Source organism: Sander vitreus, chromosome 13 (assembly GCF_031162955.1).
Source record: "Sander vitreus isolate 19-12246 chromosome 13, sanVit1, whole genome shotgun sequence".
Classification (NCBI taxonomy): Eukaryota; Metazoa; Chordata; class Actinopteri; order Perciformes; family Percidae; genus Sander; species Sander vitreus.
Window position 1 is genome coordinate 14,194,945 of NC_135867.1, and position 288,358 is coordinate 14,483,302.

General features: G+C 39.9%; 13 protein-coding genes across 31 annotated transcripts in view; 8 read left to right on the plus strand and 5 right to left on the minus strand.

Annotated features, from left to right (window-relative positions):
- The first annotated feature begins 26,584 nt into the window (after positions 1 to 26,584).
- ccna1 (cyclin A1) lies at positions 26,585 to 30,713 on the plus strand. 2 transcript variants are annotated; one of them, XM_078265844.1, is made up of 9 exons: positions 26,585 to 26,851; positions 27,847 to 28,055; positions 28,176 to 28,395; positions 28,482 to 28,597; positions 28,734 to 28,960; positions 29,634 to 29,838; positions 29,964 to 30,077; positions 30,184 to 30,317; positions 30,497 to 30,713. In XM_078265844.1, exons 2-9 carry the CDS (start codon positions 27,870 to 27,872, stop codon positions 30,588 to 30,590), a joined length of 1,296 nt encoding a protein of 431 aa, XP_078121970.1. In that variant the 5' UTR covers positions 26,585 to 26,851; positions 27,847 to 27,869; the 3' UTR covers positions 30,591 to 30,713. The 2 variants fall into 2 exon arrangements, with proteins under 2 accessions (XP_078121970.1, XP_078121971.1); XM_078265845.1 differs by having other exon boundaries at positions 27,897 to 28,055.
- Positions 30,714 to 31,106: 393 nt separating this feature from the next.
- sparta (spartin a) lies at positions 31,107 to 37,603 on the plus strand. 3 transcript variants are annotated; one of them, XM_078265916.1, is made up of 8 exons: positions 31,107 to 31,298; positions 31,937 to 32,750; positions 34,447 to 34,641; positions 35,007 to 35,163; positions 35,494 to 35,688; positions 35,910 to 36,071; positions 36,268 to 36,358; positions 36,553 to 36,958. In XM_078265916.1, the coding sequence occupies exons 2-8, from the start codon at positions 31,950 to 31,952 to the stop codon at positions 36,596 to 36,598; spliced, it is 1,647 nt and encodes a 548-aa protein (XP_078122042.1). In that variant the 5' UTR covers positions 31,107 to 31,298; positions 31,937 to 31,949; the 3' UTR covers positions 36,599 to 36,958. The 3 variants fall into 3 exon arrangements, with proteins under 3 accessions (XP_078122042.1, XP_078122041.1, XP_078122040.1); XM_078265915.1 differs by lacking the exon at positions 36,553 to 36,958 and adding an exon at positions 37,131 to 37,603 and having other exon boundaries at positions 31,108 to 31,340; XM_078265914.1 differs by lacking the exon at positions 36,553 to 36,958 and adding an exon at positions 37,131 to 37,603 and having other exon boundaries at positions 31,108 to 31,298.
- Positions 37,604 to 37,905: 302 nt separating this feature from the next.
- On the plus strand, positions 37,906 to 44,174 carry ccdc169 (coiled-coil domain containing 169). 2 transcript variants are annotated; one of them, XM_078265917.1, is made up of 8 exons: positions 37,906 to 38,324; positions 38,423 to 38,505; positions 38,678 to 38,788; positions 39,144 to 39,184; positions 41,487 to 41,585; positions 42,106 to 42,159; positions 42,687 to 42,790; positions 43,682 to 44,174. In XM_078265917.1, exons 1-8 carry the CDS (start codon positions 38,248 to 38,250, stop codon positions 43,866 to 43,868), a joined length of 756 nt encoding a protein of 251 aa, XP_078122043.1. In that variant the 5' UTR covers positions 37,906 to 38,247; the 3' UTR covers positions 43,869 to 44,174. The 2 variants fall into 2 exon arrangements, with proteins under 2 accessions (XP_078122043.1, XP_078122044.1); XM_078265918.1 differs by having other exon boundaries at positions 42,687 to 42,763.
- Positions 44,175 to 49,192: 5,018 nt separating this feature from the next.
- On the plus strand, positions 49,193 to 91,705 carry dclk1a (doublecortin-like kinase 1a). 4 transcript variants are annotated; one of them, XM_078265814.1, is made up of 16 exons: positions 49,205 to 49,565; positions 50,313 to 50,662; positions 64,404 to 64,503; positions 68,551 to 68,658; positions 76,629 to 76,723; positions 84,505 to 84,586; positions 85,287 to 85,459; positions 86,012 to 86,131; positions 87,719 to 87,865; positions 88,881 to 89,014; positions 89,254 to 89,331; positions 89,464 to 89,560; positions 89,671 to 89,751; positions 89,866 to 89,979; positions 90,206 to 90,279; positions 91,336 to 91,477. In XM_078265814.1, the coding sequence occupies exons 1-16, from the start codon at positions 49,205 to 49,207 to the stop codon at positions 91,391 to 91,393; spliced, it is 2,172 nt and encodes a 723-aa protein (XP_078121940.1). In that variant the 3' UTR covers positions 91,394 to 91,477. The 4 variants fall into 4 exon arrangements, with proteins under 4 accessions (XP_078121941.1, XP_078121940.1, XP_078121938.1 ...); XM_078265815.1 differs by lacking the exon at positions 90,206 to 90,279 and having other exon boundaries at positions 49,193 to 49,565; positions 68,551 to 68,673; positions 91,336 to 91,705; XM_078265812.1 differs by lacking the exon at positions 90,206 to 90,279 and having other exon boundaries at positions 91,336 to 91,705.
- A 13,947-nt stretch (positions 91,706 to 105,652) lies between these two features.
- Positions 105,653 to 108,501, plus strand: rfxap (regulatory factor X-associated protein). Its single transcript, XM_078265780.1, has 3 exons — positions 105,653 to 106,376; positions 106,695 to 106,805; positions 107,219 to 108,501. Exons 1-3 carry the CDS (start codon positions 105,948 to 105,950, stop codon positions 107,321 to 107,323), a joined length of 645 nt encoding a protein of 214 aa, XP_078121906.1. The 5' UTR covers positions 105,653 to 105,947; the 3' UTR covers positions 107,324 to 108,501.
- Positions 108,238 to 116,070, minus strand: smad9 (SMAD family member 9). 2 transcript variants are annotated; one of them, XM_078265779.1, is made up of 8 exons: positions 115,960 to 116,070; positions 113,180 to 113,715; positions 112,034 to 112,249; positions 111,514 to 111,768; positions 111,227 to 111,337; positions 110,707 to 110,928; positions 109,141 to 109,397; positions 108,238 to 108,839 (listed from the first exon to the last, which is right to left on the minus strand). In XM_078265779.1, the coding sequence occupies exons 2-8, from the start codon at positions 113,373 to 113,375 to the stop codon at positions 108,696 to 108,698; spliced, it is 1,401 nt and encodes a 466-aa protein (XP_078121905.1). In that variant the 5' UTR covers positions 113,376 to 113,715; positions 115,960 to 116,070; the 3' UTR covers positions 108,238 to 108,695. The 2 variants fall into 2 exon arrangements, with proteins under 2 accessions (XP_078121905.1, XP_078121904.1); XM_078265778.1 differs by lacking the exon at positions 115,960 to 116,070 and adding an exon at positions 115,530 to 115,662.
- Positions 116,071 to 119,556: 3,486 nt separating this feature from the next.
- alg5 (ALG5 dolichyl-phosphate beta-glucosyltransferase) lies at positions 119,557 to 123,720 on the minus strand. Its single transcript, XM_078266317.1, has 10 exons — positions 123,398 to 123,720; positions 122,511 to 122,679; positions 122,029 to 122,075; positions 121,708 to 121,776; positions 121,502 to 121,594; positions 121,280 to 121,393; positions 121,122 to 121,181; positions 120,883 to 121,034; positions 120,486 to 120,571; positions 119,557 to 120,195 (listed from the first exon to the last, which is right to left on the minus strand). The coding sequence occupies exons 1-10, from the start codon at positions 123,458 to 123,460 to the stop codon at positions 120,080 to 120,082; spliced, it is 969 nt and encodes a 322-aa protein (XP_078122443.1). The 5' UTR covers positions 123,461 to 123,720; the 3' UTR covers positions 119,557 to 120,079.
- Positions 123,721 to 124,350: 630 nt separating this feature from the next.
- exosc8 (exosome component 8) lies at positions 124,351 to 127,455 on the plus strand. Its single transcript, XM_078265275.1, has 11 exons — positions 124,351 to 124,425; positions 124,864 to 124,900; positions 125,037 to 125,100; positions 125,211 to 125,284; positions 125,387 to 125,432; positions 125,547 to 125,652; positions 125,774 to 125,819; positions 125,899 to 125,995; positions 126,076 to 126,196; positions 126,302 to 126,408; positions 127,241 to 127,455. Exons 1-11 carry the CDS (start codon positions 124,409 to 124,411, stop codon positions 127,357 to 127,359), a joined length of 834 nt encoding a protein of 277 aa, XP_078121401.1. The 5' UTR covers positions 124,351 to 124,408; the 3' UTR covers positions 127,360 to 127,455.
- Positions 127,377 to 151,385, minus strand: supt20 (SPT20 homolog, SAGA complex component). 8 transcript variants are annotated; one of them, XM_078265268.1, is made up of 27 exons: positions 151,275 to 151,385; positions 148,257 to 148,341; positions 146,458 to 146,592; positions 140,343 to 145,415; positions 140,116 to 140,151; positions 139,863 to 139,988; positions 139,260 to 139,386; positions 139,074 to 139,177; positions 138,307 to 138,423; positions 138,163 to 138,216; positions 137,796 to 137,935; positions 137,424 to 137,580; positions 137,020 to 137,076; positions 136,805 to 136,882; positions 135,960 to 136,129; positions 135,832 to 135,864; positions 135,607 to 135,718; positions 135,186 to 135,291; positions 134,341 to 134,496; positions 133,419 to 133,731; positions 133,222 to 133,337; positions 132,476 to 132,531; positions 131,975 to 132,085; positions 130,674 to 130,764; positions 129,856 to 129,944; positions 129,084 to 129,173; positions 127,377 to 128,432 (listed from the first exon to the last, which is right to left on the minus strand). In XM_078265268.1, exons 4-27 carry the CDS (start codon positions 140,502 to 140,504, stop codon positions 128,286 to 128,288), a joined length of 2,748 nt encoding a protein of 915 aa, XP_078121394.1. In that variant the 5' UTR covers positions 140,505 to 145,415; positions 146,458 to 146,592; positions 148,257 to 148,341; positions 151,275 to 151,385; the 3' UTR covers positions 127,377 to 128,285. The 8 variants fall into 8 exon arrangements, with proteins under 8 accessions (XP_078121394.1, XP_078121398.1, XP_078121396.1 ...); XM_078265272.1 differs by having other exon boundaries at positions 140,343 to 140,438; positions 140,958 to 146,592; XM_078265270.1 differs by having other exon boundaries at positions 133,222 to 133,334; positions 140,343 to 146,592.
- Positions 151,386 to 170,759: 19,374 nt separating this feature from the next.
- On the plus strand, positions 170,760 to 173,631 carry ugt5d1 (UDP glucuronosyltransferase 5 family, polypeptide D1). Its single transcript, XM_078265819.1, has 4 exons — positions 170,760 to 170,796; positions 171,015 to 171,313; positions 171,412 to 172,125; positions 172,622 to 173,631. Exons 1-4 carry the CDS (start codon positions 170,793 to 170,795, stop codon positions 173,204 to 173,206), a joined length of 1,602 nt encoding a protein of 533 aa, XP_078121945.1. The 5' UTR covers positions 170,760 to 170,792; the 3' UTR covers positions 173,207 to 173,631.
- Positions 173,632 to 191,984: 18,353 nt separating this feature from the next.
- On the minus strand, positions 191,985 to 214,682 carry LOC144527373 (periostin-like). Of its 3 annotated transcripts, none has more exons than XM_078265324.1 (23): positions 214,435 to 214,682; positions 213,552 to 213,650; positions 208,268 to 208,332; positions 207,987 to 208,144; positions 207,750 to 207,914; positions 207,480 to 207,626; positions 205,929 to 206,070; positions 202,773 to 202,985; positions 202,529 to 202,663; positions 202,200 to 202,345; positions 201,526 to 201,662; positions 200,718 to 200,848; positions 199,525 to 199,655; positions 198,395 to 198,497; positions 198,231 to 198,298; positions 198,080 to 198,125; positions 197,955 to 197,990; positions 196,027 to 196,407; positions 195,865 to 195,894; positions 193,527 to 193,571; positions 193,205 to 193,291; positions 193,054 to 193,089; positions 191,985 to 192,767 (listed from the first exon to the last, which is right to left on the minus strand). In XM_078265324.1, the coding sequence occupies exons 1-23, from the start codon at positions 214,551 to 214,553 to the stop codon at positions 192,715 to 192,717; spliced, it is 2,673 nt and encodes an 890-aa protein (XP_078121450.1). In that variant the 5' UTR covers positions 214,554 to 214,682; the 3' UTR covers positions 191,985 to 192,714. The 3 variants fall into 3 exon arrangements, with proteins under 3 accessions (XP_078121450.1, XP_078121449.1, XP_078121451.1); XM_078265323.1 differs by having other exon boundaries at positions 202,200 to 202,348; XM_078265325.1 differs by lacking the exon at positions 193,527 to 193,571 and having other exon boundaries at positions 202,200 to 202,348.
- Positions 214,683 to 218,708: 4,026 nt separating this feature from the next.
- LOC144527590 (short transient receptor potential channel 4-like) lies at positions 218,709 to 240,274 on the minus strand. 2 transcript variants are annotated; one of them, XM_078265744.1, is made up of 14 exons: positions 240,067 to 240,274; positions 238,803 to 239,021; positions 235,327 to 235,467; positions 234,833 to 235,009; positions 233,835 to 234,035; positions 224,351 to 224,696; positions 223,644 to 223,783; positions 223,349 to 223,549; positions 223,115 to 223,236; positions 222,702 to 222,897; positions 222,401 to 222,595; positions 222,032 to 222,073; positions 221,547 to 221,636; positions 218,709 to 220,167 (listed from the first exon to the last, which is right to left on the minus strand). In XM_078265744.1, the coding sequence occupies exons 1-14, from the start codon at positions 240,223 to 240,225 to the stop codon at positions 219,496 to 219,498; spliced, it is 2,901 nt and encodes a 966-aa protein (XP_078121870.1). In that variant the 5' UTR covers positions 240,226 to 240,274; the 3' UTR covers positions 218,709 to 219,495. The 2 variants fall into 2 exon arrangements, with proteins under 2 accessions (XP_078121870.1, XP_078121871.1); XM_078265745.1 differs by lacking the exon at positions 222,401 to 222,595.
- A 45,589-nt stretch (positions 240,275 to 285,863) lies between these two features.
- Positions 285,864 to 288,358, plus strand: part of ufm1 (ubiquitin-fold modifier 1) — a 10,272-nt gene continuing 7,777 nt past the window's right edge. The window contains exons 1-2 of the mRNA XM_078266139.1: positions 285,864 to 285,969; positions 286,072 to 286,128. Of these exons, the coding sequence (XP_078122265.1) occupies positions 285,968 to 285,969; positions 286,072 to 286,128 (59 nt within the window). The 5' untranslated portion in view covers positions 285,864 to 285,967. The remainder of the gene's footprint in view (positions 285,970 to 286,071; positions 286,129 to 288,358) is intronic.

Here is a 288,358-nt window from a genome sequence, read left to right on the forward strand (position 1 = left end):
ACAGTCAAGTATACAAAGGTAGGCTTGTATATTTTACTCTTCACAGAATATGACTCTCGGAAGTGGGGGGTTGCAGAATTGTTCTGAAAGTTAGTGCAATGTGAACATTTATAATGTATAAGTAGGGGCGTAGCACAACATTTCTGGACCCTGTAGGCATTCTCTATATGGGCCCATTCTTGCATCCACAGCTATTAATTTATCTATTCTTTGTGGGCCCTCCTCATACTCATTCCCCTTTTCCCCACAGTCCAACACCCATGTGTATAAAAATGAATATCTGGCTAATCACAAAAACTACTATGAACAACTCTGTTGTAACATGTCTGTGAGCTTGACAGATTAAAGGAGCTATTAGTGGCCGGACTATAACAAAGAGTAACAGCAGGGGGAGTGCATGTCTCATTAAAGGCCTGTCAGGCTTGGTGCCTGGAGCCGTGTATACTCATAAACAAAGACATCCTTATCTGATTAAATTAAACTCCTCATAATCAGCTTTCACAAAGACAGCTGAGAGCCAGCCCTCCTCCACTGATACTGCTAATAATGTTCCACTGCAAATAACTGCATGGCACAAAACCGACTAGAAGATGTGACTGAACACTGTGGTGCAGACATTTACACAGTCTTGGTGAGAGACAGAGAGCAAAAGAGGCTGTTTTGTATTTGGGTTAGGCCAGCCTTGTGTCTTGACTTGATATATGAAAGCAGAGAAAGACACTTCAAAGGGAGGGATGATTGACCATGACTACTAGAATGAAAGCAGGGGGTCAGCACACACTCTTTGCCTCACAATGGCGTGTGCTCATTTCTTTCTTATCTGCCAGCTCTCCCCTCCTTTCTCTCCATTTCATGGTTATGCATTTCATCATGGACCATATGTGAGCCTGGTCACATTATATATTTAGGGGAGTGGAATAAACTATATTCACTGTACCTTCTCCATGGGCCTTTGAGCTGCAATACAATAACTGCATGTGTGCCCCCTAAGGGGTTAATAGACCATTTTCAGTACATTTGTGAAGTAGGCTACCGTGTGAGCTACTGGTTTAGAAAACACTAGATGCATAATAGAAGCCCCCCATTTAAAAATTAGACATTTTGTATGTGGTCTGTGCCAGAGCCATATGTCTTTCTCTATCACTCTGGTCTGTGCTAGTACGAAAAAAGTTCAGCAGAGGGCGTTCAGAGCGCAGCGCTATCAGCATCGTTCACAGTCACGAGTGAGTTCACTGCACTGATGTTGAGTGATGCTGACTATTGTCATAAACATGTTTTGCACAGGTAAGATAACCACAATTGAACTGTTGGACCATGACAAAATACAATATAAACGTTTGTGAACACTATGAACAATTGTTCGGGTCGGAAAGTATACTGTAATGTTGAGTTTAACGCTACATGCAAGGCTGGGATATGTGTATGTGCTGGAAGCATCAGCGATTAGCATAGCGAATAACGTTAGCTACTCTAACTACTTCTAGCGATTACGTCGCTACGTGTTAGCGATTAGTGCCGGCTAGGAAAGTATTAACTAACGTTAACGGTCATTTAGAGTCGCTAATGCCCGGTGAAATATGTAGTTAATGTTAAAAACAACCCTAGTAGTTTGTTTGGTGTTCTTTTATACCTTTTTACTGTGACCTATAGCTACTAATTTGTGAATTCGAAGTTAGTTAAATTTAAGAACATTGCTAGTTAACAGACAGGCAGTTAGCTAGCAGAGTTAAACCTAAGCCTGTAGATAATTAGTCAGGTAAATTAGGCAAACAGTTGATGATGGCATGTGTATTGTGTGGAGCATGGAGAGTTTTGCTCATGTCAAGTGGTGTGAAAATATGTATTATTGTATGTTTAATGTAGTTTTTGTACTTTGGCAGATAAATGTTATTCCCAGGTAACAATTTTTGGTTCCCAGAATGTGGGTTTTTGGTTGCGGGAACGTTCCCTGAAGGTTTGTTTTTGGTTAGTTTTTGGTTCACATGGAAAGTTTTCCTGGCGTTTAGGGAACGTTAGTTTTTGGTTACATCAACCGTTCTCAGAACGTTGTAACCTTTAGAGAACGTTCCCCTAACGTTGTAATCTTTATGGAACGCTCCCCTAATGTTCCCCTATCGTTGTAACCTTGATCGAACCTTTAAGGAACGTTTCCCTAACGTTCTTTTTTACATTCCCTAACCTTTAAAAAAACAACCATGGTACCAAAAAATAAAAAAATATATATAAGAATCACAATCAGTTTTATTGGCCATATAGACATACTGTACAATAGAGACAACATACATATAGGCACATAAACACAATATACAAAAAATACAACTAACTATACAAATAAGACATAATATCAATACCAGTACACATGGAGTGGGATGTAGAGTTCAAAGTAATAGTGCAAATGTAGTGTGCAAGATGCATATTGGAATGATAAAGTATGTAATGTGTAGGTGAATGGCCAAAGTAGGGATGACCCCACTTATCAGCAGTTCAGGAGGGTAATGGCAGTGGGAAAGAAGCTGTTCTTGTGTCTGGTTGTTTTTCTGTGCATGGATCTGTAGCGCCTGCCAGAGGGGAGGAGGCAGGAGAATGGCAGCAGTGTAGAAGATGGCCAATAGCTCTTGTGGTAGGCCATGCTTCCGCAGTTGCCGTAGGAAGTACATCCTCTGCTGAGCCTTTTTAAGGATGGCGTTGATGTTGGACTCCCACTTCAGGTCCTGGGAAATGATGGAGCCCAAAAACTTGAATGAGTCCACCTATGACACTGGGCTGTTAGGATATTGTGAGGGGGGGGGAGCACTGTGGGGTCCTCCGCGTCTGCTGCAGTCAGCGTGGGGAAGTTTTTCTGGGAGGCCGCTAGAGTAGAAGTCAAAATGAAGCAAAGTTACAAATGAAACCCTCTTATCAGCCAAGCTAAGCATAATACTGATGTGAACAATAAAATAACACCTGCCTGTTATAACCCTGCAGATTGTCAGGTCCTGGAAGGCCTTCTTTGTCTTTCTGCCCCGCAGGCTATGGATAGCAAATAATAATACCCAATAATGAAATACAAATTACACATGTAGAACAAAGTAGAGAGCTTGTACAATCTCATTTTGTAAGAGAAGTCAGAGACTCCTGCCGGAACTCATGCAGCTCGGTGACTGTCGAGCAGGGCGACAGCAACATGTCATCAACTGGAGCAGAGGGAGGTGACTGGGAGCTCCTTAAGAGCATGAGCAGCTCATCCAGCTTCTCCTCAAATGCATCCATCCGCTGTGCCATGCAGGTAATGGTTGTCCTTATGGCTATGGAAAAATTAATGATTTTAGTTGTAATACATTATATACTTGCATATGTGAACAACTTAAGTGAGTCTTCTTACCTCTTATTTCCATCTCCTGTGTGATGAGTTCTGCTGTTTACAACAACAAAAAAGTTAAGTTACTCTCAAGTTCCTTGTCATAAAATTGTATTGAGTTAGAAATGGAAAAATCAAAGCCACTGTACCTTCAACCGGGTCCCAAGATGAAGTGGCAGGCCGAGCTTGCGTTACAATAGACCCATCCAGCTCTGGGCGACCGGCTGGTTTCCTGTGTGGTGTTGACTCATCTAAAAAGAAAGGAGATATGAATATTGGTCAGTCCATTTATGGCAGGTTTCTTGTACATGCCATTGCAAAAGATTAACCTATGCTGTTACATTAGGCATCGCTAAAAAAATAAAAAAAACTTGCAGGTGGTGGAGGCAGTGCAAAGCCTCCACCACCGCGCAATATGCAGTCCATTTAAAGCGTAATTCTCGGCAAAATGCAACCTATGGTCTTTTTGTGAATGTACCCGAGTCAAACTCGCGTTTAAAAGCATAAGATTGACCATATTCTCGTTTTCGGGTCAAATGGCCTTTTGAATGGGAGAGCTAGGGGCTACTATGATCGCATCAAAATCACTATTTTTAACACACTAAGAAGGCTCGACACAACATGAAACTTTGCTCGAAGTCTCAACAGGGGCTCTACAAATGAACTTGAGCATTGAGAACATTGTTTGTGTTCATAGAGTTTACTAAAAAAAGGTTTTGAACAACTCGCTGCTTGACTGGCAATATGGCGACGAGGGGGAAAACAACTGCTAAAGTGAGTTGTTCAAAACCTTTCTTTTTGGTCAACCTGATCAAAACCGGAATATAACAAACCCTTCTAGGGAAAGGGCTTAAGGTTAAACTCCAAACTCTTGCATTTCAACCACAACATCATGAAACTGTAACGTATTTCACTTACTTTTTTCGTGAGATCGTGATGCCGCGTAGTGTAGGTGATGTATCCAACACGGAGGTCAGGACGGGACTTCAATCGGTCACCTGAGAGCAGAGGCACTGTCTTCCCCCTACTGGTGTGGGGGCGTAACGGTTGGATTTGTACACTGAACAGAGCCACTTGTTTGAAGTGAAATGAAAGAAGTGAATATTCTTAGTTGTGAAAATCGTTCTATTGATATTAAATTTTTGTTTTAAGTATTTTCACCTAATACAGTTAAAAAACGAAATCAAGCACAAAAGTATTGTTTTTAGCAAAACTGATAAATAAGATAAACAACATAGCTATTGCTATGTTGTTTATCTTACTTAGATTTTATAAGACCAATCATTTTTGAGTGAATCTAAATCAAGTTACTGCAAACTTTTTATATGCTACTTCAAAAACTGAAATGGAGCTGGTTTAAATAGACATTTCAAAACCGCACTCAGAAACACCAAAAACAACCAAACGGGAACATTGTGTGGAGGTACAGTGCAACCACAGGAGAACGTTTCAGTTGGTTGGTTCCCTTAACGTTTAGGGAACGTTATAACCCTGAGGGAACGTTCCCTAAACGTTAGTTTTTGGTTTGGTTTGAACTAACCTTTAGGGAACCAGAAACTAACGTTCCCTAGACGTTCTGTGTTAGTGGGGTTAAGTTTGGTGCAGTATGGGCACATTTTGAGCCTTTACATTTAAGTATTATGAGAAGTTTATAGCAAGACAGGATATTACCACGCACTACAGTCAAGAGCGTTAGAGCTGATGCACAAGCCACTTGATGATTTGAACAACTTTGCTGACTATTGTCAGTAATATGTTTTGCACAGGTCACTCCTTTAAATCATAATAATATAAATGTCTTGTACCAGTTTGGACCCAGCTCTTCCTTCTGAGCCTGTAACACTTGTTAATGTAATGTTGGTACAACACTTTTCTTTGTCTCCTATTGAGCAGTGTTGCTTTTGAAGTTTAAGCAAGCCACTCTATCCTCAAACACTTTTCCTCTTCACTTATTCACTCCCTTTTATTCTCTCTCTGTTGTTTTCTCTGTGGATTATAACAGTTCACTAGAACTCTGCTCTCTTTAATTCATGGCCCACTGTACCTTCAGGGATATAGGCCTACACAGCATAATGAGGGAAGAGGATAGGCTGCTCTTTCTCTGATTGCATGCTCTCTTCCCCCAACTCTGTTTTCTTTATCAAATACTCCTAGTAGCCTTCCCAGCCCAATCAAAAACTGTCTTGTCACTTTTGTTGACTTATATAGTCTTTCTCTCCTGCCACTTTTCAGAGTTGCAGTATTGTAGGGATGTTTTAATAATGATACACTTAACTCACGATTTGATACAATTCATGATTTTAAGTTCACGATACCATTTTCTCACGATTCTTTTTAACAGAATGAAATGGCTGAAAAATATTCCTTTATTTATATAAACTGTGCAAAACAGCAGATGTGTCCTTATTAAAAGTGCAACTGAAATAGTATTTTATCTTAAATAAAATTAAAAAAAATTAAAGAATGGCTTGTTTTATGTAAGGACATATTTTTAAATTTAAATGATTTATTTAAAATGTAATAACAACAACTCATGACAACAACTTTTTTCATTGTGTCATTTGCTGTTAAATGACAAAAAGAAGAAACACTAGATGGCAGAAGGGTATTTTACAACAACATCGAACGAAACACAAGCTTACAGAGCTGGACCCAAAAATCCCGTCACTGTTGTTTACATATACAGTATATAATGGACCAACAGATCCCGTTGCTCTGGACGGAAACCAGTGAAGGATATTAGAAGCACTTTTCCGGTGAGTGCTGAGCGTTACTGCGCAGCCTCCAACTGAGAGAGACAACGTAAATGTGACGTGAGCAACCTGTCTGAAAGTTGTAAGTCTTCTGGTAGCTGTGCCAAGAGAAATCTCAATCATTCCCAATCTTGCAGAGATGGAGAGCGTAGGTATATGTAAGGAGATAACATGGACACAGGCTAATTATTGCTAACTAAAATGCTAGTTAACATTAATGATTAAACTTAAACAGCTAATGTAAGTCGAAACTGCCTGCGAGCTTCTCTTGTACTATATGGTAATTCCTCTACTATGCGACAGCAAGTCGCGTGGTTACGACACAATCGTTGGCCTATTTTTATAAAAACGTCTACTACGGAGCCATAACGTGAGATACAAGGTAATGGAGCCTTTTATACATTGTCGTGTTTCTTTAGAAATAAACAATGAACAAAAAAATCTTTAAACGCTTCAGATGTAAAGTTATTCGCTCTGTCTGTCTGTTTTGTTTTGCTTCAGACAGCCAGTGTTTCACCTTTTCATTAGACATATTCAGACCCCCCCCCCACACACACACACACACACACACTCACTCATCTATCTCTCTGCTTTAATTTCTTCTACTCTGCCACCTTTTCGTCATCTTATCTACTGTCCTCCTCTTGTCATTCCCCTCCTACTCTTTCCTGCTCTGTATAGGTTGCTGTCGTTAATGATATGTTGTTTTCAAATCTGTGATGAACATGAATCATTGTGAGCTGAAGTGGCTGATAATTGGGCTTAATGATGCTTTTTGTATCCAGGCAACAAGGTACGTTCAGTTCTTTTTTAAGCTAATCTACTTTAAGAGTGCATGCCATGCAGTCCCGCTGAGGCTGAAGAGGTCAGACACACACACACACACACACACACACACACACACACACACACACACACACACACACACACACACACACACACACACACACACACACGTGCCTACGTCTACGTTAAGTGAATCAGTAGGTTTTTTTTAGGAATAGCTCCAAGCATAATACAGAGAGCACCAAGGGCTAATTGGGTAAATGATGCATCCCTACTGAGGAAAATTATATAAATGCTGAAAATGTCTTACTTTTTATTTGGTTGAGGTAGGAAGGATCTGAGTTTATTTTTTGTCTCCAAATGGTTTGGATGGATGGAGCACCAGGAAAAACTCTCTGGTTGAAAGGTTCTCTTTTACCTCTGACTACACCCCACATCAGTGGAATGGGAGTGGCCAGAAGTTTTCTTTGTTACACCTGTAACCACACCCAAAAGTTATGTCACGGTGTACTGACCACATCCTGGAGTACACTACTACATCACTGCAGCAAGGTCAGAAGTTAAACCACTAGAGGTCTGCAAAAAAAAAAAAAAATTCAGGAGGTGTTAAGTTACTCTTTAAATGATCTTACTTTTTCTTCTAAATGTGATGGTTTTTATTTTTCTTCAAGATATAATTTTGCTACTCAATCAGCTGGATGCAGTCTCTATGCTGATTCTCTCCACACAAGACTAGCGTGACTTTGATCAGTTCTTTGGTCAGCTAAGCCTCCTTTTATGCATTTTCTGAGACTGAGAGAATAAATTGCTGGCTCTTGAAGCTGGAATGGATTTTATTTTTTCTGCCCTTTGTGCCTCGTTTTTATCTCTCTTCCACCGAGCTGTAATCTCACTTGTTCTTGAGTCTCTGTAACAAGATACTGGCTTAACTTCAGCTGTTGCTTAACCCTAATGTTCTGTTTTGGGGCTTGAAGACCTCGTCTTTAACAGCACAAAAGACATACAACAACATTGTTTTATCAGCTTGATATTACTTGCAATAAATAAACAGATATTAAAGTGTACTTTCAGTATTCTGCTAAAATACAACGAACTGCTTGCTGAATTAAAAACAAATTAAAGGAAATAATTTGCAACATTCTTTTACTGAACAAATTTAATGATTCTGATGCCAATATTTGTAATGTAGCGAGGAGTTTAACAACTGCTGGAATGGCATGTGAACGCTGAGTCGGAGATTCAATGTCATATTTGATTTCTTCCAGTAGCCTAACTGTAATATTGCATTGCTGCTTAATCTGTAACGCTTAATGATTAAGTGTGATCCTTGTGGCAAAAATCCTTCCAGCTCATCTCCTTGACTTATGTGTTCGTCTTGCTCGGATTACTGCTGCCATTTCACCAGGACGCATTTGCGAGGAAACCCGCTTGCGGCTGGTTTACACCTGCTTTTAAGAGGTGGACAATTTTCACCGCAAAATAGAGGTGCGCTTTTTGTAGTTTTTGTACATACCGCGGAATACATAATTAGGCGCACTTTACGCTTCCCCTCCCATCTCTTTATGGAAAACTCCCACTTTCCCCTTGACCCTCCCGTGAATGCATATGCATGACACGGAAAAGCGCAATTTGCCATTTTCAGTTCTCGCGACAGGCATTCTGCGCTTTTACCTTAGTGCGCCATGTTTGTACATACCTCTCCATGCTTTTACGCGCACGTAGCCTGACACGCGCCTGAAGTGGGCGCAAAAGCGTTAGTACATGAGGCTATGAGCCTTGACTTCTAAAGCTCCCCTTTGTCCTGATCAAACTCCTTCCTGAGCTGCACAATCTCTGCAAGTCACTCCCCCAAACTATCTCATCCTCTGCTGGCAAAGTATGTTCAGCAAAACTCCTCCTGAGACATTGTGCCGTGAAGCTACCTCTGCTCCAGTTTCTCAATCTGTTTCTCACCCTTCTTCATTTTCTTATCATGTCCTTATAATCTTCCTGACTGTCAGTATTCAGTGTATATTTGGCACAATTTTTCTTATGAGTTCTGTCCACATACATATCCTGTATTTTACATGCATACTGGGTTTTATTTGTATTTATTTAAATTATAACATTTGCTGTTTTTGCTCTAAAAGTGTTTTGATGTGTTAGAAAATGATCAACCAGCTTTAATAATATGCCAATAATATCATACAGTAGCAACTATTGTTTTCAGAGATACAATTTTCCAAGCCTCACCGGCGCGAATCCCCCTCGACGACCCATGGAGTCAAAAGTCAGACCCAAAGCGCGACGATGGCGAGGAAAACGTCAGGAAAAATTGCAAGGCGTGAGCTGCGAGGTCTGTAGTAAATCAAAAATGCAAGATTCCCATATACATTCATTTCAAACATCCATTTTAAAAGCACCAATGCAGTTTTTGGGGGTGTAATAGACATCGCCCATTTTGACCAATCAGTACACCATTGCCTCAGAAGTGGCCCTAGATTGTACCCTCCAAATTTTGTAAAAATCACGAGCTCTTAATTAGCTATAATCTTTTCGTGTTTGTGAAGCCCCCTAATGGCTGATCTTTGCCAAATTTGGTTCAGAGCCTCAAAGTTGCATGGCAAAACAGAATCTCAAGTTTCGTGTTGATAGCGTTTACTTTGGACCAGACATGCTAAAGTTTGTGTTCGGTCACTAGTAGGTCTTGCATATTTTGTGATTGTGCAAAAATAAAATCTGCGCACAAATGGGTGTGGCCTACGTCTTGTGATTCAGCTTCATTCAAGGAATTGAAAGGTTGTGAGGTTTGTGTGTAATGTGGAAGTTGTAGGCCAAAACGCATCTACCGTGATTATAGCCCCACCTGGTGGTCCACGTGTAATTTTTTGGTACGTGAGGCAGGACGCATTCTACATCCACCCTGTAAATGTGAAGTCGTTCACGTCAGTGTAAAAGGTGAATCCCAAAACAATTATTAGGCCAAGCCTATTTCAACTAATCAGTACACCATTGTAGACGTGGCCTCAGGAGTGGCCCTAGAAAGTACCCTCTAAATTTCGTAAAAATTGGATGAGCCCTTCATGAGATATAACCACTTTCTATTTATAGCGCCCACTATTGGCCAATCTTCACAACTGTGAGTGTGATAATGTCCTGCCAAACGAGAATCTTAAGTTTTGTCTTGACAGCATTTACTTTATATGAAGTATGCAAAAGTTTGTGTTTTGGTGGCATTTTTTCAACGGAGCAGAATTCTTTTGATAACTTTTGTCAGGTCCGTCTGTAGATGCCAAGTTTCATGCAGATCAAACGCATGGCCTAGGAGGAGTTAGAAAAAATTAGGTTACGATATATCGCGATTTTGCTGCAAAAAAAGTCTAGGTGGAAATCAATGTGACCTAGGTCATGTGAGAGTGTGAGCTACATTCAGGGAACTAATGGATATAAGATTTTTAAATGTGTGGTGCACGGTATGGGAGTTATAGACCAAAATGGGTTTCTTTTTTATTATAGCGCCACCTAGTGGCAGAAGTGTTTTCATTTTTGTGCCTGAGGTCCCACACTCTTAGCGGTGGAAAAATAATGAACTGAAAAGCGATTACAATAGGGTTGCCTTGCATACATGAGCTCCCAGCCCCCTTGGGCTTGGAAGGATTTGGTATTTGGTAGAGCTAAAACACATCTATCTGTTTATTCTGAAAATTCATGTGAGTCTGGTTTTATTGTTTTTATTTATATAATATATTTTATATATTTACAATAGCTTGCCCATTCAGGGCCAAACAGAAGCCATGTTTCCATCCACACTTTTTTATGCAAATTAAGTAATATCGAATGAAAAATGCCTTATGAAAACAGTAAAATTCAATTGAATTTCATGAATATCGACACAAAGTTTATACATTCAATCTCATCAGATTTCTCTTAATTGGTAAACAATTTATGTGATAAACGCTGATGGAAATGTTATTTGACGTTTTAGGTTATTTTATTGCAACCCACCACAAAACGAAGAAGTTGAAGGTAATTTCCGCCACATATTTCCGTTTTCTTCGCAGACATGGTGGTTGTCAACAAAGACAGATATAAGTGGACGAACGAGGAGACGAGAGACATTTTAAATTTAATTAACGTGCAAAATATAACCGCTATTTTAGATAGCAAAAATCTGAGAAATGCCATGATTTATCTGCATCATCATAGCAATGTTTTGATAGCGTTGTCTTATTATAGCTTAATATGTCACTATTAGCTGGCACATAAGCACTATTACAACTTGTGCAATATTAATCAGTTGTACGTAGACTGCGCAATCTATTTCAGCTAGCAAACTTTGTTCGCAAATGTTAGCTTGAATGTTGTGCAATTCATTGCGAAAATTAATGGAAAGACCTTAATTAAAATGTCTTAAAGGTCCCATGGCATGAAAATTTCACTTTATGAGGTTTTTTTTAACATTAATATGAGTTCCCCCAGCCTGCCTATGGTCCCCCAGTGGCTAGAAATGGCGATAGGTGTAAACCGAGCCCTGGGTATCCTGCTCTGCCTTTGAGAAAGTGAAAGCTCAGATGGGCCAATCTGGAATTTTCCCTTTATGTTGTCATAAGGAGAAAGGTTACCTCCCCTTTCTCTGCTTTGCCCGCCGCCCACAGCTGCCCAGAGAATTTGGCCCGCCCATGAGGAAATAGAGCTACAACTGTGGCCGCAAGCTGGTCAAGGCCACACCATGGATGTATTAAGAGAACTGGATACAGTGTTTGGCGGGAAGCCCCGTACATTCCAATGAGAGTGCTCAAAAGCGCATAAAGCAAACATGGAGCTCGGCTCTTCCGCATTGTTGGCCCATAACGCTGGTTGGATCACGATGGGCATGCGCACTAGCAACAATTTCTTTGTGATGTCGTAGCAACCAGTAGCAACATGCGCGTTCATGAGCTCCTCTCTCGTGTCTTGTACAAGTGGCGAACTCATGAACTCGCTGTTTTCATTGTCTAAAATATTCACTAACGTTAAACATTGTGTTTTCGTTGTTCCCGATTGTTGACATGCTTAGCTAAATAAACGATAGATGTATTTAGCTAGACAACCAAGGAGATTTAATAACTATGTTGTGCTACTAGCTAGCTAGCTAGCTAATAACTAGCGCTAGCAGTTAGCCTGCAGTTTCGTGAACAGAGCTCATCCATGGCTTCATCCCTCATCCACGTTACAAGCTTTACAGCATACAGCCCTTGGATGTATCATAAGAGAGAACTAAGGCGATGTAATCACTATGTCTGTAGTAACGTTATGTAGCTAGGCATATAACTAGCTATGTATAGATCTTAATACAGTCATGCTAGCTATCCCTGATGTTAGCAACTAGCTAGCTAGCCGATAGCCCACCAGTTTGGGAAACGCTAATGACGTTACATCCACGTAGCTAACAGGCTTTACAGCATACATACATCCCTCGGATGTATCATAACTTCATAAGATAATACCATGGACGTATTAATAGAACACATGGTGAATTACAACCATTAGCTATATCCATTATTACAGCTAGCTACATGAGCTCGGGAGAACAGTCATGTGAGCGGGCAGGCGCAGTCCCGTGGCTCTGCTCGCGTCCACTATGCGCGTTCATCATGCCAAATTTAATAATTCTGGATTCGCTTCTAGTGAATGTTAAAAATGTTAAAAACGTGACGTTTTAAACAAGGCCCTTTCAGTGTTCAGGCTGGTAAGTTGATATACCCAGAAACAAATTATCCGCTGAAATGTAGACGTTTCTTTCGCCATGCAAAGTCTATGTGAAAAGTCTTTCTGGGCCATGGGGTGCAGTACCACCGTTATCCGCTAAGCCCATGGTGGCTTTTAGACTTGACGCTCTTCCTGGGGGCTTGGGCCACACCCCCACTCTCCACCTTGCCCCCCCTCTCTCCACGATAGCATTTAAAGCTACAGACACAGAAATGGCACGTCCTAAAGAAAGCTCATTGTGGGACTGGCTCGTAGTGTCTGTAATTCTGCACCAAGGCTGAATTTTGGGAAAGAGACTTCAGGTACAGTATTAGGGGACCACTAAGGCCTATAAAAGCATCCAAAAGCAGCATGTCATAGGACCTTTAAATCTATTTGACATACCAATTTGACAGCAAAACAGCATGTGACGTCATTGCACATAGGTTTTTATTTCACTTTAAAGCCATTGGATGGAAACACTTTCACCGGCTTTATTTGCATGAATGTTTTTAGCGAACTTCAGATAATTCGATTGACAAGTGGATGGAAACAAAGCTAGAGATAGCAACATAGCCTTGGACTCTATTGTTTCTAATTAAAACCATGATATCTAGATTGGTGACACAAAATAGCTCTAGCCATTACTGGAATTTCTGTAGTCCATGCATGCGTGCAAATATTTACTAAAATCTTAACCTCCAAGATAAACATTCTGTTGTCTGTTCAGTTATGGTATTAGCTTTTCACTTTCATGAATTATGGACAAGATCCATGTGTGGCAAAATGTCATGGCATTTGGGCCATATTCTTGTGTGTGTGTGTGTGTGTGTGTGTGTGTGTGTGTGTGTGTGTGTGTGTGTGTGTGCGTGTGTGTGCGTACACATATCATTTCTCATACTATATTCATACCACATGCCTAAACAGACAAAGACGAGCTAAGCCAATAGCAGGAATACCATATACATTCAGATATATGTGAAAATACAAAGATTTTCACAGATACTGTGTGCACACGCACAGGCATTCACACACTATTCCGGCTCAAACAACAGATTGCCAGGAGATAAAAGTAGCCTGAATTTCAAACATGTTAGATATTATATTCTGAGCCAGATCAGCTGAAAACAGACCTAAAGGCTCAGCCACATGAATTCCAAATCGCCTCTGCAGCCCCAAATACCACAGATTAGATGACCCACTTAGGGGTCAGAGATATGCTGGAATGATGAAAGTATGAAGAAAGTGATGTTTCGATGTGCGTCAGAAGCTCTCAACCATTTCCCCACACAATGCCAACCAATCTATTTCTCTCAAGTTTCAGTATTTCCTTTAAAATGTTGTCCCTTAAAAGACTGTTTACAAATATAATACAAGCAACGTATGACAATAAATGACAGACACAACTCCAAATTTAAAAAAACGGGTGGAATATGAATGATTCCACAAAACAATAAACTAATGGTTTTTATTCATTTGTTTTACATTAGTGATAAAATGATAAAATCTCACAGCGCACCTGAGTGCACTTGAAGGCTCCACAAGTAGGTCAAGTTATCTGATTCTCAGATATTCAGTGCATGAAAGTGAGGATTTTGAAAAGCTAAATTGTGATGAGATCTTAAAGGTGTTGCAAAGTGCTTTTTATAATTGACAGAAAGAAAACATGAGTTAAAACGCATTGGAAAATATTTTGGTCAGTGGCCAGAGTAGATAATGAGCTTTTTTGCGTGTGTGTTTGTGTGTTTGCGTGTGCCTGCCTGTTAGTTCATCCCTGTGGTGAAGTGTATATTTTTACACCTCGTTCTCATTTCTGTTAATTGCTCTACTTGAGTGCAGTTGCCAATACATTTGATACTGATTGTGTGTCCGTGTTCTCATTGCCCTAAAAGGCACTTTTTTATGCAACTCCTTTTTTTCTCAATCTGGGGGCACAATTGCTTCACTCGTCACTCACTCCTTCCCTCTTTTTCTCATCTGCCACCTAGGAAGCCTGCTTATTTCCCAAGTTGGTGACTGAATGTATACATGAATTCTTCCCCTCTCCAAGTCTCATTGAATATTTATGTCTTTCTCTTCCTTCATTTTACTATTTCATTTTCGCGTTGTTTTCTCTTCCATATCTCTCCCTATCTGTCTGTAACAGTGTTTGTCTCTTACGACTGCTCTGCAGGCAGTGGTAACACTGAATAAAGTTGCTGGCAACTGAAAAGAGACAGATACATTTGAGGTGAATAATGGCTCTTTGTATTCAGCAGGAACACTGTTCCTGTTCTGTCTCGCTCTGCCTCGCAACCTGAAGCATCAGCAGCATACATGAAATTGTTGAAAAAAGGAAAAGTTGCAGACCTTTTTTTAATGTGTGATGCGGGAGTTCCTCGGTCGCGTTCACGTCGTGCAGAAATCCATCCCGTTGTGTTTGGTGTTTTCAGCCGAGCAAATCCAGATCTGTTGCCCCTGCTGAGATCTTCCCTATGAGCCTGTCCGCTCCCTCTCGCTCTCCCTCTCTCTCTCCCTCTCTCTCTCCCTCTCTCTCTCTGTCATTCAGTGTGACACACACACACACACACACACACACACACACACACACACACACACACACACACACACACACACACACACACACACACATGCGCTACAGCTGGAGTAGACACTGTCAGATGTGGATTCTCTCTATGAATGGGTTCACATTCAAAAGGGAACACACACATACATAAGGTCTCTAATTGAGAGGCTGTAACTAATGAATTATGTTTTTTTTACTTAAGAAGTGGTGAAGAGAAAAGAAGAAAGAGAAGAGTGGGAGTAGTGCTCGCTCCAATCTCATTCCCTCTGTTGTGACTCCCTCTGTCTCTGCCCTCCCTCTTTTCTCTCTGCTGCTCATCACCTTTCAATAATGACCATATTAGTCATTGGTCAAATCTATTCTGTCCTTTGTGCTCTCATTTTCACTGAGCAAATATATACAGTTAACAAGATTTTCCATAGTTAGTTAACATGGGCAAACAAATAGCTAGATTAGTAGACATGCAGCCAGATAAATGCTTGCATATAATTGACCAATAAATTAATATTTTTCATTACATGCAGACCTACCCACACACCCAATCAACCTTTTGTTTCGCATCTCTCCAGTGTTTGTGTAAGGGACACGGCCTTGCTCTCAGCAAACTGCGTTAGTATCCACAGTGGTGAGCAATAACTGGCTACCGTTGTGCTGGCAGCGCTGCTCAGATAAGACCAGATAAGAAAATCGGCAGACGAATGAGAAATTAGTTTATTTTATTTTGAACATGTTAAAACAAAAATATATATATAATAAAATAAAAAACATAATAAACAAATAACATATAAGAACATGTACATCGCAGCACAATCTTCCAAAATGATTGTAAGTGATTCAAATAAGATGTGAAAGGGCAGCCAAAGAAGAAAAAAAACTACCTTTAACCTCTCTTAACAGTATGTCTCTAACTGCAGCTAAGCACATCTGTTCTGTGAAAGTGCACAAATATGTTTCATACAAATTGAAAATAAAAGCATGAAACTAACATAAAACAAGATACTTTTACTTTTTGCTCTCCATACTTTTTTGGTGGAATAAAAAAACATTCTGAGATTCATCAATCAACCACATACAGATACTATTCTCAGATGCTAAACTGTTTGTGAGCAAAAATCATAGGATAACCCAACAATATGGACTCCTCATTAGAGGGTCAGTTCACCCAAATTATAACAAAAAATATTTTCTCACTCACCTCACGGTATCTAGCAAAGCAGATAGTTTGGTGTTTATTTGGACAGATTTTGACATTTGCATCGGCAATTTCTGCCACTACCCCAATACAATGAAGGTGAATGTGTTTGTGATACTGAAAGCATTGTAGGCACAGTGGTGCTTTGAGTTGAATGCTAATGTCAGCATGCTAACATCCTCATAATAATGACGCTTAGCATGTTGAAGTTTAGCCGGCATACTGTTTACCATGTTCACCATCTTAGTTTAGCATTTTGACATGATAACATGTGGTAATTAGCAGTAAACACAACGTACAGTTGAAGCTGATGTGATTCGTTCCACAAGTATTTGGTCATAAACCAAAATACGGTGTATGTGACCTGATTATGGCTAGATGAAATGTCCGGGGATCACCAAAGTTATTGGAATACATTGTCTCGGGACGTCGTTTGTACAAAGGTCTGTGTCAATCCATCAAGTGGGTGTTGAGATACTTCACTGAAAAATTGAAAGACAATTCCTGCTTGTGGATCTGGAGAAAAAGTCAGAGGATCACTAAAATCAGTAGAATTTATCCTCCAGTGACCTTGAATATCTGTTGCGAATTTCATGGCAATCCATCCAATAATCGTCAAGATATTTCATTCTGAATCACAAATGCCAACCTGCCGATGATGCTCGAGGAAAAGTCAGTCACCAGAGTCATTGAATTCATCCTCTGGGGGCCATTTGTATCTGTCCATCCCATAATTGTCAAGATATTTTACCAAAATGGTGTGCCCACCGACCGACAGATGGGCCAACATACTAACAGACCAACATTGCCATCCTAAAGCCATGCCACTATACAGGGTCCAACACATTTTTTTCCAGATCAACGTTTTACTGGCCTCGAAAAAGGAGGGCAAAAAACACTTTTATAATAAAATATAATAATTTATTAATCATATACATTGTAATGATTCATCCAAACAACAAACAAAAACCTATTCTGCATCTACAAATATGCGTTCAGTCAATTTAGTTGGATTTGAACTGTAATTATTTCTAGTTATTATACAGTAATGCTTGTGTTAATTTACGTGAAAGGTCTTTACAGTTTCAAGGCAATGACACTGACTCCCAGCGGAGACTACTTTGCCGGAAGGAGAGCGGACAGCAGCAAACAGCAGTTGCTGCAGCTGTAACTGGGTCGAGTTGCAGCTACAGCAACTAGAACCCAGGAAGATCAGAACTTCTATCTGGCGGAGGGACCGCAGGGAACGCTAATATTACTAGCTAGCTCACGGCGAAAGAGGGGGGAGCGGACAGCAGCTCCGGTCTGGCTGGGTTTGAATTGCTGCAGCCGCTACTAAAGGTCCACAGCATCTGTGGGTGCCGGCTGGGTATTAGACATTAGTTCAAGTTGAGAAAATATATTTTTGTGATTTGGGTGAACCAACCCTTTTAAAGTGCTTTCTTTTAATTGTAAGACTATGTGGCTGTTATTGGAATTAAACACTCCAAATATAGTTCAGTCTCCTCTGATCTAAAACACGTTTTGCACTTCACCCTGAATCTCATATATGAGCTTGTTAGCACCTTAATGATATTCATGAAGGTGTTAATCGTGTGGCAGAAGACACCTGTCCCTGCACTGTGAAGGGGAAAAGGCGCCTCCTCTTTCACAGATGCTTCTGTCCTCTGCCATCTGCCCGCTGACACAGGCACCAGAGGGGAATAGCAGCATTGGAGAACAGAGAGAGTGGAGATGAGAGGAAGATGACTTTATTACACTTCCAAATCCAGCTTTCACTAACATCACATGGCTGGTATTCATGTGTACTTCACACAAACATTTGACAGGTCTGGGATTCATCTGATGAGCATATATCCGTTTGGGAATATTTTCTTAATCTCAGCCACCCAAAGAAAATAAAAGTTATAAAATATTTTTAATGACACGCTCTAGGCAGTTTCGCTAGTGTTGACAGTGTTGAGGGAGAAACCAAGGACATAGGAAAGGAACATAATTTAATTATTCAAATAATTACTTCCCCTGACCTTCACTCTACCAATCACACTCTGCAAGACCGTTTCTAAACCTATCACAGGGAATCATTACACTCACACAATTCTTTATTTTCCTTAAGAGGGAATATGTCTGGCAAAGCTAATTATGTCTGTGGGACTACATGTGCTTGTCTCTGTGCAAACTCAAGTGTGTTTGTGTGTTTGTGTGTGTGTGTGTGTGTGTGTGTGTGTGTGTGTGTGTGTGTGTGTGTGTGTGTGTGTGTGTGTGTGTGTGTGTGTGTGTGTGAGAGAAACTGAGAGAGGACTGAAGGATGGAGATAAGAGCTTTGGCTTCAGTTGGTTTTTGTCACTAATCCCAGAAGGCGTGGCCGCCAATTTCGTGTCATTCCCTGATAGCCCAGCATGTTCTGACTCCATGCCATCCTAACACTGCCCTTGTGAGGACACCAGTCTCTGCACTGCATGTTAATTAGGGGAAGACATGCAGCAACTAGGGGGGTGCAACTGCATTTGGGAGTTACTGTATTTTGAGCTAAAATGTGTGTGTATGTTGGTTTGACAAGCTCATTCTGCTAAACTCAGGGGAACACTTTTACACTTAGATAACAGGTGTCAAGATATTAGTTGCAAATATGTTAAAATGTCTAGATATTGTTGATACACTACCAGATATGCTTTACGTCTCTGGCAATTTGCAAAGCTCCCTGCTGAGAGAGAAGCTCACAAAAGCAAAATTAAAGAATTGAATGAGCGCAGGAAAGCGGAATGTTTTACTTGTCTTCTGCTTATTGCATGAAACAGTAAACAGAGAAAGTCAGAGAAACAGTAAGAATATAATATATTTTTTCCATGTCTCCAAGATGGTGTGCAGAATTATTTGTGATGTTCAGTTTGGTTTTCAAAGATTTTGCAGATCAGACAGCCAATAAATATGCACGGACTACACTCCAGCTTTTCGTGTCATGCCAATCAAAATGAGCCCCACAGATCTGACGGCATGGAGCAGGGAAAACATACTGAGGCATAACTGTGACACACACACACACACAAATACACACACACACGACAGGCAACCTGACAGGCGAGTACTTGTCCAGAATAACAATGAGTCAGATGGATATATGATACTACTGTGGGGAAAGGGGCATAAACTGCAACGCATGTTAAAAAAAACACCCTAACGTGAAGTGAAACCACTGCTCTACTAAAACCTTTACCACTAATAGTCTTTGGCAAATTTGTCTGATCCCTCTGAAGGGTATACACTCTAAATTCATGAAAGAAGAGAAGAAAGGAAAAAATGTCCTCAAAGTCAGATTCATTTGAATATATGAATAATTTAGTGCACCAAAAGATGTGGGACCCTTAAATTGCAAATAAAAATGTCCTTACTCTTCAGACATTCAAAATTCATACTGCATGAAGAGACGGGTATATATATGATGCACAAGTTAGGCATAAAAGGTATAGAAGACACAAGGATAAAAGCTACAACATTTGTCTTTGTGCATAATTACTGAGTCGGTTTAGGTATTCCTACATTTCAGTCAAACAGTGAATATTACTTTCTCCCCTTCTCTCACTGTCTTCCTCAGATTCACTCTAAACAGTTAATGAATTAAAAGCAGACCCCAAAAGTAAACAATTAAAGTTGTATCAAATGTTTGTCACATCATTATGGTTATCACCACATGCTGTGATATTCTATAAAGTTTCACCCTCTGGTCATTGTGTGTGTGTGTGTGTGTGTGTGTGTGTGTGTGTGTGTGTGTGTGTGTGTGTGTGTGTGTGTGTGTGTGTGTGTGTGTGTGTGTGTGTCGCCTTATTATTCCACCATCATAAGACAATAAGAGCTCTCAGTCTTGACAAAACATCCCCCTTCTCTCTCCGTCCTCATTTTCTTTTCATGCCCCTGGCTCATTACAGTGATGGGCCTTTTAATGGAGGAGATTGGCACCAAATTTCCACATAATATTCCCCAACATAAGGTACTTTGATCTGCATGAGGATCATTCAATAAAGCATTCTTAATGCACAAAGACTGTGTAAAACATGTGACCTCCAGACAACAGACGAAGAGCAACATAGATATTGCCTGTTGGTTATTTTTAACTTGTGATCACTACTCCTCGTATTTGATGTAGTTTGTTGGTGTTTGTCAGGAGTATTCAAACTCTTCCCCTCCACACATTACATTATTTTTCAGATTTTACTTCACTGCAGCTTGTCACAGACAATTTGGCCTCTTCAGAGTTCTGTTGTCTCATGTTGCTTTGAAAACTTGGATATCAAAGTGCTGATTGCCAGAGCAAATATATGCTGCCAATTGACCTTTAACCTAACACGACCCATCTTTGTAGCAGTGTTTATAATTGTAACAAACAAGGACTGCCAGACAGTAGTTCAAGTTTAATCTGCCTGAAATGACAATAAAAGTTGCAATCAGCCAATTATTTAACTGTATTCTAATGATGTGTTTTCCTGAACTATTTACTAACATGGCTGGATATTTCAATCCATCTTTGAGTAGTTATGTCTGAGGAATGACGGGGAGTGGAGTATTGTGTGTAAAACGACAGACACTAATAAGAGATAACTGAGAATTGACATTGACTGAGTCTTACATTTGGATTGACTCATGATCAGTTAATCAGCTTCTATTTCTGCCTAAGGCGATGGGAAAATGCCTGTTCAACACGGGTAAACCTCAGCAGATTAGGTTGCCTTTTCATCTCTTTATCCTGCAGGTTAGTAGCCTCTTTCGTGTTTTCTGAACACTTTTTCTTTGCTCAGGGTGAGAGACAATCCCAGTCATGATCCCTCCCAACAGGGCTAACACCAATGAGGGTGCTGCCGAGAGATGAGACGTCCATCCCCAGCGGGGAGGATTTTCCTGGATGGCACAGTATTTTAGAGGTGATGCTTAAACCCCCCCAATCCATCTGGCCCAAGCCTGTCACCAGCAATACATCACATTAATGAAATGGCAGCAGACCAATGCTGTCTGTCATAAGCAATCTGCATCTGCTCAGGGACTGAACGGAAATGAGGAAGAGGGATAAAAAGACAGAGGAAGGCAGAGAGACTTTGTTTCCCCCAAGCAGGTGCCATGTGTGTGTTTTTGCTCACTCCCTTCTTTCAGCACAGTGTGACCAGATAACGATTTTATTTTGAGAGGAGAAAATAGCCACAGCAAGCCACCTTATCGCTCATCTCTACTGGACCAAATGGATAAGGATATTTCATCAGTTCTGCGGTAGAACAAAGTTCCAATGCGTAAATTACTCACTGTGCCGAGCCTTGGCACTCAGTCTAACTGGTATTGATATCTGTTTCAGCTTCACAAACTGTGGAATTTTACACAAACATTTACATTTGTAAACTACACATGGTTGTGAAAAATGTGCTCTTCACACAAAGTGCAACTACTGCATAAGAATAAGATTCAGTAGGTCTGAGAAAAGTGACTTAATTATCTTTGACTTATGATTATACAGTATGTCCAGATAACAACACATATAATCTTGTCAAAATGTAATTCTGTTAAAATGAAAAATGCAATTAATTCATAGGGCTGGGACGGTTAGCGCATTACCGCAATACCGCAGTCACGTGACGCCTACCGCGGGTCTGAGCTCGTCATCGTCATCACCGCAAAAAAACATTGGCCTGTGCACGTTGTGTCTAATAACATGGATTCATTGATTCTAATGACATGGATTGTGTCTGATAACATTGTATCTTATATGGATTCAAGGTTTTCTAAACAAAATTTATCATCAAAAGATGGAGCAAATCCGACCTTTCGCGAGTTGGGGAGTGCAATGTTCCATGACACATAATAGCATTCCATTCGTGTTGACTATAAGGCCTATATGTGAGAGTACCTGTGTAATGTCTTGTATCGGAGAAATGGCTTTATTTCTCCGTTCTCAGCTGAGGTAGACACATTAACTAGCTTAACAAGCTGCAGTGTTTACCATTGCACATTAGCCTAGCAGCTAGCGGAGTTTCCTTCTGTTTATAGCTTTATCCCGATAAAATGGCACGGTTGAATTTAAGCCTGCATGCACGTTTCGTAGCCTAAACAGAGCGGCTTATATTGGTAGAGAGCGCAACAAGTTAGTGAACTGCCGAGTCGCCCTCTCTGCTCTCTGTCTGCTCAGCTGCTAGACGGGCTACACTCGGCATTGTCGGCAAACTATTTAATTTATATTTTACTTTATTGACAAAAGAGCTTTCTGAACTGCCTGTGGAATGGATCAACGGAGATGAGAGAAACCATTGTTGCCCTGAATGACAGCAAAACTCAGTAAAGACTCTCACTCTTGAGCTGAAATGGAAACACTGCTGCAAGCTTTTTATACAGTCTATGGCTGCAACTTATGTTGTAAGGTTTAAGCCGATGTTTTTTCGGGGGTAACTCCATTCACTTTGCCGGTAGTATTGACAATAGATAAAGCTACCGTGTCTTGAGAAGGTCTAGCTTGTTGTTTTATTGTTCACTTTACATCAACTTTGCTATCTCTTTTTCCTCTCGCTTTTCCTCACAGTGGCACTCATATACACTACGCTCCGTTACCGCTCGCTCTCCTTGCGCGACCACACGGCCACTGACGTCACTCACTTAAGGCACCCTGCCATTCTGGCTCTAACTTACGCTACTCTTGCAAGGGGGTTGCAGTATACCGCTCTACCGCGGGAATTTCTTGCTTTTCAAAAAAAATCCATACCGACCCAGCCCTATTGATTCATGATGTTTGCCCTTTAAATACCAAAATTTATTACAGGCAATATTATCTTCCATGTTATTAAAACTACTTTTTCCAAGTGTAGTTTTGGTATTGGCCATATTTAATTGTAAAGGATTTTTTTTTCAAAAATCTTTTTAGTTTTGGAGATTGCACAGCAGTTACTTTTTTGTTGTCTTTCACAATCTTTAGCCTTTATTGTTTTACACTGTTTAAAGTGCCCATATTATGAAAAAATCACTTTTTCTAGGTTTTGGGGTGTTATTTTGTGTCTCTGGTGCTTCAACACACATACAAACTTGAAAAAAAAAAACATCCATCCTGTTTTGAGTGAGATATGGGTTTCTGAATGTGTCCTGCCTTCAGTCTCTGGGTGAGCTGATCAAAATCGGCAGGGCTTTTTACGTCACTAGCCAAAACGAGGTGGCTAACCCTAGCATGCTAGCGCTAGCATGCTTGCTCGTTCTGAATGGCAAAACACTGCTACAACACACACTAGTTCACCATAATCTACAAAAGAACCACTTAGCTACATGTCCCTATTCTGCAGGTATTCCACGCAACGTTGGAAGTGTGCCCTCGTTTAGAAGAAGTCTCTCGGCTAATCCTGCCTTGTACTACTGAAGTTGTAGAAACAAACAGCTGCTAGAGGATGTGATCTTACCTAGCTACTGCACATGTGCGACTGCCAACCAAGATGTTACAGCAGTGAGAGGTCTCACTCTGTAGGTAAAACAGAGACCTGAACACACAGGGTGAAAAGAGGAGCTGCAGCAATGTGCAGTACAACAAAAATATGGTGTTTTTTGAAAATTAAATCATGTAAACCTATTCTAGTACAACCTCAAAATACAATTATGAACCTGAAAATGAGCATAATATGGCCACTTTAAATAACATTACGTCTATTCTGATATATATTTACACTCACAATCACATTACATTATTACACTGTTGATGGAATTACCATTATGAATTACATTTTGTTTAGTAGAATCAAAATCTGTGTCTGACATGGTAATGTAAAAATATACAGTAATGCATTTCCTATGTTGTGGCACAGCAGTAGTTTTTACATGCATTTCTGGACTGGAAAACAAACATGTTCTGCTTTAATCTGGCTGAAAGGATGGCCAATGTCATCAACCAACACTTTTCTGGAGGATTTCTGCTTGATAGCAGGGGGAAAATGTTCCTCGTAAGATAAGTGTATGTGGTTTGAGCAGGATAGATTTCCTCAGTGATGGATTGAAATACACAATAATAGTCAACATATCTGAGCAAGGATTAAGATTACAACTGAAATCCAACTGAATTATATAAGGAAAGAAAGAAAAAATAAATTCTTACATTTCATTAGAGGTGAAACCCACTGTCCTGGTCAGTGAGGAGGGTAGCACATTGTACAATGATAAATGCAGACACACAAAAACAACAACATAGTGCACAGAAATGGAAGGAGCGTTTCATCAAATACAGTCGTAGGGAAAGTATAGGAGTGACGGTTGGTTGAAGGTTCAAGAAGCAGACTTGTGACCAAAAAAATGCAAATTGGAACTCTTAATCCCCTGTTGCTCCACTGGAGCTGCTCAGCAGCAGCAGCAGCATGACAGCACTGTGCTTAATGCTCCTGGGTCCTCCCAAGCTCCAATACCTGACTCTATAGTTTACTGGTTGTAGTTCTTGCTGTGACTAAGATGTGATAATAATCATCATTACAAGAATCAATTCAGGCAACACTAAACATTCAATTGGTTTTCAGGTAAAGCAAGACACATGCTACTTTGAGTCACTTTAATGAATGAATATTTCACTGCTTTGCACCATCTTCATTCCTGCAGTTTAAGTGAGCAAAGGTTCTGCGGTAATTTGTGCAATTAGATTTAACAGGGTCACAATGTCATATGATCAATTATAAATGTATCCAAAGTTACTCTTATTTGACTTCTTCTGGTTGTAGCCTCGTGATTAGACTGCATGTGTGGTTACATAATCTGACAAGCCCTAAAATAGTTATTTGACATAACATGTCAAAAGTCTGCTTAATTTACTGCAGATGAAATACATCAGACCATTATTACTGAAGAGAAAGCCTGCCATCTGATGGACAATGTAAAGCTTGCAGGCGCTTGGCAGGTCACTCTTTACTGTGTGTGTGTGTGTGTGTGTGTGTGTGTGTGTGTGTGTGTGTGTGTGTGTGTGTGTGTGTGTGTGTGTGTGTGTGTAAGAAACAGGAAGAGGTGTGTCAAGTGCAAATTGGCAGTTTAAAGAGAAAATCCAGATTTGTGAGCATGAACAAATCACAGTGAAATTGACGATAAACTGCTCTATTAATGACATCAACAAATCTCAGATGCAAATCTTGGACACAGGGAGACAAACTGACTACGCTCTTGTGAAACAGATGGGACACAAATATAATTATTATAGCACTCTGCTAAGCAAGCAGCTGTTTTGCAGCTCTGTTTAATAAAGGTTTGTCATTCTGGTGATGTGAGACATTTTGATGTGAACCAGAGGAGGTGTTAATGTTAGCGCTATAGAATTAGTTCCGCACATTTCTTTTTCATTTTAGAGAATATTGAGAAGCTTCACTTTCACTGCCCCATCTTTCTCATGTATAGAAGTTTAAATTATATTTTCCCAATTATGTAAGCATACTGAAATCTGTTTCATTAAACTAGCAGATTGTTCTAACTACTGTGATTTCTCAGAAAAACTTTATTGTTCTACCACCTGTCTCCACATGTTTAGGCAGTTCACTTAAGAGTAGACTCAGTACTATCACCACTGTTATCACCTGCCCATGGCTCTACACTTAGCTTACAGTAGCCCTTCTCTCTTCTAAACTCAAGCCCATCTTGGCTGCACCTACTCAAAGTGCGACACTGCCATTCTTAGTTAGTTATCAACAATCCATACATCGTTTCATGACATGGTGACAGAAGCTCTCTTCAGATCAGTGTCTAGAGTGACTCATCGTCCACCACCACACCCAAAAGTCTGCTGTTGTTGAAACACCCCAAACACGTAGCGGAGTGAATGTTTCTTATCACATTCAAAACCAAAGGAAAGTCACTAACATTAGATATGTATAAGAAAGATACATTATAGTTAGAATAAATCAAAACAAATAACCAGCTGTAAAAACAATGAAAACGGACTTGTTTCAACTAATCCAGGGATGTCACACAGTTATCATATTCAAATAACTATTTCATTTTTTTTTTTTTTTATACAAGTAAAGTAGGCCTATAGGCATTTGGCTGGTAAATGGTGCTAATTTTGAACCCTGATCACAACCTTTGAGAAAACCAATCCAATCATAAGCGCTCTATCAAACCATATCACTTGTACTTGAGGTAGTCATACAAACCCACAGTAATAAAAAAAAAAAAAAACTTTATTGATTTAAATTAAATTACAATGTCATACATCCAGTGAGGGATTTCTGACGCACGACGTCGTCGACTGTCAGCTGTTTCGTTCGGGCACGCGATTGACAGAGAACCGTTCGGAGTTAACAGCTGATTAGCTTGCAACGAAACCGAGAAAACTTCCCCCACTGGGCGAATAACATCCGACACCCAGGAAACTCAAGTTGCTTGAACGCAGCGAGAGGTCACTGTTTGTCTCCAAGTAAGCTGCCGATAAGAAAGTAACCGGTCATTTCTCCGCTTTAGTGGAATGCACTGTGTTTTCGCTTCCACCGTCCTGACCTAAGGTTAAGCTGTGAACTAACGCTACGTTGCCCCTGGTTATGGTGAGTTTGCAGTCAAGAACAGATGGTAGCCGGTTTTATATTTGAAGCCGACAGGAAACTATTGTTGAGCTGTGCTCTGTGACACTCTAAAGCCTGGGGTTTCTACCTGTTTGTCTTAGCTTTGTGTATCTGTGATTGATGGACATTGATACATTCTTGTAACCATGGTAATGATGTTTCTGAAATCTTCAGTCCACTTGCGCGCAGGAGAACGTAAGATGTGTGCACCCTATTTCACACTTCACTCAACGTTAACCTATTAAATGTTCTCTGCTAAATATAAAGGCATTAATCGTGCATTTGGCAACTATATTCACAATCACTCATTTCATTGATTTTTCAAGCAGAATAGCCAAACATTCACTGGTGTAGCCTCTCAAATTTGATGATTTGATAGATGCTCTCTGTTTTCATATATAATAGTAAAGTAAATACATTTGGGGTTTTAAATGGAAAGAATTTAATATTAATATTTGAATATGTCACCTTGGGCTCTGGGAAATGTATAATGCATACATTTTATAGACAAATTATTAAAAAATCAATCAATCATTCAAAATAATTGTTAGTTGCAGCCCTATTTAGATGCTGTGCTTTGGTCAGGGAGGCCATAACCACCTAACCAATATGACTACCATGCTGCTGTGGTTTCCAACATAAAGCGCTTACTAGGTTGCACATATGAGTTGATAAGGGTGGTGTTTTTTTGTCAGATTGTTTCATTTGAATAGTTTTTTAGAGCTAAAACAACCTAGTATTTTACAATAAAAAGCAAATATTTGAAAATAGGAAAAAGTACATAATTTGGTGTCCCAGTTATTATAGTTATCTTGCGACCCCTTAGATTTATCATAAAACCCCTTTTGGGGCCCCCAGCCATGTTGGGAACCAGGCCTACTATACGTACAGGAAACTGACAAATAATATGGTGTCTTTCAGGTGTATATGTGATGATTTACGTACCTGTTAAACCTTTTTTCATTAAATGTTGTTAGTTACTTTCCCTTTCCTGTATGCCATGGTGACCCCATCTCCCTGTTTAAAGATGAACTTCAGCACAAATGCCCATTGCGGCAGTCACACTAGCAAAGAAAATATTTCACCTCCAAGCAAAATAGATGCACTGCAGGTCCAGCGAGCCAAACAGCGGACAGTTCTCGGTGTGTTGTCAGAAAACGATCAGCGTGGCCGATCCTTCAGCCAGGTAAGTGAGAAGGGCACAGTGGAGAGCATTACATTTTGTGATTTTTAATTCATTTCCCCTCTTAGAACATTCACATTTCAACTTAATGTGGAAATCATGTTGACTCATTTTTCTCCACAGGGAAGCCAATTTTCCAAACACAGTTCAATCTCAGACAGCTCCCAGCTCACCTTTCTTGGCCGTCCGTCCAGTTCTAACTTTGATGTGTATGTTGAGGAGGCTTGTGAAGTTGTTCTTGCAGAATCGGGTCAAGAAGTGGTCTCAGACAGCTATTACCTGGATGCTGAAACTGCTGCCCTGCAAAATCCAGATTTGGGATTCCTGCTGGAACTGAGTTCAAGTGAGTTTGGAAAATACAAAAACATGTAAGACTTTTTTTCTTGTTCAGTCTTTATTATCTTTACCTGACTGCTTTTACTCTTGTAGGTCCGTGCCAGGATGCATCTATGCAGTCTGAACCAGATAAATCCCTGATGTCAGAGGAGGTGCTGTGTGTTTCCGAGTATGCAGAGGACATTCATCTGCACTTGAGGGAGAGTGAAGTGCGAAATTATGTGAACTATGAGCACTAAATCATTTCTTTCATATTACTGTGTATGGGCAGGGCATAGTTATGAAGTTTTGCTCCTCAGTTCATTGCAAATACCTCATGAAATCTGCTTTTATTTCTAATGCCAGCTGAGGTCCAGGCCAAGGCCAGGCTACTTAGACAGACATCCAGAGATCACCAACGGCATGCGGGTCATCCTGGTGGACTGGCTGGTGGAAGTTGTCCAGGAATACAAGCTTGGTTCTGAAACTCTGCACCTTGCTGTCAACTATTTGGACCGCTTTCTCTCCTGCACAGCATATGTGAAACGGGGAAAGCTGCAGCTGGTCGGCACAGCTGCATTAATGATTGCTGCGTAAGCAAGTCTGTCTTTCTAACAATTTGTTATGTTTCCTGTTCAGTCACTGATTCGTTAAAAACATTTTGTGGTCATGGTAAGCATCACCTTATGGAGTTGAATTGACTTATCCCTTGTGTTTTCCTCGGGTCAAAAATTATATCGGAAATATGGGTTTTTTACAACCAAATTGCCCCAAAACAACTTGGATGCATGTACGTTGTATGGAACCCATGAAATGTTCTTCGCAGGTAAAATTATTGATTACTTCCATTGCATTTTGGGTGTTTTATTCAATTTCATAGCATTTGAAAAACCTTTTTTTAAATGGATTTAAAAAAGTGTCCTGACTGATCTTTGACATAAACCAGTCTGTGATTCACTCAACATCCTCTGAGCTTAACTATTAGTCAAAATAATTCATAATTTCTGCCCTTTTTTCAAAAAAATTAGGTATAATGTCATTTGAATTAGGTTTATTGACCAGGAATAAAAAAAAAACATTGAAAAAAATGTTTAAAAATGGGGCAAAGCATCAAACAAAGCAACAAAAACGTCGGAAACAGGTACAAAGAAAGTTCATTTTCAATTTTGACCCGGAAGGACAGCAAGTTCATGGTCGATGGGAGGACAAGGGTTAATAATGGATGACAATTTACAAGCTGATGTTGCCTGATCTATCACCTTGTAGAAAATATGAGGAGATCTTCCCTCCTGAGCTGAACGAGTTTGTGTACACGACAGACAGCACCTACACTAAGAGGCAGCTGGTTCAGATGGAGCATGTTTTCCTAAAAAGGCTGGCATTCAAGATGGCAGCCCCTACCACAAACCAGTTCCTTCGCCTTTTCATGTCCATCCACTCAGTCGGTGCCAACACAGAGAACCTTGCCCTGGTGAGCAAAATCAATAACTCAAATGCCAGCTAGAATTTATATTTGTGCCCACTGCCTTTGAAGTTTCAGTTTTCCATGTCCCTTGATTGTATTTTGATTTGTTGATGTGTTTTTTCTGCTTCTAGTATATAGCAGAGTTAAGCCTGCTGGAAATTGATCCAATCCTGCAGTACACCACATCTATAGTGGCAGCTGGAGCCTACTGCCTAGCCACTTACACTGTAAACAGAACTTTCTGGGTAAGTTTGTTCAGATCATTGTCTTGTCCCTTTTTTTTATGAGGATTTCTCAAGGAATTAGTCAAAATGTAATTTTAGGTTTTTTTTTTTTTTCCTCATATGGTAGCCCGATTCACTACATGTCTTTACCGGTTACACCACGGCTGAAATTGTGCCTTGCATGACTGACCTCCACAAGCTATACCTCAATGCAGAGAGTCACCCACTACAGGCTATCAGGGAAAAGTATAAGAGTTCAAAGTAAGGCATAGTTTATATGAAAATGTATATACATATCAAGACAATTTTTCAAACAGCTTATGTAAACTACAGGCCTTTGGGCTCTGTCATGTGTAGTTTGCAGATTGTTTGGGCTGTTAATGCATCCAGGACACAATTTTCCATCTCTAAATTGATGTCTTTTATCTCTCCATTTACAGGTATTGTCGCGTTTCATTGATCACTGCACCTGCTGTTCTGCCTTTCCTACGAGTAACTTCCCCGCCCTTCTTTGACGCTTCTCCTAGAACATAATCACAATGATACCAAAATAAATGCAGCTGATTCTACAGCAAATCCCATATATGCCAATGCCACACTCATCTGGACTTGTTTATATTTTATGCAAATACAATAAATTATTTTTAATAAAACCTACTTAATGACAATTTGAATAATTGGAGACGAGACATTCATACAAAAGGGTTTTAAAGGTGGTAAGTCATCAGTTATAATATATACCTATATTTAGTTCAGAATGATATTGTCTTAAAATCATGAATTACAGCATCTTCCATATCTTTCAGAGTGATTTTAAATTATGTTCAAGCATTTTTGTGAGCTTTATTTATAAGACATTTTATGTCTTAGCCTACTGTATTGCGAAAGGAGTAAAACAAATGAAAAAACCTAAAGGAAATGTGTTTTATTTATTTCAGATTTCTTCTAAATACAGTTTTTATTTGAATAACTTTTAACTTTTGTGACGTGTAGTTTATGGATTTTATTTTGAAAGTGTGATCCGGAAGCCATTTCTGTCGCTCGCTCCTGTTGGTTTGAAATGTGTGTAGCTGCCTGGGGCTGTGCCAGATTTACCCAGTAAGTGAAGTGAACATGTTGATGTATGCAGGCATTCTCACACCCATGAAAGTACAGAAGAACTGTCGGAAACTGGAATAAGGACTTTCTAAAACCACTTATTTATTGTTAGGGTTTTTCTTTCCGGTGATATTGAAGTCCTAGGTAAGCCAGAATCATTTGTTGTCCGATCAGTTCTCTGAAAAGGTAACAGTTTTCATAATCAAAAAATCAATTTGCTGTTTTCATACATTGAATGCTGATATAAAGAATACATGTGTAAACTGGTATTTTAAATGTAAATCTGCTGTCTAGAAAGGACTTAAGAAAGGCCATCGGCATTTGGTCTTTGTTATTCAGGTTAAACCTGATGGGTTCGCTCAGGCTATTTACAACCTGTCATAGCCGCCAACATTAATATTACAGAGATTCGTCTCACATGCATTCATCTACTCTGTCGTAATGCGGTCAGAGTACGTCAGTTTGAAGAATGTACTCAAGTTGCCTTTTCTTTCACACCTGGTTTAGCTGCATTTCTTGGTGACAGGTAGCCTACATTCTCTCTGTCTCCCATTTAATGAATTGAAGTGGTAATTTTCAAATCCATTAAGCCTAACTACAAACTGTAGTAGCCTACACAAATAACTCATTCTTTAATATTTGTGTTACAACCTGACTAATGTTATTTATCTACATATTGTTTTTGGGTTACTGGAAAAACCTTGAAACTGCTGTTTTAACTTTAGTCTAGCTTGGAGATAGCACTTTTGATTTCCTCTCAGCCTCCAATCTTTACTTTCTAGCCTACTCCTCACTATGACTGAACCTGCTGAGCTGCTGCTCATCAAGGACCAGTATGAGTTGGCGTTTCATTCTCTGAGCCGTGGGCTGACTGCTGAAGAGGCCGGGAAAAGAGCAGAGGCCCTGGTGTATTACAGAAAAGGTCGACAGCACCTTACTCAAGGACTGGAAGTTCCCACAGGAGGGGAGAGGCAGCGAGGAGCGGTCTGGGACACGGCCAGGCAGCTTCAGCAGAGGATGAGGGACACTCTGAGGACTGTCAACACCCACCTCTCTGACCTGGAGACCTCACAGCTGACAACAGGATGCCAGAGGGGCTGCCTGTTGATGGATCTTCCTCCCAATCTTTATCCAGACCTGGCACCGAGCAGCCAGCCTCCCCGAAGCTCCCTCCACCATCTGTACCCCACCGTATTGGCTAACACTCAGAAGTCAACCCCAACAGTCCCTACCTGGCCTCCTTCCTCTGCTGTTCTGCACATGCACACGCTCCCTGCAGCAGCTCCAGGAGATATAGCCATGGCTAACCCAGGGGACCAGCCTCCAGCATACACACCACAGCCAACTACTGGCCACCGCAGTCTGTCTTACAGTTCTGCTGGAGGCAGCCTCGGGTCAGGAAAGCAGACCGGAGCAGCAGCAGCAGCAGAAGGAGATGGAAACATGCTGCTTTTCATCCCCTCTGGGGTGCAGATGTTTTTCGTGGCACCAAATGGTCAGGTCAGCTCCCTGTCTCATCCAGGCTACCTTCGCATCGTCGCATTTGACAGTCAGCACACGGATTCCACTGCTGGAAGACCCTCAGCATTTCTACATGTGAGTATACAGTATGTTATACTAAGTATGTCATAATAAGTATCTGTATGCATGTGGCTGTGGGTATGTCAGCAAAGCATTTTCCTTGGGCGTGTGTCTTAGAAGTGAGTATGTGTGAACAGCAAACTACCCCAGGTTAAACCACTTCATCACTATTAGACCAGGTAAAACTAATTGTGTTGGCAAATTATGTTTCAAATGAGTACTAGTCACAAAGAATTGTTCTGCTTCCAAATGATGGTGTTGTCTCTGGGTGATGTCCACTTTGAGTTTGACAACACGTGTACAAGTTATGATAAAATAAGTCAACATTGAGCTTTAAAAGTTAGAAGTATCTACATTTATTTTCCTCACCTGTACTTAATTTTAGTGATTAAGGGCATTACAATTCAGGTTGCAACTAATGATTATTTCCCTTAGCGAATAATCTGATTATTGTTTTCTTTATTTGTCGAGTAGTTGTTGTGGTCTACAAACCTCAGACAATAGCGAAAAATACCTGTCACTTATTCCCTAGAGCCTAATATGATTCAAAGGCTGACCAACAGTCCAAAACACGCATATATTCAATTTAGAATGATACAAAACCGTGAAAAGCAGAGAAGAACCATTGGAGTTTAGACATTTTTGCTTGAAAAAGATTTTATCATCAGAAATTTCTAATCAAAAATAATATTTAGTTGGTAGACTAATCAATTAATTCACTTTCAGCTCTAGTTACAATGTTGTCATTGCCTTTACACTATAACCGTGTTTAGAATATATTTGGGTGATGTGAAACATAATAAATGTGCAGCTTAAATTGATAACACTGAGCTGTCCCATTGTTGATATTATATTTAAGCAGTATTACTCTCCACTATGGCAACTGTATTCTAAGAAATGGAACTCAGTTGCTTAATCCCTTGACTTTTTTGGCACAAGCTCCAATCCATGTATGACTTTATCTGCTCTGACCCTGTGTGTTTTTATTCGTGTGGAGCCTTCTGACAATCAACCCCACTTTATTTTTGTATTGAGTCAATAAAGAATGTATAAAGTAACATAATGTATTCTGGCACCTCAACAAAGCGCGTATTATGCTGTGCTTTATACTGCAGTGCAACCCATGACTCTGTTTCTCTCCTGTATTCTGGCCCTGCTTTGTTTCCCAGCAAAACAATGGTCCCATTAACAGATGACTCTGCGCTCCTGTTGTGCTGCTGGTCAGTGTCCTGCGACCTCACAGGGTTCATTCTGTCAGGCGGCATACCAGTGGCACGATGCAGCAGCAAGTCAGTGTCTGTATGGATGACTGACATAAGTCCTGATGGGGCTAAAATCATGTAATGTGTCTTTTGAGAGGGGAGAACGTTGGGTCAAAAGGAATAAGGGACACTGTGCTTGCTGGGAAATGACTCACAAGAAACTACCTTTTACATATGAAGTTAATTGTGAAATAAAAAGCATTGGACATGGGATGCTTTTCAGTTCACATCTTATGAACTGGAGAAACAAATAAGGACTTAACAGAAGCCACCATATCCTGATTTTAAAATTTCAAAGATCTGAGGTTACTGATAAGAATAGTAGATATGAGTGTATATCACACTGTGATCATTTACAATGAATGCAACCTTATTTGGTTATGATGGTACATGTGCAACCTTCATCATTCCCCAACCTCCTTATTTTTGTCTGTCTTTGTGTTTTCAAGGTGTGTGACTGGCGGTACCCGCTGACAGCAGAAACTCCAGTGCTATTGGCCAACTCTGGGATCTTCATGTTCCCTGACATCTTGTCAGAGATGCCAGGGTCCTACGTGGGCATAGTCTTGTCCTCTGAACTGCCTGCTGTCCACCGAAAGACGTTTCAGGACCTCCTCTCACAGCTGGCTGATCTCAGGGTCCAGGTCAGTCTTTACTGTGGAGCAAATGTAAGGATAGGTATGCATGTGGTTGGAGTCAGTGCTGTGGAACAATATGTTGAGGCAATTTGTCTCTATCTGGAGAGAAAAGGAGGTGGTTGAAATGAAACATTAGTTAATAATGACTACACTGTCTTGTAGAATCCAGTGTCTCATAGCGTGAAAATTTTTTTCTCTTGACACTGCAGGAAGAACTAAATAGTTGTTATGTTGTTGGTAAAAACATTCTTAGCAAGCTGAGTCATGGCTCACAGAAATGTACGTCACATGTTTGGGTATATATACACATTATAAAAGCATATTACCTCTTATGACTGTTTAGTAATATGAGTTAATGTATTTCCTGACAGGGTCCAGATGGGGAAGGGTCAGAGGTCATCAACCTGAGTGAGAAAATCCCCCTTGGTCCCACAAAAGAGCATGAAGGACTGACAGTACCAACAGGGGAGATGGACAAACCACCACTTCCTGGATGGAGTGAGAAGATGGCACAAGGAATCTTGACAGGTGTGTGTGTGTGTGTGTGTGTGTGTGTGTGTGTGTGTGTGTGTGTGTGTGTGTGTGTGTGTGTGTGTGTGTGTGTGTGTGTGTGTGTCCTAATAAAGGAAACAAAATACCACCAGTGTTATTCACAGACTGTATGTTCCTCTATCTACAAAATGACCACTAGAGGACATTGTTTACCTTTGCAGCAATCTCTCTTAAACAGGTTTGAGTGCAGCAAAGTAAAACCTTGTCCAACCACCTCTTTATTTGCCTGTAGTAGATATTTTAACAACACAACAATCAATGATATTGCTAATTTACATTTAACACCCCATATTTTTCTATCTGTAGGAGCTACACGGTTGAGTTTAGAGTTTGTAAAAGGAGCAGAGGCCACTGGTAGGGCCATTCATAAAGGAGCAGCCAAGATCCGGGACCATATCACGCCTGAGGAAACTCCTTCAGAGGTCAGCCCCCGTGTCACAAAAGGTCTGCAGGTGGCTAAACAGGCCACTGGGGGTGCTGTGCGAGTCAGCCAGTTCTTGGGTAAGGATTTAAACCAATATAGGAAGGATTATACTGGCAATAATGTCAGATATTCAAAATGCTTTTGGGTAGTAATCAAACTTTTCCCATGGCTAAAGAAAACTAAAGACAAAAAATAAACACTTGATTTTTTTCCCCCCTTTTTTTTTCTTTCAGTACATGCCATTAATCGCCTTTACTGTAAACTAATATGACTGATATGTATGTATATATATTTACAGTTAATGGAGTAAGTATGGTGGCAGGACATGTGGCAGACAAGATGGCTCCCCATGTGAAGAAACAGGGCGCTAAGCTGGTCCCAGAGTCTATAAAGAAGACCAAAGATGGCGGACTTTCCAACTGGGATGGAGCCAAGTTTGTGGCAGTCAGCAGTGTACAAGGTATGTACCAATATAATGGAAATATCAGGATCAAGCATAAAGTTACACTATCACATATCATAGCTCTATGTAACATAAAATGTCAAAATATTGAGTTTTGGCATTTGGAAATTTGTTGGCATTTGCTCAAAGATTGATGATCCTAGTCTTTCTTCTTTAGAGTACTCAAACTCTTTTTAATTTACATCCAAACCAGGTTTCTCTACTGTTTGGTCGAGTCTGGAGACCGGAGCAAAGCTTGTTGGCAAAAGTGTTGCAGCAGAGACTGTCACAACTATGACGTACAAGTAAGTGCTGACATTTCCGCTTTATTCAATTGATAGAACTTTCTGATAAACTATTGTAGAGCTTGTTTCCAGCCTATTTCTAATTTGATTTCTTTAAACAACAGTAGAACACTGGATCAGAAACCAGCCTACTGTGTTGTTTTCTTCTTGGTACGTTGGGAAACTGATCTACTTTTACACCCATTTCTTTTCAGATTTAAGGGCTTAGAAAATCTAATAAAAATGTCCAGCAACATATGACTGCACGTGGGAGTAAAGGCAAAGACTTGTGAACTAACTGATCAACTCTTTCATCTACACTCTTTTATTAACCCAGATCAAGTCAGAAAATAACCCTCAGTAAGACATTTTCCAAATCTAATGCAACAGCTAACACAGAATTGCCTTTTTTTTCCATCAGCTTTCTTCTATTCATTTATATATAGATAAGACATAAAGTATGTGTTTTGGGTTCTTTTTTGACTTGATGTAGTTTAAGCTACTGTTATGTGTCTTTCTGGGTCCCTGAACTGCAGCTAAATGTCTGCTTGTGTTGGGTGGTGCTGCTCTTGCTGTTCATACTGTCTGTAGCCCCTTTTTCCTGGTGTGTTACTAATAAAACCGGTACAAAGTGAAATATGACTGAATTTTCTTGACCTTCAGTGTTTTTGATGTAAATGACAACGGTACCAATATTACATATCACATTGCTCCAGCATTTTGATTCTGTACCCACCACAAATATGTTCTTACACCAAACCACTCTTCCCCAACCACATTATCCGTGGTGAAGGTATGGTAACGATGCAGGCGAAGCCACTGACACTGGTCTCAAGTCCATGATCAATTTTGGTGTGACTGCATACAACTTTGACAATCTGGGCATCCTAGCCTTCCTGAAGACTGCTGGCAAGAAGACAGCCAAGGTCACGATGGAAATCCCGGAGGGACAGCCAGCACAAACTGAGGGGAAGGAGGCGCAGAAACGAGACCATCAGGCAGAGACAAATGGGAAGGAGAAGCAGAAGAAAGAGAAGGAGGAGGAGGAAGAGAAAAAACAATAGATTCCCACTGGGTGTAAATGCTGTTTTTGTCAGATTGATGGATCAACATCTTATTAGCAGATTATAACGAAATAGGCCACTCATTTCCGGAGTGGATATTTAATTGTATTAACTGTGAATGTAAAAACAACGAGGCTGACATATTGGAATTAGCCTAAGTTAAGTGCAATTTTATTTGTAATATATGTCAAGGTTGACTGCATTGTTTTGTTTTACATAATTTTTTTGTGGTATTATATGCTTGTCATTATATTAATATGTACATATTTTGTGTATGTTTTGTATATGACAAAACATTCCAGTAACCGGTAGTCTTAAAGATTGACCACCTAGGCTATGATCTGTATGGAAGTGCAATAATAATGTAAAGCAAAACACAAATGTCTTCATAAAAAAACGAATTTACGCGAGTAGCCTACCAGACATACATTTATATATTGGCTGTTTCTCGAAAGGTGTTCTGATAGAGGAAGAAAAACCAGTTGTGTGTTTGCATATTCTGCGAGATAAATCAACTGGCATGTATCTAGATTCTAGGCCAATAATCTTAACTGTTGAAATAAGAGCTCGAGGAAGTCAATTTTCCTACCTGGACCTAATTAAGCGCGAAATAAGCTTCATAGAAATGTCTGCCTGCAAGAGAGCCACTGTATGTGACGAATATGTAATTTACGAGCTATTTATTCGTGTACTATCATATTTAACCGAGGAAGAGGTTTTATTTTCAAACCTCCCGCTAATCTGGGCCATTATGCCCGAGGCCGCCTGAACGAGCCGGAAAGAGCGGTCTCCATGGAAACCTTGAGGCACAAACTTTTTTTCAGTTGATGTCAGTTTTTCCCAAACATGAATGGAGATAGCGACTACAGCAAATACGATTTGGCACGCCTGCAGGAAGAACTTGAGCAAGAGAGGGAAATGAAGTAAGTATGTATGAAGGAAATGTATTGTATTAGCTATCAAGGAGATTAAATGTTTTTTTTTTCCACTGCAAAAATAAAATCGTCATGACTCTTGATAGAGAAATGCTTGAGGAGTCGGTGTCTGATCTGCGGAGCACCATGTGTGAACTGCAAGAAAGACTGCACAGTGTTGATGGGGAAGGTGAGTAACCTTTAAGTGATTTCTTATCATCTATCTGTCACCTTCAGCCACATTGGCAACAATCCACTGGTTTCTAATTCTATCAGCCCAGTCAGTCTTCAGTGCCGTTTGTAATGTTCCCTTCCCCAAATGTGACTATAGTGTGACAGTTCCTCTGTTTATTCTGTACCAGGAAATGAGTGGAAGACAAGGTATGAGACACAGACTGAGCTAAATGGACAGTTGGACAGACAGATGTCACTCATTCACGAGAGACTGGAGGACCTACGAGGAAACCCCATGGGTGAGTTGAGTGCCCAGGCTCGTGCTAGCTTTTAAAAGGGTTTATGATGGAAGTACATTTGTTGTGTTTTTATTGGAATCTGTAAACTTAAAATCAAGCTTTACACAAGAGTCAAATACCTCAGAGTACGGTATGGTTTACTTTCTCATCACCAAGATTGAAATCATTGCAGTTATACTTTTTATTACAAAAAACACTTTCAGCTCAAGATTACAGTACATAAAGCAGCTCAGGGCTGATACTGGCGGACACTTAGTCTTACTGTCATAGGCTCATCTGTGTGCTCTGAAAGAAGAGGGGTATTGAGCAGGATTGGCAGGATGTTGCACACATAATGTTCTCTTGTTTTTCACAGATCGATTGGCCTCCATCCGAATTTATGATGACATGCTGGTAGTGAGTGCAAACATGTTGATTTTCTATTGAGCTTTTTATTGATCTGTTTTGTATTGGTGTTATTTAGTAAGTTTTTTTGTAGTGCAGATTAACAAACAGAGCTGGAAATGTGTTTAAGGTAGATGCACATATCAGCAGAGAGAGCCAAAGTCGCAGAGTGAGGGGAGAAGGCAGGCAGAACAGAAAGGATTGTAACGCCAGCTGCTCACCATCCTCCCGATGATGCAGGCTGAATCAACCACAGTTTAATCACAGCACTACGATCACTGGATTACAAACCATGGGAGAGTAGTAGCCTGCCCCAGTGCTTAATTTGTAAAGTGGGAGGTCCCAGAGTGCAGAGGGAGGGGTGGATCCGGCGACTCAAAACGGGGGTTGGAGGTAACGGAACAAAAACAATTACACTACCTAAGTAGCTGCTCTGACTAAAAAAACCTAAATAATGCTGTGTGTACATCAAGGCAATGTTTATTTTAATTTCAGAACATGCACTACATGGGTACGAAATGTAATGTCTCCACATTCTTGATCGGCGGAAACTGACTGGCCAGTGTATTTGAACAAGTTAAGCAAACTTAGTTGTCTTTTTGACATTTTTCCCCTGAGTGAAACGAGGCTAACAGCAATCTCAACCAGCACAAGCGCATATGTGTCACTTGAAGTGCCTCCCCTCCCTCCGTCCCTCTCCCCCCTCTGTCTTACCCTGAAAATTCACCTCAAAACACATAAAAAATGCAAACACAAGATTTTTGTGGAACTTCAATGGGGAATAAAGACTAACAAGACAGATAACAACATTGAACACTACACAAACAGTAATTTATTTTTATTTAGGCGATTCATTTTTCATAGTGACACAGGAGGTGCCGGATCCAATATCGGAGGTGCCAGAACATGTTCCAGCGTGTTCCGGCTCAAATTAAATTAAGCCCTAAATATGTGTGTCTGTATGCCTTGAGGCAGAAGTCTGTCCTCACCCAGAAAACGACCTTATGGGTCGATCATGCAAGCAGCTCATGACGACCAACAATTATGTTTCTTGTTAGGCAGCAAACCTCTCCTCGCTGTAGTAATTATCACGAGAGCAAACGAGTAAATGAGGTAAAAGAAAGTACAATAGCCCCAAATTCAAGGAGACAGGTTGGGGTGATGGAGGGGTCAAACAAATACAGGACTTTCACTCAGGAGAGCAGGGTTCGTTTCCCATGTGAAACCAAAAGTCAACTGTCATTTTGAAATCAACCAAATTTTACTGACCTCATTTTAAAGCTATCCCTGATGTTTTACTAACACTGACTAAGTATCTGTGTTGCCTAAACTTAACTAGTTCCATTTCACAATGTTTACAACGTGTTTAAAATGTTTATCGGTGTTTTAAGCCCCCAACGTCTTCTTCCAGGCAGCGCTGTCTGCAACCAACAAATTAGGCAATGGTTAGTGTTAGGGTTAAGGTTAGGGTTAGGTGACTTGAAGTCAACGGTCGCAGCGCTGCCTTGAAGTCGATTAGACAGTGGTTATGGTTAGGGTTAGGTGCCTTGAAGTCAACAGTCGCAGCGCTGCCTGGAAGGAGACGTTGGGGGCTTTAAACACCATTGAGCGTTTAAAACTGCGTCTGTTACTTTTAATAGAACGGTCACATGATTAAACCGTCACCGTGCGACAGTAAATAGAATGGTCGTTTTGGGAGTCTGGAAATCAACCTATAATGTTGTTTAGGTATGATGATGTGTTGGAGCTAACATATGTTCATTAGTGTATCAAAGGGATGACCGTAGTAAGCCTTTCAGACCAAATATGGTTTGCGCTGCAATTGCCACTGCTCTAGTGTGCCCTGTAAAACTGCAAACCACCATTGAATCAAAATAAAACTTTCCTCTTATTTGTGAAATAGGCATGTGACCCATTTCAACTCCACCCGTCAAAGAATCGAAATCGAGAATCGATAAGAACCGGAATCGAAAGGAAGAATCGGAATTGGAATCAGAATTGTTAAAATCCAAACGATGCCCAAATGCTTTACATATCAAGTCTCATTGCCCTGCTCTGTACCAGAAATCTCATCTAGCCTTACCATGCCTCAGCTCTAATGTGTTAATTTGGTTATTGAATAATGCATGAGCCTAATCCATTTTTGTACTCATGTTTTCTGCATGGGTTATTCTGTTATTGTTTGATTTTAGTAGCTGTTACTGTGTAAGTCTAGGACAAATTGATTTGTAATTAGACATCAATGCAGCAATGCAACACCTTTTATACCTCTTTGTTATGAAAGTTGCTAATTGATGGAAACACTTTGCTACAGGAAACATTGAGACAGCGTCTGAAGCTCCTGACTGAAGAGAAGTCTGACCTCCAGAGTCAGCTGATGGACTGTCGCAGCAAAATTGAACAGGAAGGAAAGGTGTGGATCGCAGCTGTTCCACAGCTCAGTTAGAAGAATTTTGTATCTAGTAGTGCTGGTTTACAGTTTTATTATTTCTCAGGCAAGCAGCTTTACATTTTTCTATGTAATACATATTTCAGTAGCAAATTACCATCATTAGCAAAGGATTGAACAACATTTGGCTGATATTTTTCTTTTGCATTCTTTGTTTTTAACAACCATTGATGCAAAATCGAACCCCAACCTTTGTCCCGTACTGCTACGACTAGGCCAATATGCTCTTGGTGACTTGGGTCTTTGTTTATTGTTCTGCTCAACAGTGAGATATTAGTTGAATAAATGTTTAACACGCAGCATGTGCAGCCAGTAATCCATGTTCTAATCTGTTGCTCATTAACACTGAAGACCACCTGAAATACACTCTAATGCACACAGGCCTGCACTCTGAGCAGACAAATTATTACTGACAGTTAGAACAAGTGTAGTCCATGAATGGAAAAATGTGACAATAAGGCCCTCTGTTTCTTTCAAATATCAGGCATTTCATAAAACCAATGATGAGAGGCGGGCATACCTTTCAGAAATTGCTAAGGTAAGCATTCCCTTTCATCCATGTCAAAAGTAGTGCTCATAACGTGTAGTCAAACAAGTAGCTCTCAAACCAAACCTATTGACTACTAATAAAATATATGCCTCACTGAAGAATAGCTGTCATGGCTAAATGTTACAAAAGCATAATTCAGTGTAGAGAGCAGACTGGTGTGCTCTCTAGCTGTTCTCTTTCAGGCCTAGTTATGATTTCTCATTCATCCTCCACTGCTGCTCTCTCTTGTTATATAATAGGTGAGTCTCTGTTCAACCACAAAAAGTGAGTCAAGGACTTTCTGCCAAATGCTGCAACATTATTGGTTCCAGCAGGGCTGAAATGAATGTAGCTGCAATGAAACTTCCTTTCTTTCAACATTTTAGCAGCAAATCTGTACATTCGAAGTGACATCATGTGACTGGCTCATGCCTGCCATGAACACAAAAGCACACATACATGTGTATACAGCTAAAGCAGTGTTTATATGTCTGGCTGTCTAATTGTCATTACTCATGAATTGTCCCCTGCCACAGCTGTCCTCCACCCTTGAAGCCCAACGAAAACAGCACTCCGCCCAGCCACAGAGAGCACCCAAGAGCAAACAGAGGAGGTCAGTGAGGCACACTTACACTTACAGGTGATGGACACAATAATATGAACTGTGAACAAACTCAAAAATGACTGTAGAATTGAATTTATAAAAAAAACAAAACATAACATCATGAGCTTCACATAGGTGACATTTGTTTGTTTGATTTGGTGTCAAAATGTGTTAATTTGATACCAGCTTTTAGTTTTACGTTTTCACTTTTTATTTGATTTATTTATAAGGGATTGTGTTAGACGTGATTAGATGTATTTTAGTCTTAGAGTTAGCAAAGAGCTAATAAAACAATAAAACAAACACAACAAATTACATCACTTGGATGAAACATGGAACTAAAATGTTCAAATTAAAAACTGCAAAAGTACATGGAGAGCAAAAAATGAGTAAAATGCAGAGTCAGTAAGTACAAAGAGCAGAGTTATTGCTTTTAACCAAAGTTAATGTTAAGAACACTTAAAGGAGAGCTGCATGAGTGGTAGCTTTAATGCTGACTGCACAAATGCAGTGCAACAAGTTGTTATGGAAGATATTGTAGGATGCCCTCAGAATGAAGTCACATTACAGAGGAGAAACCAACATTTTGAATTTTTTCTTTTTAACAGTTTATGCACAAGACACACTAAAATCTCTTTTTAGCATCCATGACTCTATAACTATGTCTATCATGACATATGTAAATTGATTTGCTTTGCAATCAGACTTAATATTGCAGTGTACTGTCTTGATTTGTAGTTAATAAATAAAGTAACAAATTAACTAAGAATTAATACATTCTGAGATGTATCTTCTTAGACTATTCATGTTACAGGATTTAAATCGAGAAATTCAGTGTTATTTTATCTCTCTAAAGCACTTTAATAGAAAACATTGTGTATCTGTTACATGTTTCTTGTAAATGAACTATATTTTCTGATTACATAGAGAGAGGCAGACCAGCAGGAAGGCAGAGGCTGATTCTAAGAAAGAAAAAGAGAGAGACGAAGATGGAGGAGAAGCGTGTTTGAAAGGAGGTGGTGGTGGAGCAACAGCAGAGAGAAGAGAAGAGAAGAAATCTCAAAGGGCGAGTTGGTTACCCAGCCTAAAGGACTACCTAAAACACAATCCCTAACACAAAACCAGTTATAACCCTTTTTTTTTTAAAAGAGGGAACCCCTCTTCTGGGTATGCTTGAATGATTGCAGTAGAAAATTGCCTTACCCTTATGTTTTCAGTACAAGAATGTACTTATATGTTTCATATGGCTTTGTTTCCACTTCTCAAAGGCTGATTGTGAGGAAACAATGCAGTTCCTATGTAAGTTGATCTACTCATGTGCCACAGTTAGTATTGCAATTCAGTGATTATTTTACAATTGTGTACACTGTACAAATACAGTGGTATAAAATGTTACATTAATGATGAAGTCTGGCATTATTATTTCCTTACACGTTTCTTTGTTTCAACAAAACGAGTAGCTATAAGGAGAAATATTTAAGAGGGAGGAATATTACAGGCTTTGAGTGCAGTAAGGTTGTCTCCTAATGTGGGAAGCCTGCTGAGTCTGACATTTCTTGTGTCTCTGCAATTTTTTTCAAAACACCTCCTATGACTTGCAATACGTAAGTAACATCCACCACTCTCTCCGCATGTAGTTCCCACCCAGTGACCGCCTTTACAAATGTAGGTGTAAGAAAACTGTATTCAGTAGTAAATAGAAACATTGCCAGAAGCTGTTTGTGTTTGTGAAGAAGTGTGGAGGATGGGTTCACTTCTTGTCAGCCTCAGAACATTGAATTGAAACGTTATCTTATGTAGCAGTTTTCTTGTTCACCGAGTGCAATGACATCATATTAATAAGCTCATGGATTGTGACCTAAAATTGGGTTTTGAGACAAAGAGGTCATAGAATAATTCATAAAGGTAAATTATGCATTACCTACTCTGAGACTATATGTCCAAGGCTGGCATGGCAGTGTGTTGTAGTGACAAGGGAACTGGCCTTTAACTAGAAGGGCAAAGATCAAGCCCCAGTGTCGTCAAACATCACACCAGCTGAACTGTCCTATAGCATGACACTATATGCTCAACCCCCTTCAACTTGCTGTGAGGAAAATGTTCTTACATTAATTAATGGAAATATATTTTTAGTGACAAATATGGGTTTAAAAGTATGAGTCCACCCAAGATCACTTCAGTGTGATGATTAAAAACAAAAAGTCATCACATTGTTGTGAAGCTGTATAGAGACAATAGCACAGACGCATATGAATATGAGAATGTTTCCTTTAAGCTCTATATTTGGATGTAATATGACATTTTCTATGATCTCACAGTCTACACAACACAACTAATTTATCCTTCCATTCATTCAATAAACCAACTGCTGTAACGCTGTAATTACCAGTCCCGGGAGACATTTGTTTGTGTTTGCTGGTATTGACTTTAATGTCTTAAATCATTGGAACAGCGCAGTGTGAATTCTGTTTTAGGGTGTACTTTTCCTTTAGACATCCATTCATATTTTTAATATGGATGGCTGACTCTGTGTACAATCTTAAATGCGCTGCAGTGACAGGTTGTTTGTCTTAGATTAATGACTTAATTTAAAGATGGCTGGCCCATGTTGCCTTTTGAAAGAGCACATTTACAGCACACCACTCTCTTCCTCTTCTCTGTTTCATGCACAAGCTTTAGTACAACTCTGCACCTGGCCCATGAATCACACTGCCACAGAGTAACCACCTAGATGTCTTCTGCTGACAGGTGAAACACGGTGACAAATCCCTACAGTATCTGTCAAAGCAAAACGAGTCCCCCTACTGCACATGCTAATTGAGTAAGTTCCTCTCCCTGTACTCACGAGTATGGTGCAAATAATTTACATGTAGATGCAAGTGCGTGTGTATACTGCAAGAGACTCATTTGCAAGTGTGTATGCGTGCATTCACATGATGGACTACCTTAAAACCTGTAAACTGTCAGAAAGAGTGACAGACTTTTACGGCCGTCCCTATGTTCCAACACCATATTGTGTTGTGTGGAATTGTAGCATAAAGATGCAGTGATTCATGACAGAATGGAAAGAGTATCTTTGTAGCATCTGTCAATCGTCTGAGTGGGTTTTTAAATGTCTCTCCTGGGCTGTGAAATTCAGACGCATTTAATTTTCGGAATTATTCCAGGAGGGATTCACCACAATACGAATCTATCTATCCCTGTCTGAATGAGCTCCAACTTTGTGTTTGTTATCATACAGAATGTGTTAGCAGAGATGTGCTAAATTGTGCTTTTACTTATGGGTTTATAGTGTCTCTGAAACAATTTTGAGAGACAAAAAGTGGCAGTCATAAATTACTGAGAGATGGTGTTGGCATACCAAGGTAATCTCTGTCCTTATTTTGAGGGAGAGCAGATCATAAAACCCTCACACAGTAAATGTGGCCACAAAGGCACTTTGATTGCATTACACACAAATGCAAAAATTCTCCATCTCTTTATATACAAGTCAATTGAATCTCAGGAAATTGCCTTGTCATGCTCCAGGAGCAAACACTATGAAGAATTGCACCCATTTTATTACTTGTATGGATCCCAAGCTTCTATCATTCTGATTTTATTTGGGCCAGTCAGTAATTATTTAGCTGCAATGCTGATCCAAATGTGGATGCAGATTAACTGTTATATTCTGTATGCTCAATTTACTTGGAAAGTTGCAAGCATATTTTATCCAATATCTTACAGAGTTGCACTCCAGACTGAATCTGCTTTAACCTCTAAAATGGTACAAATGTATTCACGGCATTGCTATAATCCATTCATTTTTACGTCTCCCCTTCTTATTTAAATACATGTGGACATAACAAATGTCAGATTTGACTTGCAAATTCTTAGGCATTAAGAATGGAAATGAGACCATGGTCCTGCTGTTAAGTCCTTCACTGTGTCCTCCATCTTTCTTGGTCTAAAGAAACATTCCCCCATGTGTGCTGTTTCCCCAGGATTCATTTAGACAGAACACCTTGTCAGCCCTCAGTTTGTCATGGGTCCTTGTGTGTGTCTCCCCAAAATAGAAAAATCTGTGTGGAGGAAAATGTTTTTTTCCCACTTTTTGTCACTGTTTCAGATTCTGATGCATTCATGTGCATATAGTTGAACAGAAGCAGTCAACAAAGATACAATCACATACTGTATTTGACCATTAAGACGTCAGATATATTCATGTAAGTTCTGGATTAGTTAAACCAAATGTATTATGATATGTGACCTTTTAAAAGAAGCATTACACTAATGTCACAAACATTACATAAATACAAAGAAAGTGAAGCATTTTACATAATAAAGCATGTCATGTCAAGCATCAATGTATTCCACCTGTTAAACCCCTGTTAATACATCTATAGAAGGGCAGTATTTTAAGAGACTGGGGCTGCAACTTTCACCATCACTGGCACAGATAAATACACACACACACACACACACACACACACACACACACAGACAGAGAGTTCATCAGGGAGTGGTGATGGAGCAGAATTGGGTGCTGGAGGCCAGGATGTAGGCCCTTGGTCGGAGAGACAACTTCCTGCCATCACATACAAAGAAACTTCAGAGTTTATAGGAAGAAACAATGTTATGATAAAGAGACAGCAGCATTCTCTCTAACTCTCATCTCTTCCTGTGTTGCTTTATGAAGTCCTGTCTGTGTAACTCAGCATATAGTGTGTTGAAAGCATTTAGACATATAATCCCAATTGACATGAGATAAATAAATGGGATTGGGTAAAAATCAGACTTGTCACACTGCATTTGGATCACTGTGAAAGCTGCTCTGCATAGTTTGAATCTTAGGTTTTAGCTGCCTTGAGACCCTTACACGTTGGAGTAAGTGTGTTACATAACATCTCATGTGCAAATATTCTTGTGGGTTAAACATAATGCTGCTCTGTGCTTATAGTCTCATGGTTTTGATGAGATATGATTGGTAGCCTATACACACCAAAATATGAATTATAATTTTTGTTTTGATGAAAAGTAATTCACATTCTCAATATTTACATAGGCCTAGGCTATATCAAATATGTGAAATTCAATTAAAGGTAATACATAGATCAATTTGAGTATGACTTGGCTAACCATGATCAGGGAGTCACATAGGTTCAAAAAGTATTTTCTCTTGATTTTTGCTAATCTTAATCGAGCGTCAAAGTACTGAAACTTTAAGGTAAAGACTCTTAAATTGCCATAAAAGAGAGGAAATCGACCCCCTCAGCAGACGCATGTCTTCGGGGCTGGGGGGTGGTTGCAGGACCAGCAGCATCCCCAGCACGAGTGGGAAGCGTGGGTTTGCATCCTAATGAGGGGTGGGGGCGCTGAATGGAAATCACGATAGAGTGACGTGGAGGAGAGAGAGAGGAGGTGGGTGAAAATAGAATGGGAGGGAAAGCAGCTGGTACCTGCTTCATTTCCAGTCCAGCCTCTGCTTCTCGCTCACCATTCTCACATTAAACACACACACACACACACACACACACACACACACACACACACACACACACACACACACACACACACACACACACACACACACACACACACACACACACACACACACACACACACACACTGGTGTTTAGTGGTGGTGGGGGGGGGCACGCCAACCGGACAACAAAGGGACTCACAGGGGAGCTCACTGCAGCCAGGATAGGATCACAATTACCACCATCCAGTGTCAGTGACCAGCTCACTCAAACTCTTTTTTCATATCTACTGGGAAATAAAGCATCAGTCACGCTGGAGGTGACCGTCACAGAAGCGTTAATTGCTCACGTAGGTAAGCCTGTCGATGCGCTCATTACAGATTACAGATGTAAAAGTGATTCATAAAGGCTATTTAATGTCATAACACCATTGTCTTACACAGTTCTCGTAAGGATTCACGCCTCTTGATCTACAGTATGGACTAGAAAGTAAATATAGGCTATAGCCTATAAATAGTTCATATTTTAATCGTGATCGTTTTTTTTGGCGTCGCAGTTTTATGTTGGACAGCTCCCTTTATAAGGCTACTGTTGGTCCTGCTGAGCGTGGGGGTTCTGAATATGAAATAATAAGCCTATTATTGATTCGTGACTGCCGCTCTATCTCCATCTATCTACGCCTCAGAGCAACTCAGGCGCACTCTGACAGACAGCGTGGTTCGTCATGAGGCAGGCTGTCCACTGCTCGGCTTAAGAGCACTTAATCTGTCATTAGGGAGTTATTTTCAGACAGAGCACCAGCGACGGACACCGACTGGCTACTTTGCAGCCGTCCAAACCTCGATCTCCCCGATTGGTTTCTTCCTTTTCGGCACCGCTTGTTTTTGTTTACTTATTCGGTTGAGAAAACTTTTCACCGCAACCTGATCCTCCTCCTTGTTTGTCCTCTCAAGACAGTACGGCCGTACTTGTGAGCCTCGGCAGAGAGATGGAGATGGAGCACTTCGACGAGCGGGACAAAAGTCAGAGACACAGCCGGTCCAGTGCGAAGATGAACGGGGTGGCGAGTCCTACACACAGCGCCTACTGCAGCCTGTACCGGACCAGGACCCTGAAGACTCTGACCACGGAGAAGAGAGCCAAGAAGGTCCGCTTCTACCGCAACGGAGACCGGTACTTCAACGGGATAGTATACGCCATCTCCACAGACAGGTTCCGAACCTTTGACGCGCTGCTGGCGGACCTGACCCGCTCCCTGTCCGACAATGTCAACCTGCCGCAGGGCGTCCGGACCATCTACACCCTGGATGGCTGCAAGAAGATCACAAGTATTGAACAGCTAGTAGAAGGTAGGTAGCCTACATTACAGCACACCCGGGGGACTCATGGCCTGATCAGCATCTCTAATGTTAGGCTATCTAAAATCTAGTGGGACACGTCTGTCTGTAGGCCTACATCTCTTCCTCTCTCTTAAAGAACAAACACTGTCTGATCTGTCAGCTGCCATGTTATGTGATCTTCCCTTGCTAACCTCCCTGTTGAATAGGGTAAAGTAACAAACCTGAGACTATGGAAAATGTGAAGTGAGCAGTAATTTTCAGGTTTAAAATCAGACTCAACAAGATCTTTTTTTATAGGCACTGCTCTATAAAACTGGCTAGGCACATTGTAGATTATTATTATGAAGATTATATCACTCATTTAATGGCCATATGGTGATACAGACATATGTTTCAGCTTAGATTAGCTCTATTTTCCTCAATCTGTTTTACTCTCTAAGAAGTGACATGGGAAGAGATACAAGTTGTTGACATCATCTTTGGTTGACATGTCATATATAAATATATAGGCCCTATACAGGCCTATAGCCTATAAGAAGTATGAAGGAAAGCAGGCTGCACAATATCACATATCAGTATACTAAATTTGAATCTACTTATTAATGCATTATGCTGCCTGCTGCTAGAATATCAGTGCTGTTGCTTGGTTAAGAGATACTCATCTCTTTTGTTATTTCTGAAGCACATCTCATTTCCTCCAATGTTTCTATAAGTAATCTCTAATTGCTTTCTCCTTCTCATTCCTAACCCCAACAGGTGACAGCTATGTGTGCAGCTCCATCGAAGCTTACAAAAAGTTGGATTACACGAAAAACGTGAACCCCAACTGGTCGGTGAATGTCAAGGCTTCGGCTGCATCCTCCCGCGGGCCCCCCTCCCTGGGCAGCACCAACGCCGGGGCCCCCGAGAGCCGCGAAATCAAGGACTTCATACGTCCAAAGCTTGTGACAGTGGTGCGGAGCGGTGTGAAGCCCCGCAAAGCTGTGAGGATCCTGCTGAACAAGAAAACAGCCCATTCCTACGAACAAGTCCTGACCGACATCACTGATGCCATCAAGCTTGACTCCGGAGTGGTGAAGAAGATCTTCACACTGGAGGGCAAACTGGTGAGAATTCTTTTGTCTAAAAAATCATCATCATTGCTATGAGTGAACTGAATGTGTCAGACAGAAAAAGCACAACATTTTATGTTTTTTATGGTTGTAGAAGATAGGCAGTGTTGCTAGTGTTGTGGTGGGCAAAACTACGCCTTTTCGTGGTATTAGAGGACATCAGGCATATCTTTGGCTAGGTAGCCATGGTAGCAATGTTTCTAAATGATTCTAAAGCTTCCTGTCAGAATGCAGTCTCATGTATTACAGTGGGAGCTGATGATTTGTTGCAAATGTCACATGATGAGTGGTTCCATTTACAGAAATAGACCAAACACTGAGATAAGAGCGTGTTCATGTATTGCTGTTTTGGATGTTGTTTTATGTGCAATAGAGAGATTCAAAATAAAAGTGACTTACAGCCATCCTTCTTTCATAAAAGTGGCGGTTTTGCATTGGTGTTGCTTGATGAGGGGAAATAAAGATCAACAGGCTGATAAGAAGGATCAAAATGGCTAAATATTTTATGATGACACTCAAATGTTTCTTTCATGAACTTTCTATGATAAAGAACGTTTGTGTCCCCGTTCACAGCCAGAGCTGTGATGAGAAAGAGTGACACAGAGACCAAAAGGGGTCGAGAGAAGGAAAAGATGAAAGAAATCTATGAATGGAGTCTGGGATCTCACCCATGCTGCAGCGATGTATGCCAGGGAATTGCCTCCGAACACAGAGATAAATTAGAGTCCCAGCCCCCTTGATAGTCCACCCACCTATTCAGCTCCCTCTCGCAACTGTGGAGTGAGACGCTATAAAAAGAACATGCTTCAGAAGTACCGTACATGCACGTACGTATGCATAGACCCATGCACGTATTCTCTGCTACAGCACTAAAATGAATGTGGAAATGGCACTGAACTTAGCCTGCACTGCAGTTTAATGAGGTCAGAAACACTTTCTCTGCGCTAGCACATGATCCATGTTTTTGAGGGGAAGGCACAGAGAGAAAGATAGCGTCTCTGCCAGCATGTCAGGGTTTCAGGTTATATTTGTGACATGTTTTAGCTCTCTCGTCTCTTCCTGTTTGCCTTCATTTCACCTCTCCATCTTTCATGCCATCCTCCATCATCATTGTTTCTGTCTGCTCCACTCTCTCTGCCTCTCTCTAGGTCATGTTGTAGCTCCAAGTTATTTAATGTAGCACAACACAGAACTTTCCCTCTGGCAGCAGCATCAAAACAACACCATTATTTTGAAACAGATTGTCTTTGATGTCGAGGGCGTCCTGCCATTTTGTGTCGCACAGTGGTAATCATCTCCTAAATGGCCAATTTGTGACTCATCTTCATGAATATGGTCTTTGCCCTCTGGGCTTTTCGTTCTTAATTGCCATTTTAGTACTCTGTGTTAACATTTATCCCACTTCTAAACATTTATCTTCATGTGTTGGCACTGGCAACTTGTCCTTTCTCTGAAGCCATGCAGTCCATTTAATGATTCACTGTTAACCCAATAGGATGTCATTCCAGATTTCCTGACCTGACCTGCTGTTAGATCCCAGCACCAGCCAATAAAATTCCAGGATCAGGTTTTCCTTGAGAAATCTCCTGTTGGGGATTAAACTCATGCTTTTGCACAATGCCCGCTTACTCTGTGGTCACCATTGGTTATGATTATCTTGGAGATTACACAATGCATGCTGGTCTCACCCAGTTCAACCCTCTGCTATTGAAAGTAAGACTATTATGGTAATGCTATTTTTAGACAAGGTATTGATTGGGCCTGTAGGCATGGTAACATGCTCACTGCCAAATGCGTTGGGCTGGGCTGAGTACATAACTAACTCCTTCTCATTTTTGTGTGTACTGTATGCGTGTGGGTTAATGCATGTGGGAGAGTTTGCAATTATGTTATTAAAATAACTGAAAAGTGGAGAATTAGGGACTCTGATAAAAGATGGGAATTAATTATGAAGAAACAGATTTGAAAGTAGTTAGTAGACCTGAGGAAATCCTGGACAAGACCTGGACAGCCTCCTGTTTCTGAATAGGATAAATGTCTCAGAAAACACTAGATAAGCTTGTAGCAAATTTAAACCCTCTATACAATGTGGTTAATCCATGTTAATTTGAGCATTAGAGAGAGAGAGAGAGAGAGAGAGAGAGAGAGAGAGAGCGATTTATAACACAAAAATGAACCTCAATACCACCTCAGTTTCATAAACTATGTATGTACTATGTCTAGATATACATCTGAATGAAGAAAATTCTAACAATAACATGTACGAGTGAAGGCAAGAGGGATGTGATGACTAGTGAACAAATGGCATGTTAATGACACGTATATGTCATATATACAATATACAATATTGAAAGGCAGGAGTGTGCTAAAGTTAATTACCTGAGTGTGCACCGGGATAAGGTTACTTTAAGGGTTAAGTAGAGTACGTGTGTGACTGCGTGTGCACAGGTGCATTCATGTGTGTGTATATGTTTTTTGTGTGTGAGCTGCTGCCGTCACCTGAGCTGTGTCAGTCAATGAGCCTACGGCAGAAGTAGGTTTCTGGGCCTGACTGCCAGTTATGTTGAGTCCCAGCAGAACCACAGAGCCTAGAGAGAGAGAGCATCTGAGCGCCGGAGCTCAGGCTCCTTGCCTTCATTAACCCCTGTAATGAGGCCAGAGACAGTGGGCCAGGATGGTAATGTACATCCCCAAAGCCCTATTCTTCTTCTCTAACTCTTTGTCTCCAATCATTCTCATGAATTGCAGCAGCCTGCCATACATGGATTCTTTTTACATACTTTTAATTTATTTCATTCTTTTTTCAAACCTTTTTTTTAGAAGTACAATTCAGTTGAAAAAATTCTGCAGCTAAACTGTACTGAGATGAATAATGTATTATGTTTTTGGAATTTGAAGTTGGGCTAAGGAATTTACACTCCAAGTCTTATCAAGTATTCAATGCCACCTTTTGACACAATTGTTGCTACGACCACATTTCAGCCAATCCTAAAAAAAATCCCCAGTGTATATGCCTGCATGTTTGCTATAAAAGAGGTTTAAATGTTTGTTATCACTGTTACTGCATTTCCTATTTGGCAGTATTCTGGAAGAACTGATAATGATAATATATATTATATATATATATATATATATATATATATATATATATATATATATATATATATATTCTGCCTGCTTTGTCCACTGGGACCTTCCTCTACTGTGATCATTTTGGATATCGTGTTTCTGTCTGTAATATGAGCGACTGAGTGAAAAAGAATATATCATGTTCCACCACCACTGCTATACAGTATTGATTCTGCCCCTGTCTAGGTCTCACTGTATTTGATAGGGGATATTTTTAGCTCTGTCCCCTATCTTTTGGGGTTACCACAACCTCATATTTCCCAGCAAGCTCTTCACATTGGCCATCTTCTATGATGATTTTAACAAGTTGCTTAAGAACTGCCTGACCAGCTGTGATGTCATAAAGTAGCACGGTGTGATGGTGTAACTTGATTGGTCTGATCAAGAAGATAGACGACCCATAAGTGGCTTAGAACACGGACATGGCTGGTCTATTCTTACATGTAAGCTCTGTTTACACACATGGACACTATGTCGGACCCCAGCTGCCAGCTTTGAGCCTGGCATGGCTCACGCACACCTAGGCACAGATAGTGACACATACTCTTTTTAATGGACTTAGATTTCTGCTCATGCATCACTAGCCATTAACTGTAGGCGATTATCAACCAGTGCATGAAGTGATGCCACTTAGTCATCTCTAAGGTTGGTTGCATTCTGTTTTTGAGTATCTCATTAATGAGCTCCTTTACTGTATCATAGTGGGTTTAGCATGGGCAAGAGGTACCATTCCACACTGAGAGGGCTTACACAAAACACTTCTAATAGATCCGAATGTCAAACATTTTATATTTTTATTTGCCCAGTTTTTGTTTAGAAATCCCATTTAAAAGGCTACTCCAGCAATTTAGTGTTGCACTTCCATAAAGTTAGGGGAATCACAAAAGATTCAAGCAGGAGAGACTGAGATACTCTGACCTTTTATGTCCCTAGTATGGTTCCAAGCTCTAAACACTCTGGATCTTACAATTTCCATAAAACAAATCATTAGACTCTAAACCCATCATCAGGGTTATCTTATCAAACATTGTGAGCAGTTATCATTGGAACTGTGTCTAGGTACTCTGAATAATTCACAGTTTATCCAGAGTACCCAGGACTTTGTTTTTGGAAAGAGACATTGCTGTTTTTGTAATTTGGGTGAACCCTTAACTTTAAAGTAACTAAATCGCTATTGCAACCAGTGCTACAAAGGTAGGACAGATACTGTGAGATACTGTATGAATCATATCCTGCTGTGACTGCTGTTCTAGCTTTTAGCCATGCTAGCACTTAGGTCCAGATTAAAATATCTCAAAAGCTTTAATGGATTGGCATGAGATTCTGCACAGACATTCATAATCCCCAGAGGATGAAGCCTTTTGTGACTTTTGTGATCATCTGACTTTTCCTCTAGTGCCACCAGCACACTAACTTCTTTGGCTTTTAGTGAAATATCTCATTAATTATTGAATGGACTTTATTTTCTTTGGTTTATGACCAAAATCCCATCAGGAATTGCTAATTAGCAAATGCTTGCATCCTTACACAGTAAACTAAGATGTTGAACATAATACCTTCTTAACATCAGCATGTGAGCATTTACATTGTTAGCATGCTGATGCTAGCATTTTGCTCTAAGGCTTACGGCCTCACAGAGTAGCTAGTGTAGCTGAAGGCGCACATTCTTATTTTTTGTGCATATTGTCTGTGTATTAAGTATTCTCGACATCAAATAATGTACCTTTTTTTTCCACTTGAAAATTGTGGAGATGAATTGACCTTGTTAGAGCTGCTTGTTGTCATGCACCGAAGTGCTTACTACCACTGCATATGATGTTACTTGCCATTCAACTTGATATGATCAGTCCTTGTAGCAACATTCCTAATTGTAAACAAGTTACTTTAGACTTTATGTCCTTTTCTGTCAAGCATTATTTTTTGTTCACCCCATATTAGACACCCATGTGGCATGTTTTCAAACTACTTAAATAGCACATGTTATATAGAGTTTATATGTAGGAGGAGAGTGTGGAGGAACCACTTGTTCACTATCTGCAGTGCAGCTCTCACGTCTGAAACCGCATTGTTGGCCTGTTCTTCTTCTCGTTGGCAAGGCTGAAGAGGTTTTAATATCCTTTTATCTTCTGTTTTCTCTATAGCCTCCTTCTCTCTGTCTATCCCATTTCATTTTCTCTCCACCCTTTACTGTTTCTGCTACTCTCTCCATCTGCATCATTATTTCTCCTGTTATGTAATGTTTTGTTTTCTTTCCTATCACCAAATTTGCTCTCCTCACGTCCATCAGCCTTCAAACTTCCTCTGATCTTCTTTGTCTCAACTTCCTTTACTTTTGGTCGGTCTGTCTCTTGCTGTCAACATGCCGTTGTTACTACAGCTATTTAGTCCTCATTTAATTAGCACACTCGGCATGCACCCCCAAATCCTAGAGCTGCAACATATGGCATTGCTCTCTCTCATCTACTCTCTGTCTCTCCCTCTCTCCTCCCCTCTCCCTCTCTCTGTCTTTGTGTCCTCCGCCGCACTATCCCATCTTCATTTTTCATCTCCTTTTCATTTTCTCAGTTTGTCTCTTACTTTTTCCTAGTTGTGTTCCCTCCCTGTCTCCTTTGTCCTCATTGGCCTGTATCCAGCTCTGCAGGGACTGTAGAGAGGGTGCTCTGGCAACATCACTGAAAAGTATTGTGTATTATGAAGTGCAGTGATTATGTTCAGCTCATATACAAATCATTCAGCTGTTTTTTAATTTTTATTTGATTTATTGTGATGATGATGTCACTTTTTGTTCTGCAGAGGATTGTGGGAAGCAAAGTCCATCTGCTCCTGCTGATCTGCTGAGTCACAGCTGGGAGAGGGGGAGGAGTGTATGAGTGTGTGTCATGCACCTAGTATACAGTGTATATGCCATACAGTGTATTTGCAGTAAATTACATTGATAATGTTTGTAGAGCATTTCAGCAGAAATACTTAGATTAAACTGCTGTTTTTGTCTGTAAACAGGTTATTTAGGGAGTGTTGTTTCAGATTGTATTTCTTTTTGTCTGTCTCTTTTTCATTAAGTCAATTAGCTTGTGTGTCTCTGTTTATCAGCAGAGAGTGACTGTGGCAGATTGGAGGGCTGTCTGTAGTCAGAGGACCTGCTGCCAAATTAGGATCGATGGCAGATGTTTCCAGCACTGGCAGACTGTTGAGAACCGAGTCACACACACACACACACACACACACACACACACACACACACACACACACACACACACACACACACACACACACACACACACACACACACACACACACTGTCTGAATCATGCACTTCCTGACTCACTCAGTCCCTAATCTCTCTCAACCAAATCTGCATTTGAAATATTGTGTCCCAGATTCATGCTTTTAGTTGCTTAAAGAGCGGGACCAACATATCTCAACTGTCAGAGGTAACTAAACTAAGAAACAAACTCACTCACTCTTGTAACCTGTGTACTTACACATTTAGCTTCTTAATTCAGCACACTTATAATATGTATTTGTATGCTCACACACACACACACACACACACACACACACACACACACACACACACACACACACACACACACACACACACACACACATCAATAACGGGGGAGATGGAAGTATGCAATGAAAGAGAGAGAGAGAGAGAGAGAGATAAAAGCAAGACATCATGCAGACAAGAGAGATGGTGTAAAGCTGAAGAGACCCTAAAAAACTGGAACACTGGAAAGAAAAGGCTTGGAAGAGGGAAGTTGAGGCTGGTGCTATGTTGTGCCTGATATATGTCCTTCTGGGAACAGCGCTGCATAATTTATTATTACTTATTTTTTATTAGTTTCATGATTGGCTCCCTTTAGACACATGAAGGGCAGGAAAATGCACACACCAACACATATACAGCTCCAAAAGAAAGTTTGCACTCCCCCTGTGGAGAGCAGAAGCTGTTACATAAGTTGTTATGCAACAGAGTAGCCAGTCTGCTGTGCTGGTTTTAGGCAAACGCAGTAACACCAGTGCCAGCTCAGCCCCGCTGCACAGCTAATTGGCCTCACGTCATTGCTGCCCTCTTTTCCTCTATTTGTGTTTCTTCCTGACTTCCCTCATTTCCCAACCCTTCCTGTCGCTCCCTATCCCCTGTCAGTCGTCTCTACGCAGCATGCTGATTGAAGCAGCACAAGGTCATACAGTTTATGAATTCTCCCTCAGGGGTGCAGATGGTTTTATCCTTTCCTCATGCCTCTTTCCGATCGATTTCTGTCTACCTTTGCTCTTGTCAGTCGGTGTGGCTCTTTGTCTGCCTGTTTCTGTGTGTCTCCCTTTTGGCCTGAGAGGTGATTATTTAAATTCCCCTAGAGAGTAAGAAAATGCATTTTATCAGTTTCATTTTGAGAGTGAGAACGAGAATCTTTCTGCAGATATTTGAAAATGCTATATATTCCTGACAATGACAAAGGATTTGTTTGTGCTAACCCTACATAACCTCCAATGTCAGCATATTTTAGTGCTGTACTGGAGTCAGATTGGTCTATAGGCTCTATGGATGTTAGTCAATGTATTCGTCAAAAATGGGCATGTGCCATTCATTTATTAAGTAATCATCACAATACAAGACAATATACTCATACAGTGAACATACAGTATTTCAATGACTAGTAAATGTAGATATATTGACCTGTTTTAAAGCAATCGATCACTGCTAATTTTAATAAGATTACTGTCATTTAGAGACAGAGAAGAAAAGGTTTTGCCACAATATAAACTACTCTGTTCTTCGCAAATTAATGTTAAATCCATTTAGTTATATTGATTATGCTCGCACCCCTAGGCTACATACTGCTCGCAATTCTGACACACTGATGATGTCTGTCGCAGCCCCAACACGCTGCTGTGTAAATATTAAAGCTTTGTTATTCTTTTGCACCTTTTTTAGTCCTTCACCTCAAAGGCTCTGCATATTTGCAACAAATGCTTTGCCCTTTCTGTTTCTGTCTCCCTTTATCTTGTATTAATACACCCATCTGTTACTCTGTGAGTCTTTGAGTATCCATCTGTCTGTCTCTTCGGCCTCTCTGTGGTTAGAGTTTCAGAGCAGCACAACGTGCCCTGCCGGCCAGCTGCAGTTGATTCAGCACCACGGACAGCTCCACTCAGCTTATCTCCCCTGACAGAGTGCAGCGACAGCTCGTCCCTCCAAAATGTGGTCTTTCTGTGGGCAGGATAATGTTGACCTTACCATGTCCTCTGTGTAACCACTGGGAGTCTATTGTGGCGCAGGAGATTAGAGGTCGAGTCTTCAATCTCTTTTTCTCTTATTTTTTTTTCTTCTGGCTCTGCAGTCATCTGTTTGTTTTAGTCTCAGAGAGATACCTCTGTTTCTTATCAGAGAAAGACCAAGCTCTCTCTCTCTCTCTCTCACACACACACACACACACACACACACACACACACACACACACACACACACACACACACACACACACACACACACACACACACACAATTCAATCAAAACAGCATTGTTTTCACTGTATTGTGACCAGGGTTGCAATTAAAGATATTTTTCATTATTGATAAATATTTTTGTTTGATTAATTGATTAGTCATTATTCTATAAAATGTCAGAAAATATTGAAAATAAAAATTCACAATTCCAGTGGTAATGTCTTCAAATGTCTTGTTTTGTCCAAACCCAAAGATACGAACACAGAGAAAAGCAGCAAATCTGAGAAAATTTAAGAAACTGGAACCAGGAAATGTTAAGAATTTTTGAACGATTCTGAAAATGCTTGCCGATTCATTTTCTGTTCAACTAATTGATTAATTGTTTCGGCACTAACTATAACTAACTTACTTTTGTTTATTTTTCTTAAGGTACACATGTACCTTCTCCTAGTGGCTGTCAGAAACTCCAACCAAAAAGCGAGGAGCTCACAAGCCCTCAAGTAGACCTGAAATCTGACAGGGAGACAGAAATAGCCGATCTACATGAGCAGAGTGATCAGTGTTCTCACTGATCATTTGTTCACAGCAGCTGATTCACAGGAGCTGCTGGCGAGAACCAGACAGACTGTTTGAACACAAAATCTAAAATTCTGCACCACTGGGGTACTCAGAAGGGAGTGCAGGTGTGTATGTAGCTCTATAGTCATTTGTGCATGTCCTTACAAAATATCAGATAAGATTGTGTATGGACATATGGCCATGTTTGTGTGTTCTCATAGTGAGTTGGGATAAAGTTCACCATACAGTATATATATTTTATTTAACTGTTACAGCTGTTGGTCTCCTGCCACATATTTCCCCCCCCCCGCACCTAAACTAAAACTGCACCGCAGCTCCACAGACATCCCTCATGACATACACCATACAAAGAGCCACTCAGATTGACAGATATAGACCAAATGTATTGCTCTGCAGAGACCCAGATTTAAAAATGCTTTAATCTGCCTGCTGCTGTGGTTGGCTTACTCTAATAAAACCTCATGTGGTTTTAAGTTCCTGTGTGATTCACATGTTGATATTGATCTTTTATGTTGTGTATGGAGCAGAAGTTATCTCTTTATCATTACTTATCTCTATATATCTCTATATCCTTCAAATTCTGTTTGATCCTCGACTTAAAATCCAGGTGGTTAGTGTGTATTTACACCATTATAACTTGTCTATAACCATGCTTTTCTGCTGGGACTGCAATTGAGTATTTGTTGTGTTGCCTGTTAAAGTAATCTCTCCACACCATGTAGTTATTAAACAGTGCCACCATGTGGCGGCAGTGATTGTTTGCCTCCGTTTGTGATCCACCTTTGCACTAATGATGTGCAAAGAATATTGCAGTGCCATATCTGCTCTAAACCAGCTGGTTTCTTAAATGTGGTTTGTATTTAATCTCAAAGAAACATAGCAAGATAAGACGAACAAACAAGGGAAAGAGAGAAACAGACACTCTAATAGGTGTTTGGTGATTGTACACTAGGTGGCGTAGTGAGAACATAAATGGTTTACTGAGAAATACTCAGTGAACAATCATTCGTTGTGTAAGACATTTTCAGGAGCAGATGATGGTCACATCTATAGGTCAGACCTCTTCGTTGATTAAGTAATATCTTTTTGTGCTAGCCTCTCTGTTATTCTTGTTTTACTGTAACTAGATACATATATAACAAATGTCCTTTTGCCCTTTTGTTATGGACAGCAACATGATACAGTAGATAGTCAGTCAGTCAGTCAGTCAGTCAGTCAGTCAGTCAGTCAGTCAGTCAGTCAGTCAGTCAGTCATGGTGGCAGTGGAGAATAATGGAAGAGGCTTATTTGTCAGGCATGTGAGATGTGACACACAATCCGTAAACCTGTCAAACCTCTGCCTTGCTCCTGAAGTCTTGATTCTGTTTTGCTCTAATGATGCTTGACTAAATCGATTATAGATCCTTTTTAATGCAGGGAAGTGTTTTCATCCATTTCGACCACCCAGTATTAGAGCCATTTTCATACTTTAATAAAGATGTGTGAAAGAGGTGAGGCAGGGTTATGAACTTGCCAATTTCTGCTCCTCTGCTCTTTTCTCTTTTCTTTTCTTTTCTCTTTTTGCAGTTTGTTTCTTCCTGTTCTTGTTTTAGCAGCGGTGGATGTTGTGTAACCGCGCTGGTTCTCTGTGAGAACGCAGCACCAGATACATCAAAGTGGCTTGTTTTATCATTGGGCTCAGAGAAGGGCTCAGAGCAGCAGTCAGGAATAGATGTCTTCCTCGGTTGCTCATTTCCTCTGTCTGTTTGTTTCCTCTCTAACTCAGGGGATTTGGCTAGTGGTTTCATCTTTGACTGTTTTTGTTTTATTTCTTTTTTCATCTTTTTTCAACTTTACCAGTTCCCTCTCCTCTCCATCATTCATTGGTCTGCATTTAAGGAGAGCTCTTCTTCTTCTTTGTCTCAACATCATGTTTTTTAAACAGTAGACATTGCACAAGTATTTTAATATTAACCAGGCCATGTGCCACTTGTATGTGGATTTGTGTGAATGACACAGTTCTGTAGAGTTTCGTGCCCATAGTAGATAAAATATGAATGATAGAGCTCTCTATCGCAGTGTGCACATCGTGCAGTTAGTGGCACACACCAGCCATGCACTAATGCCTAGAGGGCATTATCACTATGGCAACCATACTTTTTCACACCCCTCTCAGTATACAGTATGTGTTTGTGTGTTGCTCCATATTAGTTTACGATCACCTTAAAGGTGCCCTTAGAGGCTGCCCTACATGAAGACTGTCCCTATTTCCCCACACTTTCCTCTTTCTGTCCATCTCTCTGATAACATTCTGTATGTGTTCTTCCCTCCCTGTTTACCCAACATTGGTAGTGCTACAGTTTCTATCTCGGGATGAGCAGCTTCAAAGGGCCTCATTCCAGCAACCTCCTCTTGGTTCCTGTTGCTTGGTTGACTTCAGTAGCAGCAGTCAGACATGTTTGAAACACATGTTCTGTGTAAGAGCTTACTTGGAAATGTCCTGTGCCCAGTGGACACAACAGATACTATGCAACAGCAAGCAACATAACATTTATATAAAGATGAAAATGTGATGTAATGTGAACTTACAGTAAAAAAGAAACCCAGCACTATTAGAGGTAGAAGCGTCCAAGGCTGTCCATCATCACACTGGAGAAATGTTAACAGCACCAGCATCTTTATCACAGTTAGCTTGTTAGGAAGTGGAGCCGCTCGCGCCTGAAATAATCACCAACACACTGTCAGGGGATATCAGGGAACAAAGCAATATGCACTCTGTTATGAAGCTGGAATAATATCCCTTACACACACACACACACACACACACACACACACACACACACACACACACACACACACACACACACACACACACACACGCAATAAGTCAGTAAGTACCTGTATATGCCTGTGCAGAAATGGGTTTGATGTGATGTGTGGACGAATGTGCAGACACGCACACACATACAGTGAGCCTTGATTTGAAAAGTTAAATGAAAATGATCCATACTCCACAGAGAGTCTATATCTGAGATTATACTTGTTTTTTGTCTCCCTGTGGGGCCTGTGGGGGGTAAAGGAGGATGACGCCCATCTACACATACACCCACACACAGAATGTCCTCTTCTTTGTTTATTAGGTATTTTGTTGATAATGTTAGATTAGCTGTGACTTTCTTTTGGGCTGATTGGCTAATAGGGATCTAAATGGATTCTAGGATGTTAATTGCCATGAAAATGCAATAAAGGTAGCTTTGTGTTTATGCGTTAACTCCAGGCGGTGCTAGACATGCATGCAGCCTAAAGTGTAATAGCTCTTAATAGGTTTTTGGTGTGAGATTTGTCATAGTGTCATAAACTATTGTCTTCCCATAAATCTCTTTCTGACTGTACACAAAATATATTTTGGAATAGATAGCTTGGGATTGCAATGTGATGGTTGCCTGTGGGGTGTAATTAAAGTTGTTTGAGTAAATCATGCAGAGTTTAGATCAGATATGGAATAAGCTGTCGACTAAATCAAATAGAAAACAATGAAGAGCAGCGTGTTTCTTAGCCTATTTGTCCTAACAAACACCCTATTGCTGAGATGTCTTCCTGTAGAGTAAGGGTGAGTAGAGTAAGGGTGAGTTTATAGATTAAAAAGCCAAATAGCAGCTGTCTTGTGTGGACAGAATGAACATGTTTAAAGATTACATTGAAGATTTATGAAGAATGTATTAGACAAAATGATTAAAATTCTGCTTTTACCAAAAACCCTTTCTTATTTAATGATCCTGTTCCTATTGTGTTGCATTTAGTGACCCAATCTATGCCTGTCAGCATGTCACTGTAGGTTCGGCATTAGCTTCACAGTATAGAGTCTGTCAAAGAATGACAGTGACTCACTAAGATGGCGTTTTTTTTTCTGAGTCAGGTATAGACGCTCTCTCTGTCGTACCACTTTTTCATCTCTCTTTGTAGCTCATAAACACTCTCCCTCTTAGGTTTCTCTCTGTGTTTCCATTCGCTCATTACCATTCATAAGATGCTCAGGGAACAGACCCCCCACTTGCTTGCTCTGGACGTCCGGTGCACGTGCTGCAGCACATCAGCAAATTAGTGAGTCAGCAAGGTCTCATTATAGTCGCTGATAGACTGATTAACTGCAGAAACAATACTCTGCTGAAGCTCAGGGACATCATTCAGTCACCAGTGAGCATGCAAACAAAACAATCATGCACAAACAGACTCCCCTGGTGTTCAGTGCATGTGCCTTTTCACATTGGCACAGGGAGGGAAAGTCAATTTTGTGAGCATGTGCATGATTGTGTCTTCTATTGTATGCAGTGCATATGTGTGCACGGTATCAGCCTAGAAGTAAGGAAGATAGACGTTTGACTAAATACTTTTATAAATTTGTAGACCAGCTGGTAAAATGCTGTTGTAAAAAAATCTCCTTTCCTCAAAAAATAGTTGAGGTGCCCTTGAAGGCATTCAGCTCCTAACGTAGAAAGGTAAAAGAGCGTGAGAGTGACAAAGAGTAAGGGTGCTCAACTTCGATAATAAAGGATGTGGGAAAATAATAATTGAACTCATCTGCCTGTTTTGTCTACAGGTGTCGTGTCTGCAAGACTTCTTTGGCGATGAGGACGTTTTTGTGGCGTGTGGACCGGAAAAGTTCCGCTACCAAGATGACCTGATGTTGGACGAGAGTGGTGAGGGGACTAGTAGGTCCTCCATTTCCATGCTGACATTTCACATTTGACTGTTCGGTGTGCCCCTCTTATGTTCTCCCTCTCCTTTCTGCCCCTAGCTGTGTTTTCTGATTGTCTACAAGTTGTTTTTTGTGTGTGTGCTATTTTCTAAGGTTGTTCTAATACATTATTCTGTCGTTTCAATAACTCTTAAAATTAGGGAACAATTAGTTTCAGATTGGTAGTTTTACATTGCCATGTAGCCTAGGTCAGTGCAGTGGGCAACAATTTGATTATTTAAAGGTTGTCCACCAGAGAAATACATCGCTAGACTTCTCCAAAGATTATTCTACAGTACCTCTTGTAATTGACACATTTTCTATTTCCTGTTTACAGGTTCCACCTATAATGTATTTGTTTGGATGCTCGTGTGCAAGTACTGTTTTTTTAAACCCTTTTGTCAATTGAGAAACTTTATTTCCTTACAAACACTTTTCTGGAAAGCTGCTACTTGATCCCATAGACCAGGGGTTCTCAATTTTTTCAGCCAAGGACCCCTTATAAGATAAAGAATATAACGGGGACCCCCCTCATGTATGTCCCTTGGAATAATTTGATGTAGCCTATTTTTTACACTTCTATAGCCTTACTTATGTGAAAGAACAACACAAGAGAAATGTATTAGAAAGATATTAGACATGTAATAAACGTATTTGCAGATTCTCAGACATAGATTTGTTAGATCACAACGTAATCTATCAACCATCATAGATTTAAAAATTAAAATATTATTTGTTGAACTACGAAGCCTAATATAATTAACATAATTTAAATGAATGAATCTGAAAACTTTTTACAGACCCCCTGGCAGAGTGCCACAGAGCCCTGGGCATCCATCCCTGAATTTGTTTCACACTGGTGGACAAGTAGTAAAAATAGCCAAATGTGGTTTTGAGTACAGTATCTTAGCAAATCATATAACTACATATCAAAGCCAAATCAATGTCCTACTTTCTGTTTATTAGTCAGAATATGGTTCTCTTCTATGGAAGATTTGAAAACAAATTAAACTAAGAAATTAAGTGAAATACAATACACATTGGTATATTCATTCCCAGTTTATATATGTATTGTATCATGTATAACTGTGTTATAATTAAATGAAAAACATTTCAACGTGGCATAGAAAAGTCACAATGTAAAACAATTCACTTGTTAAAGACAAAAAGCTAAATAATTGTCATTTTGAAATATGTTTTTCATGAATTATAATACAATAGATGAAATAAAAAGGAAACACGTTTGACAATGTGCATTGTTTTTCACTTTATTTCTTTGTTTGATTTGTTTTTATTAAGGCATTTTAAATCTTCCATACTCTTTAGGTTGACTCATTTTGTCTGTCTTTCTCCGTTTTTGTCCCCCATTTGTGTCTTTTCAGTTGCACGGTACTCCTTGTCTTCCCTGTATAAGACACATCTCCCTGGTTCAGGTGGCAGAGGTCTGTGTAGGCTGTCCAGTTTATTACGCTCCATTGACTCTTGCCACTCCTCCTCTCCTCCATTATCCTGTGCTGCACTTAAACCATCGTCTAACCTCATTGTTCCTCGTCTCTGCCTGTCTCCCCACCGAGGTCTACTGAGGATACGTTTTGTCCTCACTTCACCCATCTGTGTTTCACTGTCTGAAGAGTCCCGCCATTTAGTGCTCATCTGTATTCTCACCTTCTCATCTCTCATCTCCTACATGAATAAGTGTGCACTGGCTTTTGTTCAAAGGTTTATTCAATTAATTTGTTTCCCCTGTATCCCTTCATCCGTTAAATAATATCCATCCCACCTGGGTCGCCAACCTCCATCTCCTTCCCCCGTCTGTCTCTTTTTTCTCTTTTTTTCTCCCTCTCTTTCGCAATACTGTTCTTTCATTTGAAAAATATAATGGATAGCTGTTTCCATTACTTTCTTTTTGGTGACCTTGTGACTCTGTGCATTTTGATTAATTACTGACGATGGTCGTAGTTTTGTCGTAGTAACCAGCTATAGACAAGAAGTGAAACACTTCTTATGGTCTGCAAGTTAAGCTGAAATTTCCCTTTCCATGTCTGTGTAGCCTCGGTGGTCTGTGTAACGTAAACGTGTGAACACGAAAAACCAAAACAGTGCAGCAAGTATGGCCACTGTTTTCCACTACTTTGGAGTATATTAGGGCTATTTTCTTGATGCATTTAAAGTCTGCATTTCATGGCAAAATACATCATAGGCACTTGGGATTGGGACAATCCCTCCTCCGAATGTGGCTGAGAAATGGCTTAAAATAGGCCATGCAGCTGCTTCATTTTAAATTAATAACACTTATTTGAAATAGGTAGTTCAGAGGATTGAAGATGTGGCAAGTGAGCAACATCATCCAAACATTCCTCATAGTTTGCAAATTGGTCCAGTTTGTATCCGGCTAGGCTCAGACCTATCTTAGTAAGTGATTTAGACTTAAATCTTGATGGAAAAACTGTTAACAACGGAGTTGCGAGACATTTTAATACAGATGGAGACATCAGATATGACCCTGCTCTAATTATTTCATCATTTTGAGAAACCTGGTTTAATTAAACTTCATGTTATTTTGGTGAAAATCTGCATTTCTAAAACAGTATACAATGTATTTATAAAATAGGCTAAATGTTGTTTAGGCCACGATCATCGTATTAAAAAATAAATAAATCAGCTCTGCCTAGTCTCCACATATATCTTTCTTATCTTTTATAAAGAATAACTCTTTTTGGTTTTGTTATATTGAGGACATTTAATAGACTTTCAGCACTTTCTTAATTCACTGGAAGCTTACCTTAACCTCACCCATAACCTCTATATTCCTTAACCTTAACCATAACCTTCACCAAATGCTGAGTCTTAATTTTTAACCCTAAGGTAAATGCTTGTTGTGGGGATTCGGCCCAACATTATCAGTAATACAAACACACACATACTAAAAACAATGTCTCTGTCCCAGATGACAGAAATAAAGTTGACACGTCCTCGTGCCCTGGAAGACAGAGAGCGATTCAGTGCAGGAGGCACGAGGAAGCAATAGCCAGATGGGAAAGCAGAGTGACAAACGCGACAGAGAGACAGTCAGAGTCAGAGCTGCAGACAACGTCGCCTCCTCCCAGCATCACTATAATTATCGCCTCTGCCTCAGCTCTGGCACACTGTCATCATGTTAACACTCTGCATTGTACGTTAATCACTGGGCCACAATGACTGCCATGCAAGCAAATAATAAACACACACACACACACACACACACACACACACACACACACACACAGTATGTATAATTTCCTCTTCCCGCTGGTCTAAAATGGTAATGAGCTATGTATAATGGGGCTGGGTTAATGAACAGGAGGGGAGCAAAGTTTTGGGGATAAAGGAGGCAGGGAGGGTGTGTGAGTATCATCGCATGGCTCATTTATCAGAATGTGTGTGTCTGTAAAATATCAGACCTCTGTGAGTCAAAGCTTTCACTCCTGAAACACCACAATAATTGCGTTTGGAACACAAGCCCTGTAAAGGTCAGAACTCATTTTTACAGGGGACCTGAAGGTAAAACCAATTACAGCTATGTTGATACGTTAGTGGTTTGGTGTTTCCTTGCATGACTATCAAAATATTAAAACGATAGTTGGTTAGAAAGCCATACAATTAGAATGTTCAGTCAAACAGAAGTGAGATGTGTTTCAGATGTTATTGTCTGAAAGCTTTTTATTTAGGTGTGTGTGTGTGTGTGTGTGTGTGTGTGTGTGTGTGTGTGTGTCTCATGTCATGTCACAGTGACACTTAATATTCACTCCCTCAGTGCATCATCTTGTGTGTGCCAACAGCAAGAGTGCAGCAGTTTTCTATTCCTTCACTTGTAGCAGTTCAGTTGCTTGTTTTGATTTATAACACTATAGGCCCTGGATTTGTAGACTTTTCTAAAAAGCATGGGTTTTGGAGACTATTTGGATGAATAAATAAATGTGAAGGAATTTGATGTTCCCAAATAGTTTCTGTCTTCTCTTCGTGCTTGCAGAGTGTCGTATGATGAAGGCTGTGAACTATGGGAAGGTGTCTGGCTCTCTGAGCCGAAGCTCCCCCAGGACTGTCATCCAATCACAATGCAGCAAGTCCCCTGCATCTGGTAAGTTTATTTCTTGTTGTCTCCCCCTTCTCTCAAGGAATCAATTTGTTAATGGAATTTGGCACAGTGTCATTGTCCGTTAAGTATCCTTGCTTCTGCATGTTTGTGCATGAGGAGTGTGTGCAGTGTCTCAGACCTGATGGACACAGCTGGGAGTTTGTATCCTAATACTTCCTCACGTGATTGCTTAGTATTTTCTAGCTCATTACTAATCAGCGTTGCAGAAAATGAAAACAGTATGAGTAAACACTGCAATGATATCAGAGCTCTGGTGAATGTCGGGCTGTGTTTACTGTGTGTGTGTGTGTGTGTGTGTGTGTGTGTGTGTGTGTGTGTGTATGTGTGAGCTGTGTCTCGTTGCATGATTTCAAACGAGAATAATGTGAAAAGGGAGTGGAGAAAAAGGCAAATAGGGATGAGAAAGGTAAAAAAAAAGAGGGGGAGTGAAAATGAGAAGGAAAGAAGAAGGAAGGGGGTTGGTGACTCAATCCTGCAGCTCCCCACAAGCTGTTCTTCACCTGACATACTAATGAAAAGCTTGCACTGCTACCTGCTGCATTGTTTGTACCTGATAATGATGTATTTCTGAATGTTTCAAAAAAAGCAAAATCACTTCTTTTGATGAAACAGCAAAGCACAAAAATGGGCTCAAATAAAATAGAGCATTATTTCTAACAATTGAATGCAGCTTTCATGAATGTGTGTGTGTGTGTGTGTGTGTGTGTGTGTGTGTGTGTGTGTGTGTGTGTGTGTGTGTGTGTGTGTGTGTGTGTGTGTGTGTGTGTGTGTGTGTGTGGCAGACATTCAGTCTGGCTCAAAGCTGTGAGCACTTGGTGATTTTCCTGATTGCACAGCTTGAGCTTTAGATGTGTGTAAAGAAGCCTAGTTATGCAAAGCACACTTGACTTTTCATTCTTACTGGTATTATTTTGGGATTTGATTACACATAGACCATTTGGGTTAGGGATGATTCAATGGGTGATGCAACATACAGAAACTCCCTAAGAGGAAGTCGTTTCACCTGCTGTTGAAGCACAGGAGCATGCACAGACACGTGTGCAGCATTCCAGAATGAAAAACCACCAGCAGTTCATATGTTTTGTGTCAAGCTGTGGATGAAAAGGTGGGGCAGAGTAAAAAGGCTAGGGGGTGAGAAACAGCTGGGGTAAACAGAGAAAGTTCTGGATGCTGATGGCTTGAAAACATTTGGTAAAAAGGTTATAAGAGTGAGTCATATGCTATCTGATCTCGTTGGCTGAAGCAAGTCTGGAATGAAAGTGTATGAGAGAGAGAGAGAGAGAGAGAGAGAGAGAGAGAGAGAGAGAGAGAGAGAGAGAACAAGACACTGAGACAGAGGAGGGGAAAAAGACTGACTCGTCTTGGTTGCCATGGAAACATAGCACAGTAGGAGCATATAGCTACAGACACAATAGTCTGTGACAGCCATATATGGCAGTGACTTCCTGTGACATGGCCTGCAGTGGAGAACGGAGCTGACTGACGCTCGTTCTTCGCTGGATCCCTGAGACAGACCGTCCCGACATTTTCACTTCTGACAAATGTTCCCCTTCTGGCACTGTTTCCTCCACTTAACATCATCAGATGTTCCCAGATTGCTGTTGACTGTTGTGTACCACACTGTATTTATCCACGAAAACATCCTCACTTTTGGTACATAAAGAGGTCAGAGTGAAGCGAGAAGGAAATGACAAATATCTGATTGATCTGCTGTTTGAAGCCTGACTGTTAACAGTCAATATTAGTTACTTAGTTGTTGTTTTGCTTTAAAAACACACCATGCCCCCTTCCATTGAGGACAATTTGTCCTAGAATTATGCTCAACAACAGCTGATACTGTGTGCTGTACCACATAGCTTATAGACATGCCCATTCTGTTATTCCATGTGTTCACAAGAAGGCCTCACTGGAGTCCAGCACTGAAAAGATAGAAATCTCAAGACGAGTGTGATATGGGAAAGAAACGGAACAATTCTTGTTACAGATAAATCTATTAATTAACAAATACATTATAATAATTCATGGCCGCCATCTAGTGTAGGTAATACACTGACCATGGATAAGTAGGACTACCTTATCCAACCACACTATCCCTTAATGTTGTCTTATGCACCTTAAAACACTAACAACATGTTAATCTTTTGTAAACCAGAAAGATATTAACCTTAATTGATGGCACTCCAGCCAAAACAGAGCAGTGTGGTTTGTTACATCACTGTGTTCATTGTATTAAATATAATAATGTAGGGTTTTTAGCCCATTAACTCTGCAGAATAATGCATTTAGATAAAAGATGATTAAGTATTCAAAATGTTATCGCTGCATCCGTCAGTTATTTGATTGCAGCTACACTCAAAACCTTTTTATCTGAGATCTTGGCAATGGAATTCAAAGTATAGACGCAGACTAGAAACTTTAGAAACCAGCGCTTGTAGGATTTATTCACAGAGCACAATACACAACACCATTAATTTTAAACCTTGCTGCAGGTCTGCAGGTCTTCAGGTGTTTGAAAAAAGCAGCCTTGAAGTGCCATATTCATTTTCCATTCAGCCAACACAGGCATTCAAAATATTCTTTATCACATCTAAAAATCTGGACTGAAGGCGCCGCACAGAGAAGATGTGAAGCGTGAAGCATTTTGTCTGAGATAGTGAAAGAGAGAGAGACGGGGTAGAGTGAGAAAGCATGTAACACAGCACATGTGCTGTCAAACACCACCTGTTGTCCTTCTGCGTGTCTCGCTGCTCCTCATTGTGTGTGTTCGACCTCTACACCAGTGAGGAGAAGTGTGGGGGGACGGACAGACTGGTGTGACTAACACAAGAGACAGTTGTTTTGTAACATTGGACATTGACACTGACATTGACGCATCTACACAAAAATTTTCAAAAGTGATATGAAATTTGGGTTGTATTTAACGAAAATCCAAAACAAGATTTACTATGCGTATGTAACGTTTCAAAAAAGATTTCAATTGTTGAAATATTAAACCTAAAAACCCAGAAAAAAGCTTTATAACTAAAGTTTTTTTTTTTTTTTATGAAACTAAGTAATCACAGTCATTCATGTGTTTAATGTGCGAGTACCTCGGCCCATTTATTGCATCACGGTGACAAATGTGGAAAGAAATGTCAGCGTAAAATATTACTTATGCTTCCAAAATTGAGAGGAAAAGATGTAAAATAAAGGAAAATGTTTCTATTGCAAATTATGGATAAAACTCTAAAACTGTCAGATGATGAAATGAAAAAGGACTGTGAAACTTTTGCTTTGTTAGACTAGACATACACTACTATTCTCGTCTAGTCAGTTTCAAGAACACAAGCCTTCTGAGAAATATGCTGAATCAATTTAGAAATGCAGTAATAAAACAAAATTGCTTCCCAGCACAGGCACAATTGAACTCTCCGTCCTTGTTGTTATTGAAAAACATCCAGACTTATGTGTTATTGGTATGTTTGGTAGGTGAATCATACTGTAGGTCTAATGTAGTTGATGAATCACAGGTCTTTATCTAATGATGTACGCAGTATTCAATTCTGCTATAAATGATGAGCAAAGTGAGTGAAAACGTGCTACTAAAATGCATCATACAGTAATGAATTTCCCCGGATTAAATCTTAAAATAAAATATAAGACCTAACATGCTTAACTCACATTAAAACTTAGAAGACTTTGAAAAATCTGTGCTGGGTCCTTAATGTGGATAATGATATCCGAATTACCTTTATAAAATATATCTTAAGATCCAGATCAGATCTTGACTTTTTCTGACCGACCTCCGTTGATTACGACGCTATTAAATACAATATCAGTCACCTTTCAATTTCGAGGTAACAGAGACATCTTTCAGGTATCCACACTCATATTGTGGAGGGTCTGGTGTGGCATTATGTTCTCTCTGGTTTGTGTGTCTGTGTGGGCAGGTTGCTGCGTGTCAGCCTGACATTGTCATCACTCGAGCTTCATTCTGGGATGATCTCACAACCCCAGCTGAGTGCCTATGTAGACACAGACTGAAAATAATGTGAGAAAACAATTTGCACTCGTACATACTTTCTCTCCCTGTATCGCCATCTGTCTCGCTGCTCTCCTCTGACGCCTCATGTCAGCTAAAATTAACAGGGAGGTGCAGATGGTGTCAGCAAGCATCACTTCAGGGTCTCACCTTTCTCTTTCTCTCACGAGCAACTTCGTATGACGGGAGAGACTTTATGGTGAAGTGTGCAGGGCGGCTGACCCCACATATAAATCCAGTGTATCTCCAGCGGATTAGCTGCTGTGACAGTCTGAACTGCAATCGCATGTCTATAGCCTTCATGAAGGGTACAAGTTTACTTTCTGAAAACTGAGGGGTTTTTTTTCTTCTGATAAGCACAGGGACCGTGACAAATAACAGATTAACAGGCAGCAAGAAAAACAAATTAGCAGCAGGATAATGACATGCATCCAGGCAGCTTTGTTTCTATGAAAAAAATCCACTCTTTCAATCATCATAAATATGTGATGTTTAAGTTTTGCCTATGTAGAAGCAATTATCCCAAACGTGTCATGAGGCATACTTCAGCTAAACTCATGTATTTCACGAGTTGAATTTCCCAGAATACCTTTGGACAGCCCTTATAGACCCATCACGAACTTCCATATATTATCATATGTTTATATTAAGAACCATATTGGTTTGCTTTTGTCATTATACATGCTCCATCTTTACTATACAGTGAGTGTATAAAAAGGTGTGATTCTTATAATGAAGGTGTGATGATGTGATACAGAGCACATATGATAAGCAATGTACGAGGAAGAGCATGAATTAGACTAATTAATCCATTAGGACTATTATGTGTTAGGATGGAGAATAAAAAAACAAACAGCACACTTCTTTTGCATAAAAATATTACAACTCCTGTTTGGTCAAAAGTAGCCTAATTTTAGCTTCATATCTACTATTTTTTTTTTTTATATAATTCATTCATTCAACCACACTGCCTGTCTTTTTGCTTCCGACAACTTTTCTCATCAGCCTTCACAAATTAGCTTTGTAGTGCAATCCTGAGTGATACTGCCGTTTAAATTCTAGCTTTACAGAGTGTTATGAGCGTGTATTTCATGATTCATATCACAATATGTAGCCTATGTATGATCCAGCACATCACACAGGGCCAACACATGGGGTCCTTTTCCATATTCATTGCTAGCACAGCTTCCTTGTGAAGTTTTGTGCAGCCATTTAACACAGCAGGTGGGAAAGAAGCCAAAACACATGATCTTTTGTTGCTGCATTCTATTCTGGTTAAATTAGTATCTTTTTCCTCACCGGATCTCTCCATGTGTGTTGACTGTTGATGCAAGAAGAATATAGAAAGAAAGCATTACGTTGGGGATCTGACCACCCACCCTACTATTAAATGGCTGTACAGCTGCTTCAAACTCTTGGTCATTCTTTTCTAAAACATTACATTTCTGATTATCTTTCTGCATTCAACCGTCAAGCTGCTTTGCAAATACCTCAACACGACTTTCCATCTTCTATCTTGGCCAGATAACTGCAGGAATAAGAAAACCCCTAAAATGCAGAGCATGCAGCCTCTATAGCTGTTGATTTGGGTGAAAATATTCACTTTAAAAATAGCAGCATTTGTTTCTTGAGGATGTTTGGACAACGAACAATAGAGCCTTCAAAGTCCATGTAGGACAGGCTGCCTCCCCCTGACCATCCCAGTCTCCTTAAACAACTCTCTCTACTGTATATTCTCTCTATCTGGACTAATTCTCCCAGTTTATCTCCCAGTTCAAAAGCTCAATGCAATTCTCTAAATCGAATTATCTATTGGAAGTAAAAAGCCAAAAATGTGCAAATCATAGATGTATTTTTTTTGCTTCTACCCTGTCTCTCTCTCTCTCTCTCTCTCTCTCTCTCTCTCTCTCTCTCTCGCTCTCTCGCTCTCTCGATCGCTCTCTCTCAATTTAAGTCAATTTTCAAATGAAAGGGGCTTTATTGACATGCAAGTTTCAATAACAATGTTGCCAAAACATAAAAATACAATGTGTCCAAATATTCGGACAGAATAAATCCTCTCTCTCTCTCTCTCTCTCTCTCTCTCTCTCTCTCTCTCTCTCTCTCTCTCTCTCTCTCTCTCTCTCTCTCTCTCTCTCTCTCTCTCTCTCTCTCCCGGTGCGCGTCAGAGTTTGCGCAAGCAGCCTCGCCTCCCTGTGTAGTACAGCTCTGCTCCGTCTCTTCCATTCACCGCAGTTTACTATCACACGGAGCGCGTGCAGAGGTGCTGTTCTTCTTCTTTTTCTCTTTATCCCGCGTTGGATTATCACTGTGTTTTTCCATCATGCTGGAAGTGGAAGGTAGGGACCTAAAACGCCATATTTTCATCGGCTTTTACGTAAACGGCGTTTGTAATTGTCTCCCGACAGTGCCTAAATACATAAGCCGGTTGTTTTTTCCACGGATGCGACTTTGAAAACCTTTGACTTTGTAGCATGACGTTAATGAGAGATGTCTTTTAATGTTAACGCTTACCGTTGTGTAACCGGAAGGAGTGTCTCTCCGTGTGCGTAACGCTGATGCTGAATTTCATCAATGAAAATGTCCAGCAATTGCTTGAACAATAGCAGTGTCTTTATTTTATTTTTCATGGCCCCGTTTAGAAAATAAGAATAGGCTACTAATGCAGTGGCAGTCGGTGCTATATGAGTCTACCGTGGGCTTTATCTCCTTTGTCTTGAATAATTCTGAAAGTTCTTTGATCTCGGCAAAGGAATAAACATTAAACAGTGATTGGTCCACTTTGCTCCCACAGGTTTCACTTCTCTGCTGCTTCAAAAAGGGTGCTCTCTTAAAATATTATTAGGTGGAGACTTCAAATGAAACATTGTTTACATGTAGCTATACTTACCCTAAATGCTCGAAATGGCAGTAATTGATGACATTATTATTGAAAATGGAAACAAAATTATGAATCTGTTTTTTGTATTTGTACAGTCGATCTTTTATATTTACATTGTTTTCTCTTAATACTATGGAGGAGTTGGCCATATCTCAGTGTACTTTAAATACCTTTCACCACCCTAGAAGTCACATCATTTATTTAACCAGTTGAAGTTCAATCATAAAGACCATCAAAACTGATTTTCACCAGGAGCTTCTCATTCCCAAATGACATATACCTCCTGTCAAGGAATAAGCAATTGTTTCTGTTACCAAATATGCATTCTCCAATTACTGCAGTTTCATGTTGGACAGCCTTGAGTTGACTTGAGGTGAAGCAGTGTCTTGTTGCCAAGAGACAACAACCTATGTTTTCAGTCGGACCAAAAACAGGCTCATGTTTTGTGTGCAGGTTAATGGTGCCGTTAGGCTTTTTAAAAAATCTGGCTTTTGCTTGACCACACACAGGATTCAGGCTCAGCGTTGATTAATCAAGTGTTCTTGTTTAATGAGGTGGTGCCGTCGGGTGTTTTGTGCTGTGCTGCAGCTGGAAAAGTAGACCGAGCCGAGGTCACAGGTGCATAGAGAATCTGGTTGAAAATGAGGACAGCCTGGTGTTGTGTTGACTTCCAGCCATGTGCTTGAAGCCTGGAACATGCTGTAATTATTCCGTGCCCGTATGTTTAAAGGTTTAGGTTTGACTGGCTTGTTTCAGCAACAGATTTGATTTTGGCGGAAGTAAAAAAAAATAAAAATAACAGTGTGGACTTCAGTGCTCTTTTCCTTTCTCTCTTACTCCCCCTCTTGCTATCCTCCTCCTCCTCCTCCTCCACCTCATTCATGTGAATGGAGAGATGCTGATGGCGGAAGTGTGGGCTGCTGCTAGTCACTCAGAAATAAAACTGTTCTAAAAAACACATGTTCACATTTAAAGAATCATCTAGATTTCAATATTTCTCACCCATCTCATGCACCCTGTTCCATTTTCTCTCTCGTTTTCTCCCTCCAGTGAATGGGACGCCGGCCAGTCAGCTGTCCACTCCTCATTCGGGAAAATCTCCCAGCCCCTCCCCGACCAGCCCAGGCAGCCTCAGCCAACGCCGGGTAAGACAAGAAAACATGTACACACACACACACACACACACACACACACACACACACACACACACACACACAGACCATAACATTTAGTGACACTAAATTTTATAACACATTTCCTCTATGTTCTCAGGAAAAGGACAAATCCGTGACTGAGCATAGGCCGACTACATCTTAGAATCACTAGAAATACGAAGAAACCACAACATCCCAACATCTTTAGTGTCTCAGAAGGGGTGGGGCAATGACCTTTGACATCACGCAGTGCTGCTCTGGGATTCCAAGAATGGCAGGCTCATGTTAGGATCCTCTAATGTTACAGCTCTTATCCAGTGTTAATACATTTTCAAGGGAAATTCCTCATTTTACTCAGATTTTCTGTCACATTCCCACACATGCTGACCCATATGTCTTTGTTCCTTGTGGAGAACTCTATCTGCCTTTGGTAGCTCAACAATGAATGATGCTATGACTGACTTTTAGATATCTGCCACTCAGTAATTTGTGCAGTATCTGATCTAAAAATGAGACTGATGGTTGGCTTTGTGAGCTCCAATCTTCATGTCTGTTTTCAATTCTGTGAAAAATTGGATTGCATCCTCTCTTAGCCACCAACAGTAAAAACAAGAAGACCCAATCAGTACCGACTGCTGATCTAGGATTATTATTATGAATATATTTTTATCAAGTCATGTCATTTTGTACATGTCCTTTTGTGAAAATAATTTAGAAACACATTTTATATTAGAAATCAGATTATTTCAGTCATCTTTTCATCATGTATTGTCATTGACCTGGGTTTAAAAAAAAATAACCCTTGTGTTGTCCTTCGGGTCACCGGGACCCGTCCAGTTTATTTGACGTTTTGTATTGGCCTGGCGTTGAGCTTTGGGGTCCCCGTGGGGTCTCGGTGACCCAAAGGACAACACAAGGGTTACATCTAAAAATCATAATGTATTTTTGTGTGCATAATCTGTAGCTAACAGATATGAGATGCAAACACACTATGTATGTACACTGTAAAGCTGGTAGTCACTGAAGAGAAAATACTATTGTGCAGATAGGGAGCATGCAACTCAAATGGAAAAACCTTGACTTCCACATTAGAGGGTTGTTGTGTGTTTGTGTGTGAGCATGTGTTCAAGATCAAAGTATTGGTTAATCCAGTCCTTGATAGTGACTATGGTGAGCTTTAATATCAGCTTGAAATCCTAATCGGGCTCGGTTTTTGTCGCAGCGGCTCTTTAATTTGCAGGAACTCTAAGCCTGCTGCTGATTTAGTATCTTCTCACTTGTAAACAAATACTCGTACTTCTGCCTGCACATGTCTTGTGTGACTAAGCAAAGCATACTAAGCATGTGTGTTTCTACCTGACAGCAGGGGTGTAGCTATGCTTTATTTAGTAATTATTGAGCTATTTATTGGTGCTTTTTTTTAGGGAAGAATAGGCAAGAATGGTGTTGGAGTCAATACGTTTTAATAAGACACAGAATATTGAGTGGTTTGTGAATCATTTCTGTACACAAATGAGTGTGTATGAGCTAAACTCAGCATAGCATATATAATTCATCTCTGGGGCTCAGTAGCTTCAGTCTCGTGCTACATTCGATGTGCCAGGAAGAATTAATGGATGGAGATTCTGGCCCTTCGGCTTCTGAATCCATCAGTGATGAGGTTATATTGATGGGATATTAAGGGCAGCTAGGGTCAGATTAGTAACAAATCAGATTTGGGTTGAGAACAGAACAAGGTGCACTGGAACTTCCACAGTTATCTGTAAAATGAAAGTGGGTCACCATAGATTTCAGTGTTGAAAGGGAAAGAGGTCGACAAGTACACACATTTATAAACTCTCTTTCTTTCTGTCTACTTGTCTCTGAATGGATACATCCAGGGCAGTTTATACAGACAATTACAGTGCCCAGTTCCTGCTGCTCTGTTCTTTCCTCCCGGATCATTTCCACAGTTTCAGAGAGAGATGCGGAAAGTCGGGGTTAGAGAGGTGAAGGAGGGCTAACCAGACGTAATGAGAAAAGGGAGAAAAAAAATGAATTGTCCCCTTCCTCTCCACGTTCAACCACACTGCCTGTCTTTTTGCTTCTGTCTCATCAGCCTTCTCAAATTAGCTTCGTAGTGCAATCCTGACCTCAGTGATACTGCTGTTAAATTCTAGCTTTACAGAGTTTCATGAGCGTGTATTTCTCAACAAGAGATTATTTGGGACTTTGTACTCGCTGACACTCTGTACTAAGCCTGCAATGGCTTGGCTGGAAGGAAGGAAGGATGCCTTACAGCCCTTTATCTCTCCTCTTCACACACTTCAGCTATATGATGGTGTAATTCTCTCCTCCACTTACTTTTTCTATCTGCCCTGTTTGCAATTCTCCCTCTATCCCTTCCTTCCCTGACAGTTTCTAATTTCTCTTTTACTACACATCTCATCCATTCTCACCCCCCCCCCATTAACTTCACAGGGAGAAATTATATTCCATCATTTCCCTTGTAAATTAATGCTTAGCTTCTTTGAGAAGTAGGCGCCAAGTTTCTGACACTATATTTGGACATTTCCTCTCCCTTTATGTCAACTCTGTGTAATCATGCATGAATAATCACAAATATAGAGTACACACATCCAAATCGTTTTATTGTTATGCTTACAATGGGAAGTGCGTAACTTTCTCACCCATTAAACTTAAAACGCATAACTCAATCTAACCAAACCAGGACTCAGAAATAACCCTTTTCTTTCAAATGAAAGCTGAATCTTAAAAGAACATCTGGGGCTAAAAAAATGATTGAAATATTTTAGAAATTTCAGTCTACAAAGCATTGAAAGCTACCATAAATCCATCTTCTCAGCAGCCACAGAGCCTCAGTGACCTACTACGAGCAAAGCATTTAAATAGTTCACCTCGCTGGACCCTGCATTTAAACACTAAGAGGCACTTTGCTGCCTGATGTAGGTTGCTCGCATAGCTCAGACCATCCTAACCTATATCCCTGAGCAGAATACACAGCCATAGCATTGCACTGTGGCTTTTCCCTTTCACACATACATTGCTGCAAGCACTCAGACGGGCACACAACTTCATGGCAATTGCACACAGAATCACTTATACGTTCATGTATGTTTCAGGAAACACTTTTATACATGAAATCCACACTTGTGCACAGGCAGTAGACATCAGCTCGATGCACACTTGCACATGTTATGTGTTTTATGCATTTGGTGCATGCTAGTGTGACCCGTTTTAATGAATTAGCAACGAAAGCATGAAAGACTGGTCTACATTAATGATGCCATCCATCCCCCTCTTCTCCTTTTCTTCTTAGAGTCCTTTTAGGACCACTTGCCTCACTAAGAGCACCCTAGCTTTCCATATTCATATTGCTTTAGTATTTTATATTATACCTACAGACACACGGATCCACGTAGAAACACACCCTAGATTTCGTTTTCTGTCAATACAATAACCGCTCTAAAGCACGTACAGATGAATCGAATGAGCTGGGGAAGTGCCAGCTCTTCTGTCTGTTTCCTTCATTAGATTTAAAAAAAACAAAAAAAAAAACAGATGGGGAATTAAATCGTAAAAAAAACTACGCAGAGAGTAGTGACCAACACATTAAAGGAAAGACAAACAGAAGGTCTGTGATGCCAATACAACAGTTGTGATTCAGTCAAGTAGCTGTTTGTGGGAGCGTATGAGAGAAAGAAAGTGCTAATTTTCAATCGTAGTATGTCACCTACATCCTCCTCTCACCACTGAGTCATTCACGTCCGTAATCCATTGAATTGCATGCTCAATCTCACATTACCGTCCATATTTGGTTTTGGGTGATTCATAATTAAATTGTGTGTGTGTGTGTGTGTGTCTAAGTGAAAGAGGGAGCAAACTGAAGGTGTGTATTATGAAGGTTAATTATTGTCTCATTTCATTCATGTGAGTGTGTTGCTACTAAAGTTTGTATCTGGATGTATTATATTTCTTATTTCCTGTTGTGTTGATGTCATTAGATGGCTTGTCCAATTTTTGTTTCTGTATCTGCCAAAAAGACTGGCTGCAGCACATGAGGAACTGTGGAAGATTTAGCAATTGCAGCTTAAATTAAACATTGTTTCTTGAACATTTTATTCCTTCAAATTGTTCACAAATGATTGAAATTCGGCTCATATTTACATATCTTTAGTCGGTAACATGACATTTTGCACTGCCATTTACATACATGTAAGATATGTAAATATAAAAATTTAATAACCTGGCCATATTGTAATTTTTGTCATGCAAGGCTGCCAGCTCTTCTTGGCTCATGTGTTTCTATTTGTATTTTCTTTGCTTAATGTATTCATTTCCATTTGTTGATGTCATCATTAAATCCATTGTCATTTAATTTTTCATTTTGTGTTTTTATTCTCATGTTCCTCATAACTGTTGATTAACAGTTCATCATGTTCATCACATACAAAAAACAAACAGAGATCATTTCCAGCAGATGGATGATGATTACGATGATGATGATTGGTTCTCCTTTGTTAAACTTATGTCTTTACTCAGCCGAGCACAGAAGAGATTACAACACAAACTCAGTCCCAGAGGTGCGTTCATCTCCCCTGTCCCACTGCTTCGATTCTGGGTGGTTTTTTTTACTGGCTTAGGCAACCCAAGTCTCCCACTATTAAATTTTCCCTGAAGCATTTAATCATGTTCCTGTGATTTCCCGGGATTGCGGTGCATAAGGATCGTGATTAGAACATTTACCTGTGTCCAACTGGAAGAGCAGAAAGTCAGAATCCCTAAACACTGTTGATCTCTTCAGATGACAGTCAAATAGATTACGTTTCCTGTCTGTCTAGACACCAAAATGAGAGCCAAGAAATATTATCTCCTGTACCTTGTGTCCTTATGAGAGACAGAGTGGGAACTTGGGACAAAACAAAGTACCATGTTTCTATCAAATCTTATTAGATTTTATTCCACCAAAAAAATCCTGCTTCTGCTGTATATTGCCTGGCAGTGAAAGTAACAAGAAATGCTGCTGGAGAGGAGGTTTGGTTCTCTCAGCCTGAGGGCTGGAAAGAAAGACGGCTTTAGGATGTGTGTCGTAATCGGATTCAAACAGGGTCATTGGGGACAAGGCTAGCATTACTCTTAAGTCGGTTTTGTAAATGTTTGGTGCATTTTTAATGCTGAATTCTTGACAGACTGCCTTTTCATACTTCTGCTTCTACTTGTCAGCATCTGAGATAATACTCCACGTTTAAGGTCAATCATGGAAATCCTGTTTAATTCACATTTATGCGCTGATCAGTATTCAGTCGCTGAGTGTTGCCCTTGCCAATTTGAAGAGCAGTGGCTCCAGCCATGATGTAAAAGGTTTGTCAGTGATTTTTGTTTTTTTCTGTGGTGTGAGTCATAGCCAGAGCTAAAGTGTAGAGATGTAGAGCTAGGAATAGTGTATGTTGTGTTGTGCAACATGGAGAAAGCTGGATGGTTTAACAATAACATGGCAGTTCCTGCCAAATGTAATATATATATAATATCAACCAGACCAGACTCCATACATCTTTCTTACCATGTCTTTGTTTCCTTTTCTCCATCTCTCGCTGCTTCTCAGTCTCTTTCTCACTCTGTCTGTCATGTCATCTGTCTCATAGTTTTTCAACACAGGAAAGAGAGACACAATGTTCATAGAAGGTTAAACCTACCTCCCAGCCTGCAGACAGGAAATGGCCATATATAGGCTTCTGTCTCCACACTGGAAGTCTCATAAGCTGCCTCTCCTCTCTCCTCTCTGTGAGCAATTTCCATAGCAACAGTATTTTGTTTCCCTCGGTGACAGGAAGAGAGAGATAGGAGTTCAAAATGAGAAGCCGAATAAGGACGGGGCTGGATGTGCGATAAGGGCACAAGAGAGGTAAATGTAAGAGATGGCATGAGAGAATAAAAACGCACAAGAAGGATGTTTTGGATAAATCACATGAGGGTCATCGGCTTTATGGGTATTAAGTGGGTTTTCTTGTTCTGGGATAAGTGCCCGAGCAAAAATAACATTACATAAACCAAATCCAGCCTGACTCACAGCTACATCACCTGGGCAGCTTTCAGGTCACAGCAGTAGAGATGAGTAAACGAGCTGACAGTTACTTGAGCAGAGATACAGGGCAGCTCCGCTTTGTAAATAGTTTTCTAAGTCATTATGATGGGTGGCCTTTTCCACTTTTTGCCATGACAGCAAACTCTCCGGGCTGTATCAAAGTCTGACTGGACACCATTGAAATAAGAGGTTATTATTTCTAGTTCCCAGCAAGCATTTTTGCATAATTTAAATGTTGATCTGCACTGTTGTTGAAAGCCCACTTTGTAAAATCTGAAGTATTATATCAGATGCAATTTGACACAGTTTCAGAAGTTTGAAAACATTTTGTTTCGTGAATTATTTGTTGATGCCAAATTTGGCCTCCTTGTTACAAATGCTTGCTAGGTTATTACCATAACAACAGGCAGCATCCATTAATTCAGCAACACTTTTTAGGATCTCATCTTTTCTAAGGAGTCAGGACTGATTGACGTGTAAATTATACCATGTGGTGTGAATTCACCACGAGAGAGCATGAAAATTACTACACCTGCACTAAAATGAGAGATGACAGAAAAATGTATCATCAGCGAGACATTAGTCACCAACAAACTGCTGATGCATTGCTCTCAGTTGCACATGTAGATTGGCTCATGCATCACACACACACACACACACACACACACACACATACACACACACACACACACACAGTGCAGACCATTTATAGTGCAAACGGCAATTGTTAATAATTCACTTTGGCCATCTTATATTTGAGAGGAATTATGATGGTGTCCACTTCCATCACTGGCCAGGCTGCACGGCCAGTTGCACCTGCAGGATTTATTCAAGCACTGGAAACCTCCCAAACCACAAAGATTTTTCCCTTATGTAATAAAATTATCAAAATGTAGTAAAATAATTTGAAGCCAACAGCAGGTTTTGGAGAAGAGGACAAAAAGATGGAAAGGAGTGGAGGAAAGACAGAAATAGGAGAGATAGAGGGGAAGATTCTCATTTACAGTACCGGCTAGTTCCTCGCTCCCCGCCCTTGTTGCTTCCATGACAACCAGACAGAAGGTTATGAGGTGGAAGGCGTAATGAGTTTTTGTCTTTAGACAGATGCCGACGCTACATCTCTTTTTCCCGTTAATGACCTCCTACTCACCAGCCACATGAAAGACAGTATTCGTCCACATTTATCAGTGTCACCAAAACCTGTTTTTAGTTGGTATTAAAGGTAGTAGTGATGAGTAAAAGGATGGTAAAATAAGATAGGAATGACTTCAAGTTCTGTGAATGTAGAGGAGCTAATTGGGATGCAATCGTCTGTACAACGTGGCCACACAGGTGGTTTACTGTCTAATAAGTAACCAGTTTATATTCAGCTCAGTATCTTAAGTAAATATGTTCTGCTTTTTTTGTGTGAGCACAGTGTACACACCGCACAGGGCAGCACAATAAAACAGACAGACATGCAAACACAAAGACAGACTTAAGGATGTTCTGAGGATGAGACGAGTCGCAAAATGTCCTTTTGCTTATTTTTGGACATACATATTTGATTTGGCTGGGATTGTAGCAGAAGGGACTGCTTCATGGTGTTTTGTTGAGTGTGGATTGGATTACAAACTATTTTGGTGATTGAACAGATTTAAAAACAATAATTACCATCCTGCTCTCTGTCTTCCCCTCTCCCTCTCTGCAGGGGTCCCAGGGTTCTTCCACCTCTCTGTCTTCCACTAAAGTTTCCAGCTCAGTGGAAGACGGGGATGGACCTGTTACTGAAGGTGAGGAAAATTATCATTACAAGAATGTCCCATCTGTCCGTCAGTGGGCAAAGGCGGTGTACTTGCAAATACCATGCATGTCTGAATCATATTCATGACCTTTGATGCGTCTCTCTCCCTCTCTCTCTCCCATCTCTGTGTTGTACATCCTGTTCTCATCACCTCCTTTTCTCACACTTTCCCCCTCCTCTGGTGTTTTTCACCATCTCTCTGACTCCAAAAAACTCTGTGACACTACAAATGATGTGCTGGTAAATTATGTGAAGGTTATACCAAGAATGTTCTGTACCAAGTGCTCTTTTATGTTAAGTCACAGATCTTTGGCAATTTCATTCTGACATCTTCATCTTTGATTTAATTTACCTTTAGGGGAACCTGAGAACCTTCTCAAATGTTATACATCAATTAATTAATTCATATTTCACTGAACATTAATTGCATACATTTGCAATTTAATCCACCAGTTAGTTCTGTCGGATGTAACTAGAGCTCTATTGATTTGAAACTCAATTTGAAAAATAAAATACATCTCCATGGTCATTCATGTCCTTTTCAATATCAACGTTATTAGAAGTAAATTATTTAGCCTTAAACAAAGCTCTTTAGGTCCTCTGTACAATGAATCCTTATCAGCATGAAAAAAGGGTACAAACCACTTGAGTCCCTCAGCCGCTCTAAACCTCGTTCTTCCTCCCTGCAGCTGAGGTTCTAGTCAATGAGGTTCCAGCTGTGCCGTCCTACATATCGGACCGCTACAAGGTGGGACGCATGTTAGGCGATGGAAACTTTGCAGTCGTCCGGGAATGTGTGGAGCACTCCACAGGACGGGAGTATGCTCTGAAGATCATCAACAAGGGCAAATGCAGAGGCAAGGTAAACTATGACTCCAAAGGCAAAAGAGTACTGTGCAAGGCTACCCCACTCAAGTAGGAATACTGTTGCTTGGCTTAAATGTTACTACAAAAAAAAGATAACTTGCGTTGAATGCTGCTCAAATATGTGTACAAAAGTAGGTCTTTCGAAAATTACTTACATTTTTCAATGTCAATGAAACTAAGGAACCGCGAAAAATAACTAAACAGTTTGCAATTCATCAGTTTACACGCTTTCTATGCAGGATTAGTGTAACAGGAGTCCCTTCACCAACATTTTTAGGCTAATTAATCTAAATCTGTGTCAGTTAAAGAGCAAGTGAACACCATCTGAAAATCATGTTTTCGCTGACCTCCAGTGGTTTAAATTCTCACCTTGCTGCAGCGATGTAGAAGTGTACTTCAGTGTGTGTCAGTACACCGTGACATCATTAAGTGTGGTTAAAGGTGCACCAGAGCACATGTCTTACCACACCCATCACACCAACAGAGGGCCTGGTGTTAAGTTACTCTTTATTCCTCTTAATAAATGTGTTTCAATTCTTATTTCTAGGAGCACATGATCCAGAACGAGGTGGCCATCCTCCGCAGGGTTAAACATCCAAATATTGTCCTGCTCATAGAAGAGATGGACACTTACAGCGAACTCTATCTGGTCATGGAGCTGGTAAAGGTGTGTAGCCATGTTTGTATACTATAATTACAAGTTTATTTTTATATGTTTGTGGGTCATTCTCCCCTGGTTATGGACAGGCTGGGATATTTGGCCTGACTAAGATAATGGATAGATGTATTCTCTATATATATCGGTGATCATTATCTCCAGCTTGAGCGTGACAGAGAGGAGCACAGAGGCAGAAACGGCAACAGAGAGTGAGCTGCAACATTCAACTAGTGAAGCAAATGATAAATTGATAACCAGTCACACACTGTGGGATCCAGAGAATTGGTCTGTGGCCCGAAGTGCTTGTGTGTTCACATTCTTTATTCTCTCTTGCTCTCTGAGTCAAGAAATGTATGTGCATAATTCAGGAGCCAGGAATGTGATCCATCTGTTCATGTTGTGGTGTAGCGTACTACAGAATATAGATGAGAGGCGATCTGTGGAAGAAGTGTTTGTACGTGTGAGTGCGTCCAAAGTAGGAGGATCGAGAGGAGGCTGTGAATGAATGAGGTTCAGAGAGTCTCTGCGAGAGTGGCAGGGACTGAGAGAGGAAAAGAGTCAGATGGATGCATTGAGAGGGGAGGCGAAGGGTAAGAGCAGCGAGAGAGGGAAACAGCCAAAAGTATGGCATACATTTTGTGTTCTTTGGTGCTGTTTTGGGCTGGGTCCTTTAGTTTCAATAAAGGGAAATTTAATAAAAATTATTATTATAATATTATTATATTTCAGACAATAGTGTACTTCCAGCTTTGTGGCAACAAGGTAGGCTTTAACATAAAAAAGCCAGGCTGAATAAATAGTTTTAAATTATGGCAGGAAAGAACTGAGCCATGCTTCGTCACCCAACAACACACGTGGCCGACTTCACTAACTCATTAAACTCTCTGCAGCCAGATTCCAAAATCTTGTGGAAATCTTGTGCCTCCCAAGAAGAATGGAGGATGTTATAGCAGCATATTAATGTCTATGCTTTTGGAAATGAGAAGTTCTGAGAATGTATGTGTGTCCACATACTTTTGATCACACAGTGGGGGTAGAGAAGTGCAAATGCACTGGTTAGAGACTGACAGTGCTCATGTTTAAATAACTGTTGCTGTGCAGGCCAGATGCTGACAGTGTGTCTCAGTCTATGCTGGGAGGAAGAGTTTGAGAGATCCAGCCCTATTTTAAGCCTCTGTTCCATTTAGTCCACTCAGGGAGAGAGAGGATGAGAGAGACATAGAGAATGAGAGAGAGAGATAAGAGGAGGGGGTTTTCATACAGAATGATATGAGAAGTGAAAAAAAGCCTGCACGAAAAGAAGAAAACATAAAATTACAGGAAAACATTTAAATGAAAGGGAAATATTAAAGACGGGTAGGAGGAGATGTTTCAACCTAGGGGAGAAATGAGGACACAGTTTACCCCTCCAGCTGCTGAGCAAACGAAAATCTTCTAAATCCACTTTTTTGTTAACTCTTCTCAGCAGAAAAGATGAGATACTGTGAAAACTTGGAAGTGAACCTGTCAGGTTCTGTGTGTGAAAATGCCAAACAAACCCCTGTGACATTGTTCCTAATATTGACAACCCGTCTGCCCATCATGATTTTTCCGCAGGGGGGAGATCTGTTTGATGCCATCACCTCCGCCAACAGGTACACAGAGAGAGATGCTAGCGGCATGCTCTACAATCTGGCCAACGCCATCAAATACCTCCACAGCCTGAACATTGTGCACAGAGACATCAAACCAGAAAACCTGTTGGTGAGTTCACACAGAGTGGGTCTGCATGTGTCTTTACTGTGTGTACATGGTCATATAACTCACTGCAGCATTAGCCTCCCTCCTTTCTGAATGAACAGTGAAGTAATATCACTCACTCTGGACTCTCACAGAGAAGAGAGATGAGTCATCCCTGCTGCCCTCACACCTCCCGCACACTCCTTCTCCAGCCTGCTTTGTATGGGTCTTCCCTCCCTCCTTCTCCCTTATGTTGACATTCTCGTTGTCTTCTCATCCTCTTCCTTCAACCGCTGTTCTTAATCCCCTCCTTTGCCCCATCCACCACCCAGAGTCACTCCTTACATGTGATGGTCGGGTCCGACTTGTGGAAGAAGATGTGGGCCATACACCTTAAACAATGAGTTGAAAGATGCTGAAATGTCTGAATATTAAAATGTATTGTATATGTTTTATAGCAGCTTTAAGGTCATAGATTGTTTGCAGTTATACTATTTTATAAGGCCACCTCTCTCTTACATGCACAAACATGTACAGTACATTGAACTATTTCTTCGCCAGTGCGAGTGTTAATTGCAAGTCACTGGAAGTACTTGTTTAAAGCCCTATGTGTAGATTTGAAAATGTCAGACCTTGGTGCCCCCCAGTGGTGCTATCAAAAAGGACAGCTCAATGGTGTTTTAAGCCCCCAACGTCTTCTTCCAGGCAGCGCTGCGACTGTTGACTTCAAGGCACCTAACCCTAACCCCAACTATAACCATTGCCTAATCGACTTCAAGGCTGCGCTGCAACCGTTGATTTCAAGGCACCTGACCCTAACCTTAACCCTAACACTAACCATAACCATTGCCTAATCCTAGTGCCTTCCAGGTAGCACTGCCTGGAAGGAGACGTTGGGGGCTTAAAACACCGATAAACAAAAGGACACTGTAGCAGACAGCAATGCACACCGCTAACCCCCAATGCTCCCCACGGATTTAACCCGGATAGTAACATTTTTGTACAAACAAAAACCATAAACTTAAAACTATGTGCCTAGGTGTATGAGCATGCAGACGGCAGCAAAAGCCTGAAACTGGGAGACTTTGGTTTGGCGACTGTGGTGGACGGACCTCTCTACACTGTCTGCGGGACCCCAACATATGTAGCACCTGAAATCATCGCAGAAACAGGGTAAGAGCATCAGTAGCAGAGTTGAGGTTTCAGGGACAAATCAGAGGAATGACACACAGGCCACACTCAATGTGTGATGAGTCATGTCTTACTGCAGTTAGGCGGCAGGTTACAGATTACAAATATTTCGTACTCTTGCAAATAAATTTTGTCTTAAAAAGACAAATGCTGCTCTGCATGTTCCCTTCTTTTTCTTTATCTTTGCCTTGAAGTCATTATATATCTTTGTCTTTGTGTAGGTATGGCCTTAAGGTGGACATCTGGGCAGCTGGAGTCATCACCTACATCCTGCTGTGTGGTTTCCCACCCTTTAGAGGGTAAGAACACTTTTACTGCTTTAAAAGTCACTCTCGGAATAATGTCACACACAGAGTTGTGGATGAGTTCCCTGAATGGCATCTTTACCGCTGTGAACAATGTTAATCAGAGCAATATTCTATTGTTTGCAGGAGCAGTGACGATCAGGAAGTGCTTTTTGATCAAATACTAATGGGACAGCTAGAATTTCCTCTACCATACTGGGACAACGTGTCAGAGACTGCTAAGGTGAATATCTAAATTAGTAAGACCGATATGATCTGTTTGCCTGTGTTGTGAACAAATCCCCCCGTTGGAGGAAATTGACTTGACTCACCAATGTTTGTTTGCTGCTGAAGGAGCTGATTCGATCCATGCTGGAAGTGGAAGTGGATCAGAGATACACTGCCCTCCAGGTGCTAGAACACCCTTGGGTCACTGTAAGTACAGAGTTAAGTGAGCTCACAGATCTTGAGGATCACATCTATTGAGTCGTTATATTTTCACATACGCGCTGAATTTTCTTCGTCTCCTCTCCCCTTTGCTCGATACAGGATGAGGGTCTATGTGAGAATGATCATCAGTTGTCAGTAGCAGGGAAGATAAAGAAGCACTTCAACACCAGTCCGAAGGTCAATGACACCACTGCAGGAGTGTCAGTCATTTCTGTAAGTCACCACCACAAACACGACCACCCATAAACCAACTGGTCTGAGAGATTGTAAGGTTTATATAAAGTTGTAGTTGAATTGGTTTATACGGAGGTCTACAAAAAAAAACTAAGTTGATTTATTCTGCCTTATAAGACAGACACGACTTTCTGAGTGAAATTTTTTCTGTTTTTTAAGTGAACTGGTGTTTAGATTAATTGTGCTGGTTTCTTTTTGTATTCAGTTGGACGACAGTTTTTCTATGCAGAGATCTGGGTCGTTGGATTTCTACCAGCACCCGGCCATGTACTGGATAAGGTACGCCAGGTATCCATAGAGACACAACCAGCAAGAAATAAAAACAAAGCAAAATAGTGTCTCTGAAATTGCTGCCTCCCTCCTCCCTGCGTGCAGCCCTGCTGACTGGCTGCTGCTGTGCTGCTTTGTTGTCGTTGTCGTTCCTGCTCTGTGGTCTTCTTCCCTTTCATCCCTCACCCTCTGTAAACACATATTTCATGCAGCACATGCATCCTTGACGTCTATCTTTTGCTAAAGCCTTGTCCTCTATGTTGTGTCACGGTATATCAATGTCTCCTGGATTTCGAAATGTGTGTAAATAAGGAAGTGAAAGTTACCCTTAAAATTACCCTTGTGCATGTTTCTCCTATTTCTGTTGAACATGTACTCATATGACTCATTTGACAACAAAGTGTTGCTGAGGTATTCACTGAGTAACAGTCACTTTCTGATTACAATATTTCTTTGTGAATGCTGCCTTCCAAAGAAATAACCCTGCTCCTTTGTAGGCTTGTCACAATCAAGTGATGTAGGATTGATGTCATATTCCCTACCTGGCTGCCTGTACGAATACCTGAGCTTGCTATTCAGCTCCCATTGCCGAATTCCTGTTGTGTGACTTTATCCACCATTGATTCATGGAGGACCAAGAGGTTCATGGTTATAAAGGTTTACAGTTATAATTTAACTGGTTGATATTTACAGAAATGTGGACACTGACAAGAGGAATTAATAACAGACTTTGAAGGATGAATTCACAACAAAACAATAACAATTTAGTGTATTAATCCAGCTGCAAATGTTGATTCATAATAATTTAAACTGTGATGTTGCATCAAAATCTTTCATTTAGGTATTGATAAATACACTTTAATTGACAGTTTAATTTAGGTATAGTTTATAGATCCGTTTATAAATTTACAATTTAATCCCTCGTCTGACTGTCCAATAAATATCAATTAATAACTTAATGCACATGTGCAAGGCTCTCCTGATCCTCCATACTGGATTACTGGCTACTGAATCCCTGCATCAGAGGATCTAATCATAATATTCTCCTGTTCCATCCTCATTCAGGCCACCCCTCTTGATAAGGAGGGGCAGGTTCTCAGACGAGGACGCCACCCGAATGTGAAGCCACTGCCTTTGCAGATGATGCTGACAATGACAACAGTAACAACATCAACAACGAAAACACTATGGGCGGAGCCTCCCAGTTGCCTCCCTGGCCTGCCCATGGCCCCTCCCTCTCTGACCCCTGACACTTGCTCTGATCCTTCCCCGAACCCCAGCCTCCCATCTGACTCTGATGACATCTCCATCAGCTCAGCCAGTATCATCCACTCCCCCAACTCGCCCTTCTAGAGAGGAGGCGGAGTGGAGGAGGAGGAAGAAGCGAGTGGGGAAAATCCTCATCCAGCTCCTCCCTCTATATGGAGGAGGAGGAAGAGGAGACGTCAGCTTCCCCACAGTCTTCTATCTAAGGCTGGGGGTGAACCCGGGGAAAGCTGTGGAGGATAAAAAAAAAAAAGAGAAATCAGAGATAACTTTTAGCTCCCCTGAATCCATCTTTCCAAACCTGGAGGAGAGATAGATCAAAGGGTGGATAGAGGAAAAGAGGGTAGAGAGGTTGGGAGAAAGACTATAGAGGCAACAAGAAACAGAGAGCACGAGGGAAAAGGCGTAATGGGGCGAATTACTTTTTATTTATTTATTTTTAACGTTCTCTCATATGAGCACATGTTGCCAAGCTCAAGGAGCGAGAAAGGGAGACAGTATTGTTTACCCTTCAGTGATGATCCAGGCTCAACATGGAAACTTCCTTATGGTGGAGCAGCTCTACAAGGCAATATGAGAATATGGACCAATGTTCATGTTTTATTGAACCTTATTTAATCATTCCTTATTCACTGCATTTTTTTATATGTGTTTCCCTTTCTCATAAAGGATATGTTTTTGTTGATTTGTCCTAAGAGCTTGGTGTAAAGAAAATAATTGAAAAGTGTGTAGAAGTAGAGCTCAGAAATGTTAGGCTACCGGAGACTAATGTGGAAAGATCAGAGCTACAGTGTGTAGAGAAAGGAGTTTTTCTTACAAATGTGTTAAATACAGTGTTCATAAGAAGATAGATCATCAAAGACAGCACTTGTGCTACAGTATAATTCTGTGCTCCACACAGTATTGGCGTTGCCTTCCTATAATGTTGGATTGCAGTATTGCAGTTTACAATTTACACAGACTGCTATTAAGACAACAATGGTGCATTTGATCCCTGCTTGTAATTTTGTCAACTGCTTCGTTCATGACATATTGATACACAAAATTCAGCAGCATTCAGGTGCTTGTGTAGCAAACTCAACATTTTTTCCTCAATGCGCACATTTTCACAATCATTCTGAATTGATATATTAATTTTGATATTTTGTGATGCTCATATTCACATATGAAGCCTTGTTTACATTTCCCCCAACAATGAAGGCTTATTTCATCCACATATCCCAGCAGTAAAGAAAGGTATAATTGTTTTAGCCTAGGTGTACCAGTTGTATGGGTTTGGAGATGTGTTTTAGGTTGTAAATGTATACAATTAACCATTTATGAGGGCTGCCTATTTGCTAGTACAGCAAGTACTGCAGTCTAGGTGCAGTCAAGAAAGACAGTATGGATGTCGGAGAACCAGCAGCACTCTTGGAAAGCAGAACAGTTAAAAGGAGAGAAGAGGATATATTTTAGCTCTGTACAACCTCATTCATGGCTTCATTTATTCAGATGAAAGCATGCCAGACATACAGTAGCCTATTCTTATAAAACAAAACAGTTTGTGATGAAGTATTGTTTATATGTTATGTAAATAACATAATTTCATTTATTTTGATAGTTCACAATACAGTATATTTCTTTACTAGTAGCTAAGTCTTTGGAAACTGTAAAAAAAAAAAAAACTGTCATACATGTGTATATGTCAGTCAGCACAGAAAAAAATAACCTAGAGGAGATCATCAGGTTGAAATGAAACAATACAGATAAGTTGGAAAAAAAATTCAAACTGACATTGTACCGCCTGGATAGATATACACAGACAAATAGAAGAAGAGGATACCTACATCTTTGCTTCTTGTTAGACACTGGGAATGATGTCACTTCCTTTGCAAAAGCCACTGGCAAGGGATTTCCAGTAACTGATGTGAGATAGCTGAGAGGAGAAGCCAGAAGAGTGAGAGAAGTGCAATGCGATTTCGGTTTTTGTTTTTCTCCTTGCAATCGTCACATTTGTCTGTCATTTTCTGTATGTATTCTCATCATCACACATATACAGTTATGTGCTGCCATATTGACCAGATCAGTATGAATTTGTTGTGCTGTTGAAATCCACTCTCTCCAGCACAAGGGCACATGTGGTTTACCAAAGTGCTCTCACTGCTGCTCCACAGTATTACAATCTGTTGCAATACCAATACCTGTACCTCTGTTAAACAATTGTCTATCAATAATAAAAGTAATAATGAAAAAATTGTTTCAAAAACAAATCATGTGTCATTTGAAAGCTTTAATGTGTTTAGTTGGTATAATTAAAAAAAAACTTTAAAACAGACATGCAATTCCTGTGGCAATGGATCACCAAGGATCATACAAACATCATGCATACATATTTATTTAATGGTAAATTTGTCAAATAAATGCACATCCTCCTACCTAGTTTTTGTTTCTGTTGCTATCTACAGGGTTGCACTTAATTAGAGGATTACTTTTGTAGTTATGAATCCCACAACACTTGAAGTCAGAGACATGGCATGTACAGGTGATATGATAGAGGGAACTTTCTCAGACCTATATAATAGATTTTTTTTTTAAACTTCATATACAACAATTAAAAACGGGACAGGTAACATTTGAGAAATCGCAGGTAGCATTAAAAACAGATAAACATCATAACAATAAAAATGTTTTGTCCCCCAGTCCTGTAGTCCCTTTCAGATTAAACCTTGCGAGTTGAATGTGCTTCATGGTTTTCTGCCTGTTACAGCGCAAATACTGGCTCTCGCACAGCTGCCTCTGTGTTTTCCCTATGATCTTGTCAGGCATATTCCCAGACCTTGACACTTTATTTCTATTCTTATCTGCAGAACACTATTATAAACAGTGGAGACATTGCAGGTCTGAGCACTTTCTGTGAAACTTTTGTAACTGTAAAGTATCTCTGCCTCCAGAAAAGGTGACCACCTTTCTAAACTTTCAGCTAGTTTAGTTTGTCATACAAAAATCAAAATAACATGCCATAAAAAATGTCGTACAAAAGTGCGTATGTTGGAAAACGTCAATGTATAGTATGTTGACAAAAGTCATAAAAAGTCATAGTATAGTATGTCAAAAAAAAAAGTCATGGTATAGTATTTTGTAAAAAAAAGTCATAGTATGATAAGAAAACAAAAGGCTGGTGGCTCGGAGGTAATAGTAATAATAATAATAATAATAATAATAATAATAATAATAATAATAATAATAATAATAAATTTAATTTGTATAGTGCTTTTCAAGGACTCAAAGTCACTTAGTCAGTAGAATTATTACGTCATATACATAACGATGGCAGATCAATCCCAGGCCCTTCCCGTGAAGTTTAATTTTCAAAAAGTCATTGTATAGTATGTCGATAATGTTTAAAAAAAGGCATAGTATGTATTTCAAAAATGTCAAACAACAAAAGGCTGGTGCCTCAGAGGTAGAGTTATTGCCTCATATGCATAAGCTCTTCCTTTGAAAAGTCATAGTATAGTATGTAAAAAAGGTTTTTTAAAAAAAAGGCATAGTATAGTATATCGAAAAGAAATTCATAAAAAGTCATAGTATAGTATGTCGGAAAAAGTCATAAAAAGTTTCTATTATAGTATGTGGGAAAAAAATTAATAATATACCATATCAAAAAAGTCATGTTGAAAAAAGTCATAAAAAGTCATAGCATAGTATGTCATAAAAAAGACATAAACTCCTCCAGTGAAGTTTCTTTAAAAAAAGGGCCAGACCAGTAAACCACTGCAGAAAGATCAGAAACTTTATCTGCCACAGAGTTTCTTGTCAGCTTGATTTTGGCAAACACAAGTTGCTTCTGCTACGACAGCGTTCTAAGGCCATTGTAAGAAAAAAAATAATGTTACGGAGCCGGGAGAGACGGGTATTATTCAGAGAAAAAACTAACTAAACTAATTTCTAAGATTAAAGCTGTAAATTTACAAAAAAAAAGAACTTGGATATTCTCTGAGATTTAAGTGGTAAATTTGGAATTGGAATTAGTTACTTCTCTGAAATTTTCACACTTTAAAATAACATCCAGGGGGCCTGATTGGATGCTTTGGCGGGCTGGTTCTGGCCCATGGGCCGTATGTTTGACACCCCTGGCATAGTATGTCGAAAAAACCCATGAAAAGTCATAGTATTGTATGTCGAAAAAAGGTCACAGTATAGTAAATCGAAAAAAGTCATAGCATAGTATTTCGTAAATAGTCATAGTATAGTATGTTGAAAAAAGTCATATAAAGTCATAGTATAGTATGTCGAAAAAAGAATCTTAAAAAGTCATCGGAGAGTATGTCTGTCCAGTAAAATAAGAAATTGGTGGCTCAGAGGTAGAGTTGTTGGCTCATGAATGCTAGATTGGCAGATCGATCCTCTTCAGAAGTTTCTTTTAAAAAAAACTCATAGTAATAAAAAGTCATAATATAGTATGTCGAAAAAAAGTCATAGCATAGTATGTCGTAAAAAAAGTCATAGTATAGTATGTCGAAAAAAGTCATAGTATAGTATGTCGTAAAAAAGTCATAGTATAGTATGTCGAAAAAAGTCATAGTATAGTATGTCGTAAAAAAGTCATATCAAAAATAGTTGTAAAAAGTCATCGTATAGTTTATCGAAAAAAAGTCATATAAAGTCATAACATAGTATGTTGAAAAAAGTCATATAAAGTCATAGTATAGTATGTCGAAAAAAGTCATAGTATAGTATGTCGCAAAAAGTCATAAAAAGTCATAGCATAATATTTCGTAAATAGTCATAATATAGTATGTTGAAAAAAATCATAAAACATCATAGTATAGTATGTTGAAAAAAGAATCTTAAAAAGTCATAGGAGAGTATGTCTATCCAGTAAAATAAGAAAGTGGTGGCTCAGAGGTAGAGTTGTTGGCTCATGAGTGCAAGATTGGCAGATCGATCCTCTCAAGAAGTTACTTTAAAAAAAACTCATAGTATAGTTATCAATAACAAGTCATAGTATGGTATGTCGAAAAAAGAGTCATAGTATTGTATGTAAAAAAAAAAATCATAGCATAGCATTTCGTAAAAAGAGTCATAGTATAGTATGTCGAAAAAAGTAATAACACGTCATAGTATAGTATGGCGTAAAAAAAAGTCATAGTATTGTAAGTCAAAAAAAGTCATAGTATAGTATGTTGCAAAAAGTCATAACATAGTATTTCGTATAGTATGTTGAAAAAAATCATAAAACATCATAGTATACTATGTCGAAGAAAGAATCTTAAAAAGTCATAGGAGAGTATGTCTATCCAGTAAAATCAAAAATTGGTGTCTCAGAGGTAGAGTAGTTGGCTTATGAATGCTAGATTGGCAGATCGATCCTCTTAAGAAGTTAAACTCATAGTATAGTTATCGATAAAAAGTCATAGTATGTTATGTCGAAAAAAAGAGTCATGTATTGTATGTAAAAAAAAAGTCATAGCATAGCATTTCGTAAAAAGAGTCATAGTATAGTATGTCGAAAAAAGTAATAACACGTCATAGTATAGTATGGCGTAAAAAAAAGTCATAGTATTGTAAGTCAAAAAAAGTCATAGTATAGTATGTTGAAAAAAATCATAAAACATCATAGTATACTATGTCGAAGAAAGAATCTTAAAAAGTCATAGGAGAGTATGTCTATCCAGTAAAATGAAAAAGTGGTGGCTCAGAGGTAGAGTTGGCTCATGAATGCTAGATTGGCAGATCGATCCTCTTCAAAAGTTTCTTTTAAAAAAACTCATAGTATAGTTATCGATAAAAAGTCATAGTATGGTATGTCGAAAAAAGAGTCATAGTATTGAATGTAAAAAAAAGTCATAGCATAGCATTTCGTAAAAAGAGTCATGGTATAGTATGTCGAAAAAGTAATAAAAAGTCATAATATAGTATGTCGAAAACAGTCATGAAAAGTCATAGCATAGTATGTCGTAAAAAGTCATATAAAGTCATAGTATAGTATGTCAAAAAAAGTCATAATATGTCATAGCATAGTATGTCGTAAAAAAGTCATAGTATAGTATGTCGTTAAAAAGTCATAATATCGAAAAAAGTTGTAAAAACTTATAGTATAGTTTGTCGAAAAAAGTCATAAAAAGTCATATTATAGTATGTCGAAAAAGTCATATAAAATCATAGTATAGTATGTCGAAAAAAGTCATAAAAAGTCACAGTATAATATGTTATAAAAAAGTCAGAATATAGTAAGAAAACAAAAGGCTGGTGGCTTGGAGGTAGAGTTATTACGTCATATACATAACGATGGCAGATCAATTTTAGGCTCTTCCTGTGAAGTTTAATTTTCAAAAAAGTCATGGTATAGTATGTCGAAAACATTTAACAAAAATGCATGGTATGTATTTCAAAAAACGTCAAATAACAAAAGGCTGGTACCTCAGAGGTGGAGTTCAGTCCCAGGCTCCTCCCATGAAGGTTCATTTAAAAAAAAAAAGTCATGGTATAATATGTCGAAAAACGTCATAGTGTAATATGTCATAACATAGTATTTCTTAAGTAGTCTTAGTATAGTATGTCGAAAAAAAATCATAAAAAGTCATAGTATAGTATGTCTAACCAGTAGCACAGAAGATTTGTGGCTCAGGGGTAGAGTTGTTGCCTCATGACTCTGGGCTTGGCAGATCAAGCCCAGGATCCTCTTCAGAAGTTTCTCTTAAAAAAAAAGTCATAGTATAGTTATCAAAAAAAGTCATAGTATAGTATGTCGAAAAAAGTAAAAAAAAAAAAAAGTCATAGCATAGTATTTCATAAAAAGAGTTATATTATAGTATGTCGAAAAAGTCATAAAATGTCATAATATAGTATGTCGTAAAAAAGTCATAGTATAGTATGTCAAAAAAAGTTGTAAAAGTATTGTATGTCAAAAAAGGCATAATATGGTATATCTTAATAAAAGTCATAGTATAGTATGTTGAAAAAAAGTCATAGTATAGCATGTTGAAAAAAGTCATAAAAAGTCATAGTATAGTATGTTGAAAAAAGTCATAAAAAGTCATAGTATAGTATGTTGAAAAAAAGTCATAAAAAGTCATAGTATAGCATGTTGAAAAAAAGTCATAAAAAGTCATAGTATAGTATGTTGAAAAAAAATCATAGTATATTAAGTTGAAAAATGTCATTAATGTAAAGTTCCTTTTTCAAAAAAGTCACAGTGTATGCCGGGAAAAAGTCATAAAAAGTCATAGTATAGTATGTTGAAAAGACAATCATAGTATATTAAATCAAAAAAAGTCATAAAAAGTCAAAGTATAATATGTTGAAAAAAAGTCATAAAAAGTCATAGTATAGTATGTCGAAAAAAAAGTCATAGTATAGTATGTCGAAAAAAAGTCATAAAAAAGTCATAGTATAGTATGTCGAAAAAAAAGTCATAAAAAGTCATAGTATAGTATGTTGAAAAAAGTAAAAAAGTCATAGTATAGTATGTTGAAAAAAATCAAAAATCATAGTATAGTAAATCGAAAAAAAGTCATAAAAAGTCATAGTATAGTATGTCGAAAAAAAGTCATAAAAAGTCATAGTATAGTATGTTGAAAAAAAGTCATAAAAAGTCATAGTATAAGTATGTTGAAAAAAAGTCATAAAAAGTCATAGTATAGTATGTTGAAAAAAAGTCATAAAAAGTCATAGTATAGTATGTCGAAAAAAAAGTCATAAACAGTCATAGTATAGTATGTTGAAAAAAAGTCATAGTATAGTATGTTGAAAAAAAGTCATAAAAAGTCATAGTATAGTATGTTGAAAAAAGTCATAGTATAGTATGTTGAAAAAAGTCATAGTATAAGTATGTCGAAAAAAAGTCATAAAAAGTCATAGTATAGTATGTTGAAAAAAAGTCATAAAAAGTCATAGTATAAGTATGTCGAAAAAAAGTCATAAAAAGTCATAGTATAGTATGTTGAAAAAAAGTCATAAAAAGTCATAGTATAGTATGTTGAAAAAAAGTCATAAACAGTCATAGTATAGCATGTTGAAAAAAAGTCATAGTATAGTATGTCGAAAAAAAGTAATAGAAAGTCATAGTATAGTATGTTGAAAAAAAAGCCATGAAAAGTCATAGTATAAGTATGTCGAAAAAAAGTCATAAAAAGTCATAGTATAAGTATGTCGAAAAAAAGTCATAAAAAGTCATAGTATAAGTATGTCGAAAAAAAGTCATAAAAAGTCATAGTATAGTATGTCGAAAAAAAGTCATAAAAAGTCATAGTATAGTATGTTGAAAAAAAGTCATAAAAAGTCATAGTATAGTATGTTGAAAAAAGTCATAGTATAGTATGTTGAAAAAAAATCATAGTATATTAAATCGAAAAAAGTCATAAAAAGTCATAGTATAGTATGTCGAAAAAAAGCCATAAAAAGTCATAGTATAAGTATGTCGAAAAAAAGTCATAAAAAGTCATAGTATAGTATGTTGAAAAAAAGTCATAAAAAGTCATAGTATAGTATGTCGAAAAAAAGTCATAAAAAGTCATAGTATAGTATGTTGAAAAAAAGTCATAAAAAGTCATAGTATAGTATGTCGAAAAGAAGTCATAAAAAGTCATAGTATAGTATGTTGAAAAAAAGTCATAAAAAGTCATAGTATAGTATGTCGAAAAAAAGTCATAAAAAGTCATAGTATAGTATGTCGAAAAAAGTCATAAAAAGTCATAGTATAGTATGTTGAAAGACAATCATAGTATATTAAATCAAAAAAAGTCATAAAAAGTCATAGTATAGTATGTCGAAAAAAAGCCATAAAAAGTCATAGTATAAATATGTCGAAAAAAAGTCATAAAAAGTCATAGTATAGTATGTTGAAAAAAAGTCATAAAAAGTCATAAAAAGTCATAGTATAGTATGTCGAAAAAAAGTCATAAAAAGTCATAGTATAGTATGTTGAAAAAAAGTCATAAAAAGTCAGAGTATAGTATGTTGAAAAAAAGTCATAAAAAGTCATAGTATAGTATGTCGAAAAAAAGTCATAAAAAGTCATAGTATAGTATGTTGAAAAAAGTCATAGTATAGTATGTCGAAAAAGTCTTTAAAAGTCATAAAAAGTCACAGTATAGTATGCCGGGAAAAAAAGTCATAAAAAGTCATAGTATAGTATGTTGAAAAACAATCATAGTATATTAAATTGAAAAAAGTCATAAAAAGTCAAAGTATAATATGTTGAAAAAAAGTCATAAAAAGTCATAGTATAGTATGTTGAAAAAAAGTCATAGTATATCCATCCATCCATCTTCATCCGCTTATCCGGGGTCGGGTCACGGGGGTAGCAGCTCCAGCAGGGGACCCCAAACTTCCCTTTCCCGAGCCACATTAACCAGCTCCGACTGGGGGATCCCGAGGCGTTCCCAGGCCAGGTTAGAGATATAATCCCTCCACCTAGTCCTGGGTCTCCCCCGAGGCCTCCTCCCAGCTGGACGTGCCTGGAACACCTCCCTAGGGAGGCGCCCAGGGGGCATCCTTACCAGATGCCCGAACCACCTCAACTGGACCACATCATCTGCAAAAAGCAGCGATGAGATCCCCAGCCCACCGAACTGCAACCCCTCTCCACCCCGACTACGCCTCGATATCCTGTCCATAAATACTACAAACAGGATTGGTGACAAAGCGCAGCCCTGGCGTACGCCAACTCTCACCTGAAACGAGTCCGACTTACTGCCAAGAACCCGGACACAGCTCTCGCTTTGGTCGTACAGAGATTGGATGGCCCTGAGAAGGGACCCCCTCACCCCGTACTCCCGCAGCACCTCCCATAGTATCTCCCGGGGCACCCGGTCATACGCCTTCTCCAGATCCACAAAACACATGTATACTGGTTGGGCATACTCCCAGGCTCCCTCCAGGATCCTTGCGAGAGTAAAGATCTGGTCCGTTGTTCCACGACCAGGACGGAATCCGCATTGTTCCTCTTCAACCTGAGATTCGACTATTGACCGAACCCTCCTTTCCAGCACCTTGGAGTAGACTTTACCGGGAGGCTGAGAAGTGTGATACCCCTGTAATTGGCACACACCCTCTGGTCCCCCTTTTTAAAAAAGGGGGAACCACCACCCCGGTCTGCCACTCCTTAGGCACCGTCCCCAGACTTCCACGCAATGTTGAAGAGGCGTGTCAACCAAGACAACCCCTCCACACCCAGAGCTTTAAGCATTTCTGGACGGATCTCATCAATTCCTGGGGCTTTGCCACTGTGGAGTTGTTTAACTACCTCAGCAACCTCCACCAGGGAAATTGATGCCAATCCCCCCCTCATCCTCCAGCTCTGCCTCTACCATAGAGGGCGTATTAGTCGGATTTAGGAGTTCCTCAAAGTGCTCCTTCCACCGCCCTATTACCTCCTCAGTTGAGGTCAACAGCGTCCCATCCTTACTGTACACAGCTTGGATGGTTCTCCGCTTCCCCCTCCTGAGGTGGCGAACGGTTTTCCAGAAGTACCTTGGTGCCGACCGAAAGTCCTTCTCCATGTCTTCTCCGAACTTCTCCCACACACGCTGCTTTGCCTCTTTCACGGCAGAGGCTGCAGCCCTTCGGGCCCTTCGGTACCTTGCAACTGCCTCCGGAGTCGTCTGGGATAACATATCCCCGGAAAGACTCCTTCTTCAGTCGGACGGCTTCCCTGACCACCGGTGTCCACCACGGTGTTCGTGGGTTACCGCCCCTTGAGGCACCCAAGACCCTAAGACCACAGCTCCTCACCGCAGCTTCAGCAATGGAAACTTTGAACATTGTCCACTCGGGTTCAATGCCCCCAGCCTCCACAGGGATGCATGAAAAGCTCCGCCGGAGGTGTGATTTGAAAGTCTGTCGGACAGGGGCCTCCTCCAGACGTTCCCAATTTACCCGCACTACCCGTTTGGGCTTACCAGGTCTGTCCAGAGTCTTCCCCCACCCCCTGACCCAACTCACCACCAGATGGTGATCGGTTGACAGCTCCGCCCCTCTCTTTACCCGAGTGTCCAAAACATATGGCCTCAGATCAGATGAAACGATTATAAAATCGATCATTGACCTTTGGCCTAGGGTGCTCTGGTACCAAGTACACTTATGAGCATCCCTATGTTCGAACATGGTGTTCGTTATAGACAATCCATGACTAGCACAGAAGTCCAACAACAAATAACCACTCTGGTTTAGATCAGGGAGGCCGTTCCTCCCAATCACGCCTCTCCATGTGTCTCCATCATTACCCACGTGCGCGTTGAAGTACCCCAGCAGAAATATGGAGTCCCCGACTGGAGCCCCATGCAGGACTCCACTCAAGGCCTCCAAGAAGGCCGAATACTCTGAACTCTTGTTTGGTGCATATGCACAAACAACAGTCAGAGTTTTCCCCCCCCCACAACCCGCAGGCGTAGGGAGGCGACCCTCTCGTCCACCGGGTTAAACTCCAACGTAGCGGCGCTCAGCCGGGGGCTTGTGAGTATCCCCACACCCGCCCGGCACCTCACACCCTGGGCAACTCCGGAGAAGAGTCCAACCCCTATCCAGGAGTATGGTTCCAGAACCAAGACTGTGCGTAGAGGTAAGCCCCACCAGATCTAACCGGTAGCGCTCCACCTCCCGCACAAGTTCCGGCTCCTTCCCCCCAAAGAGAGGTGACATTCCACGTCCCCCAGAGCCAGCCTCTGCTGCCCGGGTCTGGTCCGTCGAGGCCCCTGACCTTCACTGCCACCCATGTGGCAGCGCACCCGACCCCAGCGGTTCCTACCACAGGTGGTGGGCCCATGGGATGGAGGGATGTCTGCCACATAGCTTTTTCGGGCTGTGCCCGACCGGGCTCCGTGGCAAACCCGGCCACCAGACGCTCGCTGACGAGCCCTCCATCTGGGCCTGGCTCCAGACGGGGGCCCCGGGCTTCCTCCGGGCAGGGTCACTTCATCCCTTCCTCGATTTTTCATAGGATTTTTGAACCATTCTTTGTCTGGCCCCTCACCTGAGACCACTTTGCCTTGGGAGACCCTACCAGGAGCACAAAGCTCCAGACAACACAGCCCTCAGGTTCATAGGGACACACAAACCTCTCCACCACGATAAGGTGATGGTTCCCGGAGAAGTATAGTATAGTAGTATAGTATGTTGAAAAAAAAATCATAGTATATTAAATCGAAAAAAGTCATAAAAAGTCATAGTATAGTATGTCGAAAAAAAGCCATGAAAAGTCATAGTATAAATATGTCGGAAAAAAATCATAAAAAGTCATAGTATAGTATGTTGAAAAAAAGTCATAAAAAGTCATAGTATAATATGTTGAAAAAAAGCCATGAAAAGTCATAGTATAAGTATGTCGAAAAAAAGTCATAAAAAGTCATAGTATAGTATGTTGAAAAAAGTCATAGTATAGTATGTTGAAAAAAAATTATAGTATATTAAGTTGAAAAATGTCATTAAAAGTCATAGCATAGTATGTCAAAAAAATTCACGGTTTAGTATGTCAAAAAAAAGTCATAGTATATTATTTCGAAAAAAGTCATAAAAGTCTAAGCATAGTATGTCGTAAAATTAGTCATAGTATAGTATGCCTTAAAAAATTCATGTAAGTAGTCACAGTATAGTATGTCGTAAAAAGTAACAAAAAAGTAATAGTATAGCATACATAAAAAATCATTAAAAGGTTATTAAAAAGTCATGTCATAACAATCATTAAAAAGTCATAGTATAGTATGTTGTAAAAAAGTAATTAAAAAGTAATAGTATAGTACATCATAAAAAGTAATTAAAAAAGTCATAGTATAGTATGTCGTAAAAACATAAAAGTCATAAAAAGTCATTTAAAAAAGTAATTAAAAATCATAAAAAAATCATTAAAGTTAGTATAGTAGGTCATAAATATCATTAAAAGTCATAGTATAGTACGTCATAAAATATATGTCATAGTATAGTATGTTGTAATAAATGTCACAAAAATGTGTTAAAAAGTCATAGTATAGTTTGTCATAAAATGTTTTTATATAGCGTGCCATACAACATCTAATAATTTAACATTAATTCATAGTATAGCGTACCATACAAAATGTCAAAACAAATGTCATAATATAGTATGCCATGAACATTTAATACTGTACCATATCACAAAAAATGTCATTGCACAGTATGTCACAAAACATGTTATATTATAGTATGCCAAAAAAAGTAAAAAATAAATGTTATAATGTCATAACAGTGTCATACAATAGTATAAATAACATTCAGGTAAGGTACCCTCAAAGATCTCTGAAGGTTATTTCACGTTTTTGTGATCTCTGCCACCAGAGAATCTTCATTTTCTTATAGTGCTATGTTATATTCATAGGGTGAATTCATATTCACCCTATCTTACATCTTATTGTCATTTTGTATTGTATATGACTAGTGCTCTTATTACAGGGACTAGTGCTTATTTTTTCCATTATTTATTTTACAAAAGTTCATACACAAAGGTACACACATACATAGAATAGACATTACAAAACAGGAACAAAAAAAGACATGCAAAAAAAAATTACATTTCATAATGCCAGAGCATGTGTTAAACTTCAAGGTCTTGATGGCTTTTTTGTTTTAAATCGTTTTTAATATTAAATAAAAGGGTGCTATATTGCTGAAATTCATTAATAAAGAGCAGGAAAGTTGGCTTGTTTCCTGACCATTTTTTCTTATCGATAAGGAAATTTCTAAAAAATAATAAATAGTTGTATAATAATAATAATAATAATAATAATAATAATAATAATAATAATAATAATAATAATAATAAGTTTCAATCTTATCTAGACAAAAACATAGCATCACATCAAACATATTTATTTCAACATTTATCTTAAGTTTCTTCTAAATGTGTCTACCTCCATCCAGAACGTTCTATAATAAACAGTGAAAAAATAGATGGGAAACAGTCTCTTCTAGTCCACAAAAACCACACATATAAACAAACGAATAGTGCTTTTTATTGCTGAGTTGACCCGTTCTCTTGTCAAATACATGTTGTTGTACCGGTGTTAACTTATGGTGTTAACCTACATATGACCATAGACATATATAAAAGCATATGACGAATAAAAAAGAATTACTTGAAACTTGTTATGTTGACCACTAAGGGTCACTCAAACACATGGCACCATTGCAGCGAAGAAGAAAATCCTTGTTATCGAAATGCAGCGAGAGCATAGTGACAGTAAACCTATGGAGGTATCATGGTAGGCGGCTAGAAGTCATACGACTATTTTTCAAATCATGGTATATTTACGACATACCGCCTCAAAGCAGATGAAGGCCCAGTAATATATGAAAGTGGGTGGGCAGCTGTGTTAGCTAACTAAACTAGCTAGCTAACGTGAGCTGACTCCAAAGGGATGGTAGTTAGCTAGATAGCCGCTGCTAACGTTATACTGTATTTGTAACGTTACACCGCAATCATGAATGAAGATGACAATTTAGCATCAGCAAACAAAGACAAAGACTCAACTCTCCTGCTCACTAAAGACGGACAAAGGTACTACGTGAGTAAAAGCGGAGTAGTTGACAGCAGAAATGTTATAACGCCGCACGAACCGGAGAACAACGTCTCCTCCTACGACATGGATGATCAGGACGAGGAGAGCGACGTTCTGGACACTTCGGATCCCAGAGACAGCGCCGCGAGCCCGGAGGAACTCAACGACGAGGAGACCTCGGAGGGCGACAACGCTCCTAAACAGTGCACCTATGACGGATGTACGGAAACCACAACGCAGGTGGCCAAGCAGAGGAAACCGTGGATGTGCAAAAAACACCGCAACAAGATGTACAAAGACAAGTACAAGAAGAAGAAGAGTGATCAGGCCATGTCCAGTGGAAAACTTGATGTAAGATTAAGCTTAATTGATACTTTTGTACCTAGATGCATTCATTTGATCCCATCATGATGTGGTGGAAACTGTCCTACAAACCATACAAAGTACACTTGTATTACAACTAATATCTACATGTAGATGACTGAAGAAGATTGGAATGTGAGAGTTGTAAACTCAGCTTACAATGCAGTTTACATTACTAGGGCTGAACTCATTGGCACATGTGTTTTCCTGGCCCTATTCTTCAGACTTTACTGAACCACAATACAAATATTAAATAAAGCACTCCTAGTTAATAGCTTGTTTTTGTCTTTTTTGTGTGTTAACCAGGAAAACTCAGAGGAGAGGCCTGTGTCTGTAAACAAACAGCGTCTGGGTGCCATGGGGGACCGGCCAGCCAGACCCTCCCTGATAGAGCAGGTCCTCAACCAGAAAAGACTGGTAAGTCATAGGCGGTCAGATTGACTGATTGTGCAATGATGCAACTCCAGATGGGTGGCAGACAAATTGAAAGAAAAACAACAACATGAAGCTACTTTGAAAGGGCCAACACGAGCCTCCAGAGCAGTTTGTGTTGTTTGGCATATGCTTTGCATCATGTTCATACTCAAACTATTAAGTGATCCCTGATGTTGCCATGCTCAGCAGCTAGGCTAAGTTGTAGAGCATGGCTGAACACTTTGTCCAAATTACTTGCATGCATCTGCTAAGTTTCTAAGTGAGCAGGTTTTACATTGGGTTTCTTGTGTTCTTCCACCCAGACTGGACGACATTCGTTTTCACTGTATTGAGAAATTGTGTAAGGTGTTGTGGCTGTTGTATTTTGCTCTGAAATTTGAATGTGTGTCCTTCAGTCATTGCTCAGAAGTCCAGAGGTGATCAGCTTCCTGCAGCAGCAGCAGCAACTCCTGGCCACACAGAGTCGCAGCCAATCACAGCAGCAGTTCCAGGGCTGTTGACACCAGCCTGTCAGTGTTTTACCTTGGTATTTGTGATGTATAGAGAACACTGAAGAAATACTGGCACGTCATGCGTAAATGGATAGTAACCGTAAACATGAATTTCCCCAGCCATGCCGAAGAAAAAATAACTAATCAATAAAGTAATCAAGGGACAAGGCGTGTAGAGACTGGTGGACTGATCTAAATCCCTCAAAAGGCGTGAATTTCTGACAATGTTTGGTGCTATTTCTTTTTATATTTACTTATTGTGAATCTGCCTTTTAGTTCCCATTCTTTCTGTTAGTTATCTTTCTTCATGTGGCAGTAATAATGAAGGTATTGTTGTAATTGTCTAGTCAAAATGAATTAGATGTTGAAGCCTCAGTTCATCAACGAAATAGTACTGTGAGCTCAATTTGATCATCTTTCTTTTTCATTGATAAAAAAAAAAAACATTTGTTTCTTTGTGTGCTTGAGTGTTGCCTGTAATACTTTTAAGTCTGTTTTCTCTTAATGAATTATTGATCTTCACTTTGTTTTTAAATATTTTCTCTTGAACATGAAGTGTTGTTACATGTGACAATCAATTGGGTAAGGCATGTCTGAATCCTCTTCAGTAAAGTGGGGCTTTCAGGACTTGTTTTTACCACAAGATTTTATATCCCTGTTTATCTGTAGCTGCTGCACGGACAGTAAATTCTAACTGTATACAAAAAAAGAACACAAAATAAGTTTGGTGAGATAAATATTGGTCATGCTAGCTCTGTTGAACGGTACTCTACTGTATGCTATTGTAAGTATGTATCCTGCTGTGAGTATGAGAGTGAAATTATGATGCTAATATTGAGACTGTGTGCTTGTATTGCAATATGATGCTTTGTTCTTTAACATGGGGAAAAAATGCTGTATAAATTCAAATCTTGTAAAAAATGTGGATTCTTTAAGAAAAAACAACTTTAATGGAACAAGTAATAAGCAAATAATACATAAAGTCAAACATTCATCACGTGGAAATACAGTACATACAACTAATAACATTTACAACATGTAAAAGTCTTTCAGTACCTACAGATACATAAATCCCATTTTTCTTATTTTGGAGTGCAGTTAATGTCCCAAACAACAGAGAGAGAGAGAGGATAAATGCTGTATCACAGTCTTACTGAAATAAATGAACACTTGATTATTTAACTACGTACATGAGCAAAATGAAATTCAATCACTCATGTGTTTCAGTTATGCGGCATGATATGTCGAAAGCTGTGGGTATCATATTTTTGTAATTTTGCTTGAGATGGGACCATAGGACATAAAACCTGGACATAGCAGAACATACAGAATCTACGACTACCTGTGTGAAGGACCAACAGCACACACATGTATGTCCATGTTATGACACTGAAGAAATGGGGTTGTGAGGGGAGCCCATCTGTGTGAGGACCTTGTCCAGCCACTGCAGAGGCCCGTGCAGATGTACTTCGATCCAGCAGGGGGTGCTGGTGACATCCTGACGGTGGTATTCAGCACCCCAGCCCTGAGGAGAGGAAACCATAAATCTTTGCTGCGCATGTTGACAGTTCAATTAACTATCAAAATGAATGGGTGCTAAGTGAACAAGTGTAATCCCACCTTGTGTACAGTAGGATTTTGCATGCTCAACAGCACATCAAGTCCAAAATAATAGCATATTAAGTTACAGTGAGAAACTTTGAGTGGATACCCAACCCTCTATTAAGCCTTTTAGGGATCAAGCAGAATTGTGGGCAAAAGGATGATCACCATCTGCATTTCTGTGCCTATTCCCAATTTCTTAATTTTACAAGAAAGCTCAGTACCTTAACAAAGCTCATGCGGATGGTGCACATCTTAGTGAGCTCATAGACGACCTCAAAGCCATGGTTAACAGATTGGGCGAGGAGCTGGGCAAACAGCTGGTTGTTGAAGATCTTCAGGCTACAGCCGCTGGGGATCTTACACACAGTGGTGGCGTGGAAGCCATGCTGGAAGTTGCAGTTGCGGCTCTGGACGAAGATACTGCTGTCGCTCAGACACTCTGCGTACACCTCGCCGCCCACATAGTACAGGTGTAAACCTGAGAGAAATGGAGGAGGAAATCAAATAGTCTTAAAGTGATAGTCTGGATCTTTTGAAGTGGGGTTGTATGAGGTACTTATCCATAGTCAGTGTATTACCTACAGTAGATGGTGGTCAGCACGCCCCCAGTTTGAAGAAGCAGACAGGAGTACTGACACGGAAGCTTAAAGCAGACAGCCCTTTCTGACGGGGAACTGAAGCTGTTGTATACATCTATGCTCTCTTCAAAGTCTCAAAAACAATGATTTTACTTTACATAACACAGGAGTTGTGGTCTACCACTGACTTGATCAGTTAGTTTGACGTTTTAAAAGGGTTAGGAACTAACAAACTAACCAATAGAGGCAGCGGTAGACCAGCAACTAGTCTTTGAAGAGAGCATAGACGGCTTTAGCTCCCGTCGGAAAGGGCTGTCTGACAGCAAGGTAAAGCGGTGAAAATATTTTAAACATAGCGTACACTTAAACTGATATAGATTTTTTAGGTGGGCATTTTTTAAGGTGGTTAAAATAGGTTTTGCTGTCTGGCCCCATCCACATTGCTTAGCTACCATATCGGTACTCCTGTCTGCTTCTCTCTGGGGGCGTACGGACCACCATATATTGTAGGTAATACTGACTATTGATAAGTACCTCATACAACCCCATTTCAAAAGACCTGAATTATCCATTTAAATTAAAAAGTGAAAAAAAAGTCATTTTACTGTGGTGCAAGCACTTAAAATGTCACAGCATGTCAAAAGAGCAAAAAACAGCTTGTATCCAAGAAAACATGTAATTAAAGATATACATATTCTATCACTTTATTGTATACAAACTGAAAATGTGGTGTTTTTCTCATATCCTGCCAGATGAAACCCACAAGGACATCTTTGCTTTTAAATGAGGAATGTCTGAGTAGTGTCAGTTGCATCTGTGAGTTGGGGACCAAATTCCCTCAACCCTTTGACTCACCCCTATCATGCAAAACCACAGAGTGCACAGTTTACTGTAACCCAGAGAGGCTTGATGTCTGTCAAACAAAGGCAGGCTTTCTAAACTCTTTTATCATGAGAAAAAACTATGTTTGGCATGAAGGATTCAGCACAAGGAGACAAGCTGTAGTGAAGTGATTGCTTACAAAGACACACCCACATGCACTCAATGGGCATCTATAAAAAATAAAAAAAAACTTTGTGTGTAGATAAATTTTTGCAAACAACGTTCCGCTCAGTTCTTGCTATGGCTCATACCATATTAAGTCCATAAAGGAATTATTGAAAAGGTTGTGCTCCGATTTGAATTTCCTGCATGAGTCATCCAGCCTACCTTTGCCTATGTGCCTGCGTGTGTGTTCGATGGTGGAGTTGCGGTTGACATTGGATAGCAGGCCGAGGCAGAAGCGGTTCTTGTTGTTGGATGGGTCCGTAAAGCCGTCTACCAAGACGCTGCGGGACGATGCATGGAAAGTCTCCCCGACCCGGTTGTTAAGCTCATAATAAGCTACTGAACACCAGTACTCTGGTTCCTCATAACATACGGGCCGTAAATCTAAACAGGAACACAAGGAAGGTTTTACTTGGGTATTAAGGGTAAAATATCCTATGGTATATTTCATTTTAGATACATTATCACATTGATGTAAACATTGGCGACATTACTTGCAGTGGTACAAATACAACTAGAGATGTTAGTGCCTCAGTATAAACAGTATAACAACATCTTTATCCATAGACCGATTGCATTATGTCATTGTATATATTGCTTGTTACTTCATATGCATCAATACTACTTATATTGTATGCATTTCTATTTTCTGCATGTCTCCTCTTGTGTGAACTGAAGTTACCTCTGTGCGGAGCAGAAAATGTGAGTTTGAGGGTTTCTGTGGAGTTGTTGGGCTTTACATCATCTTGAGGGCTCGTCTCCATCATGCTATACGGAGGAGGGGGAGTCTCAGCTGGAAAAAGCACGTCACAAATCATAAGAAGAGGATAAGTGGGAAAGCTAATTGATGTGCACTCATCAAAGAGGTCATGAAAAAAGTCAGAAACCTGCTGGCGTGACAGGTATTTTGCTGCAAGTTCACATAGACATAACACTTAAAAGAATCGGCTTGCTTGTTTTGATTCCTACCTGTGATGTGATACGGACTGCCAGGCTCTGCAGAGCTGTTGGGGGAGTTGGGGAAACTCTGTGAGGTGGGAGATTGGACGAGGGGAGAAGGGGAGGAAGAGAAGGAGGAGCAGGGCAGCGCAGGGAAGGAGTCTGGGTAGGTGGCGTTCTGGGGCATTAGAGGCTCGTTGTGCAGGGAGGTGTTCCTGAACTTCGCCAGTAAACTGTGTTGAGGGTTGAACTCGCTGTGGCGTGGGACCAGAACTGGTGGCAGCACTGAGAGGAGACGAAAAAAAGGAAAGAAAAAGGTAGACAGGGAGCAAATGGAGACAAAGAGAGACCCAGAGCAAGAGCCAGATGCTGTTATAAAAGATTATGTTACTGCAAATCCTTTTGGCTTGGGAACATTGTATTAGATCAAATGTCCTGTCTCTGGTTGGGAATCCAAAAATAAAATGTACTGTTCTGATATTAAAATTAAACAATTACCTTTTTTTTTTTCACAGCAAATGTATATGATGTTCTCTGATAATGCGTGTACCTGGAGTCTCCACGCGCCTGTAGTGGTAAGGGTTAACACAGATGTCCTTCTGCTTGGAGCCAAAAGCGAACTCGCAGCACTCCAGGGCTTTGAGCTCATGGTGGGATTGCAGGTCAGGCCAGCGCCACACCCTGCAGTAGATAACATGGGGCAGTCCCTTCCTGTGGGACACCTGCAACCTCCCATCCAGCGACCGAGGAATCGTCACACACTTGCCTGAAGGATTCAAATTAAACAGCACAGACTTTATTACAGCTTGAAGAAATGAGCAGGTTGTGTTGTGCGTTTAAATTTCCGTTGTTTGAAGCCTTAATCATGATGTGACACATTTGTTACCATTGTTATCAGACTGAAATTAGCACTTGGTACTTTGTCTTGTATTTTCTAGACAGTGAAAAGTATCTGTTATGCAGTTACTACTTCTTATGCACTTTTAAAATGGAAGTTTGCAAGGTACAAGAAGATATTTGGAAGTCCAACAGTAACTCTTCTGCCTAATCTTCAGTTAACCTGATGGTATTGCATTTTAAGTCACATAAATGATAATAAGACTAGTACAATTAAATGTTTCAGGCTTTTAGTAATAATATTTGTTTTCCAGAACAGCTCAAAATAGCAGTCTTATTGTGCAAGACATTGACAAATGGCATCTGTTTGAGGTCAAGTTTATTTACCATGTGCAGTTGACACCACATTGAAATTGGGGTGAATGTGTTGCAATAAAACCTGTAACTCCACAAGTATGAAACATCCTCTTTACAGACTAGACCAGTGGTTCCTAACCTTTTTACCTTATGACCCCTAAACTAAAACATTACATGTGCCCTCTCATCACGTTTCATAATTATTAATAAGTTGTGAGTCCAAAGAGGGATTTTTTTCCAACTCAAACTGTTTCATTTGAATATTGTTTAGAGGCCCAGCGAGGTAGAAGTAAAAGCATAAACAAGCAAAGCCTTTAGGCATTAAAGACATATGTCAGAAACAATAAACTATTTTGTATGGCAGTAGCACGTTTTGTCCTCTTTCTTATCCTGTAAATCCTCTTGAGGCCCTGCAAGTTTATCTTGTGACCCTCTCGATGGGGGACTTCCAGATTGGGAACCACTAGACTAGACTACTACTGTTTAAAACTGTGATACTCACTGGGCTGCCCAGGGCAGCTGAGGGCTCTCTCCAGCTCCTCCATTGCCCCTTTCTTCTTCTTTAGTTTCTTCACTAGAGAATCCACAGCCTTTTCTGCCCACTTCTCCTCCTCATCCCCTTGTTTCCAGCCCAGCAGGCGTTTTACTGCTGGGCTGGTGAAGGAGAATAGGGATGTAATGGAGGCAGAGGAGTTCATTATGAGATGGATAAATGATTTGCGAGGGGAGGTGATGGATGCTGTTAAAGGGATAAACGTTCCCCAGAGGACAGGAGTAAGGAGGCTAATAATAAGAAGCCGGGACAGAAGTAAGGATAAAAGAGGTAGCGGGTTGAGTCTGTGTAAACAGAGGCTGCTTTTTGTATTCCGCTGTTACTTCCGAGCAACGCTGGTGGAGTTGAACTCCCCCCAGTGCAGCGCAAACTCTAAATCCTCTCCTGTGTTGGCACAGAAGGGATCCGGCAGCTATGGATTTGAAGCCTCCTGCAGGGAAGGTTATTCCTCACACAGCCAGAAATCCAGGTCAAATTTCAATCACCTGGCAAGAGAAGAGAGAGATAGTATTAATGTCTAATTTAGCTGAAACAGATGCATGGCTGGACAAAGAGTTCAGTGGTTAGGTAAAAAAAGAGAACTTGGGATTTAATTGTAAAAGGAATTTAGCCAAAGTCACTAAGGTGATAAGCTGGTCTGGAGTGATGACAACAGCCAGAATGAAACCAAAGACTGAACACCACATGAGCAAATTCTACTCATATTTAGCAATCTTGGCTTTAGAGGTAGATTTCCATGATAAGGAGGCTGTATCAGCTGGACAATTCTACAGAGACTATGCCTGCATCTGCAACAAGGTTATTATTCTCTATGGAGAAAATGAAACACAAACCAAAACTGTTTCAGAAAGAGCAGGGCAAGATGACCAAGCTCATTTCTAGATTCACCAACAATGAGGAATGTCCTTTCTGGCCTCTGTTTCTATAATCATGCCACTGACGCCCAGGAGCCATACTGTCTGGCCAGAACACATCACAGGACAGGAGGGGGAGAGGGAGAGAGAGAGGGAGGGAGGGAGGCAGACAGACAGACAGAGAGCTCTCACTGTTTTTGTGTTTATTTCTTCTATAGACTACCACCTAGTTTTTAGATGAACAGAAAGAGACAAAATATTAAGTATTTAGTCTATTCCAGTATATTTAGGTAACCTACTTATATTTAGTCCCAATCAAAATCATGGAACCCTTTGATGCGCATCACTACAGCAGCAACCCAACGTTTCCCAAATATTTATGTATGTCTGAGACTCAATAGTAGCCTAAGTTTATTATAGTTATCTACTTGTTGTATCTCCTGTGGCAGAACACCTATCATGTTTGACTCAAAGTTTTTGCAATAATGTTGTAGACTAAATCATTTTGCATGTCAGATTATAACCGCCCATGCAGACGAATAATTTATAAAAGGTGAAGCCCTTTTAACCACAACTACATGGCTTGGACACCCTATTATTCTAAAATACACAACATAACCACAATATAATTTCCACTTAAATCCAAGACTTTGTGGCTATTCAATAAGATGGATCTCAAAATACACACAGGTAAGAAGTAGTGTGAATCAGCCCTATATTATGTCCTATGTTTATGTGACCAACACCGGTTTCCCGCAGACAAACAAGACAGCTGGGATTTACAGCAAAAGCGCACGAGCTCAATGCGGCATCAGTCTGCCGCTGCTGCTTTATGGAGCTTGGCGTCACTCAGTCTGCAGGCTCAGATAGGCTAATTACCTACTGCTTTATCACCAGGACACCCCCTTCCCAAAAAAGTAAACACGCCAGTTTCCTTTTACTACGACTACAACGAGTCATTTTACCGCTACAGAATCCGGTATCTGCCCTAACCTCTAAAAGCCTACCTTGACGGTAGACAGAAGCTTGGCACCCAAAAGCATCCTAGTTTGACAACATGTCACTATACTGTAAACTTAAGTTCAATCAGTCAGTCAAGTACATGTTTCAAAGAGAACCGTAATAACACTTCCTTGAATAGTCTTCACTTTGTGCTCAAAATAGTGCCGAACTAGAACTAATAGCCCTAGCCTATCTATTGATTATCTATTCTCAGCTGTAACATTATATTTGTCTAAACCCAGTCATGTCAATATATGAAAATAATACTAGAATATTTAATCCACAAAAAGTTGCCTGGCAGTAGGAGTGAGCACTGTATTTAATAGTATTTAACAAGAACCATCTTAAATATTCAACTTGGCAACACATCTACAGCAACATAGGACATAAAAAAGGAAATTGTAAATTTCTGGAAATATGCAATTATGTGTTTATTCACTCACCTCTGTTGTGATAACAAGTGCACCGCAGACAGCCTTGTGCGTGTGGAGGCTTCCCTGTCTGTAGTAGGTCGAGCCAGCACAGTGGAACAGCGAAGGCGTGTGTCAGTTTGTGTGCGAGCGTGTGAGCGTGTGTGTGCGTGCGCGTGTGTGTGTGTGTGTGTGTGTGTGTGTGGGTGTGTGTGCGTGCGTGTGTGTGTGTGTGTTGACGTTAAAGTGTCAAGTCAGCCTCAATAAAGATTGCATCCAGATGCACGTTTCAAAATAAAAGCGTCGTTGACTATGCAGTTGCAAGGTGTCAGTCGAAAACAAAAACAAGTTTTACAGAGCCGATTAGACCTACATGCAAATATAATATATATATATATATATATATATATATATATATATATATATATATATATATATAGCAATTAATGAAAATATAACTCACCATTCCCATTTTATTTTCCCAGTGGCAGCACCTCAGCCCAACAACGGTCGTGTGGACCATCCCTTATTGTTCAGCTACAAACATTTATTGTGAAGGTACAGTCACACTATCTTCCGGTATTGTCCTGGCAGTCTGCGGCCGTATTGACGCAGGTTTGAAGAGCCCGGAGCCTCCGCTCCTCCAGCAGCCCCAGCAGAGCGCCACACAGCCTCGGCGGCGTCAGCCTGGCTGGAACCGCAGCGCCTGCATGTAAGATCCCTCCGCCTTCCCCCTCCTGGAACTTTCCCAGGATTTTAGATTCAGGGCCCGGCAGCTGGATGCATTTGCGCGCGTGCATGTGCGTATGTTTGCGTCCCACCTGAGCCACATGCCTCCCAGTCATCGGCATAGTTGGCTCTAACTAACGGAGGTCAGGATGTAAAACAATCACACCTGTTTACCCTTCCCAGACAGACTGCAGTAGCCTAGTCTTAAACTGTTCTTACAGTGTTTTACAGTGTGTTTGTGTTATACCTGTATTATCCTAAAGTTGTGATAGGTTCTTTCGGTAAATTCTTTTATACATGTTTGGTTATTTGTTTGCTCATGTTGTATAATAGGCCTATTTTAATAGGGATTAATGTGGCAGATCTCACTGCAATGACGCTGGAAGTAAGCACTCATTTATTTTATTTTAGAGTTATTTTTTGCCTTTAGCAGGCCACAACTGTTTGCCAATGGTGTGTGGCCTAAATTCTAGGTGCTGGGAGCCATGTTTTTATTTAACTTTTATATTAGTGTAAGAACTTATGTAGGCTATATCAATTTCAAATGGGACTTAGTAGCCTAAAATGTATCATTAAATAACAATTTCGGCTATTATTAGGCCTACTTTCCGACAGACACACACACACACACACACACAGACAAACACACACACACCACCTGCAGCCTAAAAAATGTAAAAAGAAGCGACAATCTGCCGTCCTCCACCGCGAATTCAATCGTGTTGTGAAATCAAGCTTAGAGTTTTTTTTCCCCTCTTCATACAATCGAAATTGTTTCATATCTGTGGTTAGGAGCCATACAGAGGTCTGTCTCATTGCGGATGGATACTATCCTTTATTGGGAGTGCCATGACTAGTCCAGTTAATGACGCAAGCCCGGCTGGCGACAGTGAGTCTACAAGTTTGACATTTTCAGTTTACAGCAACTGCTGCGGAACGTAACAATACTCCCAACACGAAGTGAAAGCACTCTGGGGATCCTGTCAAAAACCTTATGATTTTTTTCCCCCCAACCACCACCAGGTGGATCATCAAAATGCACCACCAGGATAAGCTGCCGTGTGCCACAAATAGATGGTCTATCTATTTGTTCAAGCTTTAGAAATGAGCACAACAAGAAAAAAATCCAAATAATTTAAAAGCAATTTTATTCCTGCGGCTTTTTGTGTTGTCGCCCACCCCACCTGTAGAAAACATGTCGGGAGTCATATCTAGCGACATCTGCTCTCAGAGAGTGTTCCTTTTGGTTTCAAGTCTTACAACTAACGGTTCTATTTTGACATCACTGTGAGACGGTAGGACTCAGAGGTCAATGAAATCAATACCCTCCTCATGTAAATCTCGTAACCTTTTCACGGAAGAGCTCAATCCTGAGGCAGGAAACTAGAAAAGAGCAGCCAGATTATTATTAATTTACTTCGCTTCTTGTCTGGTCGCAGAAGGCAGACAGACAGCGCACAAACAGGATGCGCTCCCCGGGGCTCCGAGAGGCCCCAGAGACATCCGCATCAGCGCGAAGCCTAGACCTCAGGCTTGCTTAAGAAATCAGCACTATGAACAACTTAATTTACTCAGACCGCAAAAACGCTTGTTGAACGCTGTCCAAGAAGATGTCCACATGAGGTTTAAGAGACAGACAAAGGGACTTCAGTGAGATAATGTAATCCAGGGGTTCCCACTCCTTTTCATGTCAAGAAAAGGCCAAACTCATGATAATGCAGCATCCCCCCCTCCATAATATTCAATATTCTAACTTCATCTGAGGATTTTAGCTGTCAAATCTAATTTTATACCAAATGAAATAAACTGTGAGTGGAGTCAGATCCTGAGTTCTTGTAATTATATTAAACAGATATGCTCCTAAGCCCAGTGTCCTCTGAAGGATGACCGACTGAGACCCAGTGACCCAAGATGGAAGCAAAGTCACACTGTGTACCCTGTGTGTTACGATTTGTTAATACATTCTGCAGTAAGATATCAAGCACTTCAAGAAAGATTACATCAGCAGGGTGATGCTTTGTGTGTGACGGACAAAGCTGACCGATAAAAGATCGGAATACAACCAAGGCAAGTTTCAAACGTTATCCAAATGTTAAACACAACGTATAAACTCTTGGAGTTAGACTTGATCCCTTCCTGTCCCATTATGATTAAATCTCAGTTCTATAGTACAGGGATTTCTGGCTGTACTCAGATAAAAGGTGGAACACTAGGTAATTGTGCTTTTGCTGTTACTGCTCCTTGACTATCAAAGATACTCCCACAGTGTCACAGAAGCCAAATTAGTATACATTTTAAAAAAAAAAAGAAGAAAAAAAACCATTTGTTTTCCTTGGCTTCTTCTCGATTTTATTAGTTTATATTCTGTGGTTTGTGTACTTTACCACATTGTTTTTATATAAGAATTTCTCTATATTAATTCTCTTTTCTTCCTCCACTTTGTAACTTTTGTTTTGAAAGGTGCTATATAAAGTTTTTTTTTTTTTTTTACTGTTAGTAGTGTGGGCTGCAACAGGCAGTGGTTCTCAAACTTTTTTCAATAATGTACCCCTTTTGAATTGTTTCTTTAAGCTAAGTACCCCCTGACCAGCGTGAATCATTTTTGGTAGAAAGAAAAGTCTATATGAAGAGGAACAGTACAGCGCTGTCAGCGATAGATTTACTGAACAGCCTTGTACCTGGAAGACATTTAAATACTGATGGGAAAAGGAAACAAAAACTGTAAAAAAATAAAATAAAAAAAAAACCTGACAAAACCTTGGAAAAAAGACGGTAGAAGGAAGGAAGGCAAGAATAGGTCGAAAATAGTATCAAAAACTTCAAAAACAGTGACATAACTTCGAAAAAAGTGAGAAACTTGTAAAAAGTAGAAGGAAGGCAAGAATAGGTCCAAAGAAGGTGATCCAAATGTCACATTTTTGGTAGGACAAAAAAGTCTACATAAAGAGGAACTATGTTCTGGACAACAGCCTTGTAACTATTAAACAATGTGTTAAATATCTCACGTACCCCCTGCAGTCCGCCAAAGTACCCCTAGGGGTACACGTACCCCCATTTGAGAACCACTGGATTATGGTGACAATATTAAATGTCTTGATTTGTCCAATCAAATCCAAAACACCAAAATATTAATTTTACAGCAACGTAAGACCAGAAAAAGGAGGAAATTCTAACATTTGAGAACCTGTAATCAACAAATGTTTGGCATTTTTGCAAAAAAGAAGATTTTGTCAAAATAGTTTCAGATTAAATTTCTGTTGACCAACTAATTGATTAATTAACTGATTGTTGTAGCTGTAGTTAGTAGGTTAATAATGATTATCATATCATAAATCATTGACATTTTTTATTTTGGTTGAAGTCATCCAGCCCATCAACCCACAGCCATGTTTCCTCAAAAATACAATCCCTCCCTTTTGAAAATCTCATATAGTGACATTCATTCTACCCGTCAGAATCATGACACAGATTATGAGATCCTTCACATTTCACCACAAGTCTCCCTCACTTACAGCTGATTGGCCACAAAATAAACATTAGGTAACTTAGTACACGGATCAGTCATACAGACATTCTGTAAGCCGTGGAAACAGAAATGTGCGTGTAACAGCGACCATCACAAGCCAAAATCCAAATAAAATGAAATAAAAAAGGCAGGACCATGAAGAACTCACAACTGTGTCATTACTTCACAACCAATGACATCTGGAGAGGAAAGGGTTGTGATATACTGCACTTTGTTCATTGTTGTTGTTTACAGTGAATGATGGACACTGTTGTCAATCCCTCCTCATCCAAAGGTTTGATGGCCCTATCATAGGCTGTCTCTGAGACTCCAGGGCTTGACTGATTGGCTAGTCAGTCTTATGTGGTGACTGCAGCTTCCAGGCTCTGGTGAAGTAGCGCAGGCGAATGAAAATCAGGTCTCGTCCCATCTGCAGCCAGCTCCAAAACGGGACCAGCTTGGACCCTGGCAGAGTGAACACACAGGCACTTCATTCTCAAGTGATACTTTGATAGGAAATATGCCAGTTTGTTGATTTTACTGCCGGTAGGCCAATCAATAACTCCATCACAAAATACTTTATCACAGCAGAAGTAAGTAGGCTTTGGTAAGTAGTTAAAAATAAGGAATAACTGGAACATATATAAAATCAGCCAATCAGAGACTTACAAAAGCATCCAACAGAGATATTTATGGAACAACGATAGATAGCACAGTGGGAGGACACATGTCCACATATCCCATGAAAATCGTACCTTCTATTTCAGTCCAGTTGACTGCCACCTCTGCTATGGGGATTTTAAAACACTGGGCAATATACAGGAGCTCCACATCAAAAGCCCTGTGAGAAGAAAGATGAAAGTGCTCAACAGATGTTCAAAAGTTGCATTAATATTCATGTTCCCAACAACCTTAATCAGACAATATTATAAACACTACAGGCATGTTATTTCTTTTAACATAATACTTGCTTGAGGTATTGCAAAATAAGTGACAGATTAATTGGTAGGAAACCCCATTGTTTCCATAGATCCAGCACAAACAGCTCAACAGGTTTACTCTTAACACAAAGGCAGATGACAGCCGTTGTCACATTACTACACGAATAAGTCATTAGTAATAAAGTGTGCATGGTGCAGTGCGATTCCTTACCATTGCTCTACGTGGAGAGAAGAGAAGGTCTTGAGCGCAGCCTCACGTGTAAAAAGCTTGAAGCCGCACTGTGTGTCCTTGATCCCTCTCACGCACAAGAACCACACCAGGAAGTGAAAGCCATACATAAGGAATGTACGAAACACAGATCGCTGTGGCAGAGACACAACAGTGGTTATTTATTGGACGGACTACAATACTACTACTACAAAAAAAAAAGAAGGCAAACAGACAATTACCTGAGCTACTGAGTCTTGCTCTAGGTGAGCCCTGGAACCACAGGAAATTGCCATGTTCTCCTAAATGTACAGACAGGCATTTTTAGGATTCCACCTTCTCTTTATACATGCATGTGAGAACAGAACAACAAACCAAACAAACAATGAACCCAACACACCGGTTTAGGGTTGAGGTTGTTAAGTCCAGCCTCCACTTTCTCAACGTCAGAAAACTTTGTGGCTCCGTCAGCATCCGCCATCAGAATGACTTTCCCTCTGGAGCTCAGAGTACCCTTTAAGAGAACCAACATTACACAGTAAAAAAAAATCATCAAAAAGTCAAATCCATACTGTGGCTTTTGTGCTGCAGACGTACTGCAGTTTAATATCTACAGTCTCACCATCCGCACAGCTCCTCCTTTCCCCCTGTTCTTCACCAGCGTCAGGACCCGCACTTTATCAGCACCATACTTCCTACTGTACCGCAAAGCAACCTAGCAGGACATCACAACAGAAAAAAAAAAAATCTCCATTGGTATCACTTTGAAGTGTTTGGCTAAACAAAAGTCAGCTGAGTAAAAATAGAACTCTTGGTACATAGTATCACCTCTGTGGTTTTGTCTTTGCTGCCATCGTCAACCACAATGATCTCATAGGTAAAAGAAGGATGCTGTTTCTGCAGTAAGGAAATAATATGGAGGGATTTATTTCACAAAAGGCACTTTTTCAGTTGAATGATGCCACCTACTGGCCACTTTGAGAATAACAGATTCAGCCATAAGGGGATGATAAAACTGCTTCTCATTCTCATTTAATCATTGATTAAATAATCTTCAGACTCTTTTAATTGTGTCCCTTTTTATCAAACTACAATGAGGTTATGATAAAGATTTTGTTTAACACTGCCCACATGAGGCTGAGCACTTACCTGTCTGCGTTCCAAGTACTCTGTAGCTTCATCCAACATCACAGGCACTGGAATGACACACATGTACACGCATATTTGACATGAAGCCCGAGAAAACAGGATTATGGGATTTAAACTGCACCTACCTGAATGGTAACTGAATGCTTTACTAGTCAACTGTTGGTGCACAATTCATCATTTCAACACAGAGTCAACTGTGCATTCGGTGGCTTTAAGCAAGAGGAATTTTGAAGCAGAAAATAAATATAAGGACCTTAAAACACAGACTTGTAATGTGCCCTATCCTATATATTTTGTTAATGTGCAGTGCATTGCATAGCCATTTCCCAACTGTGTTAACATTACTTTTTACAGTCTGCTGTGTTTGTATTTAAGAAAAGCTGAACAGTGATGGGACATCAACAGGTAAAGTGTCCCTCACTGCACAAGTTACTGTGCAAAAGTTCCTGACAGAAACCTGGGTGTAACCCACTTTCACTCACTTCGGAGTTCCTCGTTGTAGGCCGGGATCACCACAGAGAGCTCCCTGGAATGGGGATCATGCAGGCTGGGGAAAAGCTCCTTCTCTCCTGTCGCAGTGAGGAAGTATTTCTCCTTCTCGTGGCGTGTGAGGTTCACCATCCCGGCAGTGACGTGTGCTATTATGAGCACCTGAAAAAGGGAGAAATATGAGAATGGCACTCTTGTTACTCTTCCTGTCAGGTAGTTGTTTTTTTTTAACATAATTTTAACAAAATGAATGGACGAGAGCTGTGTGAATGTATTTGATATTTTAGAACATGTACTATTTGTATTATGTGTAAAACCTTCGATAACTAAATCTGCACATCAGAACTTCCACTGAAGTCTGTAATGAAGCAGAGGCACAGCGTTTTTGTTGTTGTTGCCGTGTTTTATCCTGTGCCATGCTTCAATTGTATGCCCGTCACCTTCTTTTTGTTACATGCTATTTACAGTTTGTTTTACTTCATTTCATTTTTAATTGTTGTCTTTGCATGTCATATGTGTTTTTTGAATTTTGGTTCTCTTTTCTTTTTTGGACATGTGTGTTAAAGGCTACATGTTGTTGGAGTAGCGAGTCAAATCAAATGCTTTGGAGCATTCATGTCATACTTAGACTTTCTTAGGATTGACAACTTAATTTTAGTGTTTATAATCAAACGTAAAAAGAAAATGAAGTATCATAAAATAAGGGTAAGGTACAAGATGAATATATTGCTCAAGGACTTCTTACATGGAAAAAGCACACAGAGACGGAAATCCACACTGACACTGTCTATCAGTGAGTGCAAAAGCTTTTGCTTCACATAAAACAAGCTACATCAGATCTCTACCAACACAATATTAACTCTATGATATAACTACTTACCACAATAAAACCTAGAGCTGCCAATGCGACCAAGGCTTGAAAGATTTCACAGAGGAAATCCATTTCCCATAAGTTAGCCTGCAGCCACTTACAGACCACCAGTCAAAGTGGCTAGCTTGCTCTCTCTCCTTGCTTTGCTTCGTGTCTTGTAGCCGGTAACGTTACTCTGGCTTCCCAGGATACACAAACAAATACAAGCTTACGAGATTGTTTTAAAGGTGGAAGCACTAAATAAAAGTCATTACACTTCTATTACTCTGCAGGCAGTTCAGTGAACTCCACTTCCAATCACAACTTAACACAGCGGCGACGCGGAAGTGACAGCGTTTTCTCGACACATCATCAATTTCAGAATCAGCGCTGTGACACACACACACACACACCGACACCTAGTGGACAGGAGTGGGAACGACTGCAAGAACTCAGTCTCTGATCAGTTGATCAAAATAACAAGAGGGGTTTTAAATGAATAGTTTTGAGTCTACTTTAGTCTACGCAGGTGTAAGTGTACATAGGTGTACTTACAAAAAAATAATGAAGTAAAATAATTAAGGCATTACAGAGGTTTCTCTTAGTCATATGTTCATCGATCAGATCACTGTCATACACGCTGCTTTATCCAAATTATTGTGGAATACCTGAGATAATATGCAGTTTTACTGGCACTTATATTAATGATACAAATAGATAATACAAGCAGATATTTTGACATTGTTGTGCTTATAGAAAATCCATCATTCAGTGAGTTATGAAGAAACAACAAACACATTTTAACATGATAAAGCTTGTAAACATCTTTGGAAATAATACAAAAAAGGGTGTTTGTAAATAAATAAGAAACCAACACAAAAGAGCCGACCTGTCTGTTTAAATTGGACAAATTAAGTGGGAGGTTATTTACATTACAACATCCATCCATGACGTCATCGCATTTGATCGCCGGCGTGCTTCGTCCTACCCTACCGGCTACCGTAGTACGTACACCGAACCCACGTGGGTAATCAAAACATCATGGCGGCTGGTTTCAAGTAAGATTGATTAGACTAGTTAGCTGTTATACCGAAAGTAACACGTTTTATGTATGTTATTCTCAGCTATGATTACATTATCAATAGCGCCAGATCAGATCTGATCATTGACGGCTTTTAGGCGAATGAATAGGCGCATTTCATTCAGACCAGAGTTGTGTCTTGTTGCTGATTAGTGCGGCAGTTAATATATAAACTGTGTAATTATAAGTCTGACTGCTAAATAGTTAGCTAATACACGACAGAAGCAGTAACTAACCAATTTAATGAGGCATTTCTCACTGTCCCGTTATTGATCTGATCACAAGTGTATCCGTCATAACCGAATTCTGATTAACAGGCGAATAAGCACATTTGTCACTATGGATACATGTAGGATTTCTGTCTCTGTAAGCCAATATCTTCTTACCTTTTCTTCCCTTCCTTGTACACTTCCAGGGTTGCTGAGCCTCTGGAGTACCACAGGAGCTTTCTGGTCAGTGATGAAAACACAAAACAATTCAACCCATAATTGACACAAGCGTGTTCTGCTGAGTGACTGGTTATGATTTCCTATTTAATAATAATATCACTATCAGCAGTCATATAACATTCCAATTTTCCCTTTTCAGAAAGAAAACTGTCGACCTGATGGACGGGAGCTGTCAGAATTCAGAACCACAACACTAAACATAGGTAAGACACAGCGTTGACTCTTCTTATCCACAGTATAAATTATGTATTTGTGGATTTTTTTTTTTTTTGTCTACATGGATGCTTTTCCTCTGTCTGACTGCTCTGTTCAGGGTCCATAACTACAGCCGATGGCTCAGCCCTGGTGAAGGTTGGAAACACCACAGTCATCTGTGGGATCAAAGCGGTAAATGATCATGAACACAGCAGTTAAAAAAACTTTTATTTCAATTCATCTGGACCAGGTGACTCAAATGTTCACTGATTTCCTGTGCTACTTCATCTGCAGGAGCTGACAAACCCTATAGTGGAGGCACCTGGTAAAGGTTACATCGGTAAGTACAGTACAAAGGTGTCAAGTATTGATTCAAGGCAAGGTACAGTGAAGGTGATCCAAATAAAAAGACATGCACTACACACACTGACTGCAGTGCTCTCTTCATCCTTAGTGCCCAACGTGGACCTGCCGCCGCTGTGTTCCTCTCGGTTTCGGCCGGGTCCACCGGCAGAGCAGGCACAGGCTGCCAGCCAGTTCATCGCTGATGTCATCGAAAGGTGCGACATACTTTAACACACTTTAGCTTTCATTTCACAGGACCATTAGGTGTGTGGTAATTATTTTAGCAATGCCTGCTACTGTTTTTACTAACCTAAGTTTTTTATGTGGGTGTTGCAGCTCTGAGGTGATACAAACGGAGGACTTGTGCATTGAAAGAGGAAAGGTAAATCCATATAAGCACATACACTGGTGCTGTTAGACTGTTTGGTCATTGGTCCTGATTCTGCTGATTCTGGTTGTAGCTCTGCTGGGTGCTCTACTGTGACATGATGTGTCTCGACTACGATGGGAACGTGTTGGATGCTTGTATCATTGCCCTGCTGGCTGCCCTGAAGAACAGTATGTGCAGAAAAAAAAAATTGGCTGGTTTTGTAAGATGCTTTTTATTAGTATAGTAACGGTGTCCCTGCTCCCCACAGCACAGCTCCCAGAGGTCACTATCAGCACAGAGACTAGTAAACCAGAAGTGAATTTAGAAAAGAGACATGGGCTGCATATTCACAGACATCCAGTCGGTGCCTCTTTTTGTGTCTTTGATGAGTAAGTGAATGACTTTTAAGTTTGTTTAGCTAGGATTAAAAACTGTATTATGTGTTCACGGGTGTAATGTGCATCTTTTGTAATCTTGGCCTGCTCTCTGTGCAGCTCCATACTGATTGTAGACCCCACAGCTGAGGAGGAGAGTCTGTCGACCGCTCAGCTCACTGTAGTGACAGATGATGAAGATCGACTCTGCGTTGTACACAAACCAGGTCAGAAACAGTAAATGATTCCCCTCTCCCTGTGCAGATTATACTCTGTGTGAATCCAATTTCTTATTGACTACACAAAGGGAAAAACTCAGCAGGAACTCCCCATTGTTAACAAAACATGCAGGGTTTAAGAAGCTGATCTGCCCTACAATTATTTTTTGTTTAAGAATACGAATGTTAGATTTCAGTTTCTACAATGAGTCCAGTTCATCTTGGGATTCATGATGCACTTTAGTAGTATTTATTTTTAAGAGTCAGAAAATGTGGAATGAAAAGGCTAAATAACGGACAATACAGGTTAAGATGAAGTAAAGCTGCCATTTTGTTTATTCTCCACTTAAAATAATCAGAACAAATTTAAAAGTACTAAATGTATTGAAAACTTTTAAAGACTAGATGAAATAAAAATGTAAAAAATGTGACATAAAAATCACATGCCAAAGATTCAGTGTCAAGCATCTTCTATCTAATCTTTTTTTCACTTGCACCTAAAAGTATTGTAATAAAAATAAAGGTTGAAGGTTTTTAGTTGTTTAAGCGATTTTATCGTTTCAGTGGAATAGAACTGACGTGTTACCTTGGCATGGTAAATTTAGCTTGTTTGATTGTTAGTTGATGAAGAGCGAGACAAAGTCTACCTGTACTGCTCCAATGTTAAGTTCTCTCACAAGAATGGAGGACTGCATTCCAGTTACAAATGTAGAACTGACAAACAGTGCATGTATGGAGCTCCTGCAGTGTGTGGTCATCAAAACTAAATGATATAAACTGTACTATGAGGTTAAATGACAAAAACACACATTGCTGCTAATAATCTTTCCCTCTGGCTCAGGTGGGACGTCACTGTCGGGAGAAAAGCTGCAGGAGTGTATCAGCAGAGCAACAGCGCGACAGAGAGAAATCCAGAAACTAATTGACAAAGTCATACACAGCGTGAAGACAGCACAATAAAGAGCCTCAGACAACGCTTTTTATCTAAAAGCTGTATTTTCCACTGTCAATATATATTCTTTTTTTTTTTATAACAATAAAACTGATGACAAAGACTGTTTTAAAAAAATTATTTGTCAGTGTCCAGAAATGTCTCTCTCTCACACACACACACACACACACACACACGCGCACGCACACAGTTGATGTCTCGTAAGAATACGCTCATGGCTCCTTAACTAATTAAAAGGAAATGCCTTTTCAAAATGTGCTGTACAAAAGCAGGTACACTGTCTTGCATGTTCATCTTGAGTCCTCGGTTGAGCCCTGTGCCTGGATGGCTAACGGAAGAAAGACTTCCAACAGACGGAGAGGTAGAGAGCTGCCCCCAGGCACTACTCCAAGATCAGATTTGCATTTTCACATATAATGGTTATACGGAGGATTTGGTGTCAATAAGCTCACTGGGATCCGTGCTTAAAGGGCAGTTTCTACCGGGGTCAACCAAGCAGAGGCAGGAGGGTCAGGCAGGCTCATGAGGGATCCTCTGAGAATGTGCATTCATAATCCTTTCAGTCCCAGGGCCCCCATAGATAAAAGTCTTCCTGAAGAGGCGATGTGTTATTTTGAAAGCCTGCCACCTACGAGAACCATCTTATTCGGTTTCATCTCAAAAAATATCACTAAGGTTCTTTAAGTGTAGGGCTCCCTGTTCTTAAAAAAAAAAAAAACCCATCCTCCATGGCAGACACAGTTTTGGTTCTCCAAAACCTCTGACAAACATTACATACAAATTTGTCAGCTAGAAAAAGACACAAAGGACGAAAAAAGTCATTTTTTGTCTGCAGTCTCCACAGTGAGGCAGACAAAGAGCACAGTATGGATCATTCATGTCCTCGTGTAGCTGGGAGAAGCTACACGATTTTTTTTTGTGTGATTTTAGTCTGTCATGACTTAGGAAGGGGCTGTGGCGTGCTCCTCTTCCTCTTACTTCTTGGTTGGCTGGCGGTATGTTGCCGTGGTGCTCCCCCCTGAGGAGCTGCTGCTCCCATAGCCATTTGCTGCTGCTGCATTTGGTGCTGCAAGAATTGCAACTGTACCAGTGCAGAAGAAATATGAAAAACAAAACATCAGAGGAGATTTCAGTATGTTACTACAAGCCACATAATGCATGTTTCCATCAGTGAATCTAAAGTATGTGCAAGCATGGTTAAAAAACATTCACTGGCACTAGTGTAGAGCAGACTCCCTCAAATTATGTCTAAGATTGCCATCAGATGATTTGTGTCAGATAATATCTATACGTGGCATGGGTTAGTGAAGCTGAACTGAAGCCTGGTTCGACATACAAGAGTGTGCGGAGAAACACAGAAGAGTGGTTAATGGGTTGCAGGGGGGGGGGGAGAGAAGAAAGAAGAGATACAGATTTGGGACAAGTTGGGGTGTGTTGGGGAGTGAGGCAGGATACAGTCAAGCAGCACCAGTGGCGTTCTGGAGACACAAATTATTGCCTGTGGTCCAGGCAAAAACAGACATGCAGCTTAGCAACTGTGCTTTCTGCTCAGAGTAAGTCAGCAACTTCAACTGGGCAAAAAATAATAATCTTTAAACACCTTACGGTTCATGCTTACAGCGTAACAGTTTATCATCTCTAATCTGTCATGATGCAGCCAGCAACATTTCAACAGTGTACACCCAGTGACAATATTTCAGATCCTTTTGCTAAATGCTTTGTAAGAACATGCCTCCCAGTTCGACACGCTGTTAGTTGCTGCCATTGGATGTGCCCCAAGCACTGGTGTGTGGATTGCTGGAAGTACTGAGCCTGTGGTGATCTTCGTCAAACAACATAATAACCAAACATACAACACAAGATGGAAAGAATGGTGTGGATCTACAACAGAGAAATCTTGATGAGATTCAGACCTGGGTTAATTATGTCTCTCCTACAACTTCTCATTAGAGGTAACAAGCATCAGAAGATATTCTCAGTTATTGTTTAAGATGTTCTTTTTTGCACTGTATATAAATAGAAAAGTAAATATTAAGAATACAATGTTTACGTCTGTCTTACATGGTTGGTTATACCATACAAACCATGTTTTCAAATGTTCAATGCAGCAATATAGCTTCCTATGGGGCATACATGTACTTTTATTCTGTGACACACAGTACACAAGTGTTTGTGAAGTGTTTCTTATTAGCTTCACAATCACTGAATGATGTGTTTTGATTTGAAAGTGTGCCGTTTACGTTTTTTTTTTTTAAATAAGTTAAAATTTTACCCAGGTCTGATGAAAATAATAAACTTGTGTGAATGAAGGTTTAAGAAATTCTTGTCTTTTTAGACTTTAATGCAGAGCAAAGTGAATTGGCCGAATTCCCTGAGAGTTTACAGTGTAGCACAACATACACCTGCTTGCTGCATAAAGGCATGCAGAGTTGGCTGATGAATCTAGTGTCAGTGTTCTTACAAACATGTATATGTGTATATAGATGTTAAAGTTGCTGTATTACTTGGATCTGTGGCTGGTGCTGCTGCTGAAGCCTTGGAGAAGGCAGTGGGGGCCCAGACCCGTCCAGCCCACAGCCCAACTGGGACAGCACTAAGGGTGGAGGAGGGAGAGAGGGAACCCCAGAGGGAAGGATGTGGTGGCAAGAGGGAGAGAAGCAGAAGGAGGAATGGAGTAAAGTGTGAAGAGAGAAAATGCACAAACAGACAAAAGGGGGACGAGTTTGGGGGGAGAGTAGGGTGTTTCGCAGTTTCAGTGATGCATCACCACACACAAGGAAAGAGATACAATTGATGAAACAGAGAAGAAAAAGAGGGAACATTGCAAAGAGGCCAACAGCACAGGCACATTACCGTGTGCATGGACATTTTAAAGTGGATTATGGGCAAATAGCATGAATGGAGTGAGCCGGAAAGGTGTGAGTGAGCAGGACAAGTTGAGAAGGAGAACGGGAAGACAGTGCAGGACAGAAAGAAATAAGGGTGGGGGCAAAAAAACAACAGAGGAAAAAGAGAATGTAGCAGAGAAGAAGGGGAAATTGAGTCTCTCCTGTCAGTTGTTACATGCTCCACTGAGAGGAACAATGGCTAACTTCAGTAAAATGATCATGTTTAGTTACAGACTATGAGTCCTAATGTACAGAAATTACATTAATGAATACATTAGTAATTGTTTTCTTATTAGTACTAGTCAGTGGCATGGTGTCTATTTGTTTTTAAACAGGTTAATGGACTGAACAAAGATACATGTTTTAGAGGAATTTGTGTGTTTTAATGTGTATATGTGTATTTGTGTGTCTGTGTGTGTGTATGTGGGTCATACCTGCTCCTTGTGGAGACATGAAGCCTCCGACTCCCAGGTTGATGACCGCCGTTTGCTGGTTTCCTAAACTTTGTTCTGACCCCTGGTCACCCTGCAAAAACAGTCAAAGGTAACACAGGACAGTTAGGTCATCACACACAATTTCAACCCACACCTGTTCACTGCCATTACAAAATCCCTAAAAGACTTTAAAGTAATATGTACAGTGCCTCACCACATTATTTAACACTTGCATTAAACTGTATTTGTATAGCACTTCTCAAAAGAAAGCAAAAAAGCAAACTTAAGGCACTTACGTTATAAAATGATCTAATTTAAAGGAAGTTCTAAAAATGTTATGAAAAACTTTAAAACTTCCACATTGCTTTTGCTCCTATATCAGGGTTTTTATACAGCTTAGGCACACTCCTAAGCATTTTTGTAATGCAAGTCAGAAAAAGTAGAAGACAAATACTATCAAATCTAAGTTTTAGAAGATTATGCTGATTTTGTTAGTTATCATGAGGGCCCACATCTACCAGTTATTAGGTGGTTATGAGGTGTTTTGGCAGTGGTTACAGCTTCTTCTACAGCATTTTCTTGAATTCATCAGTACCACCTCGGCACTGCTGGATTCTGGGCTTTTCTCCCATTATTCCTTGCAGATTTGTTCAAACTCGCTCTTGTACGATGGAGAGCGTCTCGACAGCTGTTCATGAGGTCATTCCACAGAATTTCCACTGTGACTGAAGTCCGGGCATGGCTGGGTCATCCGAGCAACTTCAAATTCTTGTTCCTAAGTCATATTTGTCAATACACTCTGGTCATTTTCCTGTTGGACCATATATCACTGCTCCATCAATGTATTAGGAGTAGCATCCTTTTGGACTTTTGGCCACACCAGCTGTTGACTGACTTTGGTTCAGTGGTGGCTCCTTTATCACCTCCCTAATCAAGTTAGGTTGCTCAGTTTTGTTGACAAACAGGTAAACAGAGTCTTGGTAATAACATATCTTTTGATTTATCTGTGAAATCAATTGTTGTGCTTTTGCGAACTCCTAACTCTCTGGACACTTCATAGCTAAGTTTCTATTTTGACATGCTATCGTGTCGTACCCGGTGTAGATATGTGCAAAAATGGACACTTTAAATCTTTCTAACATAAACTATATTAAACTCAAATGTATCAATACCAGATTTAACACAATTTGCAACATTCCATTGTTGCAATTAATATGGTTCTTTTGATTTTGTGTGTGTGTGTGTGTGTGTGTGCGTGTGTGTGTGTGTGAGATACATGCACATGTAACTGTGTGTCTCACCGTCTCCCCCTGCTGTTGAGGGCTGGAGGTGGCTGACTGACTCTGCTGTGGGGAGAACTGAGACAGCTGCTGCTGCTGCAGAGAGTTAAAGATGAGAGGACCAGTGGGGATCTGGAGATGAATAACACATATACAAACACACACAACAAACAAAAAGTGGGGGAGAAACAGACAGGGATACGAGGATGAAGGAATGGTTGGAGATGGAGAGAGGAGAGGTAGAGGGAAAGGAATGATGCACATATAAGCAAAAAATGGACAAGAGCAGAGGGAAACGGGAGAATTAACAAAGCATTCCGACAACACAGGGTAGCTAGAACAATACCACTATCAGAATATTAGAACTAGAACAACTTGATGAAGGGAGTTCACTACATGGCATACACACAGCTCATCACTATACCAGGTATGGTAACAGAGGTGCAGGATCAGGACAGTTGCTATATCAAACAAACACCCAGTGCTGCTAGCAGTGTTACAGACAAACGGTTACAGTCGTACCTGCAGTAGGTTCAGTGGTCTCAACCCAGCACTGCTGTTCAGGCCAAAATGACTCCCTGGAAAACAAATTAGAGTTACATTCACCAGACAAAACCGTACAGACAGGCACATTTTCCTACTTCATCAACTTATCTCTGTACTTTTTCATTAGACCCACTGGGCTTCTTTTACTGGATTCGAACACACATTTGTTTTTCGTTGCAAACTTCCTGTGTTTCCATTTACTATGATATCATTTTTCCTCCCAGCTTTCTTCTCTTTATATAATAGAATCTTTTGCAAGATTTTTCCTTAGAGAAGTAGTGCTGGGTCCGAAAAGTTTTCTGTTGAGGTCCCGTAAAGCTGTCTGCTACATTGTTATACAGAGCTTAAAGAAAGAAAGTATGAAGCCAGTTGTTTGATTACCGGAGCAGCCAATGTATGTTCAACCCTTTCAAAATGTCCTTAGCAATATACTAAATCCTTTCTTCTTGGTTAGTTGCAAATATGCTGATTGTACTGTAGGATCCTGTTTAGTAAAATGTTACCCCTTCTACAGTGAGATCATGGTCAGTATCCCAGGAGCCGGAATTCACTATTATGCTCAAGGACAGGTCAGTTGGTTGGATGCAAAATAACATGGGGAGTTCCTTTGGAGGGTAGTCGTCACCCTGCTACCCTGTAGCATGTTTGTTTGGTCATATGGAGACTGACTGCTTATTACCGATTATATTTATACTTAAGGGGACGTGGCATTGAAATCTCACCAGTCTGTGCTGCAGACTGCATGGTGGGCATCAGCCCTCCAGATGGCAGGATTCCACTCAGGTTAAGGCCTGGACCGATCATGGGGTTGGAGCCACTCATCAAGGTCTGAGGACTGCTACAAAAACAGTACAGGATCATCATTAAAAGTCACAGTGATTAGCAACAGAGAGGCATCAGAGACTATTTACTTTCTTACCACACAGAGCTGACCACGTTGATGAAATTGAGCCCTGCAGGGTTGGCCATGACCTGTGTCGAGGTGGTTCCCGTGGTGATGGACGTACCCATGGTAGGCAGGGGAATGGTCATGACGGGCAGCGGCTGGCTTAGAGCCAGTTGCTGCTGGGCAAAGGGGGTGAGGAGGGCTGGCTGCGACTGGCTCTGAACCATGGCAGGGTCTGAAAGGGTAGGGGTCACCGAGAGAGGAGCAGAGAGGGAGTCGGTGGGGTGCGGGGTCGAGCACGGCGTGTTGGTGGGTGTAGGGGTGGATGGCTTGGGGGTTACTGATCCTAAAAGGGGAGAAAGTGGGTCAAAACAGAAAAACAATTAAGAAGACAGAGAGGGGTTCTTTTCAGCAGGTGACCTATGACGTTTTGTAAGGAAGAGCATAACATGGCAAAATTAAACACTAATTCAATTCAGTGCTCGATTAGATGATTCATTTTTTTGCACTGCAAGTTTACAACAATGGCTACATGGCTAAATGATTGCTAATCTTCCTGGGTAACAGCTGAAGAGTCAATTTAAATCATGAGGCTCTTTCATGTCAAATCTTCCCATCTTTTTCTGTCCATTTGCATAACAGCTGCTTTTAATCAGAATACATAATACTATAGTGTTGTACTGATGCAATGTTCTGTGTGCTTGTCACGTGTCGGATGGGTCGCTGTTGTTTTCTTTACTTTTCTCATGCTCTTCTATATATTCTTAATACCTAGAACCTTGTTAAGTTCATGTTTCATGATTTCTCATAAACAAATTCCAGATCTGGAAAACTTGAGAGGCTTGAGAAGAGCTGATGTAAGACATTCCAGTATAACTCATTCGCACGACTGTGACTGATGAAAGCAAGAAGCCCAACAGTCTCGGCTCGGTCAATCAGACTCGGCTGTACTCACTCTGTGTGGAGCCCATCGGGGAGAGGGAGGCCGGCGACAGCAGGCCCACCTGGCTCACCTCCACGGAGTGCTTCCTGTTCAGAGACTGGCTTTTGGCTGGAGGGGGCGTAGGACACTTGAGTAGACCACTGGTAGTTTGTGAACTATATGGATTACCTGATGGAAAAAGAGGAGTCGCGATATTTACTGAACCGTTTTCATAATCACAAACAGGGAGTATGGAAAAGATCTGGATCCACCCTGGTTAGGAGGCAAATCTACACTGAGCCTGTGACCTTATGACTGTATAACTTCATATTTAAGAACTTTATAGTCTGTTGGTGCTTTGCTCCACTCCCAACTGATAAACAAAGATTAGACAACAATATATACGGTTTGCCCTTGGGTTTGAACCCTTCCCTTTACCAGGGGTGTCACAGGGTTATTCCTTCCCCTCTAAGACCTGACCCCAGTTTCACCCAGCAGTCTTATTGCTAACCATGAAAGGAAAAATCCACCACTGACACTTCTGTGCTGTTAGAGTTAATCAATCTTTGATATGTGATGCAGGCCAGCAGTTAACTATTTTGTTTCCATTTATGGTTTGGTTGAAACCTTTTTCCACCAACCTGTCTTGTCTACTTTGGTTTGAGATTTTCTACAATTTCCAGTATTCCCTTCAGCTTACCCTACGAGAAAGGGTGTACATTTAGTTCTTTCAATTTTTAAATATATGCTGGGGTGAAAAGAGTACACAGATAGCATAGGTGGGGGAGATTTTTACACAAATGTGGCTATTTACCCCTTTTTCTTTCTTTCTGTATCTGTTTTCTACCACTAAGGCCACCACATGTTTGGAGGTGTACCTGAGGAGCTGCTGCCTGATCCTGAAAGCAGTTTGATGGGAGGGGGTCGGTGCTTCACCCCTTTTCCCAAAACAGACGTCTGGACCAGTGGGGAAACACCATCACCCTGTAGATGACATTTTAACCAGGTTGTTAGCCACAGTAACACAAAAGTTTCTCACCAATGCCGATTGCAAATCACAACAGCGCAGTCAATCCTTAAATCAGAGTGTTGTTTAGACTCAATATATTTAAAGAATGCAGTTATTTTTACTCAAATCAAATGAAAATTCAATCTTTGTTTCTTCAACAACAACAAATATCAGATAAGGCCAGATGAAGCCTCCCTGTTAGCTGAATCAGTTGAGGTGTCAATTCCTTTCAAACTATTCAAAAGGAAGAGTAAATTCCACAAACCTGGAGCAACCTCAAACCTATTTACCTCATCTTTGCTGGGGGAGGGAGGCCCCTGTCCCACGATGCCTGAGTTATGGGACATCTTGACTTGACACTTCACATCTTTCTCATACACCCCTTTGTACTGATTAAGAAACCTATAAAACAGACATAACAGAAAATGCATACCATGATCTCCAACAGCATATCACTAAAAAACTGTGTATCTGACAGGATCCGCTCCTCAACAAAAGCAAACATGGTGACTCACCGGTCTGCATCTATCTTGGAGCCTATGAGGAAGCTGTGAGTGAGACAAAAGAGAAAAAAAGTCTGAATTTAAAGTGGCATTTCAAATTCAGTCATGTATACTAAATGTGTCTTACAAACGGTCCTTACGTGGGATGTATGAGCTTTAGGTCTGTGCTGTCCTCCTCTGCTTTTGGTTCTTTAGCACAATAGATCTTCCCATACACCAGCGGGTCTCCCATCGACTGGAAGATAGACACCTTGGTCCTCTGGGGTTGGCCCCCAACCTCACACTCAAACGTGTAGTCATCTACAACTTCCTGTGTAAAGAAAGTGGACCCAGACAACTAAATGAAAGACTTGTTGACTTGAGTTTCCATGAATATTAATGACAATGTTTTAAAACAAAAAGCAGAGGAGGGAGAGAAAAGAGAAGCAGGATAAGTTGTAACCACACAGAGAAAGGTGAACTATGTTTTAACGTGCAGTCACACACATTACTGATGGTTTTAGCAACTGGCCTTGCATTGTGACCTTGCCTGTGCCTTGCACCACCTGTTTGAGAGCGTAGCACCCAAAACATGTTACCCTTCATCTCACTAACTTACATAAGGGATGAAGTATGTTAGAAATATGTGAAAAAGATCCAGCACAATTTAGGCATAGAAATAATGTCCCTGACAACGTATATTTGCAGTCCAGTATGATTTCCCCCCCCCCCATTTTTTTTTTTAAATAGTAGGATCGGTTTATCACCCACTTAGGAGCTATATTTTCTGAGGTCACAATTTTCTCATTGTTTACACTAAACAACAGCCTTTTTGAGTACAAAACCAGGAGTGAGAGGGTAGTAATTTATCACAATGCAATGGGGGCATTTTCTCCCTATAAAGCATAAAGCAATTACACAAAGTTACTCCCAGCTTATTACTAACAGCAAACAGCCAGCATTGATCTGTACCCTCAGCGAGTGTTAATGCTGCTGTCACACTTACTTCAGCAGGCCAGATCACAGTAGTGGGCTGAGAGTCCTCCAACTGCAGAGATTTCTCAACCACAGCGTACTTTTCCACCTAGAGCAACACACAAATCCATCTGGTTTGTTATGCACTACATTATAAATGCCAGACTACGAGTTGAGTGGGTTCTGAGTGGTGTTGGCTCAAGTGTGTAAGTGACATGTGTTATAGAGGATTATTGAGCTACTTACATCAATTTCCTTCGGTACAGTTAGTTGGCAGTTGCTCTGCTTCCACATGTCAACACACTGCAAGTGATGACAGCCAAGAAGCCAGTAGAGAAAAACAAAACGAGATATGAGCAAAAACAAGCGAGAAAGCACTATGACAGCATGCACTGACCTATGATTAAGAAGGTTAACAGATTTTTCTCAAAAGTAGTAAACAATAAATAGAAAAGGGGCAGAACTGAAACATCAGCTTGTTTTCAGCCATTATATTAGCGACTTAGATCAAATAAGAATATGTTTTAACATGGCTGAAAACAATCGTGGGAAGCGATTGAAGTTTAATTTCAATGTGATAGACAACTTCATCTTGCATATGTACAAGGTGTATACATGCTTGTCAAACCGTGGGCATGTTGACTACTTACGTTTCCGATCTTTGAGATCTTCAGGTCTATGACAGGAGCAGGTTTCCTCTCCTTCCTCCTCTGCAGGTAGTCGTAGAGTCGTAGCTGTGGTGGTATGGGCAGATGGGAAAGCTCCTGCTGCCTGTTCAGTGCTGCTCGAGAATGCCTCTTGAAACACCTACAATGCAAACACAGAAGAAGTGCGTGTCTTAAAATGATCAGGGCTTTTGTTTGCTTTTATTTGCTGACTTTTTTTGTCACAATCCCAGAGCTTTCATTTTCATGTCTTCCATTTTAAAAAGAAAAACATTCTTCATTGAGCATTTTCTTTCCTGGTGTGAATTTTAATCGAGCTGCCTCGAGCCCTGGATAGTGTGTGAGTGTATTCAGTACCGTTTCATGGAGCGTGTGTTCATTTTCTGTTTGTTGTGGAGCAGGCGGTTGGCTGTGCAGGTGACAGAGATGGAGGGGTCCAGGCACAGAGGTTCAGCTGTGGCCAAAATCAACTGACTCTCCAGCTGTAATTTGTCATCCTAAAGCACAGAAAAACAGCAATTACAGAAAACACCTGTGCAATGTGCTGATGCTTAAATGACTCACAGAGACACAAAGACACACAAGGGAGGATAGCCAGGCCTACTATTATGGTCAAGTACATTTTTATTAGCTAAGGCAAAGGGCAAATCAAGACAGTGAGGTGTCAGATAAGGCAGGATTTATTCTTTTGTTTCACATTGAGATATTAAACGTGACATTTTACCTGTGTCCACTTGTGGTGGTCACTGGTCATGGCATGGACATCACAGATCAGAGTCTGCAGGGCAAAATGACAAATATAAACAACTCTGTTTTTCTATGTTAAAAGTTAATAGTAAGTTATTACTTTTCTATTCTATTGGTTTACCTGCATGGTTGGCCTAAGCAGGATGTGTCTGCTCTGATAGGTGGGCATCTTGGTATTACCAGACTGCCTGTAGTCTCTCACCTCTACTATTACACAGCCACAGTGGAAGATGTTCACCTGAGACAGACAAATTGCACATTGGCAGATGTCAACCAACAGATGATGACCAAAATTACTGAGAAAGAAGCAATACAAAACTATTCTTACATATAAAGACTTGATCTGGTCTCTTTAGACATTTAAGACATACATATAAAACAACTCCTTTTAGTATGGTTCACAGTATCTGCATTACTGCAACCTCACTTTAAAATCAGTTTAAACCTAAAACTACTGTTGATACTGTCGAAAACATTTCAAAATCTACAGAACGATTTATGCACATGCATATGTATTTTTATATGTATATGTTAGGGCTGCTCGATTATGGAAAAAAATATAATCATGATTATTTTGGTCAATATTGAAATCACGATTACTCGTTGACTTCTGGAAAGATGTTGCAATTATTGAACATAAAAAACAGTGGAAAAATGTAAATAAATCAACAGTAACTGTGAAATTTGCCTTAATACTTTTCCTATTTAAACTTTATTTTGTCATTCAGAACACAAGAGAAAATAAGAGTTTACTTGCAAAACGTAATGAGCTAAATAATTGTTTTTCTCGATTATTCTGTATTTGTGATCATTGTGAGCCAAAATCATGATCACGATTACATTTCGATTAATTGCACAGCCCTAGTATATGTGTATACACATACAGACCTGTGATTTCTCCAACAGATCCACCAGAATAGGAGGCAACTCCTCCGCATCTAGGTACTCCAAGAGTTCTCCCTCTTCATACGGCAGCCGGATGGTTTCAGAATCTAGAAAGCAACACAAACATGAATGTTACAGATGAGACACAACTTGATGGACTTGGATATTTGCTTAATTGTCTTGTCTTACCAGATCCATTTTTGCCCCTGAGCATTAAAGAATAGCCTTCATTCCCAGGGTACAAGTTGACCACCAGACATGATACGGACTCCTGAGACACCAGCTTCTCCAGTAGATTCACATTTCTCCTTAAATTCTTCAGAAAGACAAAAAAAAAAACACATAAAAGACAAATTCTCCATAGTAGCAACAAAAATCTCACACGGTTAAAACCATGCCAAACCTATGTGAAAAAAAATAATGTTATCATTTCTTTCCACCCACATTAACCTTGAGTTGAAGCTGTTGAGTAGTGGTTTCTTATGCTTTTCTGAAAGAAATCGCAACAGACAAGGACTGCCATTGTTTGTTTTAGAAAACTAAATATGTGACATGTATTTGCTATCGTACAAATACATTGGCCTAGTTTGATATTTTGTAGTAAATTATGAAATAGCAGAACTGATTATTTATAAGACTTTAGTAGATTTGGACGTCATTTTTTTTTTACAGTATTTACAATTTATGAAAATCTGTTAGACTAGATTGATTAAACACCAATTTTACCAATCAGTCTGTTAATAAAAAATAATTACCTAGTCACAACTGAGAATCGAGTTGCATAATACACACCTTTAACTCTGGCTCTTTCTCACATTCCTCTATGTACAGCTCATAGAGCTTCTGATACAAACTCTTCCTCCCGCCAGATGAAATTCTTCTTTTGGCTGGTCGTTGTCGAGCACTTTCAACAATGTACTGAATAACAGATAATACACTGTATCAATGAATGATGGGACCGATGGTGCCTGACTAACATGGACAGTGCATAGTGCATGTAAGTATATTCAAACAACACACAAAAATTAAAAAAAATTTTTTTTACCTCGGCACGATCCAATGCATATTCCAAAACTTGTTGCTTTGGGAAATAAGAGTTAAATGAAACAGATCAGTCACAATAGAAACTAATTGGTAGAGAATAGAACAAGCTGTGCAAGTTCTAGTGAAGGTTTTTGGTTGGATCAGGGTTAGATGCATCTAGTATAAAACATCACTGTGGATGTCCACTGAATATATAGAGACAAATGACCTGGAAGAGATGAAACTCACCATTGTGGTCCACCGCCAGCTGCAAGGCGAGTGACGGTAGACGATGCTGTCCTTTCTGCCCCACACTGTCACCTTCCCAAAGTGACCATTCACACCCTGCACAGCAACACAGAAGACGTATTGCACACAGCACGACCAAACTAGCGCAGATAATATATACATTAACACAGATACACTGATTCTGGCTGGCAGGTTGATAGGACAGTACCGGTGCCAAATAGACTGGCTGGTAACGTAACAGTTCCTCAATTAGATGCCACAGACAAACAGCTAAGAACACTTGACGAGCCAAACTGTTTCATCTTAGTTGATTCATCCTTTGCGTATACTTTAAATGGTCCAGCAAAGTAAATATATGCACAATATGTCTCAGAATCGATAAAACGGGGTAGCTCGGGTTAGTGAACTCTATTAACTGTGAGCCCAGTCAAGAGAGTGGCTGAATAGCAACAAGCTCGTTGATGCCTGCCCGTTGAGGCTAACATAGCTAACGTAAGCATGCTAACCCGTTCCTAGTGGGCAAGCTGTAAGTTACTAGCTACGCTAATGATGTTGCGTCGCCTGAGACACAAACAGATAAAGCGACATAAATCTAACCGAAAAGAATGGACTTACCTCCTAGATTGCATAGCGGTCGAATGTAGCTCCGATGCAAGAAAACGAAATGAAATTGAAATATCAGTGTCTTCATTGAAAAAAAGTCGGAGCAGCAGCCATTTTCTTCCAGTGTGACAACAACAGCTAAACTTCCGGTTTGGGCAGCGGTGGGCGGGGCCACACTAAGTGCCTACTTTACCACTGATTCTTGATATCTGATACATGGAGACTATGCAAGCCGTTTTAACATACATGTAATCGAACCACACTCCCTTGTAATTACATTTTAGATATCCATAATAGCATTTCTCCTAGTCAAAATTATATTTACACTAGTCGGAATGATAAAGATATCCACAATAACATTCTTAGGCTACTAGTAGAAATTAATTTTCAAAATATCTACAACTTTGATTAGGCTAGTCAAAACTAAATATAGGCTAAAATATCTTTAAATCTTTAAAAAGTAGGCTATAAGTGGCTGTTTTAACATGTAATAGCTAATCTGGATATTTGTTGCAGATATCCGTAGGCTAATTCAATTATTTCTAGTCAAAAAGAACATTTCAGACATTACTTTCTATAGGAAGAATGTCATTGTAAATATCTGAAATGTTCATTGTCTAATTGTCAAATGCAATACACATGATTGCCCACCTATTTGAATGTATAGGCTGTATTTATAATGTTGGCTACAACCACATCTTCTGCTCTGTGCATTCAACACTGCGTGAACATCAGAGCTTTAATCAATACTGTGATGCAAGGAGCGTCCAGTGGTCTTCCACTAGATCTGTGGATGTGGCAAGAGGGGATTGTATAATAGGCTACCTATGAGGAGGAGGACTGCCTTCGGACAGTCACCTTTTTCAGTGTGAGCAGCTCATACATGAACTCTGCCACTTCGCAAACTGTGACACATATTGATCATTTAAAATGATCAATATGGTCAATATTATTGCCTGGCTATCAGAATACAAATAATGATAAATGTACAAATAATTAGAAGCCAATTGGTCTGCTGACCCTGAATGAAAGTTACCAAGTCAGCAGTATGGATATTATAAACGAACAAGTAACTGAGGAGGGAGGAGTGATAGCTAAATGGGTTACTTTTGTTTAGTAGGTATCGAATAGTTTTGTTATTCAAAAGGTGGTCAATGTGTCCATTTGAGTTTGTCGCATAAGGTCAAAAGCAAATTATTCTTTTTACATTTTGGATGGTAAGTTTTGGCACATTTGAAAGAAGATGAAAACAATCCATGAAAACTAGTCATAATGTCAGCCCAAAGCATATGCAATACATACATATTGGTAGGTTGAAATCCCATAACTGTACAGTAGGGGGAAGAGCAGGATAGCAGATTCATTAGGCTGAATGCCACACTGAAGTAGTAAAACAAACACCAACATAAAGGACAACTGGAGATTTGTAAGAATTTCAAATTTCCACTTGCAAATATAGAGGTGAGAATAATTTGTGCCTGTAATGTTTTTTGAGTATATCATCTAAATGAAATAAAAGTTTTCAGTTTTTCTCCCATAAAGGCATACATAAAATATCCAGAGAGCAGAGAATAAGTCTGGTTTACAGGTTTAAATTACATCAAAGTTAAAATGCACTGTTGAGCACTTTTCCAATGAGTGTCAATTAAACACATTTACTGTTCACTTTAAATACTGAAGAATTTTAGCTTAGCCTACTGTAAGTGCTCTGACTTCCCATTGTATCTATCCTGATGCATGAAAATTAAAGATCACATTATGCTTGATAGAAATTTAATAAAAATGCTTTTTAAGCATGTGGATTTCGATTTCACAGATAAGTTACATCAATATTGTAACCATTATTTATTTTTAGCATCAGTGAGCAGTTTAGGTTCTCTTTTCTGGCTGTCTGTTTTGAAAAGTGTTATTTCAAAATCAACTTCTCAATAGTTCCTTTATGAGGGCAGAAAGGTTCTGGGTGGAGCTCAGTTAGGACCAATCCTCACCTGCTGCACACACACATAGTTGAAAGAGCCATACACATGACAGGGCTTACTTGGGGTCAGTCACATTTCAAAATGTGAGCTTGTAAGAGCTTTTCTAATGTATTCATTAAAATAAAATGGTTCAGATTATCTTAATATTGCAAGTTTCTCCGTTGACCCAAATCCCTAAACTTGCTTTGTTAAGTGACTAATTTACCAGAAATTAGTAATGACTGGTTTCCATCCAGGACAGTACCAAAGGTCCAGGCTGTGATGTTTAACTGACATACATCCTCACAATAATTCATTATTTATGCCCTCACCAGTGAAGACTGTGCTCAGTTGGAACTTGGAATGAATATAACAAATATAATAATGAACAGCTGGAGAGTTGGACATTGTATTGAATAAAACAATAATGGAGAAAAGTATTTGTGAGAATAAAGTGCTTGGCAGTACTCCTGATCAACAGTGTCTGCATATATAAGCCCTCCATACTGGATTTTAACCACGTGATAGTCATTTAGCTTTGTAGTTTGTACAATAAGCTGAGTTAAATAAATCTGTCTAATTACTGCAGGCACGTTTATTATGAAGGCAGTATTACAAATAAGGTAGAGTCCATTTTGATAATGATGATGATGACAATGAGGCTTATGCCTCAAGGCGCTCTGTGAAACTCTGTTCTCTGTGGAGGGAAATGTTTGACAGGCCGTCATGTACATAATCTTGGGCAGCTGTGGGCGATAGAGCGGGCAGTCTATCACAAGGTTGGCGGTTCGTTTCTCAGCTCCACTTGTCAAAGCGTCCTTGGGCAAGACACTGAACCCCGATGGTCAGAACAGCACCTTGCATGGTAGCTTGCTGCCATCTGTGCGTGTGTGAATGGGTGGCTTTGGATAAAAGTGCTATATAAATACGGCCATTTATATCTTTTCTCTTTGGATTTTATAGAATGTCATTCCTTAGCCACATTTAACATTCTTATCATCACAAGCGAAAAATGATTCTATTTACGACTACACTTGAAAAGGGGAAAACCGATGGTCTTGAATTAACATACTGATGAAATCATCAATATATAATAAAGTGCTGTCCTCAGAACGGGACAATGTCTGGAAACTTTCTTCATACCGGTGCTGCTGTCGTGACAAATTAAAAATGACAGTTTAATAGTACGAACCCTTAACCAAATTCCTGCATTGCAGCCATGTGGAAATAGATACAGGATTTTAGAATTTTAAGTAAGCTTTTTTCCAAATTAGGAGCTGCAATCAATTATTCAACTCATCCAAGGTACACTCCGGCAAGGTAGAGGTGGCACGTGGCCAGTGCCGATGACTTACCATCTGAGACATCTATGTAAACAGCATTTTGATTGCAATGTAAATGGCTCTTGGTTTTCATAAGTGCATCCAGAGTTGAGACCTCAGGAGAAGTGGATTTGTCTATTTTAGTTTGTGTGGGCATGTGTAGATAGAGAGTACCATAAGTGTGCGCAGGATTTATTCAAGTAGGTTTTCAGTGTTTTTTTGATGAAGTTTGTTATCTTGCCTTCGTTTACTTTGACTCTCCTCTTCCTCTACATTTGTATATGTGATACAAAATTATAAATCTATTATTCCAATATGTACTCTCACTATTTATCCCTTCAAATGTTGCTCCTACAGTCATTTCACTGGACGGGCCACTGGAGAGGTTGAGAGGTGGTCCTCTATACTTCTGTACCTGCCAAGATATGCTTCTGATGAGTCATAACACCTGTGAATAAAATCAGTTTAAAGGAAAACTAAAACTAAATTGTTTATAATATCATAGATTAGTAGCTGACTTTCCAAATTCCTGACATGTGGCAGGCTTTTTAGCCTAAGCTGTTGGAGGCTTTCAAATCCCAAAAGTGTTGAGGCATGATATATCACTCACCATAAAAACGCCCTTCACAATAAAAGCCATCTTCTTCTGTGTGTGAGGACAGAGGGACTTTAGCCAGATGCAGTCATAATTTTGCTGTGCTATGAGCTCTGGTCATGTTTTTTCTCTCTCTCTCTCTCACACACACACACACACACACACACACACACGCTCGCATGCACGCACGCACGCACGCACGCACACACACACACACACACACACACACACACACACACACACACACACACTGTAGAGAAAGGTAGATGACAAACTGTAAATGACAGATTAGAATGTGCCATTAGATCATGTAATATAGTAATATAGCAGGGTATGTGCTTGTGTGTCTGTGTGGCACACATGAGCTTGCATGTCCAATGGCAGAAACAAACTCTTCAAACAACGTTCACACCCAATTGGCAGAATCTTACTGCAAAAATATTGCACCTACATCTACTATTACTTTCCTCCACTCTTCAGTCTCGCCTTCACGCCTCACCATGATTGATTTGAGACCTGGAAACAGTGGGAGAGAAGGCTCCTTCTCAGTCTGTTTTTTCTCTTGAGTGAAGAGATGAGGACTGCAGACCTCGACCTTGGCCCAAGTAAAGAGATATCATGGTTTATTCACGTCCAAAACTTTAAAAAGCAGATTCTCAGATAAATAATTCTCTAGAGGACGTCACATTTAAAAGTATATAGTGCAAAAGTACAGGTAATAAAAATGTACGAGGTGTTACACCGTGCTACTGACTGTTTTATAACAAAATAACCAAAATCTGCTCTTATAAATAAATATGTAGAAGAACATAGGAACAATTTATATGCATAACTCACTTCATGCTATTAAATAGCTAGTTTAGATACATTTTGTGCATTAAAATGATTTAAACAAAAGACATTACACCTTCTAAACACAGGAACATGAGCATATAAACCAAAAGAGCAACCTTAAAGTGTCCTCACAAAATGAGTTATTTAATATTGAGTACAATTTAGTGGGCTAGAATTGGTTTATTATTTACATCCCTAAAAGTGATAAAGTGAAACGTTTGTATTCCCATCTCATTTTTCCTAATCTCATCTCTACTTTTACGTTTCATGAAACCACTTAGTCACTAGTTTATAGGGAGGGTACAGTTGTTGTCCTGTCGGGATTAAAGCTGCATATCTGGACTCTGCACACTATGAGCTTGTGACTTAGCTATTGTTCCAAAAAAAGAGCTACTCTGTCGTGTTGTATAGGATTACAGTGCTGAAGAAAAAGCTCATGATTTCACATGAGGAGAGGAGCAAAAAGACCAACAGAGAGTTGGCCTGTAGCTGCAGTGAGACAAATGGCTTTCTCTTTATGTATCTGGTTGAAACACAGACTATATCTTTTATTTGTGGTTAGACAAACAAAACAGCAGCACCTTTGTTTTAGTTAATTGTCTAACTTGATTTCACATTCAATTATACTGTGTGAGTCACTTCTAATATGTTTTAAAGTGTATTCAAGCAGAGTTGTTACGACTCAGAGAAAGTAGTGTGTTGATAAGTTATAATGATGTACCATAAGGTGAAACAGATGTGAGAAAATAACTAAGAATTGGAATAATAATAATAAGAAGAAGAATTGACTTCAATTACGCAACTGATCTTTAAAGGCCTCTGTTCCTGTGACATTCTCTAAACGTGCACAGAAATGAATTCTGTTTCTCTTCAGCGGCAGCAGTCTTAATTTCTGTGAGGTCTAAGATGACCTCATCCATCACAAACAGGAAGCAGTGCTGAGAGGGAGAGAGAAAGACATAAGGTCAGAGAGAAAATTATTCAGGTAATTTGCTCAAGTTCAGTTTCACATTTCCCTGAAGGCTCACAACAATTCCAAAATTCTCGATATTACATTTGATCAGGGTAAAATCAGGATACTTAGATGGGGAACCATGTCACAGTCAGGTTTTAATCCCTCTGAGATCACAGCTGGATCTGTCTTGTGACCTATATGTACTCAATCGTCCATGTTTTTACAATCAAAATCAGGGTAATGACACAAAGTTTATGTTAAGTATAGCACCAAAATGAAGAAGTCCTCCAACCAATATGACCACATAGGTTGTTTGTTTCTACCCTCTAAAATTACCCTCTCAAGTTTCCTAAATTAGCGCCCCATTGGATTTTGTTGTAGCATTTACGCTGTGTTCTCAGATTTTAGCAATTATACTTTAATGAGTATGTTATCAGAACCGATGGACAATGGCCAAAACTACAAATGTAAGACCCAAGTTATCCTTTAACAAAGTTATGTTGGTGATGTGTGTGTTTTTATTAGTGAGGCTTTGGTTCCGGTTCTGGTGCTGGAGGACAATGTGAGAGCCAAGGGCTTCCCCTCTGAATTTTTGGGAATGATAAGATCAATCATGTGAAGTTCACTGAGCATCGCTTAAGGAAACTTGAATTTAAAGGGATACTTCACCAATTTAGCAGTAGAAACACGGTAGTATTTTTGAATGACCATGCTTCCTTCCCTCATGTCCCCCTGAGACCAGAGATCTCTGTATTGTGGGTCTGGAAAAAATCTTCAAAAGATTTTTTGCCCAGAGGCTATGGACTATAGCCTGTAGTAGGAGCTACTTCCGCATGTTTTCAACCCGCCCATAGGGGGTTGGACTGTCGTCTTTAACCGAAGATTTCCGAACCAAAATGAGTGTCAGCCATCTTGATTCTTTACTACTCTTAGAACAACAATTATGTGCATTCAAACTACCGCACACATGTACCACCGGGATACATTGGTACAGATCGGAGAATATGCAGGACACTTTATTACAGACGGAATACTCAACACAGCTTCGCCCGCCTGCTATGGAGACCAGCGGTGTTGCTCGATGCCTCTGGCCGGTAAAGGGACATCATCAGCGGGGAACTTTGATCGAGTGTGCCGGTGGAAAGCTAACGATAGCCGGCCACCTGTTCCATCACTTTACGGAGCATATAATGTGTGTGCACTAAATGTAGCCTGTTTCGTATGTCGTTTTTATATAATGTCGTTTTTATGTATTTTAATTGTGTAACCACTTGAGCCATGGTGAAACGTTGTTTCGTGTATATGGTTGAAATGACAATAAAACACACTTGAGTTGAATGCTGCCTCACTGTCTGTCTGTCTGTAAATGGTAGGCGTGGCTTGGGAGTAGACGCTAGAGCAGTGAAGCAAGTGCATTCTGGGATTTGGTGTCTTTTCTCGGCCTAGAAACCACCAATTTCTAAAAGAAATTCACATTTCTACTACATAAGTGACCCAATTTAAAAATATATTCATCTTTCCAACGGTGAAATATCCCTTTAAGACCTGAAGCTCTGGCATCGGCCGCTATGTACTTGTAATCGCTTGGTAGCAGACTGTGTGTCTTCATTTCAATAATGTGAACTTTTGTGACTCTTTGACACTCACTGTGGTTAAGGGCAGCTTCACATAGTCCAAGGGTTTCTGCACCAAAACAGGGTGATTCAATCTCAGGGAAGCGGCACAAGAGCTGCTGAGTGAGTGAGAGCAAACGTCAATGTTGGACATTATCCCGAAACAGCAGGAGGGACCAAGGGACATGTGGGGAAGGGGATGGGTGGAAAACAGAGTGAGCAATGAATAGTGCTGTCCAAACCAACAAACACTGTTCATTTTCAGTGAGTTAGCATTTGGTGGCTATTAGTCTTGGATGTATTTCCCCTGTGGAGCCACAACAGTCTTGATTGATTTATTGTGTAATGAGGTCTTCACTGGCTGAAGGAGCAGGCCTTTGTTTCTCCTTATTTTTTTCACTTTCGTTTTTTTTTTTTTTTGCAGTTAAAAGAAATACACAATAGTCTAACCGCTTATCATCCTGGTGGTTTTAAATAAATAAATAAATACATATATATATATATATATATATATATATATATATATATATATATATATATATAAATAAATATTCAAACACATGGTGTTGTTCTAACCTTGCATTGCTGATTGCACTTCTACCTATGTCTTCCTGTTGTGCCAATGATCAAATCAACAAGTTAAAATTGAGCTGTAAGTAGGCAGCTCCTCTCCCTTCGTCTGAACATGAGCCCACTGGAAGTCGGTAAACCTCCAGAGAGAACTGCCCACAAAGACATTTTTCAGGAAATGACCGGATACATTTTCCTTCCACTCTCATTACTGCTTTTAACACAGAACTGAGTTAGCTTTGTCAGGAGTGGACACATGCAATCTACATTTTACAGCCGAGGTCCAAATCAGTTTTAAGTGACAACATGCAAGCACAGGCAAGAGCAACAGGTCATATCTTTCTCTGTAACCGCATGACTCACTCTTTCTCTCTTTTTTAAGCAGCATATAAAAACTCAAAAGGACAAAAAGGGCAGACAACACACACACACACACACACACACACACACACACACACACACACACACACACACACACACACACACACACACACACACACACACACACACACACACACACACACACACACACACACACACACACACACACACACACACACACACACACACACACACACACACACACACACACACAGAGGTCCTGTTTTTTCTCTCCGATAAGCAGCTGGATGGGTGTTTTGGTTGGCGCAGGGATTAACTGGCCTCTAACCTCGCCAGCAACCCAGCCTCCCACTGGAAACCCACCACTGAGCTAAGGTTTACATGCCATGGCACACATTCACAACAAACATGAAAGCCAGGATAGACGTAATGTAAGCCAATGATTATAAAAAAAGACGGATGGTGAGACATGGACATGACTGACATGTTACTGACCACTTTGGCCGCTGACATGTTGACAAAGTCACGCACAAAACTACAGACTGCATACATAGGAAATAGTCAGCGAGAAGTGAAGCTGGTGATAGCAGTAGCACAGATAGGGGAGAATAAACTATCTTCGGCACATTTCTTTTTTCGCTAGCTAACACGATATAAAATAACACTGAAATACATGTCCTGACAAAAGGGGAGAAGAGCACTTGCAAAGTTGCTGCACTGCAGAACAAGACACCATTATACCTCTTATATGACTGATGCACTTATGTATGTTTTTTTAGTTTTTTTTACTAAGACATGGTCATCTACAAGTCTTCCAAAACAAGCAAGCAAGAGAAAAAAAGAGAGAAAAAGAGAGAGAGAAAAAAGAAAGATTAAAGGGCTCAATTGTGATTTTACTGCTTCATTATTATTGTACTTTTTGAATTAATGAGAAAATCTGAAAACTATGATCCTTCCAATCATTACAAAGTGTATACACACATAAAGCAAAACAGATGTGGACACAAACAGCAACAGCTGCTTTCAAGTGTTGCTCCCTTGTTGTGACCATAAGATTTTAAAGAAATGGAGCACAAAGCTGACATTTTGCTTCTAACTAAAACCCATTTACAGCAACATCTGTATTTGCTTCAGCGTCATGGACACAAAAATAACACCACCAGTGAGAAATTAAGTAAATGGAAGTGGTGAGTCTGCAAGAGAAGACCAAGAACAATCGCTCATCAGCACCTTTTTCATGGAGGGCTAAGAATATGTTTTCGATTTCTACAACCTCATTATAATAACTGCCTCAATGGGAAAAACGAGTTAGCATCAGTCCAATGAGTCATTTACAATACATGCTGTGGAAGGCTGAGAGGGAATGAGGAGTGATAGAAGTCAAAGAGATCAGAGGAGACAAGTGGGAAATTCCTCTGGGTTTAACAAATGAATTAGTTTGACATTAAATGAGGATGACAAACAATTTCAATTTATTAAATTCTTATTATCAGGTGTCAAGAACCAAAACTGACTTGGAGTGGATTACAACATGAAGTAATGATACATCACACAACCAAAGACACAGCAGTGTGCTGAAACACCAAGCTGTGAGCCATGATAACATTCCCCTGTAATAAAGGTATCCTGAAGTGATTTATGAAACCAATGACAATGACAAAGAAAGATGCTATAAAAGCTAGAAATACAAGTCTGGGCAAACTAGTTAGTCATTCACCTTAGGGGAGGAAAATCAATCTAGTAGTCTGTTCTGGCAACAGCAATATTTCAACCTTCAAATCCTATCATAGAGAAAAGTGTTTGGAACGGGTCTTAAAGGTTTCAGGCATTGATAACTTGAATAATGATGAATCGCTGATCAACAGGTGTGCAAGCCTTTGTCCTTCATCTGCGAACGCCAGACTCAGCAAGTTATCAGTGAGTCACTCTGAAGTGATTCATATTTATTATAAAATGCTGTTCTGGATATGACTCAGGTTTGTTTTTGTTTCCCTCAGGTTAACGTTTGGAAGAATAGTACATCTCTTTGCATACCACCTGCTCTCGCCGAGACGTTTATGTTGTTACATCTAATTTATACTTTTATCTATTACTGTAAATGTTTACAAGGTGATGGTTGTAATTAGAAAATTCACCATACCTGCTTGTATCTCTCTTCGGGCAAACCTTAGACACATTGATGCATCTACAGACATGAAGCTGGGAAGAGAGCCATGTTGTGTTTGATCTGAAAGTGTACATTTGTTTGAGCGTGAGTGTGTTTGTGTGTGTGTGAGAGAGAGAATGAGAGAGAGAGAGAGAGAGAGAGAGAGCGAGAGAGAGAGAGAGAAAACCTGGAATCATTTCAGACAGGAATGGCCTGATGGGACAACACAGCATGAGGTCTTGGCCAAGGGAAACAAACAGTGAGCCAGCAAGTGAACACATGTCCTGTATTTTTCAGTGCAGTGACAAGTTTACTCCATTACCACTCTGCCCACTTTCCTACTACAATTGTCTGAGTGGATTAACTGGACATTCGGGGCACACGCTTGTAGAACAACTGCCTAGAATTAAACAAATGGAAAGTGCTGTCATTTAACCAAAATAGTAACGAGCGCAGGACTATTTGCCTCACAGAAGGTATTGTAATAAGGTCCAGAAAACTTAGATTATCATTAGCATCTTTAAAGGTATAGGTTCAGAACGAAAGAAGTAAAAAAATCCATTGATTATACAAAGTTATTTGGCTGAACAGCAGCCTGGCAGACACTGCAGAACCCCATGCAGAACAAGGGGCTTACATATCTGCACAACTATATCATGGCACAAATTGCTAAATGGTGTTATTCTAAATGTCTTTCAAAATTCAATCCGTACTGTCAAAAATGTTGCAAGGTTGCCAAAACACATACAGACTAAATGGTTCCATAGAGTTAAAGCAACTGACAGTGGTTGGGCCTGCTGACTTGAGGCATTTCTGAGACTTGTTTTAGTTTATGGTTCAACATTTGGCAGGATTGAAATATTTAGATTCCTTTGATTTAGTTGCCTATAGGTTGAAACGTTTATTGAAATGCCTGCTGAATTCCTAGCAGATTAAGTTGCTTTAATTTTGACATGATTTCAGCTTCTGGATGGTTCAACGATGAACACTGTTTTTTTGAGTAAACTAAAAACAATGCTATAGGTTTCTGAGAATAAAAAAAGCGTGTTAACATTTAAAAATCTTTAGTCATCATAGGCAAATGTACCTTTTAAACTTATTGTAGTTGATGTTTCAAGAAGTGATTCTTTCAACCTCAGGATTTTCAAATGTTCATGAACTTCTTTGTACCGCGTTTTATATCTCTGAGATGCCCTTTTTCATACCCCGTCCTGTATGTGCCAGTTTCCATTGTTTGTGTAAAAGAAGTTAACCCAGCCTTACAGTAAGTGACTCACTGTAACACTAACTTTAAATATCCTGTTTCAGCATGTTGAATAAACTGCAACTTACTTTATACCTTTGTCTCTGTCTTTTCCTGCCCCACAAAGCATGCATGGTGCAGGGAAGTTATATTCTGCTGAGGTCAATGTGGTGACTGTGTAACATTAAATTCCTTTACTATTCACAGATATTCCAAATCCACACAAGGTGATCATAGAGTAAGAAGTGAAGATGTTTTTTGTGCAAGACTTTCCTCAGCACTCTCCTCCTATAGCAGTGTTCTCACAGTGAAATCCACTAGCTGTTTGAATGTGTTGTTTTATTACGGTAAAATGCATTTTTGTAAATTGTATTGGGATTGATATTAAAACAGTTGTTGCAAGTATTGCTGCTGTTGTAGCGTCGTTTTTTTGGTCACAGCTGGCAACTGTTTTCAGCAAAATAGCTGTAAAAATCCTGCTGTACACTCCCTGCTCAGCATTAGCAGCAACAGGCACAATTAGCAACTAACTGGTGAACAACTAGCAGGTAAAATATTTCATATATTTCCTATTTCTATTTCATATTAATGCTATAGTTGCTCTGTAATTTCTTCATGTGTACATAAGCAACTGTTTCCTAACTAGTTTGCCATATCAATTTACAGTAAAAAGTGTTAGTATGTCAATGTCGTGTTTACAACTTGTTTCTGCTGCCCCCAAGTGGCCAAGAAAAAAACCCAAAACAGTTAGTAGATTTAAACTTCACCTTCTGTACAATAACAAAAGAACAATGGCTTGATTAGAGACGTGTTAAATAATAATATATGAAAAACTAAAACTATTAAAAAAACAGAAAAGATTTTATTAAAACACAATTCCTAGAAAAGGATGTGATCAAAAAATAAATACATTAAAAAATCATATAATGTTCACTCAGGCAACCAGGGGCATACGCAAAGTTCTGGGACCTGTAGAAAGGCATTTTCTATGGGCCCCTCCCCGCATCCACAGCTATTCATTCTAGCATCTTTTTGGGCCCTCCTCACATGAGGGCCCTGGGTACTCACTCCTCTTTTTCCCCTCAGTCCGACGCCCCTGCCGGCAACACAGAGGTAATGTTTGAGAAACACTGAGGTCTAAGAAACTTCACAAATCATGTGTTGGCAAACCAGTTCAAGGTTGAAGGTTATATAAGAACCCTTGATAAAGCTGGTAGGACCTTCAATGCCTGTCAAACATCCAGACAGCTGGAGACTTTAGTGTTTCCTCCGTCAGACATGATGTAGGTCAGATCTTGTTGTGAGATTGCTCTACAGCTGCCTGCGGCTGCTAGAAGCCCAGCCTTTCCTCCCACCCAAACATCATAACTCGCTGTTCTGTGAAATCACTGTTTTGACCCTGTAGTCATAAAATTGTTGCTTTCATGTCGTGTCCAATACTACTGCTAACTTGCTGATTTACTGCTCTGTAATGGGTCAAATTGAGAACGTAAAGTAGGTTAAGACAACATTGTTTTGAGATACAGTCATGGTATTATACACATACACACATACATTTATGGTATCTGGTTACCAAATATGTGACATTTATGTAGAGGGAAAAGCTGTTTTTGAGTCTGTAATTTAGACTAAATTTTCATTTTGAAATGAAAAGGAAATTTAATCATTCTATATTCCTTGGCTTAGGCTGTGTTATGTTAACCCAAATACCCCTAATCAATGTGAGACAAAACCATACTATAAATGCCAGGGTAAAAGCCAGCTGATCATGGAACCACACTGTCAAAATCAGACTGAGCCAAGTCTTACGTGACCATAAATCAATTATTTTATTATTTATTATTATTATTATTTACGTTGGGCTGGGCTTATCCCTGCGTGATGGCAATGTGGAAGGAAAATTGCCGGTATTTTTTAAATGTGTTTGGCATTAGTGTTGCTCTCTAACTCCTTTAATCACGATAATAAAAAGTCCCTCAGAGAAAAGTGTTAAAATGATGGAATGACACTCATGCATGAATGCATCCCCATGGCCTGTCCACACACGCATGTTCAGTCTGTTATGACTGCATTTCAAGGGTAAATGAGCAGGTTATAGCTTACCCTTTGCCCCCAGTGGAACATGTAAGGCTTAGTAAGTTTGGTAAGGTAAGTTTGAATGAGCTCAAGATGTTGCTCTTGTTTACATGCATTTGTTATTTGTTGCAATAAAGACAATGATGGCCTCAAAAGTGTCAACTCAGAAATCGGTCCTGCATACATTTCTATACAGAACTGCAATTCCAGTCCGATCATTGATCAAACAAAAGCTTATTCAGTGTTGGAAAGTAACTAATACATTTACCAAGGAGCTGTAAAGGTTTGATCCTGGCATCAGCATTGTGTCTGTTCCGTTGATGAAAATCATGTTTGACAGGGAAATGCTGCACATTTACTCTCCAGTCAAATTACAGAAAAAGGGTTTCCATTCAAAACATACAGTAAGCTCACAAAAATAGGACAAAACAACAGCAACAGTAGTTCATTTAAGAATAAGGTCTCAAATAACAGCATTGAGGAATGTCAAGGCCACTTTAGCTGGCCAGTGAAACCTTGATGCAATCACAGAGCTACATTTCCCCAATAGCCTCTTCTTCTGAGATTAGTTTTTTTCATTTTTGCAAAAAGCAGAGATTCAATTGGTCAATCTTGCTGAATTGCTGACGTAATAAAGGTCAATATCAAGAGATGAAGAGTGGAGACTAGGGATGCACAGAATTTGTTCTCTCCCAATATCGATTCTGACAAAACTCTGCCGATGCAGAGTACTGATCCGATACCAGTGCTTTTACAACTTTAAAATCAGTAAACTTCACTGACATTTGTTGGCGCGTGACAGAGTGAATGTAATGGTGGAAACACAGAATTTTATCATGACTAGATCAATAAAGACAGAATAAAAGCAGTGAACATGTGAATAGACTGAGGCGATGTGAACGAGATGACAGAGAAATGACTTATGGTTTCCTCCCTTCTGTTTCATCTTAAAAAAGCCTGTGAGTAATAGTATCAAGAGGAGGCAGCAGTAAAAGAATCTCAGTGAGCCTATACTCTGCCCTGGCCTGGTTCTCAGGGGCTGACATGTTCATACTGCTCCATTGTCTCGCATAACCTTGTACAGTGGGATCCAGTGATAAGTGCCAGAAAGCGAGTGGCAGCAGGGATAAAAAAAATCACAATTCACCTTGGAGGAACAAGAATAAACATCCAAAGCAGTTTCTAATTGAAATTAAAAAGCTGTATGCTTTGGCGCTGTTTGTTGCATAAGCTTAATTTTGTGGTGCTCCACTAATCCCCGCAAAGGAGAAATATGTCTTTTTTGGTTACTCCCTCCATAGACATCAGGGTCACATACAGAACAGTGCTGGGAAGACCAACTTTCTTGTTTACGGACAGTTGGGCATTATGGATGATGATTTCTGACATAATGAATGGTGGTTTTGCAAAACCACTTCGCTGGTCTGGATAAATCCATAAATGGTTGTAAAAAGTGGAATGGTGATGTCTTCCTGAGCTAAAGACAACACTGACTGTTCTACTGAGAGCAAAATTCACAGTTGAGGAATTATTATTATGTGAACTCATAGAAATAAAATGTATTTTTATGTGTGAACCATAACAAAGTAATGATAATTTGGCAAGAAAATTATAATTATACATAATTATTATTGACTGGTGAATACAGTGATGTGGTTAATTTTCTGGTTTGCAACTTCACAAAACTACAATGAGCTGAAGTCAGGGCTTTTCTGATCTCTATACTCAGCACTTCAACCAGCTTCTTCCCAGTTTGACTTTTAATTGTTTCTCATCTGGTTTATGTTGGTTTACAGTTTGCCAAAAAAATTGGCACACTGCAAAGTGCTGTCAGTGAGACACACCATGTGGTGTGTGATGTTGCTGTTGTGGGTTGAAAAGTGAATTATAAGGAGTTATGACGGGTTGATTGCCATTCAAATAAGTAGACACAGCTTTGAACACAAGCATGCACACATGCGTGCACGCACGTCAACTCAATGACACTCCATTAGCATTCAAGCTCTTGCTCTCTCTTAGTGTTGCCAAACTTAAATCCTCAGGTTTGTGTTTAAGAGGGTGCTGGCTCAGACATGAATGTATCCTGCAGGCGTCTGTGTGCTTAGGTTTATAAAAGCAAGCCCATCACTGTTTTAAAGTCACAATTGGTATAGCTCTAGTTGGCTGTTGGGAGGCTTTGCCACCATACCATTACACGTTTCATCACAAGTTTAATTAAAGCGATGGCATTTTGATTTGAGAAAAGAAACATTCATGGGCGCAGAAGAAGGAAAGAAAACGCGAAGCAATAAACAAATAATAATCGAGAAAGCGATAAAAGCAGTAAGCTGATCAATTAAGTGTGTTTGCGTGTGTGTCTCACATCTGTTTACTTTGTGTGTGGTGCAGCTCACTACATCAAATAGTGAAAACATGCTTTAGTAATAAGAAAGCTCTGTTTGCACAATAAATAAACTTTGAACCCCTCACATACACTTTACCTCCGCTGTCACATAACCTCACTAGCCAAAAATGTCATGACCGTGGCCACATACCTGCAACAAAACCCAGTGTGACATGGATGTATGATTTCTGGCATGTACATATTTGCTTGTAAAGCTCATAAATGGTCATTTTCAGTGTTTGGTTGCTCGGAGCTGGTAGGATGTCAGAGCTCAAACAGGGATGATCTTACTTTGTATTGTACTGGTTAAAGGTCATTAGATGTTAACGAGGATGAATGTACTGCATGAACTGTGGTTTACCAATATGTCATTTGGAAATGGGACATCATGTTTCAACATGGATCAACAACAAATAAAAAAAGGGTCAGTTCACTCAATTTATCTCCAATGGTGTTTATCCATGCTCATAGTTTGAACAATTCAACAGCTAAGTTTCTTTCCACAAACAATGTCCTCGTTATTTTGGATAATCCCCAGACCTCTTTGTCAACAGTGGTAGAAAGTAGTTCCAATGAAAACTGTCTACCGCTAAGTGCTGACCAGTTTGCCCTAACCAAGAAATGTTTCATAACTTTAGCAGATAAACCAAAATGATCTGCATTGCTAGACACCGGCTGGGGTTAGTGAATACTGCATGCCTTTCTTTGTGATTATAGTGAAATGGCACTTTTAACCCTAGTCTGAGGGCATTTTTAGACATCTTCTTAAATTCTTCTTATAAAGGTATTTGCATATAACCTGATCCCCATGTGTTTTGTATCAACATGTTCAGAACAAACTCAGCTTTCTGTGTAGCTATGCCAAAAAATGTTCCAGAGCAATGTATAAAGGGATCATTTGGACCTAAAGCAGAACTATTTCACAAATCTCTTGTGGTGCTTGAAATGAGTTTACAAAAGTTTTGGGTTCACAACAGTGAATAGTGTAATATATGTATAAAATAGTAAATAAATGTTGCTTTTTGAGTAGGAGTATTTTCAAACATCGCTTGGACTCGCCGGTGCATCTTTGGTTAATTAACATTTATTACCATGTTTGTAACAATGTTGTGTTTTTACTCAATCACCTAGAGTCTGTAAAGTTGTCATTTACGACTAATTTAAAAGTAATTTGTCAGTACCCTTAAATCAGAGCTGGTGTTTTATATACCGCACCGAGATTTAAGTGTTTACGCTAAGAAACATTACCTTTCACTAAATCACCTAAACTGTCTAAAGTTCAAGATGTGAGTCATTTAAAAGTCGTTTGTCACTACCCCCCTTAGAAGTAAGTTTTACGTGGATATTCTTACCACTATAAGTGGGGTCAGCTTTGTATAACTATGCTTTTAAACGGAATACTTAAATCAGTAAGGTAAGAATGCTGAAAATATAACATCAGACCTGGCCACATGCTTTGGTTGCTCTCCAGATGTAGATGTAGATGTAGACTTTTGGTTCCCTTTGCTTCATTATTCAGAATGAATGAGTCATGATGCTAAGCGTGCCCAGCAGTTGAAGTCTGGTCCGGGCCGGTCTATTCTGGCCTTGTGAGCTGTGGCCCCCTTTCTTCACATAACCAATCACTAATGTATCCAATGGGAGTCAATCTTCGAATGAATGAGAGAAAAAGAAGGCAGTAAGCAATTGCCCGACAGATTCTCAAGAAAAAAAGAAAAAACCCAGGAAGGTAAAAAAAAAGTGTATTCTGGGATATAGGCAGAAAGCCAGCACAATGGAGTGTTTTTTAAATCAAATTTGATGCTTGGATACTGCTTAACTAGTACGCCCCCCCCCCCACCACCACCACCCCACTGGCCAAAATTTAAACCACGTTTTGTGAAACGTGCTTTGAAGACTGTTTTTACACATCTTCTGAAGAGGGAAAGTTACTCTGTGCTCTTCTCAAATCTGAGTTTAACATGTGTACGTACGAGCAGTATTTCTGAGAAAGAGTAGATGCAATTACAAGATTTTCTAATGAGGTATTCAAATTTGTATGTAGGAAAATCACAACAGACACAAATTATTATCCCAAGCAGAGTATTTGTAAATCAGTATATGCCACAGTTGATATGATCAAATTTACCAGTAACACTAAATAAATACAAATTGTTTTACATGCATCCACGACTCTGTCAGAAGAAGAAAATAAGAACAGGGATTTAATTCGGTTGAATGCAGTACATGTACATGTAGCTACAATCCAGATGTTTAGTTCCCTTTGTACTGCGGCCCCTGTCACTGCACTCTCACTGTTGGCTTCCATCTTCTCTAAGAAACACAGACTCCTCAGTCGCTTCTTTGCACCTGCAGCTGCTGATGAGGAATTAGCTGTTCATATATTTCAGCAACACCCCATTTAAAATCAAAGTCATTTTACTGAAGACCACCACTGATCACACCAGTAAATTATGTTGTTTAAAAAGTTTAGAATGCTTTTTGAAAATGCATAGTGCACAGCATTGATGAAAATGTATTCTGCACGTAAAATTTGATGCACACTACAATTTAAGGCACTGTCCAGATATGTAACCACTGACATGAATTTATATACCCAACCAGCTGAGACCAAAAAGTATGGTGCTTTTTGTTCTAAAGTGTGTTGCATCTCCAATCAGAAGTGCTTTTCTGCCTTAAATGAGTTAGTGTGGATTTAGTGAAACGTTTTTTTCTTTTTTCTTTTTACATGTGTAATGTTTTGTAAATATTAGCGCAAATCTATACAGATGTTTTTTTAATGTGTACTCAGCTTTAGGAACGATTCACTACATTTTTCCATCTGGTTTTTACTGAATGTGGTCCCTGTTTGTCATGCTGGTAACTTGCTACACTGCACAAGACAGTATCCAGCACTGACATTACTGGAAATAAATAAAGCCTTTAGCCTGTCTGATGAAAGCTATGACTCAGCCCCAAACATTATGTCGTGTTTCCAATCTGTTAAGGAGACATCATCTCTTAATCTGTCAACGCAAACTCTACAACTGCTTATTATGTACCTCAACATACACAATTATCATTAACACTGCTTGTGTGTTAAGTGAACTCAAATATAATATGTTATGTTGTAATATGTTACATTTAAATGTTTGATGATTAATGCCTTCAATTCTTCATGTAGTAGTATGTATTATCACTAAAAACACTATGAGTAACTGATAGGATGTCAACATGTGAGAAACAGTAAACTATAAATATTTTAGGCATACAGAAGTCATTTTATCCAAGTCATATTTTTAGGTTAAGGTTAAGTTTAGGCACAGTGATGTCTCTCTGTAGTTTACACAGTCATTTTAGATATTGAGTGAATTGTACATATACAATCTGATATTTTTAAACTTGTTAAGATGTGTGCACTCAACAAATTAATACCCAAATGAGAGAATAATTGATATCAATTGATCAATTAAAGCATAAAATAAAAATAAAATGTTTTGTCAATGTCCTGTGAAAACCATGTATATACAAATGTCAATTTGTTTCTCTCCAAATAATCCAAAAGGTTTTTAATGGTTTTATTAAGAAATAGGATAATTTTCTCAACCCATAAAGGAACAGTTCCGTTTATCGTAAAAAATTAAAGTCACCAATTTGGAGAAAGTAGATTTCCACTGAACAGCAAAGGAAAAATGAAAAAAACAAACAAACACACACACACACACACACACACACACACACACACACACACACACACACACACACACACACACACACACAAAAACCTAACTAACCTATTTAAGCAACAAACATACATACTTACATTGATGTTCATATTTTTCAAAATGTTGTCACTTAATGTTTCTGTGAACAGGCAGCTTTGAGCTAAAGCTCTGACTTCAACAAGAAGAGTCTAAGATTTATCAGCAAACATCTGTGCATTAAAATATTTCAAAAGATCAACTGCAATTTTAAACATCATCATATTATTACACAAGCTGCACGTGGGATTTATCAGCCAGCTCTGTCTAATAAAAAAAAACCATATGTGTCACACACAGGCTATTATTATCAGAGGAGTAAGGTCAGTGAAAGAGCTTATAGATTGCATCAGGGTCAGGGTTGAGTGTTGTAATGCAGATGAAAGGAATGAAACAGTTACATTCACACTTTCCTGTCAGTAAAACATCCTGAACAGTAGGAAAGTATGAATGATTTGAAAAATAATAAAAACACAATGATCATCTGTTATGCGCTCGATGTCTGCAACAAGTGTTTTGATTCATGCTGCATCACATCTATCAATCCTCCACAGGAAAAATAAGCTTGCACATTCTGTCACTGCTTCTCTAAACACAGTCCTGGAGGTATGAATGTGTCTGTCATCAGAACAAAGGTAGATTGTTTAGTGTATTGGCCAGTAGCCAGTTGGCACCTCACCAGAATTAGATTGACAGTTACAAGATGCAGTGATGAAAATGGTGAAGGTGGTGTATTAAAGAGCCCTAACCAGCTTGTACATTATGCTGCTATATCCATAAGGTGAAGCCTGAGATAAAGGTGAAAACCTGTTGCTTTTGGTATCATCACAGGTATGTATCAGATATCAGCACAGATGGTGCTGAGTGTGGGCGCAGGTTTAAGTTGATGCTGCTCTCCTGATTTTGCAAGAATGTTTTAGATCCTCAGCGTGTGTCAGGCGTTTTAAACCAGCCCTCTGGAGACACCTAAAAAGAGCTGTCAATCAGTTGCTTTTATCACAATCAGGGGGGATTATTGTGCATTCCTTACCATACAATCACTCAACAAACTGTCAAGTAGATGGGATGCTGGAAAAACTGAGAAAGAAGGTAAGTCTCAAATGACAGAGCAAGGGCAGGGTTGTGCATTATCGTGTGCGTGCATCTGTTCAATGACATCACTGGCGATGCTTGTTGGAATGGAGCGTCGATGTCTGATTATTCTGTGTGCAGACAGAATAGTATTTCAGAAACAGCAGATCAGGGGGATTTCATGCATTTTTTACTCTGTTGGCTGCTGATTCAGACTAACTGACCACATAAACTGGCCTTGGTAATTTGATAGATGACTAGAAACCTCAATGAATTCTCGCACTAATAGAGGCCAGTGTATTAGAACAATGGGTCAAACAGGAAGGAAAAGCCAGAGATTAAGGCAGCTTTAGAGATACTGTCAGAGCTTTAAGAGAGATAATATGTGTGTGTGTGTGTGTGTGTGTGTGTGTGTGTGTGTGTGTGTGTGTGTGTGTGTGTGTGACATTTATTGACAACAAAAAGAGAATAATGCTGCAATGTAGGAAAAACTCTGCTCCCTTATTAGTAATGTTGATGCAAGTTGTTTCAAGTTGAGTAAAAGTACTTACTGTGGATAAGATAAGGTGGCGTTTCCTCTGTCTGGTCTCTGTCCAGGAAAAAGTAAGTGTCAATCACAGCCCCTAAAGCAGCACTCCCCCTGGAAATAAATTCAGCTCACTCCTTTGTCTGTCAGATTGAGTCTGTACTCTATATGCTTTACCTCAAATTTCACAATTATTGTATGTGATGCTCTTATATTACAGTGTGTACATGCATGTGTGTTTGAACGTGAATATGACAGAGAAATATGATTATTTCTATTAGTTGTGGGTCACTTATGTAAGAAGCTTTTTTTCTGTTTCCTGAACTGGTGGGCCTCTAAAAACAGACAAAACAGAAATGAAAGCCGGCTGTATGAGACGCAACATGGATTTCATTGACTATGATTAAATTGAAGTAGACATGATTTTGGAATTTATCTTTCTTTGCTTTTCCTTACTGACTTACAGCAAAATAATAGTCACACATTGGACTATGTATGGTTGAGGTAAACACTGGCATGAATGAATGCACCAGTGCTTGCCCACATACACACAGAGTAAGGCAGGGAGGTGTGTAATACTTTTTTACACACTTTTTAACTGTTTTCCATTAAAATAAAGCTCTTATCATAACAGGAACTCACAGTGGAACCAAAAATGAAGACAAGGCAGATTCCCCTCTCTTTTCTAGTAGAGGACTGAATCCATTTGCTGTCATTTTGTGAGGCAGACCAGCATCAATGCCTTGATATTGCAAATTGTTTTTCCAAATTTGCTTTACAATCCAGCAATTTCAAAGTAATTTTGTACAATCATGATGAACTTCCTTGACTTGTATTGCTGTTTCTAAAGCACATCACTAATGTGATATGGTAGTGATAAGACCGTATTATTTAGAAATAATGTAGACTTTAGTTTGATATCAAAGTTGTGTGAATACAGACTAACTGTACTATGGCCTATATATAAAAAACATTTTAAAAAAAGAATAAAAACTGCACTGGCTTTCTGTAGTGTGGGAGGTTGTGTGGACTGTCTGGAAAATAATTTGAGAACAAATACATTGATATCCTTTAGCACATTCCATGTGACGTATTGGGTCTGTGGTTACAGGGGATTTATAGTACTCTCAGGAGGGAGTTGCGACTCCTTTTGAGTGGGAGACAGATATTTGGCTCTAGTTTTGGGCTGGAAAGTTAAAAGGCGTTGGACTGGTGTCCAGGCTATGACACTGTATGTACAACACTTGGGGTGGGAGGAACAGGTCTGAGTCTGGGCCCTGGGGATGTAATTGCAGTTTAAAGTGATCCTGAGTGGGATTTGAAGGTGGGCGAGTACAGAGCATAGGTAATGTAGTAAATTATATGTTTCTCAGACTGGCTCTATGTTAAACTACTCAGCAGCTCATCTGTCTAGTATTTGGAGAGAGTCTTTGCTGGAACCGTATTAAAACAAAGAATCTACAGCCATACTAGCAGCACTGTGATGCTGTGCTTTGAGCTAAATGCTAACATGCCCACAATGGCAATGCTAAGAGGCTGGTATTATCAGTTTGTATTATCAGGTTGATACCATGTACACCATCTTAGTTTATCATGTTAGCATGCTAACATTTGCTAATTAGCACTAAACACAAAGAACAGGTGAGACCGATGGGAATGTCATTAGATTTGTATTTGGTCATAAACCAAAGTATTGGACAAATTGAAATTTTGACTAGAAGGTGGTGCTAGAAAGTCAGGGGTCAAAGTCATTACATTTTATCTCTCCAACTAATCCATATCAATTAGTCATTACATGAATTGACTCATTTGAATAAATCCTTTGTTTATTTTACTTTTTAAAACACTACAATTAAAGATATGCTTTTGCTGCCTAGTGTGGGTTAGTGGTGGCGGTTTTGGTGTATATGTGTGTGTGTGTGTATGTGTCTGTGTGTGTGTGTGTGTGTGTGTGTGTGTGTGTGTGTGTGTGTGTGTGTGTGGTGAGTCGATCTTTTGACTGCTTACATCCAGTGATGGGAATAACGGCGTTATAAATAACGGTGTTACTAACGGCGTTACTTTTTTCAGTAACGAGTAATCTAAATGATTACTCTTCCCATCTTAATAACGCCGTTACCGTTACTGCCAAAAAAATGCGGCGCGTTACTATATTTGAAGCTGTTTTTTTCATCAGACCAACTAGATCTCTGAGTCTGAGCCGAGAGGCAAATATTTTTTTTTACTGTTCTTCCTTGGTTATGGCAGTGCACGACGCAAGCGCATAAATGCTGACGATTGGCTGAGATTGAGTAAAATGTCATGGTTCGCCAATCAGAGGTAGAGTTGGGCGGGTGGCCTGTTGAGGTCTTGTGTTATTTGTATCGATCCACTATATAAACATAATATCTACATACATGGCATTTGATTTAAGGCTAGTCTCACTTTGTCCCACAGCAATATTAAAATAGTTTAGATTTGTGTACATTGTTTCTGTTAATAATGTATTGTATTAAGTGTCCATTTCATTATAATATTCAGATTTATCATAAATAATTGAACATGCACATGTATTTTGAGGTTCCATTAAAGAGGGGTAGGTGGAGGTGGGGTCACATTTGAGCATTTAAAAATGTACTTGAAAGTAATGCAATAGTTACTTTCTGAAGTAACTAGTTACTTTGATAATTTGTAACTATATAACTAATTTAGTTACTTTTTGGAAGAAGTAACTAGTAACTGTAACTAATTACTTTTTAAAAGTAACTTGCCCAACACTGCTTACATCACACTGTAACCTTAACCTTTTTACTGTTTATGGATATTCACAAAAGACTCTCCAGTGTCAACATTAAGCCATTAGAAGTTACGGAGATCTTTGAACTAGGTGTGACTGAACTGTTCTGTGTTCTGCACGAGTACCCCTTTTATCTCATACACAACATACATGATTTTTAGCCAGTTAATGTGTTGTCCAGATTCCCATTGTGCAAAGTCGTATGGGGAGTTTTGTTTGTTGGTTTGTGTCATAAATGGTTGTTTATGATGCTGTCATTCTCTTTTTCTGTGTATGTTATATATAGTAAACAAAATACAATTAGTCTTTTTTCAGGCTGTAAGCCCAGGAAATGGTTACCAGGTATCCCTATGGTAAGAGTGCATGCCCTCTCACATACTTTGGGTCGAACTCTGAACAGTACAAAGTCTGTTATGTCATAAGAAACACAGAGAGCTTATGCAGCACGTTACAGTTTTTTTTGGATTGCTAAACGACACAGCTGAAGCCACATATGCAAAACTCAAACTACTGTCTGCATTACCAACAGTCACCTGAACTAAACAGTTCACATCTGCAAAACTCATTCCAAACAACACAACTCTTAACACATGTCTCAAAACAGGCTCAGTGCAACCAAACACTATAAACAATTCTCCTCGAGAGAATACACACTGTCACTCAGAACACACTGAGAGTAAAAACACTAGCACCAAACACCAATACAGAAATTACAAACTTTCTCATCTTTACAGTTTGAACAATTGAAGTGACTTCACACTACTCAATAGTTTCTTTAAAAGTCCCATGACATGGTGCTCTTTGGATGCTTTTATATAGACCTTAGTGGTCCCCTAATACTGTATCTGAAGTCTCTTTTCCGAAATTCAGCCTTGGTGCAGAATTACAGCCACTAGAGCCAGTCCTACAATGAGCTTTCCTTAGTATGTGCCATTTCTGTGTCTGTAGCTATTGAGGAGGAGAGGGGGGGGGGGGCAAGGTGAAGGGTGGGGGTGTGGCCTTGACCAACTGCCACTTTGCTCGTTTGAAAGCCATGATGTCTCTCTTTCATGGGTGGGCCAAATTCTCTATGCGGGCAAAGCAGAGAAAGGGGAGGTAACCGAGCAAGATTCCAGATGTGTATGTAACCTCAGACATCTTACCTGGACATTTTGGTATCTTTGCTCTTTTACCTGTTTCTCTCAAACAGTACAGTGTATAATTGTTTAATTCTTATTTGGTGTTTGTATACAAAAAAAGACTTTCTGAGCTTTCTCTATATAAATACCGTTTATGTTCACTAACATAACATAGTCTAAAACAAGACACCTGCTTAGGCTTTCAGCTAAAATTGCAATTAGCAGTGTTTGATATTCACCAGACTGAAATTTATTCTGTTTTGAATGTGTGGTTAACAGTTTTGACAGCAGTGTGTTAGCATTTGAACAAAGTGCTGTAAATCCACAGTGTTGTGCAGGTTGTGGTTAAAGTGATGGCATAAGTGTGTAGAGTTTTTAAAACTGTTCAAGCAATGAAAAATGAACTAGAGTTTGGTCCACATGAACTGCTGCTGTGCAGACTGTAGTTTGAGTTTTGCACATGTGGCTTCAGTTGTGCTCGTTTTGCAATCGAAAAAAAACAACTGTAAAAGCCCATGAATAAAATATTGCCATATTATAGATGTAAAGACAACTTCACAAGGACCCTCAACTTCAAACAGTGGGGAAAAAAATGCTGAATGCAAAGCAATCAGTACAGTAGATGTAACAATCCACACAAGTTACTATTGTATACAAATGTGTGCAATGTACGTATAATGCAAAGTTTATGGTTTGATCAGGTCTGACAGCTGGAAAGCTACAGAGTTTTACATTTGGCCTTCAGTATTTTCTAAAAGGATACAGTTAGGTGATTTAAGTGTTTCAACAAAGTGGAATTTTACCAGTAAGAGAAAATGTTATTCCCATGTGGAATGACGCACAGCAGACATGCCCTTTCCTCTTCCTGTGTATGCTCTTTGTTAGCCAGGAAGTGTTGGTCACAGAGGTCAATGTTGTCTGTGAAGATTATAGTACAAAAAAACAACCTGCACAGATTGCTTTTCTTTAAATGGTCTTGTGAGAGCCGTCTGTCTGACCAACTTTCACATTTTTGTAACCTTACAATAAGCTTTTAAGTTGTTGTTTTTATAAGTGAATGTTTGACTCCTACCACAGCCAGACATTATTTTTTAGGTTTAAACACAAACCGTTGTCTTATAGCCTGTGGTAACTCATATATTCTCATATAGTCATTGTTGTTTAACACTTACTCAGAGCGAGATCAGGGACTTCTCAGTGTGAAGCTAATTAACCTGCTAGGAGAACTACCGTCCAACCAGCTTCTTAAGAAAAATAAAGAACCTGCCGGATTACAAGAATCAGATATCAGAAACAAGAATGCATTAGACATCACTAATCCATCATCTAAATCTAAACATCATTATGTGTGTGTATGTGGATTTGAATGCGTGTAACATGCATGTGTGCATTCGAATGATTTCTCCAGAGAGCTGTCTGTGCTACAGTGACGTTCTCCATGTCCCGACTGGAAGACAGATTGAGCGTTATGGATGGAAAAATAATCACCGTGTTCACACGTGCGTGTGACTTGTGTGCACATGTGCAGGGGCCGGTAAAGGGGCCCCGTACTGAATCATGTCCAGTGATGAAGATGGCGAAATCGAATGAAATCATAAACCTTGAGGAGCTTTTGATCTCTCCCAGATGATTGAACTGACTCCACGGTGCAGAAAGTAAAGCAGAGGTTAGCGTTATTAAAAGCTGCTAAATGTTGGACCTTTGAGAATGGAGTGGATGCTATGTATTTGTACTGCTTGAATATTGAGGTGTTTTTTTTTTTGTGTGATATCTGCAACTAAAATATATGTTAGACTCATCAGTCAAATATGCTGTACGTCAGTGAGCCAAAAGCAACATAGATATTGCTTTTTATCAGTAACTTCCACATTTTATAGTCTGTTAATGATGCAACTGGCTCCATTACTGTGTGGGGGGGGGGGGGGTCTTTATATAAACAGGTCCAAAGGGTGATCGTTGTTTATGTGAATGACTTTATGGTGGATTGAACTGTAGGTTGTTGACTGGGTGGGACAAGTTAGTTTTTACCCATCTTTAGTAAATCTGAGATGCTGGTAACAGTTATTTACCTTTTGGAAGTCATTTGGCTACATCTGTTTTGGAGAAGGTGTAAACATCATGCTATTTCATATTTTTGTTCTTTTTACTGTGATGGATCCATATTGTCTAATCAAATGTTCTTATTGGGATAATGTAAATAATGAATACAAAATGAAGCATCATGAGAAGGTTCTGGAAGGTTCTGGCAAAAAATGCTGGAAATATAGATAAAAAAGATGATTGTTATTTTTATTTATTATATATTTTGAAAGTTAATTTTGTGATGAATTACTTGCCCAACATTGGAAAGCAGTTTGAAGAAGCATAGAGATTACAATAACTGTTTTGAAAACTCTTGCTGGCATGACTAACCTTGTAGGAAAAACTTTTTAATACAAGAGATGGCCAAATTCACTTAATTATTTTCATGATTTCCGTGTTTGCCTGTTGTTCATCTTCTAGGATTGATTTCGGACAACTCATCTTCATATTGGAATTATTGTTGACATATCACTTTCTAATCTTATGGTCTGCCCTCCCTTAAATGCACTAACGAGGAAGGGTTTTTAAAAATATCCCTACTTGCTACTGCATAACCGCTCACAAATGACTTTGTCTGACTAAAGTGCACTTATGTCTCTCTAGCCTTCAAGTCTTTTATTTTGCAATTATTCAGGCATAAAATGAAACAAATGATCAATCAAAAAATGCAATCAGTGGTAGTCTCATAGTGAATATGTTGCATATCACAAATATAGGTATGGTGTCCTAATACAGTCTACATTTATGAAAGCTATTTGACTTAAAAGGACAAAAAAGTATTAAATCTTGAGGAGCAAACATTCCGTTTTTGCTGTGCAACTCATTGTACAACAAATTCATGACATTTTCTAAATTGTCTTTTTATGTATACAGTGACAGATGTCATTAAATCCCTGTGGTAAGCCAGGATGATTCCATGTCATTCCACAATTAAACAGTATCTTAAGTCCTATCTATGAAGTTGGCCTGCAAGGTGTAATTGAAATAAGCAATGAGAGGACAAATCAAAGGCATTTAGCAAAGATGGAGCCTGTAATCAGCTTTATATTTTGTCTCTGAGGACTGATCTGTCCTTTAATTCAGGCAGTGTATAGGAAGATAGAAAAATTAAAGGTCAGTTTGCTTGTGTGTTTGGACCCATATGACTAACAAACTAAGTCCTCCTTTGCTTACTCATAAGCAAACCAAGGGTAGTCTCTACTCCTGAAGAGAGTTTTTGTTAAACTTTCCTTTTTTTTCATTTCATGTGCAGTACATTTCTTCCTTGAGCAGGTTGGTACATGAGAGAGACACTTCATCAGGATGTATCTTGCAGTTGTATTTGTTTTTTAAGGTTTTCATCTGTCAGCTGCAGGATCTGCTATGACACACTGAGATCATCATCATCTCCTTCCAAGGAAACTGGAACAGCTCTATTCCAAATACACACACACACTCACACACACACACACACACACACACACACACACACACACACACACACACACACACACACACACACACACACACACACACACACACACACACACACACACACACACACACACACACACACACACACCATAACGGGAGAGTCATTTGGCAAGTGTATACCTGCTCTCTCAATCTGAAAATGGAAAAAAGCAAACAGAGGAATGTGTGTTTGTTCAACAGAGGTGACATTGACCGAGGTTCCACTTATCTGATTAGATTGATGTATCCATATTGGGCACTTTAAAGGGCCACTACATGCTTTTCCAATGGAGTTCCCCCAGAGGTATTTCCATTTCTCATAAAAAAAACAACTGACAACAGTCCACCCAGGAATAGTTAATAATAAAACCTTTTTTCTTTGGTCTGTGATCTTTCCAAAAAATTATGAATAACTTGGGTGTCAATCCAAACTGATATGAGAGTACATGCCTTGGATCAACTGAGTTCAGTTCTGAGACCTGCAACCTACATTCAACTGGCAGCTATATTTGGCACAAATTGTAGTAAACAAAACTCAATGTCAAAAACCTGCAGAAAATATCTGCATGACTAACTGCTTAAATCATGAAAGCTCCAACATTAATCCAGGCAACCCATAAGTATTTTCTCCAGGTATTTATTTGCACTTTTAACATAATATGCATGAAACTCATGTGAGTTAACATTATATAACCCAGTCTAATACTCTTATGAAATAGGTCACAGGTTCTTCTGAGGCAAGCTTGTGTGAAAGAGAAAAACCCATTCACAAAACTAGACTGTGCTGGACACTATACCAGCAGTTTAACATTACTCAAAGAAGTAATGAAACTATGATGTCATGACATAGAAGAAATAATCACTTTGTTTGTAATCTGCAGAACATTCGCAGTGCCATACCTTCATGTTACACATGGGGCAATAAGTAACTCATTTTTATCTAAGGGGAATGACCATATCTGACACTGGAGTTTGAACTCACCTATAAAAGGAATCCTTCAGATGAATCATCGGTCTTCAGGCGACTTGCTTGCTTGTCTTAAGCATGGGTAAGTGAATTTCAGAAAAATTATCAAGTTGTGGTTAGTATCACACTTTTTGTTCTAAAAAAAATACCTGTAGATTCAGATTTGTTTTACCAGCAGAAACTGTATCTTTGTATCAGTTTTACCTGGCAATAATCTATAAACTTGTTCGTCTTTTCTACTTGACAAAATGTTGAAACTGAAGAGATCTCTCATGGTACTATCTATCTCTTACATTCCAGGAATCATGTCATTGCATCGTATGTGTGGAATATTTGTATTCCTCAGTGTATGTCTGATTTCCTTCACACCACCTTGTGATGGAGGGAAAATTCTGGTGTTCCCTGTGGACGGCAGCCACTGGATCAATATGAAGATCCTGCTGGAAGAACTTCATGCCAAGGGACACAGCATCACTGTGATAAGAGCCTCCACCAGCTGGTATATTTCAGAAAAGTCTCCCTTCTACAAATCCATTACCATGGAAATGGATGAAAGTTTAGAGAACTTCTTTGAGGTGTACCTACAGGAGCATATGAGGGTATGTCATTATGGATTATCTCTTGAACCCCACGTGGTTCAATTTGTCATTCAAGTATTAAGATCACTTTCCCCCGTTTTTTTATACTGTTTTTTCAGGCGCAGACAGAGGGGGCTTCAGCACTTACTTTCTTCAAACTCACCAAGGATTTCATGTCTATGATTTCTCAGGCTCATTCATTGTGGGCTGATGCCCTCACTCAAATATTTGATGATGAAAATATGGTCAAACGCTTAAAGGATTCCCAATTTGATCTTGTTCTCACTGACCCAGCTATAGCACCAGGGGTCATACTAGCCAAGTATCTTAAACTGCCCGTGGTGCTTAATGTTCGCTGGATCACCAGCGGTGAAGGCCACTTTGCGATAGCCCCTTCACCAGTGTCTTATATCCCAGCGCCAGGATCGGGCTTAACGGACAAAATGAATTTCATCCAAAGGGTCAAGAACATTCTTTTCTACGGCGTTGTAGTATTCCAGCAGAAAGTCATGGTGGGGCCAAGCTATGATGCCCTCTGTGATAAATACATCCAGGGTGGATGTGACATCATCTCGCTTCTTCAGGAAGCAGATATTTGGCTGTTCCGGTCAGATTTTGTGTTTGAATTCCCTCGGCCCACAATGCCAAATGTCATCTACATAGGAGGGTTCCAGTGCAAACCAGCCCAACCTCTGACAGCAGACCTGGAGGAGTTTGTTCAGAGTGCGGGAGAGCACGGAGTTATCATCATGACTCTGGGAACTTTGGTCAATGCTTTGCCCAAAGAGGTTGCAGATGAAATCGCCAGTGTCTTTGCCAAGATGCCTCACAAGGTAACACATGCTCAGTGATTCGCGTTTGCAAAGACATGAAATGTTAAAAAGACTGAAATGTGCAGTTCAAAATGCTTAGTGTTTGACATAGGGAGTATTACAGATACGTAGGAAGCAATTAATCCACTACATAAAGTCATACTAACACATTAACAGTTTCCAGTTGAAGTACAAAGAAAGACATTTTAATTTATTAAGCAGAAACTTAAATGTAACATGAACCATGTTATTTAAATGCAATTTCAATGAAACAGAAACCCTATGGTTATAGGAAGAAGTATTAAAAAGAAATCACACTTTGCTGTACCCAGTGAGCATTTTTCCGTTAAAAATATTTAAAAAAACGACCATCAGAGGCGGAGTGGCAATCGGGAGAGTCAGGACTTTGTAAAAATTTTAAAACTAATAATAATACAATGGCAATGGCAACATAATTACATTGCATATCTGCAGCTGTATATACAGTAAATTTACAATGATTTCATTTTCGGGTCAGGTGATTTGGAGGCACAAGGGGAAGCGTCCCTCTACTTTGGGAAACAACACCCTGATAGTGGACTGGATGCCACAGAAGGACCTCCTAGGCCACCCGCAGACCAAAGTCTTTGTAGCTCATGGAGGAACCAACGGAGTCCAGGAGGCCATTTACCACGGGGTCCCTGTGCTCGGTATACCCTTGTTCTTTGACCAGTATGACAACCTTTTACGTCTGCAGGAGAGAGGTGCCGGAAAGATCATTCAGCTAGCTGATGTTAATGGCCACAGTTTTGAGCAAAGTATTAACGAAGTGCTCTATCATGACAGCTACAGACAGAACATGCAAAGACTCTCACGTTTGCACAGAGATCAGCCGATGGCACCCATGGATCAGGCCATCTTCTGGGTGGAATATGTGATGCGCCACAAAGGGGCTCCTCATCTGCGTACAGAGGCCTATAAGATGCCCTGGTATGCATACTACTGTTTAGATGTACTGCTACTATTGCTGACTGCAGCAACTGTACTGTTGCTTTCTACTTTGGCCATTTTCAGGTTCCTATGCTGCAGAGCTAGAACGATGACCAAAACCAAACAACACTGATTAAGGTCAAATTGGTTCAGAAATATGCTACAATGAGTTCTCTAAAGCATTATATTTGGACAAAAACATACATCTTATGATATCTCATTTGTATTTATTTAGTATTTCTGAAGTAAAATGACTATTAATCAGTTGATTTAGCCATGTTAAATCTAGATATAGCTAAAGAAATGTAACCCCTTTATGTTTCTAAATGAATTGTCAAATGTATTTGGATAGATTAAGATTTATATTGTATAATACCCATAAATAATTTGTGATAGTCTGATCTTGGGACAGTCATTTGGCAAGTGTATACATTCTCTCTCTCAATCTGTAAATGAAGCAAACAGAGGAATGTGTGTCTGTTTATCAGAGGTGACATTGACCGAGGTTGCACTTATCTGACTAGATTGATGTGTTCATATTCAGGCTGTTCTCATGAACCATTCATACATACAGGTGCTGGTCATATAATCAGAATATCATGAAAAAGTTGATTTATTTCAGTAATTCCATTCAAAAAGTGAAACTTGTATAATGTATACATTCAATCCATACAGACTGATATATTTTCAAGTGTTTTTCTTTTAATTTTGATGATTATAACTGACAACTAATGAAAACCCCAAGTTCAGTATCTCAGAAAATTAAAATATTACTTAAGACGAATACAAAAAAAGGATTTTTAGAAATGTTGGCCAACTGAAAAGTATGAACATGAAAAGTATGAGCATGTACAGCACTCAATACTTAGTTGGGGCTCCTTTCGCCTGAATTACTGCAGCAATGCGGCGTGGCATGGAGTCGATCAGTCTGTGGCACTGCTCAGGGGTTATGAGAGCCCAGGTTGCTCTGATAGTGGCCTTCAGCTCTTCTGCATTGTTGGGTCTGGCGCATCGCATCTTCCTCTTCACAATACCCCATAGATTTTCTATAGGGTTAAGGTCAGGCGAGTTTGCTGGCCAATTAAGAACAGGGATACCATGGTCCTTAAACCAGGTACTGGTAGCTTTGGCACTGTGTGCAGGTGCCAAGTCCTGTTGGAAAATGAAATCTGCATCTCCATAAAGTTGGTCAGCAGCAGGAAGCATGAAGTGCTCTAAAACTTCCTGGTAGACGGCTGCGTTGACCTTGGACCTCAGAAAACACAGTGGACCAACACCAGCAGATGACATGGCACCCCAAACCATCACTGACTGTGGAAACTTTACACTGGACTTCAAGCAACGTGGATTCTGTGCCTCTCCTCTCTTCCTCCAGACTCTGGGATCTTGATTTCTAAAGGAAATGCAAAATTTACTTTCATCAGAGAACATAACTTTGGACCACTCAGCAGCAGTCCAGTCCTCTTTGTCTTTAGCCCAGGTGAGACGCTTCTGATGCTGTGTCTTGTTCAGGAGTGGCTTGACACAAGGAAAGCGACAGCTGAAACCCATGTCTTGCATACGTCTGTGCGTGGTGGTTCTTGAAGCACTGACTCCAGCTGCAGTCCACTCTTTGTGAATCTCCCCCACATTTTTGAATGGGTTTTGTTTCACAATCCTCTCCAGAGTGCGGTTATCCCTATTGCTTGTACACTTTTTTCTACCACATCCTTTCCTTCCCTTCGCCTCTCTTTTAATGTGCTTGGACACAGAGCTCTGTGAACAGCCAGCCTCTTTAGCAATGACCTTTTGTGTCTTGCCCTCCTTGTGCAAGGTGTCAATGGTCGTCTTTTGGACAGCTGTCAAGTCAGCAGTCTTCCCCATGACTGTGTAGCCTACAGAACTAGACTGAGAGACCATTTAAAGGCCTTTGCAGGTGTTTTGAGTTAATTAGCGTGTGGCACCAGGTGTCTTCAATATTGAACCTTTTCACAATATTCTAATTTTCTGAGATACTGAATTTGGGGTTTTCATCAGTTGTTAGTTATAATCATAAAAATTAAAAGAAATAAACACTTGAAATATATCAGTCTGTGTGGAATGAATGAATACATTATACAAGTTTCACTTTTTGAATGGAATTACTGAAATAAATCAACTTTTTCATGATATTCTAATTATATGACCAGCACCTGTATAGCTATGAAAAGTAATGCACTGTAATTCATATGTATTCCACATATTATGCACCACATTGACTGCCACTGTGTAAGACCGCGAAGATCCATCTATGGAGGAGGTTGGGGTGGAAGGGTGGGTCCTAAAACAAAGAGCTTTCAAGCAGGTGAGCGGAGTTCGTGTGCTGGAAGAAGTTAAGGGGAAAACACAAGACTTTCACCCAGGAAACAGGTGTTCATGTACCAGAAGTACTACTTCAGGGGGCCGGTGTTTTAACACAAAACAATCTTTTTTCTAATCTTAACTAGTTGTTTTGGTGCCTAAACTTCGTCGTTGCAGGACAGTCACCTCCTGTCAATCGTAACGTGAGTCACGGTGCTCTATACCTGGCTCACAGTAAAAAAAAGTCTGCTAAATTGAACTGTAAAGACCGCTAAACTTAACTCTCATGTAACTGGTTGTCGCGTGACCGGCTGGCAGTCGCCGTCATTTCGTAGGATATCACACAGATTGTTGTGCATAGGTTTTTGTACGATATCATACGAACCCCTTCATGAGAATGAGTTGCCATAAAGGGCCATTATGTCATTTTCCAATGGACTTTCCTGCAAAGGTATTTACTTTTCACATAATGGACAACAATCCACCCAGTGATGATTAATTTAGTTCGACATTTTTAATTTGGTCTGTGATCTTTCCAACAGATAATGAATAACTTGGGTGTCAAGCCAAAAACCTTTGTCCATCCTCAGATCCTTCAAAAGGCAAAACCAATGTTCAACCTCATTTTCTTTTGCTGTTCTTCAACGGCTACCACGGCGCTCCATTATCCTTGACGCTTGACTCACTATAGTAAGTAGCACTGCATCCAGAGGGTAAAATAGAAGTAATGTGACCTAGTCACACTGAAAAGTCAGTTGTAACAGCAGCAATAGTGAAACCAGCTATTACCCAATATTTGACCTTTAATAGAGAACATTATTATTTTTTTAACTTTATTTTTTAATTTTGTTATTTAAACTGCATTACAATATCAAATATATTTTCAAAGTTGGTCCAAGTAATAGTCAGTAGGTGATTTGCAAATATTTAATAGGGGGGACGTTCATCCACATGGATGACTCTTTTTGTTCTCCATCCATCCATCGTCCACATCGCTTTCCCGAGCCACATTAACCAGCTCTGACTGGGGGATCCCGAGGCATTCCCAGGCCAGGGTGGAGCTATAGTCCCTCCACCTAGTCCTGTGTCTTCCCCGGGACCTTCTCCCAGCTGGAAGTGCCTGGAACACCTCCCTAGGGAGGCACCCAGGGGGCATCCTTACCAGATGCCCAAACCACCTCAACTGGCTCCTTTCGTTGTGGACGCGCCAACAGCTTTGTTGTCATTACTTAGAATTCCTCATAGGGGCGACAGAAACTACACAGTATAGCTTTAACCATTAAAATATTAAAGAGAGCTTGTGACAAAATCTCGTAAATCCATTGGAACCTCATAGAGTCACCCCGCCTCTATCTCGAATGAAGTGCCACACAGCAGAGTTGAATGTGAACAGTGACGAGTACCGGGGAGCCCTAGCTGTTAATGATTTTTGAAGTAGTTACTTCATGTGAATTATTTAACAGCTGATGATTAACAAAGTCTGTCAAACCTACTGTGTAACAGGTTATGGTCTGGTGTACATGATGTGTTTGCCTTCCTTGGTATGGCTGGGGTGAGAATCTATCAAAATAAAGGAAACACCTGGAAAAATAAGGAACACAAACTATATTGTCTGCTCAATGCCCTAGGGACCAAGTTATGCACCATTGTACACAAAGTGATTCTGAGCTATCATTTTATTCTTCTAAGCATGCAAGTTGTGATAACAGAGGTGCTGATGGCATCCGTCAAGTATTTTAGTGTTTAAATATCTCTGAACACAATAGTGAGTCCTTCAATCAGCTCAAGCAAAAGCAATAAACATTATCATAGGTGTGGAACATAATTTGTTTTCCCATCGTAGTCACATATTTTAGCTCTTGCTGTAAACAAGGTTTCCTCCATCAACAAACCACTAGATTATGGAATTTGTCGTGGAAGAAATTGTCGTAGCGTTTTATCCTCCTCTAACTGACTTGCCTTTAGGTTTACTAAGCTGTATGGTGAAATGGATTTTCTATGGGGGATTAACAAAAGCCTGATGTAACTGAAATGAAGCAGTTGCATTTGCCAATTTCTGTATGTGGGATCGTAGGAGGGACATAAGTAATTCCATATGTTTCATGTTGCTTGTTTATGAGTGTGTGTGGTGTCCTGTGATGCAGGTGACAAAGTAATATTAGACTCAACAAGTCCAGATGTTTAGGTTGATGTGAGAAAGAGTGGTTTGTTCAGTTGTTCAACATTAAATAGACACAACTATGTGTAACCGGCAGGTTAATTTGCCCCTTGTCCTGCCAACACAATCTGCCAATGCAGCGAGTGCACAGATCAGTTCCCCTGGATTGTGTTTTGTTTTATTGATTATTATTATTGTTTTCTTTTTGTTTGCCATGTGTCTGAAGTTTTGGGCCACTTGTTTTTAGGTGCCCTTGCAGTTTGAGTGTGGCTGTAGGATGCTTTTAGTATCTCCTCCATTTTTATATTTTGCTTCTTTATTTTGTGGTTATTTTAAAATCCAGGTATCCAGTGTTTTACAACTTTTATTTTCCTTTTTCATCTAGGTTGTTGTATACATTTTACTGATTGTTGTAATACAATATATTTATATTTTTGAATTTACATCTCTGAGTTTTTTTATTGTGGACTTGCAATTTGTAGGAACCCCTTGTTTAAAAACAAATTAGTAGTTAAAAGGAAGGAATTGGGTTTGAAACCCCAATATTAAGTACTCTTTGGGCGGCATTTTTACCTGTAATACATGTAACCGACACCCCCTCCAAGTGTCAGTGTCAGACTGTCACCATTGTCTTCACCTTAAATGTGCCATCATTACCCATCCTCAAGAGCTTATAACAACAAAGTCATGTGACTGACCTTAGGAGGCTTGGCTCGTCACCTATAAGAGCATCTGTGAACATGCCTCCTCTTTGCCTCACTCACCATCCAAGATTGTAAGTATCATAATTATGTTCGGGCTCCACTAGTCAATCCATCACTTCTGTGCTAGTATATTTTGACAACGTTTTATTTCCAGGATTGTTCAGGTGCCACAGGAAATTCTGCCGGATGTCCGTCATTTTGGCTGGATGTCCGTCACTTTCCGCTTTCTTTGTGTTGGCATTTTAAACTCCGGTCAATTTATGAGGACTATGGTTAACTGCTCCTCAGATCTCTGCAGGGTAAATCCAGACAGCTAGCTGGACTATCTGTCCAATCTGAGTTTTCTGTTGCATGACTAAAACAACTTTTGAACGTACACACGTTCCAACAAAACAAGTTTCTTCCCGAGGCTATTTTGCAGAGGCACCGTTGCTCCGTCCGGGGTAAGGGTGATTTGTTTAAAGAAATGCCAAACCAGAGCAAGTTTTTCTCCCAACCTGGATTGCTGTGTGGAGTAGCCAGACCTTCTGACTGGATTCATTACACAAAACACATATCATTCAAACAGGACTGAAACAATATAAATCTCACCAAATCTGTAGTCTACCACTGTTCCAACAATCACAGACTCTGGTTTGGTTGAACTAAATCCTTAATTCACTGAGTATGATGTGAAAGTATGCCAGGTCCACACGCTGTATTTCCTCTGTGTTTCTCTCTGCAATGTTAAGCAGCTGCTCATTGGTGGCTCTCACTCATTTTTCAGAGGGAGACCATTAAATAAAAAAAATAAAAAAACATAACATTCTCTTGCTGATGGAAACGTAGCTAGTTTGCAATACAAAAGAAGAGAACAAGAAGGTGTGTAAACAGCATTGCACCCCCAGCTACCAAAGCTGAAGTAGCTTGTAGTTCTTCCATAAAACAGTGACGCCATGGATGTACGGAAGGAGAGCAGATTTTGCAGGTGCTGCCGGGTAAGCCCCAGGGACACAGAGAATATTGGAAAGAACTGCAGGCTTTTATCACACCATATCCCAAACCCAAATAGATAGACATAAGGTTGAAAATCGCTGAATTGTAAAAAATATGTCATTTGTATCTCTTTATTATTTATAAAGTACTTTATCAAGAACATGTATCGTTAAAGGATGCCACAGGCAATCATTTTATGGAAATCTTGGAGATAGATTATGTCCTAGTTGTCATTTTTTGCATTTATATCAATCCATATAAATTACATCATCTTCTAAACTAAAAGTGAGAATATAAACCAAAAATAAATCCTACAATTTCAGAAAAAACTGTAACTTCATTGTAACCAACATGAATTCAAGCTGACCACAGCTGTATTCTCTGCCAAATTGAAATTAAAAAACTCTAAACAGCCACCTTCCGACCCTAAATAGGAATGAGTGTTTGATTCTGAAAGGATTTTGCTGTAATGGCAGATTTAAAGTGGCCATAGACCTAAAACAGTGCTATGAAAAAAGTGTGAATCCATCCATCCATCTTCATCCGCTTATCCGGGGTCGGGTCGCGGGGGTAGCAGCTCCAATGAATGAATGATGAATGAACATCAATTAAAACTGAATGGAGAAATAAAATGGAAGAATTTATGCAATTGTTTCTTGAGTGCAAATCACATTTTAATGACATGGTGAAACAAGCCAAACCAACTAATGTAAATCAGTCTGTGTCTATCTAAACAAAACTAATTTGAATTGATCCAACAACGTATTCAAGTAGACATAAACAGGCTTATTTTGTATCTGTGAAAATGCAATTGCTGAATGTCTTTTAAAGTATTGTGGAATTCCAGTGTTCTCTTTTCAAGTCAGATACACTTCCAAACTCACATACCTCCCTTGTATTGCAAAATGTGTACAGGCAGATGAAATGCATTGACAAATCCTTGACCACATTTATCCTGTGACAGAAAGCTTTAAGTCAACATTTACAGCAACCTTGTGTGTGAAAATCCACATCATTCCGTATTGCTACTTCCTGCACAACATGTAGTTCTCCACATTCATTTTGCCCCAAGGGATGCCTCAACTAGTGCAGACAAAAGGTCAAACACCCTAACATCTGCTGTAGGAACAGCCTACATACAATTATAAAACAGGTGCTGTGCATGTCTCTGTCTTGTCACTGTTATCAGCAACTGTGAGAGAGAGCACAAAGCCCTCCTCCCTTTGTGTCCTCATATCCCTCCCTCGGTCTGCTTTTTCCCCGTCCTTCTCCCCTCTCGGATTTTGTACCCTGTTTCTTTGTAAAATCCTTCCTGTGCTCATGGCTGGTATTGGATGATGTCACTGAGCATGTTCTGTGTTAGAGACTAGTCAAGGCCGGGCTGTGAATACAGGGAAAGCAGATCCCTTCATATTGTTAAATGCCACATTTTGAGTATGGGTGTAACATCACCAATGACTAGATTCTATACAATAAAAGCAAACAAATGAATAAAATAAATATAGGAATAACAAAGGTAAAGAATTGAGAAAATTGTCTGATTTTATGTCATTGTTTTGGAAAGGGGAAGCATCTCTACTGCACCTTTTTAAATGTACTGTGGCTGTGGTTGATATTCTGAAACAGGAAACATAAAATTACAGCTAATATTTGACCTAGTTAAACCACCTTCATTTACTTAAGCCTAAAAACACACCCAAGCCTACAGACACATTTAGTTAAAAAAAATGAAGGTCCAAGGCACCCTTCTTGCAAAAAGTTAAAAAGCCTTTATTTGGATGGCTATTTCATATTGAAATGGTAAGTACGTTAAAAATACAGCTGAGTAACAACCCATGCGTAGCGGCACAAACAGCCTGGTCTTTATTTATTTGTTGTTTTTTTACTTTTACTAAAGCACCTCCATGATTTCTTGAACTTTTGAGCACTCCAGACCTTTTTTCTTCTAAGGACACATTTATTTATGACCTGACTGTAATGACCTGTACTGAAAATCATTTGACTAGAAGCCTCATTATTTGATTTGGTGGCCAGTGTACCGGCGCACTCTTAATACTCTGAAAGAAAAAAGCCGGAAAAGAGAAAAAAACTAAAATGTTCATACGTAAATTAGCTGATGACACTTGCTTGAATGTGACATAATCAAGTGTATGTGAATGTCGATTGCACAAAGCCATATTGCTCGATGCCTCACACACACGCTAGAGGGTGGATACCTGAACCGAGCCTGTTGGAACCCTGTTGGGCCGGGTTCGGACAGATATTTAGAAATTATGTTCGGGTTCGGGTCGGGCTCGGTCACATCAGCGTGATAAGTCATTGAACATTTTAAATTTAAAAAAGCTTATGTAGGTGTGCGCCTGTGTTAACGTGCACTTGTTGCCCCGTGTGCGCTGATGCGCTCATCTGTTGACATTTCCGAATGCCTTCCTACAAACGTACATGTGTCATTAGTATAAGAAAAAAATTAGATTTTAACTGTGTCAGGCTCCGGGTGGGCTCGGACATAAATATCTTAATGCCTGTCGGGCTCGGGCCTGGCTTGGTTACTGCTTTGTCGGACGCGGGCCGGGCTCGGACAGAAAAATCCGCACCAATCCGCACTCTAAAGTGTGTTTTACAGTAACCGCAGCCCAGCTGGCGCGCGCATATGTGACGTCATGAAATCGCCGTAACTATTTATACCTGCGCTGGTGGTCGCGATACTAGTTGCAGTCTTCTCATGAAAAGAGGTGGCGCTAATGAGGAAAGGCTACTGACTTTGCTATTTCTACGGACTAGAAGAAGAAGAAAAAAGTAAACAACGGCAGAACTGGCAGCAGCATTGACGTCAATGCTTCAATTTGATTCGATGACCTATGGTCGGATCAAGTCTTTCATTCACCATAAAAGAACTCATCTTAACCCAGTAAGTTTACAAGAGAGACTTGGAGTCATTCTGAGAGTCCTGGCATCTGGTTGCCCAGGAGCTCGTTCATGTTTCCTGTTTCCGCAATCACCCCCTAGAGTGGTATGCGACCGCGGCTCGCGCGCTATAAATCAAGCAAGATCTACATCATTTTGACATCACGATGGCGCGCACCAGGTTGGGAACGGGCAGTATAATTCACCTCTAACGCACACACGCACACATTCAGCCTCTGACCTTAGCGCAGTTCTTAACAGCTCACACAATGCGGGGTAATTTGCCTCAGAATAAAAAGTTTCAAAGGTCAGTATGAGACACTCACTCTTGCATGCACACAAATACAGCACAAATCGAAAAAATCTAAAACTTCACACTACCCATGCCAAAATCCTAATCTGGTGAAACTAGAGGCCTAGAGCTGCAATGCATCCTCCATTTCGCCCATCTGCACACACACATGCACACACACACACACACACACACACACACACACACACACACACACACACACACACACACACACACACACACACACACACACACACACATTCAGCCTCTTTGGCTTGTGCTCCCAAAGGGCATCTGCAAGGTGTGACATCATTCTCTCCACAGACACACAAATCACATGAATTGCTCTCTCTATGGTGGAAATACTGGCCAGCAGCACAAATTGATCCACTGATCTGCATAGCAAATCCTGCTCTGCTTTGGTTGGGCGTTTGCACGTGTTGCTGTCTGTTAAGTCTTGGAAATCATAGTCATGCTTCAGCTATGTAAAATTCTCCCAGACTGAGCACATCATCCATTCTCACAAATCTGTTGGATCACATGGCTATAAGTATGATATTTTTCTGACTCTATTGTTTTCCCTTCTCATCATTTCTTATTTTGTTTTCAGCAGCTCATTTGTAACAGTGAAATATTATTGTGGAAAACTTATTATTTTTAAGACAATCATTGCAGAGGATAGAATGTGTTTTCTGACATGAAAGGTAAATGCAAATGTAGGCTCTAACATATCAAAGATATTTTGTATGTAGACATAAAATGTCTGCGGGCATGAAATAATAATAATAATATTTTTCATTCTCAAGATAACTTAGGCCAGGGGTCCCAAAGTCTAACACTCATCTGCTATGCAGGTATGATGTAGCAACACCTAATTAATGAAAAAATATACAATATGAAATCATATAGATAGCACTAGTTTACTAATGCACATATCTTTTTACCTTATTCGCTGTAGCATACAAATCCAAACACATTGTCTGAGATCAATGCAAGTGACACATTTAGAGTGGTTTGGAAGTATTTCTCTGTCACAGTACATCTATCATGAAGTGAATCCTGGATGGTACTTTACTCTTGTCTCTGCAGAGACTACCCTCAATCCCAATACATTTAAGATCCATGGCTGTGGTCAGCTGGTCTGAATTTAGAGTTGGAGGACACATAGTCTCACTTTGCCAGACCCTCCTCAAAAGCGCTGTGAAGGAGGCTCTGGCCACTCCACATAGCATTCGGGGATGGGAGGAAAACATGCTCTGGTTTAATAGCATATCTTTAAACCAATCAGAATCGTCATGGGCGGCACTAAGCACCACACAGAGCCGCTGCAAAATAGTCGTGCGAGAGAAAACTCAGATTGGACAGATATTCCAGCTAGCTGTCCCAATTTACCCTGCAGAGCTCTGAGGAGCATATAACCATAGTCCTCATAAATCCACCAAATTTAAAATTCCAACACAAAGAAAGCGGAAGGAAACAGAAAATACATGCATCCGGCGGAATTTCCTGTGGCACTGGAGCAATCCCGGAAGTGTAACGTCAAGGATACAGACTAGACTCTAGTTCTAGTCACTAGAGGACACACAACAGAGCTTGGAAGAGAAGACTGTGCTAAGACTTTAGGGCAAATACTGGGAGGAGATACAGTGTAGTTTTAGTGACTATGTTTGCATGCACATTACTGTTTGCATGCACATTAATGTTTGCATGCACACTAATATTCCACTATTATTCACAATATAACACTATTCAGAATTTAATATGGGTCATGTTAACAGCATATTCTGTTTGGATACTCAGAATTTTGCCTTATTCCGAATGTAGCATTTTCCAATTAAGACGTGGTATATGTCAATATTATTCAGGTTTTTAGGAGAAATCAGATATGTATACAGCCTCTACAGAATATGTTAAAAATCTAATAAAATCTATTTAATAAATTATAAGACACTTATTTTGTAAGATCATTAAACTGAAGACAAAAAAATCAAGTGTGTAAAAGAGAGTAAGTAATCTCCTACAATGTAAATCATTTTCCTGTAAAATAACAGTAAAGAGCTGGCAGCACGGACGCCAGCAATATAGTGTAATTTCACGGTATCCATACTGTAAAATTACTTTACAGTAGTACTCTGTAAACTAGAAATACAGTATATTTCTGTATTCACACTACAAAAAAAATTTAGCATATTTCTGTGATTATTTGGAAATTATAATAATATTCTGTTTAGGTTGCTACTTTAACTTCTCACAGTTTACTGTAGACAGGCACAGTAGATAATACAATAACTAAATTTAGCAGTTTCCTAAAATATTATAGCCCTGAGAACTTCATTGTTCTCAGGGCTATAAACAATTGCTTAAGATTATTGTGAATATTGTGCAAAATAAGCAATAAAAACTTCATAATCAAATACCTTTATTTCAGAGCAATGTCAATGTCAACATGAATATTGCTACTTCCAAAAAATAGAAAAAAAGAAAATAAACCCTGTTGGACGACGCTGACAAGAGAGATTTCTAGTAGAAAACAGAAACAGCCTAGTAGTGTCTGCTTTAGACTATGGCAATAACTTCTTTAATAAAAATTAAATTCTTAAATTGCTCGTCAGAGACTGCCCCTAACCCTTACCAAACGTGAAGGGCATAACCTATAGTTGACTTTTTTTTTAAATTTAAGACAAGTTTGAACACTTACCAAATTCTTGTCATAAGTGATTTATCTTACCTACAGTAACTTAAGCTTTACCTTTAATAACAATGGGTCTAAGAAAAGGACCAAGGCAACAAATACACATCATAAGCAATATTTGGAAACCTACACTATTAAGACTATTTAAGGAACATTAGAGCCTTTTTGATTACACGAGTAAGAACATTCAGCATACAAGCATCTTTGGCACATTTTGGGGAACAAATGCCCACAGGCTCGTGTTTTTCCTCTTAAAATAGTCCTGTGAGTTAGATTAAAATTTCCTCAAAAGTCAACTTAAAAGATTTACATATGTACCAACCTTAGAAAGTAGGTGACATCTCTGGTTCAGTACGGTCTTCTCTATCTGTGGCAGGATGATGACTTTAGGTGTAGCTCTTCTTTTTTTTATTTATTCATTTTTACACACACACACACACACACACACACACTCCTTCCCTTTTCTTTTTTGGATAAGGTGTACTGTCTAATTATTTGTTTAATGGTTTTAAAATGATTTTATCCCTTTTTGTAACCACAAGAGGATGTTAGGGTGCATGGGTTGTGGGTTGGGGTGGGATCTGTTTTTGTTGTGTAACGTCTGTTAAATACCAATAAACAGAACTTTAAAAAAAAAAAAGATTTACATATGTAATCCGCTGTTCCTCTCTGCAGCATTATTCCAGTGTTGCCACTGTCAAACAACAACAAACAATCATAATCATAAATAAACTATACAATCAGGAATGTACAGTATAATGCTATTTTCCTGCTGCCTCCATCTGCCAAGTGTTGTTCCTTGGATGCAGACGTTCGGCTAATATTACCAAAATTAAACAAAAAACCACCCAAAAGTAATATTGTTTTGGCTATTCAAATCTAAGCCTCACTGATGACATGACATGTTCAAATCCCTAGCAACACAAGCTCCTGAGCATCAGTTTGATATCAAACATTTTTGGCAATATGAATATGATTTTAATTACCGTTTAATTTGTAGATGCAAGACCCGATGCATGTTGATGAAGAACACTTGATGATGTGTAGCACATGATATCTAAATTGTGCGTCCTATTCTGGAAAATCTCCTATCCAAATGATGGTTCCTGAAGTCCCTCCAGGAGTTGATGGCAAATTATTTCTGTATTTCTTTAAAGAAAATTGACTAAAAGCAGTAGCCTCAATTTAAAAGTTGGGGCGGCCTCTAGCTCACCCATTAAGAGCATTTGCCCCATGTAGGCTGAGTCCTGCAGCGGCTCGGGCTCAAGTCCGACCTGCGGCCCTTTGCTGCGTGTCATCCCCCATCTCGCTCCCCCTTTCATGTCTATCCACTGTCACTACAATAAAGGGAAAACCCCCAAAAAATAATCTTAAAAAAAAAAGACTAACGTATCAAACTTCTGACTGTGCTCCAAATTCCCCAGTCAACACTCAGTTTCCAACAAATACTGTAGTGTCCTGTAATTTAAAACATTAGCATACTGTTTAGGGCCTCTGTCCTGTTGCTCCAAGTTAAGCAGCCCACAATGCATTGCTAACTACAGTACTAAACTGTTTAACATGAAAACAGTATTTTAGTGTTGAAAATTGGCTGTAAATTTACAGCAGTTGTTTACAGTGTATGATATTAAGGTACTACAAAATAAAAGTTTGGGTTTTTATTGGGTGGTTAATTGTTAAAAATATGCTATAATGTATACAAAGACATTACAGAGGAAAACAAACAATCCGCATCAAAAAAGAAATAGAGCAGCCAATGATGGTTGCATTTTTTTCAATTAAATTATAACTAATTCAGCCATTATTATCAGTCACAGGCTGATTTACATTATTTTTATGTTTATTTATTGTACTCGTTTATTATTGCATAAATCTGTGGAGGATTGTGAGTTCATACTTGGCAAACTGTGGTTTCTGGAATAAGATGACATGATCTGAATCACATCCATGATTCTGGATCAAATGTGTCTTTGTGAGTTTTATCCAGCAGTTTTATTTATTTGATTGCTCATGGCAGAGTGAAACAATGGGGGCATTATGTCAACACTGCAGTGTTCACGAGGAACCATCGATTTCAACACTAGTCTCCTGAATAGAGAATTGAGATACTGTTCATCAATGTGGTATTACTTAAAACATGCTGGGTTGTTTCTGTAATGATAAGTGAAGCCTGATACTTGTAACCCAATGTTTAGCTAATAACCATCTTTTGTATGATATAAAATAAATAGTTGACACATTTTATTAAAAGATGTGAATATGGACAAAGAGTTAAGGTCAAAAACCCCATTCTACTTTAGACATGTCAGGTGGACTCACACAAGCAGGACATATTTCTGGACTCATGACATTAATTAATGACAGCCATGAAGTGATACCAACATTAATAGATGAAAGTATATATTTTTAGATACGTATAGCTCAACTCTTTGACATCAAAGAATCGTTACAGTTTTTTCTTCGATTACTTAAGCACTATTTTGAAAACAAGGACCGTTTTTTTAAAACACTACATACAATCAGCACAGCCACACACACAATTAGCAGAACACCCTGTTCAAAATGAAACACTCTTGCAAAAAACTATACACTAATTTATAAAAAAAAAACATATTTTGTTACCATATGAAACGCACACGTTTCATATGCCTTAATTCTGTTTCAACCAGTTACCCACTGCTGTTGCTAACCTAAAACATTTTTAGCAATCCTACTTCTCAGTGATTAGAGTACTGTAAATGAAGTACACAGAGAAAGTGCAAATATACAATAAGTTCACCAAACACTACACAAGACCAATGCTGCAGACTGAGGAAAATATAATTTATTTCTCTCCATGTACCCAAATCAGTCAACATGTCAACATGGAGAATCACATGTCCCAGTTTTCATGTTACTACAGTAGTGTGCATAACACTGTTAGCTCAGCAAACAACAGACAAACATAAAATACTGTATCCAGTACAGGTTACAATTACAGTAAAACAAAAACAAAAAAGATCTAAAAAACAAACTGAAAATACAGTACAGAAAATACTACACTTACCTGCTGAATATTTATAGTGCCTAAACCTAATTGGTGTGTCTACAATTACTGTAAGCAATCATGTGTTTACGCACCTGATGGCTGTGTTTCACAAGTTGGCTCATAGGTGTGGCAATTTGACAGTCAGTGCTTTGGAATTCCAAGGAAGTGACATCATGATATACTTCTGTGTAACAAGTGTGTTTAGTGTTTAGCAAATCACTGTGTGTATTGTTTTGCAAAAAAGTGTGAGGCTGACATTGTGCTTATATTGGTGCACATCTGGGCCAATGTTTTGCTCCTTGAGTGTAAGGTTTTTGCCCTTTTGCATCGTCAGCTGTGAGACAGGTGTGTGTCTTTTCAAATCATGTCCAATCAATTAGATTTACCACAGGTGGACTCCAATCAAAGTGTGGAACAAGAGAAATGCGAGGCACCTGAGCTAAACTTCAAGTGTCATAACAAAGGGTCTGAATACTTTCCGGTTTTTCTTTTTAATACATTTGCAAATAAATAATCTAAAATCATGTTTTCGCTTTTTTTTTTTTTTTATTAAAAAAAGAATTTAGCATAAGGCTGCACCACGACATGTGAATCAAGTGAAGAGGTCTGAATGAACAGTATATAGTACCTCCAATTTAAACATGAGATAAGTTGTTATTGTGTTACTGTTATACTAATTATTCTACTGCTAGTCACACCTACTATGACTACTACCACTAATAGGTACTGACAGTAAAAGCATCACTATAACAAGTACATTTGGAGATTAAATGGAGAATGCTAATTTGCATTATTAGGGGACAATAGATAAATTAAGACTAGCTCAAACCAGAATTTTATCCTGGTGATTAACTCAAATAATGCACCTGCCAAGACAAAATCAACAGGTTGTAAGTTGGAAAACGGATGGAAAAAAATGCATAGCTCTGAGCTATACCTCTGTGCTGCATGAGCACACCTAGTAAGCTAACATGTTATCATGACCTCTTTTCGTCACCTTTTTATCGGCACTCTGTTACGTTAAGCCAGCAATCCTTGTGCAACCTTTAACTCCCCTCTGCTGCAGTCAACTCCCCTCGGCTGCTGCTGCCATGGATCATTTTAATGATGTTGCAACAGAGCTACACTACAGAGTACTAGTTCATAATTTATTGCTCACGGTCCCATGTTCATTTTCTTCTCAGAAGGAAAATATTACATGATAAACCGCAGGAATATATGAGTTGCACATGAGATGCAGACTTGATATTACTGGTAAATGTGCTAAAGTAATTCCTCAAATCTCAGTTTTTTGTTTACAATGTTAATGAACATATTCTCACCATGCAGATAACTTTTGATCAGGAGATGCAAAAGACAAATGTGTGCAAAATGAATTGCTTTTTAGGAACTCCTTTTAACACTTTTGCAAGATGAAGTTCATAAGATTTGTGTGGCAGATAAACCATGTGAGGTAGCGTCCCAAAGCCAATGACAGATTTGCAAGTGTAAATGCCCAAGAGAAATAACTTGCTCTTCTCTGCTTGACACTTCCTCTTGTTGTAAATACATGATAATATTCTCGAAGGTGTGTTCGTGTACTAGAGGGAATCAGTGTCGATTTTTAGTAGCAACTATAGGTAAATTGTAATGAAGTGATTAAGAAATAGGAATGAACACAAATATACTGTTGAAAGTGTTTTGGGCAGGTAGGTTTTTGTGTCTCAATAACTCATAACATGGTATGACCTTGAGTGTTGTGTATGTTCACCTAGCCTGTTGCACATATGATCAAAAAACATGTAATGACTTTAAACGGTGGCCTTAAAGGAGAATTCCGGCCAATTTTTATGTTAATCTTGATCGCTATAGCTACGCGAGTACTTTCAATAGAAAAAAAACCCGACCCGAATCAGTGCAGGCAACACGGAGAAGCTGCAGCTACATGTACAAGCGTCCCCTGAGCTAAAACGGCAGTTGTCGGGGCAAGTTTTAGAGTGCCTTTGTGTCTCTTAACAGACACAAAATGCAACTAATATGTCTGTGCCACATGAACAGGGCCCTTACGTGTCAACAAGATCCTCAGTTGTCAACTCAGACATTGTTTAAATTCACTTACCCTGGTCCCTGTCTCGTTCCTGCCGGTAGCTAGCTTGCCCTGCTAGCTGATAGCCGTTAGCTGCTAGCTGCCCTCCGGTGAGTGTATTCAGACAGGCTTTTGTGATAATCATCCCAATAACAATCCACGGAACAGCGGTGGTGTTCCGTGGTCCAGAGGACAGGTCATGTCACGTCTTGAAGTGTATTCCCCCCTTGGAGCAGCAAGTTCATCTGCCTGTTGCCCCTCTGTCTGTCTTGTTCTTTCCAACTCTTGTGAGGCTAGTTCTTCGTCTGTATACTCGGGTTTGAATAAATAAGGACGACCATCAAACTCAAAAGGCTCTTCCGTGTGTTGTATATCTGCTATGTTCTCCATAGTTACGTTACTCCAAGCTTCTTCCCTTGTAAACAACTCCGCTCTTCACTCTTCACACACTACTGTTTACCTTTTCCTGCTACAACTGAATTCCCAGGAGACGATGCTACAGCTAAGCTTCAGTAACGCTATTAGTGTGCAAGCCACAGACATTGTTTATCCCGTTTCCATGTAGTTACATAGTCACTGATATGGTCATAACCACTACAGTGCTCAATTACCTATTTTGAGGGGAAAATAATCTAAACTTTTCGCTGCGAAGGCATGACCTGTCCTATGCAGGACATCCACCAGACCACCGCCGCTCGGTGGATTGTTATTGGGATGATTATGACAGAAGCCTGGCTGAATACACTCACCGGAGGGCAGCTAGCAGCCAACAGCTACTACTGCACCACTGTTTTTTTTAGGGGGAATAAACTTCAAGATGTGATATGACCTGTCCTCTGGAGGACATAGCCACACCACCGCCGCTCCGTGGATTGTTATTGGGATGATTATCACAGAAGCCTGTCTGAATACACTCACCGGACGTCAGCTAGCAGCTAACGGCTATCAGCTAGCAGGGCAAGCTAGCCAACGGCAGGATCGAGACAGGGACCAGGGTAGGTGAATTTAAACAATGTCTGAGTTGAAAATGCATCTTGTTGACGCGTAAGGGCCCTGTTCATGTGGCACAGACATATTAATTGTATTTTGTGTCTGGTAAGAGGCACAAAGGCACTCTAAAACTTGCCCCGACCACTGCCGTTTTAGCTCAGGGGACGCTTGTAGTACGTAGCTGCAGCTTCTCCGTGTTACCTGCACTGATTCGGGTCGGGTTTTTTTCTATCGAAAGTACTCGCGTAGCTATAGCGCTCAAGATTAACGTAAAAATTGGACGGAGTTTAGGTAATTTAGGAATTTAAGTAAACAATATATGCGTAAACATTATATCATGTGAGAGAATTATGTAATGCAAGAGATACAAAATATATTAAATATGAAAATTATTTTGAAAAGGTATGAAACTTGTGAACTTATGACTCATAAACTTAGACATAAAATAATTTTATAAAGAAATTGTGGACAAAAAATACAGTATTCTTTTATGTTTAATGGAACTTCGGTTTAGGATCATATGGGAATAAAAAATATGGGTTTGTCTGTAGCATGTGCCAAACCCATTACATTTTTGAGCGAATCCAAATCATGTATTTTTCACTTTTGTCAACATTGAGAGATAGGGCATTTGTGCTGCATTCATGTGGTGTTGGAATAATCAGTTTGCAACTGGGAAAATGTCAATTTCAATAGTGTTGAGGCAGGTAGCAATATGGAAAGGTAACATTACTGTAATGAAGATTAGATCTGTTTGGACAATGGACACAAATAAAAATTAGTATTCTGAAGTCACTATGCACATTTTATTTACCACTTTTTTTTTTTTTAGGTTAAAACAAATATAAGATTGTGAAGCATAGTTGTAAAAGGACATACACATGTCTGACTCACATTCAACAGCATTACACATTTAGGTTTTTCGAATAAAAACAATCACAGAAGCTGAAAAGAATTACTGAAAACTGTATAAAAATGAATTGTATTTTTTAATATCCATGTGGTAAATTACAGAGATTCAATACAGCATCTAATGGCAGCAAAATACCGTTTCATTTATCATATTCATTCAAATGCATCCATTGTACAGAATGCGAGCACCATAAAAAGCATAAAAAAATTGTCCCAAGCCATCCGTTTACAAAGTGACATGATTAAAAAAAAAGCTAACTTTTTTTTTTTTAAATCTCTCAGTGGTAGAAAAAATTTTACTTTACACACCATCTACCCCATGGCAAAAGTCCATATTTCCCTTGCATACGTACATTACTTACTGGAAGGTATTCTAATTTCATTGCTTTGCTATTACGCATCATGCCTATCACATACAGTATGGTCCAGATGGAATAGTAAACAATCATTCTTACTGGTGGTTTAGACAAAGAAATAGCTAGATTGATTTGATCTGTCCCTATTGGTCCACAGTTTTTCAATCCTCCAGCGCTCGTCCAGGAGCACTGGAGATGCATTCAGTCTCTGCGGTGAGCCCAAAGGTGTTTTTATCTCTATTGGATTCACTCCCTTGGCTTGTAAGGACGCCTGCCCAGCCTTCTCCTCCTCATCCCAGCTGTAAAAGAGAAGGCAGAGTTAATGGAGGGAATCAAAAGTGTGAATGAAGATAAGGACAAAAGGTAACATGTCAAGGTGGAAAGATATGAGACATGAAGAATAGGTGGAAGGACTTAAAGGTATATAATGGAACAGAAAAAAGTGAAAAGAGTAAAATAAAAATTGGTGGTTAGAGACTTTTTCTATGAATATTTTCATATGAGGCTGTGTTTTTTGACAGACTCTTTTTAGTCCAATCCAACATTGGTGCTGACAAATGTGTCCTCAACCAACTATGCTTTTACCTGGAGTTTTCCTTGCAGCAGCAAATCTACCTCCCTCTGTAAAACAAAGAGACAACACAGGTAATCGCTGCATGTGGGTACACACACACACACACACACACACACCACACACACCACACACACACACAGATCTGCAGTTATGCGTATTCACCTTGAATGAGTTTGGTAATTCGCTCTGATTCCTCATCGATCAGATTTGGGTCGCCGTGGATGGTGGTGATCTTAGAGAAGTCTGGGCCTGAACGTTCAAAACAAACCCATTAGATCCAAAATGCTGAACAATTTGTCTCTCACATACAAAATCAAGTATGAAGTTACATTACTTAAAAAAATGCATTTCATTCTCTTTTACACCTTAAAGTAACCACTTATCTTCAATGCAGATTTGTAAACATGATTACTTCAAGTAGAAAAGGACAAAACATTTTAAAGAAACCTGTTTTGTATGAAGAGTTTGTGCAAGAAGACCCTACCCTCAATGATAAAAGGCTCGTTCGCCGTGGTGTGTCTGGCTCCACCTTCAGACCGGCAGCGGAGAAGGGTGTTTAAAGTCATTTAACGACTTAGCAACTGTACTGACTGACAGACGGACAGACTGACAGGCACATACATCCCGTAAAACACCTCCTCCGCCACCGCCAACACAAAGTCGAGCACAGTTGTGCAGTATGAACACATACACACACTCACAGGGTGCAAAGTACATGTGTGCAGGGGGGCGCTCAGCTCAGAAAAAGAGAGGAAATGATTTGCCCGCAAACTAAGCTGCAAGACACCAGTGAAGCAGTTGTAGGTGAAACCAGCCTAAAGCTCACCTGCACCCATACAAGGCAATTGCCCAGTGGTCCGAGTTGGGCACCCTAAAATTACACATCATAATTTGCACACTGTACACTGCTCACACATACACATCACATCTGAATTAGACAGAGAATGGGTAATAGGATGGGATTCTTGCATGAGAGACAAGAACACTGACGAAAAGATGAAATCAGATGGATAAGTGATAAGATGGACATCCAAATAATGGTGCACAATGGCCTTATCTTTATGTCATGATGTGAGCCTAACCAGAAGATGGTCTGTCAAAATGAACTTCCTTCCTCTGTGGCATCATTACTGAGCCAATACAAACATCATAAACCAGAATGAGCTTGTGATGTTTTGAATGGTGGCTGGCCAAAGCTTGTCATAATATACTGTACAATCCTATAGAACACATTAAACAAAGTGTTCTCTGTGTAAAACATGTCTGGCTGTCCATTATTGGAGAATGTTATTACAGAGGATTTGTGATGCTCCCCTCAACATTGCAGCAGCCAGTAAAGCAACATAACTGCACCAGCTATTAACGTTTTTCTGTCTGGCCTACTTCATTCTCCTACTTCAAAATATACCTAGGTAGGACTGTTTGGAATAAGAAAATGGAGCAGTTAGTGTAATCATAATTAAAGGACAATTCCGGCGCAAAACGAACCTAGGGGTTAGTAACGGATGTGTAACCACTCTGTCGTTCTCTGGGACATGTTTTCATGCTAATTGATTGTGTTTGTAGCTTGAACGAAACTAGCACGGACCGCTGGTTAGCTTACAACTCTAGTATTCGGGGCACAAATCGCTATTTATACCACTAAAAAGGCTCAAAATATCACCAAACTTCAACGGTAGCGTAGTGAGGGTCCCTACATGTTAACCGAAGCATTGAGAACTTTGTATGTACTTTGTAGAACGACAGAGTGGGTACACATCCGTTATTAACCCCTAGGTTCGTTTTGCGCCGGAATTGTCCTTTAACTGTTTTTCTTCAGGATGATTTAAAATACTGGGAGTTACATTGTTACATTGTTTGTGGTCCTTTGGATTTACCTGGATAGATGAATAGATCCAGTCTAAGGGTCCAGTTGCCAATACAAGGTCTGCTTGGGTAAATCTGACATTGCTCATCTTCATTAGCAGCCAATGGGGAGGTGATTATACAATCCTACATTTATTTAGTTGTGTCTTTGTTGATTAATATTGCAGCCATATAAGCAGCTTCACATTTGTGGCATGATGCCACTGGCAGACAGGTGAATATAAATAGTTCTTACTGGCTTTTAGCCACTGCCTTTAGTGGATGTCCTTTTTGTTTGCTGCAAACTAGCTACTGTAATAGTGAAACTTGGGGAGAAAATGACACCAGAAATATCAACCAGTTTAAAGTAATAGATTCTAATTTGTTTTAATCAGGTCATATGTATAATTCTGAATGCTGATCAAGAACTTGAGAAACTGAAAAGACAAGCTCAAGCAGCAACAGAAACTTTGGCTCTTAGCACTTAGCCAACCACAGCGGAGCAGGACTTAACCACATGGGTGTTTGGTTTGTCTTTAATCCACCAGAGGTAAGCCAAACTGCTAGCCTTAAAAATAAAGAAATAGCTGGAAAACAAGATTGTCAGCCAAAACAATGCTTGTGACTTTGAGATAAATGATTATTCAACGAATAGCGTAGCTTTTACAGTCTAACATTTATACATTTGAAAAATGGTTATGATTTCCAAATAAATGTATCTACAAAGCATCCATTAATGACACAAACATGTGCTTTTAAGGCTAAGATAATGTACACCATGAAAATAATGTGTCTGATGACTCAATTGATGATCACCAAGAAAACGTGAAATTCACATTAGATTATGATGCTCAGTTAAAAGTGGTCAACAGGACTGTGGATGCATTTGTTAAAAGAGCTGTTATAAGATGCATGAGAGTTCTTAGATCTACACGATCATGCTCTTCAAGGGAGGGAATGTGTTAAGAGAAACTGACCTGTGTTTCCATCTGCATCAGGATCTCCACCTGCGTTAAATAAAACATGTTGTGTCATCAAATCTATCGGACCTTTTGTAATGTTCACATTAGATTATCTAACGTATCATTTGCTCTCAAAATATGAATGGTTTGAACGTTCTTAAACGTTGAGGAACTTACCCTCAATAACTCTTGTAACCTTGATATTGGTAGACTGTCCATCAATGACCCTGGTTACCGTAGTGAGTGAAGGCTCCCCCTCGATGACTCTGGTTACTTTTGTGAGGGAAGGGTCTCCCTCGATGACTCTGGTTACTTTTGTGAAGGAAGGATCTCCCTCGATGACCCTGGTTACCTTGGTGATCACAGGCTCCCCCTTGACAACCACCTTAGTGACTACTGGTTCTGTCTCGATGACTCTTGTGACCTTGGTAATGGTAGGCTGTCCTTCAATGACCCTGGTTACCGTGGTGAGTGAAGGCTCCCCATCGATGACTCTGGTCACCTTGGTGACAGATGGGTCTCCCCCAATGACTCTGGTCACCTTTGTTACATCAGGGACTGCAGAGAGGGAGAGGTAAGATTAAGAATGATAGAAATATTATCTTTTGAACACTCCCACATTTTCTATATTATGAGCAAAGGAGGCTGTAGGTGCAGTATGTAAAGCATGCAGAACAAAATGGTCTGATGTGTGTTAGATATTAGATTGCATCACTTTATTAACTACTTCTCTTACGCTCCATGGTCAAGTAAGCTGCTCCCGATGGACAGATTTTATTTTCTGCTCTCCTTGTTGAGTTTGAAGCATCACGTTACAGACATGTTTATATTGTATCTAACATTTACAAGTTTTGGTATTTAAAGAAATCTTGTCTACTGATTTGAAAATTATTCAAAAGGATAATCCTTTCCCATTTGGGGCCAGATATTTCTGTAAAATCCTACAACTCCTCTTTTTTATATTTTCTTCTTCTGAGCGATGATTGTTTACTGTAATGTGAGTCTTCGTATGAGCTATAAAGAGATGAAAGCTAGCAGATGTGTGCTTGTATCAGAGGCTTTTTAATATTTGGCCTGAGGACCCTTAATACGTGGCCTAGTCCAGTAATCAGAACCAGACTCATGTCTGTCTTTCAAACAAAGTACTGTAATTAAGAGATTTGGGTTATTTATGCTTAATATCGTTTATACTCCTACAAGGATACATGATACAGATAAGAGTTAATTCCATCTTTTATCTGAACTGTAAATATAATATAATAATGTCATTTATAATTATGTGTGTATGTGTGTGTGTGCATGTGTATGTACAAAGTGAGAGTGTGTATTCTGCATGGTTTTACGACAACTTAAAGCAGTTTATCATTATCATTTTTATAATTTCTTTAAGTCCTGTACGGATCAAAACTACAACCTCTTGGAATTTAAATTAGTGCCATTTATATTTAAACTTCTTAATATGCAGTATATCAATATGAGGAATAGTTTGTTTGCTTTACCAAGATGAGTCACTCATCCTATTTAAGAAGAAAACAAAATTGAATAAGCCTTGAACAAAATTGTGGAAAATAGAAATTGTACATAAGTACGACATTTGTATTTCCATAATTTAATTGCATAAAATTGTAACCCCTAAAAATGAAACCGCCCCAGAGGTCCAAACCTTCACCAGCTCTACAATCTGTGTAATTGGGCCAATTACCTTTGAAGAATCGGACTTCATCTCTCCTATGTTACCCAACACATGAAGACATGCTCCCATCTTTGTAATAGTACACTGGACTCAGCCCAACTGAATGGACAACATCCAAGAGTCCTCCATGGTCCCTGTTATGCTTTGGCAGCCTAATTACCTCATCCCTAAAGGAACTGATTAAACACGCCAAGAGGTCCAAGTGGACTTATAGCAATAGTGAGAGTGGATAATCAGAGGAACAACAAAGAGAGCCATGGAAGAGGCCAGAATGGAGCAATGACATGCATGTAATATGCAAGAAGGATTTCACTTTAAGAACAGATGCTCATTTTTGAACAAAGGACATTAATTGGTTTTAAAGGCAGTCATGCATTTTATAATCACCACTTTACCAAAAATAGTGTCTTACCTGTTTCAACATAATGTGTAGTTGTGATGGTCCTCTCTGTGAAGTAACATAAGTAGTTTTAAGTTGTTGCAGATGCAATAATATTCACCCGTCATGCAGTAACAATGGTGTTAAAAAAAACTTACTAATGAAGGTGAGTGGGATCTCAGCATAAGAAAATCCAGAAACAAACTAATGAACAAAAAGCATAAAAGAATGGAAGTTATAAGACACGCAGGATAATAGAAAAATCCTCTGTGATCTATATTCAGACACGTGCATTTTTGCTTTCTCTACCTTTATCTGGATGTACTTAATCAGCTTCTTCAGGAGGACCAGGAGATCCTGGCGGCCCACAGGAAGGTCTGTAAGGAATAAACATCATCAAAAGAACATAAGATAATGCATCCCAGCACAGAGTGCACATTGCATGATTGTATAATAATGTCTGCTGTTCTCACCCGCAGGATAGAGAACATTCTTAACCACATGGATTACACCGTTTGTTGCCATCAGGTCACTGTCCGGCACATCCACAGAGTTGACATGAATGGAGTTGTTTACCTGGGAAAAAAAACGTATTTTTAAAGCGTATCAATAAACACATTCTTATTTTGTGAGCTACGTCCATTACTGTCGAAATAATATATACCGTACTGAGACCATTTTGAAATTGTTTGACATAAGAGGTTTTATTATGAATCCAAGGCAGTGTGCTCTGTAGTTGGAAGGGACAGCTAAGAATTCAATTCCTGCAATCTAAGGTGGAGGTGACTAAAGGTGGGCATGCTGAGCCAGTAAGGGAAAGGGTTTCCCTTCTCCTCTGCCTACAAGCTCCCCCTCTCACCCACTGAACTGAGCCACATCAGTCAAGTTTAAAAAAACCTAATGCTTCCCTGAATCATTGTCCATAGCTGATAACCTGATCAGCACAATAGGAGAGAGACGGAGGGCAAAATTGAGGTAATGGATGAAATGATGATAAAGCTGTCATGAAGACTGACGAGCAAGAGCAAGCAGACAGAGAAAAATGGCAGGTGGAGGGCATCAGATGGGAGGTGGGGAATGGCGGGTGAATACCGAGAGTGGGCGTTTTTTGGAAATGACAGGAAGCTTATTCCTTCTGTTCCTTCCATTCCTACTTTTCTGCTTATTACTTCTGGCCTTACTCCAGATATATCAAGCTTTGAAGATATAGCACTGGCTCTTTGATGCTATTGTTTAAATGAGAACATGGGGAAAGATTGGGTTTAAGTCTCACAATGGAGGCTTTGAAGAAGGACAAAATAATGTGTGTTAATGTCATTTAAAGCTTGATTACATAATACAAATATGCTCTTAAAGGAAGAATAAGCCCTTGGATATGATCTCCTCTGCTTCTTTCCCAGAGTGTATTTTTTAATCAAACATGGGCAGGAGTTGAAATCTGGCTGCCAGTCAACTAGTTTGTAGAGTATAATCATGGTTGCACATCTTACTCAAAAAGCAACATTTTATGTGTCGAATTTCACATGCTGAAATAGGTATTTTCTAATGGGTTGTTTGATTGTTGACACAGATGTACACTCAAATGATGGCTGATTATACATACAGAAATAACTTGCAGGTTGTTGCCCTGGAGGGTTTTGAGCAAGTTGGTAACTCCTCCCTCTAATCCACCATTGATGAAGATGCCATTACTAAAGTGGTACAGCAGAATGATCCTTAAAGCATTCAGATCACCTGTCAATGACAACACGAGGTAAACATGATTTACTTCCTGTACAGGACAACTAGCATTCTTTTTCTCTCCTCACCCTGCATTATATAACTTTAAATCAGAACAAAACTAGCTTAAAGGAGAATTCCGGTCGATTCCAACACATAGCTCTGTTGTTTGTAAATTTGGAGTGCTGTCAGTAGCGAGAAAAACGAAAACAATCGGTGCTGCCTACACCGTGTTATCCTCCTGCAAGGATTAGCACCCAACAGGCTTAAACAGGGCAAGTTTTAAACTTGTTTTTAGCCTCTTAACATGTTCAAAATGTCATTAAAAGTGTCTAGACCCGGGGAAGTGATTCCTTCTGAGTGAACACAGTGAATGTGACTGCAGTAGATGTGAAAGAAATGCATAAAAGTTGTGCTAATTCAGCTCTGTTTAGTTCCGGTGTTGATACTGCAAGGAGTGCTTCGGGACCGTCTATAAACTACAACACCGAAAAGAGATGCAAACATATTTTCAAAAATAGGCATATCCTTATTTTTTAAAAGTAAGTGCTGTAGTACAACTAACAGGAGGCAAGTTATAATTGAGGTAAGTTTGGAGACACTACCTTATTTAATCATTAAATTAATAGCCTACATATTTTTGTTGTATCTCTTTTGTTGTAGTTTGTAGACGGTCCCTAAGCACTCTAAACTGCCGTCTCAACACCGGAACTAAACAGAGCTGAATAAGCAGAACTGTCATGCATTTCTTTCACATCTCCTGCAGTCAGTTTCACTGTGTTCACTCAGAAGGAATCACTTCACATGGGTAGGCACCTTTAATGACATTTTGAACATGTTAAGAGGCTAAAAACAAGTTTAAAATTTGCCCTGTTTAAGCCTGTTGGGTGCTAACGCTAGCAGGAGGATAACACGGTGTAGGCAGCGCTGATTGTTTTAGTTTTTCTTGCTACTGACAGCACTCCAAATTTACAAACAACAGAACTACGTGTTGAAATCGACCGGAATTCTCCTTTAACAGCAATCACCAATGCATGAAAGGATGTGGATGTGCGTTCATTTCAGTGGAGTACTCACTTTTGAGCAGAGCCAAGTCCTCTCTACTGAGGTCACTAAAGGCATTATCAGTTGGTGCAAAGATGGTGTAGGAGCCTTCCTGCTTCAGCAGATTAGTCAGACCTGCTGTCTCCATTAGCGACAGGAAAATCCTACATTTATAAAACAAAAAAAGTAAAGAAGAGAGTCATCAATTTACACAATCAGCATATAGTACAGTACTGTAGGAGTGAAAAGAAGCTTAAACTTAAGAGCAATATGCATTTTGGATCAATGGAAATGATAATATTGATGTTTTTTACGACATTTAATTCAAAAAGACAGAAATAAGAAATAATAAAAATACATTTTGAGGCAGTTATGTTGTCATTTTCTGTTTTTCATCATGGTAAACTACTGTGTTTCAGACTGCACAAATGTCAGCCAGTCAAGACATCAACTTCTCCACCAGGAGAAGAACAGCTCCGGCTATAATGGCATAATGAGTTCTGTGCTGTAAGGAGACGATATGTCACGTTTGCACCAAAAACCGGAGTGTGTTGCTCATTTTAGACAGGAGGATTGTGGCTTTAGGGATTGTAATATGATGGACTTCGGGTTGGAATTTGAGTGAGACTTGTGTGGTCCCATTAACTCACACATCTGCTGCCTCAGTTATTCATCATCAGACTCAACTGGTGCCAATATCTGTCACAGAGCCAAAGAAAATGGTATGGTTTGCAAATTCTATTGTCAGGAAACCAAATGTATTAAAAACAACAAATAAAAAATGATTACATCCAACCTGATTAGTATTAACAAGTACAGTAAAAAATAAGACAGTTCTTACTTAAACCGTCCATCAGCAATCAGGAGCTCGTAGATCGTTTTCTCGGCCGGTTTGATGATGGACTTCATAACATGGAGGGCACTTTTGCTTCCTTCTTTACTGCCACGCACCATACATGCATTTTCTATGCACACGGCCTAACAAAGAAAGAACATTCAGAGAGCAGGTTTACAGGTCTAAAAGTCCCTGTACAAATCTGGTAACTATTAAGGTCAGGGGAGGGAGCTGTCACACTGCACTGTTTGATTGCAATCAATCAAAAAGATACAATACAAAAGTTTCTGTGAGGAAATTTAACCCAGCTGTTTCTAATATCTGAACCAGCAGAGCAGAAACACACTTCATCTGCTAGAGCTTGACTTATTAGCTGTTTTATTACATTTGCTTAAAGTTGAAAGACAGCAAAATCATGTTAACACTTGGTAAGGGGCACAGTAATGGCTTTCAGATTTCCAATATGGAGGCAAACACTCTCCATTGTCTTTCCGTCACTTTTTATTTATCTTATTTTCCTGTTCCTTAATGACTCTGGTTGACTCTCTAATGCAACAATTCACACACAAACACACACACACACACACACACACACACACACACACACACACACACACACACACACACACACACACACACACACACACACACACACACACAGAGGAACACAGAGTTCTCACAGTGCGGTAAATGAAGACTCGGAGCAGTTTTCCAGCCAGTGTTTCCAGCAGCTGTCCATTGTAGAGCTCACTCAGTGTAACTTTCAGCTTCAAGATATGGTTTTCCAAAATGTATCTCAGCAGGCTCTGGTCTGTTGACATCACCTCTTCTGACAAACACACAGAACAGTTACAGATTTAAAATTAAACATTTCCTTCTGTGTGTGCTTTAAAAAATCTTAGTAGTGAAAAGTATAAAATGAGTTAGCATATTTTTGATCTGTGAAAGACAACATAAGACTTTTCTTTTACATCCTTGCTCAAGGTCAATTCTCTTAATCTCAACTCACTAGTGAAGGCAGTGTTGACGGGAGCAAGGAGTGTGTACTCTGTTTTCGGACCCATGGCAGCGGCTAAGCCCAATTCGGACACCATGTCAGTGAACGTGCTCTGGGAGTCTCCCATTAGCTCCATCCCGTCCTTGGCTGATATGAATCACATAAACATAACTTGTTAATGATCATATTTTACCAAATGATTTCAACAAATGTTAGAATTTGCTGAGGGAGAAGTTGGATTCATCATGTGTTTCACCTGAGTCAGGGATGAGCACCCGGTCAATTAAGTGGATGACGCCATTAGTGGTGACAATGTCCTTCTTCAGCACCATCTTGATTCCATTGACCGTCAAACTATCGCCATCACAGCCCATCTCTATGGTGCTGCCCTCTGCGGTCTCATACACTGACCCTGCCATGATTGCTTCAGAACACTGGACACTTTTTAACAGGTGGTAGTTCACCAGGGCTGAGTAGGTGGGATGAAGTGGGAGAAAGATAGAGTTGGCAAACACACACAGCCGTTGATCAGATTGCACACTTTAATATACTTTGTGGGTTGCCTGTAAATATTTTTGTACTCTGGTTACACAATCTGATGTTTATAGTGACAATCATTACTTATGCACAAGGACACACATATTCTTTCAACTCTTTTAGACATATTTAGGAACTTCTGTCAACATTAAGATATGTGATTACACCTCTGACTGAGTCCAACTGTCAAACTTAGCCAGCAAAACTGGCTTGCTAAAGCAATGCAATGACAACATGAAAAACCCTGCCAAACCCACAATAATTCAAATGCAATCAGTGTCGCACTGCCAGCCAAACTACTCTTTGGCTCAAACCTTCCCTTGAAAAAACAAGGCACAAGGCTTCATATCATCTTTACTTTGGAGGCTTCCATGGTTGGTCAGGAAAGCCTGTTTGCCAAGTATCTGAGAATTTATCTGAGGTTGTATTGCGTCCCCAGAGGGAGCCACTCACTGAGGACAGCGCAAACTGGCTTCATGCTAATAGACGATCCTGGCATGCCAGTGACTCAGCAAATAGACAGATAAGCTGCCACTGTGGAGACATGAGTTTGCCGGTTTCATTGTGTGGTTTGTCGACATGCTTGTGTGTGTGAGTGTGTGTCTACTCATTTGCTTCTGATAATTTGATGGTTATCTAGGTGTAGACATGCTTTTGGGAGGAATTTGCAGAATGGGTTTGGAAGATGGTTTCAGTAGTTTAGTTTTGAAATAAACTGTCAACATGATTAAAGTTTACTTCAGGTCAAATGAATGTTACACGTTAAATGATCAACAACAACCAGAATAAGAGTCTTCAGCCATGCTAGTGGCTCTGTGATGCTGTACTGATTTGAGGGGGGATGAGGGGGGACGCCATCCCCCTTCTTAAAAAGGTGACCAAAATGCCCCCTTGTTAACCTGCCACCCCCCACTAAATACAAAGTACAGCTGATGCTAGTGAGAATATCATTAGTGTTACGAGTATTTAGTCTTAAAGCTACATTGTGTAAGAATTTCTCCCATCTAGTGGTGTCATTGTCATTGTATATGACCAACTGAATATTATTTTCTAGCCCCTCCCATTCCGATCGCATTTTAACTCCTACGGTGGCCGTATTATTCCAAGAAGTACGACTTTGTCCGTGAGTGTTCCTTCCAGTGTAATAATAGTTTTACGTTTTCGTTATTTTGTTACCATTTTATTGCTAACATCAGCTATAAGGTTCCTAAACGAATGCAAGCTAATATTAGTTAAGTATCAGCGTGATCCTCCATCTTCAACAGGCTTTCAAGTCTGCCGGCAGTCGCGAGTAATCTCCCCTTTGAGTGTAAAAGCGCGAAAGGCAGAGGTATGTCCCTCTTTGGCTAATGTATTTTAAAGATGGAGGCGCAACATGGCAGAATACATACGAGCAAGTCTGAATGATTCTGAATGGCAGATGCTACGCTTACGAGAATACTTTGATTAGTTGGTGGAAGTAATTACACATGAATGAGCACATATTTGTGAAAGAACAAAGTTTTTTTTTTTAGGGTTGTCAAAATAACGCGTTAAAAAAAATAACGCAGATTAATTCATTCCATATTGATGTTTGACCCGGAGCCGTTCTAGCCACCATTGGACTGTAAAATGAAGGAGGGAGACGAGAATGTGCTGCCTGGATCATTAATTGGAACATTTACTTGTAAAAATCTTCTTCCTGCCAACCCTGGCTACCGAAATCTGGTGCCACTGATATGTCTGCGCTTCTCTCTGATGCTCTGAAACAGACAATACAGGCAACACAAACCCCGCTGCACGTGACGCTAGTTAACACTATACTCGACAGCAGCTAACGTTAGCCTACCGCTAGCTAGTAGCTGGATTAAACACAGTTAACATGCTGACGCTAAACGGTGTAAAGTTTGACTGTGTTTTACTGTAGAGGATTCAACACCGGTATGTAACAATCTGCAGCTGCCGTCGGAGAAACAACACAGACGGTGCGTTCAATTAAACTGGTAAACTACAGCCTCGTGGTGCATTTGAAGTTATTGTAAATGTCCTTTTCCCATCTGGTTGTTGTTTTTGTCGTTCAACAGCAATTTACTAGTGAAATAAGTTATTGTTATTGTTATACATTATTATTAAATCATTTCATTTTGACCATATGGCCTTAGCAATAAACAAGCCATTCTTTAATGTCACCGACTGTTATTTAGTACCCTTTTTTTTTCTTTTCTTTTTTTACTTTCTTAAAAAATCGGTTCAGGCACCGTTAATTATATATGCGATTAATTAATCACAGAGTATGTAATTAATTAGATTACATTTTTTAATCGATTGACAGCCCTAGTTTTTTTGCTAAGAATCAACTCAAAACATTACACAATGGAGCTTTAAACTAATTTAAATTTTAACCTAATGATGGCACTACATGAAAAGTCAGGGGATCTCCAAAGTGATTTCAAATAATCCTGAAGGGGACATAAATGTCTGCACCAAATTTCATGGTAGTCCATCCAATACTTGCGCTAGGGGATCCCCAAACCATGAATGTCTGTACAAAACCTTGTGCCAATCTATCTGGTTGATGTTGAGATATTTGACTGGATAAGTGTAAACTCTGATATACTGCTGGTGCTAGAGGAAAGATCACTGAAGTCAGTAGGAATTTATTCTCTGGGGACCATGAAAGTCTGCACTAGATGTTATGGCAATCCATCCAACCGTTGAAATATGCCATTCCGAACCAAAGTGGTGAACAGACCGCCTGACCAGCTGACGTTGGCTACAGCACGGCAACAGCAGAAATATTTAAGTGCTCTAGACCTCTGCACACCAAAATCAATCAAAGCACAGTATGTATGTAAGTAGTTTATGTCATCATTAGTGTATCACATGTACAATGTACCTGCAGTAACATCCTTGTCTCCCATGATACGCTCCATGTAACCTGGGCTCAATTTGTCAAAGGCTTCATCAGTGGGAGCAAACAGAGTATAGTGGCCAGGCTCGTCCAGCTTGTCCATCAGACCAGATGCCAACGCCGCCGCCTGGGTAACAAGAACAAGTAAACACAGTGGCCCTCATTTATGAAACGTGCGTACGACCAAAAACAGGCGTAGGACGGGCGTACGCTGATTTCTACACAAAGAAAGGGATTTATCAATTTGAACGTGAGCGTAGGCTGCGATAAAATCTCACGTCTGGTCTGAACTCGTGTACGCAAGTTTTCGAGTCAGTGTGGACTTGCGGTGCAGCATATAAAAAGTTTAACAGGAGAAGAAGAAGTCATCAGTTGATCACTTATCAGCAATGGCAGATCTGGCTCTTTTAAAAGACCTCTATTCGCCGGGCTACACGAGTGAGACAGGATATTATTCCTCGCATTTAAAAGGTATAGTGTTATGTTTGGCAATAATACTCAATACAGGAAACATAACGATGCACAACATTTTTATTTATTCTTCAGGTTTTCGTTTCTCTTTTAAAGTGTCGTTAATGGCCACAAGTGAACGATTTATTTCTGCCATTGGCCGAGTTATTTCGGCTTGTTTTTCCAGCCCCTCTGCTGTCAGGAGACAGGGTCGGGGTGGTGGTCCAGCACCGGGGCAGAGGACACGTGCTCTCTCTCACAGCCTTTGCCTGGCTCTGACTCATGAAAAAAACACAAGTAAAATAAAAGACACTGCATAAACTCCGCAACTGTGTGTTTATTTAAATATAGGTAAACCATGTAAGCCTAAGAGATTGCAATATAAGCCTGTATATTACTATTAGGACTATAGCATATATATGTCAAGGATGTATAAATTAAATAAACTTCAGCTGGAGTCCGATTTACCACGGCAACACTGTTCACTGCATCAGTGATCTCTTTCCATTCCGCATTCTTTCTACAGCCTTTAATAACATAATATAATAAGTTTTCAGGCTGCCAAATCTACAAACATAAGTGCAAATGAACTTGAGATATCAGGGTTTCAATCTCCACCTCTGAAAAGTGCCACTTCTTAGCCGGATTACGTCTCGCCATGTCGTAAATTGTAGGGGCGAGGCCTCAAAACTGAGAATATATTGGGGCGTGATATTTAAATTACGATCGTTTCCAGCCGCTGCAGTTATCAATGTACGACCATTCTTATGCTCTGATTGGTGTGATACGAACGTTTCATAAATCACACGTGAAGCCTGTCGTAAAAGGATTTCTGCGCTCATATCTGCGCTGGTTTCTACGTTAGGTTGATAAATGTGTGTTTCACATGTAACATTTTGTCATACCAAGAGATACTAAACTGGTTCAAACATTTTGCTCGCAGCATTGAGTTTCTAATTGATACCGTTTTTAAATCAGTTTTATCCGGGGGGTTTTACACACAAATTCCACTCCAAGCACATTGCTCAAATGTAATCTTGACTTTGTAACTTATTTTCAGCTTAGAGTGCTGCTTATTTTACATACTTTGAAGGAGGAGAGCTCATCGGTGACATCCAGGACATCCTTGATGTTGTTGGCCACACCTCTGATGACCCGATCAATGACATGCACCACACCATTTGTGGCCACCTGATTACCATGGATGATCCTGGCACAATTTACTGTTACAATCTTCAAAGAGAGGAAATGTTTTATTAAGCCACCAGCATCATTGGGGTCAGAAGTCCTGTATAGACATCATTCAATCGTGTATTCATGTGATCTAATGCATTTCAACGCGGTGCATAAACTGACCCCATTTGAGTAGTGGTTGATGTAGATCCCCAGGTCGTTGTACATGGAAGTGACAGTCATGTCATTCTTCATGTCTTTGGTCAAAAGACGGCGGTTCACCATGTGGAAATGAAGAGCGTTGTACAGCTCGATGTTCACGTTGCTCACCAGTGCAGACCGTACATCCTGGGGAAATCACAACGTCAGTCAAGAGTGAGTCATTATTTTATTTTTGAATTCCCTACTACTTCTACTTACAGATTCCACCTGCTCCCAGGCTTCATTGCTAGGTGCAAACATGGTGAAGGAGCCTTTGCCTTCAATTTCCTCTCTCAGCTTGGATATGTCAGAATATTGCTGAGTGGTTGTAGCCTTTACGAGTCCCAGCGTACCATAGACATGGTCAATGGGAGCCACTGGGGGGAAAGCAAAGAATTTGTTCCTGCTCAGAAACAGACTAGTCTATAGTACGAGTGAATTGAAATTTTGAATTGGGAAGAAAAGAAGACCAGAAAGGGGCTGTGGTGAGAGCCACATACCTGCAGGGCATCCTCTCATGCCCTCCAGCTTAATGTACCCAGGACAGCATTCATATAGGACCAAGCTTCCAAAGAAAAAGCACAAATATGTTAGACCTGTGATACAGTAAATTAGCTGATCTTGAAAAAAATAAATTAAGGAATTCAGCCACAGAATAAACAAAAATTGTTTGTATGGTGTCAGAGGGGGTACATTATAATTATAAATAAAATAAAACCAAGCAAGATGCAATGTGAATGTGAATTCAAGTTGAGGAAACAAAAGAAGCCAGATTAACAAAGCAGAATTGACATCAAAGAGGGAGAGAAAGATGAGTCTGGATTGAGAATGGTGAAGACATTTCAGACAGGAGCGCAAGGCTGCACAAAAACATACGTGTAAAGGATTATTTCTACAGGCATAGTCTCAGAAACATAAGGGAAGCTACCACATTCCTATGGAAATTAGAGCTTTGCAGAATAATTGATATTCATCTAGATAATGTAAGTATGTTAACATGAAAGCCAGACAGCGGTGCCGGCCGCCCCCTAGACTTTTTCTTGACCATTAATCTAATTTTCAAGGAAGTCTCCAAGTAAAACAAAATCTTGACTTACAGTTGACTTCTTGTGACCATGTGATTGATTTAGATTGTGGATGGAAGGAGCAGCTAATGAACATTTGGGAAAACAGAGCTCAAAGAAGTAAAAACATCCTGGCAGGAAGCTGGGAGGACCTGAGCTGACCCATGCTCCTCAATTGGTTCTATGGTTCACAATGTTCGCAATGTTATGAATGACAGAATGAGGTGTAATTTAATTTACAGTGTGAGCCACAAGTGAGTATTCTATAAAATTCAGGTTTAATGGAGGAATAAATCATGTTTTACAAGTAGAGTTTTGCTGAAAATGAACCATAGACGGTAATCAAACATTCAGACATTTTATTGGGATTTATCCCAAGCTAACACAAATCTTCCAAGATGCAAACAAACTAATAGTGAGTCAACATTGGACACTGAACAATGATCCACCACAGAAACAGCCATGTAGTTCCTGAATCCTGGAATAAGTTTAATTAGGGTTTAACCCGAAGGACTTAATGGATTCCAGTTGGAGCTTTCTGTGTGTTTGAGGCTGTGTTAGGTTTGGAGCAGTGATTTAAAGTTTCATGCCTTCTGTTTTCCCATAGAAATACTATGTTTCTATATGAACTTTGTGTTTTCTCTGCAGGGTTCATGTCCAAAACAAGTACTGTAAGTGTTTTCTTTCCTTTCAGAAATGAACAGTAGTGATATATTATGCAAGAGCAAATGAACCCCCTTATAGCCACACACACACACACACACACACACACACACACACACACACACACACACACACACACACACACAAGCAGCATCACTCACTTTCTCCCTTAACTCCCTAAAATGACTCACATGTTTTGGCAAACCGCTCTAATCTACTTTAATCAGCATTCGTGTGTCTAATGTGTGTTTATACTTAACACACACATATGTATATATATACATATGTATTTGACATTCTATGTCAAATATTGTTTGCGTTGACACTAATTGTTATAATGCAAAATACATAAATATCCATGCACAGCTGGCTGTTGGGAAGGTATGAAGTCAGTGTTCCCCGGCTGTGCTCTGACAGGATAATGGATGCAGTATAGACCAGAGAGGGATAACTAGCCAGCGCGCTGCAAACCAGGCCTCTGGCAGTGTCACTGCATGAACCAGTTCAATGTGGCTTCCAGATGAGGAGATGTGGCACAGGGCATAAACACACACACACACACACACACACACACACACACACACACACAAACACACACACACACACACACACACACACACAAACACTAGGTGGGGTTGTCTGTTGTCTGTTATGTAAGTAACAATTACAGTAACAATGTCTCTTGTGTCCCAGTGCTTTTTCTTTCCTTTAGTGCCAATGGCTTTCTAAATATTGTGCAAACGTTTTCCTTTTTTATATGTGGGAATGCACTTTACCACTTTTCCCACATTATAATGGTTTAACCAAAAATTAAGCACATATCCGGTGCTCACTGCATATTGTGTTGCCACCTTCAGCACATCACTTATCGCTTCCACCTGAACCTCCAGCAACGCACTTCAAGAGTTCTTTGTGGAAATGAAGGCATTAAGAAATCTCTATGGTATCACTCAACTCCAGAGTAGAGACTTAGAGCAACACATTGCAGGTTGAACTCACAACAACATTATTTTTTTTCTTGTAATAGTGGTTTCTCAGAGATTTAGCCCAGGTATTACCTCAACTGCTACACCCGCAAGACTTGTTTAAACACCAGCTTGTTTGCACAGCAGCCTGCAGTGTACGCTAGAAGGTCCAGATAGGCATACTGTAGACTCAAACACCCTTTCCTAATCTTTCATCAACACCAAATCCAACTCAGACATAATCACATCTGGGTGGATTTCCTCCACTGCTGCTGAACAATGTACTCACTGTGACAACAGACAGAAGGAGAGAGAAAAGCTAATTTTTTCTGACATGGCTTAGGTTCTTTGTCTGTTTTCTTCATAATGTTATTTTACTCATTGGATCTGTGTATACTGTAATTCATGGTTGATATGGTGCCATAAATGTTTCAGTCTCAATTTGCTAAAAGTCAAAACAGTGAAATGTAGAGGAATTCATGTTTCTTAACAATTAAGCTGTGTGTGTGTGTTTGTTTCTGAAGGCAGACATTATTTAACATGATAACTAACATTAGTCAGTTTTATTTAAACTGTACATAATACACTTCTTTATACTTGTTTTAACTACTTTATACAGACTAGGACAGACAAAAACAATTAAACTAGGGCTGTCAGCGTTAACACGTTAATCGCGACACGATTAAGGGCCGACGCAATGCGACTCATTTCTTTTAATCGCATTAATCGCATGCCGGCATTTATTAATTTATTTTACACTTCACTCGGCTTTGCGTCGTGCCTAACAGGCTACTATTTTTACCCTTTGTAGCACCGTTACTTACCATCAAGCTGCCACTTCCTTGCAACACACCCTGCTGCTACAGGCTGCAGGCATGATGGAGAAAGACAGCAGCAATGAAATCCTGAATGGCGCTTTTTATTTTCCAAAACTCCCGGACGGCTCGTAGACAAGTCGAAAGCCATATGCACATTGTGTAAAGCCGAATTAAAATATCACAGAAGCACGTCAAGCTTGAGCTACCACCTACGGAGCTAAGTATAGTAGTACAGTTATTAACGTTGATGCTACCCGCTAGCATGCTACCCACTCAGGCAAAGCACTATTTCAGAGAATGCTACTTGCCGACCTGTAGATGAAACCAAATCCCAAAAAATTACTACAGCTCTTGCGAAACGGGCGGCAACTAACTGCAGACCTGTCAGCATCGTAGAGGACTCGGGTCTTAAAGACGTACTACGGTTGGCATGTTCTGACCTGTCTCGTTGTCGTCGAGGGGGACAGTAGTTTTCACGGATACACAGCCTGTACCACACGGAGAAAGCAGCCCAACTGGAACTGCTGCAAAGTGCTGCAAACGCTGTCTCATTAACCGGTGATCACTGGATGTCAGTGAGTAATCAACATTATTTAGGAGTTACTAAACACTATATTGACTCTAGTAAGGATAGGGATTTTTAGTTTTTTAGTTAGGTAATTGTGCAATAATGACAGATTCACACATTTTTCTTTTGTTTACAGTAAATAAATAATTACAAATATTAAAATCAAGTTCATAAAGTATCTTTCTTTGCATTCATTTGATTCCCAATCAAGATACACTGGTAAAAATTGCTTTCGATTGTTGATATGTACTTAAAAACTGTTCTGAAATGCAAAATAATAGAATTTTAATCATGTGATAAAATATGCGATTAATTGCGATTAACTGTAGAAATTCAACGATTAATCGCGATTAAATTTTTTTTATCGTTTGACAGCCCTAAATTAAACGTGTTTGGTACCTTAAAAAAACCTTCTTTACCTTCCTGCTATGTTCCCTTGTGTTATATGTGTGTGTGTGTGTGTGTGCACAGCTCCAGTCGAGCCTTACACGCCATCAAAACATCAGCGGCTATATTTCATATTTTCATTTATTTTTTACTCTAATAATTACTCACAAGAAAATATTACACTCAATTCATCAAGAACATGCCCACAGATGTTAAATGTCTTGCAGAAGTTCAAATATATATCATTCATGCACTGTACTCTTCTGCTGGTAGCACAATTTTGCCTTAATGCTATCTTTATATTTGGCATTTTTCAACCAGCAAAAAAAAATATGAATTCTGAAACAGCTGCAGTCCCGCAGTGAGACAGAAAACTCTCCACTTAAACTAAAATGACCTTAGCACAGAAAAGTGCTTAACTGCACTTAAGTGCAGGCTAATTTGCCTTTAGAATAAAAAGTTTCAAAAGTCAGTATGAGACACATACACACTCTTTTGCATGCACACACATACAGCACAAATTGAAAAATCAAAAATTACACACTACCCATGGCAAGAATCCAAATCTAGTGAAACTAGAGCTGCCATACATCCTCCGTTTTGCCCAACTGCACACACACACACACACACACACACACACACACACACACACACACACACACACACACACACACACACACACCTGAAACGTGTCGGAGGGATATCATTCACTGTTGAGCAGCGTTTACACCATCAACAGGCCCACAATAGAGCAAACACGGGCTGCACAGCATGCCCAGACTTGAGAGGAAGGGAGGGGTGGATGAAGACAAAAACGGATACTGGATATGATGCATAAGAAATAATATGCTGCACTTTGGGTCTTCTCTCTTTCCATGTTTATGAAATCCCTAAAATCCTAAAAAGATATCTTAAAAATGTTTGAAATTTAAATATTCAATCATCATTATCATGGACCCTGTATCTTTTTTATCAAGATTCAGCGAAGAAAGTGAGACAGCTACGTGTTAAGAAGGAAAGAGCCTGAGGGATCAGGCAACTCATACAGAGCTGACCTCTGCTGCTAATAAACAAAGGGGCCAACAAGTGATGAGGTGGGCGCAGGATGAAATCCATAAGTACCGAAACGTTTACAGGTACCTCAAGTACAGATGCTTATCTGAAATACTCCTGTCTATGTGCAGGATGTGTGGAAGCAGGGAGTGGTTTGCACTTTGGGTAAGGTCATTTGGGTTCTGTGCAAATAATAGGCAAATAAAAAAAGATAAAATAAAAACATGTAGCAATAAGATCCATTCAATCTTTTGGTCAAGACTTACGTTTTTTTTCCACAGATGGAGCCTTTGTACCAGTTCCTACATGTGCTGAAGTATTTCTTTTGAGTCCCCTGGACCTGCTGCAGAGCGCACACATTGGGTCTGTAAGAGAAGGGAGGGGAGGAGGAGGAGGATGTGTGATGAGGGAGAAGCAGGATTTTGAAAGGAAAAGGTGAGGCAGGGAGTGTGAGGGTGGAAGAGGAGAAAGACAGGTAAAGTAAAGAAGGAAGAACGATTAGAAAATGTAATTTATACATGCCAAAGCTTATGTAAAATGCTTCTTAACGATGAATGCTTTCACTGTGTTTAAGGAAACTACTAATATTTAATATACTTTAAATGCTTATTTAATCTTCTCATTAGAAGGTAATTTCAGAAAGCTAGTGAAAGCCCTTTAAAAAGATACTTCCTTTAACTTAAATGACAAATTCTAACTCAGAATCAATTTCTGACAGCATATTGGGAAAATTATTTACAGCAAAAGAGTGAATGAATGTGAGAGACGATATTGAACTTTCCATTATGGCTTGAATCAATATTTTCATCAATGTGGCTGACCTGTTTCTCAAATCATGATCGAGTGCTCTTTGTGATTCAAACCACCTTAAGCCATAGCACGGATTTACAACCTAACATTTATAGCACTTTATATTGATACATAGATGTGGTCAGCGTGTTACTAAATGTGCAATTTTCATAAATTACATCTGCAGACAAATGTTTACAAACATGTTGATCAGGGTTGTTAAAATAGCCATGTATCTTCTATATAAGAAACTGAAAACAGCTGCTACATTGTTCTCTTAGTTTGGCATGTGTCACCTCACTTTTCTTTCCCCTTACACAATCTCTCTATCCCTGCCTCCCCCACATCCCATGTCCTTACCCTTCTTTCCTGGCCCGTATGCGACTGTGGGTGACTATCTTGTCATAAGCTGAAGAATCCACACTCCCTAGAGAGCAGAGTGCCACCAGCACTGAGGTCACCACTAGCAGCTGATGCATCCTAGGGAGGTTAACAGTCCTCAATACTGTAAGGTCACAAACACACACACTCCTCTTGTCTTTTAAACACACGCACACACACACACACTGCACCCCTCAAAAAAAATACACAGGAGATATGGAAGTGTGAGTGAGAGAGGGAGCTTTTATACCAACTCCCTAACACACACCCATACCCACCCACTCCCTCACTGTGTTTTCCATACCATTACGTCCTGTTTTCATCCACACACACCCTTCTCTTTAGCCAAAATCCTCCCTCCTGCTCTGAGTTGAGCTTATTGTCTCCCCCTCCCTCATGTTGTTGCACATGATTTTCTCATACATTTCTTTACCCCCATCACATCCCAGAGCACCAAAGACACCCTGTAACTCAAACTTCACAGTGCTCCACACTCCATAATGACAGCGTTATCTCCCACCTATGGATTGTCTTTTAAAAGTATATCAGACTACTGTGTAATGCAGAGGTTTTGACCCATGCATTTAAGATTGATAGATCATTTGGAGAAGGGAACACACTTGAAGTCCCCATCACTATTGAAAGATGCACAAAAAGAAACACTAAGTAAGATATAGTAACGAATTAAAAGTCATTCATATTCTCACACACATGCATAAGCATACATATATGTGTCCTTAGGACATCTGGCAAGTAAATATGTGAATTAAATTGACTGTGTTTTAATTAGGCTAGTAAATAAGGCTGTAAATCAAATTCAAGGACCCATGGTAATAAATCAGCGTAGATGATAGGTTTGATAGGATGATCGGCTTTGCTTGACAGAAGCCTAACTATATTTTTATCGTCCATCCCCTGGGATCCCACTCTCCTCATTACTTTTACAATGTGGATTCATCATTTCCACCAGTCTTTCCTCCCCTTAACTTCTCGTTCCTCCTTCATCCTCCCTGCTGTCATGTTCATCGTTCATCAGCTTCTTTCCCTGTCTGAACTTTTCCTTGCAGCTGTCTCCGTCTCTTGTGTCATTGCCAGATCTGATACAGCTTCAAAGGGAAAATCCATCATGAAAAAAAGGGCTACTCGGACGTCGTCGTGTACGGTCTTGATATCAACAAGTATGCTTCTAAACTGGAAACATGCAGGTATGACTCTCTTGGTGATGGTGATTCATTATTCGTTGAATTAGTAGCTGAATCTTGTGGTTTACTTTACAAATGTAACCAGACAGAGTGCACCCAACCCAGGTATTGGTAAATGTTTGGTTTCTTACAAAATGCATATGATTTAGTAAAGCAGAGATTTAGAGTTTTTCTTGTTAAAAAAAATAATGCAAATATGAACAACCAAATATGTGATCGGCAGAATGGAGAAAGTAGATTTTCTTTCTTCTCGATTCACAGAAACCACATTTATAAACCAACATTACATCACAGACTTACTCACTCTTTATGAACTTGTGTGGCCTCTCTGATCCCAGGGAGGACAGCAGCAGGCAGGATGCGGAGCTGTCTCCAACAGGGCCTCCTCCCTCTGGAGACAACTTCCTGTCTATGATGCTATCTCAGCATTTAAGACAAACAAGACTGGGTACACACATCATCAGCCCAGCCTGCAATCTACAGTAATTTAAACCTTATTGAGTTCCTTTTCGCTCCCTCTCCTGCAAAAACCTACAGTACATGCTGGATTGTCACTTAGTTTACTTCCCTTTGTCTTTGTTCTGTCAGCTTTCCATCCTCCCTCGACCAACCTTCAAGAGGAATTTAATTCCTGTTGAGCCGTTGTTTCCCACAGGACTGCACCACAGTCCACCTGCAACCTGGTTATTTTTGAATCTCAAATCCTGCAGAGAGATATTGGCAGAAAGGAAGCAAAGAGCAGGAACGCTATTCTATAATAACATCTCCCCCTAGTGGAGATGACTTATCAGTGCAGCCATGTGTGATTCCTTGAAAAAAAAGCCATTAACACATGTAACAGTAACAACAAAAGCTTATATTGGTTTTTTTTTTTTGTCTCACAAGAACTAGTGAATATTTATCAGTTAATATTTGTATATCACATCTGCACAATCTATTTAAAGGAATTCAGTGTTTTTGCTCCATGTGTCCTGTCAAATATGACCGGTTTAATTCAAAATGTAGAAAAAGGTCAACAGATAAGAATAACTTCTGCACACTACAGTCTGTCATTTGATTAATTAAATGTAGAGAAAATGATTTGAGAAAACATTTACTTTAGCTCACCTTGATCATAAATTCCTGGAATCTGATTTCATCCTATTTCTTTTATTTAGTAACTACATTTTGATTCATGACATGCACTCTAAATTTAAACGTTTTGTGTATTTTAGGGACAATATAGATTCTTTTCAGATGTTCAGAACTAATCAGTTTAGTCATAATAATTGAAAGCCACTCACTATTTTGAACTAATATGTTGCATTACATAATACGAATTTTACTGAACATGATTTAAGCATTATGAATGTGAGCATATATACATGCGGGGGTGAGCGCTTTCTATTAATGTGTTTCTGCATCTGTGACTGGAAGATCCATCATAAACCCAGGAGCATTTCAGCGCAGCCTTTTGATCACATATGGAGCACAATTTCATCATATGTTGAATATTTCATCTTGTTTTCACTCGCTTGGTCACTTGTTCGCTGACTGTTCGTATTGAAGTAAAAATAGTAAAGTGACAGAAAGCAGCCAAAAGATAAGTTTAAGTAAGTCCAGTCTGTCGGAGAACACACATTTTGCCTTCATGCATGAGTTTTTGTGTGACTGGCTTCTGTTTTAAACAGTAGGAAAGTGTTGTAAAGTTGTTGGAACCTGAGATTTCTGTTGGCATGACGTCTTATTCTTAGTAGGAGAGGAACATTATTACTTTGTCTTTCTCCACATCTTTCTCCACTTACAGAAAGTTATTAAGAATGGTTTGGCTTCCTGGTTGAACAGAACATTAGCCAAAGTAAATAAATCCGTTTGTTTCACAAAGTGAGAAAGGAAACACTTTACAACCTGTAACCTGCTGGTTAGTTACTTGCACAAAATGTAACACCAATTACACATAGAAGAACTAGAACAAACTTCCATTAATTAAAGGAGTTGGTGCTCCTCTAGTCCTTGAGCAAGACCCCGAAATGAATGTAATGTAATGACACACACGAGTACATATTTGATAGAACAAATTCATGCCACACATAGAACAGAAGTTTGCAGTGACAGTACAAGGCCAGTTGATAAAGGGATGAAAATATGCCAGAAGATGACATATTTACAATTCCCCCTTGTTGTGAGTGTTTTAACTAATGAGGGCATTTCAGCTGTTAATGTACATAATGTTGTTGGAGCAGGAAGGAAGAAGCTTTCTGAAAGGATTCAGTAATTCTGTACAGAACTTCTAAATGTATGTTTTTAATTTGGAGCCTTAGGAGTGGAGTGAACCACATCAGATTTTTAAATGAGAGCATACGCCAAGTAAATGACAGGTAAATACAATGTCCAGTAGATTGTCAACTAGCCAAAAAAATATAAATGTGTAAGCTACATGTCAACTATTAACCCATTTACAATCCTTGTATGCGCGCATTATCTTCCAAGGCAGTTTCATCAGTTCGTGGTAGTAGGTTGTTAAGCTTTGAAACTCTTCTTTAAAGAACATAAATATTAAAATGGCTGTGAAGTTTTTAACCAAACCATGTTTTTTATAATTTATTTTTAATTTATTTATTTTTTAGTTCTTTTGAATTCCTCACGTTTTCTTCAGAAGCGATAAGCCTTTATGACTGAGTGACTACAAAGGATTTAGAAAACATTAGAATTGTTAACTGTAAACACTTACTTCTAGCAGCTTTCTAAAATAAAATATTGTCAGCAAAAAGTAAAATCCTTAAAAGTGACATACTATAATAAGCTTAAATGTCAGCATCCCGATCATGTATGGATCTGTCTGCAATCTGCATTGAACAAAAGTAAAATAGCCAATTAAAGAGTATATTTGATTTATGTTTTAATCTCTATAACATAATTCCTTCAAACTAACATGACATCTAAAAGGTACCAGAAAAAAACAGCTTCAAATTAACTTTTGTTTTTAACTCATTTTTTTGTTTATTTTCTGTAGGACTGATAAAACATGAATAATATGCTGCTTCATATGGTTGATATGCTGTGTTCATATTGTATATTTTATTATTCTTCATCAGTCACGTTCTACTTTACATATGACAATACCTGTCATGAACTCACTGTTAAATGTACTCTTCACAATGATGAGAATCACAATCCTAGGTTTTTGCATAGAAAAACATTGACAGAATTGTTGTTGCATGATCTTGACACATCTTTGAGATACTGCATGCCAGTGTAAAGTGTGTAAAGTGCAAAAACAGAGTAAGGCAGAGAGTCGGGTCTAACACAGAACACATCCATTGCTCTAGTGAGATAAGGATGGGGAAAGTTAAGCGGTGTAGAGATAAACGGGAAAAGAAAAGAGATAGAGAGAGATTAATAAAGGAGAGTGAGTGATGGATAACTTGAAGAGAAGGGCACACATCAGGTAAGGAACAGAGAGAGAGAGAGAGAGAGAGAGAGAGAGAGGTTAACAAAGAGGAAATTATCAGTTTCAGGAAAGATTAATTTCCAATCATCAGTAGGGATGAGATAAAATGAAATTACTTCATCCTAAAATCTAAATCCTTGAAATGTTAACACAGAGCTCCGTTTAGCTTTGCTGAATCACCACTGTTAATATAACAACATTTAAAACACTTACACCAAAAGCCTCCCTGAGTCTTCAAAGATCAAATCTGATTATTAGTTTAGTAATGACTGGAACAGTTAGACTTCTTGCAACAAAAACATCCTCACTTGAAGCTCACATTGTCTCTCTGTCTTCATTCCAGCATTACTTGCATGTAATTACTCTCATGTAACATCGCATCTTATGCTTCTTCTCTGGATGACCCTGTCAAACATCCACTATAGCTACGGAGTCACTGCAGGGTAAACTCTCTTTATCTTTCTCCTCGGTTTCTTTTTTTCCATCTTCATTCGAGCTGTTATTGGTGTTCGAGACCTCGCCGTTTTCATTTAGGTCCTCATTTACTGCTGCTTCCTCCTCCTTTTCTGTCTGCAGGAGTCCTTTCTCATCCTTACCTGTTGCCCTATGCTCTTTGTCCTGCTGCTCTGCATCTGAGCCCCCGGACTCCCCCGCTTCCTCTGACAAAGAGTACATCTCTCCTGCACTTGATGTGGCTTCATTGCTGCCCCAGTGGTGTTTCTGGAACAGGCCAAAGTCAGTGATGTCTTTGGGGGTATTTCTCTTCTGGCTTGACTTTTTGCCGGAGCTCTCATCAGAGACCACAAGTCCGTAAGGTAGACCGTTGGAGGCTTCAGGTGGCCTGGGTGAAGCTGTAGAACTGCCCTGCTTGAGGATGGATGCGATGATCTTGAATCGGTTGAGTTTTCTTTTCACCTGGCTGGTCTGAGGGGAGGAAGAAACCTTGAGCGAGGCATTGGGGTAAGCAAGACTGGACTCCACTGAGCTGCCACTGGCCTTTGCCCCCTGTAGGGGAGGCTTCCCTGTCTTCACCATGCCCATCACCTCGTAACGAAAACTGGAGATATCTTGTTTCAGCTCCTGGGAGAGCAAAGCAAAAAGTGAGCTCCCCTGCTAAATTAATTGTTTTTCATTTGACTAGCAGCCACAGTTGTTAGTATTTGCAGAGAAGTCTGCAAAGTTAGCCTAGAAATCTAGACACACCCTAGCGGCAGCAAATGTATTTTGCAGCCAGGGTCAGTCTAGCAACTCTCCGTTGGCTTGCGAGCTTGAAAAAACAAATTCTGGTCAGGCCAATCACATCATGTATAGAGTCGGTGGGCGGGCTTAACATAAGGACGGCTTGACGGTTCCGTGTGAATTCCCTGCTACTTGAAAACAAAGAAGATGGCTGCTGCTGCTGGCGAACAGCGGTCTTTCGACTCGGCTCTGGAAGACTTGGAGTTACTGAGCACTGAAGTCATTCTTAAAAAAGGAAGATGTGTTAGGAGTTTTGGCAAAAAGTGTAATCTATCAACTAGCGTTGCTCTGGTTGGTTGTAGCGCTATCTTATTGTGTGCAGAGAGAATTTGAAAGACAACCGTTTATCCCGCCCCTCGGATTGAGCCCTGCCAATGGTGAGTTCCCAGACCCAACATCTTGATGTGGGTCCGGCTTGTCAGGCTACTGCAGAGTATCAATTCAATTTCAACTCAGTCAATACCAAGTGGATACATTCATTAAATAATTATATAGCACCTTTCCTTTCCCTTTTTATTTCCTCTCAAAGCACACATGAACATTTTCATGTGGGACATATTTGTTTTTAGGCATTTCCATGTCTTAGAAGATTCAAATCAATGTTGATAAATAATTGACAATATGCCTTAACAAGGCAAAAGTTTATACTGATACATTATGGCTGATTTAGCTCTTTCTACATGTATGGGAAATGTAATTTTATGTTGCTGACTAAAACTAAATATTGCAATTCAGTCTTTAAGCCTGCAGTAACTGATTTGTTTGGCCACTTGAAGGTAGCAGAGCTATTAACCCAACACAGACTGGGTTTTTTAAGTTGATGTGGCAAACTTGTTAGCAGACAGTGGCCTATTTACACATCCAGTAGACACAGAGCAACATTGGAATTCATTTGGAGTCGATTGTGTCCACCTGATAAAAGCAAGTCAAATATTCACTCTCCTTTTACAGTAGCTCTAGTTTTAGTCTCCGCCAACTCCTGAGGGAAATGTCTGGCTCTTTAGCTGCTGAACCAAAACAGCAAAGTTGCGGGCCTGAAAACTGAAACAATTAGCGGATAGATGCTATAAAGCACCGCTCCAACTGCAGAGATAATTCTCTGTGGGTTCGTCACTACAGTACAAGCGACCCGTCACATAAATTAAGTTACGGGATCTATTGTTAATACAGAAACATTGATTTTCGCCACTTATTCTTTTCTCTGTAGGAACTGGGTCTACCTTGAAGTTCTCCTCAGTCAGGCCTTCCTCTGTCTTGGCATCTCTGATCATGGCAGCCACATAACGTTTCACCAAGTTCCTTAGTACCTCCTACATCAGTGGAAAAAAGGCCTTTGAATACATTTACATCCTCTAATATTGAATGAAAAAGTGTAGCTTCAATACAAAAACTCAGGAAACAGATGACGAATATACTGTATATGTAGAAAAGGAAACACATTTCAAGCTGCATCTCATATAAAAATGCAACACTAACCACCTGCAGATGGACAAATAGGAAATCCTTTACAGAGAACGGTGATGAACATCGCACTGAAATTGAAAGTGTAGAAAGACTATCTGTGTGATCTGTTACTCTCTTCACACACACACACACACACACACACACACACACACACACACACACACACACACACACACACACACACACACACACACACACACAGCAATCGTTCTCAGGTATCTGTGAAAGAGACTACATTTACCTGATACTGATGGTTTACCCTCAGGTTCTCTGCTGCTCGCCTCTGCACAGACAGCAGATGCCAGAGAAGATGCATAAGAAAAAGAGTGGGAGATGAGGGAAAAAGCATATTTAGTTTTTCTTCACAGTATCACACATTTGTATTTACCTTTGTTGTCTGCGGTCTCACTGCATATGGCCCCTGAGTGTTGCAGCACAAACAGTAAAGGCTTTTGCTCTAAAATGAGATTTCTAACATCCGAAAATAATGGATTATATTCTTTGACAAATATTTTTTAGTATTGACAAGTATTGATTAGTAACAAACCAGCCCCTCCTCCTTCTATCTCTGAAAAACTCATATAAATGTGTGTTTAAGTGTTTGACTTACCCCAAGAGTTCCAAAGGTCCCGGGGCGCTTGGATTCTGTCCTCTTGCACATTTGCCTCTTTATCCAGCATATGAGGTACCAGAATGATTTGGGGCTGGGGATGATGTTAAACGGGGCTGGCAGAGTGGCCCCTTCTTCAAAGTAACTCATCCACAGCTTTGTCCTGGCAAACTTCCACTCAATGTCTGCATGATCCTGAAACCGAGATTAGGACATATGAAAAGCACTGACAACACAAAGATGATCTAATTCCATACATTCATGCGGCTTTCTGTTTGCAGTATGTCTGATCTGTGCTCACAGCAATGTGCTGATAGGAGTTGTTCATCATGGCTATGAGCATGTTGAGGAGCACCACCAGTGAGATGATGTTGTAGGTGCCGAACATGGTGGCGCCGACAAACTCAGTGAACTGATGGTCTGCATCCACGTTGGTGACATACAGGCTAATCAGACCAAAGATTGACCAGAACAGAGACTGCAGTGTCTCAAATAATCTGCAAGGGATAGATACTTGTTAATTAGATTCAGCTAAAACATCAGTTTTTCTTAGCAACTGAACGCTTTTTTTTTTTATTAGCTTTTTCACACATTTACAACCTGTAATAGCAATATACACAGACGCACAACTCTCTCTTCCTTTGCCACAAAATTCCACATCACACATCTACACTACACATGCAAGAATGCAAATTTAGATTCATGTGAACTCACGTGGAGAAAGCGTTATTCTGTTCCACACAGCGGATGCCTTTGCATTTTCCCTTCTCATCGGAAGCCTTGGTCTCATAGTAAAAGTACAGCTGGTTCAGCCCGTTAGCAAAGGCAAGCAGGACCTGGAGAAAGAGAAAAGAGTGTGTGCAAATTAAGTGGATGCTATTATTTAAGCCAATCCATGTGTTTCTGTATGCATGTTTATATTCTGTGTTTGAACATTTGTGTGTTTACCAGACAGTAGATGAAGAGGAACTTCAGGATGTCCAGCAGCATTCTCCCCAGAGAGATCTGCAGCGGCCCCAGGTGAGAGTTGGCTGTGAACAGCGAGATGAGGCGCAGGGAACTGAAAATGTTCGCTATGGCAAACACTGCCTCAGCTACGAGTGTTGGGTGCCACATCTCCCACTGGTTCCTGGGTTTACTGCCACTGTACTGAACAGGACAAAGGATGGCAAATATATGTGAGAACACAAGGAGGTTACACCACACCTGTCTATTTTAATGCTATTCATTGGTAATTGGTTACCTTAGTGTAGGCTACAATCTTGAGGGATATGGTGGCCAGGTATAGAGAGTTCATGACAAAGTCCATCAGGTTCCACCAGTCATGGACGTAGTCTTGGAAGCCACCATCCCACATTTGTTTGATCTCTGCCCAGATGAATCCTAAAATACAGAGAGTCTGATCATCTGTTCAATAAATATCCTTGTATCATGGACAAAAAAAAAATCCAAGGTTGTGCAAATAAAGTCACGTTTATTTCCTGTATAGACAACTTCAAGTGAGTGGGAGCACTTCCAACTTGGATGGGCATGGATGTTATGAATGAATTAGAATTGTATTAACAAGACACAATGACAATGCTAACATGCGGATGTTTAGCATGTATACGGTTTACCATGTTAACCATCTTACAGTAGTTGAGCATGTTTGAATGCTAACATTAGATTAGAAAGAACACAAAGAACAACTGAGGCTGAAGGAAATGGCATTAGTTCTGCAGGTATTTGGTCATAAACCAATTTTGACGTGATGATGGCGTAAGATGAACAGTCTAGGGATCCAAGTTATTTCAATTCATTTTAAGAGGCAAATTTCATGTCAATCCATTCAATAGTTGTAGAGATATTTCGCTTAAAAGTACAAATGTCAACCTAATGGTGGCGCTTGAGGAAAAGTCCAGGGATAACCAAAGTCATTAGGATACATCAGACCTCCTCCATTTTACTCACCCAGCACCCAGGGCAGGATCATCCACTCCACAGTGGTTGGTGCAGGACCTTGCCTGTCCTGCCTGTCCTGCTCTGTGGTGACAATGTGCTGGGAGGCGAGGAGCAGCAGGAATAGAAAGGTCAGGTAGGAAGCTGTGTGGCAGATGAACTTGATAAAAGGCTTGCGGATGAAGAGGCCGTGGCGACTCTTAGGAGCGATGAGGTACCAGAGAGCAAACAGGGGGTAGAGGAGGCCGATAAAGACACAGGTAAAGAACTTCCCTGCCCAGTGGCGGCGCCTCCAGCCGGGAAACTCATCGTACCACCGGGACGCCAAAAGCTGCTGGCAGTTTGGCTGAGCTACAAACTTAAAGAAATAAGGGGAGAGTTATGCTTTTCTCTTTGATCTACAGAGAGATAAAAGAAAATCCTTGCTCATACACTAGAGTATGATGACAGCTTCCTCAGCCTGAGGCTTTTCAGTGGTTTTACATAGAAGATAATGCCCTAGTGACTACATGCCCGAATTAGCATCTAACCCTAAGCCTAACCCTGGGAGTAGGATGTGTTGAAGAGTAATCATCTACACAAAAGGATATGTTTTACGAGGAAATCAGGTAACAACTGTCTTGACATAAAAAAAATGGAACCAGGCTGTGAGGTCAGTAAAAAGGAATCTACATGTTGTAAAGAAACTAGAGGATCATGCTTTTAGATGACTGCATTGTATTTCTTAATGCTTTTCTTGAGATAATACCACAGTACTCCTTACTGAGATGTCTGAATATGATTGGAACTTCATCTAAAACAGACAATATTTTATGTCTCTTATCCACAAAAAGATAAATTGAAAATGGCTGCAACATGTATCTCCATGTGGGAAATATTTTCTTTTTTTCTGTTGTTTGGCTTGTTTGTTGTTGTTTTGTGTTGCTGTGGCATCAATATCTTATGTGACTACAAAAATGAAAGGATTAACAAGGGAAATGTTGTTAAAGTTATTGCCTGTACCTCTTGGTAACTGAGTACAGGTTTGAAATGATCAGGGAGGTCAAAATATTGACGCATCAAAACTGCAGCTGCGCTGTGGGACTGCCTTCGCCAAATGGACTGAAGCATCAGCATCTGGTGATGATCTAGAGCAGGGGTCTTCAACGGGTGGTCCGGGACCCCTAGGGGGTCCTCAGAGTCAATGCAGGGGGGTCTCCAAATTATTGTTAAGTTTTTTCAACATGAACATAACATGAATCTAACATATATTAGTATTTATAAATCTCCACTGCTTACTGGCCTATAGGTAAGGTAGTCACTAAGGCCATCCACAGATACAGTTAATCCTAAGGATTCAATGTGCCACATGTATGTTTAACATTAAAACATGATTTATAAAATCATGCCAACAATTAGTAGGCTATTTTAATAGCATAGTATTCTATGCAAAAAAAGGTATGTATATAGGCTTTAGGCCACCCTACACATTTTTGTAGGCCCAATGTATTATGCAACTTCATTTTATACAGTATATGTAGTAGGGGGTCCCTGCTATATCTCTCTTTCAGTTAAGCTGAAAAAACGTTGAAGATGTCTCACAGAGACTCACAGCATGGGCTCATGCAAACACACATACGCAGGCACACACAGTGTTGTGAAATATCACGTTGAGCCTCTATATCAGAGCTAAAGTGTCAACCGGCATCGTTAAGTGCCAGTTCACCAACTCTGCAGCCCCGTTACCATGGGAACCAGAGATCCCTTTCTGCATCGGGGTCTGAAGTAGAATGGCTTATATTTCCATACTTCAACCACAGTGTTGCCACAAAACTTGAGAGAAAATGCAAAGAGGGAATATAGAATGGGATGAAGTGCATGGATGAGTGGAAGAAAAGAGAGAGAGAGAGAGAGAGAGAGAGAGAGAGAGAGAGAGAGAGAGAGAGAGAGAGAGAGAAAGCCTTAAGATAATATGGATGATCAATGATATGGCTTAACTTGTATCACAACAACATTCTGACGATAGAAGAATAAAGAGGAAAGTAAAAAGGGAAAAGCTCCCCTGTTGATTTTCACTTTGCATATGACTCTTTTGAGCATGAACCTTATAATAGACAAAATGCCTAACCTCATTAAGTTGCAACCAAAATCTGAAACAGACCCATGGGTGCAGGCTAAGTCTTCTAATGAAGTACTTTCATTTACTGGCACAGTAAATAATAAAATAAAAAACGAGTAATTGTTTTAATGTCTGCAGCAGCTATAGATGGAATTGTTTCAATCTGTTTAAAGATAGCTTTGATAGTTTTATCTTTCGTAAAAGCTTTCATTTCTTATTGCTTTTCAGAACATTATTCCTGATTAATGACAGTAAACAAGAGGTACTTGAGCTGCATGATGCCTTGCCTTAACCAGCATGATGTATTAAATACTGACAGGGATGCTAATGAGGCCAGAAATTAAGATAATTAGTATAATAATTAGAGATGTTCCGATACCAGTATCGGTATCGGCTCCGATACTGCCTAAAACGCTGTTATCGGTATCGGGAAGTACTGGAGTTTATGCACCGATCCAATACCACGTAATAAAGCCCTAAAGAAAAAATACGTAAAAATAGTTTATTTATGTTCTTTTTCCGTTATAACTGACTGTCAAACTGGATAATAAAAGAACATTCTGTGGCATTCATGTTTCACAAAGAGTTTAACCTGAGCCAGACTGACAACAAAGATAGAAATCACATCCATACAGGGATAGTATACAGTTCTTAAAACATAATAAAATATATGACACACTGGTATCGGATCGGTACTCGGTATTGGCCGATACGCAAGTTCAGGTATCGGAATCGGTATCGGGAAGCAAAAAATGGTATCGGACCATCTCTAATAATAATTAGGAAATGTACCCATGCCGATATTTGTCTTGAGCTGTATTAATAATATAATCTCCAAGCCTAATGAGATCATCTATTTTACAAGGGAAATCTGTCTTAATAATAAGTTATATTGTTTACTGTATTTTGTTTTACAGAAAGGCAAAGTGGTTCTCTTTTTGTTACTGGGGATTAGAATGAGTAAAAAAACAGCTAAGCAATTATAGTACCTCCTCATACATGCTCATACATTTGGCTCCATGGCAATAGAAACTGACACATTATTATTTGTTTTTGCTTTGTTCATTTTCTTTATTTTTGCTGCTGTCTATTTTGAATTCCCACCCGGAGTCCCCTTGACTACCTTCTAGTCATTGTATAAAGCTACGTTCCTATCCAAACTCCCTTCCTATTCCCTTTTCCAGTCCAAACATGTCAAACACCTCTGTTATTTCACCCTACCTTTGCCTGTCACAATCACTTAAAAAAACTCAGCAGTAGTGAAGTGTCTTATTTGCCTCAGGTGGTTTGTTCACACAACTCAAACAGAATCTCTCCTGGTCAAGTGTCTATCTACAACCTTTCCTGCCTCTCTACACTGTCAACTGTCCTAAAGTGCCAGGACAGTTCTTACAGTATCAGTGTGTGAGTGGATAAGTGAGGGTGCTTCCTAGCTCTGTGAAGACAGGTTCCCCTGCAGCTTTACTAACATCAAACGTCTGCTGAATCTCTTCTACTCCGCTTTCACAGACATGGACAAGCACACAACTTACAGCTAGCTATGTTTTCACTGCCTTTTGCTTTCGTAAGAGTTGAAATACAAAGAAAGCAAAAAAAAAGCTTGCTCCATATAGTTGACACTTTTTTCCATTCTTGAAAAACCATTGGTTTATAAATGTTTATGGTTCTTTGTCAGGATCACCTTTGCTTGCATGGACACTCACATGGAAAGGGTTCTGAGCCGTTCTGATTGTGTAAGAGTTTGCAAAGTGTTATGTTTTTGATCTGTGGTGTTATTTTAACATTGCATGCATGTGGAAAGACACCTGTACAGTGTAGTCATCATTCATCCACTCATTTGTTACCTCTCCATTATGTATGTGAACTTCCTGATAATTTCTGAATCAACCTTCACAATGATAATCACACTGTTTAGTCTATATCCTCGACATTCCACTTCCGGGATTGCTCCGGTACCGCAGGAAATTCCACCCGGATACATGTCTTTTCGCCGATGTCCATTTCCTTCCGCTTTCTTTGTGTTGGAATTTTAAATTCGGTGGATTGATGAGGATTAACTGCTCCTCAGATCTCTGCATGGTAAATTGAGACAGCTAGCTAGACTATCTGTCCAATCTGAGTTTTCTCTCGCACGACTAAAACAACTTTTGAACATACACGTTCCACCAAAACAAGTTCCTTCCCGAGGCTATTTTGCAACGGCTCCATGTATAGCTTATGACGATTGTGACTGATTTAAAGAAATGCCAATAAACGAGAGCACCTTTTTCTCCCATCCCGGAATGCTATGTGGACTAGCCAGACCCCCCTCCGCAGCATGTGGAGGATGGTCTGGCAAAGCGAGACTACCTTTGATACAGCTGAACTGGTCTCATCCTTACAAAAACAGGCTGTTGATGGACTTTATATGATACTGCAAAATGGCACAAACATGAAAGCTGGTGCTGAAAACGTTCGAAATGTGTCCCTGAATATGTGTACATTTCTAAAATAAACTGAGCACTGCAGAAACAATCAGATACCAACATAAAGCACAACATCCTCCTAACAACACTGCTCAGTTAGTAGTATAGTATAGAGTGAGATTATTTCACCTGTTCTAAATACAATTTGCATGAGTATTTTTGCTTTGGGACCAAGTGGATTCATTTCATTTCGTTTAAAGAAAACTATAATTTGAAGGCTGAACATTGCTCAATACTGGAGACTAAACTGTGAAGACAGATATTTGTTGCAATGAATTGCTGAAACAACTGAGTGCTAATGGTCCTTCACTACATTCCACTTATCCATCATTTTATCTCCATTTAATGGAGGCATTAAAAATATCTTGAAATACTGAATTGCAGTTTTTATGAGATATCACAAGGGGGCAACGTCAAACTACATCTTCAAGGAAGTCGCCTACATTGTTGCAAGTACATCAGTATAAATGAGAGTAATCCACCGTTAAAACCCTCAGGGAGTCAGAGAGGATAATCTGCTCTTTATTGTGTATGGGTTACTGATCATATTTATCTGATTTGGCCTCTCGCTGCATCAAAGCACAGACTGCTCTGTTGGCTCAGCTCTTTAGACCAGAGGCCTGTGGAGATTTCTCTGATTTCTCATTATAAATTGTGTTTCTAAACCCTGGGAGCACAGCAGCAGTAAAGCCAAAAAACACACACAGATGCGAGGATAAATACAAAAATGTAAGCGAGCGCACACAACACATATAAGAGGGTTGGGAGAAACGCCCTTCAGTTTGTTCAGTTAAGGGGCAAAAACATGCACATCGTGACTCACTGCCAGTACTAAAAAAGATCACACATTCAGGCCGAGTGTCATGTCAATTATAAGAGCTTGAGTGTCTGTCTGCAAAATCGCTGAAAGAGATGAGTGGTGATCACACCACAGACAAAATGCCCTGACGATAATACCTGCTCTCTGCAAAGCCTTTCCAGTCCAACTTAGCGTCCACTTAACTATTGATGCCTGGCAGGGGCCAGAACCATGTCTGACTTTAAGATCATCTGCCACATCACTTTAATTTAAATTCCATTAAATACCTCTATATGTTCATACATTTACTCTGTACACGTCATTTTACCTTAGCAGGAGACTGCAGCAGAAAACATTGTCATATTGACAGATCTAAACAATTTCCACTGCAAATTCTCATTTCAGCAGCAATTATATGGTGAATACTCAATGCTGTGTAATACTTTGCACATTTTATGTTTTCTCTCTCTGACTTAATGAACTGTTCATGTCAACATAATGTAAAAAAAAATCCCACAATTTATAATGGTTAATAGAATGTTTGCTTGTGTGGTTGAATTTATATGAAATCCAGTTTCACACATCTTCTTTGGCAGGACTGTTATAGTCGCTCCACACACTATAAAGGTAAAACCAGTAACTACATTACAATATATTCTGCAAGAAATCTGTAAATCAAGTCATCACTGTCTAAAATTCATAAACAAATAAGAGAAAGAAAACTGCAGTAAGATTGTTGTTTTTCAACAGGAATCAACATATTTCAAGGATTTATTTTTAGAATGACGGTTTAAGTTTAGAAACAAGAAAGGATAAGACAGGTTGCCTCATTAGAAGGAAGAAAAATGTGATTAGATTTTGGAAAATACCTGAAACTACTTTGGAAACAGGTTAAGATAGGATAAAATGCTTTTGCTGAAATAGCTGATTTTCACTTTTAAAAAAAAAAGACAACAGAGAGAAATGACCTAAGAAAGAGATGTTTTACATCAATACACTACACACACACACACACACACACACACACACACACACACACACACACACACACACACACACACACACACACACAGGGTAGGAATCACCAGAGGCCTCACCACACGATATCATCACGATACTTATGTCACGATATGATATTATTGCGATTTTAAACATAATCCAATATATTGCAATTTATTACCTTTTTTCCAACTTCAAAAATTTACCAATTTCAAATGATGTCCCCAAAAGGAAACTTTGTCAACATATGTTTTATCTAAAAAGATAAATTTCTCTGTGTTCATCTCACTTCAATTTTATTGATGCAAAATGGGATTGTCAAGCAGACAAACTGACCAACACATACATAATAATAGATTGATACTTGGCATCTGTGTATCGATACAGTATTGTCACAGAAAATATCGCAATACTATGCTGTATCAATTTATTCCCTCAAAAGACTGCTAACCAGACCAGTCATGGCAGCTGGGACATTTATCATTTAAAAAGGGCAACTGGGTGGATTGTTACCCACATCATGAGACACTGTCTTCCATCAAAGTCCTAGTGCGATCGAAGGGTGTGATAGATAGGATGCAGGAGAAGGGCATATTGGGACATCTCCTGAATAATTAAAACACCCCGTGGAGAGGGGATGTTGGGTGGAACAGAGGCAGCAGGAGGGGATGATTGTTTACAGTGTCTGCAATGAGAGATTTACTGCCAACAACAGGTTGGTTAAGATGGCAAAGGACTTTGCATCATCACGTCCACCTGTGTACTTGGCACTACACCCAATTGTCCTTTTGTGACTCAACATTTCATATTCATCTGCCAAGCTAAGTCTCGATGCACAACAACTGGATGGATGAAGGAGGAAACAGCAGCGTCATTAATCTAGACACCAAAAATGCATCTGCTCTGTCAGCCAGGCAGAGCTCCAAGCAAAAGACAGTTGAATGAATTATAAGTCGCTCCTGGGAAGAATGTGTCTGCTTCCTCATACTTTTCACCTTTATAATTAGAAGAACATTTCTGCGGTGTATTATCTATTTAACCCCTGTCTCGTTGTCTGAGGAAGCCATCCCATAACTTAGCAATTCTATAACCGGGCTTTCCGCATACTCCATTAAACCCAGAAAAACATAGCTCATGCATCTGTTAAATGATTTTCTAGTAAGTCTTTTATATTCACCAACAGCACTAAGCTTTTAACAGGGAAATATGCAGTGAAAGTAAATAATTGTAAAGTGTTTACAGCCATAACTAATTACAAATGAGTTGGTATGCAGATGAATTATCTAAAACATGTCTTGTATTACTCATGAGTAACAATTATAACATATTTGGGGTGTTAAAAGAGAAAAATACAATGCATTATAGAAGCTAACTCTCTATTAGCCATACTGACGGTTTATATAGCAACCACACCCATTAAAAGCTATAGTGTGTAGTTTCTGCCACCCCCATGAGGAATTCTAAGTAATGACAACAAAACTGTCGGCGCATTTACATGATACAAGCCTTCCGTGACTGCGCCCCCCAGTTGCTAGTAGCCAAGGAGGACACGGAGGATTAAAAAAAACATGGACTCTTCAGAGGAGGTAATTATCTTCACTCGAGTTTCTGCGCACGAAAGTCACCGGACGACAGAATCTTCTGAACATAGCCATACTGAGAAATCCAGAGAGAGTTGTGTGGAGCTGATAGTCTTACTTAGCTTTGTAGCAACTCATTTGGCAATGGCTTGAATGTAACGGACGTTCATTAATATCAAAAAGTTACGCACTAAAGCTTTAATATATGCAATAGGAATTAAAAAATAGCTTTTAATTAGCATTTTTCCCCATACCAATTGTTCATGGCTCTACCCACTGAGAAAATGTTTATCATACTATAGAGACAATAGCATGAAATAAGTGGACTGAAAGGAATATTGCTGTGGAGGTCTGAACCATTTCCCTCATAATTATTTATGTGTTTAAAATGCAATTCAGGTCCAACAGAGTTGAATGAATAAAACGGTTAAATATATGCACTAGTTTTAGGAAACTGCTGGACTGTAAAAGAAAAAAAACACTTAATTAATACCTGTTTTCCAGCACATTCAAAACAAATATACTGTACTTATTTTGCATTAAATATTACAGATTATATAGTATGTACATTTAACTGGATGCACTGCATGTACAAATTCCAGCAACAGGTTATTGTCTTTTTAGTAACATAATGACTGATGTGACTTGAATGAATAACACCATTTTGAGTAGCTATTAACGTGTTATTTGACGTGTTATTTGGCGTGTTAATTGAAGTGTTATTGACGTTTCATTTGACGAAGTAAGCATCCTCAATCTGCAGCTACAGTTACAATCTTGGCATCAAGTATTACCTTGCAGATGTAATGCTTTGGTAATGGAATTCAAGCTGGGCCTATCTGTCATCTGTGTGAGCTGCCAAAGATACAATCCTATCCAAACCAGCCTCTGGCACCATTAAAAAAAGATTCAAAATCATTATACCAGTTCATAAGTGCTGGCAGTGACACCATTGAGAAGACATTGGCTCGGTGCAGCAAAAACAACAGGCTTGGCATGTAGCAAATGTTGCCTGGGGCATGTGGAATTGACAGCTATGTCAATGTAGCAAACAATGCAGGACAGGAAAAGGAACGCTAGAGGAGAACCAAGGACAAAGGCTGAAAAAACAGATGATTTCTAATATACTGCACAATTGTAAAGGCCAAAACTGTGATATTACAGTCAGATTTAAATTATCATGACAAGAGGGGGCAGGTGGTGCACTTGACCATCATTTTAGACCATATCATCATATAGATAATTTTGTTGATGGCCAAAAGGATGATATTCACGGCTTTCTTTGCAGTACTGCAGCCTCCAAAATAAAGCAGCAGCTGTTTCTGTGTCCTTCATGTTTTGTCCTTGGCAAACTATTGTGTTTTTGTGTTTTAATTGTGATATAATGGCAGAGTGAGTATCAAATCTATCAAACTACTAATTCAAAACTATGGCACTCACACTTTTTTTCTCCTTTCGAAGCCTTTGCCATCTGAACCAGTCAGGGCGCTATGAATTAGTCTTTAATCACAAGCTTGTACTGTACCTATGCACTAATATTATGTACCATGCATACCTCTTTCTGGTGGTACTTGATAGCTAGTTTGAGTCTTGCCAGGTCGTTGTTGCCCTCCTCCTCCAATAAGTTGTTGTCGTCTCTGTAGTTGAGGATCATCTCCAGCTCTCTGGAGCTTCTTGTCTGGTCCAAGAGGTCCTTGGCAAACTGTTTACACTGCTGAGACAGCTCCTCATACTCTGATTTGAACTCGTTCTCCACCTTAGTAAGAGTGTTTACAGAATACAGATACCGCTAAACATCAAGAGACCTGCAAGAACCTGGCAGCTGAAATTTAAGTCAATATATTAAGGACAATCTCAGAGTACAGGTATGTCCAGGCTTGTCAGACTGGGGGTGGAAATGGGACTGAATACCCAGGGCCCTCATGTGAGGAGGGCCCAAAAAGATGCTAGAATAAATAGCTGTGAATGCTGGGAGGGGCCTTGCCTCTGGTTATATAAGATAAGATAGATTTTATTGTCCCAAAGGAAATTTTTCTTGGAAAAACAAACAATATCTGCTGTTAAAACATTGCAAACATACATACACACATACATTAAGTACACAGACACAGACTGTTGCATCACTCTGCATTGACATGCTCATGTTGCATGCAGAAACTGCCACTAGCCAACAAAATTGCACACTGCCTGTTGTGCAACACATCATAATAGTCATCGTAATATACATAATATCTTATATTTATTATCCATTTAGCTTTCCTAAAAAAATAATAATGAACTTTTGGTTTTATAATATTTAATCTAGAAATATCATGAACTTTAGCAGGCAATGATCCAGTTTTTGTATACTTCTCTGTGAGTTTTGATAGCTGACCCTTTTCATATTAAAAAATAAATAAATCAAATGACATTTACAACATGCAATTTATATTAATGCTGGGCTAATAAATTGACAGGGCATTGGATGTCCTATAATAGTGTCGTGAAAGGGCAAAGAGAAGTTAATTAATGCAACACACAGCTAATCAAATCCTACCAAAGTATGTTCCTCACCTTGCTGAGCTCCTGCAGCTCCCAGCTGAGCCTGAACGCAGTGAGGAAGGGGTCTTCGCTGGAGAGCGCAATTAGCGAGGGACTAGACAGTGCTTTGTAGATGTTGAGGCGGGAGCGTGAGTGCCGCAGGCTGTCCACGTCTGAACTAGACACACACTCCACACAGTTACAGCGCACCTGCATCATCAAACAAAGCATGAACACATTTTAATGAGGCTTCCTAGTGTTAAGTAGATCATGTTTCGGTGCTGCAATGCAAACACTGTAACCATTATGTCAATTAAGTACTGTCATGGCTGGGTATGTTATTTACATCGCCGAATCAGTGAGTTTTTGTCCTTATATGTGCATCCAAAAAAAAAAACACTGGATATAATGTCCAAACTGCACTTTAATCTGTCTGCCACAATAGTTGGTTCCCAGAACAGGTGTTGACATTCTGGAGATAATGGGTTTTTACGCTGATAATAACAAAATACAAATAGTTTACCCACCTCATGTGGCTGCGGCATAGACACGCCTTTCTGCACCAGAAGCTTGATAATTTCATAGTTGTTGGTGTGTGCAGCGAGGATGATGGGAGTGATGTCAGGGGTGAAGTCAGAGAACTGCTTGTCCAATAAGATAGGAGGAACCTTTCAGTGTTAGAGGAGAGAATAAAAGCTTTAATCACACATACAAAGAATCGAATGAAACTCTCGAAGCAGCACTTTGCGTTGCTTCTTATGTGACCTATTACAAATTTATAGACCTGAGTCTTTTTTCCTTCTGTCAGGTTTAACTGACATGCTCAGTGCACACACAGTGGAAGTAATTGGTTTGGTTAAACACAGCCTGAAAGATCTTTTGTTCACCAGAGTACAGTGCTATGGTCTTTACATTGAAGGTAAATGGAATAAGCAAGCAGAACCAAAAAAAAATGCTGGCAGAGCTTTTAGCAGCAGCCCTTGGTATGAGTCGCATACAAAATGTCATTCATATCAAGACCGCTCTTAAGGGAATAGGCCACAGTGTGGTACAAAAACATCAGTATTTCACACATTTCACAGGAAATCATAATGTTTAAAAAGAAACTCATTCCACCTATCCCTCTTATCACACATTCCAGCTAAGCCCTTTTGCTATTCCCATGTCATTCAGTGGGTATACATGACTGTGGGCTGCAGAAGAGTAAGCTGGACCTTTTCATTTCTTTTAATTGAAGGCCTATTATCAGATTCTGTGGTGATGGAGGAGAGAGAAAAGTGTCAGAGAAGGTTAGAGGATAAACAGTGCTAGGTTAGGAACTAATTGCAACTTGATGCAGACAGAGGACAGATGGGAATAAGCGAATCTGGGTCTAGTGAGAGAGACTAGTGTTAAAGACATGATAGTCTAGTATCTTAAAGGAGCAGGCCCTTTCTATATTGTTACTACACAACCAGGGAAGTGGAACAGCTGTGGAGCTAACAGTTATATAAGTTGTAAAACCTTAATTTATTTGTGTCTACAAACAAAATGTGTTCTTCCAGCCGTTGTGTCCATTTGAACAAATTAGTAAGATAAATTAACCTATAGATTTAAATGTTCGATTTAGAACACTACACGGCTCTCACAAACCGTTCCACTGAAAAAGGGAAAACTTTGACCTGCTAGTGACGCTAGATAAAAAGGATCACCGAGGTCATTAAGATTCATCCTCTACACACTACGGATATCTGTGACAAATTTCATGGCATTTCGGCAATATGTTAAGATATTGCATTTAAAGTCAAATATGTCAACCTGTTGGTGACGCTAAAACAAAAGTCAAAGAATCACCAAAATCATTAGGATCAATCCTCTGGGGACCATGCACGTCGATACAAAATTGTATGAAGATTTGTTATCCAGGGGATTGGTTCAATTTCTCAAAAAGATTTCATCATCCATATTGCACACAAAAGTCATTTTACATGTGGACACTAATAACTTGTGTAGTTTACTCTCAGAGCAATCATAGGGCAGCAGCAACTCCAAAGAGTGGCACAGATCCATGTCTTAGAGTAGTCATATTTCGCAGAGGAGGGTGATCTAATAATCTGTATACTCTGTTCTCCAGGTGGGAGGAGGAGGGACATCAAATAATCTACAACACAGCCTTATCCTGCGCCCAAGCATGGAGCAAGAGGAGTGCAGGCTGCTGGATGTGAAGTTATAATAATAGTGGAGAAAAGAAACAAAATTATAGCCTACTTGTCCGTGTAATGCATATGTATTACTCATATTAGAATGAGGCGTACACCGTCAGCACACTGCTTGAAATTTGCATCTGCAAAAGCACAGCTTGTCTTTTGTTTTTACTGTGCTCCTTTTCGGGCCTCCCCACAAATGTTGTTGAGAGAAAGCTGGTATAAAAAGGGACACTGTGCAGTTCTGTCTTTGAATGACAGTGCGGAAAATAAGCTCATGTCTTTGTGGATGCAAGCAGGCATGATCATGCTTACTGTGTTATATGTAGGGGGAAGATGGATTTCCTTACCTAACTATCTTCATGTGCACATATGTAGGTTGCACAGTAACCCAAAAATCAATGAGCAAAATGTGGACTATGAAAAGACTGACACAATATGAAAAAACAACAAAACACAGAAGAACCCCAAAGGCCCTTCTAATTGAGAAAAACTGTGAGCTCCAGTGTTTGTGTCTCCGATAGATGCATATCTACTCACTCAAATATCAGAGGATAATACACAAAGCTGTTTAAAACGCTGATATCCAATGTGTTCCTCAGCAAAAACAACAAATATGCCACAAAAATATTATTACAGAGATTATTACAAACACATCATTCAGAAAACCTGCAAAATAGAAAGACAAATACAATTCCAGCACAAACTGAATCTTATGTTTTAATAAATCTCAGAGAAGACACTGGCAGCAGAAAGGATGTACTTTTCCTAGACAGCCTTTTAATATAATCAATGAGCTTCTCTTGGAGAAATGTGGTTGCTCTAGAGTGTCTATCTGTCTAATCTATTTTCACAACCTACTCATGCGATAGGAAGAAGCACTATCTTACGAAGACATTAGGATAAAAGGGAATTGTTGCGGCTGATAGATGTCACAGCTGAGAGGTTTGGGCTGAATAGTTTTGGCCTCTGCATCCCCCCCAACCTCCATTTAACAACACACCTGAGCTATCTCTTGTGCTTATGCTCTTTTTTACCTACATGCTTCCTTTTGCTTTCATATTTCCTTTTCAGGAAAGTGAGTGTGCAGTGATTCCTTTTCCCTTCATTATATCAAATACAAATACACAGCTTCTAACAGGACACAACAGGCACAGCAATAACACCCTCAGTTGATCGATGAACACAAAAACATCTGTTCCTTTGTGGTTTGATAGGGAGATGAGAGGAAGAGAGCATGGGAAGCGTGTGTGTGTGTGTGTGTGTGTGTGTGTGTGTGTGTGTGTGTGTGTGTGTGTGTGTGTACAGTACACATGTGGCAAAAACAAGTAAAAGGAAAACATTCCTTGAGTGGAGAGCAATCAGTGCAAAGGGAAATTAATGGAAATCTGAATTCAAGCTAAATACACATTCGATTAGCATGAAAACATGTCCCAGAGAACGGTCGACTGGGTACACATGTTATTAAATAATATGTTCATTTTTGCGCCGGAATTGTCCTTTAATGAACAGCAGCGTTCTCAAGATAATCTGAATCCCTATAAGATTAAAAATGAATAATATCCTGTAACTTTGGATAAAATATACATCATATTTTCTCTCACTGAACATACTCATTAAATCTCTTCATGTAAGACCTGTTCTTGATCAGGTCTTATGAAAACAGCTGTTTGAGCTGTCAGTTTTTGTTGTTGTCAATTATTTTAGATGGTATAAAAAGCTCCAAGCAACTGCATGCAGAACAACTGATACACTCCTACCCCATGAAAAAAGCAATCTTAATTTGAAAACCCTTCCATCCCTCTCAGTCCCCTCCTTACCTGCATGCCACCACTAGGCTTCTTGTGATTTAGCAGCAGCTCCACAGCTCCCACCACTTCCTTGCGGATTGCATGCAGCAAGGCATCACCGACGTAGACGTTGAAGCTCAGCAAGAGTTCGACGATTTCCAGGTTCTCATTTTCAATAGCAATCAGCAGAGCCGTGCGGCCGAGTGGGTCGATACAGTTGATGTTGATTTTGAAGTAGATCTCTGCCTCCTGGCAAAATAAGGTTGTGATCGAAAATCAAGGCTTGTTTCAAGAGCTACTCTGGGTCTTGGTTCAAAAGAATATCATTGATTAGAAAGGAAAATAGTCAATGACACAGAATACACATTGATTTTTGAACAGAAATGTAAACTCCTCACACCTTTCAAATCTAACAGAGCTACTCAAAGTCTACAGAATTTTACTCGGTGAGAGCTGTGCCAAATCTCAATACATTGCCTCAAGTGATGTTGTTTGGGGCTGAAGACTACAAGTTTGAAAATGAAAAAATCTGGATGTGTGGAGTTAGAAAGAATACTATATCTCTCTATATTGTATAAAGTCTATGCTAATCTCTGCTTGAGGCTAATAGCTTGAGGCTATTTTAGCCGCTACTACACACCTTAATCCCTGAATGAACTGTCGGCGGTCAAGTTGCATTGTGGGTATTAGGCAGCAGGTTTTGACAAGGAAGAAGTATTTGTGGAATAAAAAAGATGATATATTTGGTTCTGTTGCATCGATGTTGATCCTTTTTTTAAAACTGCCCATTGAGAGTCCAGAAATGTTATAGGAGTGCAATGCTAAACCATTAGAGTACTCTTAAATAGTTTGGAGATCACATCTGGCATTAGTTGGTTATAATAAGAACAGTTTAGGCTAAAGGCCTAAAAAGGAAGTCATGAAAATTTGAGCATAATAATGGGGCTTTTAGATTAACACTCTAGAAAAAAAGGATGAGTAGCTTTTTCCCCTTTTTTTCTTGACTTATTGCATTGTGTTGTTAACTGAATTGCTATGTGACACGGCCTATATTTGTTTTGGGGTTTTGTTTTTGCATCATTTTTGGGCACCGGAGGTACTGTGGGACTAACTATTTTGTGTCTACTAACGGTCTGACACCTGTCAAGATAAATAAAGACCCCAGATGTTATTGGAAATGAGTAGAAAATAATCATGGGTCCGTACGTTACCCATAAATCTTGTAATATTTTCTAAATCAATCCAATTAGATTAAGGCTTTGATTTTTTAGATTTTTGATTCACACACACACACCTCCAGAGCCTGTTTAACACTAGCGTAGTCCCCCTTCTCCACAGCTCCAAGGTAGGCTTTCTCCAAAGGCGACAGCTCCGACTCGGCCCTCACAATTCTCAGCGGGATGCGGTCCCGGTACGAGGAGCTGTCAGTTCGCCGGTAGTACAGCTGTGACATCTCTCTGGGCTTCAGTTTACCAGCACTCTGCAAACACTGCTACAGCTGATGCCAAGCTACTGGGGGACTTCACACTAGAGGGGACGGGAACAAAGGTGTTATGGTAGGAATGCACTTGTCTTTTAGCAGAATTTTAGCAGAGTGAGAGGTGTCTTTTATTGACCTTGCAGCTTTTAGTGCTTTGCCTTCCAAGTACGTCATGATTCTCAGAATTTTCATCCATTTTTTAAAATATTTTTGACAAACACGCCAAGCACCGAAAGATTAAAATGTTATGTCACTAAAGTGTTTTCTCAGTTGTCCTATCAGGTAAATCTAAAATAAACAAGGAATATAGAGAAAACTTTGGCAGCGGTTGCTCCTACTCAACCTATTTCACAGAGATACATTATTATACACAGCATCAGGCTTGAAGTGTTGCAGCTGAAATGGATGGTAGAAGAGCTTTAATTCTGAAGTTACTAATGGCTTTAGTTAATGTCATTAGTGATGTTAATTGATCCACATCAGCTGACTTAGTAGTTGCCTGGTGACAGCAAAATTAAGCTTTCAGCACTTTTGGCTGCGGAGCATCACAGAAACAAGTCTTCACAGTGACACTGTGCAGTGATTGTCTGCTAACAAGGCAACCGTCAAGATCTCCAGAATCTGGCAGTGGTGAGACCTACAAATACACTGCCATAATAAAATACTGATCATGAATAGAAGATGAGGGAATCATGTTTACAATTACATAAATAATTAGCATTTGTAAACTGTTTTCTAATCCTGTATTGTATCTGGATCCCCTCAGACTATGCAATAATGAGCTCATTCTACTGCAAAACCAATATCAGTAGTAAGTTGACTATAACCACAGCACATAAAGAGTAAATAACAAAAGGGATTGGCTGTTTTTTTAATGTTCTTTGAAAGATGTAAAACCAGAGGGACCGAGGACAAGAAAACACAGCGTGTAGGAGAGATGGAGAGGGTGAAAAATAAATAGGTTTAGAAAAAATAAATTTCTGAAGCTGGTGGCAAGCAACAATGTGATTGTTCAGGTTTTGAACTAGCAACCCTAATGTTACCACAGCTTAACATGCTGCAGGAGCAGGAAATGAATTAGGCTGAAATGCAAGTTAATAACACCAAAGTGGTGCATATCAAAGAAACATCATGCAATTCACTGTTGGCCAGGGTTCATAAGCAACATTTATTTCTCATTGTGTCACCTGTCATCTCCTTTTACACTCAGGGTGCCTATTTACTGCTGTAGAAATGCTCTACAGTGCCCTTTAATTGCCCTCCATAAAGGAAAAGAACTTCATCATAAAAAGAAAGATTTGCTCCACTGAGAGCTTTTTCCTCCAGCCTTTCTGGTAACAGGTTTTCACACATCATTTGAGATCCTGGGCGTTAGCTTGATATTGCTATGGTCCTTTGTGGAACAATTTCACTTTGATTCAAAAATACCTCTGAACTGGCCACACGGGGACCCTGCAGTCACCAACATCGAATAACTTTAATCTTAAGAGGGAATAGAATCATGCACTACGCAGAGAACGTGCACTTACTACAGAAAGAAAGACACAGTAAAAGTAGATCTTAGTGACAATACAGGAGTTGATTAGTAACATGTTAACAAAATAAGCCTACTTTTCAGCAACAGCGGTAAACATATTTTCTAACAAAATTATGATTTCAATATTTGATTTAACTCCATTAAAAACAATACCTTTTTTTCTGTGGAAGTATGCTTTCCCATTATTAGTTATGGTCTCAATAGTCTACTTCACTTTCATGTGTCTTAGTTGTGATTTTCTGAGTCACTGTTCCACTGAGGGCATATAACGGGTTTATAAAGACGTATGTTTTAGTGAGACAGATGTCTCATGTGAGGTGACACCACATACTGTACTATATGGGCCATGTCACCTAAGCCAGGTATATGTTTTGCTCTACTCTCTGCGCTTATAATGCTGTTGTGCCATTCTAATTTGCCTTTTTCCAAATAACATAAAAAACGCCAGTACAAGATGATTAGTGTGGTTGGTCTGCTGATATCTGTGAGCTATAATTGACACACACACACACACACACACACACACACACACACACACACACACAGTGCGGTAATTGAAGACTCGGAGCAGTTTTCCTGCACAGCCTTGTGCAGAGGGCCCTTTCTTATAGTAATCATGGCTAGCCTGGAATCGATACATGATTTAGAAATAGAAAATCTGAGCTGTTTTGGTACACAGAGAAAGCAGCACCACTCAAGTATAATGGAAGGGAATTTGTCCTTATTCTGAAAGTTGTAGATTAGACAGCACGCAATATGATGAGCTTTCCAGCAGCCCATGCAGAACATTTACAGAAGGCTGTCCTGTGTTTACAATGGCAGTAAAACGAACATTAAATTGTCAGTATTCACTAATTAATGACAACAGGTATGTGTAATTGGCAGACCGCCTGTGCCATTTGCAGTGAATGGCGCCTGCGTCCACTCAAAGGTAAGATGTTTATTTCTGTCTGTGTGCCAGAAAGGTTCCAGGGAATAGCATTGATAACCAATATTAAATGGTTGTGAAAATAAAAGACTGTTGTTTGTACCTGCTAGGGTCCTTCGCCAGTCACGAGCTGAGGGACTCTAAAGGCACCAGTTACATAGGCCTACTTTATCTTTACAGTCTACTGCTGTAGCGTAAAAAGCCTTTTATAGCCAAAACAATGAATTTTCAAGTGTAGCAAATCACTAACCTTTGGGATGTTGGGCATTGGAACTTCGCACATGGAGATCCATTTTCTTCCTTTGGAAAAAATCCCGAGACCACTAATAAAACAGTTGCCCAAAGCTTTAAAAAAAAGAATTCGCCTCAACTTCTTGCATTTAGCTTCTCCCCAAATGTGAAAACTGCAGTGTGGATCTGCATGGAGACCCCGCTTGTTAATGTGTTGGTGCCTTGAAATGCCACTCCGTCTTTCTCTTGGTTTTCAGTCTAGTCTGCATTCTCCCCTCTCATTCTTGGATACTTGACAGTATCTCCACTGTACATCCAGATTCGGTTAGTTTTCATCTCGACTTCCATTCGGTCTTATTTGGCGGTAAAAAAAACAACAAAAACGCCGCATTCACCTCACCGCGCAAATCATGGAGACGAAAATAAGCGATAACGAAGTTTCCTCGGTGGATTACACCTGGTTCAGAAACGCGTCCAGTTTTGCCCAGGGTATATTTTCACCAATGTTCTTTTCCACTCGACTTATCCACCTGATGGGGACGATTGAGCGAAAAGCAGCGCCTCCAGAAATAAACGCAGAGCGGCTAGATGCCTGGCGAGCAGTCTGTGGAGCGCTGCTGCAGACTGGTCGTGCGCACTTGGAGACGCATTGAGCACTACTGTGGCACTGCAAGCGAGGGAAAACTCTTCTGAAAAAGCCACACAGCCAGACATTCAGCCTCTCCAAACACCACACTTAACATAACACAATTCCAGTGTACCATTTAGCTTTACATGTCTGAGAAATGACATCCAAGAACCAGGCCGTTATAGTGCGGATTATTGTAGAGCGTCATGAACGACATGCATTGGAAACCACTATCTTGCTAACTTTTAATTAAAGACGTTTATTGTAAATTGCATTGATGGTCATCCAGTGAAAATAACATAAACCAGCTAAAGCCAAATGAATATTTAGGCCAATGGCTTCCGCCTATTTGCATTTTTAAAAATCGGAAAAAAAAGTCAAGTACAAACTGAAACAACAGGTTTCATTCTCAGCTGCACTCATTTAAACTGACTATCAGAAAGGAAACTGTAGGCCTGCAGCACTTAATCAGGCCTAAATCATGTCCACTGTGTATGAGTGACAGTTTATGATCGGCATACTGAAAATGGAAGCGAATTGACAAGGACACCTCCCATCCAGTCTGACGTATTTACAGTATCATTGGGCTGGACACACTGCACATGCTTGGTGTTGTAGTCAAGTTATACTGTATATCATGGTTTTCCCAATAATTCCTTCCAACATCGTATCAGCCCACCTCTCTCTCTCTCTCTCTCTCTCTCTCTCTCTCTCTCTCTCTCTCGTTCTCTCTCTTGCTCACATAGTCTGTTGATGTTGTAAATTCTTCCTAAGTGTGTAATGCTGTTGAATGTCCTCTTACATGTTTATAGAGTCTCCATGCCAGACTAATTCCTTCATTGGAACAGATATTGTTTGGATACTCAGCGCTTGCTTTTGATACCCGGACATTTGTTTCCCTATGGGTTTGTACTACTTATCCATCATTGTTCTGTGTTGAAGTCATATGTACAGTAAGTAATGCATATGGTCTACATTTTGTATGATCATGCTCAACACATACTATTTAGTCATTAGGTCATTTTAGAAAAAAAAAAAAAACTCTCCTTCAGTCTGCACTTTTGGCTGCCTCTTGAGGCATTTTGTTATTAACTGGTAAGGCTTTTTGTCCCTGTGCTGCTAATTTCTTTGATATACTCTATAGACTCATATTAAATGGCTGTACCTGTGGGATGACGGGGTTTCCTGAAACTCAGCCAGAATCCCACGTTGAGACTTCTGGGTGCAGCAAAACTATCGTTTTTATCTGGTTCATTCAGAATCATCATTATTATATATCATTACAAAGAACACTTCCCTTTGACAGTCTTTAACTAAATTAGTTAATCCAATCAAGCTGGCTTAGGAACACACATACTGCCATTTATGCAAAGCAGCAATTACTTGATCGTGACAGGCAGGTATGAAATTGAATTAGAGTGAAATGCATTTGACATCTTAGTTCTTTAGCAGTTAATTGTATGCATAATAATCAATAGTCAATTAAGGAAAGCCACCAAATCAACAACTCCCTATTGGTTAGTTTCTCTGCATATGCTTATACAAGCAAGTTTTCAAACAAAAAATAAAGTAGATTCAGGAGTATGAAGAGCACATCAAAATAATCTCATTTTAACTGCAGACCCGAGTCTGTGTGGCTGACAGGTCAGAAATCATAAACTATTGATTCTAAAAATAGTCCTGAACCCAATTCTTCTACCCTAAAAGGGCATTTAAAGGGGATAGATTGGAGAAGACATCTGATGAGATGTAGAGAGGGAAAGCAAAACAGTAGATTCCACTAGCCTAGCTTTTTTAAAGCTGGCTCATAACAGCATAGACCCTTAGTAAGTGTTTCTTGCACTGGTACCATTGCGAATGATACCATTTTGTATCGAGGGGGAAGCACTGTACGACTTCTGCAGCAGAGGGATTTAGTAGACACAAGGGGCTCCTTTGCCAGACAGTTGCCAGATGATGGTGAATTCCTCTTATCAGACAAGCAGTGTAGTTTCACTTTTTACAGCATATTGCAGTGTTTTTGCTGTGCTTTTTAATAAGACTTTCTTTCACAAACTATTCGGCTGCTGCGGCACAATTTTGAGCCTTTGGGGTTGTGGCTTCAGTCCTCTCAGTGCTGAATTGGAGCGCATTCACTTTTCACACAAAAAGAATGTTTTTGCAGATGACCATTTATGAACAATTGGCGAGTGGACTTGTAGTTAAGAGTTGCATGAGTTTTAACAGATGGTGCTGTTCTTATCAAGGTAAGAGGAGACTCAAGGATGGATGGCAGGTTGACTCTGCAGCTACAAAGCAAACAGGCACCCTCCGTCTGTGAAATGTAACAAGCCCGCCATTCCAATTTGAACTTCTAGTTGGCAGTGATCGCCCTTTGCAGCCTCCCCCTGTCCGTCTTTCCCCTTTTTCTTGTTCCTATCTCTGCCTCACACTCTCACACAGCCGCAGGTTAAATCTCATAACCCAGAGTTTCGCGTTTATCTCCATGGGAACGCAGTGCTGTCCATCCTGTCCTACACCTCTGAGAATAATCAGTCACCCTTTAATGAAGTTACACCATGCCTGTATAGAATCAGTTTTTGTAAAAAGCAGTGCCCCTGTCAACATCATGATTATATAAGTCTCAGATTTTCATAATCCCTCTTTTTTTTCTGCTGGGTGCATCTGTGGGCGCTGTGCTATATTTGGGTTCTGTGGCTCCCGGTGTTCCTCAGGTAAGTGTGTCCATCTGAGCTGTTTAAATCTCCATTACTCTCATGCTCTCTGAGAAGTTACTGGGTAATTAAAATTGACTCGTCTCTGTCCTCCCTGGAGATGCACTAAGGATGAGACTGCCACCCTCACTCCCTGACACACTGTTCACATTTGATACAGTATAAGCAAAAATGAGCAAAAAAAGAGGATTTTTTTCAGAAAGGCACTGTAAAGAGCAATCTTTTACTTTTGCATTTCTTCAAATTGTTAAGGCACCCTGTCATTGCTGACACTGTATTTCATTTTCTATCACTTATCTATTGCAAGAGACAACGATACCACAATAAACAACTTTTCACCGCTTTGTGTTCACCTAAAATTGCCTTTATAAAAAACTAATTTGCTTCGCCAAATATATTTTCTAGGAAATGTAATTGCTGCTTGGATTGTATTATTTTCTAATCGAGTAGCAATCTTATATTGCACAGAAGTTGCAGGGAGGAAGTCCAGGATGGATGGTTGGGTTTATAAAGCACATTGGCTTTGACAGTAGATGCCAGGGTTCATGCGCCGGTTTTAAATATTTTACCAAAACCACAATCTTTCCCTCACCTTCACCACATGACACATATGTTGACACTGAACATTTTGCAGGTATGTTCAATATAAACATTTTGTTTTTATGTAGATAACAGTAATCTGGGCAGCATTACTGGACAGTCAACACTGAAATGCACCAGAGGCATTTGAATTAATATGACAATACATTCCTTTAGGAAACATAGTTGTAATAAATCTGTAAGCACTGGGTCTGAAGTTTGCTCATAGAGGTTGCATTGGTTAAAACCAGGTTCAATTATTTGGGTTTAGAGTTGTTTAGTTTAATGTGAAAACACACATTGGTTAATTCTAGAGCGCCCAGATACACGTCATGAGTAATGACCATTTATTCTTGGACTTAAATACACTTTTGTGAGTATAAATTCCAGTTACTTTTAAAAGATGTTTCCTGTGTAAGGTTACACTTTGCACTCCCCACTTTCACAGGAGCTCTATTTGAGTGATGCCAAGCACCAGTAAACAGCTCTTCCTAAGAAACCGCAGGTTGTAGCAGCAGAAATGGCTCACTCTGCTCGGCTATTACACTGCAGACCCCAGAAAGAATAAACACATTTGAGCAGAGTACACATATGTCCTCTGTAAGTATCATCCTGAAGCTCTGGGCTACTGTACAGGATGTTGACAAACCTTATGAAAGAGCAGCTTTGACTCTGCTGCAGTGATCTGTCAAGGACAGTTATCTCTGGCTTATGTAACATTGAATGCAATGCTGCATTTTCTTCCTTACTTGTAGAAAGGCACAAACTGTTTCCATTGGTTCCAAAGCACTGTATGTTTTCCTTTTCATTTGTTTTCTGATAATGCGTTTAAAAGACCACCACTGGAGAGTTGTATGTGGGTGATTAAACTATGATAGACCAGGCTCATTAAGACTTGATTGTTAATGTCACCCATTCAAAGAAATGTTTTATGTTTGACTCCTTTAAAGGCAATAAAAGGTTTTCTTTTTATCTCACTTGGCGGCTGTATTTGGTTTTGCAGTAGCCATGCTTTTATCACATGACACAAATGAACGTGGTTGCCCTTGAACTCTCAATAGTTTTAAAAACAAGATCATTAATATGCCCACTTTCCCCTTAACCTGTCACCCCCAGCTGTTCCTTTGACAGAGTGAAATGGACTGCTAAATTGAATGTCTCTCCTCTTTTAAAGCTACTTTGCAAAAGAAAAGGGGCTCTAGTTTAACATTAGTCATTTAAAAGTAATCGGTTTTTAAGCCTTTCCCAGTTGACAGTAAAATAACTCCAGGAAGGTAAATGATAGACAGGACTTTTTTTTTTAATTTTTAATTGAATAAGACAGTGTCATATCAGAGATTGAAGGTTTATTTGTTTCATTATTACCCGTAGTTTTCTCAGAGCTCTAGCACTGCAGATGTGCCACAAGCCTACTTGTGAAAGGCCATCCACAGGGAAACGCTTTTTGGTGTAAACGCACGTTTTGCATCGTTTTGGCCGATCGTCCAAACGAATCCTGTAAACGCACTGCCTGAAGACGCACTTTTTTGAAACCTGGTCCCAGGGTGAAAAACTTCGAAAACGCCGCCCTTGTGTCTTCGTTTGGACGGTGAAGCTGCATACTTGAGTATCGACGATGTCATCGTCACACCCCTTGACCTCTAGCCTTCCACCTCTTATCCCGCGACGACGTCTCATAACAACAACAACAACAACAACAGTGGCAGAATACATGCTTGTGTTCCTGCATGCAGTGCTTCTACTTGTGTTTGGTTTCTTCTTCTACTGTCTGTTTGTATACAGCTCGCAAGCTTTATGCGCATGCTCTGCCTCTTCTTCTCTGTTTTTGGTGAATTTCTGTAGCAGAAACAGCGCCACCTATAGGCCTGGAATATGAAGTACCTTGTTGAGTCATTTACAAATGGATCCGTTTGGACGCAAATATTTTTGAAACGATGCCAGGGAAGACGGGGGGAAAAAAAGATTGTTTTGGTACGTGTGGACGTGGCCTAAGAGGACGGAGCTTGAAGCTCATTAAATTAAATTAATTAGGTTCTGTATTATCTTAAATCATAGTGTTTTCTTTGCTTTTTTGAATTCAAGTAAATGTTTTTATCAAAAGTTTTCATATCATATGTATGAAATTAGTTTGTAAACAAAAACAAACATATCATAGACTTAATGATGCAGTCAATGGAATATGTTTTTATAAAATTATTAAAAGCCAGTTCTACACCCCGTAGTCATTCAAAATGTCCAGATACATAAATTGCTCTAATATTACTGTAAGAGACTGTCAGCATCAGTAATTTCAGCAAGTGCCTTAGTAATTATGAGGGTAGCAAATGAGGAAGTCAGGTGACGTTATTACAGGTTACAAAGGTTGGGTCAGTGTAACACTTATCAGTTCCATTTTCTAAGCACAAACGGACATTTGGAAAAACAGAAATGGGTTCAAATATCCAATTTTTCATTTTTTTCCACCTTGACAAATTAAAAAATTGGATCTTTAAACTGTTTTTCAAATTTTCTGTTTTTATTCAGAGGATCAGAAATTTAGAAAATTACAAAATTGCGTCTGGGCTCCAATTATTCAATACTGCAAGGATATTCTCTCCCTCGTTCCGCCTAGCTACGTCCCGCCACCCCCACTCAAAACCATCAGTTGCACCTCTGACCCCAAAGTCTATCAGTTTTTTGTTTTTTTTGGGTCCATATGCAGTTAATGACCTGCATATTCCGCAAAGTAGAGGGAGAGAATATCATTGCAGTATTGAACAAATGGAGCCCAGACGCAATTTTGTAATTTTCTCAATTTCTGATCCTCTGAATAAAAAACTGAAAATTGGAAAAACAGTTTTTTTTAATTTGTCAAGGTGGAAAAAAATGAAAAATTGGATATTTGAACCCATTTTTCTGTTTTTCCAAATGTCCGTTTGTGCTTAGAAAATTGAACTGATAAGCGTTACACTGACCAGGTTGGGGTGCCTGGACAAATGATGTATTTTGTCATTTAATCTGGAGGTCTTTTACTGTAAACACTGCCTTGCACCATTAAAAGTGCAGAGATCCACTATGAGTATGCTGCAGTGAATTATCACAACATTGTGAAAACTGGTTTGCATAACAGTTTACTCCATCACTTGCTCGGTCTCTGTTGTTTATCTAAATGATGGACTGAGTGGATCATTCAGGCAGCAATGCAGAGCTGGTACTTTTTAGGCATGGGCCGGTTACCGGTTTCAAGGTATACTGTGGTTTTAAAAAGTCACGGTTTCAAAACCACTAACATTTTCTGTCATAATGTTCCTAAGGTACGAGCTGGTCAAGCACAGAAAGTGCAGTTTAGTGATCCCTCTCCCTGCCAGCGTGCAGTGTGTTTAAAAATAAAATACATTGTGTTCAATGTGAAAAAGTTGCTTCTTACCCAGAAATAATAATTTTAAAAAACCATTTTAAAGCTGTAATATACTGTACATACCGCAATACCGTGAAACCGTGATATTTTTCCTGAAGGTTATCATATCATCAGAATCTTTTACCAGCCCATGCCTAGTACTTTTACATTTATGTCACTTTATATTCTACAGTTCAGTATCCAACACAACACTGATTACTCATCATAGCTTCTGAAAACATGAAAGGAATGGTTACTCCAGCCATTTACTGCACTTCCCTAATGTTGGGACTCTTATGAGGGACAGATTTTTTAAATGGTTAAAATTGATGCCGCAGGGACTGACTTTTAGTAGTCAGTAGTGCTCCTCCTTATTATATTATTATATTTCCAACGTCAACTTTGTGAGAGTTAATGTTATGTAATAATAATAAAATAATAATAGTGCTTTTCAAGGGACCAAAGGACGATTTACATATATGAGGGCAGAAACAAATGGCACACAAATGTTATGTTGTGTGCTATTTATGTTGTTAGTACTGTACTGTTATGTACAGTATACAGATCCGTTTCTATTTGCATCTTTGGCACAATCCACCCCTGGAAAAACATTCAGATGGTGCCAACGTTTGGGTAATTCTGACAGCAATTGTCAACTAAATGTATTCTCTGGCGGCACAAATCTCTGCTCGTGTCCTGAGCCTTTGTGTGGGTTGCTTTCATACCATCCCTGCAGCATCAGCATTCCACCAATTTAGCCTGGCAGGCTGCGTGACCACTAGGACAATGTAATTATCCCAATATGATAAGCATCCATAAAACGACTTTTTCAGGATAACTAGTTATTTTTTGTGTGGAGTTATATAGAGTTATTAGACAGTTTTAAGCTTCAATAGTGATACTATAGCTGTAACAACACCATAATATTGCTGTACAGTAGTTTGCAATCAAATAAAAAGCAGTGTTAACAAGTCATTTGCTATATATTGTTCATAATATTGAAAAAGAAATCCTGCTGTTTTGCTTGTTACTTAGGAGCTTTCTACCTCACTTTTAATTTTGTCTTTTGTCTGATACTGTAATCAATAATCATTTATACTAAGTGAATTGTCCCTGTAGCATCTTTTCCAAAGACACTTTGAATAGACACATTGCTACTGACACACATATTAGCCTCTGCTGGTATCAAACCCCCATTAGACCTAATTTACTGGGCGTCCTTACTCCTTTCTGTCATCAATTTCTAGTGGTGGGTCTGTCATGTACTGCCCACACAAGAGAAAAACCAAGAGGAACCACTACACAGTGTACCACAAAGAAATCACCGAGGGGCAGTTAATGAAGCTACATGAATAGGGATTTAATATTTCTTGCGGCATATGGGTAGTCAATGCAATTTTTTAAGGATACTGTTGGGATACTCAAGGCCCATCTTGCACCCAGCGCAATTGACTTTGTACACCGACACATGTATCATTCCTATTTTGCACCCGACGCACAGCGGACTTTTCCCTCCACAGACTCACGTCGGTAAATTAGGCAATGAAGTTAGGCTTTGACAGATCCTCTCAATTCAGTGAATTAATGTGTGAGCCTCTGTGCCCCAAGGGAGCTGGTGGAGAGCCAGGTGTTGACCCCTGTCTGACCCCCTCTATCAAGGGGGACAGCCAGATGGGGGAGTCGAAAGGCCTTTTTTGGGAGCAATGCTACTGAACAATGTCCTGGAGTAACTTCCCTTTTCCCACCTTCCTTTCAGCTTGTCGAACCAGATTTTAACACAAGATATTCTATTCAAAGGACAAATCTGGTGCAAAATGAACCTAGGGGTTAATAACACATGTGTACAGAGTCGACCGTTCTCTGGGATTTGTTTTCATGCTAATCGAATGTGACCAGTTTTATCGCAAACCGCTAATAGCTTATAAAGCTAGTCGTCGTGGCACGGGTAAAGTAAAAAGTAACAAGGCTCAAAATAGAACGCTGTACTTGAGCCATTTACTGGTTACTGGTTGCACGGCGTTCGTCGTTCGACTGGTCATGACTGTTTTCCCAAGATGGCGCCCGCATGTATACGTGAACAGTCTTTATAAACTATCTTTTTAATAAACTGTCTGTACACTTACAAAGTTCTCAATGCTTCGGTTTACATGTAGGGACCCTCATTATGCTACCGTGGAAGTGTGGTGCTATTTTGAGCCTTGTTAGTGGTATAGAAATAGCGATTTCTTTTTAAGTTTACAGGTGCCCCGACGACTAACTTCATAAGCTAATTAGCGGTTTGCTATAGAACTGGTCACATTCGATTAGCATGAAAACATATCCCAGCGAACGGTCGACTCGGTACACGTGTTATTAACCTGTGCCGGATTTGTCCTTTGAGGCATCAATTTACCTCACAAAGCAGGGGGTTTAATTCAAGTGCGTTGTGCATTCTTTTTATTTGGCTTGGTTGGCTGTCTGTCAGGCTGGCGATCACAAGGTTTGTTGTAGCTGGAAATAGAGTAGTTTAAAGTAGTTTGAGTATCGAAAAGTGTAGTTTAGTTGCGACGCATCCTCCCAACACATGGTTGATAACTGATAAAACCCCATTCATTGAAAACCTTTTTGAATGTTTGATCATTTTCAACTGATTCCTTTACAATATCTGCATATGGCAACTACACAATGGTTAAGGTCTGGCAACTAAAATATTTGATTAAAGATACAATATGTAACATTTCTGCATTAAAATGTCTAAAAACGACCATACCTTTGTTATATATTTTTATGAGTTGTGTTCTTACACTATCCCAAATGTTTCCACTAAATGTCAAACTCAGAGAAATCTGTTATTTTATTTTCAGACACGGAGCGTTTCCTTTTAGTCGCCCTTCAGTAGCATCATATTACCTCTCACCCTCTAGTTACTTGTAACTTCCGTCAAAACACGGCACCCAGATGATATGTTCAGAAGTAATTGTAAATCATACAAGAAAAAAATACTCGTAACCGTAATACTGCTTTTTTTGCCGCGCAGTATAATTTTGTGATTGATTACATGCCACTTTGCAACACAGTAATACAACAGAGACCTTATTTATTGATACATATCAATATTGATCCAGCTTAACGTTACTACAATGTGCTGGTTGACAAGTAGCTAACGCTAATGCTAAAGCTTGGTGGATAACATTATAGGGTTACAACATCGTTCAACATGCTCATGAAGTTATTTTTAGTATGATTGTTTTGACCATGGTTAACAGCACTGGTCTAACCCACGAATGAGTTCACCAGTAACGTTAACTGTATACATAGACGATTAATCTAATGCTAATTTAGCCAGCTAGCTAGCACACCCCGGACTGTTTGCCTCACTCCCCCGGCATAGAGAGACTCAGTCGGGATGAGAGCTGACAACTGCCCCGGGACATGTAACTAGCTAGTTACCGTTAGCCCCCAGTCAGCAAGAAGCCAGCCACTTTCATTACAGCAATCTTCCCCGCCAGCACTTAACTCCAGTGCCTGGTGCTTACAACACTAACGGCAGTTTAATGAAGCGTCGGGAAACCATATCAAACCCAGCACCCGAGTCACAACAGCGGCCATCCAAACGTTAGCTAGCTATGTCTCCGTTAGCGCTACAGGTGTCTGTGCCGAAAATCGCGTTTAGCTGTCTTTACGGTTAACTAAATTAACCAGACAAAAGGTGGGTTAAGCACCAAAACGAAAAGTTAAGATTACAGAAAAGTGAAGGGGAGATCATTCCGGGCAGATGGGAGATGTTCTGCTGCTGCACAACAGGCATCAAACGTCCTTGCCGTCGCGGAGATTCCCCCTGCAATCCCCACCCACACCCGTCTCTCAGCCTCGTTGAGTAGCTAGCTAGCGTTACAACCATACAGTCTATGGTTACAACAAACCCTGTCCGCCCCGGTGTTGAAACCATCCAAAAGGTGACATTGATATGTGAAATATTTTGTCTTTTAGCTGCTGGCTAATGTTAGCTTGCTGGCTCACCAGCTAACTGGTCAGCTAACAATAAAAATCGAATCAAGAAAAACTTAATTATGTTGGGGAAACTGCAGCTATTTTATTAGAATAACATGAATAAACGTGACTAAACGTAACATGAATAAACTTGAATGGGTAAACTCGTCTGTGAACAGATGCATTCTAACCATAGACAGTATATAAAATGGACCAACAGATCCCGTTGCTCTTGATGGAGACCAGTGAAGGATATTAGAATAGGCCGGTGACCAGACGTCCCCGGTTTCCGGAGACAGTCCCCGGTTTTGGTGACCTGTCCCCGGCTGGAGCTGTCCCCGGAAATGTCCCCGGTTTTCACTGTGACTGACAGACCCGAAATTGGAATGAAAGAAAGAAAACATTGACCAAACATATAGTTGCGCTGACTCGCGCACCCTACATGCGCAAACTCAAGCCAGAGCAAGCGCTGCTCAGAGCTCAGATATGTTCTATCTAGAATGTCCATATTTTACGATGCTAAAATTACTGTTTATTTACATGGAGTCTGGTGGGTTTAGCGAAGGCAATTTTGCGGACTTTTTATCTTTAAAAAAAGGATCTTACTCTAACAGAAAGATCAACCTCCTTAGAAATCCTTTCCATAATGTTGTCAGACACTTAGAATATTAATCTGAGCCTATCAGCGGCAAAACGTGCACTTTTATGAACGTAAATACAAGCTGAACAATTGACGTCCATTAACTTACATTGTAGCTTGTTTGCCGTTGCAAATCTCGATCTCGTTTAATACTGGACCACTGTAAAAGGAAAATATTTCCTCAATAGTTTTAATTGTATCTGATACTCAATGAGCCCAGCGTGAAGCAATAAAGCAAAAACTGTCAGATAAATGTAGTGCAGTAAACATTACAACATTTCCCTCTGAGGTGTAGTGGAATACAAGTATGAAGTAGCAGCAGGGGCGATTCTAGGATCAGACCTTTAGGGGGGCTCAGCCCCTAATGAGAATGTGACACGGATATAGTGCATGCAAAAGTGTTAATCTGCGCCATGAAATTACAAACTTCTTCACAACCGCACACCTGCTCTCCCTCTGACTCAGCCAAAGGTGTGAGTCTGGCACAACCACCTCAACCATCTAAGCTTTCCAATGATATTAGTGCCAGGTTTGCGAGAAAATTAACATTGAACTTACATGAAATGTTATCATATTTGCATTCTACATAAATCTCTGCACACCATTACTCTCTGTGAAATATTTCACAAACTCTTCACTCAACACATGCATCGGCACAACAAGCGGTTCCCGGGTAATCTGTTTTTGAAATTGCAACAAAGTTTCTACATGGTCTCTAACTTTGGGCCAAAATTATAATGTATTCTCATGTAAACTATTTATGTCAGCACAGACATTTTTGTAAATTGCTTAGCCAGTGTATCCCACCATAATGGTTATTATATTGCCAGATTCCAGAAAATCCCACTTACTTATATATAGCCCACTTATAAATATGAATATATATTTATACTGGTATACTTCCTAATGACATTAATGCAAAAATATGAAGAAAAAAACTATTCAACCTGTGTGTGCATGGTTAAAATTCTGAAGTGCAAAATAGTTCAGGCTACAGCACAAATACAGTATTTCCATCCATAGATAAGAATAATCAAGTCTTACCTCTGAATTTCTCTTCAAAGTGCACCAGATTGATGCATTTAAACATTAAAATAGACTAAATGTTCTTACAGGGGATCATGCCTATGGATCCCCATAGAGGGGCTTGTGCCCCAGTGCAGCTCTAGGTCTTGTGATGCCCCTGGGGCAGTGTCCCCGTTTTAAGTTTTACAAAGATAACAACATTACCTTTTTTGGAGGTATTTATGATAAATCAGTTTGTTCATTTTACTAATTGGCCCTTGCCCGAGGTGTTTTCACACATCTCGGTCTGTCTGACTGGCTTACAAAACAAACATATATTCAGGCTTTAGTTTGCTTTTGAGATATCCACTATTTCAACAAAGGCTTTGAACTATCCCTTGCTTGTGTGGGGGGATTACGAACAGGCGGGCAAACGAACAAATCCTAGGTTACAGCAATGCTTTGCTTTTTGCTTTTTTGTATTCATGCAGCCGCTGTCAAAAGGTTCGAGAGCTCCTGCTGCACATGGTTAAGAAGGACCTTATGAAAGCTCTGTTCAAAAGGAAAAAACAGTGCCCTAGTTGGAGGCGCACAGCTTTGAATTCTGGTCCCTCTGATATTAGGTTCCTTTTCAACAAGGGAGATAATTGAACATAAGTAAAATATTCATGCCTGACATGTTCAAAGTTGAAAGATGACTTACTTGATTTAATTCATTATATTTATTATAGATAGATATTTTCATGAATGTAGAATTCGGGTGGAATCATCAGCATGCAAATAACACCTACCTAAACACACATAATTAAGGTTTCACAGTGTACAGATGGTGACTACTGTGTTCTTCATAGTGGCCCCTAGTTTCATGAAATAAATGTAAAAACCCAAAAGGAATCTATATTTCAGTCAGTTTTTTCTCTACTTCCCTTGCATGTGTGCTCCTTTGTCACTGTGCCACTGCTAACTTCTTTAAATACAGATGCATATGTCTACGTCATGTCTGCCATAGATAAAAAATGACTCAACATTCTGCGTCCTTGTGATGCTATCCCCCACCTGAACCTTCACCATATAGTGGCATAATTAGCCATATTTTGTCAACAACGATAGTTGTTTCAAACATATTGAGAATACCAATTGGCAGTTGAGAAGTGGAATATGCAGCAGAGGGGTTTTTAGTTTTTGTAGATACTTTGTTACTTTTTCCCATCATCTTATCTACAAAGTAATCTATTATAATATATAGCTATACTACAGCCCCCTTCTGCCAATACAAGGTAAATTTTGATAATCAAAATATAGATTTGTTTTCACTTTTGAACCAAAAGGTTTCATTATTACATGATAACCTCACATGAAGTAAAAAAAAGCTAATTGCATAATAAAGACAGCATTAGGGTTGTTGGAAGGAGCATTTTTTCATTTTTGACACAGCTAGGCTGCTGCTTTCTCCTGCCTCTCTTTTTGCTTTACGTTGCCTTGGGCTTCCTTTGTGTTGACATTTTAAACTCCGGTCAATTTATGAGGATTATAGTTAACATTTTCTCAGATCTCTGCAGGGTAAATCCAGACAGCTAGCTAGACTATCCATCCAGTTTTCTGTTGCCCAACTAAAACAACCTTTGAACGTACATGTTCCACCAAAACAAGTTCCTTCCCGAGGCTATTTTGCAGAGGCTCTGTTGCTCCGTACGGCGCTTTGCGCCGCCCAAGACGATTGTGATTGGTTTAAAGAAATGCCAATAAACCAGAGCATGTTTTTCTCCCATCCCGCAATGCTGTGTGGACTAGCCAGACCCTCCTCTGCAGCGCTGTGGAGGAAGGTCTGGCAATGCGAGACTAATGGAGAATAAGCAAAAATACTGCACCAAAAAAACTTTGTTGTGGTGTAGAAATGTAATCTATAAATTATTTATGTCCGCAACACAGAGTCTTACATTTCAGACTTTTATGAGATAGTGTTGGGGGGTTAAGTGCCTTGCTTGACAGCACTTAAGCAATAATTGGTGAAGGAGGGCAGGTATACTCAACAATGCACAATTGCTGGTTACATGACAGCAGATAAGAAAAATACCACAAAACACTAAATCAAGGCAAAAGAGTTCTTAAATGACTTATGTGTGCCCAGAAACCTAATGATTCAACCTTTTTGGTCACTTGTAACTCATTTTCAGATGAACTGGTAGAGCATAGAGACCACATAAAAATATTCAGCACCACTGCATTGTAGTGAAAATTTCAAATAAGAAGTGCATCATTGCAAAATTCTCTTTTCCATTTATCAGTTATGCAGACCTCCTGAGTCAAGGTTGAGCACTACAGAGTAGCAGCTGAGAGTATTAGCATGCCCTGCTGGTTTTACTCCTTTCCCTCACACCTCTTCCATTAAAACAGCATGCTTCTTAGCTGATTCGGTGAGAGTTTATTGGTACTATCAAAATGACCCAGCACCGGTCTCCTCACTTTTCATCTTGCCTGATAGGTAGCTGGTTTTACTGTGTAATTACTGCGGGTGGGTACAAAACAACAGCAAATTGCTCAAAAAGCGTAATCTAGCACCTTGGGAGGAGAGAGCTTTCTAAAGTCTCTCAAAGGTCACATCACCATGGAAATGACTTCTCTGAAAAATACAGAATGTTTTAGTGCTCTATAATTATAGTTTTTCGTTTTTTGTCACTGTGTCTTCTCTGTACAGAGCTCTGCATGTATGAATGACAAGACAACTTTTGTGGACAAGTATTTTTAAAGGATAAATAAAAGTGCTTTACAAGACAGACATAATTTCCCATTGTTGGATTATTATACACAATAGCTTTGTTGTGTTAGAACAACAATTATTATACCATATAAAAAAGAAAATGAAAATCTCAGTAAACAGACACAGACACACAAAACTCAATTTAGACATTCCATTTACGTCTTACAGTAAGTCAGATTTATGTCATACATAGATAGATACACAGAGAAAAAAAGAGAGAGAAAGCTTACAACAGACGCATTAAGGCTGCAAGCATTTCAATCAACGGATTGAATAAAACACCACAGGGTATCTGCACCAAAGACAACAAACAAACAAATGCCACAGAAAAGCATTAGGGTACATTACATGTGTGAAAATGATACGAATAGTGATATTTTTGCTCTTAAAAGGCATTTACTACATCATCAAATTAACAGTGTGGGGCTGTTTGACTGTAACTTTCCTTTTTCGAATCAACATAAGCAGCGAATTTAGAAATCAGAGAAAAGAAATGTTAAATGATCCTAATACTGTTCTATTGCTTCCTGTTTGCGCTTCCAGTCACTTAGTAGACACATTTGAATTACACTGGAGTTTGACAGCAAATACTTTCACTGCCATGTAAACTTTATGCTGCTCAGCTTCAAACAACTGCACAGTTTCCATCATAAAATGATATCCTTATTATGTTTTTGCTTATTACTGCTGCTGCATACTCTGTACATTTCTTGTATACTTGGGATGAATGCCACACTAGAAAGTGTAACCTAAAATGTTACCAGAATGCATTAATCAAACATTGCCTGTAAATGCCCATTTCCTGGTGAGTTAGGAAAATAGAATACATTATAATCAGCATTTAAACTAGCTGTTAAGGAAGGAATCATACTTTCCGTGGTGTAGAATAATCAAGAGCGCATTCCATATGCTGGAGAATCTAGAATCAGAGTTAAATTTCACGCCTGTAATTTCTAAAGGAAAGCTGCCATATTCATTTATTAATTCACATTTTCCACTACTGTACACATCTGTTTGACCACATCTGTTTCCATGATCATGTGCAGGTGCATTTAGGGCATTAGTTTGACGGCGGGAAAAAGGGTCTGTGCGCCGGGCGCATGGTTTAATAGGGTGTCTTCAGGCGTGTCTTTGGGCGTAACATGCACTAAACCAATCAGAGTGTCATCTCCCATTCCCTTTAAAAGCCAGGTGCGTTTGTACCTTGGTGCATTGCTATTATGATGACGGATTTGCACCGTAATATTTGTATTTGTAATCTTTTGCATGTCTGTGTGCTGCTGCGCTTCCCTCTGTGTGTAACAAGCATAGTGTGCGTGCGCTGTGCATAAGCCTAGGCACGTTTTACGAATGCGCTGTTAAAATAACAATGAAATGGCGCGCTATTGACTTTAGACCAGGTTTTTGTTAGTCAATGGCGCACTCACTTCCCGCTGCCTCAAGAGAGCAATACGCCAACAAATTCACCTGAACACACCTCCCTTGGGCGCACAGATGGGCGCAGGTGCATTTGTTATTTAAACGATGTGGGTGCTGGGCGGTCTTAAAAAAGCAAAGACACTTAAGTCGGGCTTTGCGCCGGGTGCAAGATAAGGCCCTTTGTGAGCCTGGTTGCTGATTTTGCTCAGACACAAAAGACTCTCTGTGTGGCTATGCACAGCACCATTACAGTAGTTGGCTGTTACAGTTTTTCTATTTAATTGTCATGTTGCAAACTGCCTTTAAATTCACTTTTTGTGTTAGCAGAGACACAGTGTGACTCTATGGCGCGCCAATCTGCTGCATCATGATGCTACAATGAATCAATGTAGTACAACATAAAGGCCTTTTGGTGCTTGTCAGCATTAAATCTTGACAGAGGACTACATGTGTTAAAACATTCATATTCATGCATCATGGCAAAAATTAGGGATGCACCAAATCTAGGATTCGGGTTCGGATTCGGCCGAATATTGTGCTTTTTGACGGGGTTTGGTTTTTGCCAAACCTAATGTAGGTGGACCGTTCAGTAGGATGTGAGAAAGTGAAAATGGAACTCGCAAGCAGAAAAAAACACCGCCCGGCAGCACCCAGAAAAGAAAGTGACCCAAGCCGAGCCACACACCCAACCCGCAATGACAACCTGTCCCGCGGCGGCAAGGACCCCAAACAACACACAACAACGCTGCTGCCAAAACACCTGCGCATGAAACTTCCGAAAGAATACGAGCCGCGCATGAAGGAATCCACAGACAGCAGCCAAAACGCAGCAACCCCAGGTACGGCAAAGGAAGGACAGTCACAGCTAAAAACTTGTATTAACCAGACAGTCTCTCCCGGGCTGTCAGCTGTTCTCTAGGAGTCTCCCTACAGTGGGAGCGGAGCGACTGCTGCTCGTTAGCTAACGTTAGCTTTCTAATTTCACCCACCCAACATGCCTTCATCATACACTGGTTAGCGAAAATTTCTGGCGATAGCGATGTGCTTTCCTACGATGTGAAAAGAGCGTGTGAATTCAACATTAAGTTGTTTCATTTGTAAGGTATTTTATTGTGTAACCTCTCAGTTGAAGGTTAAGAGGACGTTACAGTAAACATAGAGCTTTTATTATGAAGGGAAAAACGGAAGTGAATAAAGTTTTGTATTTTCTAACGATTGACTGTGTTGGGGTGGTGAGACGTGCAGTGCCGTCTTGGTTCCGGCATTGGAAGCCTGTGTCTTTATTTTAAAGCCAAAACCTGAGTCCAGACGATATAAGAAACCCTTGGTTACACATTTAACTTAACTTAAACTTTAGAGGCTGTGGACGTTGTTTACTTCATTAATGCGTTAATGGACTGAGAATGGGAGTAGGATTCGGAATTCGGTTTCGGATTCGGCAGAATCTTAACCAGTGGATTTGGTATTCGGTCGAACCCCAAAAATCTGGATTCGGTACATCCCTAGCAAAAATAAATCTAGAAACATTTTACTAGATCGGATGTTAATATTTTGCCCATTAACAGTCACATTTTACAGAAAGATGAAGAACGAAGAACGAAGAATTGATGGTTCAAATTAAGATTAACTATTTACCAGCCTAAAGGGTTGGTTATTTAGGACAGTCTTCTCTTCAGGATAGATAATCAATGGGAGCTGATGAAGGATATGGTGGAGACTTGTAAAGAGGATCTTGTGGCACCACATGACTCTGACCTTTCTTTAACCAGAGCTTCATATTAGTGATTTCATAGGTTGGCCCTGCTGTCTTCCTAACATCTCCCCTCTTAAACAGCACAAACTCCTTTCAATTTATCCAGAGACTCTGACCGACTTGTCATCCATCACATTGCCTGCATTTATTTCATTTTTTACTTCTACTAACACTTGATCAATACTAGAAGCTCCTCATTTATCATCCTTAGGCACTTATGCAACTGCCCAGATAATAAGACCATCACTGTTTCCTTCCAGTAGCTTAAGATGTGTTCTATTTTGTGTTAGAATAACTAAAGTAAGCTACAAAGTAAAAAAAGACAAAACTATTCCTTTTATATCTCTTTTGTATCCCATACCCCTGAAAAGTGTTATTTTTATTGTTACAAAAATAAACAATCTTTCAAAATACTTTAAGGAAAGCACATTTGGAATTAAAATTCAATTACAATTCTGTGTAAGTGGGTGACTGTATTAAAGCCTCCGGGACTTGAAACCTCTTAACTTGACCACATTACTTTTGTTTCACAATAATAAATGTCTTCTTCCTGCACAATTACAATTTGCCATGCACTGTGATAGATACATGGATAAGTAATTTATTTGTAATTTAAATTACAAAAGATACATTTGAAATGAGATGTTTCCTCAAAAAGGTAAAGAAAAGAATATATGAAATATTTTTTTAAATAACAAAATTCATAGTGCGTGGGTGCATTAATAAAACACAGTAAAGCCAAAAATATGAATATATATCATTGAGATTTGTGGCCCTAAAACACCATAATAGCCATACCTGGTGGTATTTTAGACATGCATGATTGAAACTAACTAGCTTGAGATAACGGTAGAAAATATGGCCAGGATTTAGTGGGGCTCGGCATATATGTGGGAACAAAGTAAGTGGAATGAAAGATATCTGCCTGTGAAATAAAAAGGGACTTATTTTTATTTGAAAGTAAAGGTCTGTCTTTTCATGCACCAAAGACCAGCTGGTGTTTGAGTGTATGGTTGAACTATAAAAACAAAGACTTAGGGGGTATAGAAGGAGATGAAGGGATAAAATTGCAGTGTAGAAAGATTTTAAAGTTGTTCATGGATCTGTTTTTTTGAGAAAGCTGAACGGGGGTATAAGCTACTTGCTGGACACACGTGATCTCCCCTCCTGTGTTTTCTAACGTCATTATTGCATTACAGATGACTGGCTGCGTGTAACTTGAGCCCAACCATTTGGAAAACATCCCCTCTTGGTCTGAAGACTAAAAACCTCCTGAGGAAGTAATTCTTTGAATTAGATCTGCTCTCCATCCGGCCGCAGCATCTTTTAACTCAACACCACCAAGGCCTATGGTTCGAAACAGCAGGAAATCATTATCACGAAAATATCTCTTCTTTTGCACTAATAACAATGTGCTGTTACGTGGTCATTTCTCATGAATAGATGCAGTGCAGCCGAAACCTATGATACTGCATTCAAAGAACTGTCTAATCAGAAGATAGAATTTTTTTCACTCTCAACACTCTCTGAACACTTTAACATCATCCTCTATGGCTATAATTGCTTTAGAAAGGACGCACTGAGGCGATCTGACAGTACATGCATGATGTCAGGAGTAGTGTCAAACTGCCAATAGATTTAATTGGTTTTAAGTGAAAATTAACCTTTGCGTTCTGTAGGGATAAGCTTCCTCTAGGATAGATAAACTCTGTAAGGACACATTTCTGAGTTTCTTAATGAATTACATAGAGCAGTGTGTTGTTTTGATTCCATTTAGATTTTTTACTTTGTACCAAGTGAGCACTGATTGATATATCCATCCATCCATCTTCATCCGCTTATCCGGGGTCGGGTCGCGGGGGTAGCAGCTCCAGCAGGGGACCCCAAACTTCCCTTTCCCGGGCCACATTAACCAGCTCCGACTGGGGGATCCCGAGGCGTTCCCAGGCCAGGTTAGAGATATAATCCCTCCACCTAGTCCTGGGTCTCCCCCGAGGCCTCCTCCCAGCTGGACGTGCCTGGAACACCTCCCTAGGGAGGCGCCCAGGGGGCATCCTTACCAAATGCCCGAACCACCTCAACTGGCTCCTTTCGACGCAAAGGAGCAGCGGCTCTACTCCGAGCTCCTCACGGATAACTGAGCTTCTCACCCTATCTCTAAGGGAGACGCCAGCTACCCTCCTGAGGAAACCCATTTCGGCCGCTTGTACCCTGGATCTTGTTCTTTCGGTCATGACCCAGCCTTCATGACCATAGGTGAGGGTAGGAACAAAACTGACCGGTAGATTGAGAGCTTTGCCTTCTGGCTCAGCTCTCTTTTCGTCACAACGGTGCGATAAATTGAATGTAATACCGCACCTGCTGTGCCGATTCTCCGACCAATCTCCCGCTCCATTGTCCCCTCACTCGCGAACAAGACCCCAAGGTACTTGAACTCCTTCACTTGGGGTAAGGACTCATTCCCTACCTGGAGAAGGCACTCCATCGGTTTCCTGCTGAGAACCATGGCCTCCGATTTAGAGGTGCTGATCCTCATCCCAGCCGCTTCACACTCGGCTGCGAACCGATCCAGTGAGTGCTGAAGGTCACAGGCCGATGATGCCATCAGGACCACATCATCTGCAAAAAGCAGCGATGAGATCCCCAGCCCACCGAACTGCAACCCCTCTCCACCCCGACTACGCCGATATCCTGTCCATAAATACTACAAACAGGATTGGTGACAAAGCGCAGCCCTGGCGGAGGCCAACTCTCACCTGAAACGAGTCCGACTTACTGCCGAGAACCCGGACACAGCTCTCGCTTTGGTCGTACAGAGATTGGATGGCCCTGAGAAGGGACCCCCTCACCCCATACTCCCGCAGCATCTCCCACAGTATCTCCCGGGGCACCCGGTCATACGCCTTCTCCAGATCCACAAAACACATGTAGACTGGTTGGGCATACTCCCAGGCTCCCTCCAGGATCCTTGCGAGTAAAGATCTGGTCCGTTGTTCCACGACCAGGACGGAATCCGCATTGTTCCTCTTCAACCTGAGATTCGACTATCGACCGAACCCTCCTTTCCAGCACCTTGGAGTAGACTTTACCGGGAGGCTGAGAAGTGTGATACCCCTGTAATTGGCACACACCCTCTGGTCCCCCTTTTTAAAAAAGGGGAACCACCACCCCGGTCTGCCACTCCTTAGGCACCGTCCCAGACTTCCACGCAATGTTGAAGAGGCGTGTCAACCAAGACAACCCCTCCACACCCAGAGCTTTAAGCATTTCTGGACGGATCTCATCAATTCCTGGGGGCTTTGCCACTGTGGAGTTGTTTAACTACCTCAGCAACCTCCACCAGTGAAATTGATGCCAATCCCCCCTCATCCTCCAGCTCTGCCTCTACCATAGAGGGCGTATTAGTCGGATTTAGGAGTTCCTCAAAGTGCTCCTTCCACCGCCCCTATTACCTCCTCAGTTGAGGTCAACAGCGTCCCCATCCTTACTGTACACAGCTTGGATGGTTCCCCGCTTCCCCTCCTGAGGTGGCGAACGGTTTTCCAGAAGCACCTTGGTGCCGACCGAAAGTCCTTCTCCATGTCTTCTCCGAACTTCTCCCACACACGCTGCTTTGCCTCTTTCACGGCAGAGGCTGCAGCCCTTCGGGCCCTTCGGTACCTTGCAACTGCCTCCGGAGTCGTCTGGGATAACATATCCCGGAAAGACTCCTTCTTCAGTCGGACGGCTTCCCTGACCACCGGTGTCCACCACGGTGTTCGTGGGTTACCGCCCCTTGAGGCACCTAAGACCCTAAGACCACAGCTCCTCACCGCAGCTTCAGCAATGGAAACTTTGAACATTGTCCACTCGGGTTCAATGCCCCCAGCCTCCACAGGGATGCACGAAAAGCTCCGCCGGAGGTGTGAGTTGAAAGTCTGTCGGACAGGGGCCTCCTCCAGACGTTCCCAATTTACCCGCACTACCCGCTTTGGGCTTACCAGGTCTGTCCAGAGTCTTCCCCCACCCCCCCTGACCCAACTCACCACCAGATGGTGATCGGTTGACAGCTCCGCCCCTCTCTTCACCCGAGTGTCCAAAACATACGGCCTCAGATCAGATGAAACGATTATAAAATCGATCATTGACCTTTGGCCTAGGGGTGCTCTGGTACCAAGTACACTTATGAGCATCCCTATGTTCGAACATGGTGTTCATTATAGACAATCCATGACTAGCACAGAAGTCCAACAACAAACAACCACTCTGGTTTAGATCAGGGAGGCCGTTCCTCCCAATCACGCCTCTCCATGTGTCTCCATCATTACCCACGTGCGCGTTGAAGTCCCCCCAGCAGAACTATGGAGTCCCCGACTGGAGCCCCATGCAGGACTCCACTCAAGGTCTCCAAGAAGGCCGAATACTCTGAACTCTTGTTTGGTGCATATGCACAAACAACAGTCAGAGTTTTCCCCCCCACAACCCGCAGGCGTAGGGAGGCAACCCTCTCGTCCACCGGGTTAAACTCCAACGTAGCGGCGCTCAGCCGGGGGCTTGTGAGTATCCCCACACCCGCCCGGCGCCTCACACCCTGGGCAACTCCGGAGAAGAAAAGAGTCCAACCCCTATCCAGGAGTATGGTTCCAGAACCAAGACTGTGCGTAGAGGTAAGCCCCACCAGATCTAACCGGTAGCGCTCCACCTCCCGCACAAGTTCCGGCTCCTTCCCCCACAGAGAGGTGACATTCCACGTCCCCAGAGCCAGCCTCTGCTGCCCGGGTCTGGTCCGTCACTGCCACCCATGTGGCAGTGCACCCAACCCCAGCGGTTCCTCCCACAGGTGGTGGGCCCATGGGATGGAGAGATGTCCACCACGTAGCTTTTTCGGGCTGTGCCCGGCCGGGCTCCGTGGCAAACCCAGCCACCAGACGCTCGCTGACGAGCCCTCCATCTGGGCCTGGCTCCAGACGGGGGCCCCGGGCTTCCTCCGGGCAGGGTCACTTCATCCCTTCCTCGATTTTTCATAGGATTTTTGAACCATTCTTTGTCTGGCCCCTCACCTGAGACCACTTTGCCTTGGGAGACCCTACCAGGAGCACAAAGCTCCAGACAACACAGCCCTCAGGTTCATAGGGACACACAAACCTCTCCACCACGATAAGGTGATGGTTCCCGGAGAGGCTGTCCTACCCGGAGAGGCCTGGTAGGCCAAGTAGTGAAATGGAGTATCTACAATAATTTTCCACAGCAACCATACATTTGTAATATGTTAAAATTTGACTAGAACTGATGCATTCATTGTAAGTGAGAAAATCTGTTCTAATGACTGCAGCCTAGAATGGCATCAGCTCCCACTATGGAATCACATTGGTAAGGGGACCTTTAATAGTCTTTTTATTAAACGTCAACTGAGCTCAATGGAAGACTGATGTTATTTGGTGTTTTACCCAAGAGGGAAGTGAGTTTTTGAAATGTCCTGTGCTAATAAATATTCAGCTGGTGACATTTCAGAGCTGATGACAGGCATCCAAAAATCCATCATACTATGTGGATGACTCCATAACAATCTAGCCGAAGGAATTATTATTAGAATTCAACATCAGCAGGTGTACATTACAAAAGGGAAAATAACATCAATCTAAGCGGATGAAAGGTTGTAACTTTCTTTCTGAAGCAAGCTATTCTTTAGAAGCTAAGTGAGCAGGTGAGCTGTTTGTCCCTGAAGTGAAGAATGAAACTAAGCACACTATAATGTTCCCTTCTGTTGTGTGCCATCGCTTGACTACATCAAGGATGATTTTTTTCACTCAGATATGCAGCTTAAATCTTTACGTGGCATTTATCTGCATACATTCTACACTGCTTTGCTGTCATTGCTGCTCTAGCAGAATTGTTAGACATCCCTGTTATCACTATTAATGTCAATGGGCAACAGTCATTATACTGAATAGGTCTCTAATCATGACTAGAAACACATGTTCTAATTCTCACCTATCATAGGCAAGGTGAGTGTGCTGAGAGATGCAAATTGCATTCAAACACACCCACTATCTGAATGAACACTTTGGACAAATGTCGGTGTCATCAAGCAGTACAGCCTTTTCAGTTGAGGTACTTTGTACCAGCAATAGGGCAGATGATGGATGTAAAGATTTCTATTGGAATAAAATATTAAAATTACTTCAGCAATCACTGGGAGTATTGCTTTTTTACAACCTCTTTGATCCATCAGAGAGAAAGCTAAAAACGTTAATTTTATAAATGTTGGCAATGGGCTGGCTGTGCACAAGTGCACGTGTTTGTGCGTATGCGCATGCCGTTTTCATTTTCCGAGCAGTACTTAAAGCTCTGATGATATTGTAAAGCAAATCAGGTGGGTGGGCTTCTCCATGTGTTGGTTCTAGATATGGTTATTCACTGCACTCTGGAGTGCCCTTCTCTTTGAGATGAGGGGACGAGATGGGGAACCCTGGAGCTTTACGAAATGCCCAGTCTATGTATCATCACCATGACAAACTACTGACTCACTGGACACACATTCTAGTGGGTGAGTAGATGTGGCCTGATATGGTTTTACAGCACACAACCTCTGCACTGCCTTCAACCTACACGCTCTCGTTGCTTCAGTAAAACATGGGTGGTAAGGATTTTTCACTCAATGAAGACATGTCTTTTGATTTAACATTTTAGATATAATCAACATTAAAATGCTACAGAACGCAAATTAATATTCAGATCTATCCAGGCTTCCAGACAAACAAGCTGTATTGAGGATCTTCTCTGTACTGCTGTCTCTTTTATGAATGAAAACGGGTGAATTGATCAAATCATTCAAACTGGCTTTATTGGCATGACTGTATATGTCATGAATCCCGCTGTCTGAGTCGGTTTTCTGCCTGAGTTGCCTGTATTCTGTCCTGGAGTCTGTTTTCCTGAGTTTCCTGAACGCACCCTGTTTGGTTGCCTGGCGACGAAGCAAGGCGGGAGATCTCTCAACTACCCACACCTGCATCTCATCAGCTACCTGCACACCTGGTCCTGATCATCACCTCTCCACTTCTTAAGCTCTGACCTGACATCCATTCCTTGCCGGATTGTTAGCCATGAACAGTATGTTGTGCCTGCGTATCAGCCTCAGTTTACTAATAGTTAGTTTTGCTGTTCTGTTATTTTTGCTCGTTGTGAACTTACCTTCGTTTCCTCTGTCTGCAGTTACTCTCCCGGGATATTCACTCCACCTCTGCCTGGTCATCTGTTGCTTCAGAAATAACATTGGATCTGCTCATTCCCTCCCACCTACTCGCCTCCACTGCCTGCTCCGTCACCTGGATTCTCCTGCTTCCACATTTGAGTCTCTTAATAAATACTCACCTTTATTCAACTCACCTTGTCCTGGTTTGCTTCTGGGTTCCGCTCTAGTGAAACGTGACAGTATATTTACTTTATTTTCTGGATAATAGTGCTAATAAAGATTTGTCACTGCTATTTTTATATTGTCATTCACTTATTGACATACATTGAGTCCTATACAGCCTTAGAAAGTGGGTGATTACATACAATATACTCTTACTCTACGTAAATTATGATTAACAGAAGACATTTTTCTGCCTGATTTATCATGAGTTTGCAAATCTTTCACTTCTCTCACTTCCTATTCTCTTTCATCTCCTGGGATGGCTACTGAATATAAGGAAAAATTATTCATTCTCAGACAAGCAAAAACCTGTTTCCATGGTTACCAGGTGTGCTACGGATAATGTCAATAGCTGGCTGGTGTCTAATATCTTAATTTTCCTAATTGTGTGATCCCTTCCTTTTTGTCAGTCTCACCTCAGTAGATTATGGCAGCCATTGTGGTATCGATCAGGTTTGACCTGTCTATAGTGTAACCATATCGGGCGTATGATGACTTATTACTTTGTGGAGAGCCTCATGGAGGGAGTCTGTCCATTAAAAGGATTAGGGATGGTAAATTCATTTTGTTCACAATTTACAATGCCCCTTGCCTCTCCATATCTACTGCAATATCCATTAAACACACACACACACACACCTTGACACGTGGTGTCTCTTAAGTGGTCTTCCCACAGGGCATGCAACATATAGAAGCACATTATATCTGCGAGCTCATTATGTTTGCACCATCAGAGCTTTTGGTGTATTGGAAAAGGGACAAACACTGAACTCAGCCACCGTGTCGATGTGAACAAAACATGATTGACAAAAGCAAGGAGGCCTTAGGGCATTAGGAATCTCTTAAGCTTTTGTAAGTCATCACAGAAAATGCATGTGGCTCTCCAAAGTGTTTAGACATAAATACGTTAAACAGGCTGGAGGAGAGGCATTGCACAAACATGTACAATGTAGGATTAAAATATAAAAGTATAGCCTTAGCAATTAACAATCAATTGAAACATTAGCATAAGTGAAACTAACTGAAAATAACTGACAAATTTATGATAATTCTTTCTTTAATTTATGATAATAACAAGTAGACAGACAGGTAGCTTGACAGGCCGTAGTATAAGACAGCAGCCACTTAGCTGGACAATTGGACTTGCAAATAATGTGACTGAATAGCTATAACAGAAGCACACGGATGGCTCTTTTATCACTACAAATGTTGTAGACATGAGAAGAAAATTTGATCATGGCAATTTAATAAAACACCTCTTCTGTTTACTCCATTATAAAGTTAAAAACCTAATCCAATATTGATTTACTGTAACAAGTTTAGCACACCCTGCCTGCATATTACTACTAAAGCAAAACGGGAAGAATGTGTCATCATTAAGAAGCTTAGGGCTTTTATACTTTGTTACACCCAGCCAGGAGGACCAGAGGGCCATGTTTTGGAGAATCAATGCAATAATAAAGACTGCAGCTATTGTGTAAAAGTTATGGAGGAAAATGCCCTTTTTGTTTTAGAGATTTTACCAATTGGACCCGAATGAAATGTGTTAGCTGTCATTTGAATTTAAGTAGCTTGTTGCTAATGAAGAACATGTTATAATCTATACCTCACAGATACAAATTGGTAAAAAAAATTTTTGGTTATGGTAGAGGTGGGATTAGGAGGAATACATTTTCAGTTGTCTGAGGGGTTTGCATCATCAACCAGCAAATTGCACTAAGGTGCATTTACAGGGAAAGATCCTGCCACTAAAGCTTGTCCCAAGAGGAAACCGATATCCTTGTGCGGGATGAGCAGAAACACCACAAGCTAATATATAGCATCTAAAATTAAATTGGTTTATTGGGAGAGGCTAACACATATACTTATTGAATTACTCTGCTCCTAGGAGAACAGTTGGCCAGAGTAAGAAATTATTTATAATAGAGCCAAACAAATGCTGTGGTGGACCACAGTGACAACTTTGCTACAGCATGTTTGCCATAAGTCTAACAACTACAGACGCTGGCACCTTCACTATTGTCACTTCATGCAATATATGCAACATGCATACAGTACGATAGTTCTGCATTTGACTTTCGATACAGCCACATCTTGTCAGAATACGATTATTTTTATTTCTTGCTTGAACCTATGTTGATATCCAATTTAACTGTCAAGAACAGCATCTGGTTAGGCCAAAGCCATGAGGCACAGATCTTACTGGTGTTTGTGGCACAAGTCTTGATGAGCAACTGGGCATCGCAAACACAAATCATAGACTGTCGGACTGACAAACGCGCATGCATCCAACCAAATGCCATATTGGCAGTGCAGAATGCTGCCATCTACCATAAGCTGTGCAAAACTAATGCCTGATAGTCTCTAAAAGATCATGTTGTCCTCCCCAAAGCCGTTTGAAATCCCACTACCCCTCTGTGTGTCTGTCTGTACCATCCCTCTGTGTGTATGCCTCCACAAGTGTGTGAGCTACTGTGTGTGAGACAGGCACATCCTGAGTTAGACCATCACTTCAGTCAAGCACCAGGGGTCCGTTTCAGAAAGCAGGTTTAGTGAAAACTCTGAATTTGTTAACCGTGAGATGAGGGAAGAGAGAGGGGTAACTACATCCCGTTTCAGGAAGTGAGGTAACTTGACCTCAGAGTCAGTTACTATGGTAACTGAGCCTGTGAACCTAACCTGATCGGGAGCAGGTTTTCTTCAAGAAACCTCCGAGTTTCTCTCAGTCTCCTCCCTCTGACACAGCACTCTTTCATTTCCTCATTCATTCAGTCAGTCTGTATCAGGCGCATTGTAGAGCAGTGTTGTCATCTGCATGAATAAAAAAACAGTGTTGGTTTATTAACTGTGTTAAGACTATAACACTTTTTTTCTCAAAACATGGCATTTCCTTGTGTCGACGATCCCGTTGATGAAGAAGCTGTATTACTTTGCAGGGTGTTAAACATACGTCGGGAGATGATATTGAGGCCCCGACTATAGATGCATTTTCATTTCCAGATACTATCCTACCTATTTGAGCGGTATCGTTTTTCTTCCCAGTCTATTTTATCCGTCCTCATATCACTAACGTCACCCATCTTGGGCATGCGCTACATCCAAGCAGATTCTTTGCGTCACATTACGTTTTTTTTGCAAACAGCAGTTTTCTTTACAACATTGTTGATGCGGAGCATTAAGTAAAGCCACTGTATAGCAAAACGCCATCAGAAGAATGTGACTCGCTCTGAAAGATTTTTTTAATTCTTTCTCAAATCAGCTGTTCTGGAACAGAAAACTCTGTTTCCCACCTCAGGGTAAATCAACTCAGAGTTCAGGGTTAGACTCAGTTTGTTAAACCTCCTTCCTGAAACGGGCTTCTGCAGTTTCCCAGGCCAGTCATCCATTAAGCCTCTGATTGCTGAAGGAGGCCCTGGGTACACTCTGTGCTGACATCCTGGTGCCAAAACACAAGGCTGATGTCCACCAGCTTCAGAAGTGCATTTCATTCTCTTGCCAACTCTTTCTACTATGGTAAGGTTTTAGCATAAGTATCTTATCATTCTTTTCCTGCATTAGATCATGCCTTGGTATTCACAAAACATGTGCTAAGCACGAAAACTGATTTATGTTCAAATTCAATTGGTAATCATGTTGACAAGTTGAACTAGAAACATAACTCTTAATGTTTAATTAAGAAGGAACTGTGGTTTAGAAGATCAGTATTGGGAAGATATTTGTAGAACAAACTACATTTCAACTTTAACCCTTCTTTAGTAAGGTTTTATGTGGTTTATGAATAACATAAACAAGAGCTGTTATTTATCTAACTGTTATCTGTGGAATTGCACTTAAAATAGAGGAAGTAGCTGCAGCTACACCACTTAACAGTATTTTTTATATTTCTTTATGTCCTCGTTTTTATTATTATGTTAAGTGAGTGTTGTACTTTGAAAGCAAAGATTAACCGGAGTCAAATTCCATGTTTGTTTGCGCAAACCTGGCCATTAAAGCTGATTCTGATTCTGATACGTATTTCCAGTGTCTCATCAAAAAATAAACATATCTCATCCCGTTGAGGTTGCATGGAACTACACTGAAAAAATGAATCTACCATATTATGTTATGTTAAATGGTTTACAAGACAGCGAAAGCTTGCACACCAATTACATCAGTGCTTTGCTCCTGCCACACCACTGTTAGGACAGTAAGACTGACCTTTATTTGTTTCTGATGTACTCAGAAAAACGTATCTCCATGCAACATCCTCCTCTTCCACTGAATAACATATATATCTTTGGAGAATTTGAGGAAAAGGAAACCACAGGTAAAGCCACCTTAAAGCTATTAAATCCTTTTTCTTTACTCAGCTGATAAATGTGTTTCTGATTTGTTTTTTACTCAGGCATTGTACAACTTATTGTATATTATTCTGAAGTGTTACCTTGCCCAGTGCTATTTCAAAGGGTTTCTTTTCAACATTTCTGATATTGCATGCACTCAATGAAATATCTCTGGATACCAGCATCAGCTATAAATGTAAACTGGCTTTAATTTGTCTAACAGTGACGTACAGCCTGGAACTGTTTATAGCTTGATGCACTTTAGGTGCTTTGTGTCATTTTTAGTAATAATTTGCCCCACAATGTTTTGATATACACTTACGCTTGCTTGACCCTGCCTTTTTCAATGCTGAATTACCAATAAAGCAAATAACCTGTTGGAATACAAGGCATAACGATGAGTATCCCCCCCTCCCCTGGGCCGGCTCTATGTACAGCATTAAACTATCTCTGACAGGGCACCAACCACACCTGAAAATCTGAAGCTCTGCCACATGTTAACTGTCAAGTATCATCCGATGATAGGCTCTGACAAGTCTCCCCCCTTAACAATTTGGTGCATAGTGTCTACAACTTTATGTGTCAAATACGATGAATGTGCAGTAAATTGCCTTGGTTGCATTAGTGCAGAAACATATTACTAAACCACATGGCATCACAGCACATATTGAATGAGAGGGCCACGGGAAATAATATTAAGCAATGAAACTATGTAATAGGCTGCATCAGCATTTCATTTTTAAGGGCATTCAAGCACCATGGCCATGTAATAAGAACGACATCCATGAAATTAATTATAAGCATGACAGCAACATGGAAATTATTTCTCAAGCTATTAATAATAATAAACCCATACGGTTGTTTGTGTGTGTGTGTGTGTGTGTGTGTGTGTGTGTGTGTGTGTGTGTGTGTGAGAGAGAGAGAGAGAGAGAGAGAGAGAGAGAGAGAGAGAGAGAGAGAGAGATTTGGAGTGTGTGAGGACATTGACCATCTGCAATGACTGGCTGTTTATATGGCAGAGGATGAGAGGTGTTAGTGCCAGAGACCGATTAAAGCTAAATACAGCTACCATAAAATGGAGTCACCAGTCCATCACCATAAAAACTGTTAGTCAATGTAGATAAATGTAATTACAGTTGAGAATAAACAATTATTAGAATAATAATCCATACTGATATTTACAGTTTTTTTGTCTGCTTGTTTGTTCGGTTATCTTTTATGTTTTGTTTTTTGGCTGAGTGCCAGCCTTTTGTAGCTTGTAGATATATATTTCCAGTAATGCTCCATCAGTCAAGCTTTATTGAAATCATTGTGTGAATGATTAAAAAAAGAGGGAGATAGTAAAGGGAAGGTAAGCTGTTAATCTATTTTCACTTTAAACTGTCATTGACATCCTGCAGAGGAGACTGCCCTTGTCTTTTAGTTCAAAAGTCAGTTGTGTTATTAAAAGTTATTTTATAGAGCATATTTGGCATGTTTTGTTACTTTTATGACTATGACTAAACCATACAGAACTCAGTTTTCACTGATCAGATGGAGCTGTCTCAAACACAAAACTTGGGAGAAAAAAACACTCCTTGCAGCATGACAAATGATATGCACTTAGCAGGTTAGTATTGATTTCACAAAGGCTATTCACTCTCAAATTAATCTTATGAGTCAGGTAAGGACAAAAACACTGGTGCTTCTTCATTTAACATAAAATGAATGATCGTCTGCGTAGGCGGAATTCCGCAACCCTTAGGCTTATGGACGTCTTTCAAAAATCCAGTGAATAAACTGAAAACGTTTTTTCAGCTTTGGCTGCAAAATACCTATTTACCTTGTTATAGATGCCAATCGTGCTGTCCCCACTGGTTGCGGTACACCGTTTTCTTGCAGAAACAGATTTGCCTCATCTAAATATAGTTTTTTTAATGTCTGGAAGTGTGTAAGTGATGCTAGAAAAAGGGGAATGAGCAGTAATCATAGGCGCTCTAATTAGTGTTTAGGCCTCATCATCTGTGTAGGCAGCTGAGGCACAAATAGATGCACTGTTCACACACACACACACACACACACACACACACACACACACACACACACACACACACACTTTTGGGGGTTCAGCAGGTGCACAAAAGCCTAATACTGGAGGAGTTTATGGTTTAAAAGGTTGGTAATGATAATGATCAATTTGTGAGTTGCCACTGTTTCTCTGAGAGCTATCCGCCACATATAATGGTCTTATCTGTAATTGTTGGTGCTTTTGGTTAGCCTTTGAAGAATTTGAGGAGAAGGAAACCACAGGTAAAGCCATCTTATTGCTATTAAGCTCGACTGCGATGGAAAGCTGCTTTAACTGTCAGCAGCAAATTCGATTCCAATCTTTAAGGAAGGACAAGGGTGACAGAAAGATGGTAAATGACAAATTGTATTCAGAATTGTGAAGATGAACGGAGACAGGAGAGGAGAGGGGTGCTAAATTTGGAAAGCCGTTGCAGTGCATCAGTGAGGAAACTTAAAAAGACACTGACAAAAGGGAGACAGAAAGATGATGGTGTGGGATAAAGCAAGAACAAAACACACAATGTTTGAGTAACTTGTGTTACATAATTAAGGGCATTTCTGTACAATTTTCATACAATATTATTCTAGTCATACTACATGGTATGGTACAAAATCATAATAGAATGCAAAACATGTATTTTTTACTTTAACACCTTTTTTCATATTGTATAGAAATAAAGCGGCGAGGCTGAAATGGAGGATGCTGCTAATTATCATCCTGGTGACATGTTGATTCTTCATCAGGACCACACACACACACACACACACACACACACACACACACACACACACACACACACACACACACACACACACACACACACACACACACACACACACACAAAACCCTTCTTGATGCCCGACTGCTGCCTTCTTCTTCTTCTCTTTCCTGTCCTCTCTCCTAACACTTATCTTCAGTTTCCGCTGCATAAGCTTCACATTGTTCTCCATCGATCTTCTCATTATTTTGGCTATTTATTCATCTTTTCCGAACCAGTCAGGAGATCTTCCTTGCAACATCGGATCCATTCGTAATGAGGCATGTAATTAAAATGAAGGCTTGTCTTCTCTACTGTTGCCCTTTATGCCCTTTAATTTGCTTCTATCTTGATATCACATTGACAACCCGCTACATTTTGCTCGCTCGCTATGTTAGCACTGGTCTTGTCGGTAGAATTGATATGCAGTTGACTGCAGGTTATAAATATGCGCTGTGTGTGAGAGGTAGGGTCATGCTGAGAGATAAGATATACCTTTTTTACAAAGAAGAATTGTCAGCCATCGAGGGGAATACAGCACATTAGCGATGTAAAATGGAGTTTGAATGAAAATATGAAATAGATAAAAACGTGTTTTTCCCCAGTTGCTTTTCATTTCCTAAACCCACAGTGCATACACCTAACTAAATTATTATGTCATGCATCATTAGATTTTGGTAACTGTGTGTGTGTGCGTGTGTGTGTGTGTGTGTGTGTGTGTGTGTGTGTGTGTGTGTGTGTGTGTGTGTGTGCTTTAATGATGCACTGTTTACATTTGGCCTCTCACTTGCATCTATGATTCATTTAGTTTGGGCTCAGTGTGCCACCAGGAAAACGACTTGTCTCCTGAAGAGCATTTGGGGAATGCATTAACAACAGGAAGGTTAAATAGACCTATCAATAATATTAATAGCAGCAAGAGACAGTGGAGCAGTGTGGAATATCTGGGAGTTATTCACTGTATACAAACAGCATGCCATGTAACCATGTAACCATGCCATGTGTCATTGGAAAAGCTGTTTTGGTACTTTGCTTATCATGCTCTCTCCGTGTTAACACAGCCCAGGCAACTTATTCCTCAGATCAAAATTAATTAAACTCAGGATGCTGGGGATTATGTAAAATAAGTAAACATTAGAAGAGTGACACAGGGGGTTTGTCTCCTAAGGTCTCTTTGCAATAGTTTTCACAGATGATTATTCATCCACATTTTTGATAATAACTTACGGACCAACCTTTCGGTAAGGTTACCTGTTTAGTATGAATGATTGTTTGAGAAGGTTCTATGCCCAATTATCAGTGCTGATATATCAGTGTGAATATTGTTAATGTATTGTTAAATTGTTTATTGAGCTAAGTTCCATTCAGTAATAGCCAGTTCTCTGTAAGTTTCTATATGTCCCACGCTCTTGAATGTACCATAGCTGTTCCGATGCTATTGAATGCACCACACGTGTGTGAAATGCCGTGTTGTTATGCTAGTTCTCTGGTGGATATACTGTAATCTCCTTTGCCTTTTCTCAACATTCACCTCTACCTCCCTGGTTTATTGCTGTGTATAAATGACATAAGGTGAGATTAACGACATTATACTGTCTGACTGGATGCTAACATTGTGTACTGTTTAGATGTGCATAAGTTAATGCTATCTCTGTTGTTGTTATTAGCGTTGTTGAGAGAGAGAGGTGATTTGTGTATGTTATATGATTCTTGTGATATACTTATTATGTTTGTGTATATGTATTTGTGTTTATGTATGGTGTTTTCTGTACTGATTGTTACTTTGTATTATTACAGACCACACCCAAATAAATCAACCAAAACAGGACATCTGTATCCGTGTTCTTTAGCGGGAACACCAACCCTACACCTTGCCACTCTAAACCAGTTAAATTCCTGGAGACAATCCAATCTCTCCTTTTTTAGGTGTAAACCGAGCCCTGGGTATCCTGCTCTGCCTTTGAGAAAATGAAAGCTCAGATGGGCCGATCTGGAATCTTGCTCCTTATGAGGTCATAAGGGGCAGATTCCAGATCGTCCCAAGGTTACCTCCCCTTTCTCTGCTTTGCCCGGCCAGAGAATTTGGCCCGCCCATGAGAAAGAGAGAGACATCATGGCTTACAAACAAGCAATGTGGCAGTTGGTCAAGGCCACACCCCCACCCTCCACCTTGCCCCCCTTCCTCTCTCCTCCTCAATAGCATTTAAAGCTACAGACACAGAAATGGCAGATCCTAAGGAAAGCTGATTTTGGGAGCGGCTCTAGTGGCTGTAATTCTGCACCAAGGCTGAATTTCGGGAAAGAGACTTCAGATACAGTATTAGGGGACCACTAAGGCCTATAAAAGCATCCAAAAAGCAGCATGTCATAGGACCTTTAAAATTAGGCCCTATGTTAGGGTTAGGGTTACATTCCATCTGTAGTCCATTGCTACTGGATAATAGGTTGGGTGTAATTGGCTACCAAATTGGGAGAAAGGGGGATCAAAGCTGATACGTGACGTGAATATGTGACTAGTAGAAATAAATAACACAGGAACATAAAACCGCTGAATCAAAAGATGCACACAAAAATCTAAGAACTTGGAACTCAAAAGGATTACTGAGGGGGTGTTGCAGAGTATTTGTAGCAACAGAATGTCCTACATATAAATAGAGAATATGTGTAATTGGCTACCAAATTAGGAGAAAGGGGGATCAAATCTGATACAAGGTTTGATTGTAAATCTTAGAAATGTGGGAACTGTGGGAACATAGGGCCTACTTTTGAAAAAAATCTTAGAAATTTAATTTTCAGTGAAAAAAAAAGAATTCTTAGAAATGTGGGAACATAGGGCTGTGGGAACATACATTAGGGCTGTGGGAACATGGGCACGCTCCCGAGTTGTATGACATCTCTTCTTAAAGGTGTTCTAAGCGATGTTAGGTGACGTTACTTCTTGTTGACGTTCGAAGAATTGTCAAACAAAACGAGGCTAGCTTGCCCCTCCCTCCTCCTCATCCCGTCCCCTCCCCCTCCCTTCCGCGCACTAACCCCCAACCCCAAATCCTTCTTGTCGCTTATTGGCTGGAACACTGTTTGTTATGTTTAGTGGTGCAAGTTGGTGCAGTTTGTTTTCGTTGCCTTTTATGGAGTCTGGGCTGTCTACATAGACCGTGTTTTTTTTACAGTGTGTTCAGGGGACAGGCAGCTAGCGGATAGTGAGGAGATGTTTGCTGTATGTGACAAAAATTGTTGTAGCCTAAAAAACGCATCACATTGCTTAGAGCACCTTTAAATAGAATACAGCACATAACTAACAAAACTATCATTCTGTCAAACGATATCCGATCAAAGAATAAATACACACGGCCAAGAAAATGATAAATAATTTGTTGCCAAACTTGCCAATTTTCGGTATTGACAGTTTTAGATTAGGGTCATTACTTATACAGATTCAGCTAAACACAGAACTTGATTTAGAGACTCAGTGGTGCAACAAGTGAAAGTGGCATCTACATGGCCCTTTAGATGATTAGCTGTTTGTTAGTGTTAAGTCAAGCAGATAATACAAATTCATAAAATCTTTTAAAAAAAGAACACTGGCATTATGACAACTATGAGAAGATAATCTGTATGGTTACATAAGCCTATCGGACAACAGAATAACAATATGTGCTAAGTATTTCAGTTGTACAGTAACTGTAAGCTTTTCATTGATGGAAACTGACATCTGTGAAAAACATGATGTTACATTTTTATCACTATGAACAATTATTTGTGGAGAGATTTTAAGAGATTTGTCAGTTTAACTACAAAGACCAAGTCAGCACAAGGAACAGAGAGGAGAATGAGGTATAGTGTCAGATTTTTTAATAATATCTACTGTACTAGATTAGTACAGATTGGAGCCATGTCTTCAGTAACAGTAAGCATATTGTAGTGGCATTCGTTATCACATTGTTTGCTGCACATTCATTTTCTTGTAACAGCATAACACAGAATATTATAGACCTTATGTAGGTTTATGTTTAGTCAACACAAAATACGGTATGGGATGTAAATGCTAAAGGAACATTAGGCAAGCCAGGGGAAAGAAGCAATTACAGAGACAGCTTTATAGCGTTAAGTTACTTCTAATATTTGATTTTCATCTTATATATACACTATTTTTAGATATTGCCCTCGTGGTGACCCTTTGCTCCAGTGTTGCTGGTACTGTTGATAAGCTAAGCCCGGGCTTTAAATCCAGTCTTAAGTCCCTGCTATTCAAAATATTAAAAATAGCAGGATGCTAAGAGGTTAGGGGCTGCTTATTCAGGCATTAATTATGAACTACCTCTTTGAATGGAAAGGTCTATACTTTAACTGAAGGAATCAAGGAACCAAATGTCTATTATAAACCAATACAAGCCGGCAATATGCATCTTGTCAAGTGGGCCGTCGTCGGTGTGGAGAGAGGTTAGGTCACGAAATGAGTGCGAGAAAAGTTCAGGCTTTTCAGATATCTACATTGTATCTCTCAGGTCAACTACACAGCTTTGCTGATAATATGTGACTAGTAGAAATATATAACACAGGAACATAAAACCGCTGAATCAAAAGAGGCACATAAAAATCTATGAACTTGGAACTCAAAAGGATTACTGAGGGGGTGTTGCAGAGTATTTGTAGCAACAGAATGTTCTACATATAAATAGAGAATATGTGTTTGTAAGTCACAGAGTTCTCCAACAATGGCTGTAGACACTGAATGTAATTCACACACTGTGCACTACTTACCAATGTTGCTTTGTTTCTTTCTTACTGGGACGTCATGACACCTTTCCCTTTCCCTGTGGGTGAGAGTATTCGATTATCTCAAAATTTCTGTTGATGCAGTGAGAAATAATACAGATGGTTTATCAGTGACAGACCTTTTTGGCCAGCAAAAAGATGGCTGTTGCATGCACACATGCACGTTTTACGGATGTGCTATACACCTATACATTATGTGCACGCCTGTTTGTTGGCACATGTGTGCACATGCTCATATTCGCATTGATTACTGTTATGCTTCTGCAGGTAATTGGCATTTCTCTCTCTCTACCCATAGAACCTGCTTCTGGTATGTTAATAAGCTCTTTCAGTGGAGGCTGCTCAATGCACTGACTGCAGTCTTTAAATTTTGCATTTTAAATGCACTCTCATGCCTCCTCCAAAAGGGATGATGGACAACTGTCCTACTTTTGTCTAGCCTTTCTGCTTCAAAGCAAATAGCTCTTCTTTACCACAATGATGGATTCAGAGAGTCTGAAAAATCTGTTTATGTATGGAATCTCTTCCTGATTATGTGATTCTCTCTATGATCAAGGAGAATCAGATCAGGCAAGAAACTGAACATTAAAATGTTCTACTGTGTTCTGAATATGCTGAATTAAGTCACTATTTTCATGTCAATTGTAAAACATAAAATAATATTGTTGATATTGTTTGATTTTGATATATTCAATGTCTAGACCTAAAACATATCTATAAAAATAATTTACTTGCAAACACGATTCTACAAGATATATTTTCCCATTAGCTGACGCCACAGACCTCCACATTTGCTAACATAAAGGTTGTCTTCCTTTGTTCTTTTTCCAGCACCACATCTTCCTCTGCATTTTCACTTCTTTCTGGGAAAGACCCAGCACTGAAATCCCACAGGTGTGTGCATGAGTGTCTGCACTGTGACTCTCTTGTGTGAGAGCTAATGGGGCTGGCTCAGTTGTCATCACGTAACCTGTGTGTGGAACTTCAGTCACAGTGGCTTCCTTGATCCTTTTCTGACCGTCCATTGACTCCTGTTCCATGACCTTTGACCTTCTCTCAGTTGATTCTGAGGCGGGTCATGTTCTTCACAGACGGTTGAGGTTTCCTGTTTCTGAGGTTCATTCAGTCTCTTGTCCGGGGGCCTCATCATCCTCTCCTTAAAACAAATAGTTCAACAATAAATAGAATATATCATACATGTGTTTCTTAAATACTCCTTTCAAACACAGTATATAGGAGCCAGAGCAGAAAAGTGGACATCACACACATATTTGCCCTTGTAACCTAATTGTTCATACTATAGCTGATGAGAATTTTTGATTATGTAACTGAACAATAACATAACCACACCAGGAGACTTGCATTCGGATTAGACCGGCACAATCAGACTTGAAGATATCTGTACAGTCGGTGCTACTCCTGGGATACATACACTCTCTTCTGAACTTCCAGTAAGTTCACATGCCCATCCATTACTGTTCAGATGTGTAATAATTCAAAGCCAGAATGTAACTGAACAGGTCTGGTTCATGCTTTTCGTTTGGATTGATGAGAACAGTGAACAGCTTGATCTTGACAGTCAGGATTTTCACACTTTGATGAAAATGGCACTGCTTAGATGGCGAAATGTTGAAATGCTGCCACTGTGGCCCGGAAATCCAGCCCTACTTAAATCATATGACACATGTCAAAGCACCCACCTCATGCCAAAGCCGATGAGGTGTTGGTGCGTTTTGAGGAAACTGGACAGGAAGCTTGTGAAGTGCAAAAACTGGTGTGTTTATTAACAAGAAAAAACATACTCAAACAAAGGGCACAAACTGAGCCCACCAGAAATACAAAAACTAAACTAAACTGAGGCAAACTAACGGCAAACAAACAAAACCGCAACCTCCCAGCAAGCTGCCAAGTCCTTTCTATCTTCCTCTTCTTCTGAAGGCACTTTTAACCTCTCAGTCTTACCTAATTGGAACCTACCACCTGCACATTTGATTACAGGGTGAGCTAACCTGAGAAAGTCATTTGTAGTGACTCAGTGTCCGCAGTATCGAGTCTCAAAGCTGGATCAGCCAGGAATCACCAAGAACTAGTGTATGAAATTTTGTTTGCAAATCCAAGGCTCGCTGATCAGGGTAAAACTGTGGTGTTCATGTGGGTCCCTGCACATACAGGACTTCCAGGTAATGAGCGAGCGGATAAATTGGCAAAGGGGGCGGTCAAGAAAGGAAGTGTAGAACTAAATAGTAAACTGTCAAAATCAGAGGGGAAAAGCATTGTGTGGGGAGAAACAGTGGCAACACTATTGGGATGGTGGAAATAAAGGGAGACACTTGCATACAATACAAAATAAAGTAGGAGGTGTGAGTTACAGTGGGATTAACCGACAAGAACAAGTAATTATCAGCAAATTGAGAATTGGTCACAGTAGGTTGAACAGTACACTTTTTATAATGGGAAAACATCCGACTGCACATTGCAGTCTGTGTGAGGAAATGGAGACAGTGGAGCATGTCCTGATGTCATGCAGGACATACATTCGAGAGAGAGGGGTCATGTTTGCTGATTTACATAAATTAGGACCAGTGGAAATCAGGTTTACAGATGTACTTGAAAGTGGAGTTACCATGAATGGACGGAAATATTTATTTGCATTTTTGAAAGGCACTGGACTATTTAGGAAATTATAGTATAATGTCATGAAATAAATAAAGAGTTAACGGGTAATTACCAGTAGGAGGCAGTAATGCAACGAATTGGATGCCAACTGCCGTAAAACCCTAAAGAAGAAGAAGAAGAAGAAGAACTCACTAAACAGGCCTATGTCAAATCAAAGAATTTCTAATATGGGAAGAAGTTCCACTCTCTCGTTACTTCCGGCTTCTGAACTGGTTGCAGTTCCATATAGGGGGCGCTCACAGGCCAGTGCAGAATGAATGGGACTCTATGGAGCTATACCCCTCAAAATCCACTTTTCTCAGGATATAAGTTTTTGTCTAGTAATTTGAATGTTGCATTCGAAAGGGGATGCTAAGAAAATATACACTGCTGGGTGTTAGATTTTTTTAAAGTGGCTTTTTTATTCTAAAAAGCCTTTTAAAATGTCAATGATGTCATACACATATACGGCCAGAGATACTGCTTTACGGCAAGCTCTGAGTCGCTTCCTTTGTTCTCTCGAAGCATCGACAACACAGCTGACAGGTTAGGCTCTCCCTGTTAATACACGTGCTAGAAAGAGGTTTGCTAATGTTTTAAAGACCACGCCGAAATATTCACTCTGACATTCTGGTTCTGCTTTGGATGCCGTCAAGCGGGATCTCCGATCGTAATCAGTCCTTCACTGACCAATCAGCATTCATTAGCAGAATGCTAGCGTGTTATGGGCAACAACGACTCAACCTGTAAGAAATCGAAAGGACACTCGTTCATTCAACTTTTGACCTATAATCCATGTTGAACTTGCAAAAACTACAATCAAATCTGAGATTCCTCAACGACAATCGGGCGAAAGAGACACATTTAGCCGTCTAGCTCCATAGAGTCCCATTCATTTAGCACTGGACCGCGATCACCCCCAGTGGAACTCTGGTGGAACTGCAACCAAATTCGGTACAATGGGGCTGAATAGGGAGTGGAACAGCTTTCCGTAGACGGTCTTTGGTCAAATGATAAAGTAGCAAATAAACTAAAACATTACACTGAAATTAAGGCTTAAGCAGACACAAAACATTGTTAATTTTGGGAACAGAGGCTAGTGAAAAGGGAGAAAGGCAGCCCTTTTCACAACACATTTAATGTGTTTAGTTCAGCATTAACTAGGCTCAAATACTTGGTTCTTGATTCATGTTCGCCTTATTGCACACACTGTCTGGAAAACCATAAACATGACGTGATGTTTTTCAGCTGCAGTTATGTAGCCTAATTTTGCTTTCTTCTGCATTAATTTATGTATGAACCAATCATAGAAGACACTGTTTTAGTGTTTGAACAAATTTTCTGCAAATCATTTATACCTTACCAACCCAGTAACCTAAACATGATGAAAACGTTCCTGTACATTTTTGTCAAAGCAAAGACTGATGTAAATGTTGTGGTGCATTCTTGTGCTGTTTGCAGGGTCCGACTTTCTGGATCTGGCTGCCAGACAGCAGTGTACAGTATACACAAACTGTATATTCTCAGTAAACCAAACTATAAGTCTATGAATAAAAACAATAGCAACACAGCCTACTGTATGTAGCCTACACTGTTAAAAAGTTCCTAATTTATTTCATTGAAAAAGCTGTGAATAAAAAGTCTACATCCTGGCACATGAATACGCTATTTTGGAAAACGTTTAGAATATATATGCACGTTTTGTTTCGAAATAAAACGACACACGTCACATTCACATTGATTGCCTGTCTCCAACAAGTTTCAAATCTCTGCAAGTAGATTTTCACACGTCAGTCTACATTTCCATAGCAGCTTGTAGTAATGCACACCATGTTAAAAATAAAAGCATATCTTCCTTGAAAAGATAAAAAGGATACTTTAATTCTACCTGAGAGAGGAGTAGAACAGGCGCCCAAGAATGTCAGTGCGCCTCATGGATGTTCTCCATGGATGTGCGCCTTCTATTGTCATTTACGGCAAACGTTAGTCGTTTGATGTGAATGCCTGACAGTTAATTGCACCAATGATACCTTCATTTTTTGATAATCATACACGACCTTTCGTGCAGAAACTATTTTGAAAAAATACTGAGGTACTCCTGAAAAGACTAAACCTACACAGATATGTGTCAAAAATATAACTCAATGGATGACGTGTATGTATGGGTCCTTCTGACTTCCGGGTGTGTATAAACAGATCGTAAACGGAGTCGAGTCGTCCAAAAAATGTGAATTTCTCCCCTTTTTTGTGTTATTCTTCCCTGAATACATTTCATATTCGTTAGCCAAAATTACGGTGCTAATAACGCTCTTCTCATTGTCTCCATTAGGTCTAAAGTAACGTTTAAAATAACCCTGACATCGGACCCCCGGATGCCATACAAAGTGTAAGTACACTGACAGCTCAGCAGTCACAGCTTAACGTTACAGTTAGCTACCTACATTTCAGGGTTTAAAAAAACAATTTATTATTATTAGCTTGTTGTGGAATCCTGAGCTGGTGTGTTTAACTCGAGCTACAGAAAACGTGGTCAGTGAGACAACATCTGTCAACGTTAGTGTAAGCTGTGATTCACGTACTAAATAAAAAGGTAACGTTACGTTACACCAGCCAACAGTTCCGTTAACTTACGTTAGACATTTTATATCGGCTAGTTTGGTAGCATTAGCATTTGTAAGGGATGTTATGAATGCAATGGACCTGACTGCGTACCATCTGGTCTTACATGGCTTCATTGCTTAAAATAAATACATACAATAATAATAATATCACGTTGTTACTGAGCTCCTTGTTCTGTGGCAACTTTGAATACTGTGATAAAACAGAACGGACAGGAGGAGCAGAAACATAAATAATAACAGGCATGGCTACATCAGAGTGATAGAGAAAGACCTCTATACTATCTCTATGGCTCTGGGCTACATGTACAGTGGACCTTGTGAAGTCACACTCCTAGACAGACTGCTGTGAGCAGTACATTACTGCTAACACATTATGACTGACATTCATTTTTGACTGCAGCATTTGACTGGTGGTAAAAACACACACAGCAATTCAGTTAGTGGAGGGTCATCCTCTGTGTTTAAGACCCATCATTTCTAGGCATGCTACTCTATGTGCAGCATAATCCACGTCTGCTGTGTTTTTTTTTTTTTTATTACACTTACAAGCATGTTTTAAGACATGAAAATAATTGGAATACAAATTTGTGTTGGATAAGATTTTTCCACATCAAAAAAGAAGAAGGAGAAAAACTTAAATTACATGTATGTCTTCTGTCTCTTTGAAAAATCAAGAATCTATGAATACGCAAATATTATTCATTTCAAAAGATTAACTGCTGGACACAAGATGTCTATTACTTCACTGTAAAGTAAATTCTCAATGTTTGTGCTCTGGAGGCTTCAAGTTTCCACATCACACAAATAAGTCTTTTTACAGCTCACTGTACCACATTGGCTTCCAAACTATTTGTGATGTCACAAAATCGTGTTTGTATGTAACTCAAATTGAATGTGAGCACAGAAAAGCGTTCCCCCGTTCAGCAGATTCATTTGAAAACTGTATTTTAGAGACCTACGTTATACTGGTCAAACACATTTTTGAATGGATGAGGATTTTATGCAGTTTCTGTAAAGTGAAATCAAATTAAGTTTTTTGATTGTTTTGATTCTAATCCTGTCACGCCAGATTAAGAAATGTACTTTGATGTGCATACAAATAAGTATTTGATTCACTACAATTTGCTACTAGTTAGAGCAGTGTGTGTGTGATCCTAGGAAGTGGAGCCCCTATTATGTGCTAATGTTTTGTGCGGTATGAAGCAACTGTCACACCATGCTTTGCAGTAATCTGTCTGTTACTGCTTTCCATTGTGTTGTTTGGAATGAGAACTAGGCTAATTCCTAGGGGTGCACAATTCAGAAAATGTCACGATTCAATATAAATTTTTTTTTTTAGGCTCAAGATTCGATTCAAAATTGATTTTTGATTCAAAAACGATTCTCGATAAAAAAAAAAAAAAACGATTCACAGTATGTAAATGTAGTTACTTTTCCCATGTGATTACAGTAGACATACAATTTAAAAGAAAAGAAACACAACAAATGAAATGTAGTTTGATATTACTTTATGTCTTCATACAAAAATAAAAACTTTTGCAACTAAAAACTGCAAACTGCCCAGCTTTGGCCAGCTTTCAAATACACTGGGTGGGAGTTTAGAGCATTGAAAGTGAGTGCGTTGGTTGACTGGCATGTTAGGTACTTTAGGTTGTTGTTCGTCCACGTCTTTAATGTTAATCTCTGGGTGATGGCGTACCATGTGAGTTCTCAAGTTTGTGGTGTTTCCAAAATACTTACCTTTCGCTTTGCAAAGCCTGCATATAGCATGATTCCAATCAAGTTCCGTCTTCCCCTCGAGGTTATAAAAGCTGAAATGTGCCCAAACTCTCGCCTTCAATGAGGATGGAGCAGGTTGAATCATTCTTTCTGTGAGGTTTGCCATTGTTTGCGCCGACTAAACTACTTCTGCTGCACTCGTTCTTCTTTTGACTATAACAAGAGTGCCCAGGCGTCAGTGTGAATTCGACGCAGCGCCATCTATGGGAATGGCGA

Excerpts from the sequence above, each read along its gene's own strand:
- ccna1 (XM_078265844.1), top strand. The coding sequence starts at position 27,870 with ATGGTGACCCCATCTCCCTGTTTAAAGATGAACTTCAGCACAAATGCC. Across the intron at positions 28,056-28,175 it reads GTGGCCGATCCTTCAGCCAG|GGAAGCCAATTTTCCAAACA; the intron begins GTAAGTGAGAAG and ends TTTTCTCCACAG. Across the intron at positions 30,318-30,496 it reads GAAAAGTATAAGAGTTCAAA|GTATTGTCGCGTTTCATTGA; the intron begins GTAAGGCATAGT and ends CTCCATTTACAG.
- sparta (XM_078265915.1), top strand. The coding sequence starts at position 31,950 with ATGACTGAACCTGCTGAGCTGCTGCTCATCAAGGACCAGTATGAGTTG. Across the intron at positions 34,642-35,006 it reads TGGCTGATCTCAGGGTCCAG|GGTCCAGATGGGGAAGGGTC; the intron begins GTCAGTCTTTAC and ends ATTTCCTGACAG. Across the intron at positions 35,164-35,493 it reads GGCACAAGGAATCTTGACAG|GAGCTACACGGTTGAGTTTA; the intron begins GTGTGTGTGTGT and ends TTCTATCTGTAG.
- ccdc169 (XM_078265917.1), top strand. The coding sequence starts at position 38,248 with ATGAATGGAGATAGCGACTACAGCAAATACGATTTGGCACGCCTGCAG. Across the intron at positions 38,325-38,422 it reads GAGCAAGAGAGGGAAATGAA|AGAAATGCTTGAGGAGTCGG; the intron begins GTAAGTATGTAT and ends GACTCTTGATAG. Across the intron at positions 38,506-38,677 it reads GCACAGTGTTGATGGGGAAG|GAAATGAGTGGAAGACAAGG; the intron begins GTGAGTAACCTT and ends ATTCTGTACCAG.
- dclk1a (XM_078265815.1), top strand. The coding sequence starts at position 49,205 with ATGGAGATGGAGCACTTCGACGAGCGGGACAAAAGTCAGAGACACAGC. Across the intron at positions 89,752-89,865 it reads TAGAACACCCTTGGGTCACT|GATGAGGGTCTATGTGAGAA; the intron begins GTAAGTACAGAG and ends TGCTCGATACAG. Across the intron at positions 89,980-91,335 it reads CAGGAGTGTCAGTCATTTCT|GCCACCCCTCTTGATAAGGA; the intron begins GTAAGTCACCAC and ends ATCCTCATTCAG.
- rfxap (XM_078265780.1), top strand. The coding sequence starts at position 105,948 with ATGAATGAAGATGACAATTTAGCATCAGCAAACAAAGACAAAGACTCA. Across the intron at positions 106,377-106,694 it reads TGTCCAGTGGAAAACTTGAT|GAAAACTCAGAGGAGAGGCC; the intron begins GTAAGATTAAGC and ends TGTGTTAACCAG. Across the intron at positions 106,806-107,218 it reads TCCTCAACCAGAAAAGACTG|TCATTGCTCAGAAGTCCAGA; the intron begins GTAAGTCATAGG and ends TGTGTCCTTCAG.
- smad9 (XM_078265779.1), bottom strand. The coding sequence starts at position 113,375 with ATGAACTCCTCTGCCTCCATTACATCCCTATTCTCCTTCACCAGCCCA. Across the intron at positions 111,338-111,513 it reads CAGTCCGTATCACATCACAG|CTGAGACTCCCCCTCCTCCG; the intron begins GTAGGAATCAAA and ends TGCTTTTTCCAG. Across the intron at positions 108,840-109,140 it reads TCCGCATGAGCTTTGTTAAG|GGCTGGGGTGCTGAATACCA; the intron begins GTACTGAGCTTT and ends TCCTCTCCTCAG.
- alg5 (XM_078266317.1), bottom strand. The coding sequence starts at position 123,460 with ATGGATTTCCTCTGTGAAATCTTTCAAGCCTTGGTCGCATTGGCAGCT. Across the intron at positions 121,394-121,501 it reads AAGGAGGAGCTGTGCGGATG|GGTACTCTGAGCTCCAGAGG; the intron begins GTGAGACTGTAG and ends GTTCTCTTAAAG. Across the intron at positions 120,196-120,485 it reads CAACTGGACTGAAATAGAAG|GGTCCAAGCTGGTCCCGTTT; the intron begins GTACGATTTTCA and ends TCACTCTGCCAG.
- exosc8 (XM_078265275.1), top strand. Across the intron at positions 124,901-125,036 it reads AGTACCACAGGAGCTTTCTG|AAAGAAAACTGTCGACCTGA; the intron begins GTCAGTGATGAA and ends TTCCCTTTTCAG. Across the intron at positions 125,820-125,898 it reads TGTGCATTGAAAGAGGAAAG|CTCTGCTGGGTGCTCTACTG; the intron begins GTAAATCCATAT and ends TTCTGGTTGTAG.
- supt20 (XM_078265268.1), bottom strand. The coding sequence starts at position 140,504 with ATGTATATATTATCTGCGCTAGTTTGGTCGTGCTGTGTGCAATACGTC. Across the intron at positions 129,174-129,855 it reads AGCACCAGCCACAGATCCAA|ATCACCACAGGCTCAGTACT; the intron begins GTAATACAGCAA and ends TGTTTGACGAAG. Across the intron at positions 128,433-129,083 it reads ACAGCGTGTCGAACTGGGAG|TTGCAATTCTTGCAGCACCA; the intron begins GCATGTTCTTAC and ends GCACTGGTACAG.
- ugt5d1 (XM_078265819.1), top strand. Across the intron at positions 171,314-171,411 it reads ACCTACAGGAGCATATGAGG|GCGCAGACAGAGGGGGCTTC; the intron begins GTATGTCATTAT and ends CTGTTTTTTCAG. Across the intron at positions 172,126-172,621 it reads TTGCCAAGATGCCTCACAAG|GTGATTTGGAGGCACAAGGG; the intron begins GTAACACATGCT and ends TTTTCGGGTCAG.
- LOC144527373 (XM_078265323.1), bottom strand. The coding sequence starts at position 214,553 with ATGCATCAGCTGCTAGTGGTGACCTCAGTGCTGGTGGCACTCTGCTCT. Across the intron at positions 193,572-195,864 it reads TGATGCAGATGGAAACACAG|GTGGAGCCAGACACACCACG; the intron begins GTCAGTTTCTCT and ends GCCGGTCTGAAG. Across the intron at positions 193,090-193,204 it reads AATTACCAAACTCATTCAAG|AGGGAGGTAGATTTGCTGCT; the intron begins GTGAATACGCAT and ends TTTGTTTTACAG.
- LOC144527590 (XM_078265744.1), bottom strand. The coding sequence starts at position 240,225 with ATGTCACAGCTGTACTACCGGCGAACTGACAGCTCCTCGTACCGGGAC. Across the intron at positions 234,036-234,832 it reads AGCTGCAGGAGCTCAGCAAG|GTGGAGAACGAGTTCAAATC; the intron begins GTGAGGAACATA and ends ACTCTTACTAAG. Across the intron at positions 222,898-223,114 it reads CAGAATAACGCTTTCTCCAC|ATTATTTGAGACACTGCAGT; the intron begins GTGAGTTCACAT and ends TATCCCTTGCAG.